The sequence below is a fragment of the Mauremys mutica genome, chromosome 16, assembly GCF_020497125.1.
Source record: "Mauremys mutica isolate MM-2020 ecotype Southern chromosome 16, ASM2049712v1, whole genome shotgun sequence".
NCBI classification, from domain to species: domain Eukaryota; kingdom Metazoa; phylum Chordata; order Testudines; family Geoemydidae; genus Mauremys; species Mauremys mutica.
The window spans coordinates 3,568,314-3,852,080 of NC_059087.1; the positions used below are offsets into that span (position 1 = coordinate 3,568,314).

General features: G+C 53.6%; 4 protein-coding genes across 10 annotated transcripts; 2 read left to right on the top strand and 2 right to left on the bottom strand.

Annotated features, from left to right (window-relative positions):
- Positions 1 to 1,901: 1,901 nt before the first annotated feature.
- Positions 1,902 to 17,926, bottom strand: LOC123351271 (trichoplein keratin filament binding). Of its 2 annotated transcripts, none has more exons than XM_044990567.1 (12): positions 17,907 to 17,926; positions 12,002 to 12,212; positions 11,094 to 11,150; positions 10,018 to 10,086; positions 7,592 to 7,765; positions 6,548 to 6,660; positions 6,151 to 6,217; positions 5,682 to 5,854; positions 4,554 to 4,635; positions 4,098 to 4,283; positions 3,582 to 3,725; positions 1,902 to 2,667 (listed from the first exon to the last, which is right to left on the bottom strand). In XM_044990567.1, the coding sequence occupies exons 2-12, from the start codon at positions 12,209 to 12,211 to the stop codon at positions 2,635 to 2,637; spliced, it is 1,308 nt and encodes a 435-aa protein (XP_044846502.1). In that variant the 5' UTR covers position 12,212; positions 17,907 to 17,926; the 3' UTR covers positions 1,902 to 2,634. The 2 variants fall into 2 exon arrangements, with proteins under 2 accessions (XP_044846502.1, XP_044846500.1); XM_044990565.1 differs by lacking the exon at positions 17,907 to 17,926 and adding an exon at positions 12,686 to 12,908.
- Positions 17,927 to 24,268: 6,342 nt separating this feature from the next.
- Positions 24,269 to 39,963, top strand: LOC123351234 (glycolipid transfer protein). The gene is made up of 5 exons (XM_044990499.1): positions 24,269 to 24,417; positions 35,773 to 35,834; positions 36,649 to 36,782; positions 37,858 to 38,008; positions 38,959 to 39,963. The coding sequence occupies exons 1-5, from the start codon at positions 24,315 to 24,317 to the stop codon at positions 39,139 to 39,141; spliced, it is 633 nt and encodes a 210-aa protein (XP_044846434.1). The 5' UTR covers positions 24,269 to 24,314; the 3' UTR covers positions 39,142 to 39,963.
- A 6,384-nt stretch (positions 39,964 to 46,347) lies between these two features.
- On the top strand, positions 46,348 to 87,489 carry TRPV4 (transient receptor potential cation channel subfamily V member 4). Its single transcript, XM_044990374.1, has 16 exons — positions 46,348 to 46,458; positions 64,487 to 64,906; positions 70,572 to 70,744; positions 71,285 to 71,437; positions 71,650 to 71,790; positions 73,580 to 73,878; positions 75,573 to 75,752; positions 76,438 to 76,596; positions 77,134 to 77,226; positions 78,249 to 78,322; positions 79,040 to 79,205; positions 80,268 to 80,334; positions 81,044 to 81,360; positions 82,464 to 82,591; positions 83,991 to 84,112; positions 84,631 to 87,489. Exons 2-16 carry the CDS (start codon positions 64,527 to 64,529, stop codon positions 84,786 to 84,788), a joined length of 2,610 nt encoding a protein of 869 aa, XP_044846309.1. The 5' UTR covers positions 46,348 to 46,458; positions 64,487 to 64,526; the 3' UTR covers positions 84,789 to 87,489.
- A 40,031-nt stretch (positions 87,490 to 127,520) lies between these two features.
- Positions 127,521 to 237,229, bottom strand: FAM222A (family with sequence similarity 222 member A). 6 transcript variants are annotated; one of them, XM_044989550.1, is made up of 5 exons: positions 236,297 to 237,226; positions 215,338 to 215,446; positions 214,325 to 214,541; positions 182,094 to 182,225; positions 127,521 to 130,555 (listed from the first exon to the last, which is right to left on the bottom strand). In XM_044989550.1, the coding sequence occupies exons 4-5, from the start codon at positions 182,173 to 182,175 to the stop codon at positions 129,312 to 129,314; spliced, it is 1,326 nt and encodes a 441-aa protein (XP_044845485.1). In that variant the 5' UTR covers positions 182,176 to 182,225; positions 214,325 to 214,541; positions 215,338 to 215,446; positions 236,297 to 237,226; the 3' UTR covers positions 127,521 to 129,311. The 6 variants fall into 6 exon arrangements, with proteins under 6 accessions (XP_044845485.1, XP_044845483.1, XP_044845486.1 ...); XM_044989548.1 differs by lacking the exon at positions 214,325 to 214,541; XM_044989551.1 differs by lacking the exons at positions 214,325 to 214,541; positions 215,338 to 215,446; positions 236,297 to 237,226 and adding exons at positions 198,723 to 198,929; positions 200,046 to 200,370.
- Between the last annotated feature and the right edge of the window lie 46,538 nt (positions 237,230 to 283,767).

Below are 283,767 nucleotides of genomic sequence, written 5' to 3' on the forward strand. Positions count from 1 at the left end.
TGTCTGTCTCAACTGCTGTTACAGAAGGGGATGTGGTAGCAAAGGGCCATACGTTATACCTCTGCCTGGTTCCCTAACTGTAGAGCATGAATATCCTCAAAATGAGTTCAGCCAGTTAAATTACAAAACTATAAAGGATTGAAAACTGCCAATAAATTCAGCTACTTCTTACTCCTTCATTCTGCCTCCATCAAATGGTCACATTTTTTATCAGGCTGTAATAACCCATCCTTGCCCCTTCAGGAGTGGCTTTGGCAGGCGATGAAGGAAATCCTGCACAATATAAAACTAAAAGCCACCACGGACAGCTGAAAGGGGGCTTATAGCAAATGAGTGCTGGGGCAATATGAAATGTAATGGTGCCCAGTTGAACTACATCTAAGTTTTATTCTGTATTTTATAAGGCCAGGTGTACTCTAGAAACTCTTCCTGGTACAGTGATGTGGCTTAGGGGTGTTAATTTTTGGTGACTTTTTATATTGGCAAAGTACATTTAGTAGCGTAGGTCATTTCATGTGGGGAACTGGTGTGAGCTATACAGGCCAAGGCACATCTTTGCTGGTAGCTGCACCTCCACTAGAAGGATTTGCCACTAGAGCTATACCATCAAACCCTTTCTCATGTGACCCTGGCCTCAGACAAAGTCTGACTTCATCATGTAATTATGTTATGGTGCCGATCTTGAATTGTATCATGAACATGGAATGTATCTCATACCATTTTCCCCTCTTGAACCTCACTATACCCTCACCACCTGTGTGCTGATTTACATATGGAAATTCATTCAACTCATGATTTACTTTTGCAAGCTGAGAAGAGCTTCTGCTCCTAGTGTTTGAATTAACAAGGTTCTAACTCCCTGTAATACACACTGGGTCTCCACTAGCAGAATGGGGGAATCTTCCAATACAACTGAATCCACTAGCCTCAAGCAAATATGTGTAGAATCTGAGTTGCCTAAACATCATTGTCCATTATAGTCAATGTTTAAGTGAGACAGCTGCACCAACTTAATGTTCATAGCAGTAGTTACTTTAACTGTTGAGCTCAGTCACATTGCTGCCTTCTATTACAGTGAAATAATCTGCTTGCAAAAATAAATGGGAAGATTAACCCACAACTCTGTGGAGTGAAAGTACTGGATCAGCTTGATGAATTTCAGGCAGCAGTTGCTCCTATTTCATGTTTTCCTTTTAAAAATACACATGTCAGGATCAGATTTTTACAGTAGAGGATGCAAACCTCCAGGTGCACAGCAAGGCTCAGACTAGCACTAACCACCTCTTTACTTGGGCTTTCTGGAACTACTGCCCATCTCACTACACGTACTAGGTTCTCAGTCTTGGTAAGCACACAACACCCAAACCAGGGATTTCACACTGGTCCCTAATGTAGCTGTGGGGTAAGAACATCTAACATAACATTCTGTTTTGTTTATAGCTATGTTTTCATATGTTAACAAAAGGCAGAGTAAACTCAACTGGCCCTCCTAGTGCAGTTGAGTAGATTAGTAGGAAGAGGTAGTTTGAAGCAACAGCCACCACCCTACTCCTGTACAGGCTGAAGCTCTGATTCCAGCAGCAGAGATGAGCTGTAATGTCACAGAAGAGCTCTGAACCTCATACAAAGGTACAGTTAGGGGGCAGGGGAGAAGAATCACTTCTCCCTTTAGTAGGCTCTTCTAGTGTGGGAAGAAGGGTGAGCTAGCTTTTTTTTTTTTTTAATTAAAGAAAAGCCCCACTTTCAAAGCCCTAGGAGTGTCTAATTTCAAACCAGTGGCATCCATTGTGAAAGCCAGTGCCGCATTGTTCACAAGATAGCTGGTAATAAGCACCTCCAAGGCAGGGCTCTCTCTTTGCAAATGAGATGGTGTGTGAAAACTTCAAACAGAGTAAATCTAAAACAGACAAGTAAATATTTATTAAAATCTTTAAAGTCCTAGATCCTAAATGAAACTTGTGTCAACAATTGACACCCTGTGGCATTGCAATTCTCACAAAGACGGTTTTACAATGCTTGGGGATAAGGAAGCACAGGAGGGATTTCTGAGCAAACATTACTTAGGGTTAATAGAAAAGGCATGATGCTAAAGAAACCCTTTCCGCTATAAACAGCAACAGTCAGTGGTTTAGTATCATTGATTCAACTGGGTTGCGTTAGTCAAGAATACATGCAGCTATTTTAAAGCTTTCTGCATATTTACTCTTCCACCACTGTTTTTCCTGGTTGAAGTGTAGGTGGACAGTCAACTTTGCCGTACATGTCACTTCACAGCTTCTAAACACTGGAAGCAGCTGGAGTGGTGTAGGGCCCTCTCCACACTTAGGATAGTATTTTCAAGTAAAGCTCCATTGGCCTACCTCTGCTGCTGCTGCATTCAAGGGAAATTTGACCTTGACTTCAAGGGGAGAATTTGGCTGAATGCTTTTGAAAACTTCACCCTTCATTTGCACTGAGCACATCTCCATCCGCTTCATGGACTATTCCTGACAATTTCATGATGACAGCACCTTGATTCTTGGTTTTGAAATATTCCACACCATCCTGATCTTTAACAGGCACATAGCCTGCAACATTGAGTCCTTCATACTGATGCTATGATGCTCACACCTCAGAACTTAAGGGCAACCCTTCTCAGGTCCAAGCTGTTTTTGGACGACCACGGGGCTGGAAGAAAGTCAATAGCAAGAAGTCCCATAAGAATTTTACATTCAGAATTAAACTCCCAGGCACGTAATACTCAAAGTGCTGGCCCCTTAGTGGACATTCTGGTTTGTACAGAAAGTACCATGTTCTATTAATGGACAAGACAATACCCTTCATGAAAAGCCATCAGTGACTTGGATAGTCACTTCTCCAAAGAAAATCGGAGTGCCAAGCAATGAGAGTGTGTCAAAGGTTACTATCACTGCTATGGTAAAGGGAGAAGAATAAAGCCACTCTGCCATATCATCTAGAATTAGAAGCCAGCTGGCATAGGACATGGTTTTTTCTGGGCATGTAGGAAACTTTCCAAAACGAGTTTGTCAAATGCAACACTCCTGCTGCCAGAATACTAACAGGGTCCTCTTTCTTTTGCAGCTTTTTTGGGTTCTTAGGCAGAGAAGGGGATGTTGGGAGCAGCACTGAATCATCTGGTGATAGCCACACCCTAGTGCATAGACTGAACTAGGGATATACTTTGAGGCACTTGTGAAAGATCTTGCTTTAAAGACTTATAAAATGACTATCTGCAAAAGACAGGAAACGGGCAACGCCTGAGACAATACCATGGCAATCTGAACCTTCCAGAGACAGTAGCCACTTTTCATTTGGGAGATCTATTAGAAATGGCAGTGTGGGAGAGGCAGTGAACTTGCAATGACATAACAGAGCATTTTTAGGTGTGAAACCTTTGCCCACCTCAGGAGCAGCTCTGACTTTTCCTGATGTAGAGGAACTGTGTTCAGAGGCAATTGCTGGTTACTCTCTGCGGCATGCTGACCTCCATTGTCAAACACCATGAACTACCTGGGGATGGAAAGTTAGCGTGGGCAACATGCTTGATTCCATCTGGTCCTGCCAAGGATCCTGCTCCTTACCTTACTGGGATAGCCCCGCTCAGTCATGCGCTTGGCCTCTTGGCGCACTAACTCCTCACAGTGCTGCTCTGCCAGCCTTGCTTCCTCCTCCTCCTCTTTCTGGCGCTGTAACTCTTCCTGCTCTTGGAGGTGACGTTCGGTAAGCTGAGTATTTTTAAAGATATGCTATTAAAGTGAGATCACAGGTAGAGACCCAAACTAAAAGGGGGGAAAAGGTCAGGACTCAAGGCTTGAATCAGTGTCAGATCCATCCTAGTTAATTGCATACTTTAATATGGGGGCAGGAGGTTACCTGACTAAGCGCCAGTTACATCTGCTTGTGTGCGTACTCTACCGTTGCTAGCAAAATTGGGAAAGTTTCAGTAGAAAGTTACCGAGAATCTTGTTCTGACACTAAGGAATTTAAGCGCATTTTTCCATGCACTAAAATCTAGCAAAACTGGGTAAGCAAAGTAGATTTGCTAACAGCACCCTAAATGACATGGGCTGCAGGTTTGATGAAGACCTGGGCTCTACCTGGGACTCCAGCTCTTGTTTGCGAGCTGTTTTTAGTTCCTCCTCTTCCTCTCTCTCTCGACGAGTTAGCTCTTTTGCCTCCTCAAGCTCTCTAATCAGCTGTTCCCGGTATTTTACACATTCCTCCTGGGCATGTCTATTTAGCTCCATCTTCTCTTGGATCTGACACAGTCTGCCTGCGAGGACCTGTTTGGAGTAAAATGGGGGATGAAGGGAAGAAATAGGGTAAATAGAAAGAAAGGGGCCAGACTCAGAAACCAAACCAAGCAGATCTTTAACTAGACAGTTAACCCAGTTCTCAGAAAATACACTGGGCCAGCAGAAAAGTCCATCCTCCAGCACAGAGCTAACCAGCATGCCTTACTGAGCCTCTAAGATGTATTCTATGTAAATAATACACCCATGTGAAAGTCCTTATTTCAGCCAGCAGAGTAATCACTGTAGAGAAGGCACCACCTCATTCATCAGTCTGTCTCTGGCCTTCCTCTCTCTCTCCCATTCCTCTTCTCTTTTTTCCCACACTTGTTTAGCTTCTTCCCTGAAGGGGAGAGAGAGAGAGAGAGAGAGTGTTGATCTCCAGCATTATTCCTTGCAATAAAGAGAGAAGAAACAGAGAAGCCTTCAATACCTTATTTCCTGCAGCCTCTCTAGTTTACATGTGTATGCAGAACACTGCAGGAAAGCAATTTGTCTGTTATAAACCTTATGCTCAGGAGTGCTCCTGCCTCCAATAGGGATGGGAAGCCAGGGCCCTGCCAGAAAATTTAGTTTGCAAAGCTTCTCTTCCACAAGTGCATGTCTAGCAAGGAAAGTTCCTCTGCAGCCTGACTTGTCTGGGCATGAATCATCATACCGACTCCTCTAGCTTTCACTGAGCCAAATTCTGCTCCCACTCACACCCCATGGAAACTTTTTGAAGTCAGTGGGGTTACAGTGGATTCTCTTTCAACTTCCATCTCTCTTGAGAAACAAAGGAGACAACACACAACTTTAGAAGTCATACGTAGGCCCCAAAGCTCATTGGCTGGATGATCAAATGCTGGTTAAGTTCTTGTCAAAAAAGTCTGACGAGTCGTGATGTGGATGGGCAAGGATCAGACTTGTTCACCGTTGCCAATCCATTACTTCTAAAAATAGTCGCTCCCTGTTTATTAACTCTAGTACTAGTTGCAGCAAGAGAGACGGATTATGGAATCGCTCCCATCAAGGAGAAGGAACCAGAAGGTCTTGATGCTTTTCAGCCAAAGGAACTGCGTCCTTTCACCTTAATACCCTGGTGCTACCTCCACATTGTGACTGGATGGCTAAACCATTCAACAGAAAAGATGGAAAGTAGAAAAGGACCTAAAACCCATCCCTACTTCTGTAACACAGGACTCTATAATCAACCTTTCCTTCTAAAACTGCCAGACTAACTAGGACGCCAGGAAGAAGATGGCTTCTAGTTGTCCCTTCCTCACCTGTGTGTATCAACAAAGTAACATTTACAGAGTTCTACCAACCTAAAAGAGGATGTTTTTAAAGGGAATCATTCATCACATTTAAACTCTCTCCAGCAACCTACAGGAGGCATGTCAGACTCACCTAAAAATGGTCTCCAGTTCTGCTTCTCGTGCCTTTTCTAACTGGAGCTGCTCCTCAATTACATGTTTCATCCAGGCAGCATCTGCAGCAGCCCGCTCCCGTCTAGCAGAGTGGAGGCGTTGGTCCTCATCTTCCTTCTCTAGAAGGGCTAATAGTATTTGCCTGTCCATCTCCTAGAGAAAAGTCACACACAGAGCAGGTTTTCAAACCTTGTTGCAAGTAAATTCTCAATGTGCACAAACATGCTAATGCCAAAACTGATCACAGACTGGAAGCTCATAACAGAGCCTCAGCACCACTCCTAATTTCCTCTTGCCCTAATTCCACCAGGGGGAGATGGAAGGAGCTTGGTAAGGCTCTGGACAGACAAGAGAGACGCAAACAAAGTAATCAACATGTAGAAGCAGCAGTTTTTAGTGCAAGAAGAGTGTACTACATAGAAGTTAGGTGACCTCTGGTCTTGTCTTACCAGCTCCTGTTGTATCTGCTGTGCACGTCTCTTTAGTTGGGCATTATACTGATGTCTCAAAAAGCGACTAGGAAAAAGAGGATACAAAACCAGACTAGCTCCAAAGTCCCATGTTCTCTTTTAGCAACATTCAGAAAAGCAACCCATGACTAGTACCATCTGTAAGCATTGGTGGGGGAACAGTTCTTACTGCGTTAGTGCAATTTTTTTTCCTCTTGTCTATTTAAAGTGCTAGCCCATCCACTGCTCTGGATTTTCCAGACATACAATATTAAGTAAATTAACATATACAGCCCACAGTGACACTGATAATACTCCCATATACAGTAAGTGCTACCATGGACACAGGAAAGGCTTTCTCCCAACAACCACAGCACTGAACTATACCATATCATACCCAAGCTCCAACTTTTTCCTGCATGCTTCCATTTGCTTCCTCTCTTCTTCCAGCTCCTCCAGCTCCCATTGCTGTTTTAGTAAATTATCTTGCTCTTTCTTCAGTTTTGTTGCCTGTTATAAAAGGAATAGCATTTAAGGGAGCTAAGGTCTCCAAATTCCCCATCCATTCTCAGATTCATTATAGTTACAGGAGGGCAAAAGCAGCACAGAGAACCAGTTACACAGCACAACCTTTTATTTTCCATCAACACTGGAGTAGCATCTGCAATTCTCTTTATCCAGCACTACCATTAGAACAGGGTAAGTTCTTCAGGATGTACTTTCCATATAACAACCAGGCCCATTGAAGCAGCTTGACTCAATGACTGGTTGGTCCTTGTTGACTGAGCAGTAGCCCTAAAGCCTGATCCTGAGAGTTCCAGTAGGAAATAAAGAGACGGGAAGAAGATAAAATCCTCCCTGACCTGGAAGTGTTCTCAGGTATTGGCAGCTAGCAGCATGAAACACTCTTGAGACAAATTCCTTCCAGCAGGAGGCTGGACCCCACCTCAGAAGTGAACCTCTGTTTACTGCCAGCAGTGGGATGAACTTCTAAGAAGAACTAGACTCTCTTTCAAGTGGTTTCTTTTTGGATATGGTAAATATCCCACACTAATCTCACTCTTGCCTTAATGTGTTAGAATATTGGAGACATAACTAGGAACTCCTGTTGGAAAAAAGCCTTCATGCTTGATGAGGTTCCTAAAACAACCCTCCTTTCTCTGAGGCAACAGATGAAATCGGGGTGCTCAAATACTTGAGGAACACATGAAGGCCCAGGGCTAAATCTCACTGAAAGTAGCAACACGCAGGTAGAAAATAAGGAGCCATTGCTAGCAGAACCCATGTCACATCCAATTAGAACCACTGGCCAGAATCATAACATTGGCCTCCCCTCTCCCTTCTAGGATTCCAGAACAAACTCACTGCTCCGGTATCTCCCACCTGGACTGGAGGCTATCAAGTGCACTCTGCTTCAGATGAGGGGAAACTAAATGGTTACCTCCATCTCCCGGAACTTCAGTTCTTCCATTTGTTGCAGTAATGCTTCAGCTCGTTTCTTCTCTTCCAGCTGCCTCTTTTCTTCCTCTTGTTTCATTCTTTCCAGTGCTTCCCTTCGGGCAAGTTCATATTCATTTTCATACCGTCTTTTTTCTTCTCTTTCAGTTGCTTCTTGCTGATTGAGCCCAAACAAAAGGTTTAACGTAATAACTGTAATTCAATACCAAATCACATGTATTTCAACTAATAGAGTGTTTTACATATACAAATATTCTAACATTTTAAAAGCCTGGGTTATCAGTCACTTCAGTAAAAAGCCTGATTTTTCAAACATGTAGAGCACCCAGTGAGCCCCTGGATTCCAACATTTTTTTAAATTAGTTCAAAGCCTTATGCACCTCTAAAGGGATCAAAGAGACAATGCTGAAATGGCGCCCTCTTTATTTGAAATAATGTTTATATCTGTGTGATGCTGACAGACCAGGTGCCAACTCCATGCTAAGGCCCCTAAGCTTCACTGAATACTGACAAGTACATAGATGGAAACCAGTCTGGCTCACCTGCGTGTTACTATTGTTAATATAGACATCAGAGTTAGAAGAATGCGTTCAGACTTTATGAAATGCTTGTAGGATGCTGCATGTATTCACAGCTTATGTTGGTACCCCATGTTAAAAGGTAATATTTAAGTGTTTGCTCTACAACTGTAAACCCCCCTAGTCTGAAGAGAAGCATTAACAAATATGAAATACTAATATACCACAAGAGGTGTCATCTCCTGCCCAACAAAAGACTTTGTTGATTGCTCCCCATGAAGAGGAGACATGCAATAGTTTGAACTTTGGGGGACAGGAATAAAAATCCACATCAAGAAGAAATTGTTATCCCTGTGCTGGCTGGACTTCAGGGAGAAGGCAAAACTTTAAAGTATAAGCACGAGATCCCCAGCTGTTTGGCTGGGTAAGCCCTAAAGGACATACAGAACCTGCACATTACGGCAGCGTCTATTACCTTTTGGAACCTAAGATTATAACTCATTTGTGTGTGTTTACCTACTTTAACCTAATAACTCTTATTTCCTTTTCTTAGTTAGTAAACCTTTAGTTTATTATAGGATTGGCTACAAGCATTGTCTTTGATGAGAAACCTAAGGTACAAATGACCTGCGGTGACTGGGAGTAACCTGAATATTACTGGCAAAGAGTCCTGTGGCACCTTATAGACTAACAGACATATTGGAGCATGACAGGACTCTTTGCCGCTTTTACAGATCCAGACTAACACCACTACCCCTCTGATACACCAAAATATCACAATAATATTCAGGTAACGGTCCATCTATCATAGTGGCAAGATAACCCAGAGTGCCCCAAGGGACTGCCTGTTAAGGCTGTTATAGTGCCTGAGGAGTTCACACTTGATACTTGGTTGGTGAAATCTAATTATAGAACATACAAACAAGGGCACAAATTCCAAATGGGCTGTAACAGTCTGCCCTGTAGTTGGCACCCATGTCCGTGAGCCACTCCAGGAAGCCTGATAATCTGTACTTTCACTGCCAACGTAGCCATCTGCTGTGGGCTGCCTCCAGACTAACTAGAGAGTTAAATAAGACCTTGCTTATTTTGATATCTGAAACTGTTAAGTTTGACAAAGTTTAGTTTGTGGTGTAGGAACAAGTTCTTGAAGATGTGCTCACAGGGGTACTGCATTTAGGGCTCTTAGGTTGGAACAGTGCCATTGGTGCCACAACAAATCATGCAATATATTTAGTCTACTAAGCAATGCCGCTGATTTTATATTATCAGGAAAACAAACCAGAAATAAAGCCAGAAAGGAGATTTATATACTTGCCTGACAGAGAAGATGAGGCAGAATTAAATTGCAAGATCCTATCTTCATGTAAAACAGTGAGGCACCACTATACATTCACTCACAACTGAGTAGAAGAGAGTATTTGGCAGTCCCTTCCACTTCTGACAATACTAATATCTATCCACAGGAGGTGGAAGGCTTGTAAATCTCTACAGAAAGTAAGGTTTCCCAGCGGGAGGTCAGATAAAATAAGCATTCCTCTCCCCCACCCCAAAAAAACCCAAATAGTATCTGCTTTTACATTTCAGCACTCTTCCCACAGCTAAGAGGTACCAGTACGACTTAGAGTGGCAATTCTCAAACTGTGGGTCAAGACCCCAAAGTGGGTTGCGAATCCATTCTAATGGGATCATCAGGGCTAGCATTAGACTTGCTAGGGCCCAGAGCCCGAGCCCCACTGCCTGGGGCCAGGGCCCAAGTCCTGGGTGGTGGGGCTCAGGCTACAGGCCCCCCTCCTGGGGTCATATAATAATTTTTGTTGTCAGAAGGGGGGGAGGGGGTCACAGTGCAATGAAGCTTGAGAAATCCCAGCTTGGAGCAATCCTAGCGTACCTGCTTCTTTTCTGTTAGCTGATCGCCCCAAACATCTATCACATGCTTCCTGTGGAGCTCTGACTCAATCTGAAGAAGAGAACATAGAGATCATCACAAAATCAAGTGGTGCAGTCCGGTCTCCCATTCTGTACTATGTCATATGAAACAGGCTCTAAGAAACTATGATATGGATTGCCAAAGGTCTGCAGACAGGGAGAAATAACCAACTAGTAAGCACTGCATTCCCAGACAACTGTCTGTTCTGGGGTAGCCACAGTGCAACAGCAGAATCCCCTGGGTTTGGCTGTATCAGGGAGATTCTCAGCCTTCAGAAGAGGAGACTAAATGATCCCCTGTCTCAGTTGAGATGCTGGTGAATCTCTTTGGCCAAGGACAGGGCTCTGTGGAGCCTACTGACACACCCCTACCCAAGCCATAGCAGTCACTGCTAAGGATCAGATTGCAGCATGGAACACTGAGCAGCAGAATTCCTTCCAGCAGATTTGCCCACAACCCCAGAAGTGAGCCTTTATACCAGTGGTTGTGGCATGTTTTACAGCCAGCAGTGGGATGCTCTTTCTGCCAAGGTCTGAACATGCAACTGGTACAGCCTTCCTCAGCCCCTGCTAGCCCTAGGACTCCGGTAGCAATTCCAAGCACAGGACTAGTTGGGAATAATCACAAATGTTAAAGAATATAGCAATAAGCAGGCAGAGTGGAGGGCCAGCAGAACAAAGGCTAAGAAAGCACTTTAGTGGTACAGGGTACAATTTGCAAAAGAATCAAAGTCCCTTAGGAAGTTCAGTGCCACTGATTTCCAAAGGGACTTAGCGGATAAAATTTTCAAAAGCATCTAAGCCTACAGTACAAGGCCAGAGCCAAGTATCTGAGAATCTTGCTGTCTGTCTAGTTTCTAGCACTGGCATCAACCTCACCTCACAAGAAGGTGCTTCTACTTTAGTAATTGCATTTGAGGGTCTGCAGAGTCGGTGGAATAATTTTCTTGGCTTGACATGTGTTACTTAATTTTTAAAAATCTAAAACCTGATTTAGTACACTCAGAACATTAGTGAAGTGATCCCAATAATTATCACCTCTCGGAGTTTGGTATTGTTCTTCTTCCAGTGTTCATACAGCAGCTCTTCAGCCACCTATCAACAAAACATGAGAGTCAGACCACAGCAGAGTAGATCAAAGTTTAACAAATATTACAATCTCCCAAAACATCAATTAAGTATGATCAAGGTTGGGAAATACAACACTAGACAATCCCCGCCACACAGCTAGTGAATACATCTTTGGAATGTTACTAGATCCATTTACAAAAAAAAAATTAAAAAACACTCAGTTTAAATCAAAGGGACTGGCCATCCCATCAGCATATCAGGAACATATACTATTGTAATTATATGGGGGGAGGGGGATTATTCTTATTACATCTTAATAAGAGATTAAATCCCAGAATTTTTAGACATATTACTGGATAGAGTTATCTGGCATCTCTCCTCCAGGGGGCTCTCCAAATGCTTTGCAAACTGTCTATTTAAGGACTGACTCATCCACCAGTGACATGCAGCCAATTCATGGTTCAGTTTGGCAACCACTCATGGAACCAGCAACAAGAGGGAAAGTGAAAAATGACTGCCCCAGTTAAAACTGCTGCAGCAATATAAACTAGGCTGAGTATAATTAGTCAGGATCTCAAGGATAGCACCCCAGCTCTTACAGAAAGTGCTGAGGGATCTTCAATAGCAAGATGTCAAGACTAGTTCTTCCTCTCATGTTGTCTGACACTCAGTTAACCAAGCCCAAAACAGGTATTTAGAAATCATGAGTTCCCTTTCCTGCAGGACACAGAATCAGGCAGACACAGGGGACACTTGTTTCTCTAATCAAGTTTTAAATCAAAGAGAGACTTACCCTGAGCCCCAGGTATGAGAAGGACAGAAGGGCACCCCAGCTCAGCCTACACACAGATCTCAGACCACTTCTCACAAGTTACCTTTTTCCGACGCTCTTCTCTAGCAGATTTCAAATCTTCACTTCTCTCTCTGATCTTGTTCAGATCTGACTCCTTGTTCAGTCTCAGCTCCCTGAGTTCTGCTGTTAGCAATTCTCGCTCCTCATACAAAAGTTTCCTAAGTTGTTCTCGTCTCTGCTCCAAGCTGATTTTTTTTTCCTCTTTCATTTTCTCACAGTGATATGCATTCATGCTACCAAAGACACACAGTGGAAGAGAGGATTAAGCATCCTGCTAGCCTAGAGTAAGAGAGTCTGCAAAACAGGGGACCACGGTCAGTCTAATGACACAGACCACTTGCTGTTCCAAAAACCTTCTCAGTTTACCAGACTAAGAAGAAAACTGGACCTGCCAGTGTCCGCTGCCTCCCATACAAGGGCATGCACAAGTCCTTCTGCCCTCGGTGCAGGAATGATGGCGATGCCCCAAGCCCTAATACCAGAGGCCCTAGTGCTGTGGCTCTCAAACTTTTGTCCTGGTGACCCCTTTCACACAGCAAGCCTCTGAGTGCGACCCCCCTCCCCCCCTAGAGTGAAAACACGTTTTAGCACCATTCTAGATGCTGGAGGCAAAGCGGGGTTTGGGGTGGAGGCTGACAGCTCACAACCCCCCGTTTGAGGACCGCTGCCCTCGAACACAAAGCCCTGAGCCCCGGCCCGGCCTCACCTCTGCTGATAGGACCGGCGCGAGCTCCACTGGCTCTGCTTGGAGCTGCAGACTCCGGACTGTTTGAAATAGCGGCTGTTCCGCTCCCACTGCTGCCGCCAACGGGCCTCCTGGTCCCGCTGCCGCACGATCTGCTGCTCCAGGGCCCTGCTCCGGCTGGCCCAGCAGGAGGGCAGCGTAGGCAGCGCCATCTGCGCAGCGCGGCGCGGGCGCGGGGAGTCACCGCGGGGAGTCCCGCTCGTGCCCCCGGGCGAGATGCAGCCACCGGCTGCGGGGCCCGAGGCGCTGCTGGGCTGCCCCAAGGGGCCTTGACCGACCGAGCCCGCGGGGCGGCAGCGGGTGAAGGGCGGACTCACTCCGAGCGGCGCCCGCCGGGGAAACAGTAACGGCTTCAGCACTTCCGGCCTCCGCCGCGCAGCACCATGGCAACGCTTCCGGGCGGGGCTACGGGCGCCTTCGAGGGACACGCTGTCCCTGAGCGCGCAATGAGGCGAGACCGACCCTTGCCCCGCAGCTCGGTCTCGCCCCGCTCTCTCCTCCCCGGTCCCTCCTGTGCGCGCGGGCGGTTTCCCCAGCCGAGCCGTGCAAACCTCCTCCACCAATGTGTGCACGCACACATCGCCCCTCAGACCCCCTGTGCTGCTCACACACATCCCCCCTCAGACCCCCTGTGCTGCTCACACACACATCCCCCCCTCAGACCCCCTGTGCTGCTCTCACACACATTCCCCCCTCAGACCCTCTGTGCTGCTCTCACACACATGCCCCCCTCAGACCCTCTGTGCTGCTCACACACATCCCCCCTCAGACCCCTGTGCTGCTCTCACACACATCCCCCCCTCAGACCCCCTGTGCTGCTCACACACACATCCCCCCTCAGACCCCTGTGCTGCTCACACACACATCCCCCCCTCAGACCCCCTGTGCTGCTCACACACACATCCCCCCTCAGACCCCCTGTGCTGCTCACACACATCCCCCCTCAGACCCCCTGTGCTGCTCACACACACATCCCCCCTCAGACCCCCTGTGCTGCTCACACACACATCCCCCCCTCAGACCCTCTGTGCTGCTCACACACACATCCCCCCTCAGACCCCCTGTGCTGCTCACACACACATCCCCCCCTCAGACCCTCTGTGCTGCTCACACACACATCCCCCCTCAGACCCCCTGTGCTGCTCACACACATCCCCCCTCAGACCCCTGTGCTGCTCTCACACACATCCCCCCCCTCAGACCCCCTGTGCTGCTCACACACACATCCCCTCTCAGTCCCCTGTGCTGCTCACACACACATCCCCCCTCAGACCCCCTGTGCTGCTCTCACACACATCCCCCCTCAGACCCTCTGTGCTGCTCACACACACATCCCCCCTCAGACCCACTGTGCTGCTCACACACACACATCCCCCCCTCAGACCCCCTGTGCTGCTCACACACACATCCCCCCCTCAGACCCCCTGTGCTGCTCACACACACATCCCCCCTCAGACCCCCTGTGCTGCTCACACACATCCCCCCCTCAGACCCCCTGTGCTGCTCACACACACATCCCCCCTCAGACCCCCTGTGCTGCTCTCACACACATCCCCCCCTCAGACCCTCTGTGCTGCTCACACACACATCCCCCCTCAGACCCCTGTGCTGCTCTCACACACATCCCCCCCTCAGACCCCCTGTGCTGCTCACACACACATCCCCCCTCAGACCCCTGTGCTGCTCACACACATCCCCCCTCAGACCCCTGTGCTGCTCTCACACACATCCCCCCCCTCAGACCCCCTGTGCTGCTCACACACACATCCCCTCTCAGTCCCCTGTGCTGCTCACACACACGTCCCCCCTCAGACCCCCTGTGCTGCTCTCACACACATCCCCCCTCAGACCCCCTGTGCTTCTCACACACACATTCCCACTCAGACCCTCTGTGCTGCTCACACACACATCCCCCCTCAGACCCCCTGTGCTGCTCTCACACACATCCCCCCTCAGACCCTTTGTGCTACTCAGACACACATCCCCCCTCAGACCCCCTGTGTTGCTCACACACACATTCCCACTCAGACCCCCTGTGCTCACACACATTTGCACACACACATTCCCCTTCAGACCCCCTGTGCTACTCACACACACATTCCCACTCAGACCCTCTGTGCTGCTCACACACACATTCCCACTCAGACCCTTTGTGCTCACACGTTTGCACATACACATTCCCCCTCAGACCCTCTGTGCTCACACACGTTTGCACGCACATATTCCCCTTCAGACCCTCTGTGCTGCTCACACACACATCCCCCCCTCAGACCCTGTGTGCTCACACACGTTTGCACACACACACATTCCCACTCAGACCCTTTGTGCTCACACGTTTGCACGCATACATTCCCACTCACCCTTTGATGCTCACAATTACATGCACACACATGCACTATTTGCACATGCATGCAGACTGTTTGCATGTACAGTCACATTCACTCTGCATGTATTTTCATTTTGAACAACAAACACATTTGAAAATCTGGCCCTTTATTGTTTAACGAGCCCAGCCAGAAATTCAGGAACGTGAAGGACTCACTAACCTGTCACTGTTACTTGTATTTGTAAAGTCCCTGCTTTGTGCTGGACTTTGTACAAGATACAGAATAAGACATCATCCCTCCCAGGAGCTTACACTAAGTGGATGGATGGTGATCAGACACAGTAACCCCCACCATGAGCCACAGACAATGCAGTTTGCTAGCGCTGCTGGCTTTTTACATCTATTTCCCTATATTGGATTGGCTGGCAGCATTTTATCCAGTGTGGGAGGAGCATTTAAATGGGTATTGTAGAAGGAGTGGTTTACTCTCAAGGGCAATTAGAAGGAAGAGAGTGTGGTCTCACTGGGCTAGGGAGAGTGCTCCAGAGGTATCTGAGTAGTAGGAGAATGCAAGGATGAAGAGAGAAAAGAAGAGGTGAGACAGAATTAATTCCATGGGCAGACACATGCATTTTAAAGGGTCAATCTTGAAAGTAAAGTTATGTATTTAAATTTGCCTGTGCTGCTAATAACACTAGTACTGTTCACCCAGGAAGAATGTTAATGAGCTAATGTATTTTTCACCATTTATGACATTTGTTTGCTTTTATCATTCCAGGCAGGATGACCCAGAAGATGGACTTGTTAGTTTTCCTTTTCCTTCCAACCAGTTTTACTTGTGATGAGGATGGGATGGGAGTTACGATGTTAATGAAATGATGGGATAGTAGTACTGGGAGGGATGACTCTGCAAAGACTCGGGTTATACCTCTGAGCAGACCCAGGACAAAGGAGAAGTTTCCAGTAGCCTGAGCAGCAGACACAAACTGACCTGAGGGCTACTGCAGTAATTGAATACATTGTGGTGGGCCTTCTCTCCTACCTTGTGAGCGCATTAGTAAATGCTACATTCTTGATTGTCATGAAGCAGCCTCAGGTGAAATAATTGAGGTTTCAAACACTGCAGGGGAAGGTTTAGTGCCAAACCGAACACCATTTCAACTGAATTTTGTAAAAAACAAAAAAACAAAAACCATTGATATTGGGCATTAGAAAGCCTTGTTTTTATAAATACCTATTTTTTTGGCCCTGAATTGACTTGAGATGTCTCCTTCTAAGATTAAAAAAATACATGTGAACATTTTAGGCACCTACATTACAGCCTTGCACTCAGTGTGACAGTTAGTAAATCATGCTCTCTTGAGTCTGACCTTACGGAAACTATTTCTTTAGCAGGGAATATTGAAATGGCTGAATTGCCTTCAGTGTCCTGTGTGCAGAATACATGGGTTTCAGAGATGAGCCAGTATTCAAAAGGAACGGAGCTGTCTGCATGTTAACCTTTGGAAAGCAGGCTGTATGATGAGCAAAGCATTACAAAACATCCACAGGCTGACCATTAAGACCAGAGATCTGACCGGCAGTCAAGGAGATACCTCTGATAAGTCTGGCAGTACCACTGGGATGAATCTAACTGAATGGGGTTTTGCTCTGAGCTTTGAGCTGGTGCTGGGTTTTGAAAATGCTCTGTTATTGTCAGCAGTTATCACGGAGTAAGTTGAAATGTTACTTGCACTGGAGGGTTAGGAATTTAATTTCTTTCAGACCTGATTTAAAAGTTACAGTGAATGAGGAACAAGTTGTTGACAACAGCACTTGCTACAGGTGCAGGCAGTGTTGTAGTGGGGGTGAACTCAGAAAGATGAAAGGGAGCACAACCTGGTGTTCTCAACAAGCTAGTCCCAAATCATCTGGTGTCTGTATGAACCTGAAGAAATCTCACTGATTCAAATCAACAATCTATTGATACTCACTCTAATAATCCGATGTCTTGTTGAATTCTGCATTTGGTGCAAGAACATACATAGGCTGATCATCATTATTAGTCACTTAATAAGAGCTCAGGGTTAGAATATCACTGTTATGTAGGGGGGCAAATTAGATGCACTGCCCTATCTTTAGACAGCAGGATGTGGTTGCAAGTTTCTAAGCTTCTGCATCTCCACAAAGGCTGGAGAGACTGTTCTGGTCACATTTTCTAACGGGTGGCAGGTTTTCCTGACATTGCCAAGCAAGGTTATAAACCTAATGGAGATAAGGTTGCAAACTGGATGCATTTTTTAAAGTTGGTGTTCTCATCTCTGGTTTCAAGTATCAGAGGGGTAGCGGTGTTAGTCTGGATCTGGCACCTTATAGACTAATCTCTTTGTTGCGTCTGACGAAGTGGGTATTCACCCACGAAAGCTTATGCTGCAATACATCTGTTAGTCTATAAGATGCCACAGGACTCTTTGTTGCTTTTATCTCTGGTTGTAGGACACCAGAAATGTAAGTCTCTCAAGTAATATTAATAATTTAGACTCATTCATTTGCTTACAGGCCTGGTCAGTAAACTACAAACCTCCCCTAAATTAGGTGCTTTTAATTTATATTATTACTACAAATCTTTCTTAAATAATCCTGCAGCAGGTTCTAGCTATAAAATACCACTCAGATATAGCAATAATCAGCAAGAAGAGCACCCTAATGACTTGAGTATGGCAAAACTGAACTACATGAACTTTTGACCTGGCTGATATAAATTCTCAGAGAGGACAGAGAACTCATACTCAAGAAAGGACCATAGACTTGCAAACAGAAGTCAACAAACTCCAAGACATAGAACAAACTATTCCAAGTGAATCATATTCCAAATACCTTTTATTCACAGTTTATCATCTGTTCACACTCCCTCTTGCTGACAGGTCCAAGTTCTTCAGCTAGAAGTTGTAAAGAAGACAGAGGTTGTGCAACTAACAAATACAAGTGTTTGTGGATTGTAGGCAAATAACTCACACTTAGCTAAATATCGCATACAAGTCATGAACTCTGAATACCTGTGACATCAGAATTGCTTCCATTCTCATTTCACAAAAACTGAGCTGTGCCATCTCTGAATTCATCAAGACAGAGAAGGAGGGTGGGTCTATCGGAGAAAGATTCCACTCAAATACAATTCAACTACTGGGCGCTCAGTCACACATGCTAGAGTGACAGTTGTTTAACAATGTAATCCCGTTTTCACATGCTCATTATTTACTGAAAAATGCCTCCTGAGCTGGATATTTCTATGATTGTTTTCTGCTTAAAGTGCTTTTGTTGTTGTTAAATTTTGAACAAAATCCAGCATTTTTAAAAAGACAAATAGCAATAGGCAACATTCTAAAAAGGAGGTAAAAAAAGTACAGAAATAGAAAGCCAGGTATATCCAGAGCTAGCATTTACAGCTTGCAAAATACATTCTCTTTATACAACTGAGCACAAAACATTTTTGAGGTTTTTTTAAGCATGCACCTAATCACCCTGAGCTTTAATTGCATGTCAATAGACACCTGTCAGTCTGGAGGCTTAAAGCAGCTATTAATATAAATTATTTATACAGTGCTCAAAGTCTACATGACACGTTATAAAAACAGAAAAGGGGTGAAATCCTAACCCTATTGACATAAATGGGAGTTTTGCTATTGACTTCAATAGAGCCAGGATTTCACCCAAGGTCCCGGCCCTCACGATCTAACAAACGAAGAGCCTGATCCTATGAGGTACTGAGGTCACACTGTGTGTGATGAGAGTGTCCAGCACCTGGCAGGATTCGGTCCTAAATAAGCTTAATCTCTTTCATAAGTGCACACTTGTATATGTGTGTTATTAGCAGTTTGAACAGTTATGCAGCCACAAATAAAATGGTTGAACAGGTTCAGTGATCTGTAGGATTTGAGTTGTTTTAGGCACTTGTTGCTACCTCAGGTACTTACTGTGCCTTAAAATCTTACACCATTATAAGGCTTTCATGCACTGTAAGTATTTATTGTGCTCTAAATATTTAAGGCAGTTTAAAGTTATCCTCTTCATCATTTGAGTTAACATAAGCACTTATGCCAACTCAAGACCTTTATTCTTTTTCTAAAACCCAGGAAATTAAATGCAAAAAATTGCACCAATTTACTATTAGTGCTGCAAAGTGCAAATCACAAAGACTCAGAAAATACAGAAATTCAGGTTCCAACAGCAACATTAACCTGATTGTGATGCACATATGCGATGTTCTGCACTTGTTTTGCTGGTTAAATGTCCTGTTTGATATCTTACTACGTGTAGCCCAGTGGGCCAGCTTACCTGTATTCCAGGCATTGCTTTGTTATCCTGCTTTATTATATTTAGTAGCAATGCAAGGAACCTCCAGGCTTTTATCCTGTAAGATTTGGCTTTAGCAGATAGTGTGAGGCTTGAGGCCTATAACCTTTGGCACAGATAAATTTAGGTAACTCATAAATTCTAGGGAACAGAAAGTAGCAAGCAAGAGGGGGATTTTGTCCAGAATACTGACATCAGCCACCCACAGAACATAGCTGACACCAGCATCTGGAAGGTTCCGGACAGAACGTCCGACCGCAAAGGTGCCATGACATCAAATTCACGTGTATGCTAATAGGGTAACATCATGTTTACACTAACTGATAGAAAACGGACACCTTAAGGGGAGGAAATACAAATTAGGACCTCTATTGATTATGCATTGGACATAGCAGCGTCAGCGTAATCTACTATAAAAGTGACATCCCAGGGGCAGCAGGAGGGTGGAGAGATGTAGACCTTGTGAGGGGCCAGAATGATGGCCACTGGGGAAGATGAGGACGATGACGGTGATGAGAAAGATAATGGTTGTCTGAACAATAATGGTTAACTATGTAAGATAATGGTTAAGTTGGTTAAGAAAGATAAGGGTGTAAGTATGGATGTCCATTTGTACTTTCTGTATTATCTCTATCTGCCTTGTTGAGTTTGTGTGTGTATAACTTTGCTAAATTATTTATAAATCATATATTTATATATAGAGAGAGTTCCTATAGTGTAAGTGTTGCACCTGGGCACATTGGGGTTCCCAAATTATATGATAATTTTCCAATAATCTTATTGGGCCTGATCTTGGGACAAGAACCTGTTAATCCTTAAGTTACAATTATATATACTCAACTTTGAGTCAGGCTACATATGCATACTGTAAAATGTATAATATACCTCGATATAACGCTGTCCTTGGGAGCCAAAAAATTTTACCGCGTTATAGGTGAAACCACATTATATCGAACTTGCTTTGATCCGCTGGAGTGCGCATCTTGCTTTGATCCGCCCCCCTGGAGCACTGCTTTGCCGTGTTATATCCAAATTGGTGTCATATCGTCAGGGCCGGCTCCAGACCCCAGCGCGCCAAGCGCGCGCTTGGGGCGGCGTCCCAGCGGGAGGGCAGCAGGCGGCTCCGGCAGACCTCCCGCAGGCGTGCCTGCGGAACGTCCGCTGGGACCGCGGCTCCGGTAGACCTCCCTCAGATGTGCCTGCGGAGGGGCCGCTGGTCCCGCGGCTCCAGTGGAGCATCCACAGGCATGCCTGCGGGAGGTCCACCGGAGCCGCGGGGCCAGCGGACCCTCCACAGGCAGGTCTGCGGGAGGTCCACCGGAGCCGCGGGACCGGCGACCACTAGAGCACCCCTCGCGGCGCGCCGCATTGCTTGGGGCGGCGGAAATCCTAGAGCTGCCCCTGCATATCGTGTCGTGTTATATCAGGGAAGGGATGTATATGTAAAACATAGAGGAGATGTCAAGTTAATGGGGTGTTGGAACCTCTACTTCTGCACTTTCTGATTTTAATTGTGCTACCTTAACATTGCATTAACATAATTTTGATATATTTAATTATGTACAGGACTTTTTATGAAATTGTGCCTTTGAGACAAATTAGTGAAGATGTATTATTCAGCAAGTTGCTTCTCAAGGATACTGCAGTGATAGACAATCTGATTCAGGCTTCTGTCACTAACAAGTTCTATATCTATAATGGCGCCTGCCTCGCTTCATGGGATTAATGTTAGTTACTACAATTTACTACATTTCTATCTGGTCTTTTCTTCCCAGCGTTCCATTTCCCCATGGCTGTATTTTGTTTCAGATGTGCCATGGAGCCCAGTATGACTTTAGGGAAAGCACTCTCTTTGCCCATGAAAAAAGCACTGCACCTGGACTTTGAGTGGAAAAAGCACTCTGTGTGCTGGTTTTTGGTTTGAATCTCTTTTTCCTCCCTTTTGAAGGAGTGCTTAAAATCCACCATCTGCATGTCAAGTTTTTTAAGCCTGATCTAACAGGGACAGTAAGTTATGTGCCATATAAAAAATTTAGCTATATTAAATAATTAATGACAAACTAGATTAGAATACCTCATTAAGGTCTGAGAAAGGAACCTCTGGAACAGGGCCAATGAAGTATAAATAAAGAGTCTGCACAACCAGTCAGTTTTACCAGCATGTGTTGCTAGGATTATAGTTTGATTTATAGATGCTATTATAGAGAAAATCATATATAAACACATTTCTGAATTGTGTTCAGTGCAGATGCTCCAGCACAGTTCTGTCTCACGTGGCTCTGCCCTGCGAGGCAGAGCTGTAATTGGCAGATATTTTCACAAATGGGGAGAGCCAACGCAGTTTGAGACTGCAGTGTGGACAGGCACCAGAAGGCACAAAATTCTGTCTTAAGCGACACACTGTAGTTCCTGGCACAAAAAGGCCTCGAGAGACATTTGTCCCTGCCAGGTTGACCTTTAGCCAAGAAAGCAGTGAAATATATTTTGCTCCTGGGCCAGAATGGGATGTTATCCTGATCAGGTTAATGACCCAGCACAGGGTTCTTGGCATAAAATGCAGCATTTAAAAGCAACTGAAAGATACATTTTGGGAGGGGAAAACAGATAAAAGGTTGTCAGGATAACCTCCACAGAACACAGGGACCAGTCTCCGTTTTTACAGCTCTGGCCTGCAAGCCTACCTTTGAAAGCCATTGGTGCTGGCTGCTATTAACTCAGCTTGGCCAGCAGGCATGTAGGCCTTTGGTGCTGGATGGCATTAATTCCAGAAGGGTGACTTGGCTAGCAAGCTGCCTTCTGGGGAGAATGCTAAGAATCGGTTTGGTCCACGGGGCACATCATGCATCACTAGTGCTACCTCCATCAATGGCTATTAGCCAGGATGGCAGGGATGGTGTCCCTTGCCTCTGTTTTGACAGAAGCTGGGAATGGGCGATAGGGGATGGATCACTTGATGATTTCCTGTTCTGTTCATTCCCTCTGGGGTACCTGGCACTGGCCATTGTTGGAAGACAGGATGTTGGGCTAGATGGACCTTTGGTCTGACCCAGTATGGCCGCTCTTATGTTCCATGGGAGTCATACTGGGCACCTCTGCAGTGGGGCGTGCTGGGCTTTGTGATGCAGCTTGGCTGGGGAGTGTTGGGCACTGTTGCCACTACCATAGCAGGACGTGCCTGGTGCTTTGGTTGGCACTAGCATACTGGTGCATGCCAGGGGCTGTGTCTGGCACTAGCATGGCAGGGCGCACTGGGAGCTGTGGATGGCACTAAGGTGGGGCACACTGGGCACTGGCACTAAAACACCATAATAGTGGCTCAAACTATATGTATACTCCAAATTAAAAAAACAACAAAAAATGCCACCGTGGCTAAACAACAAAGTAAAAGAGGTGGTCTGAGACAAAGACTTCCTTTAAAAACTGCAAGTCCGACCTTACCCAGGAAAACAGAGAGGAGCATAAACTCTGGCAAGTCAAGTGGAAAAGTAAAATTAGTCAGTCCAAAAAAGAATTTGAAGAGCAACTAGTAAAAGACACAAAAACTAACCGCAAAATGTTTTTGAAGTACAGGAGAAGCAGGAAGCCTGCCAACCAATCAGTGAGGTCGGGCTGCTAAAGGGGTGCAGGCAAAGAAGACAAAGCTGTTGCACACAAGCTAAATGAATTATTTGCATCTGTCTTCACTGCCGAGGATGTGAGGGCATTTCCCACACCTGAGCCATTCTTTTTTGGTGACAAATCTGAGCAACTGTCCCAGATTGAGGTGTCCCTTCAGGAGGCTTGGGAACAAATGGATCAATCAAACAGTAATAAGCCACCAGGACCAGACAGTGTTCACTAGAGTCAGTGCTAGCCCATTGCGGACCCTAAGCAGGAAAATCCCCCCCGTACTAAAACAAGCAAATTCTTATACTAAAAAGTGAATAAGGGGGCCCTTGAGCTGCTCGGGACCCTAAGCAGTTGCCGTCTCTCCCTAGGCCTAGCACCAGCTCCGGTGTTCACCCAAGAGTTCTGAAGGAACTCAAACATGAAATTGCAGAACTATTATCTGTGGTATGTATATGTAACCGATCACTTAAATCAACCTCTCTACCAGATGACGGGAAGGGTAGCTGATATAATGTAGATTTTAAAAGAAGGTTCCAGACATGATCCTGGCAATTACAGACTGATAAACCTAAGCAGTACCAGGCAAAGTATCGTAAGAACGGCCACATTGGGTCAGACCAATGGTCCATCTAGCCCTGTATCCAGTGCCTTCTGATAGTGGCTAATGCAGATGCTTCCGAGGGAATGAACAGAATTATCAAGTGATCCGTTCCGGGCACGCAGTCCCAGCTGCCAGCAGTCAGAGGTTTGGGCCACCCAAAGCAGTGGGTTGTGTCGCTGACCAGCCTGGCTAATAGCAATTGATGGCCCTATCCGCCATGAGCTACCAAGTTGTTGTTGTTTTTTTTTACCCAATTATCATTTTGGCCTCCACAACATCCCCTGGCGAGGAGTTCCACAGGTTACCTGTGGCTTGGGGGAAGAGGTCCTTTCTCCTGTCTGTTTTCAACCGGCTGTCTATGGATGTCATCGGGTGACCCAGGCTGCTGTGTTTTAGGGAGGGGCCCATCCCCTGGGCCAGGCCTCCAGGGGGCGCGCGGGCCAAGGGAGGCGTGGCCGTCATGCTCAGTTCCGGAATGGGCGGGCCCGGGCGCTCCGGCACGGGGAATGGGCGGGCCTGGGCAGGCCCCGGTGATTGGGCGGGCTGGGGCGGAAGTAGCCCGGTGATTGGTCGGGACCGGTCAGGCCGGCAATGGGGCCCCGCCCTAAAGAGGTTCTTGCCGGCTGCTCCGCCCCGCGCGCTCAGTGCGAGCCTTGGCGGCGGCGGCGGCGGCGGCGGCGGCTCCGGTCGAGCTCGCGGAGCAGGCGGCCCCGCCCCCAGCCATGGCGCTGCTGCTGGAGCACGAGTTCCGGGTGCTGCCGGCGGACCGGGAGATCGAGACCGGCCCCTTCCTGGACGCCGTGGCGCATCTGCCGCCCTTCTTCGGTGAGGGGCCGGGCAGCGCCCTGGGGTGCGGGGCAGGGGGGGCAGCGCCCCTGGGCGGGGGGCAGGTGGGGCTGGGGAGGGGAGAGTGGCGAGGAGGGGTCTGGCATGAGGTGTGGGTCTGGGCAGGGGAAGTGGCCTGGGCTGGCTGGGGAGGGGGAAGCACCCCTGGGGCGTGAGGGAAGTTCCCCGGGGGGAAGCACCCCTGGGGCGTGGGTGCAGGGGAGGACCTCATGAGCCAAGCTGAGCCAGCTCAGCCCCAGGGATGTGGCTTGTTCCCCCTCTGCCTGCTGGAGACCCCAGTGCCCTGCCTGCTGGGTTTCAGCTCCCTGTGCTGCAGTGGCATGGGACACTCGGTGGGGTGCAGGCAAAGGGGAGCCCTTTGCTCCTTGCCGGCCCTGAAGCTGAACAGCCCCTGTTCCAGCCCGAAGGGTGCTGTGGACAGGCTGGCCCCTAACACACCCTGTGCGCTTGGACCCCTGTCCCGGCCAGGGGGCAGATGTGCCTAGCTCAGCCCTGGCAGTCCAACCTGAGATAGACACAGATGTCAAGCACAGCCGCTGTGCTGCCTTTGAGCTGAGTCCAGGGGTCTGTCTGTGGGTAGCTGATAGGGTGCGTGTGCCCTGGATATCTGTCACGTCTGAGCCATTTTCTCACAGCAGCTGTTTGGTGAGCTCAGGGATCCTTCCCTGTGCCCTGCAGATCACTGGCTCGCTGTGCCCTTGTGTACCCAGCCACCTCAACAGTGCTCAATTTTCTGTTTCAGGTAGTGTCAGGATGCTCCAGGCTGTCTCGGATGCGCTCAGTTAGACAGAGGGTCAGACTGTATTGACTGGCACACTGTACTTATCGCCTGGAGCTGAGAGAGTCAGGAAACCTTGTACCAGATCCTCAGCAGCTGTGTTCAGAGAGGTGTGAGGGTTAGCAACACCTGTGGGAGTTTGTTGGAGAGGCTCTGTGTGTGGGGGGGGTGGGTGGGGGGGGGGGAGGGGGGTTCAGCTGGCTTGTTAATCAAGAGTTAAGGCATTTCTAGCACTTTGCCAGTGCAATGGCTAGTGTTTCATGTGCTGCTTTTTTAAATGTAGGAAGGAAAGCTGTATTAGGGAAAATGGTGTAATTAACACAGTACAGCTTGTGTGTATAGATGAGCCCTTCGATGGCTGTAATCCAGTTAAAGATGTACAGTGCCTAGTGTGGATCACTTTTATTGGTATAAAGCTGCTCATACCAAGATAGCTCCTTCCTGCACAGGAATAAGCTACAAGGGTGTGAGAGAAAAATGTTAACACCTTAAACATGTAATATGCCAAGGCCTATGCTACATGCTGTCTTTGTACCTGCATATGGTATGGCTGTGAATGAGTTGGTAACTTTTTGGGCTGGAGAAGGGGACTCTAGAAAACAGAGAAGCTTGGCACACCCTTAATGTTACCTAAACTGCTTTCCTGACTTAAGCTATATAGCACAACCCTTCAGAGAAGGCTTTCTCTCCTACATGTGGGGTTCTGTGTTAATGTACACAGCTCTGTAATGGTATGTGGGGCTTTCATGTGACATGGTTACATCAGCCAAATGCACCTAAACATGGTCAACACTTTAAGTGTGTGGAGAGGATGAGATCTGTTTGTACATGAATCTCACCATGAGCCCTGTATTCATAGAATATCAGGGTTGGAAGGGACCTCAGGAGGCATCTAATCCAACCCCCTGCTCAAAGCAGGACCAATTCCCAACTAAATCATCGCAGCCAGGGCTTTGTCAAGCCTGACCTTAAAAACCTCTAAGGAAGGCGATCCCACCACCTCCCTAGGTAACCCATTCCAGTGCTTCACCACCCTCCTAGTGAAAAAGTTTTTCCTAATATCCAACCTGGGTCTGCCAGTGTTTCTGTTAGGAGTTTTAACTTTCTGGGGTTTAAAGCACTGCTTGTTTGTTCTGGCCTCAAACCCAGCACAGCTGTGATCTTAAAAAAAGAAAAGAAAAAAAAGGGAGGGCGGGGCAGGGCAGGGCTGTTTGGTTTTCAAAAGCCTGGGAGACTTGGCTTGTGGTTGTTACAATCCCCTAAGAGGAGGGGCACAGGCAGGTGTAAAGTGATGATTCTCTCTAATCTTGGACTCAGATAATGACAAACTTTTCCAGCACTTCTCCCAGATCTTAATACTGTATATCAGGAGGTGGCTGAGGTGACTGTTAAACAGCAGTCTCCCCCTTTACAATTCAGCTGAATGAGTTGCGTTGGAGTAAGGTGAGGGGGTCTGAAGGCAGCATTTAAGGCTACATAGTGTGTTGAGCCCACAAGGGCTTTGTAGGGAAACTTGGTGCCCAGGTGAGAGATCCAGAAAAATGTATCTGGAAGAGCCACAGGACAAGGGAGTGTTTGCCTGGCCCCGGGAAAGGGCATCAGTGAAGCAGCAGCCTCCCATAATTTCAGTGCCCAGCTCAAGGAAAGGGGGATTTTGGGTGGTGATATTCCTTCTTTCCCTGCTCCCTCAGACTTCTTCTAAATGGAGACAGTCCAAGCACAAGAACAGGCCCCCCATGCCCTTGCACTAAATATCCTGATGGTGCTTGGGAAAACTGCATCAGTTATTCTGCCTCAGCTAGAGTTGGCAGCACCTCCCGTCATGGATTTAAATGGGAGACCGTTGCCCAGTCCCCAAGGAATTGGCAGTCTAAATCATGTCCTAGAAAATGAGCTCCCCAGACATAAAATCTGCTTGCCTGGCATCTAGTGTATTGATGGGACAATACATTGTTTACTTGCTCACCCCAGGGGAGTGGACAAGTAGGCCACAAGGCTTGATGCAGAATTTATGGGTGATTTTCTCTGGCCTGTGTTACACAGGAGGTCAGACTAAAAAAATCTACCTGAAATGTTGTTCTGTTTCCTGAGACAGACGTTCTGTTGCATGAGAGACCTGGGGATGAGGCTGAGTTGCCTACTAACAATTGCATTCTCTTTGCAGTTACTGGATCAGTTTTGTTCAGTGGCTGAGATCTGCATGCCAGTTCTGATGGGAAAGGGGACAGTTCTTACGACTTGGCTGAAAAGTCAGCACTCGGCTGAGCAGCCTGCAGGGTTAACTAAGCAGGGATGTTGAAAGTAAACCCCCACTCTTCACATCTGCACAAGAGGGTTGCAGCTAAAGCAGAAGAACTGGCTTGATGTTTATTGCCAGGGCCCTAAAGCCCTGCCTAAGCTTTAGGACTGTGGTGAATGCCTGCTCAAGAATTCATGTAAGGTTTGGCTAGGGTGGATTTGAACTTCCATGGATTCTTGGTGGATGCCTCCTCTGATCAATTGATCCTCAAGCAGTGATGGCAGTTAAACTTCATACCTTGGGTACATCTGCCTCTAAAGATTTGCTCTTTCACCGCACGCAGAGGTGAACTCTGCTTCCCTGTGATGTCCTATAATGGGTCATGGGGCATCTTTTCCTGCATGGTCTGACTATTTCCTCATCCTTTCATCTCTCTCTGCACCATGTCTCTCTCTAAACTGAGTTTTCAGCCCCACAACATTTCTCACTACTGTACTTTCTGTAAAGCTTTCCCTCCTTCCCACCTAGGCACTCACAATGTTTGGCAATTGTACCCCACACCTAAAAACCAGAGGATTAAACCTACTAGCCAAAGATACTGACTAGGTGAGAAGCCAATTTCTGTGCCCCCTACCTTCTCAGGCTGCTTGCGAAGAGGAGGCTGTTGGGATTCCAATGAAGTGTTGACCCTCCCCCCAGCACCTGGCTTTGGCAGTGGAGAGGGGTCTGCGACTCTGCCTGTCTCTCCTCCTCAGGTTTTGATCTGTCTTCCCAGTGGAGATCTCCAGTGCCTGCCTCAGCTGTTACAGTGGTTGCCAAAGTTTTTACTGAGGTGACTGCGTTTTGTGTCCCCTGCTCCTCCTCGTCTCAAACCTCCAGAGCCCTGCTCTCCCCTCCCCCAAGCCGCCTGCTTGGCTCCCCCCAGCCTTCCCTTGCTCTTCCTCGCCCAGCCCTTCCCCCTACTGCAGCCCCAGCCAGCTCCTCTCTCTCAGCTTGCTGGCTCCAGCTGCTTCCTTTGCTGCTGCTGCTGCCTGGATCCCACTTCCCACCCTGCTGCCCCTGGCCCAGCAGCAGTGAGTGCAGCAGGGGAGAGGAGGAGGATGCTTCCTCAGCATGCATGGGGTGAGGAGTGACATGGGAGGACAGTGACAGGCAACCCACCTACACCTTTCCTGTGACCCCCAGTGGGTCAAGATCTGTCATTTGGGGGACACTGACTTACAGCTCTTTTGAGCAACAGTAGGGAAGCTGACTTGATTCTGTTAGTTTCATTGCTGCCCAGAGAGTTCTGGCTAGCAGCAGTAATACTGACAAGGAATAGTTCAGTTTTCACCCTGTTGTAGTTTGGCAGAGGCCTTGGAGCTGTAGGACTGTATCAATTCCCTTCTGCTTGCATTTGCAGAGTTATCGTTACAATCACAGGGGTTAAAATGGAAGCTTAGATTCTGCAGCTGTTCCGATGGTGCTTTCCCAGGAAAGCTGCATGTTTCCCTGAGCATGTGGGTTTGGCCTGTCCCAGTAAACTAAACCAGTTTTTAATATAAATGTTTGACAGCCAAAAGAATTAGTTATGTTCCTGATTGGTGTTATCTCCTGCAAATTACTCAGTTAAGTGGAATGCAGTATATTAGAAATCAGCCCAGTTCTCAGATAAGTAGCATGCTTCATAATTGAGTGTAACTGAATCTTGCCACCAATCCTGCTCTGTTTATAGGCAGGGTATAGTGATGCTTTGCTTTCTCTTGTTATATGATATCCAAGTGAATAAGGAGGCATCTATCCTTCAGTCATTTGGTGTGTGGTCTATAGAAAAAACTTCAGCAGTGCAGTGTGTTAACGGTGACTGTCTTTGAAAGGCTACCAATACGTGTCAGCAAAGGGAATCTAGAGCAAGAAGGAAGATCCTGAGCCCTCACCCAAAACAATGGGAGGTCTCTGAGTTGACTGCTTGTGTGAGCTTCGGTGGTTATTAGATGTTGCTATTGCTGTTCTGATCAAGAGGGAAAAATCCCCAAGGTGTGTTGCACTCTGTATGGAACATCAATTCATCCCTCCAACCCAATAGTTACTTTTGCCTGATTTTGCAGCATAAGCATGACTTAGGTAAGTGGTGACTCCCTCTACTGGATAGGAGGGGTAGAACAACTTTTCTTTAATGGCTTGGAAAATGAAGGTAACAGCAGCACAAGTAAGAGCATTAACCTTTCTGCAGTGCTGTGGGGAGGCAAGTATCCTGGCAGCATCCTTCTAAGTGAGGTGGGGATTGTCTTTTGATGGATCAGGTTGAGATGTGGAACATAAATTAAGTGGAACTCAGCTACTCTGGTGATGGGGGGGGCACCTTTTAAATGTGTATAATTGTTAGTGACTTGTCTGTGGTCTACATCAAGTGGGTACTAGAGCCAGGGTTAGTGCCTGGGCATTGCTGGCTCCTAGTACTGTGTTCAGTCCACTTGGTCATGCTGTGTTCCATTGCAGGCCTCTCCTGTCTTGCTGCATTGTAACATGCTGAGCTCCTCCTGGCAGTTGGATGCCAGTGGATTAGGTAAAGCTGTTGGAAGAACATCAGGGCTACTTCAGCGAGAGATGCTGCTCTCTGATGTCATTCCGCATGTCAGCTTCCTGGAGTCAATGGAGGCAGTTAGGGCCAGTAGGATTTGTCACCATTTACAATAATGCTGAAGAGTTACTCTGATGCCATCTGTCTAAAACACCAAACAGAAGCCCCTCCTGAGCTCCCTGGCTCTGCTGAACCCCTTGCCCAGAGATGGGCAGGGATGCTCACTGAGCATGAGAACCTCTGGTCAGTAGTAAAGTCAGCAGCCCTCCGGGGGGAGGGGCGGGAGAGAATCTCTTTCCAATGTGGAGCTGTTTTACACCTGCAGCCCTGGAATCTGTGATTGCACAGAACCTACTCCAGCTTGGTCCGGAGAGGGTCTGGAACAGTCTGTGTGAAGGGCAACTCTGTGTCGCCAAGCAGCGGTGTAAAAAGGGCAGCAGAGGTTCCATGCTTGTCTCAGTGACGATCAGATTTCTCAGAGTACAAGAGAAGTTGTTTTCTTCTGGCAGCCCCACACATGTTGCCTGTGACAGATGAGTGAAGGCAGGATTTGGCTTCGTGACTGGAGCCAAGTTCACAGTTCGGTTATAGCTACCGGCAAACAGTGCTAGACTCTATCTGGGGTAAAAAACAGTAACTTCAAATAAAAACGTTGACTCTGAATTCACATGGGGAGCAACAGATCTGTTGAACAAAAATGTCACTCCTTACCAGACCCCTAGCTACATCCCAGCAGACGGTTTGAAATATGATGCCTTAAAACTTCCCTGGCACGCCCATCATTGCTATCAGCCTGCGGGGCGTGCTCATGGGTGAGAACCAAAGCATCTCACAAAGGGATCATCCCACGTGTGGTCTGCCTGGCTCAATCCTGTCGTAATCCAGTGACTGGTTGGATTGCATCACTGGACAACTCATGCAGTAGAAGGTTAATTGGCGAAGGCCCCAAACTGGCTAAACGACTTGAGTTGAAAAACTGTTCAAATTCCCTTGAGTCAAACTGGTCACTGTAAGAGCCACCTGGGCCAGCCAAACCACATCAGAGGGAGCTGAACAACAACACAAGATCATGATTTAAGTCACCTGGAAGATCAGGGTAGACCCCAGATTGGAGTCCAGTGCTTTAACCACAGGATTGCTGTCCTTGTCCTGTCCCCGCTCACTGCTGGGGCACTGGAAGCTTGGTCTTCTGGGCAGTGACCTTTATAGTACTTCATGGCTTCCCTCCCTCCACCGCACTAGCGGTTGGTTGAGTTCTTATGGCATTGTTTCAAATCAGGCTTGGGGAGGACTTTGTTAAGATGCTATTGTGGGAAGGCAGCTTGATAGACCAGATTTCAGCCTGAAGTGATGTGCATGTATTGTCACTCCAAGAACCTTCTCCATTTCCCAGGATTCCTTTCCTTGAGCCAGCCCTTCAAAAACACAGCCCAGCTTTGCTGTGAGAGAGGAGCTGTCTGTCTCTCACCAGCAACCCTCAAACACAGCATAGGGCAGCCTGGTGACGCTGGCAATAGAGGCTTGTCTCAAAACATCTGTTCAGAAATCTGGTTTTATCACACTGTGACCTTACTGAGCTCCCCATTCCCCTAGTGCAGACAGAGTTGTGTTAGGGAGCAGTATCCAGAGTAACTTGTGTTATAAACACACCACAGTGAAGCCATTAGCAGCCGCCTCCTTCACAAATACCTATAATGATGGTCTTATGTAACCACTGACACATCTGCAGTGTAATTTAAAGGCTTGTTTACACTTGAAAGTTAATTCAGCTCAAAGTAGGGTGTGGATTTAACATGCGATATCTGTTCTGGACTAACTCGTGTGTGGACATGCCCTAAAAAGCCTGATTTTTATTAGACATTGGGATATTTCAACACAGTGGATAATCTGCTGTTAAATTGTGAGGAAATCAAGTGTCTGGTATAGCGCAAGCAGAAAAGAGGGGCTGATTATCCATCTCACCCTCAGCTTTATCACCAGCTTCTCCAGGATTTCTTCCTGGGATGAAATAGGAAGGTGGCACCTCACTGTAGAGGGTATAAAAGTTGCTAGGGTGAGGCAGCCAGCAAGAGTCAGTATGCTGCGTTCTGGGGCAATGCGACGCAGAAGGACTCAGTCTGAGTAACTGAGCTAAAACTGGTAAAACAGGAATGTGAAAGGCAGAGCAGTTGTGTTCACAGGACAGGGTTTGTGCTAAACGTATCCTTGAACGGGCTGCTGCAATAAGATCTTATGGGAGCAAGAAGCTGCTTGTATCCTTATGCTCTGGGAATGCTCCTCTACAGCCACATGTTTTGGGCAGAACGTAATTGCCAAGTTAGTTTTTTTCCTAGCAAATAAAGCTGTTACAAGCTAACCATGTAGTTTTAAATCTAATGTATGTTCATTGGAAGCTGAATAAATCTGAAAACCTTTGGCTCAGCAGAGCACTAATTGCTAAAAAAGTAGTGCTACAAAAACAAATCCAAAAAGCAGTCAGTGATTGGCGCATAGACAACATAAACTAGGCTGCCACGGAAAGAATTGTATACCATAAGAGTCTCAGATAGAGGATGCTTTCCTAAAAGGATCTGAATGATCCTATTAAATGCATACCCTGCTCCTTGCCCAGCCTCTGAATTTTGCTTCTGTTCATCTTGTTCTAATGTTTTTCCCTCCTCTGCATGTAGAATTAGGCAGAATAAGATTTAAAACTAGTTGGATTTTTATAAACCAATTGTAAATGGTAATGCAAATTGATTCATATTCTGTATAATCAGATGTTGATGTTGAAAGCTTGCATATGGAGGGATGGGGGAGGCCTGTATGTGTATATTGAAAGTTTTAACCAGTTAATGGTGGGAAGAAAGAAGCAGCTTGTGAGCACTGTCAGGGGCCATGGCTACACTTGCAAATTTGCAGTGCTGCAGCAGGGTGTGAAAACACACCCTCTCCAGCGCTTCAAATTGTGGCGCTGCAAAGCGCCAGTGTGGTCAAAGCCTGTGTTGGAAAGCTGTGTCCCCCTGGGATGGCTGCTGCTCCGGTTGATTGGGATCTCACTGCAGCTTCTTTCTGGACAGCCCTGAGCCCTTTTCCCAAAGTAGAATGGGCTGTGGGGAGCCAGAGAAGGGGTTTGGCAAACAGCGCTTTGCTCACCTAACCCGCTATCTTTGCCGTTCAGTGGCACGGCGGCCAGCATTCCTTCTCAGCCCATCCCCGTGGACATCACTGCTGCTTTGGGTCCTGCCAGGCCCAGGTTCCTTCTGGCATCCTGTGCCCCCCTCGGCTTTCCTGGCTTCCTCCTGGTTCTCCCTGCCTGACTGTTCCTGGAGGGGACCCTGCTCTGCTCTCCATCTTGTCCCTCTGCTCTCTCCGGGTTGAGACTGTGCAAGTGAGCTCACCATCCTCCTGATGCTGAAGGCTCAGGATCTGCCTCTGCTCCTGACCCATCACCTTGCCCTGGCTGCCATCTCCTTTGGGAGTCTGGCTTCAAGCTCGAATGTAGCATGGCCAAGGCTGTGCTCATGTCCTCTCCTTTTCAACCAGTGCAGTGATGGACTGGGGCCTCTAGGTGCTGCAGTAATGTATGTCCTAGGTCAGACACGTCTCCCATCAGTGTGTTGGGGACGGGGGAGCTCGTCCCGTGGAAATGAACCAGTTCACTTGTCTAGTGTGGATGGGCCTGGCGGTCCCAGGCTGCTGGCTAACAGGATTTCCATAGTCCATGGGGGAGGGGCAGGGGCATCATGACATGTGTACAGCAGCAACTTTTTTCTAAGCAGACTGGCCGGCCCCATGCAGAAAAATCCCAGTGGGGAGTGTGGTGCCCATGGTGCACTGCCAGTGGGGATTACACTGTATCAGAGCCCCAGCCACTGGGGGTGGGGGGGAGGATATTTCATGAATTGCCCCAGTTGCATTTCCTGGGTTGATGTTCCTCAGTGGCAAACCCAGAGTGCTGATTCTGCTGCCTTTCCATGTCCTGGTGTCAGGCCGTGCGTCTCTCATTGCACGGGTAGAATCTGTTGCTAAGTTAAATGTCCATCAGACAATAGCAGTGTTCTGTTCCAGTAGCTGCCTCAGTGGTCATGCTCCTGACAATGTCTGCTATTGTGGGAGAATTGCATTACAAAAGTCCCTCCACTAAAGCAGAGTATAAAGCAGTATAATGGCTGCCTTGATTGCCAGCCACTATAAATGACTTGCTGTATCTCTTAATTGAATGCATTGATTTTACTGAAACACTTTGTTCGAGCTCCATAAGTCACAGTACAGTAACCTAAACCCCCTTCAAGTTGGGTAAAGTAGTGAGATGGCGTGAAAATGGTTCCCAAGTGCTTGTGGTACCTGCCCACATGGCTCTCTCTGCCTGAGGGCTCTGGCCTCTGGTGCTCTGCTGTTCTCTGGAGTAACTCTTTGCTTTAGGGCAGATGTTCTTGAGAGCCAGCAGTGCAAGTGTGCCAGGGCCCTTCCCCATCTCGGTGTGTAACTCTGGGGATCTGGCTGAAGCACAAGAAATTAAAGCTTCAGGCTTCAATAAAGTGAATTTGGTGATGGTGAAGTGCAGGTGCGTCATGGGCAGCCATGAAGCTGACCTGGCTCTGCCTTGCTCTCGTCATTCCCTCTTCCCCGTTGTCAGTGTGGTTCTGCCCCGGCCTGGCGGAGCGCTGGGAAGGGTGAGTGGGATCATTCAGCCTCTGGTGCCTCCTACACTGCTGGGAAGGGGCTGACCATGGAGCTGGGTTTCTCTGCTTTGCGTGCTTGTCCATGGGAGCCCCCCGACTCCTGGTCTATTTCAACCCAATCCAAATTCAGGCCTGTAATCTAGAGATAAAGGGTCTGTGTCCCTTGGCATCTCTGCTGGATCTAAATATCATTGCCAGCCCTGTGCAAACAGGGTCCAGGATTTCTCTGAAGGATTGTTCAGGGTCAGGAAAATATTACACACTAACTGAAACCAAGCTAACGGTCGGTGGCGCTGCCCTTCAGTTAACCAGCCTTGATTAAAAATACAGCGCACAACAATGGCAGGGAGGAAGCAGTCAGAATCCACGGATTATTGCTGAGAACTGAAACTGGTGCCCCTTCCTCGGGGTAACTGGTGTGTGAGCTGTCCCAAGGGAAGAGCAGAATAAAGACATGGCACTGGGCGTGGCCAGCGCTAGACCCTCACCTGGGGTCGACATGGTAAAAGTGAAGTGTGTTTTCCCTGCGTTCTTCCCTCTGGACAGCTCATGCAAACATGCCTCCTTTTGAGCAGTGAGAACAAGGCCATAAAGTGGGGGCTGAAGTCAGATTCCTCAACAAAGGAAAGAGTTCAAACTGGGTCATGTGTAAGCACTAAACCGCTGACGAGTGACAGTGAAGATGAAACAGGGGGATGTAGTGTGATGTGGTGGTACAGCATGACCAAGCTGACTGCCTTGAGAGCATTTAGACCTTAAGCAGGACTCACTTCCTGCCCCAGTAAATTGGTGGTACCAGTGGTAAGAGCTGAAGCTGAATTGTCCCTGAAATGCTGTGAAGATAGAAGCAGTAGGACTGCTTCTGAGTTTTGCCCCAAGTGTGTGTGGTTATTTATCCACTGGACACCCCCTTTGTAGCTCGGCTGTTTGTAAATACCTCATGCTTTTCACCCTGGCTTGTTTGTAGCTGATCTGTTGCCTTTTGACTCTGTTTCAGAGGTATTTGGTTGTATGCCCTGATTCAGGGATCTGTTCTGTGACATAAACTGGCTTTCTGTTGGCCTTCCTGACACACCCTCATTATTTTTTCTAGATTGCCTTGGGACACCAATAGTGTATTCGCCAGTCAAAGCAGATCTAGCTGGAAATATCAAGGTAGGAAGGGGTATCCCTGAGATCTCAGATTCTTCAAGACCTGTATTCTGATGTTACTTGTGCTACATCACCGAACTCCAACACTAAAGGCTACAATCACTAATTGTGCTGTGCTGGGGAGACTTGAATATGATGAATTTCTCCCATGTGAAGCTGTTATCAAAATGGAAAGCTGTGAATTGGAGATGGCAAAGAGGGTGACACTGGGTTTCTTAGCACAGCTTCAAGCAGAGGAGCATTCAGTCCAGGGTTTCTTCTTTCTTCCTACCACCTTCCCTTCCCCCTGCCAAGACCTCTGTATAGGTTCAGGTTCGACACTTGCTATTAGGGTTCTTTTACCGGATTTAGCTCTGTATTGACTGGCCTCTTCAGTTAGTTGCTTCTGCTTGAAATCCCCCACAGTGCCTATAGCAATGAATACAAGGAACAAAGCTGGTGTGAGAGCACCAGCCCAATGTCTCCAGCAAGCCTTGAATATTCTTAGTTACATTGCAGTCATAAAATGGGAGTCTCTTCCTGAAGGCACCTGCAGTTCTGTGGACTTGGGTTTCCAGCAAAAATGCTCTTTGGCTAGTTCATCGCTGACTTCCCCGTTTATGCGGCTGTGGTGCTATCTACCGATGTTAAACACCCTGAATTCAGATAAATACTTAGACCATTTTCCCTCCTCCTCCTCCTGCAATGTTGCTGTACATTGCTAAGCTGCCTGTAATGGGAGTGCATAACGCTGCATTTTAATTGCAGTATGCTCGTTTCTAAGGCTGTAGGCTGCTTTCAGGCAAAGCTCTGAATTATTTCCTTTGGTCAATTTCAGAAAATCCGAGCAGTTTATGAATCAAATCCCACCAAGTTCAAAACGCTAAAGAACATTTTGGAAGTGGAGAAGGAAATGTATGGACCAGCGTGGCCAAAAACTGGTGCAACACTGGCACTAATGTGGCTAAAAAGGTGAAGTGTGGATTCTGTGGCTGTTGCACACTTGTGGGTGTAAATCTCTCTAGACTTGCATGCCAAATGTTGATTCCACTCCAGAGAACGAGTCGCTCTTCTTGGCTCTGGCCTAGTTAAAACTCCATTGCTATTAATTTGTCCCCCTCCAGTGTCTGTCACCTGGTAAAACAATGCTGCTGTCTTCCCTATGTAATGTCTGTTCTAGCACAGTGGTTCTCAACCAGGGGGCTGCGGGACCCCACAGCTGAAGCTCAGAGCCCCAGCAGAGCTGACCCTCCACACAAGGGTGAAGCTGAAGGCCCAGGGCTGAAGTTGGGATCAGAGTCCCAAGCACCCCATATCCCTCCATCCAGTGCCTGAAATCTGGAGCTCCAAGCCTCGAGGCATGTGCGCACCCCCCCCCACACACACCCAGTGGCTGAAGCCATCAGCAGGGCTGAAGCCTGGTGCCCCTGTGCCTGCACCAGGCTGAAAATGGGAGTCCTGAGCCTCTGTTTCCAGCAGGGCCAAAGCCCCAGCAGAGCCAGGGGGCTGAATCCCAGAGCCCCTAGCCCCAGCACCTGTCACAGGCTAAAGCCCTGTGCCCCAGCGGGGCAGGAGCCAGGAGCAGAGCCACAGGGCTGAAGCCCTAGTGCACCCTCCCTCCCTCCCCCCCATGCCCCCAACCCAGTTGCTGAAGCCAGGAGCCCTGATCTTGCCCCTGTCTCTTCTCTCTTCCACCCCTCCCCTGCTGGTGGGGGGGGGGGAGCTCAAAAGAAGGTTTGGCCTAGACCACGTGGGCTACCTGGTGCACACATGATAGGAATGGTAAATTCTGGAGAGGCCCATGTGAAAACCCTGGTGCAAGAAATTCAGAATCCTGCAGCAGCCACAGCCTGTTAACCTCCCTTGGAGGCATTTTGAGACTGGTACCGTGGATGACACTTGCAGGGAGTTGCCAAGCTGGCAGATGCTGCTTCTCTCATAACTTGGGCTGACAGGTGATAGTTGAACTGTGAAATGCCTGACGGACAGTTGTGTGTCTAGTGCAAACCTCTCTCACAGCTGTTCTGTGCTCTCCTTATTCACTCAGGGGCCTGAAGTTCATTCAAGTTCTCCTGCAGAGCCTTTCGGATGGCGAGAGGGATGAGGAAAACCCGAACCTCATCCGAGTCAATGCACTGAAAGCCTATGAAATAGCTCTGAAGAAATATCATGGCTGGATGCTGCAGAAGCTCTTTTCAGTGAGTGCCTCCAAAGGGACCGGGGGAGAGACGCCTGACTGACCGGACGGGTGTAGCCCCTGGAGCTGTGCTTCATGGTGAAGGTGGTTGGGAGTTGGCGCCTAGAGGTGTGCTCTATAAATGCCTTTAGTCTCTCCTGCATAAGGAGTGCAGGATTGGGCTCTGATCGGCTGCTTCTAGGCTTGGCCGGGAGGGGACATGATTTTCCAAAGTGTATCAGGATTTGGGAGTCCATCTACACACTATAAAGGAACCTGACTTCTCAGAGTGCAGAGCTCCTGCCTGCTGAAAACCCAGCCCCTGGGCTTTGGTCACTAGTCACTCCTGAAAATCCTGGCCAGTTGGGGCTATGCTTGGGACCCCCACAGGGGACTTGTGGGCTCTGGGCTAGTATCCCTGAACCCAAGGAGATGCTCAATTCTGAGTAGCCAGTGGGGTTACTCTGGAAGTTTTGCTGCTGTAGATGCTTGTCACAGCAACTTCTGTGTAGCGGATTGTTGGTCTCGGCTGCACTTGTAAGAACTCACTTAGATACTTTGGTGCAGAGCCGGGAGTGTTCTGCTTGGGGGATGGGCCCTAATAGCGCCAATGGGAGCCTGGGCAAGGCAGTGGGAGTTTGTGGTAGGCAGAACGGACAATGGTGAGCTCGGGGGCGGGGGGGGGTGTCTCGGCAGTGGGGCAAGGGATGGTAGTGCTGATTTAATCTTCTATACTGAGTATTTCCTCAATTAGGCAACTTGGGTGCAAAACTTAAGTTTCCTGCCACCTTTTGGCTTTAAGCCTTGTGGGCCTGCTGCTTTGAGGTGCTGAGTTCATGCAGCTTCTAGGGTGCGTACAGCCCAAGAGGGGCTCACTTTATCATCCATTTGCACAAAACCAGTGTGAACTCTGAAGTGCACCAGGTGTCCTGCCTACCTCTGCTTCACTACAAGTTCTTCCCCCTCTCTTAGGGATCCGTCTATGCTCTTCCATACAAGTCGGATTTACTGAAGGCTCTCGAGAAAGGAAAAGACGTGAATGAGGAGGAGACTATAGAGAAGATCCATCAGTTCCTAGCAAAAGCCACTCCTGTGCTGGATGCGATTTATGATATGTACACAAAAATGAATGCAGAACTGAACTACAAAGCTTAACATTTGCACAGGACTCCTACCAAGTATAAAATAAACACTACCTTCACGCTGAAGTGGGAACCCTAAATCACTGAGCACTGGGGCTGCTCCTGTTCATCAAGTGACTGAGATTCCTGGCCTGGATATGCAGGGAATAGCCTGGTTTTTAAATAGTTTTTTCTATAGAAACAGAGCACTAAAATAATGATTGTATCTCAAATCTTCATGGAACTTCAAACACCTGTTTACCAACTGGGGAGCAATGAAACTTTCTACTCTTTGCTTAACAGATTTCTTTAAAGCCAATCTGGGGGAATGAGGTGTAACTGACAACAATGCTAAGCTGCTGCTATTTTCTGGCTTTACCTCACTTTTAGATAAGTGTGTATCTTGTGAAGATATTGGTATATAATTTGGATTGCCTGTATATTTAGATATGAGTTTGTACTCCCATTGCAGCAGTTACCTGTGATGGCCTGTGTGCAGGGTGAATGTGGTTAAACAGCTTGATTACACTGTGACTGAGAAGCTTCCAGAATAATGCCAGAAATTTGCAAGAAAATAAGCTTTCAGTGATTTCTCTTCTCCGCCCCCCCCAGTCACATTGATACCTTGTAGGATTCTGCGTCTCCTCCAGTGTGGGAATGGTTTCTTCTGCCTAACTATTTCTTCAGGGACAGTTACTCCAAGTTAAACCACTTGTAACTTCTGTGTGTATCTTTCTAAAAATTTCTCTCCAGAGACACAAGTTGCCTTAATAGTGGTTTGTGACACAACTGAGCCTTATCTTAGCACAATGCGGGAGGGAGGGGAGAGAACTTCAAATAAATGCTAAAAATGAAACATCTGTTTTGAAATTCTTTTGATGTCCTCTGACTAGAGAAATTCCTTCTCCTTGGGTGCCAGTCTCCTCACCCCATCTGTTCTCTTAAATTTTACATGGAGCATCTGTTTGATAATGCTTCACTCTGCAAACATCTGGAGTCCTAGATATGCAGTTAGATCATTCTAGTAGCTAAATTACCTACAAGCCTATTTCAGAGCCAGACTCCTTGTAGCTCACCAGCAGATGGGGCTATTTGCTGTTTAGCCTGATCCAGCTTTAGTTCAGCTGACTTTTATATTTGCTATTTAAACTTTATTTGGCTGTCCTGTTCCTCCAGCTTTTACCAGGGTGGAGGCAGAGTAATGGGGTTCAAATTGCCTGCTGCCTTTTCCTGCCTGTTTGTTTTTTGTTTTGTTTTTACAGGACACCTTGGCTGTCTTAACTGGGCCCAGAGTTCTATTGTTTAAAGTATTTCCATGGGATCTAGCTACACTTTCAGGTACTAGGCTCTGCTTTTTCCATCCCCATGCTCAGCATTAGGAGAAAAGGTTGGTTAAAATCTGGCCAGGGGCTCATCTGATGCCATGCTTAATACTTTGTTGATCTCAGAGTAAATTTAGTGCTGCTGGAACATGCCAGCATTGTCCCCCTGTGAGCTACAGAACAGGGCAGCACCAACCCAAGCGGCCCATGGCTGCCCTCTAAACATGCCCTGGCTCGGGGCATGCAGGAAGCCCTAATCTATGGAAGGAAGGAAAAGTTGCTCAATCACAAGCCCCACCTTGCCATTTCTGCGACTGCACACGGGGCTGCTGTCAGCAAAGTGAGCAGATAGAGAAGGGAGCTTGGGGAATGCCTGGTCAGAGGGGCAGCCATCTTCCAGCAAGGTGCAGAGGCAGTGGGTAGAGAAGGCTTTAGCTATACCTTGGCTTCCAGAGCAAACAGTGTTTTGTTAGCACTCTCTGAAGGTGACAAGCACGGGTGACTGACACAAATAAGGCACTTGTGTGTTCAGAATGATTCTCAATGGTGTTTTGTGGGACGCCAGATTATTTGAAAGCAAGGGATGGAATGGGGAGAGTGTAGTGTATAGTGGTTACAGACACACTAAGGATTGGGCCCTATCCTGTTCCCCAGTGGGAGCGTTACACTGACTTCAGCTGAAGCAGAATCAGGCCCATTGTCAGTGACAAATACCATTCCAAGAACATTCAGAACAGCCACAGTTTACAGAGCAGTCCTTAAACTGGCCAATGGCCCGCTGAGAGCATCACGGCACTTGCAGGTGGTCCATGGGCATCTGGCTGATCCCTCTGCACAGGGTCCTCCCTGTTCCCAGCTGTTTCATTATGTTAAAACCTAAAAATAAGCATGTGTTCCTGTGCTTGCTCTTGCTCACTTTACATTCTGGCTTCTGCAGCTCATTGTTCACTGACCAGAATTTAAAAAATCCCATCAGCCAATCCAAACTCCCAAACAGTATGACATGTAAACCACCGCATGGTTAGCCGCAGTCTACTCTGCAGCTGGCTATTGCATGTGATGTATCATATTCTGCTGTCACCTACTACAGGGTAAATCCAGCCTGATTTAAACAGAGTTGGTCTAGATTTAAGCTGGTGTAAACAGGAACAGACTTTGGCCCAGTATATTTATAGCGAAGGCATTCCCAGTGCAGGTATTCAAGAATGGTTCTGTCTTCAGCCTTCACTCTTTTATGCACCAGTCTCAGTCAGACAAAATGTTTATCCATTATTGCAAATACATTGTCTGTGGATTTAATGTCATGGGCTCAGTGACTCGAGCCTTGGCTATGGCAGCCTCTGCTCTGCTCCGTGTGGGCACTAAGCTTTCATATGCTTCTACTTTGCCCCAGTTATAATAACCATCAGTGCCACCGGAATCCCCTCTTCAGACCGGTGAGTGATCGTGGGCTGGGGACGTTGGCTTGCGTTTGTCTGGAAAGCACCGTGCACATTCATGTGCTGTGTAGGACACAATGACACCAGAGGTAAGGGCTTCATTTGACCCCTTTGTGCATATGCACTGTTACACGAGCACACACTATTCTTTGCACAGTATGCCTGCCTCATTCAGCCTCCAGGGCAGCGCTTGCTTAAGGAGCTGCTGTGGATGTGTCGCTAGAGGGTGATGGAGGCACACACTTTGGAGGTGCTTTCACAGCTCTGGCAGACAGCAAAGCAATGCTGAGATTCAGGAATGCTGGGGGCAGTTCCAGGTTGGGGTGGGGGTGAGTTCTCTAGTGGTTATAGACCCTCCTGCCCTGTCCCCCACCCCAGGCTCCCCGTGTCTCCTTCGGCTCATATTCCACCCTGCTGCCATCCCTCCCCCAGTCCCTGCCCATTCACCTCACCTGAGTCCTGCCCGTTTTCCCCTCTGCTCCTGCTCCCATGTTCCCCTGAACCCTGCTCCTATCCTCTCCCACCAACTCCTGCCCTTTCCCCCCCAGTTGTTCCAACTCTTTCTGCTCCTGCCCCCTCCTGCTCCTAACCTCCCTCCCATCTCCCCTCCGCCAGGCTCTGGGAGCACTGAGAGCAGCATGGGAGGGCCAGGCTCCCTGCTCTCACTTCCAGGGCCTGGTGCCACAGCAGTCCCCCAGCTGCCAGGAGATGCAATGGTAGGGAAAGTCCTGCTCGGCCCCTGCAGCCCTGGGCTGGAGCATGCTCAGTCACTCTGTGGTGATGGTGCATGTTCAGTCTGGTCACAAATGGCCACACTGCAACGGGTGGAGCATGCTCAGTGCCGATGGACTCCGGAGAATTTAGCTGCCAAACTCTAACAAGTCTCTACTGAGCATGTACAAACTGAGATTTTTCAAAGGCTAACTGCTAAATTTGGCAGATTTTCATGGGAATAGCAAAAGGCACTTCTCTGACACTGGGCAATCCCACTGCCATATTTCAAGTGCTTTCTCTAAAGCATGGAGGTGCTAGAACTTCCCAACAGAACAGCTCTATGAATTTTTTTGACATGGGCAAAATAATGTATTTCCCTTTAATCTCATTCTATAAAATAGCTGAACCATTTTAGCTGAAACTTTCCAAAAAAGTTCAGCTGGAGGCAAACACCTGGCATGGAAAATTTCATCCCAAATGGTTAAAGTTTGGCAAAGTTATAAGCAACTGAAAACAGGGTCTTATAACTGAAGATGTCAGGTAAACTTAAGTATAACGTTACCTGCTCTGCTTATAATAGATAATAGTACTTTGCCAACTCCAGCACCCTGTCCATTCAGCGATCCCAGTGTTCTTAACCCACTTAAATGAAAGCCTCCTAAGCAGGCATTATATGCATTTACAGACAAAGAAACAAGCAGGGCTGCCTAGAGGATTCAGGGGGTCTGGGGTCGAATTGCTGCCGAAGAGCCGGCACTTCAGGGGCGGGTCCCAGGGCAGAAGGACCCCCTGCCGCCAAAGTGCTCTGGTTGCAGGGAGTGGGTTCCCCGGGGCAGGGTCTGGGCGCAGGGAGCGGGCCCCATGGGGCAGGGGCAGGGCACGGTTCCCCAGGTGCTGGGCAGGGCAGGGTCAGGGCTCTCAGGGAGTGGGTGCCCCGGTGCCAGGCAGGGGAGAGTTGGGGTGCAGGGTCTGGGCAAAGGGAGCAGGTCCCCTGGGGCAGGGCTGGGGCACAGAGAGCGGGTCCCCAGGTGCTGGGCAGGGCAGGTTCGGGGCGCAGGGAGCGGGTCCCCCGGGCAGGTCAGGGCACAGGGAGCAGGTCTCCCAGTGCCGGGCAGGGTAGGGTCGGGGCGGAGGGAGCGGGTCCCCCGGGCAAGGTCGGGGCACAGGGAGCGGGTTCCCCGGCGCAGGGTCCGGGCAGGTCAGGGCACAGGGAGCAGGTCTCCCGGTGCCGGGCACGGCAGGGTCGGGGCGCAGGGAGCGGGTCCCCGGGGGCAGGGTCAGGGCGCAGGGAGCGGGTCCCCCGGCGCAGGGTCCGGGCAGGGCAGGGTCGGGGCGCAGGGAGTGGGGCCCCCCGGGCTGGGGCAGGGCGCAGGGAGCGGGTCCCCCGGCGCAGGGTCCGGGCAGGGCAGGGTCGGGGCGCAGGGAGCGGGTCCCCCGGGCAGGTCGGGGCGCAGGGAGCAGGTCTCCCGGTGCCGGGCACGGCAGGGTCGGGGCGCAGGGAGCGGGTCCCCCGGGCAGGTCGGGGCACAGGGAGCGGGTCCCCCGGGGCAGGGTCGGGGCGCAGGGAGCGGGTCCCCCGGGGCAGGGTCGGGGCACAGGGAGCAGGTCCCCCGGGGCGCAGGGAGCGGGTCCCCCGGGGCAGGGCCGGGGAGCGGGTCCCCCGGGGCAGGGTCCGGGCAGGGCAGGGTCGGGCCGCAGGGACCGGGTCCCCCGGGCAGGTTGGGGCACAGGGGGCAGGTCCCCAGCTGCCGGGCAGGGGAGGGTCCAGGTGCAGGGAGCGGGTCCCCCGGGCAGGGCCGGGGAGCGGGTCCCCCGGGGCAGGGTCCGGGCAAGGCAGGGTCGGGCCGCAGGGAGCGGGTCCCCCGGGGCAGGGTCCGGGCAGGGCAGGGTCGGGGCGCAGGGAGCGGCTCACCCGGGCGGGTCGGGGCGCGGGGAGCGGGTCCCCCGGGACAGGGTCCGGGCAGGGCAGGGTCGGGGCGCGGGGAGCGGGCCCCATGGGGCAGGGGCAGGGCACGGTTCCCCAGGTGCTGGGCAGGGCAGGGTCAGGGCTCTCAGGGAGTGGGTGCCCCGGTGCCAGGCAGGGGAGAGTTGGGGTGCAGGGTCTGGGCAAAGGGAGCAGGTCCCCTGGGGCAGGGCTGGGGCACAGAGAGCGGGTCCCCAGGTGCTGGGCAGGGCAGGTTCGGGGCGCAGGGAGCGGGTCCCCCGGGCAGGTCAGGGCACAGGGAGCAGGTCTCCCAGTGCCGGGCAGGGTAGGGTCGGGGCGGAGGGAGCGGGTCCCCCGGGGAAGGTCGGGGCACAGGGAGCGGGTTCCCCGGCGCAGGGTCCGGGCAGGTCAGGGCACAGGGAGCAGGTCTCCCGGTGCCGGGCACGGCAGGGTCGGGGCGCAGGGAGCGGGTCCCCCGGGGCAGGGTCAGGGCGCAGGGAGCGGGTCCCCCGGCGCAGGGTCCGGGCAGGGCAGGGTCGGGGCGCAGGGAGCGGGTCCCCCGGGGCAGGGTCAGGGCGCAGGGAGCGGGTCCCCCGGCGCAGGGTCCGGGCAGGGCAGGGTCGGGGCGCAGGGAGCGGGTCCCCCGGGCAGGTCGGGGCGCAGGGAGCAGGTCTCCCGGTGCCGGGCACGGCAGGGTCGGGGCGCAGGGAGCGGGTCCCCCGGGCAGGTCGGGGCACAGGGAGCGGGTCCCCCGGGGCAGGGTCGGGGCGCAGGGAGCGGGTCCCCCGGGGCAGGGTCGGGGCACAGGGAGCAGGTCCCCCGGGGCGCAGGGAGCGGGTCCCCCGGGGCAGGGCCGGGGAGCGGGTCCCCCGGGGCAGGGTCCGGGCAGGGCAGGGTCGGGCCGCAGGGACCGGGTCCCCCGGGCAGGTTGGGGCACAGGGGGCAGGTCCCCAGCTGCCGGGCAGGGGAGGGTCCAGGTGCAGGGAGCGGGTCCCCCGGGCAGGGCCGGGGAGCGGGTCCCCCGGGGCAGGGTCCGGGCAAGGCAGGGTCGGGCCGCAGGGAGCGGGTCCCCCGGGGCAGGGTCCGGGCAGGGCAGGGTCGGGGCGCAGGGAGCGGCTCACCCGGGCGGGTCGGGGCGCGGGGAGCGGGTCCCCCGGGACAGGGTCCGGGCAGGGCAGGGTCGGGGCGCGGGGAGCGGGTCCCCCGGGCCAGGGCCGGGCAGGGCAGGGTCGGGCCGCAGGGAGCGGCTCACCCGGGGCAGGGCCGGGCAGGGCAGGGTCGGGCCGCAGGGAGCGGCTCACCCGGGGCAGGGCAGGGTCGGGGCGCAGGGAGCGGCTCCCCCGGGGCAGGGCAGGGTCGGGGCACAGGGAGCGGCTCCCCCGGGGCAGGGCAGGGTCGGGCCGCAGGGAGCGGGTCCCCCGGGCAGGTTGGGGCACAGGGGGCAGGTCCCCAGCTGCCGGGCAGGGGAGGGTCCGGGTGCAGGGAGCGGGTCCCCCGGGCAGGGCCGGGCAGGGCCGGGGAGCGGGTCCCCCGGGGCAGGGCCGGGCCGGGCCGGGCAGGGTCGGGGCGCGGGGAGCGGGTCCCCCGGGCAGGTTGGGGCACAGGGGGCAGGTCCCCAGCTGCCGGGCAGGGGAGGGTCCAGGTGCAGGGAGCGGGTCCCCCGGGGCAGGGTCCGGGCAGGGCAGGGTCGGGCCGCAGGGAGCGGGTCCCCCGGGCAGGGCCGGGTAGGAGGCGGCGCACTCGCAGGGAACCTGAGCCGCTCCGGCTGGAGGCGCCGGGGGGCGGCCCGGGCTCCGGGCGGGGTGGGGCCGCGGGACTCGGGTCAATCGCAGCCAGCGCGGGGCGCCCAGTCCCGGCTCCGCGGCGCGCCCCAGAGACCCCAGCGCTCCGGGGGCAGACGGGCCGGGCCCCTTCGGCTTCAGCTGCGCCTCCGCCGGGGAAGCGAACGGAAGGTACCGGGGTCCCGTCTGCCCGAGGCGGGGGGGGGGCGGCGCGGGAGACAGAACCGAACCGTCTGCAGAGCCCAGGCCCCGCCGGGCTGCCCCGAGCTCCTGGGGCTCGGCTCCCCAGCACACACCTGGGGGACCCCCCTCCCCTGGGGCTCGGCTCCCCAGCACACACCTGGGGGACCCCCCTCCCCTGGGGCTCGGCTCCCCAGCACACCTGGGGGATCCCCCCTCCCCTGGGGCTCGGCTCCCCAGCACACACCTGGGGGACCCCCGTCCCCTGGGGCTCGGCTCCCTACCACACCTGGGGGATCCCCCCCTCCCCTGGGGCTCGGCTCCCCAGCACACCTGGGGGATCCCCCCTCTCTCCTGGGGCTTGGTTCCCTACCACACCTGGGGGATCCCCCCCTCTCCTGGGGCTCGGCTCCCCAGCACACCTGGGGGATCCCCCCCTCTCCTGGGGCTTGGCTCCCTACCACACCTGGGGGATCCCCCCCTCCCCTGGGGCTCGGCTTCCCAGCACACACCTGGGGGATCCCCCCCCTCCCCTGGGGCTCGGCTCCCCAGCACATCTGGGGGATCCCCCCCTCCCCTGGGGCTTGGCTCCCTACCACACCTGGGGGATCCCCCCCTCCCCTGGGGCTCGGCTCCCCAGCACACACCTGGGGGATCCCCCCTCTCTCCTGGGGCTTGGCTCCCTACCACACCTGGGGGATCCCCCCCTCCCCTGGGGCTCGGCTCCCGAGCACACACCTGGGGGACCCCCCTTCCCTGGGGCTCGGCTCCCCAGCACACACCTGGGGGACCCCCCTCCCCTGGGGCTCGGCTCCCCAGCACACCTGGGGGATCCCCCCTCCCCTGGGGCTCGGCTCCCCAGCACACACCTGGGGGATCCCCCCTCTCTCCTGGGGCTTGGTTCCCTACCACACCTGGGGGATCCCCCCCTCCCCTGGGGCTCGGCTCCCCAGCACACACCTGGGGGACCCCCCTCCCCTGGGGCTCGGCTCCCCAGCACACCTGGGGGATCCCCCCTCCCCTGGGGCTCGGCTCCCCAGCACACACCTGGGGGATCCCCCCCTCCCCTGGGGCTCGGCTCCCCAGCACACACCTGGGGGATCCCCCCTCTCTCCTGGGGCTTGGCTCCCTACCACACCTGGGGGATCCCCCCCTCCCCTGGGGCTCGGCTCCCCAGCACACACCTGGGGCATCCCCCCTCTTCTGGACAGGGCGCAGGGTCCAGTGCAATGGTTTCTGCCTGGCTAAGTTATATCCGTTCTTATCAGTTTAATATCTGAAATCTCTGTTGCAGATTGTCAGTGAAATAGTCTAGTGCAGGGAGTTTCCCTGCAATTCAGTCATTGGGCTGATGGGAGCAAACGCTCCATGTGCTAAAGGCGATGTCAGGGTTAGTGGGCTCCAGCACCGCTCTTGAATGCTCTTCTGTGTCACTGGGGCTCAGCACTGTCGGAAAAGCTTTTTATCTGGCATCCGTGGTGGCAGGGAACGGAAGAGCCGACTGCAGACACTGCAGTGGCCAGTGCCACCGGGCCAGAAGTTGGATTAAGGGAGGGGAATCGCTTTCGGGGGCAGTCAGGCATGTTGTGACAGGATTTGGGATGTGTGGAGGAATGGCTGCAGGCGCATTGAAACCCACAAATGCTCAGCAGGCTAAATCCACAGCGCTCTGACTGGTGACGGAGGGGAGCTCCTCTTAACCCGCCTGCCTCCATTTCACCTTCCATTGCTTTCCCTCTCCTTATGGCTGAGAATCCGGAAATTCACCCTCCCGTTCCAGCAGTCTCTCTCTGAGGCCTTATTGCAAACCTAGAGGGATCTATGTCTAATCTATCTGTCTGACTCATGTGGGCGTTTCTGATGCACCCAGCACTCTGATATCAGTGGGTCCTTCTTCACTTCTAACGGGAGTGAGTCTGTCTATCTACTATCTGTCTGTCTACCCTGCTTTTCACTTTAATATCTCAGCAGCCATTCAGACTCACCAGATTGTTTGTATGATGATAAAGTCAGTCAGGCTGGTTTCCAGAGTGTTTGTGTCACTCCGCCGGCATGTCCTATGGCTGGCGGGGGTGAATCTCCAGGGTAGATTAGGGAGCGTGCTCGTTTGGGAGCAATTTGAGCAGCAGTTTTCTTAGTTCTCTACAGGAATTGGTTGTTGAACCAATTCTTGGCATTTGTAGGCAATGCCCATAAATCTGAAGGGATCCCACTTGCTTGTCCACCCTGGGCCTTGTCGGAGACACTAGCCCAGTCCAAGGCAGGCTGTCCTATGTTAGTGACAGGGTCTCCCTCTGCCAGAGCAGCAGCCCTGGAGACTGAAGGGCATTATGTCCTCATGGGACAGGTGTAGGGCAGGCTGTGGCTTCCCCCATCACTGAGCAGAAACAGTCACTTAGCCAGGCCCTGAAGAGAGGGGAGCTCAGTATCTAGACCAGGGGTGGCCAACCTGAGCCTGAGAAGGAGCCAGAATTTACCAATGTACATTGCCAAAGAGCCACAGTAATACGTCAGCAGCCCCCCATCCGCTCCCCGGCTGAGAGTGTGTCTTCTGCTGTACAAGACACAGCAACACAACCCCTGCCTGGTACACCAGGTCAGCCCCAGAGTCGGAAATCATTGGTGATTTCCTGTGATTGGCATTGATAATTATTAGTGACTCTCCCCTGGCGTCGGCTCTCAGTGCTTCGCAGTCTGCGGTGAGATTGTCCCGCTTCTCTTGAGAGGATACATAGAAACTGGAAGTTTAAATCTTTTGTGTCAAGTGGCTCCCTCCTAAGAGGAAACACGTCTGATGGCTCATCAGAGAAGCAGCGGTTTGCGTGCCAACGACAGGAGCGACCTAGACGCTGCTAGTTCACAAGGCAGACTGCAGGCGTTGCTTTTTTTCTGCAAATGTAACTTTGGGACTGTACTAATCTGTGTGTGCCTGGGGAAATGACGGTGATTAGCGTGCATGGCCCTCCCTTCCTGCTGTGTCATGTGGCGTCAATGGCAGGTCAGTCTCCCTAGTCTCATTCTGCTCTGGTGCTTCTCACGCAGCGGGTGGGGTCCGTCGAGCCTGGGGTGCAGAGCCGGCTCTAGACCCCAGCGCGGCAAGCACGCGCGTGGGGCGGCCCTTTCCCGGGGGGGCGGCAGGCTGGGCCGGCGGACCTGCCACAGTCATGCCTGCGGGAGGTCCACCGGAGCCCCAGGACGACCGGACCTGCCGCAGGCATGACTGCGGACGGTTCGCTGGTCCCGCGGCTCGGCTGGACCTCCCGCAGGCATGACTGCGGTAGCTCCAGCGGAGCCGCCGGACCTGCGAACCGTCCGCAGCTGCGGGAGGTCCAGCTGAGCCGCGGGACCAGCAAACCGTCCGCAGTCATGCCCGCGGGAGGTCCGCGGCTCCGGGGCGCCTCCCGGGCATGACTGCTTGGGGCGGCCAAAAACGTAGAGCCGCCCCTGCTGGGGTGCCAACCACAAATTGTAACTCTGGATCCAAAATTGGAGCCTGCCTGGTGTGTGGCTTGCAGCTCCCCCAAGGTTGGTCACTCACCACCTTTCAGGCTTGATCTCAGGGGCAAACCTGCAGGCGGCATGGAGATGGCTGGATATCTGCTGGCCTGTTTGAATTTGGAGCATGCCTGGGTCAGTCAGTCTTTTTGGAAATTTAAAGCCAAGAATGGAACCCTGTTACCACCTGGCTCCATGCAAATTGCAGCCCCAGCCCCTAAGGGAAACAGAGCCTCTGACCCCACCCAATATCCCCTCTGCCAAAGGCCTGTGCAAATAAAGAGGCCTCTGAGCGTGACCTAAAGGTCAACAAACTCTGGGGACTGAGCTGCAGATCTGAGAGCCCCTCGCTGACCCGGGACTCCCAGCTGTCCTGACGTCTCGGGCAGAGAGGGGATTTCAGGTGTGTCCATACCCCGAGCTATATAGGTCAGAACGTCCCGCTGCCCGAAGGGATTGGAATCCAGAGCAGACTGCAGGGCAGAGATGTTACAGGTGCCCAGCCCAGTGAGTGGGCAGCTGCGGTTCCCAAGTGTCCATGTGCAAGGCTATTGTGGCATTCTCCTTAGGAGGTGGCAGGGCCCTGCATCACTGCAGGGAACCCCTGTCCAAGGGGAGAGGTTGCCGTCTCCTAGCCAAAGGCTAGGGTTGCCAACTTTCTAATCTCACCAAACCAAATACCCTAGCCCCACCCCTTCCCCGAGGTCCTGCCCCCTGCTCACTACATTTCCCCTCGCTCTCCCCCACCCTCACTCACTTTCACTGGCCTGGGGCAGGCGGTTGGGGTGCGGGAGGGGGTGAGGAATCTGTCTGGAGGTGCAGGCTCCAGGGTGGGGCCAGAAATGAGGGGTTCAGGGTGCGGGAGGGGGCTCTGGGCTGGGGCAGAAGGTTAAGGTTAGGAGGAGAGGAGGAGAGGTCACGGGCTCCTAGCCGAAGGCAGAGGCCCCCGTCCAGGGGAGAGGTTGCGGTCTCCTAGCCGAAGGCAGAGGCCCCCGTCCAGGGGAGAGGTTGTGGTCTCCTAGCCCAAGGCAGAGGCCCTTATCCAAGGGAGAGGTCGCGGTCTCCTAGCCCAAGGCAGAGGCCCCTGTCCAGGGAAGAGGTCGCGGTCTCCTAGCCGAAGGCAGAGGCCCCCGTCCAGGGGAGAGGTCGCGGTCGCAGTCTCCTAGCCGAAGGCAGAGGCCCCAGTACTGAGGAGAGGTCGGGTCTCCTAGCCGAAGGCAGAGGCCCCCGTACTGAGGAGAGGTCGGGTCTCCTAGCCGAAGGCAGAGGCCCCCGTACTGAGGAGAGGTCGAGGTCTCCTAGCTGATGGCACAGGCCGCCATCCAGGGGAGAGGTCACGGTCTCCTAGCCGAAGGCAGAGGCCCCAGTACTGAGGAGAGGTCGGGTCTCCTAGCTGAAGGCAGAGGCCCCGTACTGAGGAGAGGTCGGGTCTTCTAGCCGAAGGCAGAAGCCCCTGTCTAAGGGAGAGGTCGCGGTCTCCTAGACGAAGGCAGAGGCCCCCGTACTGAGGAGAGGTCACAGTCTCCTAGCTGAAGGCAGAGGCCCCTATCCAAGGGAGAGGTCCGGTCTCCTAGCCAAAGGCAGAGGCCCCCATACTGAGGCGAGGTCGGGTCTCCTAGCCGAAGGCTGGTGGAAGAGAACCATTTCTGCTATTTGGTTTCCTAACAGCAGCAGCAGCCTATTTTACAGTGTGATACCTGGGCATATTGACACCCTGGCAATCCCAAAGATATTTTACCAGCTTTAACACAATTTGTGCTGGTGGCTTGACGGATGTGGACAAGTGTCTCACCAGGAACTGGCCTAAGACCATTAACTTGCGTCACAGAGCAGCTGGGAAGGAGCTGGAGCTATAACCAAAGGAGAGGAAAGGAGACCAGGAAGACAGAGCAAGGGAAATGGGGAACTCTGAGGAGATGGAGAACGACTGATGGTGAATACAGGAGACCTATGGGGGAAAGATGGGAGCCCAAGACCTCTGGTGTGGGCTGGACACCGCCTACACTCAATGCCGGTTATGGCCCATGGAGCGATGTGTGACAGTGGTGTTCTGCGATGGTGCGGTGTGGGGGAGGTTTGAATGGCTGCACAAAGTGGTACCCAGATGTGATGGCATTAGAGGCCTTAGAAATATGCTACTTTGTAGAGCTGATACAGCATCAGGACCTGGGCCAGCCCTTCAAGCACCAGGCGTGGATGTGCCAGGACACAAGCTGGCCCCTCCGAGCAGAGCGTTCTCAAAGGTGGAATATCGATGGTGGCCACATCTCACATTTCTGTAGGACCTTTTATCCCAGAAGAGCCCAAAACCCGCTACAAACAGGCTCTAACATACAGGATCTCTGCTGAAAAGGCAGCTGCATCTGGGATGGGGCACAGCATCTATGGAGCAACACTACACAACAGCTTGGCCAGGAAGCGAAGGGGAATCCAGGATACAGTTGAAACTTCAGAGGGAGCGGCCTGTCATTGCCCAAAGTGGACTTTTGCCAGGATGCCGGGCTCAACGCCCCTCCCTGCTCTTGAAATAAAAGGGCCAGGGGATTCTTAACAGCCACAAGGGTCAGGACTTACGTCTCACGTGAAGGACAGTAGCACAGGGACATTGGTTCAGAGGGACATGTGCCACCTACCGAACCATTAACACCACTTCCAGGTTTTCCGGGGAGGTCTCCCATCCAAGCACTGGCCAAGCCTGACTTTGCTTAGGCTGCGGGAGCTGAGGAAGTCGCTGGCTGAGGTGGTCTGGTGGGAGCCCGTTACTGGAGGGTAGCAGAATAGTGGCCTTTAGCTGGAAAGGGCTGTGGCCACGGGCTGGAGGCTGCACACTCTCCAAGGAGCACAGTGCAGCTCTGTGCAGTGTTCTGGCAGCATGGCGGCACCAGCCCAGAGAACACAGGCTGTTGCTTACCCGAGCCCAGGCCTGGAGTGGTCCTGTAGCCGACAAAACTGTGCAAACTGGGCTTTGGTTATGAAAACAGGGTGACCTGCAGGGTGGGGAAATCTGGAAAAAAGACAAATAAACTAAAAGCTCAATGAAATCCAATTCATCCCCTGGCCATCACCTCATCGGGCAGCCCGCCCGCCTCTGGGATTGTTGGGGCTTCCCCACTCAATGGGGCCAGTTATAATCAGCACACAGTTTCCAAAGCAAACTTCCTCCCCGTGTCCCTACTAACAGCACCGGATCTTACCAAGCTGCCTGCATTTTCCATCATGCCGGGCATTGACTCACCTTCCGCACTTCGCTCCGCTTCAGCCATGAAAACAGACCTGTCAGCGCCGCCTTTGTTCCGTCCCATTCTCGTTCTCCTGTGCCAGGAATCGGCCGCATTACTGGGGTGCAGACCCCGGGGGAGCGGATGTTGACATTCAAATAAAAAAACGGTTGCTGCTGAAATCAAGGCCAGTGTTTCCTAAAATGTTTGTAGTGAGATTAGGGCTGGTGGAACTTTGTTTAAACACCCCTCCCCTGTGGCGTGACTTGTGGGCCTGACCCACCTGTCTCTGATCTCCTGAGCTGCAGTGACTGTGCCTAGCCTAAACACAGCTGTGTGTGTTTGCCCCACACCATGACTCAGTCTGGATGCTCATCCTCTCCAGAGCCTAGTTTTCCTGGCAGCAAACAGAGAGGCACAGAACCAGTCAGGAATCGACGTTGACAATGGGCTTGCATGGGAAAAGCCAAGTTCCCACCTAGTGAGGCTGTTCAGTTGTTTTTCTCCTTTTGGGGATTAGATCAGAGTAAGCGAAAAACAAACTCCCAGCCCATGGAGGGGCGTGTTTCTGAAGCGACACCGGCCCACATTTCGAGTGCTGTTCCAACAGGTATTCCAGTCGCTGAGGTCCTCTTGGGGAATCCTGAATGCAAATGAGTCTGCAGGGGGAATTTTGGTTGGTGCAGTGGAATTATCCCCGCTGGGATTTGACCAGTGTGCTGCGGATCACAGAGGGCATGGTGACAATTGGGACTGGGCTTGTCCAATGAAGCACCACAAGGGATCTACAAAGTAATAAATCGCAAGGGGAAGCATGGCCTAATGGTTAAAGCAAAGGACTGGGCTATTGGAGAACTGGCTTCTCTTCTTGGCTCTGGTTCTAACTCAGTGTGTGACCTCGGGCCAATCACTTCATCCCTCTGAGCCCTGAGGGTGTGTGTTCACTGGTGGCCAGCCCACGGGGGATATCCAATTGCAGTGTAGACATCCTGGCTGGCTGGAGCCCAGGCTCTGGGACCCTCACCCTCTGGGGTCCCAGAACCCAGGCTCCAGCCTCAGCCCGAACATCTACACTGGAATTTTAGAGCCCCGTAGCCTGAGCCCTGCAAGCCCGAGTCGGCTGACACGGACCAGCCACGGGTGTGTCGTTGCAGTGTAGATATGCCCCGAGTGTCCATCTGTTGAGTGCTGGTGGTGGAATGACATCCATAGATGAGGAGTGTGACACCAGGGCTAAGCAGTAAAAATCAGGGTTTGATCTGCCGGAATCTCCCTGCAGCTGGACTCAATTCCTGTGCTTGCGCTGACTGCAGCAGGCTTGCAGGAGGTTAAGTGACAGCAGAATTGGGCAGGGAGCCTGTAATCCCCACCATTGCTCCAGCCCTGCCAGCACGAAGACGTGCAGCTGCAGTTCCAAGATCTCTGCACTCAGCTGTGGTCTGGATCCCCTCCTTATATGACCCAGAACGTCAAGTCCAGGGGAACATGCCTGAGTTTGTGGGACGGGGAAAGCCAAGGGATCTATTAGTATTTCACTCTGGCAAGGGGGCTGTGAATGACCAAAGCAAACGTATAGTCACAATCTGCAGATCCACCCAGTCCCTTTAAATACCCTGTTTGTCACTGAATCTCCTCCCGTGTTACTACACAAGGAAGCCAAGAAAAGGGCCAGAGACATAAACAGCCAATTTGGAGCTGCCTGTCGTTCTGCTCTCACATCTGTCCTCCTGCCGCTGTCATCAGCGTGGGTGGGGCGAGCAGCACATTTACAGCAACGTGGGACCACATGGGACGCAACAAACCATGCCCTGCGGTCTCCTCCACACGCCCGGCGCACAGAGGGGCCCTCCTGGTCTGTTTCCAGCCTGCCTTGGCTCCCTCGAGATGGGGCAGAATGTGGGGCTGGGGTGCAGAAGCAGAATCAGTAGCTCTCCGGCCTGATCGGGACTTAGCTCTGTGGGATCGGCTCCTCCCAAGTCAGGAGGTTCATGTGTAGAAGAGAAAGAAACCACTTGTCATAGTAATAAAGATTTCTACGGTGCCTCCTGCCCAAGGCTTTCTGGACTTGACACGCTTGAATCAATAAAATATACAATAAAAGCTTTCTCGTCCATGTACTGAACACAAACGCTGCCCAGCGCTGTCTGCCTGAGCTATTACTGGGTTTAGATGCTCGTGCCAGTCCATGCCAAACTGACTGGAGCTTCCTGCCAGTTCTGATGGGGTTGAGTGGCTGAGGTCGGTGTGCCCGGTTGATTTGAGTGCGTGGAATCGACATTCCATGTTCTGCTTGGTCTTGGGCAGGGAGATGGGTCTCTGGGTGAGATGCCCCTGGCAGATTTTCAGCTGCCAGGCTTCGCTCTCTCTTTGGCAGAGTAGCTTTGCTCGCTCGCTGTCAGCCTGTGTCAGTTGGGGGCTGGGCCCTTGGAGTGACTTTAGCCCATCTCTAAGCTGGACTCTGGACACTCTTTGAAATTCCTGATTGTTTCTAATGAACTCCTGCCTTTCTACCAGCATGGTGCCTTCTGCCTGCCTCACGCACTCCGGCCTGGCTGCATGCTCCTCTCCCTGATTCCAGTCCCCCTCCTTCTCCCGATCCTTCAGCTGTCCGACCCATCCCCTCGCCGAGACTTCCACTGCATTTCACCCCAAGCCAGCAGCACTCATCCTCCTCCCACAGCACTCCCAACCAAGCACCAGCCAGGCCTGCTGCGTGGTCCTGGGCCTGGAGCCCCTGTCCTGTTACCCCATCCACTCCCTTGGTTTTCTTCCCAATGGTGTTTATTGAGAGCCTGGTCCTCCCAATGCTTCTCACTGGCCATAGCACTTGCTGCCCTGAGTATTGCTCAGCAGAGTGCCCCGTGCCTGGCACACACAGCCAGTGCCGCTGGCTAGCAGGCCAGGGGATGTCACTCACTGGAAGCCGACACTGGTGCAGGGATGGGACGTGCCGGATGTGGATGCTTTGTTTTGAATCGCGCCACCTGCCGCTCCTGTGCGACTCTGGCCCGTCACGGCCCCGTCACAGAGGACTCTTCAGTCTCATGCCTGCCTCTGCTCTGCTGCTTCTGGGAAGGTCATTTCCATGGAAGGACCTAGCCCCTACGGCATCCCATTGCAGCAGCTTGTCCCATTGCAGCAGCTTCCCCGTGGAAAGTTTCCTGACTTTCAGTGTTGGAGAGGCCTCTGTGTACCCGACCCCGGGGTGTACATAACAATGTGATCTGTTCTCCCCCGGGGTGGGTGCAGCTATATTAATGGGACATGTGATACCCCTGGGCGGGGGAGATACAAACGGGGTGATTAAATAACAAAGGCCTGTAAAGCAAAGGCTGCCTGGGCATCCCTTCCCTCCTCCCACTGTGTGTGAGAAGAAAGAGGAACCCGAGAAAGGCCATGTGGGGTCAGTGCATCTGGAGCCAGTTTGTTAAACCTCACACTGAGCCATGAGCACTGAGGTCACTGGCCCTGGCATGCAGCGCCCAGATCACTATCTCCTTCCTGTGCCCCAGGGCATTTCGGAAGGGCTGAGACATGCAGCGACTGAGTCACTCAGAGCGGGTGCGGCGGTGGGTTCACATTGCATGACCTTGTGCTGGGGCAGCGATACTCAGACCTTGGGGGTTCAGGGGCCAAGTAAGGGATCAGCATTACCCAAAGGAGCCTCATTCATGGGAATTCACTGTTTCATTTACTATAGTGCTGTAGATTCCTAGTTACACAGCATGACGGGGCAAATATTTAGTTTATATCTATATATTATTCTCACAGTAAATAAGTTAATAACTTAATTGGTTAATTTTTAAAAGCATCCTGATCGGCTAATAGCTTAGGTTGGTTAATAATTAAATCACCCCGTGTTTTAATATCACGGGCTGCAAAGGAGACACACCAGCAAACCATGTGCAGCTCTCACGCCTCCTTCTGAGCATCGCTGTGTTGGGGTGTCGTGGAGAGGCCTGGCACTGCTGGGCCAGCATCAGGACATGTATCAGCCACCTTGTGATGAACTCGCTTTGGGGTCCGGGCTGCAAAGTGTCACTTAGACTCTGTTAGTAGCTGAGGTCCCACCCACACGGCTCATGGGATCTGGGATCGCCCTGACCATACTGGGAAGATCCCAGGGATGTTGGGTTGGGTGACATCCCTCGGGCTGCGTGCCCCCGGCACCTAAACGGGTGGACAGAGGGTAAGCAGCCATTCATGAGAGCACATGAGACTTTCACAAGCTCCTGACAGACTGGAGAGCCATTGGCTTGCAAACATCTGGCGCCATGGTTCATAAAACCAAGGGGTCGTGGCTGGGTGTCTGGGGCCGGGGATCTGCCTCACCTCTTCCAGTCAGGCCAGGCTTTGAGGAGCTGAAAATGAGCAAAAGAGCTGAAAGACATAGAGTCCCCGCCATCCCCCAAATGCCATCCTGCCCTGGGATGGTGGGGAGGGCTAGTTCCCAGCTAACACTCAGCCATCAAGACACCAGTGCTTTAAACTAGGACCCATCCCACGAAAGGGTGTGAAAGACTCTTCCAGGAGCCCTGGGGAGGAGGAGGCTAATGTGGTGGGCGGGCTCACTGGGAGAGAGCTGGAAACATGGCCCGCATGTGGCAGCATGCAGGGACCCTGCCCACCGAGGGCTTGAGCCATCTCCCAAGTATATCCATGGGAAAACTCCCATTGGCTTCCCCGGGAGCAGGAGGGGCTATAAAGACAAACAGCTTCTCACAGCCCCCTCCCCACCAGAGCACTCCCCCCCCCATCACCCTCCTCCCCCTGCTCCATTAACCAAAAGCAGGATGGGGACAATGGATCCAGTCTCTGCCGTCTTGCTGCCTGTGTCACGGGGTTCCCAACACGACAGGCTCCTCGTTCACTGGTACTCCTCTCCCAGGGTATTTAAGGCACTTTCCTGGGGTGGTTTTAGTGTCTCTTTGTAATCAGGGTTAGAGGGCAGCGTGGGTCAATGGCTAGGGCTCGAGACTGGGACTCGGGAGACCTGGGCTCTGGCCTCACCTCTGCCATGGACTGTCTGAGATGCCTCTGCTCTCCATACAGTGGAGAAGAGGATGCGGACCTGCCTTTGTAGCATGCATGAGGAGCCATCTGTGGGTGCGGATCAGCTGGTGGGACCTGTTCTTGTTGGTCTCCTTTTGAGATGTACCAAGACCCATCTGCAGGATTCGGCACAATCCTTGGCAGGCCCGGACGCTTCTGTCTTGGCAGGTTGTTTTCCCTAAGCCCAGCCATGAACTGTCCTGTACCAGCCCCCTCCATCTGCCAGGCCGAGTGACTATGTGACCGGGAGGCAGATCATCGTGTTCAGTCTCTGCTGCGGGTCCGCTAGAAGTTTAGTCTGTTTCCCTCTGTACGCGCCACCCTCTCTCGTCCCTGGAGGGGAGCAGGAACTTCTGCTGCCACGGTGCACTTGGAGATCAGGGATAACGCGCCCTGCCCACTCTGCATAGCACATTACTGCCAGCCCTAAAGGTTCACCCAGTGTGAGTCCCAGCCCAGAAATCATGAGATTAGCCCCGAAATCCTGGGGTTTGTGATTATTGAACTGCCTCTCTGCAGCTGTGTGTGCCAATCCAGGCTCGCCCAGCGTACGGTGGGTCTAGCCCCTGCTGCGGGAGCTCTCACTGCCACCTGACGGCATGGAGCTTCCAGCTTCTCCCCAGACCCAGCATTGTCAGTCATTAATTCTGTGCCCCCATCCCGCCCGTCCTCCATGCCAGCTTCTCATTTTGCCCCCCCAGCCCTCACGTCAGTTCCCTCCAGGCATCAAGTTCTCCTGTCAGTTCTGCCCTCGACATCAGTTCTATGCCCTGAGCTCAGGGTCCCATTGTGCCAGGCTCTGTCCAAACACACTCCAGGCTCCTCCTTCTCCTACCCAAAACCTTGAGGGGGGAGCTTTGGCATGCCTCAGCCAGAATCCTGTACCTGGAGGAAACCTTGAGAGTTGGCCGCATCGATCACGTCCCTGTGAAAGCCAGACCATGGGAACTCCAGACCTTCCATCCCAGCTGCCCAGGGTGCTGGCTGCATGCAGTGAGTGGGGCCAGAGGAACTTCTCCGGGTCCCTTCCCCACAGTTCTCAGATCCCCTTTAAACAACCGGATAGGATGAAAGACCCTGAGAACCATGGCACAACTGCCTTGCTATGGAGAGAGCCCCAGGCTGTGGGCTCCTTTCAGGAGGGGGCAGGGAGCTGCTGGCCTAGGGCTGATGGGGCAGGATTCTCTCCTTAAAAACTAGGGGAGGTGGTTGTGCTTGTTTCCGGGAATGCTGGGCAGCCCTGGGGAATGGAATCCTCCCTCTGCCGTGGCACAGGTACGATCCAGGCAGCAGCAAGGCTCCCACCCCCGCAGGCTCCTGCTGGAGGGATGCTCAGGAGATTAGGCTGCCTGGAGCATACAGCTGTAAAATCTGCCATGGAATTTTACTGTGTGTTTAAATTAACCCTTGGAGTGCTGGCAATTTCCAGGCTGCTGCCAGCTGAGCGCCGGCGGGAGCCTGTGTCTGTAGCTGTTCATATCGAAAGCCCAACAGGGCTAGACCCTGAGCACTTGGGCTATTGCTTTCTGCCCTGTGTCTCTGCCTGGCGTTTACACTTGGCCGGGGTGGGACTCCCTCCTGGAGCAGCTTTGCTAGACCCCTAGGGCTGCTTTGTTGCCTTTGTTACCCTGGGTTGTATTTGCCACTAAGTCTTTAGTCTCCGTGACATAACTGATAGTCGGCTACCCCGCAGAACGGCACATCCCCTGAATCTGGAGAAGCAGATGGCAGGGCCCATGGATGTTGGCTTTGCCCTGGGCTGGAGGCTTGTCTGAAGAGGTGAGGGCTATTTGGGCTTTGCCTGTCAGGGTCTTGTTTTATGTTGTGCTTTTTGTACGGCACCGTAGATGCTTTGGTTGGAATTTTCAAAGGAGCCTAGGGAAGTTAGGCACCTCCAGTAAATGTCAGGAGAGAGGTTCCTTTGAAAATCTGCCCCATTGTCAATAGCCTGAATACCACTAAGTCTGCAGAGGGTTCACCAAGGGGTTAATGCTGTGACTGAGCTATGTTAGCAAACCGGTGTGGAATTTGTCAGGCAGGATTTTTTTGTGGTGCTGCTACACGGAAGGGAACCAGGGAGTGATTAGCCTGATGACAGAAGCTAACTTACCCTCTATCTCCTGGGGCTTTACGAGTCTGTGCTGACTGCTGCCTTTCCAGCCAGGAGGGAGGCATTGGGCTCTGTCTTGTATCCCTGTGTTGGGGAAGCAGCGTGGTCTAGTGGCTAGAACAGTGCATTGGAAGAGTTGGGTTCTAGTCCTGGTTCTGCCACTGGCCTGCTGGGGTAAATTGCTGCCCCTCTCTGTGCCTCAGTTTCTCAATCTGCAAAGTAGGGCTAATGATAGTGACCTCCTTTGTAAAGTTCTTTGAGATCTATGGCTGAGAAGCACGAGATAAGAGCTATGTATTATTATTGTTATTCAGTGGAAGCTGGAGATCTGCCCTCTGAGGCAGTGTCTAAACGGGACTCTCCCATCATCGCACTGGTGTGCACTAGGGCGGACACATTGGTATGCCCGTGTCTGTGATGTTTGACCCTGCTCAGAGCAGGTCTAGCTGACCTGCAGGTTAAACATGGGTATCACCTGTGCCCTGGCTGCTCTAGCGCCCCCGACTGCTTGGTACCACCACTGGAGCTGCACCAGCGGGAGACCTCCCGAAAGAGGCTAAGGTAAATGTGCCTCAGAGGAGACTCTGGTGTGACAGTCCTGGCGCCATCACTGGGAGGGCTGAGTCACCATGGTGATAAACCTGGGGAAATGTCAACGAGAGGAAACCAGATCTGAAGACGGGACAAAGACACCTCTGTGTGGGCGAGCGGGGAGGGCAGCCAGAGACAGTCATTCAGAGGCCAGCTCAGGGCCCTGGGAGCTCTGGCTTCTATTTCTGACCTGTGGGGATGGGTGACCTTGGGCACTGGCTCCCCATCGGAATAGTGGTGACCAGGCTCCGGGGGCGTTGCGGCGTGAAATCACATTGTTCATCTCCGTGTGTAAAGCGCCGAATGCCTGCAGGGCTCCAGCTAGCGCTCGGAAGTGCTGAGAGACCCGCCGGAGGTTGGGGCTTTGCGTCTGCTCGCGATCAGCCCTTCTTCCAAGCGGTTGGCTCTGCAGAGGTGGCCTGGACCCCATATTGCTCGGTCAGCTGGGGGACCTTGAGCCTTTCCCGCGGGGTCTGGCACGCCTCTCGCCCGCCCTTCCAGCATAGGAAGAGCAGAGGTAGCACCGGAAGGGGAAGAGTGGGGCAGCGAACTACTTGGGACTTCCCCACCCCTTTGGGCTTGGCTCGTTTGTCGCTGCTTTGGGAATCCAGAGTTGTTCTGCCCGTGTTGTCTCTGGGTGAGAGGGTGGGATGCAGGGAACAGAGGCTGGACACTGGACTGGGAGCCAGGACACTTGGGTGCTAATCTTGGCTCCCTAGGTGACCTTGGACTGGGCACATCCCCTCTCTGGGCCTCAGTTTCCCATCTGTAGAAAGGGGATAATGACACCGCCTCCCCCCTTTGTAAAGCACTCCCATAGGAATGAAAAGCCCCTCTCTACAAGCCAGGTTTCTCCAGCTCCACAAGGCCTGCTCAGCGCTTCACGCCTGGCCAGGGGTGCCTGCAAAACCCAAGATCCCAGCGGAGTGACAGACTAACCGCATGGAGAGGAGGCCGCACAATATGGACGAGCCCCACCAAGGCAAATGCTGAGGCTGGGTTGCTCCCTGGAGTCAGGACCTCCCTTGAGAGGGAGATGAACGGGGTGGTGTGGAAGGGGCCATGGGGGCGGCTAGGAGAATGGCCTGGCTGACCCCAGAGAGAGGAGCAGGAGGAGACGGGGGTGGGTACGGAGCTGGGCAGGGCCTTCAAAGTGAAGAGGAGACTGAGCGTGGCGTGCATGAAGCTACGTAAGGCAGGACAAACGGCGCTCCAGGATGGTGACTCTCTGGCTCCGTTCTCCTTGCTCTTTCCTTCCTCCCCATCCCGGGACCATGGGCCCTGGCCACACGGGGCATGCGTGCTGCCCCAGCCCGGCAGGGAGAGGGGATGCTGGGATAATTCCAGACACCAGAGTGGGGCCAGAGGGGAGACGCTGAATTTCCGATGACACGGCAGCAGGATTGCTGTGCCACTGAAACCTGCTGGCTCTCTAGTAATGACACGCTACATAATTAGAAGCAAACGTTCCAGTCCGAGGCCTGGAGAGCAAAGCCCCACATTAGGGCTTGTTATACAAAGCTACAACCAAGTAGAAAATGACATGTTCCCAGGCTGCTTTTTCTGTCCTCCCAGAGCTGTCTGTCAACAACAGCACAGACACCGACACCTTGGCTCCCATCGCTGGCTGTGGCTTAGGACTTGCTGGTTATTTCTTTTGCAAATTTTCCTGTGCACCAAAATAAATCAGGGCCGTGGATTTGAATTCCAGCTGCAGGACAATCCGCACTCAGGTCCCTCCCCCGCCACGGAGCCCTCGTTTGGATCCCCTCCCCCATCCCATTGCAAGCCTCCATCTCGGAGTCTGATTGAAACAGATTCTCTGTTGCCCCTCAGTTGTGTCGCCAATTCCACCTGTGCAGTGCGAGCGTGAAACACTAGGGGGCAGCATCTCACCCAGCTCTGCTCTGGTGTAACTGCACACAGGAGGGGCAGGGTGACCGTGAATTGGGCCCGGGAAGCCGGGTCCTCCCCTTGCCTACACCTGGGAAAACTGGGAATGTCGCCACTGAAGTCAGCGGAGCAGCAGGGGTGTGAAACCAGCATGAGACTAGAATCGGACCCTTGGCATTCACACTCATGCCAGCCCTCTGGTGAGCCCGCTCTGTGGGGTCCCGCGAATGGCACAGGGCCAGCCCAGCCTGCTGGGCCAGGGCGGCAGCTTCTGCCTCTCTCCTGCTGCCCCGGATCCACTGCCTTGTGTTGCTTTTAGCCAGGCCCTGGGTGTTTATTGGAGGGGGGTTGGGGTGGCTGGTCGGTATTTATAGGGCTGGAGAAAGAAGAGCCTGTTCTCTCCCCTGCACTGGGCCGTGCCCAACAAAACCACATCTGGGCAAGGCAGGGCTGCGGCAGGGCTCGCCTCTGTCATTACAGCAGCGCTTTGAAACACGAAGCCAGCAGCCGATTGGATCCCACACACATCTGCAGATATGAGGGGACCCGGCTGGCGCAGCCACCACCACGGCATGGACTCGCTAGCTGCCTGCCCGTCCGGCCCTGCATCCCGGGGGCCCTGGCTCCGAGAGCAGGGGAAGCACATTTCCTGAATGTGCGGGAGAAGTGAGACGCGGGGAGTTTGTGATCTCCCTGAGCACGGAGGGACTCAACCCCGGTGCAGGGAGTCCCTCGACTAGGAGCACTGGGGTGAGAACTGGGAACTGGCTAGGAGCGATCCCTCCTGCCAGCGAGATCCAGGAAGCTATTGCAAGATCCCAGCAGGCAAAGGTGTGAGGGGAGTGGGGGCCGTGTGATCTGACGTGTGCTGCTCACCCTGTCTGCTGGGTTATTCTGTTTTAGGAGGGTTTGAGTCGATTTGGTCCACCCCCACCCCCTGGGAGATCCTGTTCCTCTTCGAGGCCATGTAAGGGGGTGTCTACACTGCAAAGGGGGGTGAGCGTACCTGTGTTAGCATTACTCTAGCTAGCGCAGGTAACAATAGCAGAGTAGTGTCTGTACTGCAAAGGGGGTGAGCGTACCTGTGTTAGCATTACACTAGCTAGCGCAGGTAACAATAGCAGAGTAGATCTGGTGGCAAGGGCTTCAGCGCAGGCAGGCAGCCCATGGGTTCTGTGGCCGCCTTGTACCGGGGCCACTAGCCCGCGCTGCCATCTTTGTGCTCCTGTTGTTACCCGTGCTGGCTAGTTCCGGGGTGCTCTTATCTGCAGGGCAATCCCCCCTTCCCTTGCAGTGTAGTGGGACCCCAAATCCACTCACTGGCTTTCTGCCCGGGCACATGGACAGTCCCCCCTCTGGCCTTGCCCCTTCCTTTCCCTCTGACGCAGGGAGGCTCGGCAGAGACCCCCCCACCGGCCTGCTGCTCTTTGGGGCGCTCTGGTGCTTCGGCCCAAGCTGTGGCCCAGAGCTGGGAGGCCTGGGATTCCTGCCCCCGCAGTGAGCGGAGCTGAGCAGGGGCGGAGGAGGGTCTGGCCTGGCTTTGTGCGTCTCTGGCTGGGAGGGTTTGTTGCGTAGGACGTCTCTCTTACCCTGCACACACACGCCCCTTCCCACCCCACCATGTCATTTCTCATGCTCTCACCCACCCCTTCTCTTCCAGGCACACAGGGAGGAGTCGGGGCCCTTCCAAAGCGGGCGGCATGGCGGACTCCGACGACCCTCCCCGGCTCCACGTTGGGGAGGCCGGCGAGGCCCAAGGCGAAGAGGGCTCCCCTCAGAATGATGCTTTCCCGCTCTCGTCTCTGGCCAACCTGTTTGAGAACGAGGATGGCCCCTGCCCCGCTGAGGCGGCCCGGCTCCCCCCCGGCTCAGGGGACAGCAAGCAGCAAAACCTGCGTATGAAATTCCACGGGGCCTTCAAAAAGGGCGTTCCCAACCCCAAGGACCTGCTGGACTCCACCATCTACGAGTCCTCTGTCGTCCCGGGGCCCAAGAAAGCCCCCATGGACTCGCTTTTCGATTACGGCACATACCGCCAGCACCCCAACGAGAACAAGCGCTGGCGGAAGAAGATCGGGGAGTGAGTATGGCACCCCCGTCCCCTACGGGCAGCATGTCTGCTTACGCTGCCGCCTCTCCATGCCAAGGGCTGTGCGGGGCATCCAGCCATGAGATGCCAGCCGGGGTCAGGGTAGAGCTGGCTGGGGAAGGAGGGCGGAATTGTGAATTGCTGTTTTAATTTCAAATGGTTTTACCTGCTCTAGAGGTGGCTGGAAAAAGGGGGCATTTTTTGAGCAAATTTTATCCAAAATTTTCCCATTTATTTTTCAAATTTTGGAATTTCCAAATGCAACGCTTCCTCAAAGGTTTGAAAAATATCAGCCGCCTCTAGCTTGGGGCATTTGCCTTTCCCACCTCACAGCCCAGCATCTCTCTGGGCCAAGCCAGAAAATGTCACATCCACAAACATCGCAGAGTTTGTGAGCCTTTTTCCCCCTGATGTTTTGCTGGGGAGATCTTTGTGCTCCTGTTTCTATTATTTTCGGTGCTCAGGTTGCCTACCGAGCTATGTTGCTTTTATTTTAATGCTACTTACAAAAAAAATCCACATTTTTGTTGGAAATATTTGGAACTGTTTGCTGTGGATATGAACCTTCTTTGAAATATTTGCAGTGAAAACTATTTCTCTGAGCTGCTAGGATTGCAGGAAGCAAACGCACTAAGAGGGAGGGACGTGGAGAGGCAGGATGGGGTCGCTACCTTTGATGCCACAGTCCCAGCGCTCAGCAAGGGCATTTTGACCAACCTGGTAATTTCTCACAGGTGTCAGCTAGTAACAGTAAGGAGCATGTCAAGCACCGGGCAGCTGCATGTGGGAGCAGGCTCTGCAGTGCTCCTGTTGAATGTGCCTTTTAACACCACCTGCTTGTGTCTGGTTGAACGTTTTCCATGGTCACTTGCAAAGAAGAGGGGCACTGGGGTTACAGGGATGCCAGCTTCCTAAAGGCGCCTTGCTGGGAGCTGGACAATAGCCAGGCCCCTCCGACCTGGCCCCAAGCAAACCTCTGCCACCCGAGGGCAGTGCAGGCGGGGCAGGCCGCAGAGCGAAGGGGCTCCCCCGGGGGAGAAGGTAGCAATGAGCTGTGCAGACCGCCCAGGAGGTGGTAAGGCTGTTGCAGCAGGACTGGGAAGCTCCAAAAGCCCAAGGGACGATCAGAGCCAGGGAGATTTCCCCTCCCCTCTGTCCCAAGCAGGAGGAGTAGCTGGGATGCCCTTGGGTGCCCATCAGTGCACTGCCTCTACCAGCCGGTGGTAGCTGCTGAGACACATGACGCGCTCCCTTCCTGGCGCTCCAGGCTGGTGTTAGGGGCGCTGGACCTGCCTGAGCTGTCCCTCGAGTAAGGATGAGATGAGCCCTGATACTGGGGGGTGGAACCCCAGTGCCTAGACCAAAATGGGCTGGAGCCGCGGTCTGGAACGGACCTTGAACCCCGGCGCAGGCCGGCGGGAGATCACGTTGAGCTAGATCTGGGGGCTGCGAGCGAGCGAGCAGCGGGATGGGGGGAGGCCAGCGGGAGCAGGGAGCAGGGCTGTGTGGAACTGTCCCCTGGGCGAGCCGCGTTGGAGGGTGGTGCAGACAGCCTGGCCTGGGAGGTACTGGCACTCGCCAGGGCTGCCGGCTGCCAATTCCCCTCTCGCGCGCTCCCCTGAAAGAGGGCTCTGTGCTGGGCCGTCTCACTCTGCCTTGTGCAGCCTGGCTCTCCTCGCTGGGTGTGGCCAACCGGGCTCCGGCATGAATGGGCTTTTCAAGGAGTGCTCCCCGCCCGCTCCCTGCCAGGCTGGGCCAGGAAATGCTCCCGGGGGACAGGGAGGCCCAGCCCGCCCCAGAACAGGCAGCAGGGCACAATGCACCGGTCTGTCCTGGAGAAACTCCCTGCGCCGTGGGGCTGGCCAAGCCATGGGCTGGAGAGACTCCGGCTCCGCTCCCCGGGGCTCCCTGCGCTCGTTCAGACAGCATGACGCAGCTCCTGCCCTGCTGGCGTCCTGCACCCACTGTGCTTCCCGGCGCGATGGCCACACAGGAGCCCTCAGGTGCTGAGGACTGACGGGGACCCAGGACTGCTTAGTGCAATGGGACTGGGGGCAGGACCCAGGGTTCTGGTCCCCGCTCTGGGAGGCAGTGTCCCCCCATGCTCAGGCTGTCTGTCAGATCCCTTCCTTCTGTCTTCTCCACTGCCCCCTTCTGTGGCCTGGGGCCAATCCCACACCTCCGTCCCCACGTGGTCTGTAGCAAAGGGATGACAACACTCCCCCCGCAGATCCTAGGGTGAAAGGGGCTAGGAGATGGGGGGCATTGCCCAGGCCAGAGAACAAGTGAAGCGGGGAAGGGGAGGGCGGGGATCGGAGGGGAAGAGACGCTCCCAGCTGGTTTAGCAGGCACTGGCTGGAGAGCTGCCATTGTGCATGGTGCTGTACTGCGCACAGAGGCAGACGCCGCTCTTGCAGAAGCTGAGAACGAATTGCCTCCCGCTTCCCTCCCCCGCCCTGGTTCCTGTATATGTGTGGGGTGCGGGGGATCCCGGACTGTCCGTAGCAGCCAAGGTCCCGAGCCCCACAGCAGCCACGTGTGCGGAGTAGCATTTGGGGCCGTTGCTCTAGGATAGGGGCATGCGCCTGGATGACCCTGTGACACAGTCACCTGCCTTAGATGGTGCTGGGGTTCTCCCCCTCCCCTGCCTGCCTGAATCACTTCCATTCCCAAGGGCTGGGGGTCCGCGGCAGAGGCCAGTGCTCGGAGGGGTGTGTGTGTTCATGTGGCCCCCACGGGCACGGTGTGGCACCTATATTGACTGTCCCTCCCCCCCGGGTATCGCTGTCCCCCACCAGCACTGCAGGGACATTAGCTACAACTGAAATCGGACCGGCAGGTCTGAAGGCCCCATCCTGCCCCCCCCGGAGCGTGGCCTCTCACTTCCATGGGGGCAGGACCAAAAGCTCGTGGACATTCTCCGGTGGGATCTGGCCTGGGTGGGGTCCGTGGACGAAGTCTAGCTGCCAACTGAACCCAGATGCCACTCCCCCACTGTCCCCTGAAGATGGTCTGAGCTTTGCAACCTGGGTGCTGGGCCCCCGGCAGCCAGGCTAGGACTCGTCCCCAGAGCTTGGAGCAGCCTTGCAGAGGAGGACGCTTCCCCTTGTTCCTGTGGGAAGCTCTTTGGGGCTGGGAGTGGGGCGGATTTGTTTGTAAAGCGCCATGCCAAGGTTTTCATTGATAGCAACAATCTGGTGATCTGCTAGGGAGGTTCTCCTGGCGTTTAGCCACCCTTTCCCTTCCCACATATCCCCCCGTCACTCTTATTCCTGGCCCCTTATGCCACCCAAATGGTCCCTCCCAAATAGCTGGGTTGTTTGCTTGTAACCTACCAGGAAGTGCAAGCAAGGGCTGCTCATGTTTCTGAGGCTGGAACCCAGCCAGGCCGGGGCCGGGGCACGGGTGAGGTTAGCTCTTTGTTTGGGTTCTTGTGCCGGCAGCACTGCCTGGGCCGATCCAGCCCTGCGCACCCCCTGGGGTGGGCAAGCCCATTCCATTGCACAAAGGTCCTGGGTCGCTCCTCGCAGGGCCAGGTAGAAATTCCTTTAATGACGCCTTGTTCTGTAAGTGGCTGATTCGAGGGAGAAGCCTCGTTCAGGCTGCGCTTTCCCCTCCGCCTAGGCCTGGTGCTAAGCTGAGACTGGTTTGTTTAGATGTAATTAGCTGAGACAACAGAGGTGCCCGAACCAGCCTGGCTTGCGTCCCCAGAACTGGCCTGAGGGCCCGTATCCTCTGGAGAGTGGCATTTAGCCATCCCTGGCCTTCAGCAAGGGAGTTGGCCCCCATCACCCCCACCCCGTCGTCACTGAGCCTGTTTATCCCGGTGCGAAATGATGCTCGCCTGTCTCCTCGGGCTAAAGGCATTAAGGTTTGCAAAGCCCCTTGGGTGGAAGGCACTCGGAAGAGGCTCCATGTTCCTGCAAGCTCACTGTGCTGGGGCAGATCTGCATCCCGAGGCCCATTGGTGCTGGTCCTAGTGTAACCAGAGGAGGGCGCTGCAGGCTTATTACACTTTCGAGCTCTGGGAAAGGACCTAATCCATCATCCTGCCCCTCTGTGGCCATCAGCCTGCTGCCACTGTAACTCTCGCTGGCCCTGGAACCGAGCCCTGCTCTGCGTGGCCACATGGAGCACGCACCACCCGACTGCTGGGCTGCCTTCCCAGCGTGAGGTGTGAATTCTCCACCCTGGGACTGTGACTGGGGCCCTCTGAGGTCGGGGGAAGCAGGCTGCTGTGACAGCTGCATTGCTAAACCCATTTGCCTGCAGCCTCTAAGCAGGAGTGGGTTCAGGTAGTGTTCAGTGTCACATTCACATAGTCCTTGTTGGCCAGGGGATTTCAAATAGCAGCAAGGTGGGTGAGGAGCTATCTTGTATTGGACCAGCAAGCTCTCCTCCCCAGGGGTTGAGTCCAATACAAGATATCACCTCACCACCCGGTCTCACCGACACGGCTACCGCCGCACTGCCTGCGCTGCTTGGGATTTCGGTCCGTGCAGCCAGCTAGAGTTACGACTTCCTTCGCAGACACGATCCCTTCATTTGCAGACCCCTCACGGGGCTGGGATTCTTGGGCAGCTCCTGGAACGTAAGGGGAGGATTTGGGATTTGCTGATAGCAGCAGCGTGGAGCTGGACAGGGGCTGCGTGTATAGTTGTATCTTGGGAGATAATTGCATGCACCAGCGCCCAGGCTCACTCTTTGGATCCCCTGTGATGCAAAGTCCTTGCCAAGCAGCTGTCGGCTGGCCTCTCTCAGAGCATGCAGGGTCCCCTGGGGGGCAGGTGGCCTCCAAAGCAGGAAGACATCAGGAAATTCAAGTGCTGATGGCCCTGGGCCCTGTGAAGTGAGGGGCAGGCCTGCAGAGCCAGGCATGAGGGGAGGGTTGAGCCCATCCATGGCGGTAGCTGTACCAGACCTGTTTTGGTGCCGCTGTCAGGTTCTGGAAAGCTTAAACTTTAATTTAACTTAATATTTTAAAAGTAAATGTCTAGCCTCATTTCTAATGTGCCCTGGCACAGTGCTGCCTGTCTGAAACAGAAGCAACCCCCAGGAGAGGTGGGAATCGGCCCTTACCTCTCAATGAGGTGTGTTAATTCTGAAGCCTAATGACACCAGCTAACATGTCAGCATCATTAACTATTGCACTGCTGATCAGTTTAGTAGAAACATCCAGCTGTGCCGGAATCAGTGGTGTAATGGGGGAAGCTTGAGTTATGTTTCCTAGTGTGACTGCGGATGGGTTTCCTTCCACAGGAAATGAAACACTTTACACAGGTGACCAAGTATTACTGCCTGCATTTTACAGATGGGGAAACTGAGGCACAGAGCAGGGAAGCACCTTGTCTAAGAGAGTCAGTGGTAGAGTCCAGTCCCCCTGTCTTGACTCCCAGTCCAGTATCCTGCCCGCTGAGTCACACTGCCTCTTGTGCACCTGGGTAACTGCAATGCTGTGGGGCAGAGGCGAAGTCAAGGGCCAGGAGACCAGATGCCCCACCCAGGCACCTGGAGCAGGCTGTAGTAAAGGACGTGTCAGTGGCCGTGTCTGGCTCATGCACTGGCTCCTGGCCCTGTAGGTGTCAGGCCGGCGCTGGTGGCAGGAGGAGCTGCGCGCTCTGAGAGCCTCTTTGTAGAAACGGTGCCCCTTTTCCAGGAAGCAGACCCACAGCCCGAAGGCCCCGGCCCCCAACCCGCCTCCAGTCCTCAAGGTGTTTAACCGGCCCATCCTCTTCGACATCGTGTCCCGGGGTTCGACCGCCGCCCTGGACGGGCTCCTCCCCTTCCTGCTGACTCACAAGAAGCGCCTGACCGACGAGGAGTTTCGAGGTGAGCTGCAAAACGGGCAGCATCAGCACCCGGCAGCTGGCCTGGCTCTGGGGCTTCCTGCTCGGGCGGGGGAGCCGAACATACCAGCTCAGGGGGAGCCAGTGGCTGTGCTGCGCAGGCCCTGTGCCCTTGCTGCAGGATCTAGAGGGACACAGCAGAGTCCATTGGGCTGGGTGCTTCCTGTGCAGTCAGCGTGGCGGGGCGTGTCGTGACGGTAAATTGGGCGTGCACCCTCGATTGTGCGTACACAGCTTGGCATCCCTGAGCCTGGCTGCGCAGCCACTGCCCGTGCCCGTGTGAGTGCATCGGGGCTGGTGGGTTCCCCTCCGGGGAACTAGCCTCTCTTCCAGCCAAGCAGGGTTGAGGCCCCCATGTGACAAGAAACTCTTCTGAACGCAGGCGTTCCTAGGCCATGCACGCCTGGGGGCTTGTGGCTGGGTGAAGGTGGAACCCCTGGAGGTGGGCACGTGCCCGCTCTGAGCTCCAGGCTGTTCCTGCCTGCCCCACTCCCTCTCTCACAGCCCCTCCGCTCCCCTGCAGAGCCCTCGACGGGGAAGACCTGCCTGCCCAAAGCGCTGCTGAATCTGAGCGGGGGCAAAAACGACACCATCCCCCTGCTGCTGGCCATCGCGGAGCAGACGGGCAACATGCGGGAGTTCATCAACTCGCCCTTCCGAGACGTCTACTACCGAGGTGGGGGCTGAGCCGTGAGCCGGGACGGGGGTGGGATTCCTGGCCATGGCCAGCGCTGGGCGGGCTGCTGGGAGCTCAGCCGCGGCCGGGGCAGAGCCGTGTTCACCCCCATCACCTGCCCTCCCTGCGTGGGCTGCTGGGAGCGTGACGCCGGCTCGGCCGGGGCTGGGGCTGGGGGCTCGGGGCACTGACGGGCCTGCGTGTGGTTCCAGGCCAGACGGCGTTGCACATCGCCATCGAGCGTCGCTGCAAGCACTACGTGGAGCTGCTGGTGGAGAAGGGGGCGGACGTGCACGCCCAGGCACGCGGCCGCTTCTTCCAGCCCAAGAACGAGGGCGGGTACTTCTACTTCGGTGAGTGGGGAGCGCTGCCCGGCCCTGCGCACGGGACAGGCCACGTCCTCAGGTGGGGGGGGCCCCAGCTGGAAGAGCGGGTGGAGAAGCCACCTCCGGTGAGGGGGATGCCCCAATGGGGGGCTTGGTAATGAGCCAGACCTGCCCGCCCCTCGGCCCAGCTCCCGGGTGTGGGTGCCAGGAAGTGTCCCTGTCTGCCTGCTGGCCTGGGAGATGGACTCTGGGGTCTCACCAGCTCCGTGTCCCACAGATCACCCCAAAACGAACCCCTCCCCCATGTCAGCAGGGGCCTAGAACTGACGCGTTGCTGGAGAATGACCTGGCCTCCTGTGCAAACCCTTACGGTCTCAGGACCCTGCGCTGGTACACAGATCCCGTCTGTGCGGGATCGCCCCGTCGGGTCACACGAACAGTCTCACACGCAGTCACGGTGTGCATGCTGTCACACACGTGTGCAATCCCTTACACTCTCAGGACGCTGCGCTGGTACACACCAGTCTGTGCGGGATCGCCCCGTTGGGTCACATGAACAGTCTCACACGCAGTCACGGTGTGCGTGCTGTCACACACGTGTGCAATCCCTTACACTCTCAGGACGCTGCGCTGGTACACACCCGCCTGTGTGGGATCACCCCGTCGGGTCACATGAACAGTCTCACACGCAGTCACAGTGTGCGTGCTGTCACACACGTGTGCAATCCCTTACACTCTCAGGACGCTGCGCTGGTACACACCCGCCTGTGTGGGATCGCCCCGTCGGGTCACACGAACAGTCTCACACGCAGTCACGGTGTGCGTGCTGTCACACACGTGTGCAATCCCTTACACTCTCAGGACCCTGCGCTGGTACACACCAGTCTGTGCGGGATCGCCCCATCGGGTCACATGAACAGTCTCACACGCAGTCACGGTGTGCGTGCTGTCACACACGTGTGCAATCCCTTACACTCTCAGGACCCTGCGCTGGTACACACCCGCCTGTGTGGGATTGCCCCGTCAGGTCACATGAACAGTCTCACACGCAGTCACGGTGTGCGTGCTGTCACACACGTGTGCAATCCCTTACACTCTCAGGACGCTGCGCTGGTACACACCAGTCTGTGTGGGATCGCCCCGTCGGGTCACATGAACAGTCTCACACGCAGTCACGGTGTGCGTGCTGTCACACACGTGTGCAATCCCTTACACTCTCAGGACGCTGCGCTGGTACACACCAGTCTGTGTGGGATCTCTCCGTCGGGTCACATGAACAGTCTCACACGCAGTCATGGTGTGCGTACTGTGACACACGTGTGCAATCCCTTACACTCTCAGGACCCTGCACTGGTACACACCCACCTGTGTGGGATTGCCCCGTCGGGTCACATGAACAGTCTCACATGCAGTCACGGTGTGTGCGCCATCACACATAGAATCACAGGACTGGAAGGGACCTCGCGAGGTCTCTAGTCCAGTCCCCTGCACTCAAGGCAGGACTCAGTATTGTCTAGACCATCCCTGACAGGTGTTTGTCCAACCTGCTCTTAAAAATCCCCAGTGATGGAGATTCCACCACCTCCCTGGGCAATCCCATTACAGACTCACGCTCCTGGTTACTCCACCACTGCTCAGGCCTGTACCTCTGCTCCCCCCACTGGCTGTTCGCTCGCTGCCTGGGGGAGCAGAGCAGCTGCTTCTCCTCAGGCCTCTGGCCTGGCTCCCCCAGCTGGCTGCCCGGTGCCCAGAGCCCGGTTCTGAGAGTGGCGGGGCTGAGAAAGGCCAACATCCATCGTGCTCTCTCCCCTGCCAGGCGAGCTGCCCCTCTCCCTCGCCGCCTGCACCAACCAGCCGCACATCGTCCACTACCTCACGGAGAACGCGCACAAGCAGGCAGACCTGCGGCGCCAGGACTCCCGGGGCAACACGGTGCTGCACGCCCTGGTGGCCATCGCCGACAACACCCGGGAGAACACCAAGTTCGTCACCAAGATGTACGACCTGCTGCTGATCAAGTGCGCCAAGCTCTTCCCCGACACCAACCTGGAGGCCCTGCTCAACAACGACGGCCTCTCGCCCCTCATGATGGCGGCCAAGATCGGCAAGATCGGGGTAAGGGCCTGCCGTCCCTGTCCCCCTCCAGCTGCTGCCGCAGGGAAAGGCAAATCCAGCTCCGCCAGCCCCTGGGCGAGAGCCCCTCTTCCCCCACTGCCCCCGCAGCTCCCCCGGATGGCAGTGGCACCCCCAGAAGGGCAGGAGATGCTGATCAGGGCTCCTTTCTGGGGTGACGGGACAGTCTCTGTACTGGGGGCAGCCTGTGTACACGAGTTCAGCTCAGCGAGTGTGTCCTTGTGCATCGATGACGACCCAGCACATCAGTCGAGCGCTCGGCTCACGGGGCAGCAGGGACTGACCCCAAGTCCCTGTTGGTCCAGCATACGAGAGAGAAAAGGTGGCTGAGGTAATATCTTTTATGGGACCAGCTTCTGCTGGTGAGAGGGACAAGGTGGGTCGAGCTGCTCCGAGCTCTTCTTCAGGGCTGGATGAGGGACCCAGGGGGTCCCAGCTAAATAGAGGGTGGGACGGATTGTTCCGCACAAGGGGTTAACGCATGTTGCAAGAAACCACTTAGAAAGGCAGGTTTCCTTTGAGGAGGAGGCTGGTAGGGCAGCCCTGGGCGCTGTGGGGGTTTGGTCCGTTAGCATTGTCCTGCGGGAGTTCATCTGCGCGCGCAGGGATTGGCTGGTTTTACCCGCATGGTTGCTGGGGTCCCCGATGCGCCGGATGAGACACCACATGCTGGGATAGGCACGTGCAGGACCCCTGGGTGCTCTCCCACCCCCCCCACAGCAGGAGCTGGCTCCCCTGATCGCCCCAGGGTGCGCTGCTCTGGGCAGTGACTTCGGGCCTGGCTGGGTTGTGGCTTGGTGACTGCCTCCCCCTAGCGGCCGCTCGCAGTTCTCCAGTGGGTTGTGTGCTTAAGACCTTACAAGACAAACGGCTGTGGCAAGGGGTCCCTGATCTTGGGCATAAGGGTGGCAGCTCGGTTAATGACTCTCAGGTGTCTGGACTGCGCCACTTCCCTTCTCTGCTACCGTGTCCTCCTGCCCCCGCACCGTGCAGCTGGGACCGCGCTGCAGTGCCACGTGGCAGGGGGTGTCTCCAGTCAAAGACCCGGGGATTGTGACAGAACAGGCGCTGTATGACGTTACCCCTCTGGAAACAGTGGTACAGCCGTGCCGGTCACTGCTGCGCCTTTCCACCCAGGGAGCAGGCCTTGGGGGGTCCCCAGCACCTGTCAGGCCTCGGGGTCTCACTCCCCAGCACCCCCCTGGGCCACTCTGGCAGCATCGTAGGGGTCCCAGCCCATCATGGTCAGGCAGAAAAGTTACCCCAGGGCCTTGAGAAAATGAGGTGCTCTCCGGGCTGGTAAAACAGGTGTGGGGTGGCGAGGAAGCGGGGGAAGAGCCTCCATCACACAGCAATTGCTATGGGAATATTAAAGCCAAATCTTTCCATGCTGGCCCCTGATTCTGGCTGGCTGCCGCAGTCATCAGTGCTCAGCGTGGGACACTCTGGGCTGGTGTGTCAGACAGTCAGAGACTCAGCCCCTCTGAAAACCTGGCCCAAAGTTGGGTGCCCAGAATCAGCAGCCACTGCCGACAACATTGGCCTGGATGCTTAGAGCAAGTGGAACCCCCTGAACCCGGCTGCTCAGGGCTGCAGGGAGAGCGGGGGGCTGTGAGCAGCGTCGCTCTCTATACACATCGTGCTGTGGGTGACCACCCCTCCCCCCCATCCTCCAGATGTTCCAGCACATCATCCGCAGGGAGATCACAGATGAGGACGCCCGCCACCTCTCCCGGAAGTTCAAGGACTGGGCTTATGGGCCCGTCTACTCCTCGCTCTACGACCTCTCCTCACTGGACACCTGTGGGGAGGAGGTGTCTGTCCTGGAGATCCTGGTGTACAACAGTAAGATCGAGGTGAGCGCTGAGTTGGCACCAGGGAGGCAGGCAGCAAATGGTGGGTGCACAGCCTGATGTGAGCCGGGGCTGCCGAGCAGGGCCCATAGGCATGGCAGGCCCCTTGCAGGACCCAGCCCCCAATGCCTCGGCCATTGTGAAGATTTCGGGAGGATGCTACCTGGCTCATGCACAGACACGACTCCAGGCCAGGCATGGTCAGCGCCACCTGTCTCCATCCCCCCGGCCGCAGGCACAGCCAGCGCCACCCTGGCTCCATCCCTCCGACCAAGGGCACGGCCAGCACTGCCCCGTCCCCATCCCCCGGCCATGGACACAGCCACTGGCACCCCATCTCCATCTCACCCTGGCCGCGGGCACAGCCAGCGCCGCCCCATCTCCATCCCCCTGGCCGCAGGCATGGCCAGTGCCACCCCGTCTCCATCCCCTCAGCCACGGGCATGGCCAGCGCCACCCTGTCTCCATCTCACCCTGGCTGCGGGCATGGCCAGCGCCGCCCCATCTCCATCCCCCTGGCCGCAGGCATGGCCAGTGCCGCCCCGTCTCCATCCCCCTGGCCGCGGGCATGGCCAGTGCCGCCCCGTCTCCATCCCCCTGGCTGCCCCGTCTGCTCAGGTGTGCGTGTGGCCTGTGTAGCCCCGTCCCCCGGCCCTGAGCTCACAGCCAGTGTGCTGGGTTGTTGCAGAACCGCCACGAGATGCTCGCTGTGGAGCCCATCAACGAGCTGCTGCGCGACAAGTGGCGGAAGTTCGGGGCCGTCTCCTTCTACATCAGCGTGATCTCCTACCTCAGCGCCATGGTCGTCTTCACCCTCATTGCCTACTACCGCCCCATGGAGGGCACGGTGAGTCTCCCGCCGCCCGGCCCGGCGGGTCCCTGGGGCTCAGGGCGGCTGCTGTGGATCTGTGCAGGAGCAGCAGGTTCCCGCGGTTAGGCTGTACACAGAGCTGAGCTTTCAGGCAGTCCCCAGCGGTTCCCCCAGAGCCCAGCCCGTTTAATGCCCGGGGAGGGGGTCTCCCTGCCCCTTGGGAGCTGCAGCCCACACCAGGGCCCTGGCAGGCCGGGCCAGGAGTCCAGGGAGACAGGCCCAGATCCCACCTCCGGCTGTGCCAGCTCAGAGCACTGGGCCCTCTGGGATCCCTGCCTCTGGCAATGGCCAGTGCCTGACACCCGTAGAGGAAGGTGAGTCCGTCTGGGTGCCCGCACCGGGTATGTCCTGGGCAGCGTCTGGCTCCCGGTGCCTGGGAGAGGGGAGGGCTCTCGTTTCTGCCCGGGGCAGACTGGCATGGTGCTGGGTGGGGGCAGGGTGCATGGCTCTGTAGGAGGCCAGAGTGCTGGGATTTCGAGGTAATGTTCTCATCACCGTATCCCTGCTTTGCAGCCGCCGTATCCCTACACAACGACCATCGACTACCTGCGCCTGGCCGGGGAGATCATAACCCTCTTCACCGGAGTCTTGTTCTTTTTCACCAATGTAAGTGGAAACCATTCACCCCCTTGCACAAGTGCCTCCTCTGTCTTGCACTAGAGCCTCCATGCCCACAAGTGCCTCTGTGTCCCTCGCACGAGTGCCCCCACTCCCTCAAACCTCATACGAGTGTGTCCTGACCTCACACAAGTGTCCCCCATCCTGCCACTTCGCACTTGCACAGGTGTCTTGTGTCACACATACACAAGGGGTAGGGCCCAACCCTGAGACCCACAAACCCCGCAACACACGCTTCCCCTGCGAACAGAACACACCGAGCTGCCTGGCCCCGGGAGAGCTCAGTGGGCACCCACACCCTTCCCAGGAATCTCTGAGCACCCTTCCCTTGCGGGGCCGCATCTGTACTGTGCTTGGCAATTGCCCCTTGGGCTGCAGCCCCCTCACACTGCTCCTGCCAATCTCCCCAGAGCTTCCCCGAGGTCACGGGCTGGGGCAGGGCAGGGGCAGAGTGGGGTGGGCCATGGGGCTGGGAGTTCTAATTCAGGGTATTTAACACACCCAAAAAAGTCCTCTGTTTCACTGCAGGGGCTGCAGGGAGCTGGCAGCCTGGGGGCCCGCTCCCAGCGGGTGTAAACCAGCTGTGCTCCATGGAAGCCGGTGGTGCTACGCCTTGGGGCCACACCCACTCGCACGAGCAGGCGGTCCCTTTTCTGAATCTCTCGTGGTGCCAGTCCTGGTCCCTGCACCCGTGGGTCTGGCTTCCCTGCACAGCAGGGGAAGGGTTAAATGGAGACGGAGACGGCTTTGCATTTACAAATTTAGGATAAAACCCAGCGCTGGCCCCATCCCTGCGGGGCCGGGTGGGGCTGGAGCCTCTTAGCACTGAGCCCGCTGGGCAGCTCCCTTCACCTCCCCTCCTCTGGGTGGAGCAGGGCCAGTCCTCCCTCCACCCCGGCAAGCACCCTGCGAGGATGTGCTCACTGTGTGCACCCCGGCTGGTCCCACCCTCTGCCTCCATGGATCCGTCCGCCAGGCCCTGGCTCCACCTTCTTTTCTTTCTTCCTCAGCTAAAGGATCTGTTTATGAAGAAATGTCCAGGGGTAAATTCGTTCTTTATAGACGGCTCCTTCCAGCTACTCTAGTAAGTCGCGATGCCCTTTGCCCCTGGTGTACCCCACCCAGCGCCCATGCGATGTCAATAACCCCCAGCCCTGGAAATGCATTTGGAAGGGAAGGGGCGGTTGCAGGTGCCCGGTGTGCTGGGATCAGCCGTGTCTCGGGGAGATGTCAGCCCGGCCTGGTGCTGATGGAGTCTCCTTTGTAGTGGACAAAAGTGCAGAGGCCTCCCGGCATGCCGTCTCTGGCGCTCTCGCCAGGCATCCCAATAGAAATCCCAAGATCTCCTCCCGCGGCTGCAGAATTCTCTCCAGCCTTCGCTGTGTCTGCCCCCTGGCAGGGGATGCCGCCTCCGAGGGGCCGGCTCAGCAGCCTGACATCCCTGCACCTGCGGGTTCACGTCCCAGCAGGGATCTCATCCTCCGGATGGAAATCAGCGGCGTGCCTTGCCCTGTGCTCTGTGTGGGTTTCGCAACTGAAGCTGCCAGGGCACTGCATATGGGGGTGGTGGGCTTGCTCTGGATCGCCACAAAAACACTGCTCTGCTGCCTGCCCACAGTCGGCTGGCGGGGGTGCCCTGCTAAGGCGCTTTGGAAGTTGCTACAGCGGCGGTAGCCAGTCCCATTGCTCGTACGGTGCCCTGGGGCGGGACTGGCAGCGTGCAGGAGCTCGACCCTCCTGGGCTGGTTCATTCCAGGGGGATGTTTTGATCTTGCCTTTGAATCCTCCTGCTCTTCCTCAGCTTCATCTACTCGGTGCTGGTGATCATCACGGCAGCGCTGTACCTGGCGGGGATCGAAGCTTACCTGGCTGTCATGGTCTTTGCCCTGGTCCTGGGCTGGATGAACGCACTTTACTTCACCAGAGGCCTGAAACTTACAGGGACCTACAGCATCATGATTCAGAAGGTCAGGCAGGGACCAGCCCCCCTCCCCTCTGTGTGTGTGTGCACGTGCACCGCTATTTACACGGGGAGCTCCTTGGAGCTGGGGCTGTCTCTCACTATGCGTCTGTGCAGCCCCCAGCACAGTGGTATCATAATGCACCTGATCGTGGTAACAGATGTGCCTGGGTCCAGGGCCAGGGTCTCCCGGTGCTTTTGCAGGTGTGTACGGAGCATTAACCTCTGTCCTGGCCAGATTCCAGGCAATCCCATTCTTCTCCCTAAACCAACCCAGCCATTGCAATTGGATACAGGAGTCGTCTCCCTGTCCTGTCCTGAACTGCTGCCTGCAAACAAAGCCTGGTGGAAGGGATGCAGGGATTAAGCCAATCTCTAGCTATTAAGGTTTAGGATGACACCTTCCCGGGGCAGATTAACCCAATCGACCTGTGCAGGGTTCTTATACCTTCCTCTGAGGCATCTGGTGCCGGCCTGTCTGAGACAGGACGCTTGGTTAGATGGACCTCGGGGCCAATCCAGCCCAGTAATTTCTATGTTCCTGTGGCATCTCTTTGTGCTGTTAAACAGCTGCGTGACAGGGTGCTGGAGCCAGCACTCTGGTCACCTAAACACCCATTAATTCCCCCCAGGGTGGACCTGATGGGGCCTAATTAGTGGATTAGAATGTGCTGGGAGTGGACTAATGAGCGGATTGGCCCATTAGCACAGGAGGTATAAGAAGGCAGAGGAAGGAAGTGCAGGGCAGAGAGAGGTAGGCTACCAGAACGGATCTCTGGGTAGCGAGAGCTCTTCCCTCTCCTTGGCAGAGACCTGAGGAGAAACGGAAGCTGTAAACGATTGTTGTGTGTGGGCAGGAAGAGCAAAGGTAAATGAACTGCTCTGGGGTGTCTCTGAGTCTGTGCAGACAGCAGAAGACAGGGGTGGGACATGGCCCTGTCACGGGAGGCATAGCCCCCCCCAGGGATGGCTGCATTTCAGCGAAGTCGCTGCTGTGGGGCTCTCCAGGGACGTAAGGAGCTGGCGCTGATCCCAGCACAGCTAAGTTCTGCCTCTGGGATTTTTTCAGATCCTCTTCAAAGACCTTTTCCGGTTCCTCCTGGTCTACGTGCTCTTCATGATCGGCTATGCTTCAGGTACGGCACGTCCGTGGGAGCTGTGGAGGGGATGCTAGCTCGGTGCGCGGAGTGGGGAATCTGGCAGGGAGCAGATGGGCCCTGGCGTAATGCTCAGCCGAGCTGGAGAACCGTGGCCCAAGTTAAAGGGAAAACACTGCATATTGGCACTGGCCCTTGGCAACCCTTCCAGGCTCTCACGCGGTGGCCGGATAGACAAAGGGCTGAGTTCTGCGGGGTCAGGGGAAGAATCTCACCAGGATTTATTGTTCAGATCCCCTGGAGCGGGAGCTGTGGGGAAAGGCTCGTGTGCCAGTGGACAGAGGTGTCAGCGCAGGGTGGCTCGGGCTGTGGTATAGGTGCTGAGTGCCCGAGCTGGACATTCATTTACCTTCTTCTGCACCCTGGGGCACTAGTGAGGGAGTTATGCAGGGAGGCCAGGGAGTGCTGCTCTCGCTCTCTGACCCTCGGCTTTGGGAGCCTTCACTCTTCCACTGGGAGATGTGGGGAGCTCTCCAGGCTGGACTGGGATGAGGGCAGAGTGTGGGGCCCAGGTCCCCAGCACAAGTGCAGGCTCCCAGCAAGGCGGCGCTCGGCTGCGCAGCCTAACGAGTCATCCAGAGAGGTGGTGACACTGACTGGCGCCCTTCCTTGCCTTGGCCAGTTCTCCCAGCTAAGCCCCTGGCTGAGTTCTCTGGGGGTCTCACCCATATCCCTCCCCCTGACCCAGCTCTGGTCTCGCTCCTGAACCCCTGTGCCAGTGCCGAGGCCTGCAACCAAGACAAGTCCAACTGCACGGTGCCCGCCTACCCGTCCTGCCGGGACAGCAAGACCTTCAGCACCTTCCTGCTGGATCTCTTCAAGCTGACCATCGGCATGGGCGACCTGGAGATGATCGAGAGCGCCAAGTACCCTGGCGTCTTCATCATCCTGCTGGTCACCTACATCATCCTCACCTTTGTGCTGCTCCTCAACATGCTGATCGCTCTGATGGGGGAGACGGTGGGGCAGGTCTCCAAGGAGAGCAAGCACATATGGAAGCTACAGGTAACGTCTGGCCAGGCCTTGGCTGCCAGGGACAGTCACCTTGTCAGGCCGAATGCAAGGGGCCTGCTGAGGCCATGTTAAGCTGCTCACAGACTGGCCTCCTCCCCAGAATCCTCCATGCTGACTCCATGCCCTGTCCTGGAGGCACAGGAGAGGACGGCTGTTTATGGGATGCTCCTAGCGTCTATGGAGCACCTGACGCAGGTGGTGCAGTGGAGCCCTGGAGGTGGGGAATGGGAGCAGCTGAGGCCTATTGCCCTCCGAGCTACTGGTGGCCCCTTGGGGTTTCAGCTCCCAGGCTGAGATCCATTGCTCTATGCTGCCCAAACTGGTGATGGCCCATCCATTAGCATGCATGCCCTGCTGAGGACACCGGGTCCGCAGCCCTGGACACTAGGGTGTGCCAGCCCCTACGCTAGGGTGTGCCTGCCCCTTCTCCCAGCAGGCACCTACTGGGGTAGCACAGGGGGAACTGTGGTGTAGAAAGGGCTCTGGCGTTTTTATCGCCATGTTCTCTTCCCCTGCTCAGGGACTGGACATGGAAATGACCTGGCGGGTCCCATCTGGTCCATGCCCACCCGCTTGGCCAGAGCAGGAGAGTGGCCTGTGTTGTCCTGCACTCTAGACTGGGGTGTCTCCCCTGACGGAGCCTCATGGGAAGGAGGGACACTCCTGCCCTCAGATACACATGCACCTTCCATCGGTTGCATCGGGTGTCACACTCGGGTACCTAGGGGCAGGACTGGCCTGTGCCGCTAACCCAGGGAGGCGCTGAACGAACTGAGAAGGGGCAGCCCCAGGATGACCCTGGCTGTGGGGAGCTCGGCATGATTGTCTGAGCCCTTTTGGGGATTTCAGGCGAAACAGGGGTGCGAAGCTGTGGAGCTGAGTGACACCTGCATCCCAGGGACATTCCCTGCAGCGCGTGGCTGGCCTTAGCCCCAGCAAGCTCCCAGCCTGAGGGACATCTGAGGGAGCGTGTGACCACCAGGGTGGGGTTTCCCACAGTCCTCCCAGCGCTCATTGGAAGCCAGAGTCAGATGCCCAGCCCCCCGCTTTGGTTCCAGTCTGGCTGACGGGCCTGTGTGCTCCTCCCTGTACAGTGGGCCACCACCATCCTGGACATCGAGAGGTCCTTCCCGGTGTTCCTGAGGAAAGCCTTCCGCTCGGGGGAGATGGTCACCGTGGGGAAGGGCACCGATGGCACGCCGGACCGGAGATGGTGTTTCAGGCAAGCTTTGGGGGCCAGTGGGGAATCAGGTGGCCAGTAGCTCAGAGGCTAGTGCCTCGCCAAGTGCCTTCAACCTGGGCTCGGACTCAACCCCCTGGGAAGCCCAGACCCCAGAAGCCTTGGGCCTATCCTGACAACACCCATAAACAAACCGAACCGTGGGGCTAGTTAACCTCCATCCTGAGCCCCCTCCCCAGCATCTCCCCCCAACCCCCTCAGCTCCAAACGTGCTGCGAGCTGATGGGCTCCTGCGGCTGCACTGTTAACGAAGGGCGGGTTCATTTGCATAGGAATGAAGGCACCCAGCGGGGGTCAGCAGTCGTATTTAAGCAGCCAGGTAAATATGAAGGAGGGATTCTCACTCCCAGGTGTGACAGTGTTTCATGGAGTTTCTCCATTGATTCATAATTAGGCCTCGTTAGAGCCTAGTAGTTTGTACTAACCGGGAGCCAGGCAGCGCCTCTGCCACTCTGTGTGGGGCTTAATCACTAGTTGTTTCTCAGTGGCCGATTCGCGTGGCCGCGGCTCGGCTGTAAGTATGGGGGCCGTCCCATGGCACAGGGTGCCCCTGGCAGAGCGAGTCGGCAGAGCGTCCTGGGGGACCTATAGGGAAGACAAAAGCCAGGGCCCGACTTGTCCAGAGCTCGGGAGCCAGGCTGCCAAAAGCGCAGCCTGGCGCCGTTTAACGGGACGGGCTCCCCCAGCCTGTCTCACCCCGCCGTGCTGCATGGGAAGGCCGGGGTGCTTTGGGGGAACCCTGGGGCAGGGGGCTGCACTGGGAAGAACCATGGTGCCAGGCTGGTGCTAAATGAGTTGTGACAGGCCCGTGCCATGGCTGGGGACTCTCATGCAGCCAGCTTGCTGGCGTTGGCATGTCACCCGGTGTTCATGGGCTTTCTCCAGATCACTGGGGAGCAGGGACAGCTGGTGTGAGGGATTCCTGGCTCTGGGTACACCCCAGCCCCTCCCCCATTGCCAGGCCCCATTTGCTGGACGTAGGCTGAGCCCTGCCGTTTGCTAAAGGGTCTGCCAGTGCATTGGCTGCTCCAGGGGGCTGCTCCCATCCCTGCCGCCTCTCCCACACCAGCTGCCAGCAGCTCCTTGGGGAGGGCAGCTCAGGCCTGGGAGAGGGAAAGGCAGTGACTGAGTCTCCTGCTGGTCATTGCATGGACCATGCACCTCCCCTTGCACAGCCCCACTGTCCACTCCCCTTGCACAGCCCCACTGTCCAGTGGCACTCACTCTTATCCTGCTGCCCAGATACCGTGGCGATGGGCCCATGTAAGAGCCTGAATGGGGCAGGACAGAACCCAGGGGAATTCCCGCTGCGGGAGGGGTGGGGCTGGGCTCCACTTCCATTCGTTGCCATTGCCCCAGGAGTGCCTTCATTCCCCCACAGGGTCGATGAGGTGAACTGGTCTCACTGGAACCAGAATCTGGGCATCATCAACGAGGATCCAGGCAAGAACGACACATACCAGTATTACGGGTTCTCCCACACAGTGGGCCGGCTGCGCAGAGGTGAGTGGTGGGACGGGGGACCATGGACCCAGGGCATTGCTCTGTGGGAGGAATCTGGGCTCTGGGGACAGAGGGGGGGTTGCCCCTTGGTGGCACCTTTGGAATCTCATGGGAGTTAAGGAGTCGCATGTTCATGTTCCTCCAGCGTAACCTGCTTTGTGCCCTTGGGGGAGCCTCCTTTGGCTGATCTCTAAACAGGGGGTGTTGGCAAATGGGGATGCTGGGGCAGAGGCCTCCCTGCATCCCAGCAGGCGTGAAGGACGCTGGCCAGGGGCTGGCTGGGCTCAGCAGTGCTGCCCTTGCTGCTGAAACGGGCGTGCAGGTGGGGGTGGGGAGTGCGGAGATCAACGCAGTGAGCCAGGGGGCCGAGGAAGCCGGCGTAGGAGCAGAGACAGGGGGAGAGATGAGGGCTGGACGAGCCCACAGGGGTAAAATCCAGACCGGGGGGTGGAGAGAGTTGGCGTTACCGTGCCAGGGTAACTCCCACTAAATGGCCTCTCCCCATCCCCGTCCGGCAGATCGCTGGTCGAGTGTGGTGCCCCGGGTGGTGGAGCTGAACAAGAGCTCGCAGCCGGAGGAGGTGGTGGTCCCGCTGGAGAACAGGGGGACGTCCGACATGCACGACTGGAAGCAAGGGCATCCCTCAGGCTGGCGGAAAGAGGACTCCCACATCTAACAGCGGGGTCAGGCGCGAAGAGAGAAGCCAACGCTGGCTCTGTCCTCCGCCCAGCCTCTGCTGCCCGCCATGCACAGGCTCCAGCGTGGGTCGGCGGGGCTGACGCACACAGTGCAGGCAGGCAGAAACCAACCAGCAACGGAGCTTCTGAAACAGCCTCCCTCCCGCCAGCGGCATGCAGCGCACAGCCGGAGCCCCCGCTCTCTCCCGGAGCCCTGCGCACGGCCCTGGGGTCTGAAAGGGCTCGTCCAGCAGGGCCCTGGCTGCCTCGACACCAGCAGCGGTGAAATAATCATTTTGCTATTGTTTGTTATTTCCGAGTGCCGAGCCCCTGGCTCGGGACCCCTTGAGCCTGACCGTCATGAAGTGCAGAGCAGGGCTGTGGAGAGAAGAGGGATTTGCAGGGAATGTTCATGAGGTGCTCACAGGGTAGCATCTGACTCTGCCACCCCTACGGTGTGCCCATGCCCTGCTCTCGTCCTGCCCATGCTGGTTTGTGTGTGCTGGGGCCCTGGTGGAGAGCCCGGCCAGTGCTGAGATGCCATGTCACTTCCTGGGTGCTGTGCCAGGGCTGCCCTGGGCACACACTCCCCTGGCTGGGCAGCAGCCAGTCTGTCGGCGTGCAGAGCGTCTCAGTGAGCGCGTCATGCGTACCCCTGCCCTTGGCACCAGGATTCCAGCTGCACCGGGAACTGCCCAGTGTCCCCTGGGGAATGAAATCTTGTGCCTAGTGAGTGGCACCAGTGAGCGTGTTGTGCACATGGAACCCCACTCCCAGCCATGGGCAAATCTCCAGGGGCACCGGTGCATTTGCACAAGCTTCCCCAACAATCAGCTGGGCAAGGGGACGCCATTGTCCAGCGACAGACAGCAAATCTGTCTGAGCTGCCTCCTCCCAGGAGTCGGCGTTCAAGCCTAACCTTTGCTTTCTGCAAACGTCAGTGCTAACAAACCCGACCCCAGAGGTGCCCCTGCAAAGCCAAAGCACATGGGCCTAGTGCAGATCCCCCAGCCCTTTCCTAGCCAGGGATCCCGTCTGTGCCCTCCACAAGCTGCGGGAGAGCCTAGAAATCAGCTTGCCCAGTGCAGGGAGGTTCCCTACAGCATGTTCTCCAGGCCTTAGATCAGCCTGTTTCCAACGTCCTGGGCAACGGGGCTCCCTCCCTCTCCCTGCAGAGGTTGCTTTCACCTTAACGTGGCTCTCTGGAGAGACGGCCCAGACAGAGGGACTGGTCTCTGTCTCAGGCAGCTCCCCCCTTCACCCCGCTCTGGGCCACAGCTGCCCATTTCCCTGCACAAAGTGTGTTAATCAGTGACCAGTTCCAGTGCTCGTTCCCAACACACCGCGGCTGCACCATTCATTTCCCTCCCTGCGTTGGCAGGACAGGGCTCCATGCAGTGGAATCGCTGCTGTTACCCACAGGGCACCGGCTCAGTTAGCGCCAAGGGGCTCATCGGGCCACGGTCTCCTCTGCCACTGAGTTCTGCTCTGACAAAGGGCCTGAAGGGGTGGCAGGGAAGGTGTGTGCTGGGGCAGTGATGCCAGCTGCTGAGTCTCCTCCCAAGCATCCGACCTATTGCAGGAGCTGAGGCCACTGAAGCTGGGTGAAGAGTTGGTGAATTAGCTGCCAATAGACGTAGGTTTTATGACTTTGTTTGGAGTCAGCTGAGGCATGGCCCTGCCACCATTACTGAGCCTTAGGGCTGCTTGCTGGCTCTGCCCTGTGCCCGTTGTGCCCGCTACATGCTCTTTGTAATGCAGACTCTATGACTGGGCACTTAAGTCACATGGCGTTGTTTCTGCTCCCTGACTGGATGGGTCCCACGCCCACAGAAATCTTCCAAGTTGGTCCTTGAATATTCAGGGTGTGAATGCCTGTGCAAATTCGTGCCATGCACAGTCAGCGTGCAAAGCTTCTGTGCACAAGTACAGTGTCCCAGTTCTTCTCTTTGGAGGTGCTAGGGACCAAAATGTCACTTGTGAAACTGTTCACGAGGAGTAAATCGGGGGGGCCGTGGACAGGCAAAGCACAGTCCTGAAGTTTACACAAACGAATGTTTGTCACTGCCATTTGCCAGCCTTTGCCCCGCTGTACTAGAGACGCAGGCAACTGGAGTGGGGCATTCCATTCAGTTCCAAACCCCGTCTGGTAAAAACCACAGGCGTCAGTGATGGAAAAGGCCTGGGAGCCCCGTTCCTTTCCCTTTGCTTTCCACTGCCAATGCAGGATTGTTCCTGGCTGCCTCAGGGATTTGTCCAGCCTCGTTGTAACCGTCTCGTGATGGGCTCCCCTTGAGCCATTATTCTCCAGACCGGTAGCTCCCCAGGCCAGCTCTAGCCAAGTTTCCAGCCTTAACAAGAGAGATGAGAGTCAAGTTTTAAAGAAGCCAGTTCAGGCAGGAGAACGGAAGAGCCAGTATTCTGCAGCACTGACTTTCCAGCTGGTACCTGTGACACCGGGAGAGAGACCCACCTAACCTGAGAGTAGTTTCACCAGGGAGTGATAAAGCGGCTGCTAAGCACTGCCCTCTCTCTAGCTATCGGGAGGCGACTGTACCATCCCTGGGAGGGATATTTCACTAGTACGAAGAGGAGCAGGAAAGATGAGAGCGTTATCCATTACATCCCCCAAAAGGCCAGTGGTTGCGCCATATACATTTTTGCACAAGATTTATACAACTATTTATTTAGTAATAAAAACTGAACAACGCCCTCTGCCTCCGTGTTTTATTTGCTGATCCCGCTCTGAGAGCGCGAGACTGTATGTGTCCCGGGCGCTGTGGTGGGAGAAGCAGAAATCTGCGGAATGGCTAATCCCAAGGGTCAATGTCCAAGAGCTGCCAGCTCAGGTTCCTCTCCGTGGCTGGGTGAGCCTGCTGTTTGATTATCAGCAGTGAATGGAAAGTGCTGGTTTACAAGCCAAGAATCCCTTCTGTTAGCCGAACACTCTAATCCGTGAGTGGCCGGAAGTGGGCCACAGATTCTATGATGCTGGCTCATGGCCACTCATCTTTAATACAGAGCAGAAGGCAGCAGGTTTCATCCTGCAATGCACCATCTTGCTGTAAGTAGCCTGACCCTGGAGCAGTGCATGCTGGGACCTGTAGTCCTCATGGGCCACACCATCATGTTAAAGATGAAAAGGGTTTCGGATATCGGTTCCTTGTAGACTCATCTCTTCAGGCACTCACATGGAATGGGTTCTGCTTGTGCTGGTTCACGGGATCCCAGTGTGAGGGGAAGTCTTATTCCAGTATTCAGGGGCCTTTTGCTGGCTCAGATACAACGTTCGGTACGGTGCACTTGGCCGACTATGTGCATCAGCTCCTTGTGTCCATGATCCAATATTCCTTCGAGGTGGTAAAGGACGTGATGATCCCACTGCTGGTGAGGCTTTTCTCCTCTGGAACGAGGCGCTTTCCTGTCCTGGCTCAGGGCTGGGACTAGAACAGGTTGAAATTTTGCAAATGAAAAGTTTTTGTTTTGAAAAATGGCCACCAAAAAAAAAAAAGATTGGTTAAAAAATCGTAGAATCAGAACTGTAGGACTAGAGGGGCCCTCAAGAGTCACCGACTCCAGTCCCGGGCCCTGAGGCAGGACTAAGTATTGTTGCCATTCCCTCCCCCGCTTATTTTTTTCTCTTCCCCATTTTTCTTTGTTTTTCAGAAAAAAATTGGGGAGGGTGGGGGCGGATGGTGAAAATGTTTGGAAACCAAAGAAAAATGGGTCTGTTTTGAACTTGTCACAGTGAAACCAACCTTGACATTTTTCACGAGAATAGCACTTCCTTTTTCTACCAGCTGGAGCTGTGGTCTCATCTGACCAGGGCACAGGGGAGACCCTGCAGGCCGTGTCGTACAGAGGGGAACCGGAGAGTGTGGCGTTTAGAAATGGCAAAATAAGATTGCCGCTCATCAAGAGAACGTCTAGGCAGCGACCTGTGTTAAATCCATCCATGGGCACCCAGGGCATTTGATGTCTGGCTCATTCTCTTTGTAGATTAGAAGCTCCTTAGGGGCTGTCTCTTCTCCTGCATCGTGTGTGGCACCGAGCGTGCCTCCAGCACTCCACAAATCATGCTCATGCTAAGGGGCAGACTTAGGATCAACAAATGCAGACAGGATCATTGGCTGTGGTGCATGAGTCCCTTTTGCAATCCAACATTTCTGATGCAGTAGCTTTGCCTCACACCCTTAAGAATGGCCCTACTGGGTCAGACCAATGGTCCATCTAGCCCAGTGTCCTGTCTTCTGACAGTGGCTGGTGCCCGGTGCTTCAGAGGGAATGCACAGAACAGGGTGAGTATCGAGTGATCCATCCCCTGTCGTCCAGTTCCAGCTTCTGGCAGTCAGAGGCTTAGGGACACCCAGGCCATGGGGTTGTGTCCCTGACTACCTTAGCTAATAGCCAGTGACGTATCCAGTTCTCTTTTGAACCCCGTTCTACTTTTGGCCTTCACAGCATCCCCTGACAATGAGTTCCACAGCTTGACTTTGCGTTGTGTGAAGTTCTTTCTTCGGTTTATTTTAAACCTACTGCTTAAGAACATAAGAACGGCCATACTAGATCAGTCCAATGGTCCATCTAGCCCAGGATCCTGTGGCCAATGCCAGGTGCTTCAGAGGGAACGAAGAGAACAGGGCAGTTATCAAGTGATCCATCCCGTTATCTAGTCCCAGCATCTGGCAGTCAGAAGCTTAGAGACACCCACCTATTAATTTCATTGGGTAACCCCAGGTTTTTGTGTTATGTGAAGGAGTAAATAACACTTCCCAATTCACTTACAGTCAAAAATGGTGTGAAGAATCGCCCTGTATCACATTCCCTTTAGTTGTCTTTTTTTTTTTAGCTGACCAGTCCCACGTGTTTTTAATCTCTCCTCATGTGGCAGCTGTTCCATCCCCTAATTAGCTTTGTTACCCTTCTCTGCACCTTTTCCAATTCTAATATATCTTTTCTGAGATGGGGGGACCAGCACTGCACGCACTATTCCAGGCGTGGGCGTACCAGGGTTTGATATAGTGGCATTATGATATTTTCTGTCTTCTTATCTATCACTTTCCTAATGGTTCCTAATGTTCTGTTAGCTTTTTTGACTGCCGCTGCACATTGAGCGGGTGGTTTCGGAGCACTAGCCACAGTGACTCCAAGCTCTATCTTATCTCAGTGGGGAGAACAGGGGTAAAATCTACCACCCTGAGGGGAGAATTCTGATGGCGGCTTTGACGAGGCAGCAGGAAATTGGTGTCAAGGTTTGCTGGGTGCATCCTGCCTGGCCTAGCACTGCCTGTGCTCAGAGCAGCCAGCTCCCTGAGTCGGGATGAGAATTTCAGGGTTTTAAAATTGGCCTTGAGGACGTTATCAGGGGAGTTGAGTGTAAAGAATGTAGCCACACACCCACCCGCCGTTGGGTACAATCCTGCGCTATTGAAGCCAGTGGGCGTTTGCCCATCAGCTGGAAAGGCAGCAGTCTGAAGTGCAAGGTGAATAGATAATCAGCAATGATGATTTTGAATCTACTGCACTGTTGAAATGGCCTCCCAAGGCCTTCAGTGTGTGTGTGTGTTTCCCTATAGCCAGCTGCCTGGCTGAACTAGCGCTCAGGGCTTTTCCTCCCCATCAGCTGTAAATTGTGTTACGTGGGTGAAACTTGTTCACAATCTCATTAAAGTTTATTGACAGGGCAAGTTTAGAGTCTTTAATTCAAGCCGGGGTCCTGGAGACTTTGATTGCAGCAGGGCGCCCTGGGTTACAGGCTGCAGCAAGGAGTGATGGTGTTGATGGATATTTTAATTAAAAGTGTGCTGTGTGCGGGGAGGAAATTAACCCCTTCCCGCATGCTGAACCCGCTGTTTCTCAGCAGAGGTTATAATGAACTCTGTGTGCAGACACAGGGCTGGAGTAGCACACACAGGTCCCACCAGCAGGTCAGTGGAGCGGCACATGGCATTGGCCCATCGAAAACCTGGGGCAAACCTCTCTGGCTTGCCCCAGCCCATGACAAGCACCTCCGGGTGGGGTGAAAAAGTGTGTGTGGAGGTCACCATGGTAGTTTGGGAACATGTCTGGTTTCCTCCAGTAAAAAGTGACAAACCCCGGGCTTGTGTAGCTCGGAAGAAGGGGCTGCAGCCGGGGAAGGGGCTGCAGCCCACAAGAAAGCCCGTCTCCTGCAGGCGGTTTGGTGGGCAGAGCCGGCTTTATGTGATTTGGGGGTGGGGGGTCACGTCCAAGGCTGGGGCATGCCCCGCCAGCTGCAGAAACTCAGGAATGAGCTGGAGTGAGCAGGCTGGCCCTGAGGGCTCCGGCTGCACAGCCACAAAGCGAACAGCCCGCAGAGATGGAAGCAGGGACGGGCAGAGCGGTGCTTGGCACCTCAGGGCACTGGAGGGCGCCACACACCACACCACAGCAGCCAGGGCCCAGTCCCAGTTAGCGGGATGAGCTGAAAAGCGTTGGGCTCCGTGGCCCTGCCGTGTGTCTCTGTGCCCCCGGCGGGGTTACTGCACTCCCTGGGGTCCCTCGGCCAAAGCACTGTCAGGCCGCGTTTCCCCGGCCCAGCCTGAGGCTCCGTGTCACTCAGGCCTTTGGCGCCCACCAGGTCTCTGGGATGCTCTGACACGTCCCTGGCCTCGCCCCGGGAATGGCGTTGGCAGCGCCGCATCTGCTCACAAGGCCTCGCCCTGTGCCATAGAGCGCCTCTCTGCCAGGCTGGCTCGGCACAGCTCCTTCCCGCTCAGCTGCCAGAGCCTGGGGGGGCCAGCTGTGTGTGACGTGGGGGGGGGTCCCGGTTTTGGGGTGGCCGGGCTGGTTCACATTGAACCGGGGAGTCGTGTGGAACAATGTGGGGCTCAGTGAGCTGGGCTCTGGGTTTGGGGCTGTGTGTGTGTGTGTGGGGGGGTGTTTGTTCAAACTAGAACGTTCAAAGCAGGCCTGGGGGGGAGGGGGCTGTCCCCCAAACCCAGGGTAAAGTTTGCACAAACCCCTCCGGAGCTTGGCACAGGACGTGGCGGCCCTGGGGCTTTCCCAGCTGAGCGGATGTTGGTGTCTGTAGAGGGGAAGGCAGGTGGGAGGGGGTGTGTGTAGGGACCACAGACCCCTTCAGTCTATCTGAGGCCATGGGCCAACGGTGCTCATGGAAGTGACCGGGGAGGGTCCTGTCTGGATACCGTCCACGGCCACCATCCCCTCGGCTCTGTGATCAGGGCTCACCCCGCCCTATGATCCCCAACAGGCACCATGGCATCTTAGGAAGGCCCTTCCATCGCGCCAGCCTCCCTTGCTTCATCTGTTGGCATGGCAACTTGTTACTTCCTTTGAGGCAGGGAGCAGAGGTGCCTGTGATGGATCAAGTGGCCAGATTGTCATGACAGCGCCAGTCATGGTTTGTGGGGGCTCCAGGTGGGCAAAGCAAAGGCCCCAGGCTGGCTGGCTCTGACATGCTGCCTTATCACCATCCTCCATGACGAAGTCAGCTCGCTGGACACCTCCTGGGATGTTCAACCCCCTCAGCTTGGCCTCCTGCACGCTCAGATGGTCTGTGATGGGCTTGTCCCAAGCTCGCTGTGTAGGGAATGACTGCTGTGTAGGCCCCGTACCTGCCCTGGGCTGAACCGCTCCAGGCTCTGCTTGTTCGCCTCCCTGCTGACCAACATCTGCACCACAGCGATGGCTCGGCTCAGCCACGCTGGCTGGCCCCTCTGGCCACCTCTCTCTGCAGCAGCCCATAGCAGAGACATGGCCGTACTGACATGTACTTGCCTGCTGCTGGGCGCCATGGCTGAAGCTGAGAACGTGCCAGCTCTGGGCATGACGATGTCCCCTCCTGAGCCCAGATGACTGTGTGTGAGTGTGAGTGGCACGCCCATGTGACTGGCGCCCCTAGGCTAGGTTCAAAGCCCAGCTGTGACACTGACCTGCCCTGGGATGAGTGGCTCTGCGTTGGTTTGCCCATCTGGCCAATGGGAGCAGAACCTGGGGTGGCGTGGTGATGCGTGGTGTCAATGACAAGCTGACCGGCCTGGGTGCGGGCAGGGAGGATTAATTAGGTAATATGTGCAAAGCGCTCTGGAGGGCTACGAATTCCTATTCCTCCGGGCTGCAAGTCCGTTCATGGCCTGGGATTTTCACCGTTCGACACAAGCTGGGGCTGCAGCTCGGTGCCATCACATCCTTGTCCTGGGCTGGGCCGGAGAGGCCGGGCTGGGATTGCTCTGAGCGGGTCTCGAAGGAGACACTGGGGATGAATTGGCTGGAGGAGGGGCGATCCATTTACAAGGGTGATTTCCCTCCAGAGTCGTTTGCATCAGGTTAAGCTGCCGCGTGGCCCAGACCTCGCATGGGTAGGCTGCCTGGTGGGGAAGGACCTAATACAATAGAAATGAGGGAATCAAATAGTTTGTAGTATAGAGCCCAGCCTCGCCTGCAGACCAATCATAACCTAGCCACACTGGTAGCACTTCCAGGCATGGCCCAAAGGAGCAATCCCTGCCTCCCTGGAGACCTGGCCAGGCAAACCCTTCGCCACCGGCCCTTCCACTGCCGACTTTGCAGCTGGGAGCGCTCTGCGTGACCCTTCCTGCTTGCATAGACGTACCACTTACATCTGGAGCTAAAGATTCATTCTCGCCCATTATGCTGCCAGCTTAATTCATGTTTCTCAGCACAAGGACCACTGTAAGGCTCCGGTACAGCTTGCAAGCGGAATGCAAAAGCTTTGCGTTCAGGGCAAGAAGAACTAACGCTGCGAGCTACAACACGCACAGGGCCAGGCTCTCATCCTGGGAGGGTGATGGAACACAGGGATTCCCTGGTCGTAGGGCTTGCCCTTGAGAACTCCGTACTCCCTGTCAGTGCAGGACATACATGGATGCAGACATTTCATTTCCCACTCTGGCCAAGGCGATGAGCAGAGTTTAGTCACATCATCACAGTCAAGTATTTCCAGCTGACCTGTGTAGTCACGAGCAGAGCCATTGCTGCGTAGAAGTGAGGCATCAGAGATGGAAAGGTCGTGATCAGCTTGTGGAATCCCCACCAAAATTGCCTTGCTTGCAATCCATTTCATTATACTTCCTGAGCTCTTTGGGGGCATCAGAATCAGGGGACCTTTCCTCCTCAGATTTCAGCCCAAAATGTTGGCAATCTCAGTGGGCCATCAGATCTCGTGAGATTTTCGCCATCTTGGATGTGTGACATCGGTTGTTCTGCAAGGTTTCTACCCCCGTGAGCTGCATCCAAGCCTCAGGCCCCTTCTAGCTGCAGCTTCCACCCAGACCCAGCACCAGAGGGGCAGGTTCAGAACTGAAGATTCTCGGCTAACGTGTGTGTGGTTAGTTCCAGATAGGGGTTTGCACTTGGAGCCCAGCTCTCGTTAGCTCTCACCTTGCCGCAGGAAGATTCCCCCTATGGCACAGATAGCTGATAAGACAGAAAATATATTGCCGCTCCATAAATCCATGGTACGTCCACATGTTGAATACTGTGTGCAGATATGGTCGCCCCATCTCAAAAAAGATATATTGGACTTTTCCGAAAAGGGCAACAAAAATTATTAGAGGCATGGAATGGCTTCTGTATGAGGAGAGATTAATAAGACTGGGACTTTTCAGTTTGGAAAAGAGATGACTAAGGGGGGATATGATAGAGGTCTATAAAATCATGACTGGTGTGGAGATAGTGAATAAGGAAGTGTTATTTACTCCTTCTCATAACACAAGAACTAGGGGGCCGCCAAATGAAATTAACAGGCATCAGGTTTAAAACAAACAAAAGGAAGTATTTTTTCACACAATGGACAATCAACCTGTGGAACTCCTTGCCAAAGGATGGTGTGAAGGCCAAGTCTATAACAGCGTTCAAAAAAAGAACTTGATAAATTCATGGAGGATAGATCCATCAATGGCTGTTAGCTAGGACGGGCAGGGATGGTGTCCCAAGCCTGTTTGCCAGAAGCTGGGAATGGGCGACAGAGAATGGATCACTTGATGATTCCCTGTTCTGTTCATTCCCTCTGGGGCTCCTGGCATTGGCCACTGTCAGAAGATAGGATACTGGACCTTTGGTCTGACCCAGTCTGGCCATTCTTCTGTTCACATCTCGTTGGCCTTGGGTTTGTGATGGATTGGCAGAGGTAGAGGCTGGAAGGTGGGCTCTGGGACAGTGGTTGGGAGCCAAGTTTTGTAAGCAGCCCCCTTCCCTTGCGGGCATTGTGGGCGCTTAGGGCTTGGCAGTGACAGACGTGCCAGCAGGGAAAAGAGGCAAAACAAACACACGGCCGTAATGACTCTGCGCTGGGAAATCAGCTTCCAGTGGGTGATCCAGAGGCAATAAATACGTCTAAACAAAGGCTGCCTGCTGCACCTACTGGCACCAGGGAAACTCAATTACAGCGGGGGTCGTAATATCATTTTGTCATACTCGAGCATGACAGGCACGTGGGCCATGATGGAATGCAGCATAAATTGTGCACGTCAGACGAGCACATTGGAAATGAACTAACCAAGTGAAGTGAACTTTAAGGGTAAATACTGTAAGTGGATTCCTTCTACCACTCAGCCAGTCCGCAACGTCTCTGAGCCAGGATTAGAAATGGGGTCGTGCTGCCGGATCCCCAGCCCCGAAGCCGACCTGCTTTTGACACCGAAGTGGCTTTTCTTTGGGGTTACTTTGTGGGAGGCCCTGACTTTGCTTCTTAAGATTCTGCTTCCAGAGCTTCCGTGCACTCCCAAGGTCACTCACCCCCCCACCCCCATATTTCTGAATGACACTGCTGCCTTTGGGCAGTAAAAAGAAGATGAGGTTGATAAATGTTTCTAGAATAAGGGATTTCGGTCGTAAATTGCACAATTCACTTTACAAGACTGAGAGAAGCTCATTGCGTTTTTATTGCAATGTGCTGCCTCATTTGCCTGGTTTTTATTCCCATCCTGGGCGAGTTGGTTACAGCTCTTCCCTCCCTGCTGTAATTCCAACTTTGGCAGGACCGTTTGGCTGCACAGGACTTCCACTCGTTAAGTCTCAGCTCACCAACGCAGCGTTAGCTAGCTGCTTCACCCCGGGTGTGGGCCAGGGGCAGGGACCGGTGGAGCCTCCTGTTCTGAAGTGTAGGCAGGTGGTGTTTTTGAACCTGTTAAGTACTTGGCCTCATGGATACCTGTGGCACCGCGGCTAGGCAGGAAAAGATCCAGAAGAGCGTATAGCTGCGTTAGTGACTAGCTGTAATACAGGAAGGGGAGGCTGGTGGCATGAGCACAGGGTAACTTCTAGGCAGGTACAGAGGTGTCCGACTTGCTGGCCCTGCATTGTTTAACGACTCTGTTTGAAATATTGCTACCAGGAGCAAGCTGCTCGCCCTGGAGCAAGCATGATCGCCGTATGTTCAGAGCCCCAGCCCCTGCCTGGCGGTGCCTGATTCTAAACCAAAGGGGTGCGGGAGGGCTGTGTGATGAATAGCTGCTTCCCACCCAGCCCGGGAGCTGGAGCAGTTCCATCTAACAGGTGTGCTAATGTCCTTGAAACACCCAGGCAGTCTTTGCGACGGCCGCGTCCAGGAAAACGGCACCGGCAGCCAAAAGGGTACGCCAGGCCGCCTAGAAAAGCTGCACACTTCTCACAGGAGTAGCAGGCCCGATGGTCACGCACTGGCAAAGCCTCAGCCCCACCCTTTGGGCCACTGACCCTCCCACCAGCCCCAAGCTACTCCACAACTGCCCTGTTGGGTCAAAACTCACCCCGCCTTCCACTAACAGGAACAAGAAGACACGATGTCCAGCCTTGGCGTCTCCTAGGGCTTCTCATTCTGGCTGCTCAGCCTACCCCCGGGCTCCTCTCTGCCGCAGCCCCCGCAATCCCTCACTCCAGGCAGCCTTGCTCCAAAGCGTGCCCTGCTCGTCTTCTATGTCCTCGGCTGCAGGGGCCTTCCTCCAGGCCTGATAGTGCAGGCTGGTGGTGCAGGGAAGCCTGGGTTTAAGCCCCGTCTCCAGGGCTAGACTCTCGCGTGGCCTGGGCCCACGCAGGGTTTGTCTTCATGCTGCAGTGAGGTTGAGGGGTGTGTGTTTCAGAGCGGCTGTGGGGGGCTCAGCGCCTCCGAAACTCATGGTCTGAGGTGACTTGCCTGAGGGCACAAAGTGCGTGAGTGGCAGGGTCAAAGCCACCACTCAGGAGGCCTGAGCCCCAGGCCCCTGCTCTAGCACTGACCCCATAGGCCTGGAGCCGCGTTCCCTGACAGCAGGGCCATTTCACAAGCCAGGCTTGGCCTTTCCCAGCCTCTCCCCAGCTGCTGGGCTCCTGCCCAGGCGTTTCGTTGAGCCCCACCCCATCCAAGAGGAGCGGGTGCCACTTACCCTAATTGCATTTGAATTTTGAATGATAAAGTGACAGCCTCACCTGTTAATTATCTGCCTTTAAAAATATAATTCTTATTTAAAGAAAACAAGCTGGCTATAAATCCTCATTTAAGCCAGGAAGATTTACCGCTCGGAGAAGGAAAATCCAATAGGCTGCTCGCGCTAATGAAAGTCTCTGGAGGTCACCCCGCTCTCTGAGGTGTAATTATCTTCTCAAGCCCCATGTTTATACTGCGGAGGCCGCTAAGCCACAGGGGACGGCAGCTCCCATCCTCTCCCGGCTCCCTCGATAGCTTTGTAAGCTGACCTTTAATGCCTGCGTCCCCCTGCGGGGCTCTGCCTCCTGGGATGCTGGCATGTGCGCTGGACCCAGAGGACGATGGTGTTATGGCTCTTGAGCCCAGCAAAGGGGCTGGCAATGAGAGAGAGGTGCCTACTCTGAAATCCACGTGGGTCAGCCCCGTCCATTCCCTGGGGGCTGTGTCCTCCTGACAGGAATGCCCCACCCCTCCTGGAGAGGCTGAGCCGGTTCCAGAAAGCACTGGCAGGAATGCTGGGGGGCCGGCTGCATGGCCCAGCCACGCTGACTTCCACTGGGCCAGGGACTCGCTTTAACAAGGGAGCTGCTTGGTTCCTGTCTCTGATCCCTGCTAGAGTCTTGCTTTGCCCTTGTGTGTGGAGAGCTGCTTCTCTGGGCTGGGGCCAAGGCCTGGCGCAGGGCGCGGTTTAGAGAGCCATGCTGCACCACTGAGCTCACCAGAAAGCTTCCTGGCCACAACGGGGCCAGGGCGTCGCTCCAACAGGGCCAGGAACGGCGCTCGCCTTCAGCTGCGGGCTGCTCCGGGGGCTAGTCAAACCAGCACAGCGTCCACGCCGCCAGCCTCGTCCAGCTCCAGCCATGGACCCTCCTGTGTCTATGCCCATGTCACACCCCTAAGTGCCCTCACGCAGGACTGGGACATCCTAGCCAGGCAACAGGCCGCGGGGACGTCTGAAAACCTGGGACCTGTCACAATAAGGCACTTGCTGCCGGCGCTGGCGCTCTGACACACTGCATGACACCCAGACAACGGAGACTGAATCTCACCTCTCGTGCCATACAGCCAGGGTGCTGCAGGGCCAGCTCGCCTCAGGCTGGAAATGGCCCGGGAGAGGTCAGATTTCCCTCCCCACTACCCGCAAACCCGAGCTGCTGGCTCTGAATGGCAAGTCAAGTCTCGGAGGAGACGCCAGCAGCGAGCCTGCAGACGCTGGTACTGAGGCGGTGTCAGTCATCGTTACTAGAAACGCGAAAGTCAGTTCATTCAAACCCGACACTCGTGGCATTGTCTAGCAGAGAGCAATGGAGTACAAAGAGCAGAGCTGTCAGCTGCCTTCAGACAGCCCAGCCCTTTACTTCCCAAATGCCAAGCTGGCGGCTGAAGCTGCCATGAAACCCTCAGTGCCTCTGCGGAAAATGGCCTCAGCTTTTCAGCGCCAGGTAGAGTCTCCCCCGCTGCGGGAGGGTGTGCGATACGGAGAGAGTCCAGAGGCGCAGCAATGATAAAACAATACAAACCTGACGTCTGAGGAAAGGTTAAAAATACCGGGGCTGTTTAGTCTTGAGAAAAGCAGGGGGGACCCCTGAGAACAGTCTTCACAGATGTCAAGGACTGGTATACAGAGGAGGGGGGTCAATTCTTCTCCCTGGCCACCGAATGCAGGACAAGAAGAGATGGGCTTAATCTGCAGCAAGGGAGATTTAGATCAGATATTAGGAAAAACTTTCTAACTCTCAAGGTAGTCAAGCACCAGAACAGGCTTCCGAGGGAGGTTGTGGGATCCCCGCCATGGGAGGTTTTTAAGACCAGGTTGGCCAAACCGAGGTTGACTCGGTCCCGCCTCAGGCTGGGCAGCTGGATTTGCTGACCTCTCGAGGGCCCTTCCAGCTGACGCGTCTATAACTCTCTGCTTGGCAAGTCTGCAGCTGCTGGCTGGCAGTGCCCCTGGTGTGCCAAGCTCCTCTCCTCATGGGGGAGGCCTGGCGGGGAGGTGAACATGCTGCCCAACTTCCAGCGGGGACAGGCAGAGGGGCAGAGAGGGGCAGCTTGAACGAGCTAGTTCTAGCGTGTCTCATGCCCGAAGAACGGACTGGCACCCCCCGGGCTGGGCGCTGCCCAGTGACTGACAGACTTGGCTCTTCTCCCAGCAGGGCACAACAAGGGAGTGTACCGAGCGCTAGGCGGCTGAGGCTAAGGGGGCGCGATCACATGGCCAGTCAGGTAGCTAGGCCCGCGTCCCCCACGCCCTTCGGGCACAAAGCCGTGGCCTCAAAGCACGTAAGACACAGTTCAGTTTCTGCAACCCCTGGTGCTCCCCACCTGCTTCTGTTGGCGTAAGACGCTCGTCCGCTTGCCCCTGCCGTGGGGGCCATTTCGTAACGCCAAGGCCCGGCTGACAGGAAATGGCCTGTCCGCGTCCCCGCTCCAGCCCTGAGCTTGAAGTACAAGTGGAAGGACTTGGTCTTAGACTGTCTAGGCTGTCTCGTCTGACGTGCTGGCTTTTGTTTTTTTGACTTCACTAAAATCGTAACTGAACGATTAGCTCTTATGGCTACGAACGGCGCATTACTGCCGCTCCCCTTAGTAGTAGCTGTTGTTATTGTCGGAAGATGAATAGCGGGAGATTTTTTTTTAAATTAAAAGCAATTTCAAACTCGAAACTGCTAGTTGCCCCCCCCCCCCTTCAAACAATGTTTTCTGGCTTCAGAACATGTGATCCCCCCGCCCCTCACCAACCAACTCAGTTTGTGTGTGTTAAACTCAGACATCAGTTGCTCTTGGTTTAGCAGCCTGAGCGATCTCTGGCTTGTACTTTTTCTGCTCTCGCAATTACCCCACTAGCCAGAGAGTTTGGCGTAGTCTGTATGAAGCCCCTGTGTTTACTGGAGCCCAGGCCTAGACCGAAGGTGTTAAGAGGGCTGGCAGGTAGGGCTGGCAGGCACAAGAGGTGAAGGAAGGCACAGGTTAAAGAAAGGGGGTTGGGTGGGCTGGGAATGCTGTGCGAAGTACTGGAGAGGAAATAGCATAAAGGCAGGGGAGGCTGATTACGGGCTGATCAAAGACATGGTATGCGAAGCCAGAGCCCTCAACTGAAAGGAGGACGTGCGTAGATTAAAGGAAAACTTGCTCCTGATGAGAGCCTGTGGAGACTGGAGCAGCCAGCCAGTGCGGCAGCGGGGTCTTGGCAATGGGGGTGCCCCCAAGGAGGGGCATTAACTGCCCAGAGCAGCGGATGAACTGGGGCAAAGGGCCGGCGGACTGGGTTCAGGGCCCAATGCAGCGGGCTGCTGAAAGCGGCTGAGGGGGCGCAGTTCTGGGAGGGATGCGGGGAGACAGAGGCAGCAGCAACTTGCAATATCATCATTATAAAGGTAATTCATAGTGACTGAAAACGAGGGGCGTGTGGTTGGCTCGGGCCGGGAGGGGTGTGTGTGTGTGTGTGTGTGTGTGTGTGTGTGTGTGTGTGTGTGTGTGTGCGTGTGCGTGTGTGTGTGTGCGCGCGCGCTCCAGGGAAAGCCGGGAGGGAGCTGGCCTGCTGTGTCATTGGGTCTCATGCCCACAGGAGGGACGACGACCCAGCAGAGGTGGCAGGCAGAAGAGTTAGCTAAGGAAGCAGCACAGCTAGCCAGGGAAACGGGAGGCTGGATGTGGAGCAGAGCTTCTGGGGCCCAGACGCCCACTGGCGTCAGTGCCCAGGGTCCGCCCTGGCCTTTGCACATAGGGTGACCAGACAGCAAGTGTGAAAAATCGGGACGGGGGGGTAATAGGATCCTATATAATAAAAAGACCCAAAAATCGGGACATCTCGTCACCCTATTTGCACAGTGCATTGCCCGGGGGCAAAATGTTGTAGCCAAGTTACTGCAGGCGATGCAGGGCCCCCACCACGGCTCTCTGAGGGCAGAGAGAGCTCCTGGGTCTGCTCCACCAAACACGCTGGTCTGGGGCAGGGCTGGCTCCTGGTGTTTTGCCGCCCCAAGCAGCGAAGTGGGAAAAAAAAAAAGAAAAAAAGTTAAAGCCTCAATCAGTGGCCGTTCGGCGGCAGCTCTACCGCGCTGCTTCAGTCTTTGGCGGCAATTTGGCGGCTGGTCCTTCCCTCCGAGAGGGACTGAGGGACCTGTCGCCGAATTGCCGCCGAAGACCCGGACGTGCCGCCCCTTTCCATTGGCCGCGCCAAGCACCTGCTTCCTTTGCTGGTGCCTGGAGCCGGCCCTGGTTTTGGGGGGGGGAAGAGATTCCCCCGCCCTCCTCTCGCTGACGCTCCTGTTTCATGCTTGCACCTCGGAGAGGGGCCGCAGGGGATGCAGTGCTCCTGGCAGGCGAAATGGGGCAGCCCTACTGATTACTGCTGCTGTTACCTACTGGCCTCATCAGCCCAGCTGGAATAACGCCGGGTTGCCTGGCCCCCAGCAGCGCGCCAGCTGGCCCTTCGGTGTGGCTTTTCCAGTGGTTAAATTAGCTCCGAGAAGGCCTGAAGTTAGCATCCCTGCTCTTTCTCAGCCGAACTGCCGGGGGCCTGGAGGCGCCCACCCCGTGGTGCTGAACACACAGGCCTGCCCCCACGAGCGTCCAGTGCCGCTGCTTGTCACGCCTGCTGTCGTAAGCACTCGCACGGCAAGTGCAAGGGGCCCGTGACCGGGAAGAAGGAACTGCTGCCCTAGGTGACCCCAGCACTTCCCTGGCCCTTGAGAGTCACCCCCAAAGGTGGTGTCTGCCCTTGGCACTGGGGGTGGGGGTCCCCGCTCGCAGAGACATACTTGCGCTGGCTCGCAGCACGCCAGCATGCTAACACTACTAACGTAGCTGCAGGAGCAGGGCAGCGGTGAGTGGCAGCCCCCCAAACACAAACTCAGCCGGGGCCCCCGGGGTGGTCACGCGGTGCGGCGGCTCGCTGCTGCGGCGGCTCGCTGCTGCGGCTACGCGGCTCGGTTTAGCGCACTAGCTTGACAAGAGCTAGCGTGAGGCCGCCTGTGCGAGCTGGGAATCATTCTCCCAGCTCCAAGTGTAGAAGTAGCGGAAGTCAGAGGCGAGAGAGACATGGGTGTTAACTAAAGGTGGTGTCGGCATTCAGAAACACCAAGCAGCAGTGCCGGAGCGCTCCCGGGCCCCCCAACTCCAGCCCTGCAGCACCCTGGTACTTAGGGGGGATGTGCGCTTGGGGCACGGATAACATGCTGGGAGCCAAGGGAACAGGGGCAGAGTGAACCAGGGTGGGCCGAGCGTTCGGAGCTGCACTCATCAGGCCTCAGCTGGAAGTCCCTCATTGGCCATCTTGGAGCTTGGCCCACTGAGGACCTGCCCTGCCTGGACTGAGCTCACTTTGCACATGGAATAAATGCCTGCATCTTGCACAGGAAAGCAAAATATCACCATGAGAGACTCCGAGCTGACTCCATTTACAGCAACAAGCTCATAGCCCCAGGGAGCGCCCAGGCCCTGTGAAACCAGGCCCCTTTGTCCACATTACACAGGCCTGCTGGTTCCCTCTTCTTGGGGTCCCACTAGAGCTGCCTGCAAAACCTCAGCCCTCAGACCGGCTCTGTTGCACCCGATCCTCTTGGTGTGAGGCTGTCCCCTGAACTGACTGTGACCCTGGCAGTGCCTGATAGCAAAGGTCGCCAGTCCCCAGCGCTCGCTCGGGAAGGAGAAAACCCAAACCGCTAAGCAAATTAGATTGCAAAAAAGGGGACACTTCATCTTCAAACTTGATTACTAGCCCCTAGCATTAACTGCGCTGGCTCTGTTTAAATGTGATTTACACATCGCTCTCATAGTGTGGTGTAAGTATTTCCCCAGGGCAAGGGAATGAATAAGTTTCATTATCACTACTTAGGAAAGGCTGATGGTTTCAGCTCTGAGCTCAGGCTGCATAATCAAATGAGGAGCTGCACCGGCTGCAGATTTCAGGCAAGATAATATTTGAAAATGATCAACTTTGTTTTCGAGTCAGGTTCCCACCCTACCGTGGAGGACACGTGCCAGGCCCCTCGCCAGCTAGCACCCTGTGCATGAGGCAGAGGCAGCCCTGGCCTAGAGCTGTGCACATGCAAAGGGACCTTTCAGGGCCACGCTGAGAATACCCCCTGCCACAGCAAAGCTGATGCACTGATCCTGCAGCCCCTCCTTGCCCGGATGCTCATCGCGCTTGGGCTGTCACCATTGCGGGTGCCTCCGGCTACGACTCAGGAGATGGGATTTGCCAGCTTAATTGAAAATCCAAACCAATTTTTCCCAATGAAGATTTCAATGTCCCAAAGCTGAGGGACCGGATGCGAGTGGTTTTTTAAATAATTTAGGATGCATTAGGAGCAGTTGTTACCTTCTCCCCATGCCCCTGCAACATACACACACCTGAGCTAGCTACAGTAGAGAGACAGGCACCTTGGGGAGTGCAGACCCTACCCATAAACACGGGGACAGAAGGCTCAGGCAGATCCCTGCTATGGGCCAGCCCAAGTCCATGGCTGGCTCCACTGCCTGCACTAAGGTATCTAATACACCTGCATGCTCTTCACATGGGTACTGAGGCTCAGGGCCAGATTCGGAGGAAGCTGGGGGTCTCCCAAGGTCTCTTTCTCCAGGCACCATTTCCCCAAACTGTCTGCACAGGTCTGACTGAGGAGTGGGTTGGCTCAGGAACTGGGTGCAGCTGTTTTAGGGAGGGATCCTGGCTTGCTGGAGACAAGGGGGAGAATTATGGAGCCGACAGGCTGTACGCCCCTGAAGGGCACGGCAAGCTTGGGCAGCGAAGGAGGAGTTCCTCTGGAGTACTAGTCGCTCAGGACAACAGGCCGGGTGGCAGCACAGTAATGATGCATGCAGCTACCGCATCAGGACATGAAATGTATTTCAGCCTGTAGTCAATAGTCTGTAAATTATTCCTGAACCTTGCATTAGCCACAAATGGGACGCTGCAGGGACACCGACTGGGTAATAAACACATATCGATGTATTTTAAGGTCAATTTCAAAGCAAATTGACCTCCGGGGTCCCCATTAACTGAAACAAAGGGAGGATTGAAAAAGCAGTCGATAAGTGCATGGCGGAGGGCTCGCGCTACCCACCCAAAGACCAACAAGCATATAAGGACCAGTCCGTGCCAGGGAGTCGCAGACCACAGCATATTCCCGCTGTGTGGAGCTGGGTTTGTAGTTCTGCCTTGGAGTCCTGGGGGGGTGGGGGGGAGAGAGAAAGCCTCCAGGCCGCCCCCTTAATGAGACCCCTCAGCCCAGGGCATCTCTGCGAAGATCTGATGCAACCCTTGAGCATTCACCGGGCCCCTCCGAGCTCATTGAAGAGCTTCCCTTCCTAGGAAGCTGACACCACGATGACAAACCTGCCAGCGCGCAACAAAGAGAAGAGAAAAGCACTCGTCGTCAGGAATGCAGAGTGCGGAAGCAAATTTATTTTTAGATAAATTTAAAGCTTAATTTGTGAAGCTAATATCAATCAAAATGAGAGATGGGGTTTTTTTTTAAGTCCTTTTGCAGCAGTGCAATTTATATTGCCTGTCTCCTCACTCTCAAGGAGTCCACACAGACTCAAAGTTTAATATCAGCTTCATCGGCTTCTTCCTTAAAATTATTATTATTATTATTTTAATGGAAAGATATTTGCAGACCAGAAATGTCATTATTTTCCCATTGACACGTTATTAAACTGCTCGTTGTGCACGTCCTTGCCTCGCAGAGAGCCTGCTAGCGCATTGCTAGAAGAGCGTGATGCAGGCCCCTGGATGGCATCGCTCCTTAATTGCATCAGCTGATTAATTGTCAGAAACAGGCTGTACCCCTGGAGTGGGGATCTCACCTGCTAAGCAGGGCTGGGGCAGTTCAGTGCTTGGAGGGGAGGCCTCCAAAGAAACCCAGGTGTGGCAATGCAGTACAGGGAGCCCTTTTCTGTGTAGGGTAAAGGGGTGCGGTGCTCATGGCAGTTCCCCCTGTAGGGTGAGATGTGACACTTGGAGAAGGGAATGCCTGCAAGTGATCAGAAAACCAAGAGTGGGTTAGTTCTGTTGCCACTGTCATTCCACATGGAGCCCTCGGATTTTGCAGCCCTCAGAATCTACCATACTCCAGTTTCAATATAGTATCAAATCCGTAGCCACCTCCTCTTCTAAGCTGTCACAGAGCCTTGGATGTGAGTTGTCAGAAAGCTGCTGCCTTCCATGCCCGGGGTGGCTGCCTTTCAGTGATGGGTAATGTGACATTTACAAAGTGCTTTGAGCTCTTCCTGGAAGAAGCATCAGGTCAAAGAGATTAATGAGCCCATAGGAAGCCTGAAGATCACTTAACACTACTCCTAGCAACTGCTTCTCATAAGAATTCAGACACATACCCTGAGTTAAAGTGGCAAAGAGTCCTGTGGCACCTTATAGACTAACAAACATATTGGAGCATGCACTTTCGTGGGTGAATACCCACTTCGTCAGATGCATCCTTTTGCAGCAGTGCAATTTATATCCGACGAAGTGGGTATTCACCCACAAAAGCTCATGCTCCAAAATGTTTGTTAGTCTATAAGGTGCCACAGGACTCTTTGCCGCTTTTACAGATCCAGACTAACATGGCTACCCCTCTGATACTTGAGACCACGAGTTATTACTGATGGCCACAAAAGTGCCATCTGGTGATGACTGGGATTTATGAGTCAGTACAGGGACTCCACGCACACACGGACACACTGCCCTGGGTCTCGGAACATGCCTGCACTGGGCTCTCTGAAGAGTGTTTCTTCTTGTATTGCCAGCTGCTGTTTCCTAGCTGAGCTGTCTGTATTCATTGTGAGTATCGACTTACTTACCTGATTTGGCGCAGTCTGATTCTCAGATATCCGCCGGAGCTTGTGTTAAATGAATACTTGATAGAGGCAGGCACCTGTTAAAGAGGAACACGGCCATTGTGCATTATACATTTGAAATCTTCCCATGTACAGTGAAATCCGCCAAGACGGATATATCTGAGGGGAGAATTAAACTGCTAAATAATAAAAACCCAGTGCACCTCATAATGAAATGTAATGACTTCTAGACCTGCAAGATGAATCACGCTGCTCCTTAGAGCTGCTAGCCCCTGATTTATAGCACAGTGGTAAATATGGTAGAGGCCTCTTCACTGAATTCCTTTTACCAAGGGAAACTGATGCCAAAGTAAAGTACACCTCCATGCGGCATGGCGTCCTCCATGCGGCGTGACCTCGTACGTATTGTGCATGTGAGGTCACGCTGTGTGGAGGATGCCAGTGTGTTCTACAAAACTGCTGTCCTCCATGTGCATTCGGGGGCTGGATGGAACGGTCCCAGGGGCATAGCCGGTCCTGGAGCATGCAATGCATGCCTCACGTACGCAGACGGCACGCTGCTGATCCCGGCCCCGCGAGTCCCAGCCCCCGTCCTCCCTGGGAAACGAGGCAAAGAATCCAGTCTCCCCACTTTATGGCCTTTCCCAATGGGAGACTCTCTCCTGCTCCCAGAGGGCCAGTCCCACCAGTAGCTGGCTGGGAGTTTTACTGGCCTGGAGGGGTGCAGCCACTGACGTACCTGGGTCCTGCCCCACTGGAGGAGGGAGTTAGTCTGGGGCAGGAGAGAAGTCGCGTCGCCAGCTGGGGCTGGAAATGCTGACCCTACTGGGACGTGCAGGGTTAATGAGCAGGCCAGCAAGCCCTTGATGCATCACAGCACTTTGCGAGGATTAGGGTGCAGAGCAGATGCCTTTGCTGGGAGAGGAGGTCAGTGCCCCACTGAGCCCTTTGAAACCTCTCCCCTCCCGCCTAGCACCCCATTGAGCATGCCCACGTTCCAGGCGAGCCATGCGCCGCTCTCCTGGCGAGGGTGCTCGGTGTGTCTGCATTAAAGGAACTCTACAGCTGGGTGTCATGTGTGCGCTGCCAGGGGCGGCCCTGCCAGCCTCTCACCACCTCTCCCGGGGCAATGGAGCCACTGCAGAGGAGGGAGAGCAGGGCAGATCCCCGGGGGAGGCCGAAGGCAAGGGGGAATAGGGTGTCCTGCGCTGTACATTCTCGCCTGTCTCATCTGTCCCGTCAGACCCACTGGGAGCAGATTCTCTGGGGGCTGCAGGAGTCCCACGTGCAGCTGGCAGCAGCGGTTCCCCTGGGAGGAGGGGACAGCCGGCTTCTGCTGCTCATGACAGGTAACAAGCAGCAGTTTGGGTCCATCAAGCAAAGCAGAGAAAAGCCCACAAGGGTGTCACGGTGCCGGCATTTATGGCTGACCTAGTGCCTGAAGAGTTGGGGCTTGGTCCTGCGCCCAGTGAAACCGAATGGGAGCAGATCTGGGCAGAGACGCGGGATGAAGCAGATACAGGAGATGTGGAGCCAGAAGTTAATAAGCCAAAATTGGCACGTTGGATATTTGGCCTAATTGGTGCACAAAATAATGAGGGGATGGGCTGTACCCCCCCCCCCACGCCCTTTTGGGCCCTTAGAAGTGAGATGTGAGTAACGCAGCCAGAGGTCCAGGCTCTGTTAGGGGAGTGGGCGGGTGAGGTTCAGGGGCTGCGATGTGCCGGAGCTCAGACTAGAGGATCATGACAGTCCCTTCTGGCCTTAACGTCTGTGAGATTTTTGTGGGGAATATAAGAACAGACGCAGGCGTCTGCCACCCCCACAGGCTCCTGGGACCCCAGGCCTCAGAGGGGTCCTGACCAGAATGGGCCGGACAGAGGGACTCAGATCATCGCCAGCCCTACCAGCTCCAGCTGAATCCCAGACACCACCAGGGATGACAGTTATTGCTAGTTTTGATACCTTCTAAGAGACTGTCAGACAACAAGAGATTTTTTTCCTACTAAAAACTGCCTCCAGCTAAAGGGACAGGGACCAAGGGACGCGGGTTGAATGAAAGCCATATTTAATACCTTACATTTCAAATGCTTTCACCATTTCCCCTTCTTTTCTGTCTTTAATAAAAGGTTAAAAGGGCTTTTAATGGGTGTTTGCCCTGGTACAAAGCAGGCTGCGGTCTCTGCAAGCCACACCCTAGGCCTCGTGTACCACTGTTTAACAATGGACAGTAACAGGGCTCTGTTAATGCCTTTCGCCCCTCTACTCCATCCCAATTATGGCCACGGCCCCCATCTCTGGCTGTACTTTGACTCCTCTCGGACTTGACAAGGAGTCCGCACCAATGCTGATTTACACAGACGGAGCCGCGTCAGAGCTCAGGACACGGCAGGACAGGCGCTGCCGAGATGGAGACTGAAAAACTGGCCTATTCCAGCCACACAGCTTTGTTTCCGAAGACTGGCACCTAAAGGGACACCGAGACCGGTACGAGGAAGCTCAGCTGACTGAAAGGGGCAGAAAGTCACTGGCCAGCCCCTGGGTGCCCCAGTGGGATGACTTGGTTAGCTCCCAGAGCCCTGCTCTGTCCCACTTTGCAAGACCTTCTTAGAAGGCCCAACCACCACACGACCCCCCCGACTCCCCAAATGGCAAACACCGCTTCCTTTTCTCCAGGGTCCTGATACCAGCATGGCTGAGCCAGCAGCCTCTGCTGCCGAAATACCTGCGCCAGCCACCGAGAGCTAGTCATAGGGCATTACACAAAGCATGAGCCCCCAGGACTCCCTGGGCATGAGCCCAATTCCCTGGCAGCCGGATGAGCACCTGCACCAGGCCACGTGGGCAGCGCTGCTCCATACTGTGGTCTGCTGTGCAGCACCGGCTGCTCGTGTCCTGGCCTTACGAGGGCCTTCCCAGGGCTCCCTGCACACGGTGCTGAGCGATGCTGGGTAATCACAGGTATTGCCTAGAGAGTCAAGGCTCCCAGCACTGAGCCGCTGCCTGTGCACTGAGTCATAGCGATGAAGAGGGCAGAGTTAAGGGTCCCCAGGCTGCTTCACACTTGGTATGTGCCAAGTTGAGAGCTTGTGTGTGTGTGTGTGGGGGGGGGGGGTAATGGAAAATACACACACACGTGGATTCTCTCTCACCTCCCACCCCCATATGTCCCGGATGGAACAGAGTTTGGAGCTGCTCCCCGCATCCCCTCCGGCTGCTGGACCCATCTCCTCCTCTGAAGCAAACCAAAGCGGCAGCCCAGGGAGGCCCAGGCTGGGCCCGAGTGGCGGTGGGAATGGTTTCTGGGCCAGGGAAAGCCCTTTCTAAGTCTCTGTAAACTCCTCCCGGGCACTCGGCTTGGGCAGTCAGAGCCTGACATCTTTGCCCTGATGTGCCCATTGGGAGGGCTGGGTGTTTATATTAACGAGTGCTGGCACAAGCCAAAAGGCTTCGGTTTCTCTCTGCAGCCGGAGCTGGGTTTCAGGGTATTACAGCGCGAAGGGCTCCTGCCCTTCTGTCTCCAGCTCCTCGAGGAGGTAAGCGGCTTTGCTGGGCTCAGGCGAAGCCGGTAATCCCTGTGCGTGAGCTGGAGCCGACGCCTTGCCTCCCGTCGGCTATCCCCAGGCAGTAATGTAGGACAGGGGCTGCGCTGGGGTCCACTAGTGTCAGCACGGGCTGCCTGGTTTTAGCCCTCCTGCTACTAACCCCTCGAAGGCCACTACTCAGAGTTCCGGGCATGGAAGGAAGCCACGCAGCGGGTCGAGTGCCCTGGGGCTTATGGCCCAGCTCCCTGCACTTGAAGCCGAGCTGCGCAGTTAGAGTGCGGCCAGGCAGTGCTCAGCTCCATGGAAATCAGTCGCCCGGGCAGAGGCTGGGAACCAGTGACAGCGGCGGTTGCATAGGCCACGTGATCCTCAATCCCGTCAACCAGGCAGTTCCTGTTTCAGTCTGAACCGGTGAAGCAGTAACACCCCCAAGCCCCCTCCCCAGCTGCTCTGCGATACTGTCACTAGGGCAGGCCCCCCAAAAGCAAATCACTCCACGTAGGTAGATAACCCGCCTACCCACACAACATGACCCCCGTGAGACGCCACTGGCCACACGCTAGTGCTGAGATGCCACATCGACTTCCCCTTCTAGGAGGGGTGAGAATTGTAGCCTCTCAGGCACCAGTGTCCAGTGACTGCTGCTGGAGAGCAGCTTTTTACAGGAACATCTTTCTGCTCGCTGACCCAGCCAGCTCCATGGCAGCCAGGTGCTTGGTGGCCTCCTGGGGAGGAGAAGAGGACGACAGACAGCTCTCTGTCTCCACATTACTAATCCAGCCAGAGACAACCACCACCCGAAGTCATGCCGATCCCTTGTGACAGGAGTTGGAAGCAGGCGTCTGTGTCTGAAAGGCCCAGTGCCACCAGTGTGTCCCCTTGCCGGCAGGCCCTGCAGCAGAAAGGTCAAGGAGAGGATGGGGTAGGAGAAGGGTGAACTCGTATCTTCAGGGGACATTCCTTCAGAGCTTACATGGCTCCTCTCCATCCTGTGGATGAGCAGAGCAGTCCAGCGCCCAGAACTTGGCATGAGCCCTCAGTTCCCTGAAGGAAATATTTGCAAAGGGGCAGCAGAGACTTGAAAGGTTCCTAGTGGGGATGAGTAGAAAGCTCTGGGTTGGTGTGCAAAGCATCAAGCGATCCCTCAATCCCCTAAAGCCTGCAGCAACGTCGTCTCCTGGCAGAGACCTTCCCCACCACAGCCACTTTCAAACAGGGCGAGGCTGAAAACCCCACACATCTTCAAGAGCTACTCGTATTTCTCTTCAGCCCTCTCTTTCACCGCTGTTTCCTCTGAAGCTGGAGTTTTGTGCTCCCAATCCAGCTCTCCTCCTCCTCCCCTTCCAGAAGCCAAACCCTGGGGCTGGCCAGGGGACACTACAGTCACCACCTGCCAGAGAAAGCTGCACAAATCTCATCCTCCCAAAGGAAAAAGCAGCAGCTGCATCACCTGGGAGATTAAAGCTTGTGACAGGCCCAGGATGCAAAGCTCGGGTCTGGGGTCAGAGCCAGGGTTTGGAGGATGGCTGGCTGCAGCAGCAGCATTTAGATTTACATGAATCTGTATCTAGATAGAAATGAAGCTGGGGGGATGGAAAAGGGTTGGTTCATGCCTCTCTCTGCTGAAATTGGATGAAGCCCTAGAGGGGAGACTGGGGAAAATCCAGTACTGGCTGCTGGGGGACAGGGGAATGGGAGCTTTTCTACCCCTAAGCTCTAGGGGAGCTGCCATGCTCCACTCCAGAGGTGGCTGCATTTCAGTGGTGGTTGCTCTATGGAAAGCACCCTGTAATCCTCTGGGATGAATGGTGCTATGCAGATGCAAGATAGCAATATTGTAATCATCCTCCAATCCTGGCCAAAGGGATTCCTCTCTGCAGAGAGGGGAGAAGGACCCCCCTCAAGGAATGAAACGCCGTGACACAGGGACGTAGAATTTAAGGAATCTTTGCGGGAGGTGAAAGTCTGCAGTGAACGCAGCCTGTTCATACAGATAGACCTGCCTTGACGTGGTGCTTGCTGCAGTATCAGGGCTGGCTCAGGAGGATCTCAGATCACTCTGGACTGAAAGTCAATTTTTTTTGGTCTTCTTTCAACCCTCTCTGTGCACAGAGATTATGCAGGGCAGCATGCGACAGAGCCGCTCCGGCCCTCTGCAGCCCGGGGAGCCAGCCGCTCCACCAGGGACCTTACGCAGGGAGGGTCAATGGAAGGTAGGTTGCCAAGCAGAACAGCTGCCCCAGCACAGTTATCACCACCCTTCTATCTCAAAGGTGGGGAAGTGTAATTATCCCTTTTCATAGATGGGGAAACTGAGGCACGGAGACGGTACCTGACTTGTGCAAGGCCACAGAGCGAGGACTAGAACCTAGTGTCAACAGGCTGCATTTAGCTAATGAGGCAGGGAGAACCCCAGGGCCTATCCACGTCCTGCAGGCTGAACAAAACTCCCGTTGTGCTGCCTTTTGTCAGCCAGGAGGGACCCTGCAGAACCCAGCTCTTGACCCACTGTCCCATACGCTGGATTTACCTGCCTAGAGAACAAACAGGAGCCAGTGGCGGGCTGCAGAGTGCCCTGTGGGGCGAGAGGTTCAGGGTTTGCTGAAAGTCAGTCGCCCGCCCTGGGCGAGGGCCACACACAAAGAGTTAACCCTTTGCTTGCTGGAACACAAAGCAGGGCCCCTGAGCACTGCAGCTGTGGCCAGTGCAGTCGAGCCTCGTTCCGACCCCCTTCCCTGCTGGGGTGTAAGCAGGGTGTAGCTTTCCCGCTCGCTCCCCGCCTCCGCCGTCGTCACAAGACCAGACACGTCAGGACAACGCTCACCCAGCACCTTGCCTTAGGAACACTGCTTGCAAGGCTTTCTGTGCTGACTGGGTCGCACCTGGCCTGTGCTTCCTGGCTAGCAGGAAATCACACGAGTGGGTGACGGTCCCTGTGTGCGAGGGTGCGGTGCGGGTGTCCCTCACTCTTCGGAACATGGCAGGGGAACCGGTCTCTGTCGTCCCATGTTGGGTCCCAGTTCCTAGAAGCTCCGTCCAGCAAGGCACTCTGAACCTCCACGCTCTGGCACTTAGCCACCAGCCGTATTGATCATGTCTGCACTGCATGGGCATTCACACAGCACCAACAGCTCACCAGTCCTGCTCCCGGATACATAGGGCTCTGGGGCGGATTCCCTGGGGCCTGCTTTCTCCAAAGTCCTGGTCAGGACACTTCAAGCTGCAATCAGTTTGGAACTGGGTGTCCAAAGTCAGCCCTGGCAAAAGCAGGTGCGACGCCCAGGAAGTCAGCAGGTTCAGCCCAGGCGTACGGACGGGTAGAATCCAGGCTAGGTTCCTTAGCAGAAGTTGTGGATAGTGCCACGCCCGTGTGCTCGTTCACACGACAAAACGCCCTGACCTCAGTCTGTTTATAGTGGAGATCAAACAGACAGAGTATGGCCAGCCCCTTTGCATATGATCCCTGTGGATCATGAAGCAGATGAGATACAGTGTGTATACAGGCTGGTTATTAATGTACAATCTTTGCATAATACTAAAAAAAAACCCTTCACAAGTACCATGAAAATGTGCTAATTATCAGGCCAGTTTTTGATCAGCAAGTTCCCTTCAAATAATTACTGGCTCTTCTTCTTTCACTGCTTTTCCCTCCTTCCCACTCTCTCTCTGTCCCAAATGCCTATCAGAGAGCGCTCAGCATCAAAAAACCATAATCCTGGAAACAAAATTGCTCTAGAAAGTGCCTGCCTAGCATGGACACTGGTAACATCTGGGAATGGGCAGGGACAACAAAGGTGCACTCAGAGCCAGTTCGTAGCGACAGCAGATAAAGCTCGGCCTGTGTCGGACTCAAAGCAACTCCTCCCGCGCTGGGTCTGCCCTCTGAACGCGGAGCAGCTGGTGTCCAGATCGGTGTATGGTGCCGTGTTTCTGAGAGCAGACGCTGATCCCACTTCCTGTAACTGACACCCCTTCTGAGAGCACAGCCAGAGAGACCAAACAGAGCCTGTCTGCTGCTGAGCGGAGGAGATAAGGAGAGCGGGATGGGGCCTGCAGGGCCATTCAGAATGACAGAGCTCTCCAGAGAAGTGACAAAGGAAGCCAACCTTTGCTTTCCCCAGGATCCGCTCCAACGAGGGGCAGGAGCAGACTGCAGAGAGATTCTCTGAGCGCATCTCCCCAGTCTGGCAGGCAGGATCCTGAACAGGTGGGGAGGCTGGAGGCAGGGGCGGCTCTAGGCATTTTGCCGCCCCAAGCACGGCAGGCAGGCTGCTGGGGCCTGGAGCCGCCCCTGGCTGGAGGGCGAAGATCTGTCATCTCCTGTTGGGTTGCAGATTTCCTGGAGGGGCTGGGGAAATGGGAAGCTGAAGAGCTGGAGTGGGTAGTGAGTGGGAGTGAGAGAGCAGCTCCAGGGGCTAACCTCATCCCTTCCCAGTGCGTGCAATGCCAGGGCTCCCTGGGCTCAAACTCCTAGCCTGGGTCGGCGCTAGCCTTCGCCCTCTAAAATCTTCCAGCCTCGGTGCAACTCCACCTGGGGTAGCAACAGCAGACAGGAGCCAGGCGGCCACTGGTGCCCAGAGCAGGTCTCCAGAATACAGTGCTTCCTGGTGCTGGCTACACCAGCGCTCTCCCCGCTGCTACCACCAGTAGGGCTGCACCAGCAGTGGGAGGGGGTGTGAGGGACAACAGGCTGGTGAGACACCTCCCGGGATCCAGGGCCAGCAGCATGCGCTGCCAACCTTTCCTCGCCGCTCTGCGCTGGGCGCGCTAGCACTATGGATGGGCAGGGCATGCCGCTCCCTGCACCGTGTTTTAGCAGGGAGCTGGGAGCCAGGAACCCCTGGGCTCTTCTCCTGGCTCTGACACTGACCCCTCAGCTCCCTGCCGGCTGAATGAAAGATTCTAATGGGCAGCGTCATCTTGCTCTCACCTGCCTTGCGGCCTCATGTTCTTCCTCTAGCGCGCAGGCTTCCAAGGTGAGCTCCAGAAGAGCTCACAGCCCTTCTCCTGCCCACTGGGCAGCTGAGCAGATTGTGAGAAGCCGGTGTGATTAGTTCAGGACAGAATAAAGTAAGCGGTTCTTTGGGAGCCTTCCACGCAGGCATCTCCGAGCCGGACGGCATCGCCTCAGCACAGCCTCTGAGACCAGCGCCCGCTGTTAGCGCCAACAGGAAGAGAGGCAGAGATTTACATACCCGCAAACAAGATCGGACACACTGTGGCCACAAGTGCAGTTTGATTTCATCCTCCTTCTGCCTTGTCAACTTGAAATATGCAAAGTATTTAGAAATGTCACGAAGCTGGAGCTGTCCGTCAGGTAGCGACCAGGTGCCAGGCAACAGCGAGCTAGCGAGGAAGGGAAAGTTTGCGTCTTGGGGAGAAAGGCAGATTCTCCATTGCCGTGCTCTTGGGTAGCCATTTGCATCTGCACAGGTGGAAGTGACAACACAGGCTACAAGGGCACAGATGCATCAGTGATTGCAATTGCAACCTCTCCAGCTGGAAACATTAATCTCCACAGTGTAAGCTGAAGAGCAGGCTCTGTAACTAGAGCTTGCAATGGATCCATACTAGCCTCTGTGGATTGGGTGGAAAGGGGGACACACATTGACCAGCGAGTCACACACAGCTGAGGATACAGGCTCAGAGCGTGTGCACATGTGTGTGCTCACATGCACTTGCGTCAGACCCTGCTGGGCGAGAAAGCCTGCCCAAGAACCATCTAAAGGAGTATTGTTTTGAAGACTCCTGTATTCTTAAGTTGTCTCCTCCCCTGTGTTACTAACAACACCTTTTAGTCTAAAAACTGAACTGTGCTGAGACTGTGCAGCTATTTAACTCCAGCACATACAAAGCAGGGACTGGAATAACTGGCTCCCATCCCCAGTCAAAGACTACACCACGCAATGGAGTTCCCCTGAGATCTGAACTGGGCCACTGGTGCTGCAGTCTGGAACACAGGTCTTTCCACGCACAGGGGATTTCCACTCTCAGAGGGAGGAAGCCTCATTCTCTTCATGTTTGGCCTTAGAGATCCACGATCAAATGAAAGCCTAATGAGAACTTCTCCGCAGCCAGAAAGGGCTTTAGCACCCATGTATGCCAATAAATCACATTGCGATCGCTACGACCTGTCATTCATGCAAATCCTGCGTGCACCACTGAGATGCTGCGCTCCAGCTGGACATTGGTGAGGAATGAGACCATCAGGCAATTTGCAACAGCCACGGTTCTGCAGCAAAGCCTGGTCTTGCACCTGCCCAGGCTGCGTAGGAGACGGGATACCAGCTGGAATAGATCATCCCTAGCTCCACTGGCCTCAATAGGGCAAAATCCTGAGGTGCTGCACACTGCTCATGGAGTCCAGATCCCCAGCTGGTGTCAATCAGTCGTAGCTTTACTGGAGGCAATGGGGTTACACTGATTCACACCAGTGGAGGCTCTAGCCCTATTGACGTGAGGGGCTGGACCGAGCGCCCTGCAGACCGAGGGCAGATAGTCTGGACACCTGCAGGGCAAACGTCCTCTTCCTGCTCCGTCAATGTGTCTTGATCCTGGAGTGAGAGCGAGGGGAGCTCCGTCTCCATGACCCTGCTGCTGAGCCAGGGAAGCAGCTAGGCCAATTCGTGCTGACTGCAGTGATGCTTCCTGTTACGAGGACACCAGTTGTGTTGGACACTGGAATGAGTCCTAACAAACTCGTTTCCTGGTGGCCACCAAATAGCCGACAAGGGACAGCAGCAGCTTTTGATCTCTTACTGACCCGAGTCCGGTTCAAAGCAGTCCCCTAGACGGGCAGGTCGCATGGCTGACTCCCCCTTAACTCAGCCAGAGTCCCGCTAGCAGCGTGGAGCGCTCGGTTCGCCATGGACTTGCGTTGCCAGGAGAATTTTCATAAGAGAAGTTGCCCAGATCAGCTGAAGGTTCCACTGTTATGGCCTTGGTTCCCTTCACCGGTGCAGTGCCTGGCGCCTCCACTTCCCTTTAATGTAACGGTGGCTGGATCTCTCTGTGCGCTCGCTGCTCTAACCCCCAGGAAGGGCAGTGGCTGCTCCCCGTCAGCTGCTGCAGTTTAATACGGCTCATGAACGGCCGGGGCGGCAGGAGAGGAGCAGAACTCCAGGGAGAAAAGAAAAAGCGCCGGGCAGTGCCAAGGCCAGGTCCGAGCAGGCCAACATTTCTTCTCATCCTGCAGGCAAACAAGGGCAAGGAGACCTGGGGCGACAACCGCATCCTCCAGCCAGCGCAGCAAGCTGGCAGCACCCGGCTTTCCCGCCTCACAAGCTGCTCCCCTGACAGGCCTTAGGAGCCAGCATCTCATGGTGCTTTACCAGCCTTCAATGCCAGTGGAGATTTGCCTTCTGGGGAGGCCTGTGAATGTACCTGGAGCCTCCTGGGGGGCTGGGGAGGGGAGGCCCAAGCGGGAGGGAAAGGAGACTCGCTGGCTGGGTGGTCGTCGCAGGAGTGTCACAGGCGGGGCAGTGGAAGGCTAATCCCGGAATGAAGGGTGGTGTGAAGGAACGGGCCCGGCTGGCAGAGCCAGGGCCTTGGTAACCCTGCTTGCTCCCTGTTCGGGTCCAGCGCCAAGTTGCCCGACGGTAATCTGGAGGGGTCAGAGCGCAGCGAGGGAATTCAGGCTGTCCTCCATCACGCGCTTTCCAAGCCTGGCCGGTGAGCCCCTAGCGGGCCCATCTCCATAGCACTGGGACACTGCACTCGGGCACGGCTCCCCAGGCCTGACTCAGCCTCTCCTCTGCTAGCATTTCCACAGGCTGCTGCCCATCTCATGCAGCTGGCACTTGGCATCTCGGGAAGGGGCCGTGGCAGCCCTTATCAAACGGCTCGTTACAAACCGAGACCGCATAATGAAGCAGTATGTGAGCCCAGCGAGCCTGGGGGACTCCTCCCTGGGGGCTGATCCCAGGCCCACAGTCAACGGGGGCCTTTCCGCCGGGCCACGGCTCAGGCCCTTGGACACTAAGATCTTGCCCTGAGTTCAGCCCGTGGCTGGTCACTGAGCTTGCCTGCGGTGGGCCCCCGGCGCGCCGGGGGAGGTGCTGAAATGGTTTCGCTCTTTCAAAGAAAGCACCACTGGGCCCAAGCTCTGGAATCCCAGTGCCTGGCCTCACCTGGTCGTGTGATCTAACGGGACGGCACACGCTGGACTGAGTCCCACTTTCTTTTTTTTAACCAAATCAGAAAGGTCAGAAGTTTTCAATAGCCCCCTCCGGGCTGGTGACTCCAGAGCCCAGCGCTGGCCTGGGAGAACCAAGTAACAGGGACTATAAATACAGGTGAAGTAACCCAGTGTAGCTTCCCCCTCCCTGCTCTACTCCACCCAGCCTAGCTGCCTCCCCAAGCTGTGCACAGCATTACTCTGCCGCCATTACACCATCGAATGCCAGGCCCCCCTGTACACACCTGCACACTTACCTTCCTGCAGCAATTCTGCCCTTGCCCCCACCTTTCCTCAGAGTCTTCTGTCGGACGTGGAGAGGCACCGAATCACAGAGTCTCAGCAATACTGTTGTTCCCTCCGCATCCATTCCTCCATCTTCTCGCGTCTCCTCTGCCAGGGCGCGGGAGTCCAAACGAAGCAGAGAAACAGCCTCCTCTCCAGACTTTCTTCCAAATCCATCTCTTGGCTTTGCCAATGAGCAGATGAGCCCTGACTGCAGCCTATCCCCCGCTCCTGGGGAGCAGAGTATTTGAGACGCAATGTGCAGGTGTGGGGAGATCTCTATGCAATACCCACTGGTAATGGGAGCAGAGGTTAGCGCCTGTGCTCTTTGTTCAGTGCTCACTCCTCTCTCTGGGTCCTGGGAGCCCATCACCATGCTATCTGAACACTCACAGTATTGTCTCAAATTCAGCAGCTTGGACCTTCTCGTTCATATTGTCCTGCAGGCAAAGCCAAGGGAATTTTCGTAAGAGAAATTAACTCCAGGTTTTAGCACCGGTGGGATATAAATTTTCACCTCTGGTAGGTCTTGCCCAATCGGCGGCCAAGATTGTCTCCTTGCTGGCTCTGTGCTGCGGGCTGCTCACATCTCTAAACTTCAATTGATGTGTCTCACTGAGCTCTGACCAGGTCGGATCCTTCCCAGAGGTCAGCGTGCACTGCCTGGCCATCCTGAATCACTGATAATCACGCACTTGATAAAACATCCCTCATTTGGACAAACTCACAGAAGCTGCCAGATTGCAGCAATGGTCTTAGATTTATCTGGGCACAGGGTGCACTATCAGAACTTTTCTTCATCTAAGTCATCAGGATTGCTAGAAGTTGGGAAGGCTCTGGTTTCTTAAGTCACTCTCTGCGGGATGAAATATAGGCCCGGCTTGATTTATGGGGTTAGTGGACAGCTTTATCATACATGGATCACCAATTTGCCTCTTTCAATAGTATTCATTACTCCCACGTCCACCTCTCCCTGGTATGTCCTTCAGAAACGAGACCCAAGAAAAGGAAAGAGGCAACCAGGGTCAGATGCTGTTCTTATGAGATTAACAGTAAATCAGGTGTCACCTGGCAATAATATTTCAGGGGACTTGTAGAAAATTGTTTTCTGTCCATTCCAGCCATGCCTGGGAGATCAGGCAGCCTAAAGCTTGCTGGGCAGGGTACAAAGCCAGATCGCTCATTTCAGGTTTGATAAGAATGTGTGTAACTTTTTGGCAGATGTTGCGTGACCTCTATTACTAATCTACAACAGTGAGATTCTCCTTTGGCGCTCACGGCGTGGCATATTTACTTGTTTAAACGCAGGGACCTAATCCAGTGGTTTGAGCAGGGAAGAACTAGGAGCAGGACTCTGGGGTCTGAGGCTTACTTGGGGGGGTGTAAATGCTAGTGGGCATCACTGAGTTGGGGACTAACTGCCCCACATGGCCTCTCCTGGCAAGCACAAAACGTTCTCGACAGGAAAAGGGTCCATGTTAACTGCATGCTTCGCAAGCACAAGCCACCCACCATGTGGTGTGTTGGGGCAGGGAGCTGGTTCCAGAGAAGCCTGGATCTCCAATGCACAGTTGCATTATTTGCAGAATGCAAATCTCTCTCTCTCTCTTTTTTTTGGGTTAAAATCTGAATCACTCTCTGGGAGCCGGGGACACTTGGTTTCATGACAGTCTATTTACTGAACAGCCCAGGAGGCCAAAAGAGGTGTGAGGACACCTGTGTGTGCTGCATTGCGTGAAAACCATTTCCCCTCCCCCCACCCCAATGTGTCTCTCATAATTCATCAAGAGGAAAATGAAGCATCCAGAATGAAACCAAAACCTCTCTCATTATAGTGTGTGCTCCTTACTTCACTGAGCGGGCCAGTCAGTCCCTTTAGCAGAGGGAAGGTGAGATTTGCTCACTCTAGTGTGTGGTAAATCCTGGCCCAGGCTGTACTGTACACCCTTAGGTTTCAATCTGTCCCTAGGCTGAGAGATTCCCATTTCCCTCTCCGTAGGAAGCGACATGCTTGGAACGCTAAGCCATGCTCATTTCAGCATTGTTCTAGTGACGTGGCTCAGGCAGAAGGATAAAAGCAATATGCCCTGAAAGTAGAGTGATCGCTCCACTGTGCTAACAGTATCCGGCAGGGCACACAAACGGGATTGCCGTGGAAACCCAGGTCACCAGGGTGGGAGACATTCAGCTCCAAGACAACAACCCTATTCCAGCAGCCAGAGCTCGCTCTCTATCTCACACACACAACAGAACAGCCACAATATTTCCAGATTCCCTTTCGAAGGCACGAATGTGCTGCATCGTCACATTTCTTTTAACGCGGCATCTTTTTAATAACAAAGATCTAAGCAAAGATTTTCCTCCAGACAATTTAATTTTAACGTGCCAGGCAGGCAATTTCGTTTCCTTTCCCCCTCCCTTTCCCAAAGTAGCATTAACCTCTGTGTCCCAATTTCTCTTTGTTCCCTTGATTGGCTGTCATGCCAGTTACACTGCATATGACTGAGAGCTCCCCTCCTAGCATGCAATAAATATCAGGAGAAACATGTTGTTTGCAGTTATGGTAAGGGAACAAATAAGACAAATGTCCCTGTTTTACCATTCTGGAAGGAACGCTCTCCAATCCCTTTAGGCAACGGGGTGACAGCAGAGTGCCTGCAAAAGGAGCAGACAAGGCCCCTCTTTATCGTTTGACTAACTCCCTGCACTGCTGGAAACCTGGCATTAGTGCCTGAGGTCAGGAAATTGTTCTGTGTTTGTACACAGTGCCTAGCAAGCCGGGGTCCTGATCCATGACTGGGGCAGCAAGATACTTCGGTACTATAAGGAAACTGACCAGTCCAAGGGGAAATGCAATCAAATAGCATCAATTGTGCAAAGGGTTAACAACACAGGCAAAGAACATTTCTCTCTGTATGGTTCCAATTTCACTGCTTCCCTTTGAGGGTTTTAACTGGGGAACTTTGGAGTGAAATGTCTAGAAATGCTCTGATGGAAAGCTCTCCGGAAAGGCGGAGTGTCAAAGGGACACAGGTGCTAGAACTCAGAACAGCCTCCTGTCTCGGTGAAAGGAAGGAGACAGATGCAAAGATGCAGACTCGGCCTTGGCTACACTTGCACTTATGTTGGCAAAACATAGGTCACTTAGGAGGGTGGTTTTTTCATACTTCTGAGCGACAAAAGTTTTGCCGGCACAAGTGCTTATGTGCACAGCGCTACGTCGGCGGGAGACGCTCTCCCACCGCTCGGGGAGCTGGTTTTATTAAGTTGACAGCAGAGCTGTCTCCCGTTGGCACAACGCAGCTACCCGAGCGCTCTTACAGTGGCACCACTTGGTCGACACAGCAGTGCTGCTGGAAGCTCGTAAGTGTAGACATGGCCTGAGAGATGGGGTCGATTTATTATTTTTATTTGTTCCAAGTCCAACAATTATGAAAGACTAAATTAAAGAGCTACACAAAATCGAGATTGACAACACACAAAGGTTTGCTCTGCTTCAGACCCATTTATAACAGCAGCAGCAGCAGCAGCGATGCCCATTTTCAGACTCCGAGGTAAGAGCAGTCGAAGGGGAAGAAGGAACTGTAGGAAGGTTTGAGAAGAATTAGTCCAAAGGCTGAAGCAATTTCAGTGAAAACAAATAATCAGGCTCTGGAGTTCTTGGAGCTTCCTTAAAAACAACCCAAGCCCAACCCCCACAATAAGGCAGGAAACAGACTTTTAAAAACAAACACAAAGTGGGAAATTAATGCAAATGAGTGGATTTATCTCAGCACTAAATCTGTGTGCTGTGCTCATCACTGGAACCTGGATCCAGCAAGATATGGAATAGAGCCTAATGACTGAGCTCCACCAGGATAAGCGATGTCATGGGTCCTAGTGTAGGCAGGCTGCAGCCACCGTTTTAAGCGCTGGATTGGTTAGGTTAGACCTGCTTGAGGGAGAGGAAGAGGACACACGAGCAGCCTGTCTAAGCTACAGCTCCTGGAGTCACTAACGCAGGTGAACTGGTGTTAGAAACAGCAGGAGACTTCTTGCAAAATGTCCCTAGCACAGAGAAGGCTGAATTGATTCCGTTACAGGATTGGGTCTCACAGCAGCAGCATTTCTGCTATGATCACGTTGCAGCTACCCCCACTAGCTTCTGTTAGACTAATTCAATTACCTGGCCCACTACCCAAAGAGAAAGCGAGCAAGAGCGAGCACGTGACACTGGCCTCGAGGGCTATTAACATTCGACATGGCACAAAGAGCCATATTCTTAAAAGGCTCATGCAATTTTTAAATTTCATTTGACTGAACTGAAACTGATCAGCTTTCTTACATCCCTGCTGCACTCACCAATCACCAGGAACTCACCCACCCCGGATCTAACTCTGCTGGAGTGTTTCAGTAGGGAGGGTGCGTTTGCTGGTTTCTGAGCGTGTGAATTCCAATTCGTCAGTGGATGGAATCAAACGCAGATAGGTTTCCTTGAGACAAACCAGCAAAGCAGAACTGTGGTGCAATATCACTCTCCACGTGTTCTGAATAAATCAATACTGGACTGGAACACAAACTCGTTATTCTCAGCGGTTTTGCTTTCCATCCAGCTCTGATGATTGTGTTACAGAAATGCATTTATCATCTATGTATGTTTCATACATAGATCACATTTGCCGCTGATCATGTAACCCTGAGAGGCAAAATCTAGATCAACTTTCTCAAACACTGGGAGGCTGCAAACCCTGTCAATGCTGACATACCTGTGTAACTTTACTCACGTGAGTAGTTCTGCTGATTTCCTTTGCCGGAGGATTGGGCAGGGATGAAAAATCGTGTTGTGCCCCCCTCACCTCTGTTAGCCAGAAGCTGGGAATGGGAGACAGGGGATGGATCACTCGATGATTGCTTGTTCTGTTCATTCCCTCTGGGGCACCTGGCATTAGCCACTGTGGGAAGACAGGATACCGGGCTAGATGGACCTTTGGTCTGACCCAGTATGGCCGTTCTTACGTACAGCCGGTACAGAACTGGGGCCAGGGAGATCAGAGAACGCCAGAGGGCCGAGGACAGGAGGGTGGCTGGCTTATGTGGCAGGCGTGTGAGAAGCTGCTTTGCAGCCCAGTGTGTTCCCCGAGCGCAGCGGGAGGAAAGCGTTTTGCCAGTCAAAATCAGCAGCTGGAAGCCGACAGGAAGAAGCCGATCCCCTGATGCCCCTCAGCAGCGCTGGAGAGAGGAACGAATCCGGCCTGCTGCCTCCGCCCCTCTTGAGGATTAGCCGCTCTCCAAGACGCCCTTGAAATGCGGATATCAAGACAAGAATGGGCAGCCCTGGGAGAGCGGCTGGCTGGTGCTGCGGGCAGGGACACACAAGGCCCTGGGGGCGCTACTCAAAACAACCAGAGGCCTCGCTAAGCCAGGGACACCTGGGATGCCTTCTTGGGTGCTTCCTGGTTCGACGGGAGCTGCCCCCAGCCCATGAGAGGAAGCTGGCGGTTACCGGAGGCCAGACATTTCCATGGACATTGCCCTCAGGAGGCTTCGGCAGGTCTCCTGCTCTCAGTCTGTCCCAGGTGGCCGCTGGCTGGGGCGGGATGTAGATGGAGGGGAGTGGAGCCGGAGCAGCGAAGCCTCCAAAGCACAGGGTGCAAACGGCGATTGGAGGGACCTGCAGAGAGAGGCTGCTGTGTCTGACAAGCAGGTCATGCTGCACGCATGGCTCCGGTTTCCAGGCCTAACAGAGACAGGCCATCAAACCTCACTGCAAACAGCCCTGGAATCTGGGGGGAAGCTTCAACCCCCGACTCGCGTAGCTATTGAAGGGCGGCTGCATTCGATGCTCTCAAGAGCACTAGGACCAGGCTGAGCACTGCAATCGTCCACTCGTTGCTGGTGATTGCATCTGTGGTTGGGCAGAGGTGATTTAAACTCCTGCGCGGCTCCTTGCTGCTGCTCTCCTCCCAGCTGCTTTCGAGGAACCTGCTAGGCCAGGGGGTTTTAGAAGCAGCTTTCCACCAGCAGAGGGAATCAAACCGTGTGTCCCGAGACTCCCTCCTCCCTGCCGCATGCGCCAGGGAGAAACAAATGGAGGCAGCTTGGCAAAACGCAAACGGAGGCTCAGGCAAGAACTATTTCCCCCTAGATCAAGCAAAGGCAGCGCCGGGGTCAGCGCTGGAGTCACAAGGGCTGAGCTCACGGCCCTGGAAATTATCTCAGGCTCTGCGATGAAAACACAGCTCTCCCCCCCTGCCCAACTGAACTGTATCCTCAAATACACAGCAGTCCTGTGTGCTAAGCCCTCTCTCCGCTAGGCCAAATCTCATTTGGTTAACAAAACAGCAGTAACGAGATGTGAAATATGGAACCAACCCATATTTTTCCAGGATTTCCTCTGTGTATTGTGCAGAATTACAAACAAATCCTTCCTAGGCCTCCGTGCTGAATTTTTGCCCTTGAATGGGAGCCGGGCTCAATGCATAAACATCCAACCATTCGGCACAATCAGCATTTTTATTAGGCTATTTCTTTCCCATTATTGGGCGACAGGAAGAACAAAGCCGCCTCTTTCCGCGGGGCTGAGCACCGCAGGGCGAGCAAGTGAAAACAAAATTCCTTTCAGATTTGTGCTCAAATGCCATCCTCAAGTGAACACGCACAGCCGTCCAAGGCCGCCTCTCTGTTTGTTTAAGCATTAAAGCCTTTTTGCTAGGCCGTAGGCTCGGCTAACGGAACACCATATGTCGCAGTGTCTCCCCAGCTCAGGGAGACAAGGGGCTGAGTGATAGCAGCACGGAGTGGAAATCTATTTGGAATTTAATACTATTATCCTAATGCAAGCGGCTCATTGTTTGGGCCAGGAATCTGCTGCTGCTGCCAGAGCTGAGGGTCACCGTAGGTGGAACCGAGTAGCGGGAGCTGAGTGGAGTTAGCAGAGACGGTGGATTCACATATGGAGTGGAGCCTGCCTTCCTTTCACACAAACAAAGCCCCTTGCCCCGCTCCAGAGCATTTACCCAACACAGTCCCCTAAAGAGGGGAGAACATTCGCCTGAGAGATGTGAGGGGAAAACTGGGGGGGCTTTGCCTGGAAAAGGGGAGGAAAACCGCAGGGCTGATTTCTCAACTGGGGCAGTTTGTATACAGTGCACCTCAAGCACCGGACTGCTCCAGGGCAGGGTGGAGAGCCCACCTGGCATGCTGGGCAGGACAGATTATAGCCTCCAGAGCCTTGCCAGTGGCCAGTTCTCCCACGGAGCCAGTTGAGGTCTGCAGGGCAAGCGAGGATTGCCCCAGCCCAGCTGCCTCTGCAGCTAGATGCCATGCAGGGGCCTTGAAGGGAACCCCGGGGAGATTTCCATTTCACACTAGCCCAGACAGCTGTTCCCCGCCCCCCTGGCCATTCCCCCAATTAACCACATGCCAGGAGCCAGGCAGGGGCCTGCAAAACCTCACTGCTCAGGCTGTGTTCAGCGAAACACGCCTTTGCCAAACCCGTCCCCGCCCCATCAGCTCCAACCACCCAGGCACGCTGCTGGGGAAGCCAAAGGCAGCTTCAGCCAAAGAACTTGCCCATGAAATCCAAGCCTCCGGGAGAGCGATTTCTTTTTGATAGACCTTAGTCCAGGTTGTGCTCCCTCCCTCCCCTGTAGCTTGGGCTGTCCAGCGCCGCCCTCCCTTCCACGTGGCCCCCGTAAGCTGGGCTCAGAGAGCGCCACCTTTCAGCAGCTTGCTAGGCGCACGTGCTTTGCAAGAGAGACAGGTGTCTGGCAGCCAGCGGTGGTAAAACCTTAAGTACAATGTATGTACGTGGGGGTGTGTGTATCCTGGTTTTGTTTAATCCGCTGGTTTGGGTGAGACACAGATGCTGCAGCCCAGGCTGGATTAATGGCTCACTAGCATTAGACATTTATTTATAGACATTTCTTTGGTGCCCAAGCGCCCTAAAAAATCTGAGCGACTGACATGGAAAAGACCTGTTGGACTATCGCCTCCACACCTGTGAAAGGGTCCCTTTGTGGGACAGCCCAGAGCAAATACGTCCGAAGGACAAGCCTCAGCGGGCACTGTTCTTCAGAAACAGAGTCCCATCCTGGTGCCTGGGCAGCACCAAGGACAAACTCTCTTAATCCGGCTCTGCCCCATAGCTGAAAAAAACCAGCCCCCAGCCAATTCAGCTCCTCCAGCTAAGCCTGCCACCCCCCAATTGAGACGCAGGCGGCTCTGACACCAGGCCCTGGCGTCGCACTATATATCCTGGCACCTCCTTGCCCCTCTCTTTGTTTCTCTTTGCCTTTTCTTCTCAAAGCTGCAGTTCCCAGCACCACCATCCTGGCTTTGACAGCTTTTATGTCTAGGTTCCAGGGGAATCACTAGGGCAAGTCGAAATGATTGATCGTTATCCAGGTGGCACTGCATCTGATCTGGAATCCTGCAGGGGGACGGCGGTTATGAACAAGATACATCTTGGCCTGAAAATTCCAATAAAGAAAATCGAGAGCGAGCGCCTGCTCTGCTTAAAGCTGGGGGGAGTGGATGGCAGGAGCAGGTGCCTTCCCTCCTTCAGGGGCACCGACGTGCACAGAGGGAGGGATTGACTCTGCTGACCCAACAGGAGAATTGGCCCTAAGCGTTCAGTGGCCCAGGGGCCTGTCCTCCTAAGTTCTTGCACTGTGTAAAACCCTGTCAGTAATGCACATGGTGCCCTGGGAGAGGGGTGTAAATTAAAGACATAGTCCGATCACTCGCTGGCACTGGGAGGGGAAGCAGGTCACCAAACAGACAATGCGCCAGAGGGACTATTCGGACCTGGGAGCTGACATCCCCACAGTCCCAGCCAATTGTCCTAACTTTGGAAACAGGGCCGGCTCCAGACCCCAGAGTGCCAAGCGCGCGCTTGGGGCGGCTTCCCGCGGGAGGGCGGCAGGTGGCTCCGGTGGACCTCCCGCAGACGTGCCTGCGGAGGGTCCGCCGGTCCCGCGGCTTCGGTGGACTTCCCGCAGGCGTGCCTGCGGGAGGTCCACCGGAGCCGCAGGACCGGCGACCGCCAGAGCGCCCCCCGCGGCGTGCCGCCCTGCTTGGGGCAGCGCAAATCCTAGAGCCGCCCCTGTTTGGAAAGACCCAGGCTCAGCAGGACTCCTTAGGCGCGTGAGGCCAGTCAGCACAGGCCTAACCAAGCAATGTTATCAGCTGGTTAGGTCACAGCTGGGCAGTAACCAGACCCAATGTAACTGTCCGGCCAAGGTAATATTCAGTAAAAGGCTAGTTCCACGCCGCCCATGACCCGCCCTGCTGGCTGCAGACTGTTCTCCTGCCACCTCCCCCAAGAGTCAGGAAATTGCTTCTCTTACTTGCCTCGAGTGCCAAAATCCTGAGCATGCAGTGGGGTGGGCGCCTGGGAACCTTTGTTGACGCTCTCCGCCGTCGCCATTCCTGTCCCCCACCCCTGCAGAGGGGCTGAAATGATCCAGGAGAGGCCGCAGCCAGCAAACAAAATCCAGAGCACACAGCCGATGATATCCTGGTTTTACTTTGGGAAAACAACATTCGGACACACAGCTTGTGGGTTTTGTTTTGTTTTTTTTCCGTTTTCTCTCATTTTTAAAACAATATAGTGCAGACAGCACTTCTCACAGTAGAATATAATGGTCAATTTTAGTATAAAAAAACATTCTCAGAGATTTCTAAATGCACTTAGTGCTTGAACAGGCCTTTTAAGGATACAGTACCTCTTTTCTGAGCACAATCACATTGGGTTTCGTTGGGGTGGTTTTTTTTCCTTTAAACATCAAAAAACTTTGTATTTTCTGTAATGTAGAACTGCTTTTTTTAAATGAATAAATCTATTAAACACATAATTACACATACTGAATAACAGACCATAATGAACATTTCTGAACTGTTTAAAAAAGAAAATAAAGTATGCAAATTACAACCTGGTATAATGGGTAGATGCATTTAAATGTGATTCTACTTCTCTTCACCTGCAAGTTGCCTCTACAACAGAACAAAGGTATAATTGACAGTAAAGAAAAAAAACAACCTTGGAAATCTTAGAATTCAGAATGTTCCTGTGATGGGACCTGGGTAGAGGGTGGGGGTGGGGGTGGGGGAGGGGAGACAGACCACTCCTCTGAGCAGACTTCCCAGAGCCTGGAGACACCATAACGGCCCCCATTCATCTCCTGATAATAAAAAAGAAATTGCTTGCCAGGTGCTCAGCTAGATTTACGTTTGTGCCCAGCCAGATTAGCGAATGATCAGCTGGTTTGAGAGCCACGGAGAGAGATCACAAGCTCTTTGATTTGGAATGGGGTGAGGGTGGGTTTGTTCGGCGGATGTGGGTTCTTTTACAAATTAGAACAGGGGCCCTGCCTCAGATCTGTCTGAGGTAAGTCAGACTCTCTCTTTACCACGGGGGGCTGGGGAACCGCTTGGAAAACTGCAAGAACAATGAGGAGGGTAAAATATCCTTAACTTTGTGCCCTTTTTGCTCACCCAGGTCCCTGGCTCCTTAGCTTACTGTGAATCTCCCCCCACCGTGTGGGCAACTGGGCAATGAAACCTTTTCACTGAGAAAGCATCAAAAACGTATGGTTTAATGAAAGTAACAGACTAGGCCCAAGCAATGGGGGCGGGCGGGGGAGGGAGCGGAGGAAGAGACTCTGTAGCAGCCAACACGTAAATGTACAGTATATTTAACTAAAAAAAAAATCTGTTCAAGTTTTCAAGTGTTTTTCTTTTTCTTAAATAGCCTCCAGACTGTCCCCAATTATTAGCTTTACTCAAAGCAGTGCAAGTTATGGACTTCAACTAGAAATTAGGCATTAGCTCTTTCTGGTCCTGACCAAGCTGCAATGGCATGGAATTATCGGGGGGTTGGAGCTCTTCTTTTACTTAAAACTCTCCTGGGGACTCAGCGCAGGAGAGAATTGGGGGTTCTCCCACATGCAGATCCGCCCGGCACACGCACACAGACATGCACTCACACACGTGCATGCGCACACACCCACACACGCGCACACACCCACACGCACCGAGCGAAACCTTCTCTCCCTGGATAGCAGCAACTTGTAGCGATTTCCTGTTCACATTCGTGGAAATGAAACTACCCTTTCAGAGCTCTAGAAACAAGCATTCCTTCGTCCGTGGCTTCCAGCGGGTTTCAGGTGTATCCAGTTCAATGACCCCAATCAATTCCAGCGTCTTTGGGGCCCCCCAGCCCCTTTCATTAACCAACCCCCCCCCCAGCCCTCGCTTTGTTTGGCCACAGACCCTGGCGGTGCCGGAGAGGAGAACGGATGCCAGTCAAGTTCCCACCATGGCCCTTTGTTTGGAAAGCAGCATCAGGCTCTTATCTGTAGACGGGCAGGCGAATGTGGGCGTGTTGATGGTCCAAGAGTCTTGGCACAGACACTGTCTCGTAGCCCTTGCCCAGCATCTGCTCTTTGATGCATGGCGGGTGGATGTCGTTGATGAGATACTCCAGCGACTGGAGGCTGCTGCTGAGGATGGAGGTATTGCAGAGCGTTTTGCTGGACAGGCCGTCGGAGGGGGGCACGCCGAGCTCGCGGTGCCCATTGGCGAGCTCCTGAGGGTTGTAACAGTCGCTGTTGGGGGTGACCAAGATGCTGTTCCAAGGGGGGGCTAGATACTGGCCCACTGAGAAGTTGCCGTGCATGGCCACGCAGTTCAAAGGGGAGGAGCTCACCTTCTCCACCGCACCCGTCAGGGTGTAGGGGCGCGAGACCCCCGCACACGTCTCTGGGGACTTGCTGACGGCGCCCCCCCCTCCGCTGCCCCCGCTGTACATTCGGAGCTGCTGCTGTTTCTGCTGCCAGAGAAGGTAATCCATGCCATCCGGGTAGATGCCGGCCTTGGGGCCGACGGTCATGGCCGGGTTGGAGCTTATGGCGAGTTCGGCCCCTTTGCGGCAGTCGGGCAGGATGGCACCGGCATAGGCCACGGCAGCACCCGCCGTCGCCATGGTAGCGAAGCCACTGGCCGTGCCGTGCTTGGCTGGGCTGGGGTTGGTCACCACCACCCCCTGGCAGGCCTGCTGGGAGCCCTGGGCCTGGCACTGCTGATTGATCTGGTAGATGATGCTCTGGATAGAGGGTAAGTTGGACTGCTGCAGGGTCAGGCTCCGGCCTGCGAGTGGGATGACGGACGTAGCTACGGTCACGTTTGGGGGGACCGGTGCCTCGAGCTGCTTCTGACTATTGTGATAATTCAAGTGCCCGGCGCACGAGGGGCCTGGCGCTAAAGTGCTTGACACTGGGTAGGGGGCAATGGCCACCTGGGCTGGAGACATCTTAGTCCGCTTGCCCTCCGAGTTCTTCACGATGCTTTTGCTCGAGGCCTTTACGACGGCCAGGAGGCCCTGGTAGCCGCTGGAATGCACGGGGTAGGGGCTGTAGCGCTGCCCTGTCGTGTCGTACCCATTGACCGTCCGGTTAAGGTGCTTGTGCTGGGGGACCCTGATGTTGGTGGGAAAGATCTTGATGGTTAGGGGGTTGTTGGCGACTTTCTGTGCATAGGCGTCCAGTTCGGCTGGGCTGGGGTAGCGTGGGGAATGCATGGAGGCCGCCGTTTCACCTACGAGACACAAACAAGGGCAGAGCATTAGACTCGGCCAGGAACGGCACTAAACCACACGTGCTGAGAGGCACCAGCACAAGGCACTGGCAGCTGGAACTCCTGGGTTCCATTCCCAGCTCAGGGACACGGCTGGAGCCAGGGACCAGACTTATCCTACTCCTACTGTTGGCTCCCTGGGCAAGTCACTTTCCCCACCAGTGAGCCCCCTGTGAAACGAGGACCTACCGCCGGGTCTCCCAGAGGCTGCGAGGTGCCTCGTTAATTGCTGTTTGGAAAACGGTTTGGGTGCCAGAGAACACGTAGATGTACTTACAAGGGAACCCTTCATTTCAGCATCCTGCTGTTAAACATACCGACACTGACGGGGCTCATTCTGCCATCGGTACCCATGGGAAAACGCCATGCCAGCCTCCTACGGGCACAACCCTTGGCAATGCGTCCAGCTAGCCTCCTCCCCACATCCAGTAAGTGTCGGCTGCTGGCACCAGCTGGACCATCCAGCCCCCTGCAGTTACTCCCCATCATGTCAACAAGTGCGGCTGGAGAGCAGCCACCCATCCCGTTTACCATGCTCCCAGTGCACGGGCGAGCGGCATGGCCCAGCACTGCCGCCTGCTCCCTGCGGAGCACGTTACGAGAAGCACGGCTCCAGAGGAGCTGCCAGAGCGTGCCCAGCCTCTGCACCAGGACGGGCAGCCACCAGGCTCGTGTTCAGGGCTCTGGAGTTTGACCGCGCCACCGCCGCCGCTGCAGCAGGAACCGCTTACTCTGAACGGTCAGGAACGGGGGGTGCAGAATAATTTCCAGGGCACCCAAACCGTCCAAGCTGCTAGTGGGAGCATCAGCACTGAGCCCAGGGCACCTCAGAGAGAGCCCTCACCCCTCCAGATGCGCACCCCCCCCGCCACATGGCACGTGCGCACACACACGCACATCCCCCCCTCCCTGCAATGTGCGTGCGCATACATACACCCGGCCACTTGCACACACACACACAACCCCCCCAACACATGGGCGGGCACGCACACACACACACCGCCACATGGGCGGGCACGCACACACACACACACCCACCCACACCCACATGGGCGGGCACGCCCACACATCTGCCACCTTCACTCACCCGGCCACATTCACACACACAACCGCCCCCTCTCCCAACATGTGCACACACACCTCACCACCTTCACACACCTCACCACATGCACACACACAACCCCCCTGCCACATGCATGCACACACCATCACATACACACCCCCACCATGTGGGTGGACACACACAAAAACTGCCCACAACGTGTGCGCGCACACACCCACTGCCACATGGGCGCATGCACGGACCCTGCCACATTCTCACATCTCACCACATGCACACACACACACACACCCCTCCCCTGCAACGTATGCACACACACACACTGCTACACAGGCACATGCACCCCCCCCCCCGCAACATGCACGACACCCCCCCCACATACCCATCCACAGCCCCCCTGCAATGTCCGTGCACACCCACACACCAGATGCGCACCCCTGCCACATAGGTGCACACCCACACAAACTCCCTCCGTAACGTGCGCGCGCACACACACACACACACACACAACCTGCCAGATGCACATATCCCACCATATGCGCGCACACACACACACACACAGAGACCCCCGCAATGTATGCGCACACATCCCCTTTGCCACGTGTACACAGTAAATTGCCCATGCACGCACACAGCAACAGCCACACCTACACTTCCCCTGACACACACACTAATCCTTGCACACACAGCACACAGACCCCTCTCCACAGACACACACGTTCATACATTAACAGCCCCACATCATCCCCCACAATCCCACCCTTTATATAGACTCACCTGCCCCCCAAACGTCCCCCAACATCTCACCCCCTTCTCCCCACCCATATACCCCCAGAGACCCCCCTGCCCCAGTAGCTTCCCCCAATGGCATCTCTACAGCATGGGTCACGCTCAGGCAGGAGATGCGAGAGCAGATTCAGGTGCCGAGTTCCCGTCCAGGGGCGATGCCTCTGTCATGGAGCCACCAGCGCTGGGCTTAGGTCCTGCCAGCCCAGCAATGCAGGAGCTACAAGTCCGGAGCGTGGCAGTGGGCAGAAATCCCCTCCCCCCCACAGCAGAGGGTCGCCCCGTTGACCCAGAACCAGCCCGGCCAGGGATTATGCAGCCCCCAGAGCCAGCAGCTCCTCCCTCCTGGCGCGGAAGAGATGACTCCAAATGGGAAAATGGACATTTTCAAAGTCAGTTAACAAGGCAAAGCTGCAATTTGATCGGGGATCTGTTATCTGCCATCCACGGGCTCGGGCCATAAAGCCGGGGAAGACAAGATTACAGCCATTAAGCCAGTCATGTGGCAAATAGGCCGAACACGTGTGAGCAGCTCTAGGCGGACGGGGCACCGCTGCCCACTCTGAACTGGCTCTTTGGGGCCGGCTCCATAGCGTGAGCGTTAAGGGGAAGCTGCTTTGGAGAGAAACACAAAGAAATTCTCTCAATCTCGGAGCCGACTGCATTTCCGAGGAGCTCTGGGACTGGTGTTCTCCGTGCCTGGGGGCCGGGGGTTCTCCTCATCAGGCTCTTGGGCGGCTGGGCTGGAAGGAGGCGCGGCAGTGGGGTGAGAACAGAGAGCTCCGGAACGGCAGAGCCTGCTGCCATGCGGTGCCCGCCTGCTGCTCAGTCAGCAGCAGAGGGGAAGTAAAGGCAGGTGCCTCCATGACAAGCCCCCTGGCCCCAGACTCAGCTGCATTCACTAGGCTCCTTGCCTCACCCTACCTGGAGCGGCTCAGGAGTGGCCCACAGATGCCATAATCTTGTGACAGGCCATGCAGCCACTACATATAAATGGGGCACTGCACGCTGGGAGCTGTCGTTCCTCTGGGCCGCAGGTTGGGGGCCATGGCTACCCACGGTGAGGCCGCTGCACTGGGGCCTCGGTCAGGCTGCTGGCTCTCAGCCAGGAGCACCTCTTTGGCATGGGTGACCAGCCGCAGGTGTGCCATCAGCCAGCCTGGCAGCTTCCAAGCCTCCGGCAGCTGGAAACGTGATGGCGCGCTCCTCAGGGACAAGCCACATCTGACCGGAGCGCGGTATGATGGGGAACAGGCCTCGGGCCCACAGCCGGGGCCCTTGTTGCTCCCTGCATGGGAAGGAGAACGCACTGTGACCCCCGGGGCTGGATTATAATCCAGGAGCTGCCCAGCATCTCGCAAGGCCGACCCAATGAGGCTGCCCAGGACAGAGGCCTCAGATCAACAGGGTCCCTGACCAACCAACCACTCGGGGCCTTGTGTTTTGGGGGGTCCGATGGCCCCTGCCAATAGCAGCACCCCAGCAGCAAAGGCTCCCGCCTCTGAAGGGAGAAGACATGCACAGCCCCAATTTCCCACGCCAGCAGCTGGGGGCTTCGCCCTGTACTTCCCAATCGCCACCTTCATGGCTCAGCATTGGCTTGGGTAGAGCTGCAGCCCCCGTACCAGGGCAGAATTTGGAGTCCAGAGGAAATACAAGTGGCCTGTGGGGACGTAACCGGGGAACATGGGGGTTGGCTAAGGGGGGCGGTAAATGATAGCGTATTGGGGGAACATGCCCCAGCTGCAGCTGGCCTCTAGATCCCAGCATGCTAGGTGCAGCAGACCTGCCACGACAGGCAGATAAACAAGGTGCCATGGGACTGGGGAGGCAGCAGTTTCCATCCCTGCATGTTAATTGCAAATATTCATGCCTGGGCCTCTCTCCTGTCCCCTGGCAGCCCCCCACTGCGCCTGACTAGTGAGGTTTTATTCAGTTATTCGGGAACGCGTTGCCTGTCGCCCACTGCTCTTGCCTCGGCTCACCTTAGTGCCTGATCATTTCACACTCAATCATCTCCTCTTCTTGGACAATTCAACGATCCTCACTTGAAAGTTCTTCTAGGACAATTTTAGAAAAACTTGCACGAACCCTACACCCAGCGGCAGGCTTCAGGGAGCTTCTCGCAAGCAATCCCCAGCGAGTGCTCTTTGTACCTCAGCCTGGCAGAAATGAGGTCACAGCGCAAACCTGCCCCCTTTCTCTTATAAAGTCACTTCTAAGTGGCCTAAAATAAACTCAGTGTGGAGAATGGAAATGTCACTTTACCCAACGGGGGGATCTTTCTCTGAGATTGGATTTAAACTACATTATACAAGCAATTTCATGGGTGCTTTGCGCTGCTACGAGAACTTCACCAAAAATGGAAAAGCATTCCATTTACTAGCTATAAATCAGCACTTCCTATAATGAGCACAAAAATGTCACTTTTATGCAATTTTACAGATGAACAAAACTGGTGAAATTAACTGTGGTAACCTACTATAGTCAGCAAAAGCCACTGCAGGAAAAAAAATTATCTATGTATATATTTTTGTTCCTCTCAAACTCTTTCCCAAGCAAGTTTCTGCCATTCTGGTGTGAAAACTCATTTGTCCTACCCATTATACTTTCATTTGGAGTTTATCTTGAGTATCCAATGAGCCACCAACTGTGAAAATGATTAAATCTACAAAATCTATCTAATAGATGGAATAAATTAGGTGTTTAAAATCTCCACACACACAAGAAGGCAGAAAACGATGGTTGCTACTGAGTCATTCATAAACTAAACCCTTTCAGGCTTAGGTAGCTGCCGGCCTTCTCCTGAGAGACACAAGGGTCATCCAACCACAGCGCTGACCTCTGAGTGAGTTACACAAAACGGCAACCTCCAGCCGTGGTGCAAGCTTTTTCATCATTATATTGCGAAAGGGAAGTTCTCTCTCAGGCATCCAGCTGAGACAGGTGAGAATTACCAGGCTCTGGAGCCGATACCCGATTCCTGTCAGGACGCACCATGCTCTACAGGGTACATGCTGAGGCATGAGGGGTCTCTACTCCTCTTGAAGGTGACCCAGGTTGGGAGTGGCCGAATGAGACCCGCAGCTCACTACCACGTGATGGCCAGGTGGAGACCAGGAGGGAGTCTCGGTTAGACCCACCCCTAGAGGAACCGATGTCGATGTCACACAAGCCACTGTAGTATCTCAGGTTTATTTCAGCAGAGGGGTCAAGGAACAAATGGACCCTGGAGACTGAACTCCTTTGTAATCACCCTCAGTGCACGCAAGGGGGCTGGCCCTGCAGGGATGTCCAGCTGCTCCCCTTCACCATTAGCACGTCTACACTGAGGTCCTTCAGAGCCGGCATGAGGTGCAAAGGCTGTTTCAGCCACAGGTGGAGCTCTTCGATTCCTCAGGGAAAGCAGGGTTTGTTTTAGGAGAGGCACTGCGGCCTACAGGAGAGGGCACTGGGCCGGGAGTACGGAGACCTGGCTCTGCCACTGATCTGCTGGGTGACCTTGGGCAAGTCAGACAAAGCGCCTCTTTCCCCTCCCCTCCCAATATTGTCTACTCAGCCTGGCAAGCTCCCGGGGGCAGGGCTGGCTCTTACCGTGTGCACATATAGTGCCCCGAGGTGCTAATCTAATATAAATACACAAGACTCGTATTCTGGAGACCCAGGGGCCATACTCACACCCCAGCGGCACTAGCTTGCACCGAGCCTGAACGTGACCCTCAGCCACACCACTGGTCCCATGAGATGCAGGCAGGAGCAAAACGCATTGCCGTGCAGGACCCTCGTTTCTCACTGCATGGAGAATCGTCTGGGGTCCGCCTAGAGCAGGGCAGCCATCTACCAGTCTCCCACGAGCAAAGGCGGATTTCAAAGCCAGCAGGAGCTTCCCCCTGGGGGTTGCCAGAAGAATCAAATCACCATTACCAGCAGCTTCACTCTCGTGTTCCAATGACTCCAGGTGGGGCGCAGAGACCGGCCAGAGGAGTGACAGCGCCATCAGTGGGCAAAAGAGGAAGACACCGAAGCAAACCCTGAGCTGCCGAGATCTCCAGCACATCACACGGGCAATGCAAGCCTTCTGGGGCCCCCGCATCTGATGCACGTGGCTCAGGCCACCGGCAGTCTGAAAGGTCCTGCAGCCCCTTCGCCCAGGAATCAACCAGGAGATGTAGCAGATACAACACATCTGTTGTTATTTAGACGTTTCAAAGTGGCCGCGGTTGCTCGGGGAGGCTGACACGCCTCAGGAGCCCAGGGAGGTCATTGCCAGCTTCCCACCTGCTGCAGCACTGGGTTAACAACAGAAATGAAAGACTGAGTTCAAAGCCCAGACTAAGTTCTGATGTCCCACCTAAGTGTCCCAGCGTTCCACGGTGAGCAGACCAGGGTCTGGGTCTGGTGGGAAGCAGGCTGGACACAGGGTTTGTAGGGGCCACAGACCCAGCCCTCCAGGAAACCTTGGAGTCAAACTCAAAGTGGACCTTTCTGAAAGCCTCAAAACACAAAACTCTCCCCCCCCCCCCAATTCTGAGTTTCTCTTCAGAACCAGAAGGGCCAAAATGTCTCAGGAAACACAGCTCTGGCGAGATTTCCAGCATGCTTTTGCAGGTGCAAGGGGTGCAGAGGCAGGCGCATGGCCAGTGTGGAGGTTCTGGGCGGGTCAGCCATCACCGCTCTCATTAACAGCCTGGCCGCCGCCAGGAACCGGCCCAGAAATGCCAAGACAGGACCTTGCTTTTCAATGACAACACACGTCGTCGGCCTTTCGGCCCGTCCCGGCATGCAGGGCACTGGGCCATGTCACTTGCTCCAGGCCGCGGTTTTCCTTTAACTGTCACTGGTAATTGTACAAACTGCAGAGCAAAAGACTATTACAATACTCTTAAAAATGAGGACGAGCAGTTTTGTGGAAGGGGAACAGCAATCCCACATAATAGAGACATTAGCCAGGAGGACATAGTTTCACAAAATCTGTTTTCAGAGCATGCTGAGAAACCCTTTTTTTTAAAAGCCACGGGGGGTTCTTTTTTGAATGAGCACACCAGCATATAATGAAGGCAGTAGAAAACAGTTCCCTGTGCAGCACTGTAATGGCTCCTCGGGACTATCCAAATCACAGGAGATAGTCAAGCCACTGGGGTTCTGGCTATGTGGGGCAGGCAGAGCGGAGTATGCACTGGGCTCGAAATGCAATTGCACACACTCAATTCCAGTAAGTAATGGCCTGGAAAAAGACAGCGTATAAGCATTTCACACATACTTTATGAAGATGGGGAAATCGTTCCACATGACATGGCTCAGTTCCCAAAACGGGCGGGCTGCTCCAGCAGCCGTGGGGCCCGCCGGCAGGTGTGGGAAAAGTGAGCTGGCTAACGAGTGGAAAGGCCCCTTCCCCTTTAACCCAATGGATGAGGGAGGGAAGTATACGACCTTCCCAACTTTCACTAGGAGCTGGGACGGGCGCACCCTCACCTCCCTGGGCGGATAATGGAGGTGGGGACATGAACTGGCCCTTCATGGAAGAACACTCCCCGTGCCACAAGGTATGCCCAGCAACGCAGGACGGAGGAGTGGCTCCTGCTGCTCCTGGGTGGCCAAAGGACACCGTGGGGAGCTGAGGCTGGCAGCATTGGGAGCAGAATTAGGACAGCGGTCTAAACTCTCAGCTTGGGAGCCCATCTCTGCAGCACTACTGCACTTCGAGAGCTACGGTCGTGATACACCGATTGCTGCCTTAGGGAAGGTCAATCCCTGAGGTCAGAGGGCAAGGCCTGGATAGCCGCAGGTCCTATGATAGATCAAGTTTGTTCCCAAAGGCTGCCTGACGCCCAGCCCTCCTGCCTCCCAAAATAAACCAGAGCTGATTTATCTTAACACCCACCAGTCCAGGGCACGTGGAGGGGTACCCCATATCCTGGGCGGGGCAGAGTGTTAAGCTGTGTGTGGAAGGCTTCTATCTTTTTGCAAGAGTCCATGAGCGATGGAGGAGACGCTCCAAACGGAGCTAGTACAGCAGAACTGACAGAACGAGAGATCGGACCAAGCGAAGTGCTGCAAAGCAAGCTCCAGGGAGTGGGTATGAATTACACACGCCACATAAATACCACCCAGGATCTAAACCAACCCTCCAGCCGCCCGCTCCCTGCTTGCGGGAGAACAGTAATTACCGAATAAACTCACTGTGCAAAACCCACGTTAATTGTAAACTGTTCAGAATTCACCATTGAATTAAACGTCACCTTTAATTTTAGCTAATTAGCGCCTATCCAGACAATCTGAAATTGTGTGGTCAGCCACCCCTCTGCCAGGCGGAAACGACAGACAATTAGTATTCCAGCGACTGGCAAAAGCCCCCTTTTATATTGATCAGAACCCGCAGAGAGCCTGGCGCTAGGAAGAGACTGCGGGTAACAAGCAGTGGAATCTCACCCACTGCTCAGCTGGTGGAGTTGCTCCAATGGCTTCAAACGACAGCATAGCAGATTGAGATTAAATCTCAGGAAAAACTTCCTACGGGGAGAACAGAAGGCCAACGGAACAGCCTGCTTGGGAGGCTGAAGTTTCTTCACTGGAGGTTTTCAAAAGGAGGCTGGAGCCATCTGTCTTGGACGGTTTAGCCCCAACAAATCCTGCATATTGGCAGGGTGGATGGTTTAGACTGGATGACCTTTGCGGCCCCTTCCAACCCTCTGACTCTCTGAACTGGAGAGCTCCCTGGCATGAGAGTTGAAGGAATGCTGGACTCCACACGTCGGCTGACCCCTACTTAAATCCATAGCAAGATGAACCCTTCAAGTCAGCTAAAATCCTGCAACTGGCGTCTCATCGCTGCAAAACACACAAAACTCTGTAAAAAGCGACAGTCCTGTGGCACCTTGTAGACTAACAGACATATTGGAGCATGAGCTTTCGTGGGTGAATACTCACTTCGTCAGACGCATGCTCCAATATGTCTGTTAGTGCCACAGGACTCTGTACCTTTTTACAGATCCAGACTAACACGGCTACCCCTCTGATACAGAAAACACGGTGGCTACCTAATCAGCATCCGGGTCCCCCTACAGAGACATGGGTTTTCTGCTCTAGCTGTGTCCTAGTGAGAAATATTCCCATGCAAAGAGTCCATCTTAGGTGGTGAAGGTGGGAGGTGATAAGTCCTGCAGAGACTACAGGTCCCAGAATACTGAGATTGCTTAGATTCATATTCAGATTTCTTGAATTATTACTGTTGACATCAACAGGGTCAGGCTCGGGCCCAACGGCTGCATGGCAGGGCACGCTGAGATCTTCTGCGAAATGCCCCTCTGTACGTGAGAGCAAGGCAGCTGTTTGCTCCAATGTATGCACCCTGGGCTGCATTTTGCACCACCTCCCATGTTGTGCGACCTCACCAGAGTCCCTGGGATTGCAGGCATTGTTAAGGGGCCACACGCCGCTGACTATCTGCTATGTTGGATGGGCTGCAGTTTGGCCTCCCTTGGCTTATCGCTTGCTTGCAAAAAGGCACGTCCTGCTCTTGAAGTCAACGATACAATTGGTGCTTGGGCCCTATGCTGCCTGCCCTGTTCTGAGATTCCCTTGTCACCTCCGCAGGGAGGTGAGTTCTGTGTGCAGAGGGATGGCATTGTGCCATTAGATGCTTGGTCTGTGGTCACACGTGGCGGGCATACGCCCTGCTGCCTTGGAGATTGTGACATGGGGTTTTTCCCGTCTCTTACAGCAGCAGTGATGAGGTGGTTTTGGTTTTTTAAAGCTGCTGAGTTTTTCCAAAAGGGCCCATCTCAGCCAGCACCTACGAAGAGCCAGAAACTGACCTTTTGGTTTAGCTTCAGCTCCTCTGGCTCCTGCTGCGCACGTGAGATACAATAACCTGAGCTAGTGTTGAAGATGAATTTGTGGCATTCTGACCCTAGACCCTTAGCGTAAAGCCAGCTGTGTGCAGATCCACACGCGGACACCGAACAGAACGGCTCATTTCCTTGCCTGTTCATTGTTCTTCCATTAAGCGCCTGTATCGGTAATTCAAAAGGCAGAATGGAAGAGATCGCTGGCCATTTCTCCCATTAAGTTAATGTTATGGGCTTTTTACAGGTGTCTTAAATAGACATTGTTATTAACGAATCTATTAAGGCAATTAAAATCAGGCCCTTCGAGCAGGATTAAATGTAGCTGCTGGGAGATATGAGAAAGACACTCCGGAGCAGTGGATGCCTTCCAGCAGAACATGTGCAGCAACCCGGTTCCAAATCAAGAGAGTGGGGGAGCCGAGATAGACTGGGATTGGGCTGGGGAAAACCGAGGGCTTGCCCAGTCCACTTCCCTGCTGCTCCTATGCGGGATGAATATTACCGACAGTTTGACATCTCTCCATTGGAGATTTAAGCTCCAAACACCGGTGGTTCGTATTCAGACAGCAGCAAGAAGGGACACATTCTGCCCCTGCGAGATTCAATGCATCCGATCCTAGCCCTGCTCAGTGCTCAAGGGAAAGAAGGATCCTAGCCTTCCTGCCAGCACCCTTGCTTGGGAAAATGACCAGTTGCAGCTGGCTTTCCTTGCTAAACACACCAGCAAGAGAGCCAGGCAGGCACGTCCCCTCTCAAGACAGAAGGTTTTAACAAAGCTGAATGGGTGAAATTCATCCCTGTGCTGAGGATCGGCATGAGGCTGAGGCATCACTTAAGTTCTACTTGTCCCAGAGAGGCCTCATGCTGGTCTTTAGCACAAGGGTGAATTTCACTGGACAGGAATGGGAAAGGTTTCACAAGGCTGTGTAAGATTGTTGGTGGGAGCATGTTTCTTCCTTTACATTTAAACATCCCTGCAGTGCCACGAATGCCACAACAGCATGCCACCTGCAGGAGAGGCCAATCTGGTCTCTGGCTAAGGGAAAGGAATTGCAAAGGAAAACAATATATAGCAAAAGGGGTGATTTTTTAAAATGTCCTGAGCTTAGATCTTCAGCACTAGCACAGGAGAGGAGCGTGCGCATGCGCACACGCACTCTCTCTCTCTCTCTCTGGGGCTGGTAGCACTGCCTAGTAAGGTAGCCTGGCAATTCCCATTATAAGAACAATGAGGAGAAAACAAAATAATGAATTAAGTGTGTGCTGTCCATCTTGTGCCCTGAATGAGTCAGGGGTCATTTGGAAAAATAGTATGTGATCATATAATTAAAGACTATTATAACACATATGCACAAGAGGGTTAAATTACGGTGACAAAGGCAACCTTAACTATGGCACTTCCTAGCTTCTGAGTGCTTGACTTTGCAACCTTCATTTTTTAACATAGTTCTTTGTGCGTGTAGTATTATATATAATATGTATATGCACACATACACAAATATATAATATAGTGTGTGTGTATTATACATACACAGAGAAATATGCAATACATATACACATACATACAAATGTATATTATATATATACACACACACACACACACTTCCCCCATTTTGTGTATATAGACAATGTTTGTTTAAAGCTATCTGCTGACAATGACAATCCAGGCGGCTGTGGACATGTTTCAGCCAGGGCCCAACTCCAAAGACTTCCTATTAAAAGTGTACAAAGAGAAATCAAAGTAAAACCATGTGGAAAACTCAAAGGCCTAAAATCTAACCTTTCCCCCTGCCATGCACCCTCATGTGACTCCATCACAAAAAACCCACCCAAAACATAAAAATTGGTGGCTACAAACTGCCATCTGCTGCCTTCACACTGGTCCTTCTGCTTGCATGTTGCACCATGCTCCTCTCCCCTGGCCATCCAGTCTATTTAGACTGTGCACACTTTGTACACAAAGCACCCACCACAATGGCACCCTGTTCTGAGTTGGTCCCAAGTGATTACTGTAATAAACAAATAACTCCACATGAGATTTCAACCCCTCCCTCCATGTCCTCACAGGAACATACGCTCCGCTCTGATCCCATTTTAGCAGGTAACCCTCATGAGGATGCTGTTACCGGGCACCTCCCACTCCACACTGTGTCCACATGGCCCTGTGAAATCTGCCCTCTTGTTGCAGCGCGGCGGCGGCGTGCCAGCCAGGGAAGGGTTGTATACAGTGCCACAGTAAGGGATTCAAAACCATGTGACACAGACAAAGCATGGCAGCCTCTGCTCTGGATCTGCCTGAGAAAAGCCACACTCCATCAGTCTTTCCAGCCATGCTCTGCAAGAAACTGGCGAATTCCAGCGCTCTGCTGGCTGCAGAGAGGCCAGTCTGCTCTGGCAAGAAGCTGCTTTGCTGGGCCAGGGGAGCTGAAGAGCAGTGCAGGCCAGAGGGAACCAGATCTCTGCTTTACAGAAGGTGCCAAGGCTGTCGGGCTGCAATCACCAGGACAGGAAGAGCAGGAGCTTTTACTGGAGCCAGTTCTAATGAGTTCCCCCCGCACCAATCTTATCAGTCCCGCCTCACCCCTGTTCTTTACACCTAGACTTTAGAAAGGAGACTATCAGTGTGACTGTTTTTAAGAAACAGAATGGTTCCGGGGCTCGGGAGGAGCTGGTTGTGTGTGCAGGGTCTAACTTGCACAGTCCCCCAGCTGCTGACTCTGGCCCCTGGGCTTTAGGGAGTATTTCGTTTGAAATCACCGTTAAATAAAGCAGGAAGCCGAGATCAGTCACGTGCCATCCATCCAGCGAGCTCGCTCTGCCCCCAGGGCCCTCAGGCCGGAGGCTTTACCAGCTCGGGGCTGAGGTGCGGCTCAGAGCACCTTGTCATGCAGCATCCCACGTCCCGTCCAGGGCAGGGTCCTTGGCTCAGGCTCACAGACATAAGGAAAGGGTGGGTGCCGGGGGACGATGTAGGTAACCCAACAGGGGCCACTTGGTCATCAGTGCTGATTTTAGGAGAGGAAGTGACTGAGAACACAGGCTCCCAGCTGCAAACGAGGAGTCCCCAAACCCCCAAGCACTTGAATCCAGTTCTAAAGACTGCACCTGGGCTGGGAGAAGCGCTGGACACATTTCATCCGGGCTGGGAGCCCTGCATGATTCGCTTGAGGGTCCGGCTCAGGTTCTCCTCACGGGGCGCAGGAGGCTGTGCCATGCAGCGAGCCCAGGACGGCAACCGCAGCACGAAGACAACAGAGCCAAGAGCCCCAGGGCTCTTCCAAGAGTGGGGGTGACACTCTGGGCACTAACTCAATGGCTGCTTGGGGCTTGATTCCTAACACGTGGTCACGTTGCAAAGGGCCTCGCTTTCAAAGGACGATGCACTGAGTTTGCCTACCAAGGCTCCCGCTGGTGCAGATGGGCAATGCCATGTCTGGCTATCACAGGCCTGGCATGGCAGTGCGTGGGCCCGATCGCTGTGTGCGTATGCCGGCAGGAACCCCTGCAGTGCCCATTATTGGAGTTCAGCTCATGCCAGGGTGGGTGGGCAGGGCCCTTTTAACAAGCACAGAGCGGGGCCCACCAGTGACCAGTGTCCAGGCCAGAACTTTCCAACTGGCCAACTTGAGTGCGGGGGTCTCTTGGGTGGCCCAACCCCCGTGCCAAGCCACCGTCAAGCTGAGCCGGGCATCCTGTAGCCGCTGTAATCCTCCCAACAGACAGGCAGGTTGAAAGACACACATCTGCATTCCCCTTCAAGCCGGCACCGCTGTCCTTGGAGGTGGCAGCATTGTGAATACTCAATTAACATGCCACTAATTAGCTGGTGACACTTGCAGAATCCCTAATGAAACTGTTCCATGGTGTGGGGGAGAAAAACGCTCCATCCCACCGGAAAGCGCCATCCATCTCACGGGAGGAAGGATGGAGACGGTGCCTGAGTGACGCACCAACGGAGGCTCCTTACGACCTGGCAGCGAGGCCAGTTATAAGAGATCGAGGGTTTTCCCTGGCCGCGTGACTCTGCCGTGGCGCTTGGTGGACGGACCCCAGAGCCAAAGGGAATTTGCTGATTTAAAGGAGGCAGGAGCAAAAGCACGATGGTGTCTGCCGCAGCGCTCTCAGAGCGGGGCCGCCCTGCAGGGATACGGCTCAGAGAGAAGCGCTTCCTTGGGTGGGCTGCCAGGGAGCAGACAGACTCGGTGGGGGCAGAGCCCTTTGGAGCTCAGCCTGGACGGGTGGTGGTGGGGCAGCTCAAGTTTGCTGCTATCCCTGCCTCACGCAGAGTCAAAGCAGGCAAATTTACCACCACAGCTACGCCACTCTCGTTGGAACGGCACAATTCCCGTGGGGCTCTCTGGAGAACAGCGTCCGGGGGGGCGTTCTGCCGGCAGAACCCCTGTGCTGTAATTAGACCAGTGCACGTTCCCATGCAGACAAGCCCCAAGTCTCTCCCCACAAAGGCCACAGAGCATGCAGCAAGGGAACAGCAGTTCTCAGGGGCAAAGGACGACAGGGGAGCTGTCATGCAGCGGGTGGATGCTGCAGAGCCCCGCAGGGCTCAGGGACACACCTGGGCTCCAGGGATACAGAGGAAACGAGAATGTGAGCACTGCTGGGGCGTGGCCAGGGTGTCCCATCAGGGATGAGCCCTGCACAGCGCTCACAAGGCAGGACCTTCCTCGCGGTGCCAGGAAGCACAAAGAGGAGTCAGGAAGGGCCGTGAATGTCCTTGGTGCGCTTATCTCCAGGAGCCCCGAGAGGAGGGGCTGCAGGTCCCACGCAGGGCGCACAGATTACAGCAGGCTCCTGGCACCAGCATGGCACTGGCTTCTCTCTGCAGCCGGGCACCTGCAGCTGACCCCCAGAAGCACTTCACAGAGAAGTAACAGGGATAAGGAGGACACAATATACAGAGGAAGCAAGGAAAGGCTTTCAAGGCACAGAAGGATGGTGTCCTGAAAGGCACAAAAAGGCTTCGCTAAAAGCTCATTTAAGGAGAGAAGAAAGAGCCCTACTTTGTCGCTTTCTACACACCAGCTGGGTTGGCTATGACAAGTCACAAATTCAGTGTGTTGTCACATATCAGGGTGACGCACCAAACCCCCACTGGGAAAATTACAGAGCTACCAATTTCCAAGAGGTTCCTGGCGCGTTCTTGCGCTCCACTGGTAAGCGGCTCCCCCTCTCTGGAATAATTACTGCTTTCTAACGGGCTGTAATTACTGTGAGATGCAAACTCTCCCAAATCAGCGCCATCACCCGTCACGTACAGACAGCTTGCCTGACACTCAGCCGGTCGCCAGCATTTCTTCCCCTCCTCTGAAACCTGAACTGTCAAAGACATTACAGTAAGCCCCCATCTCAGCTCTCAGAATATGCCACAAACTAGGTTTCCTTATGGGGCCAGGTCAGCAGGGAAGACAGAGAATCTGTTCTGTTTAAAAGTTAATCTGTCATGGAACAATGCACTGCCGGGCTAGATCCTCTGTCAGCTACACTGCTGTCAATCCAGAGTAACTCCACTAACTGCAAGGAGGGCATTCTGGAGCTCCAGCAGCGTCATGAAAGCACAACCTCCGCGTACGAGGTCTGGCTGCAGACAGCACCAGCAGTCCCCTGGCTTTCACCAGCACTAAATTCACAGAGAGCGAGAGAAAGTTAACGCATGAAAATTCAAACAAGGCTGGGTACAAGCTTGGCCCAGTATCTGTCCGTGTCTTATGTCACATTTTGACATCGGCCCTTGTAGGGGGGAAAAGAAGATACTGCACATTTCTTGAACTACACAATCAAATGGCAGGTCTCTGTCTCAGATCACGATCAGCACTGGAAAGGCCCCAGATCGGACCTCCCTTCTTATATCAGTCTGCAGAACCCATGTACTTCCGGCTCCATGCGTGTGTGAGTGAACCCTGTGTGTGTGTTTGTGGGCAAGGCTTGCTCTGCAAAACAAATCACTTAAAGCTCTTTCTCCTCGAGCAAAACAATGCCAGCAACCCAGCTCCCAAGAGCAACCCTACAACAAACCAGTGGATGCACTCCCAGTGCTCAGTAATCATAGAAATGTAGGGCTGGAAGGGACCTCGAGAGGTCAAGTGCAGCCCCCTGTGCTGAGGCAGGATCAAGAAAACCTAAAGCAACCCTGACAGGTGTTTGCCAGACATGTTTTTAAAAACTTCCTGGGATGTGGATTCCAGAGATTAACTAACCTTATAGTTAGAAAGCTTCTCCTATCAGCTAACCTCAGTCTCCCTTGCTGCAGGTTATGTTGGTCCTCCCTTCAGTGGACATGGAGAACAGCTGATCACCGCCCTCTTTATAACAGCCCTGAACGTATTTGAAGACTATTCTCAGGTCCCCGCCCAGTCTTCTTTTCTCAAGACTGACCAGGCCCAGTTTGTTCAACCTTCCCTCGCAGCTCAGGGTTTCTAAACCTTTGATCATTTTTGTTGCTCCCCGCTGGACTCTCTCCTTATCTTTAAGTGTGGCCCCCAGAACGGGACAAGTGCCGAGGAGAGCGGGACAGTTACCTTCCAGGTCTTACATACGACACTCCTGTTAATATTCCCCAGAATGATATTAGCCTTTTTTGCAACTGCATCACATTGACTCATTCAATTTGTGATCCACTGTAACCTCCACATCCTTTCCAGCAGTATTACCACCTAGCCAGTTAGATAATCCCCATCGGGTAGTGGTGCACTTGCTTTTTCCTTCCTAAATGAAGGACTTGTATTTACTGAATTTCATCTTGTTAAATTCAGACCAATTCACTGAGGTCATTTTGAATTCTAATTCTGTCCTCCAAAGTGCTTGCAACCCCTACCAGGTTGGTGTCATCTGCAAATTTTATAAGCATATTTTCCATTCTGTTACCCAGGTCATTAATGGAAATATTGACTAGTGCAGGAACCAGGACTGACCCCTGCAGGACCCCATCGGATATGCCCGCCCCTTTTGACAGCGAACCACTGATAATTACTCTTTGAGAATGGTCTGTCAGCCAGTTGTGCATCCACCTTATAGTAATTTCACCTAGAGCACATTTCCCTAGTTTGCTTACGAGAATGTCAAAAGCCGTACTAAAATCAAGGTACGGCAAGCCTACTGATTCCCCCGTCCGCTAGGCCAGTAACCCTGTCAAAGAAAGAAATTAGGTTGGTTTGGTGTGACTTGTTCTTGACAAATCCTTGCTGGCAATTCCTTATAACCCCATTATCCTCTAGGTGCTTACACATTGATTACTTAATAATTTGTTCCCATATCGTGGCAGGTATGGCAGTTAAGCTGACCAGTCTATCATTCCCTGGGTCCCTTTTTGTTTCCCTTTCCAAAGAAATGTTTGCCCTTCTCCAGTTCTCTAGGATCTCACCCACCCTCCAGGAGTTCTCAATGATCATTGCTAAAGGTTCCGAGTTAGGATATTTAAGGAACCAACTGAAGGGAAGATGAAATTCATCAGGTCCTGGAGACTTAAATACTCCTAATGTATCTAAATATTCTGTAACCTGTTCTTGCCCTATTCTGGCTTGTGTCCCTTTCCCTTTGTTGGTCATGTTAATTGTATTGAGTATCTGGTCACTATTTCACTTTTTTAATGAAGACTGAAGCAAAACAGGCATTAAAACCCCTCAGCTTCCTTGATATCATCAGTTATTAGGTCTCCTTCCCTGGTAAGTAGAGGTTCTACATTTATCTTGGTCTTTCTCTTGCATTTAAAGCACCTCTTCTTACTGCCTTTTATGTCCCTTGCTAGGCATAACTCATTTTGTGCCTTAGCCTTTCTGGTTTTGTCCCTACCTGCTTGTGCTGTTCTTGTCCGTATTTCCACCTTTTGGAAGAGGCCTTTGTGATTTTGAGGTCATTAAAGAGCTCCTGATGGAGCCATACTGGCCTCTGTCTATTCTTCCCATCTTTCCTTGGCATTGGGACAGTTTGCAAGTACAATACAATCTTAAGTTTAATGACCTTACAGAACAAACTGTGGGGACTGTGCCAGTGCTCATGTACAACTCTGCAATAATAAACTAGCGTTCATAAGAAGAGGGAAAAATCAAAGTTTCTGGGGTAGAACAAACTCCAGTTTCACCCTCCCAAGTGGAGTCCTCTTTTTCTTCCCCTTTATCCCCTCAACTGGGGTCGGTTTGTTGTGCAAGCAGTCGCTATCTTCATCTGTCTGAGACGGCTCTCATGTCCTCCTGCTTAGCATCTTCTTTGATGCACTCCATCCATCACTTCCACAGCGTTCCATGGGGTCTCCGTCCTACCCCCGCCGCCTGCCATGCTATCTCCCAAGTGTGTTCGTTTGTAATACCCTGGCAGCAGCCTTTCTGTGCAAGTGCAGGGATGGAGTCCTGGGATGAGATGAACAGATAAAGGGCAGTGGAAGTGTTTCCAATTATTGCCATTATATGGGTGGGCTCATCAAGGGGAGTGGCTCATTGGGCTGTGAGAAGGAGCCCTCAACGGTCCATCCTATTTGCAGCACTGGGTTCAAATTCTGCTTTAAGCGAAGCTCTGTAACAGCTCGGACAGTTCTGTGTGGGTCCCTAAAGGGCACGTGTGAATCAAACTAAACCAGTGCCCAATTCAGTACGACTCAAAAGCGGGTCAGGACTGGGCTGCTGCAGAGGCCTGGCCTCTGGGCTATCTGAACCTCAGTCCTGACATGCAAAGATACCAGGACTGAGGGAGGGCAGCAGGGGTGGGGCTGTGGGTCAGGATTGAGGGACAGCGGCGGAGCGGTATGGGGAAGGGCAGGGCTAGAACGGGCCCGGACTGAAGTCAGGCTTGTCAATTGTCTAATCGCACAAACCCAAACACCCTTGGCTCCGCTCCTGCCCCGTCCCTTCCCTGAGGCCCCGCACCCGCTCACTCCATCCCCCCCCCCCCCATCTGTCGCTTGCTCTCCCCTACCCTCACCAGACTGGGGCAGGGAGTGGGGGTGCAGGCTCTGGGCTGCGGGGTAGGGCCAAGGGGTTTGGAGTGTGGGAGGGGGCTCTGGGCTGAGCCTGGGGTAGGAGGGTGGGGTGCAGGAAGGGGTGTAGGCTCTGGGAGGAAGTTTGGGTGCAGGAGGGGGCTCACAGCTGGGGCGGGGGTTTGGGTGCAGGCTTTGGGAGGGAGTTTGGGTGTGGGAGGGAGTTAGGGGTGCAGGCTCCAGCCAGGCGGCACTTATCTCAGGCGGCTCCTGGACGCGACGGTCACGTCCAGCTTCTAGGCTCAGGGGTGGCCAGGTGGCCTGCAGGCACCGTGCCCGCAGCTCCCATTGGTTCCCGGCCAATGGGAGCTGTGAAATCGGCGCTTGGGGCAGGGGCAGCGCACAGAGACCCCCTGGCTGCCCCTAGGAGCCAGAGGGACGTGCCAGCCACTTCTGGGAGCTGCAGGGAGCCTACCTTAGCCCCGCTGCTCTGCCAACCGGACTTTTAATGGCCTATTAAAATGTCTCGGATTGTTTTAGTAGCCTCTGGGAGATCAAGGCTGATTCCTGGAGATTCCCGGCCAATCCGAGAGGTTGGCAATCCTATAAACGCACTTCCTGGCCTCCACTGGCTCACATCAACAATGGCTTCCTCCCTACACCACTCTGGCTCTCTGGGTACTCTCTCCCCCAGGCTTGTTTTTGAGTGGATAACAATGCCGAAGAACCAGCTTTAGATTTCGCCCCGCCTCCCCTGACCTGTTCTATTTTTCTAGGCCGCACTCAATATCAGCTAAATAATTGAATCTGCTCAGCAGCCAAAGATTTGTTTTGAATTTTATTGGAATTTTAAATTGTTTTGTTTCTTCAGTATTTTATTACTGTAAATGGAAAATGCATTGCCTGCAGTAATAATCCTAGGGATTTTTATATTACTGCAAGCTTCTCCTCAAAGCATTATTGGAAAGCGAGGCAGAAATGAGAAGCCATTATAATGGGCAGCACAGGCTTATAAGATTACGCCTCCAGCTAAACAACTTTTTACTTTAGCAAATTGGCCACCAAACAGTTCAAGATACAGATTTAACTCGAGACCCAATAATATTGCAATATAAAATAAATCTTAGTTTATGGATTGGGGGCACCTCAACCTGATTCTGTTCTGAGCAGTGCAGTCATTTCAAAATGTCTGGCTCTGATGGCAAGTAACATTTGGTAGCCACAGGCAGATATCGAGCCCAGAAACGCAATGAGGGCTTTTCAGACAAGCTCCCCTAGAGCGTAGAGTGATCCCGGCCCCCTGCTGAAGGCTGGAGCCCTACAGAGAAAGGGCACAGATCTGAGGTGGCAAAGAGGCCACATTAAGTCGGACCAGGGGACAGGACCTGGCTCTTTAATCCGAGACGGAAATCGGCAAAAGCTTCCTTAAAAAGCCCAGACGGTTTGCAGGCTGTGAAAGCCTCCCAAAACTAAATAATGTTTAAAGTTACCAATAACCACCCAGTGTTCCTGTCCCAGGACAGGGCCTGGGGGAGAACAGAGTTCTATTAGCAGAATTCTGGAAGGGCACTGAGCTGGTACGTGTGCAAACCTTTAAAGATAAATTATACAAGTTAACATTGGTCAAGTTATTTTAACGCTCTGTGCCTCAGCTCCCCATCTTACACTTGCACGCTGTAGTGCTGCCAATCCTGAGCATTCAAAAAAAATCACAAGTCAAGCCAGAAAAAGTCATGATACTGGCTTAAAAATCAGGAGATTTTAAAATCAATTTGGGGCCTTTTAGTCGTGGTTCTGAACCTCGGGGGTCACGTTTTTAAACTTTTCTCCACAACGATGAGAGCTAGAAACGTAAGGAACGACATGACTCCAGGAGCTAGGGCTTTAAAGAAAACATCAAATATAGCAAGAATTAGCAACACACGATTATATTCCTTCCTCCTACCCTGTGTGTGCCTTGTCTAGACAGACTGTAAGCTCTTTGGGGCTGGGACTGTCTCTTGCTGTGTGTATGAACAGTGCCTAGCACTGCAGGGGTCTCCAGCACTGCAATACAAACATGAGGGATGAAGCATTACCACCTTTTAGGGGCAGGGGTTGGGGGGACTTTTAGTTCATTAAGAAACTATAAAGAGTATTGGGGCAACCCCCTCACCCCCCAAGCACACCACCACCTTCCCCTGAGGGCAAACCCTCAGATCTGAGGGATGACTACATGAATAATTAACACGCTCATTCTGCGGCCAGATTGACCAAATTCTGGCTGTGACGCTAACCCAGATGAGCCGCAGGCTCCTGGACGAGAGGTGCATTCAGCCCCATGGTTCCCAGCCCTAAGCGGAGAGGTTTGTAATAATCTATTGCATGGGGGTGGGGGGGGGCATGATGTGCTAAACAAAAACGCCCTTATTGAGGGGGAAGAAGAACCCAGCGCTAATTGGAAGGCTGACAATACCTGAGCTTGTATAATGCAGGAGCCAGCCAGCCCAAACTCACAACAGTTACCAATTAAACCCGGCGGCATGGCAAACACAGTTCCGGTTATGCTCAGAGACACAATAGACCCTGGAAAAGCCCAGCTGCCAGGCCCCTAATTAACCCTGATTTTCACTGTACACTTTGAAATGCGGGAAGGCAGTTACAAAGTGGAGAACAAGGCAGGGTTAATAACAGAGACCTAAATTGCAGGCCCACAGGGCCTAGGCCTCAATTGAAATAACAGACCTGTCCAGGCTGCTCAGCTGTCAGTCAGTCAAACAATTCAACACCCAAGGAGCTTAGTGACAGGAAAGGAACAGCAGCATCTGGGCTCCGACAATCGGTCTCTGCTCATTTCAAACAGCTGCAGGATCAAACTAGCATTTGTAATGAAGTGAGACGGCAGCAGGCTCCAGCCGCCCCGACCCAGCCTGGGATCAGCTCTGTTTGCCTCCCAGAAAAGGGGAGCGCGTCCCGAGGGCCTCGGACCCCCCGGTGGGGAGGAAGGTTCCCTCGCCTGGATGCTGGGGGAGGGCGAGCACAGAGCCACGGTATGGCTTTAAACGTGGGCCACGAAGTCACAGGCGCTGTGTGCCGCCGACGCTGGGCTCGCTGGCATGATACACAGAAAGGATACGACAAGCCACAAGCCTCCGAGAGCTGGTTCCCGTCCTCGGCTGAGCGAGATGGAAAAGATAACAGCCGCCCTGGGCCAGTTCACCCCCTCCCTGCTGGGTTAGGCTGCTGGGGAGCTCAGACAGGCATGTGTGGGTGTCGGTGCTGCCTGGAGAATCGCTTCTAGAACAAAGGGAGGAAGTCGTAAATTGGAGGGTCCTGGCCCCCGTATACCAAGAATTAGGGGCTTCTGCGCTCAGGGGAGGACATCAGCATTTGAACTGGAACTTTACGGGACTGGAGGCAGTAAATTTAAACAGCAGCTTGGCTAGAAAACAGCCCCAAGGCCTAGATGTTGGTTTTGTCTGGTCTCTGGGGTCCAGTTACTTTCATTTGCAGCTCTTTGGCTCAGCTCTCTAGGGACGGCATGGAGCTTGGGAAGCGCTCCTGCTTCAGGGGGTTGCTGCAGAGTTGAAATCCAGTCAGGGAGAGGCCTAGGCCTGAGAGGGAACCTATGCAGGAGAGAGAGCACTCGGCCTGATGTGCCAGCCAACTGTGGCGAGAACGAGCCTGGGGCCAGAGCAGGTGGATGGCTCTGCAGGGAACAAGCGCCCAGAGAATACATGCAACTAATGGCATTGGCTAGCCAGAATCCAACCTGAGTACACATGGGGAGCGTGTGTGCAGCTGAAAAATCAAAGGTCTCATCATTCTCTCTGCACTCCACAGGCCAGAGCGGCGATACCGATGGGCTAACCCAGAAGCGTCCCTTCCAGAGCCTCATTTCCCCATCACCAGGGATGGGCAGGCATGGCTGTCAGTGGAACATCTGAACATACCTGAACATTCAGGTGCACAGCAGGTAAGCACTCCAGCACTAGTCTAGTGGGCTGTCGAATATTCAGGGTACATCCAACAGGTACTCTCTGCCTGGGGGGACCTGAACTTTCAACAGCATAGCAGGTGTGTTCTAGGCAGACACAAAGGCACAAGCAGCACAGCAGATGCGTTCTACTAGGACACACCTGGAACATCCAGCATTCAAACAGTTAACACTAGGCGAGCAAAATGCGCGCTGCCTGCTAGGAAACGGAGAGATTAGCTCCTGGCCTATGAAAAGACGTTCCCCCCCTGATTTCGTCGCTCCTCTGCTGATAAGATGGGACAAATCTTATTTTCATACATCTAACGCGTGGAAATATTTTGCGACAAATGAAATTGTAATCTTTGGGGTAAATCTTTATAATACTACAGAAGGCAAAGCTCTAGATAGTTATACGCTACCCGGGCCCTGAATCAGTCCCAGCTTCTGCCATCTATAAATGTGGCTTTTTTTAAAAAGGAAAAGAGTAACCAATGCGATGAGCAGAGCTAGTGCAGCTCACCAAGCCCATGGCGAGTTGCATGGGAGCTGAGGCCAAGGCATTCTCTACTGAAGGGATCCAGCGACAGAACAAACAGATTTGTACTCAGAGGAGACTGGCAGACCCAGGGTCTGTCGGTCTTTAGGAAACGCTGCAAAACCGGCCTCTTTGGAAAAGCTTTTCCACCCTAGCAGGAACCACCCTCACCCCCACCATGAACACCCTCGTCTACCTAAACACCCACCTTGGCAAAACCCCGTTGGTCTTCCCAGGCCCTCCCAGCACCCTGGTTTACTGAAACCAGCCCACCGAGCAAGCACAAAACCAGAGTTCTGACCCTGGAAAGGGGAGAGTCGCCCTGAGGGAAGCCCCCTGAGACTACACTGCTGCTATTGACTCGGCACGGAAGGAGCTCTGATATCATGGTGACAGGCTGCAGTATAAAACCCTAAACGCAACTGATCCTCATGCCGTGTGGCAGAGCAGCAGGGTATCAGTGCGACACATTCTGCCCATTCAGGACAACCAGTTGCCAGTTGCATTATGGTCGTTTCCTGGAAGTCTCAACCTAGCCCAGGCCCCTGTGCTCGGGGCTGAGAACACACAGGCAGAGGCAGACCCTGCTCTGGAGAATTTATACTCCAAAGAAAGATGCTGGACAAAGGGGAACTGAAGCACTGATGGATTAAGGGGCTTGCCACGGTCACACAGGGAATCTATGGCAGAACCCAGAACTCTGGCGTGCGAGTCCACTGCCCTAACCACAGGACAATCTTTCCTAGGATAGACTGTTCAGCTCGTCTGCTCTGCATCTCTCCCTGCAGACGACACTGGGCTGTATCTAACCCACCCTCTTTGCTCAGGCAGGAGCAACAAACTGTTTGTTTCCGCTGTGCATATCGTCCCTTCGCCTCCCATCTAGAGCTCAGGGTGAGCTGCTCAAAGCAGTGCACTGTCATCTTGCTCGGCGTGAGCAAGAGCACCGAGAGACGGCAGGATGGAGCGTCTGGGGAGCCTGCAGTCGTGGGTTCCTGTCTCTTCTCGGTCAGGGGCGCAGGTTCCTTTTCCCAAAACATCCCCCGCTCCGTTTCCTGAGCCTATGCAGCTGGCAGGTGCCGAATGCATGCATTCGCTCCTCTCTCTGCAGACAGGCCACCGGCAGCTTTCGGAAGCCCAGCCCTTGCTTTACAATTGTCCCACTCTCTTTTGAGAGCGGAGTTTGAGCGAGGGGTTAGGAGCGGAGCCAGCTCAGAAAGGAACAGGGGGATGCAGCAAAGCCCTCAGCTACTACAGCCTGCACTCTGGATCAGGCCTCAAGCCCTTACAGACTCACCCAGGTCCGTCACCCTTACCCCACTGGTACCACTCGCAGAGTATGGTGCTACTCAACTCCACCCGTCACCTCCATGCTTTACTCTCTATTCCTAGATGAGTCAGACCCCAGAACCAGACGCTGCTCTGCCCCAGGCCATACCAATTCCTCTTTCTGCTGAAACGGTCAGCAGAGAATTAGTTAACAGTGGGATCATCACTAGGGCTCAGAGTCAACCTCCTATTGAAATGAGCCCTGGTTTCAGGCTGTCTGCAGACAGTTCTGCACCTGGCTGCAATGCGGAAGGTTTCATTCGCAGCCATAGGGACAGAGACATTTAATGTGTGTGTTTATTTTAAACGGAAGCTCAGATTCTGCAGGGACAGCTGGTTCCAGCTGAGATGTGCAGGTACAGTGGGACAGTCAGCAGTGGGCCAGCATGTCCCCAGCTGGTGCCGGGGGTCAGTGCACCTGGGCAAAAGCGGGAAATGCAAAAAATAATTTTCACCCCAAATCTCAAAAAGGTCCATGTTTGGGGAGGTGGTTTGAGCAGATTCCTCTTGTGCATCTGGATCTGCGGAAGCAGCCAATATTGTCAATAACCCCCTTTGGGGAAGAGGCCCTTTCAGCATGCTCCCGGGCTTTATTGCAGGAGCATGGGAATCACCAGTCATCCAGCGTCAGAGGAAGGGGCATGACCACGGTGCCCACTCTACAAGATACTATCCTCTGCTTTCCCGCCAGCAAGTGTTACAATAAAGCAATTGTGTCTCCAGAGCTGGGCTTCACTCCACCCCCGCAGGATGCACCAGGCCTCAGTAAGATGCAGGGGCAAGAGGGCAGTAATTAAGGAGGATTTTAATTTGAGAAGGGAGGAGGGGTTTATAAGAGGCCACAGGATGGAGGCAGATATTAAAAGCAGCAGGAATTGAGACCCCGCAGCTGATCGATACCGCAGTGATCAGTATGCCAATGGTGGGTATTAAGGGATAATAGCAACCCAGCTGCCTCCCCCCTATTCCCCCGCCAGCTCACTCCTCCAAAGCAGATCTGATAGAGCGAGCAGGCTCCCATTGCCTGGCTACTATCTCTCTGATCTGCAGCACAAACCAAAGTCACTGTGGCTGTCTCCAAGCACATATCATGTTGCTAAGGGCATCTCAGGCAGGGGAGTGGAGGACCAGCCCCGAGGTACATCGCCAAACACCGGCCTGGCCAGTCTCCAGCGCTAGCATTAGCTGCACGGCTTGGGACATTTGAATCAGACACTTACAAGCGCGAGGCCGGTCTGTTAAGTGAGGGGAAGGGGAGACCCTAGTGAGGGTCAGGGGGCAACTGCAAGGAGCACAACTTCCAAGGAGATGCCTGGTGCTGCTTCCTGCCCGGGTCTCTGAACCTTCCTTGGGGACCCTGTTTTCATCATCAGCCTCTGACTGATGGGGGCCTGATAAACCGGATGCCCCGTCTGCACGAAAGGAGAAGGCACTTTCTCTGCCCCCCATCCCAGCGCTTCCTGATACGGAGAGGAAACAATTTGCTGCTATTCCAGCCCATCCCGGCCTCCTTTTCTGGGTCACCCTCTTACCTCACTCCACCGCCTGCCTCTGATATTGCTGGTTGCCTCCCAAGGGGCAGAACAGAGAAACTGACCAGTTTTGTAGCAGTTTCGCTGATGCCCACAGGCTTGAAATAGCAGCAGGCAGAAAGAGGCCCACAGGTACTCTAGTGATGTGAAGTGCACAAGGCTGCATAGGCGAGGTCATGAAATGGACCAGAGTCCAGTTAACATCACTCTGGGAGAGCCCTGGACAGCAGGGAAGGTGTCTGAGGTGTCTGTCTGCAGACTCAGGCAGCCAGTCCTACACAGAGGGATATTGGGAAGGTTTCCTTCATAACTACCATGACTAGAAAAGGGGTTTTTTTTAATTGAAATTTTACATCTTGCAAAAACTGATGGATCCAGCCCCTTCCCTGGCCACAGAAAGTTCTGTACTCACCAGTAAGGAGTGGATTTTCATTGCCAATTTATTAGAACAACCCAATCAACAATCCCCATCTCTCTGCCCTACATATAAGGAACCGATTTGGAATATTTAGCTTGCAGAAACCTTTAAAATAAATAAATAAGATGGGCAACTTTTAAAAAAAAAACAACAAATGGGTCCCTGAAGTTAGGCTCCAAATTCCATACATAGGCATTTAAGGGCTTGTCTATATTAGAAAGCTTTGCCTCTAACTATAGTAGCATTATGATAGTGGCCAAAACAAAACAAAAGAAAAAACCCAGCAACCCAACCAACTGGGAGGGGACAATTATACTGGGATAAAAGTGCCTATACTGGTATGGCTTAATCTGGTTCAGGAAGCAAAAGAAGCTAATGTCTGTATATCTGAGTCAACATTACACAGTTTATACTGATATAACTATATTGGTAAAAAAATGACGCCCTAACCGGCACAGTTACAGGACTGCTGTAGCTTTTCTAGCATAGACCAATAAATGGCTTAATTTTTGAAAAGTGATGAGCAATCAACAGCTCCTATTAAAGTAACAGCAAACTGTATTGGGCCCATAAAGAGAGGAGAAAATTGATCTGTGGCTTGCTCCTCTATTATCCCCATTTCTGTACCGCGCCCTGCGAGAGCCAAGAACTGCACAGAACATATATGGGCTGGGAGTTCTGAAGCTGCCTAAGAGCTCGGCATGCCCAGTTCCCACTACAATGAATGAAAACTAGGCTCCCCATTAGTGCAGAAGGCTTTGAAAATCTCAGCCCTGGTCCCCAGGCAGAGGGACACTGAATCCGGGCAGACAACATACAAATCCAGGGGGAGGAAAGGAGGATGGGTCAGGAGGGAATTAGAATGCAGCTGTACTTTCACCCAGAGATACACCTGCTCCCTACTGCATTGCTATAGAAGTGTTCACTGTTGTGAGCTTTGGATGGTCACATTAATCGCATAGGAGCGATGCAGCACACGAAGCCCCCCCCTTCCCAAAAGGAGCAAAGAGTATTCAGCAAATACATTGCACTTGTACAGTTCCTTCCACTCAAAGGCCTCCAAGCACTTTACAACGGTGGGTAAATGCCATTAAGCCCATTTTACAGATGAGGAAACTGGCTCGGAGACGGGAAGTGACTTGCTCAATGTCATGCAGCGAACCAGCGGAAGAGCCAGGACAGAACCCTGGCTACCAGCCCTCGGGCACCCACTACCTCCCCACCTCCTGGGTAGGCAGGCTGTTGTATGCCACGTCTGCTCATTTTCTGTCGGGTTCAGTCTTCTTTTCAGCCCCTTTGAAGTACATTTGTTACTATGGAAACCGAGTCACTGGGATGGGTGGAGCAAAGGTCACAAGCACTGTGAAAGTCACTTGATAAAATGGGTTGCAATGAATACCCTGCTTTAATAACTGCAGCACTTTAGGCCATGGGTATCCTGCAAACAGATGCAGTGCGTCTGTATGTGCCTCTGACGGCTGCCATCTTGGCTGACACACCAGGGATCGAACCGGGGACCTCCGGACCTAAAGGCTACTACAGCATGAGCTCAAGGTCTGCGTAGCTGAGGGATGTAACAACTCGTCTCATCTGTGGATTGGCACAGAGGGGGAGCTGTACCACACAATATATAATACAGATACACATACGCACAACCCACTTCAGCTCGTAACATTTCATATTAATTTCTCATCGAGGATTACTGGGATTTGTTGTATCTTTGGGGGGTGGGGGAGGGGAAGAGTCTACAGCCTATTTACAACAAAATATTTTAGAAAAACATGACACTGAAAAGCGGGTTTTAAATTGCTGATGCCGCAGTCACAAAAATCTAGCTGAAATCCCATAACGTGGGACCCCCTCCCAGACCCCTCTGTGGGGCAGCTCAGCAAAATGGCCTTGAAACAAGGAACTGACCGTACATGGTTTTGACCCCCTCCGAGCGGGTTCAAAATGACCAGCTCTGAGGAGTGTCTGTAGCAAAGAGGAAAACGACTTAGGTGACGTACTACAAGTACCACACGTTACTGCAATGGCCTGGTGGTCCCCAACTTTCAGATCAGCAAGGAAATTAAACACCCTCCCCCACACCACAAAAAAAAAAAAGATGAAGTGAACTAGAACAAAAGCATCTCTCAGCGCAGGTCGGCTCGAGGAGTTGGGGAAAAATGCACATTCACTTCAAGGTCTTGAATTCAACCAACCACAAAAACAGCCGGAGAAATCCATCCGAACAAACCCAGGCGGAAAGCCTCGGACAGCAAACCCCAGAATCCTTAATGTGCAAAGACAACAACCGTCATGACAAAGCACAAAGAGAAGAGCAGAGGCTCTGCCATCCCAACATATTCATCCATTAACACGGTCTCTTTTTAGGCTGACATGTCATTTCAGACGGGCCTTTTTCTCCCCTTTATTCTCCGCCTTGAAGAAGCGAGAGGCTTTTCTGAGGCGTTTGCTGGATTGGATCACCCCAGGGCGAGCACTTTATTATCTGCAGTCAAAGCGTCACCACAAATACCATTCTACACACACACACGTGTCACTTTCTATTTGTCTCCTCTCGGAGGTATTAGCACTGAGCTCTGCACACAGCGCCACTTACAAAGAGTAAATGAAAAATAAACATTGCAGGACGGGGGGGTGAGGCTGGGAGGGGAGCGTAGGGGAGGCACTTTCCCTTCACAGCCTTGCAAGCACACAACTATTTATCCTCAGAGAAACACAGCACAGCCATCTCCTCTGCTCACCACTGCTGCTGGGGCTGGGTTTGACTCCGGAGCGAACAACCTCAGCCATCCATATTCCAGGCTGGTTTATGCAATATATTCTCCAAGGTAGGCGAGTCTAAAAATACTTACACCTTTCAAAGAATGCACCTGACTTTAAAAGTTGGCATCTTAATATTACTGTACAATCAAAATAACCACAGGCTGGCAGCGACACTGATAGTTAAGGTTGCCCTTCACTTCCCCTTACAAGACCCTTTTTTCAGTTTCTTATAACTTTGCCCATGGGCACCGACTTTCTAGTTTCCCCGGGGGCTGCTCGATCCTCCGCCTGGGCCCCACCCCCATTCCCACTCCACCCCTTCCCCCAAGGCCACACCCACACCCTCACTCCGTTCCCTTTCCCGAGTGCACCCTACCCTCGCTCTCCTCCTCCCCCACAGTGCCTCCTGCACACCGCTGAACAGCTGATCCATGGCAGGCAGGAGGCACTGGGAGGAAGGAGGAGCAGCTGATCGTCGGGGCCGTCGGTGGGTGCTGAGCACCAGGAGCATCCACGGAGTTGGCGCCTATGACTTTGCTAAACTTTAATTGTTTGGGCTGAAATTTTCCATGCCAGGTGTCTGCCTCCAACTCAATTTTTCTGGAAAGTTTAAGGAAAAATGGTTCAGCCATTTCCGAGATCGAGATTAAGGAAACCTATATTGATTTGCCCATGTCAAAAACTTCCTACAACTGTTTCACTGAGAAGCTCTATCGCTTCCACACTTTCGGAGCAGGGACTTGGAATTTGTCAGGGGGCCTGCCCTGGTGTCAGGAGCGTGCCTTTTGCTCTCCCCGCGAAAAGCTACACACATTTGGCTGACTTATATAGGCTTCTGAAACTTGCTGTTTGCACGTGCTCAGTAAAGGTTTGAGAGATCCTGGCAGCTAAATTTCTCCAAAGATCCCATCTGCACGGAGCATGCTCAACCCGCACAGCGTCCACTGAACAGGCCTTTCCCTGAAATTGCTCCTCCCTGCTCCAGGGGTAGGGGAGGCACCAGAGGCTGAGAACAGGGAGACTGTCACATGTACTCACAACACCTTCCCACCTCTAACACACAGGCAGCGAGGAGGCAGCAGCCACCTGACTGCAATCAAGGGGAAAGGGGAATCAGGGACAGACTCAGGTAGGGTGGGCAGGAGCAAGAGAAAAAAGCAGGGTGGACAGGCAAAGAAGGAACCAGGTGGCACAAGGGTCTATCAATAGGGCCCTACCAAATTCATGGCCCATTTTGGTCAATTTCATGGGCACAGGATTTTTAAAAATGGTAAATGTCATGATTTCAGCTATTTAAATCTGAAATGTCAGGGTGTTGTAATTGTAGGGGTCCTCTGTGCACAAGGGGCTGAATCAAGGTTACATGAGGAAACTTTCTGCATTTTCTGACTTGCGGGTTTGACTTTGCAACCGAAATAATGTTCATTGGAATGCAGGAGGTTTGGCATGTGATAAATCGTAGTAATAGAAAGGAGCCTCGGAGGATCTCAAAGGGTTTTGCACACATTTGTTGAGCCTCCTGGCTCCCTGAGTTCAGTATCAGAGAGAGGACGAAAGAAAGGAACGGGGCAGGCTCATCAATGCCTGGAATCAGTAACGAGGGAGGTTTGGAGAGAAGACCCAGGAGATGCTTCTGAACTCGGAAAGTAATTTGGAGAGGCAGCACTCAAAAGAGACCAAGCCTTTTGCTAAAATACCGGGAGTGCTTGCTGCTAAATAGGGACAGCAGGTGTGTGTAATGGAGGCTAAGAGTTTTAGGATGAAATCGTGGCCCTGCTGAAGTCAATGGCCAATCTCCAACTGATTTCAAAAGGGGCCAGGACTTTCCTGATGAAGTTCACACAGCAAGTCATTGGCTGAGTTGGGAATAGATCCCAGGATCCAGACTGACAGTTTCCTGCTCCAGACAACACTACATCCACATAACGATGCCTGGAATACGCAGCCTTTGCTCTTTGTTCTTGGTATATTTACACTTTACAATGGAGAAATAGCATCAGTGCACTACAGCTAGAGTGCATATAATGTCTCTGGGTTCAATCCTGCACACAGACAGCTGTTCGCCAACTCCCCCCAACATATTCCCTAGTCACACTGATGTGATTTTGTTTTGCTTTTTAATCACTGTGCATATTCAGTACTTGCTGTTCACAAGTCAAACTGTCCTGGCTAGTTGTGATTGGTCACAATGCCTCACGACCCCTGACTGCATGAGCAGAATTCATACAGATTAGGAGCTTCTTCAAGGCCTGCTCCTAAGGTTTTGAATCTCAGGGCGAGGGAATAGGTAAACAGATTTAGGGAAGTGTAGAAACATTCAAACCCTGTCCTTCCACCAGGCACTGTCCCCTGGGGATGGGGCGGAGTTTTAAACTGGCATCAATACTTGCCCCACGTTTTATGTGGCATTCACTCAGTTCAAATAGGAATCTGGTGCCAGGTTCCATGCTGGTGGAAAGTCAGCACAGCACTGCTGACTTTGCCTCTCAAACTCTCTGGAGGAGAGCATCTATCTACTGTGACTGGCAGGGACTGTCTCTTATGTCTGTGCAGCAGCGAGCACATTGGGGTCTCTAGGTGCTGCCATAGTATAAATAAGAATACACTAATGGTACCTCTCCGAGCTGGGCCAAAATCCCACGCACTTTTAGGGTGCTGTACAAGCAAACTCACCTATCCAAGGCTGTAGAATTCCCCCTCACACCTTTAGATTTTATGATCTTAAGGGCACGGATTGTGCATCCTTTGCAGCCCGTTTTGCACAATGGCAATCCTCACATGCAGTTACATGCTAGCTAAATAATCATACACCGCACTACTACACAGACGACAAATGCACAGTCCAGCAAGGTGCAGCACAAAGGCAGGACATTTACAGCATTAAAGATTCTCCATGTATTTGTTAGTTACACGCACCAGGATTTCAGAGAATTGGTTTTGCTGTCCTTGGTGTGGGGGGAGTTTAGGAGATGACCAGACCATCACCCTGAGAGCTGTTCCACCCAAACTCTGGGGCCAGCTGGCCTGGCCTGACAGATCTGGCTCCTTAGTCCCCCAAGAATTCCACAGGAGAGGAACATGGCAGGGCGAGTGCCCCTGCTGTGCTGAGATGAGGGCGACATCAGATCACTGCGAGCATTCAGGTTTCAGCACCACACCCATTTAGCTAATCTGCTCCTGGTTTGAAATATTGAATCTGTGCTAAAAGATGCTCACACTCCCTCATGCCCTCTCCCCCTCGCCTGCCCTGCTCCCTCTCTTTAGGGCTGGGTAACCCCCGGATCTATTTCAAACTGAGAGGAGCAGAAAAGCAACGGGAGGGGTGGGAGGGGGGAGGAGCAGCCCCTCAGCTGGTCCCAGGGCAGAGCTGGAGCCAGGAGAAACACCCCGGTGCAGGGAGCAGTGGTCAGGCCAGAGGCAGCAGAGCAGCACCCAGTACACACACACCCCCCCCCAACGCCCGGGCTCAGCACAAACAGCAGAGACGCGGGCCGAGCCATGACTGGCGCACCAGCAAACATTGTCAAAACTCGTTAGGATGCCTGGGCAGAGAACAAAGTGCCCAGCGCCACGAGGGGGATTTCGCTCGCTCGGAGATTTACACAAATTAACTTCACAGCGCGTCTGGAGTGTTAAGATCAACAAGAGCGACGGGCGCTCCAGGCAGAGGAGCAGGCTGCCAGATGGGATACCCAGCCCCCAACTCCCCCCAGCCTGCCCGAGTCCCAGGGCCTGGGGGGAGGCAAGGGCTGGTACACAGGCTGCATGGAGTCTCAGGGCCTCTCCCCTCAGAGAGAGGGGGGCAGCGCTAGAGCAGGGACACCCATTTCAGACCAGTCCGCATCCCCTTCCGCGGAGCTCTCTGATTTTCCCCACTGTCGGTGTGAGACAGGCAGGCCCACGGACTGACCCCCTCGGCTTCCCGCCCCTCTCGGCTGGCCCCACAGTAACGTCCCCCCGTTCCGCAAGGTGCAAAACCTGCGGGTTGAAACTTAGCAATGCAGACGGGCGTCGAGAACCAGGGCACTGGGTGGGGACCCGAGATCGTCAAGGGCCAGCCCCAGCCGACGGCTGTGCAGTGTCTGGTCCCATGGGCCGCAGGTCACTGACAGGCGTCCACAGCAGTCAGCACGGACCGGCCTTCGCGTTGGCCAAAAACCGGTTACACCTGGAGAACTAACTCCCGCTGAGGGTCTCTCCAGGTCTGGGTTTGGGGGTCCCTTCAGGTCACTCCTATTGCACAAAGGAAGCCTGCACTGCCGTTGCCAAGGCTGCTGGCCCTCAAATGCATGGGAAGAAATGACCGGAACGCATGGCAGCCATCCTCTCCTGCAACTCCCCCCCCCCCCCGCCTCCCTTAGCTCCCCCATCTCCAGCTCCCGGCAGAGCGCCGGGGGAGGCAGGCTGTGTCCACAGCGAGCTGGGGCCAAGGGGCTGCTGTCACAAAGCCAGGAGTGACTCCACAGCGGCTGGCGGGTAAACGGAACCGAAGGCAGCTCGCCTCAGGCGCTTTCCTGCCCCTCCAGTCGGTCATTCAGGGGAGTCACACTCGACTGATCTCCCATTAGTATCAGATCCGTTGAAAGACGCTGGCTTTTCATGTCGACAGCCTCCTGCTGGTCAGCGCAGCTGTGATGCAGTTGGGGGAGTTACCGCTTCCTTCACACACCTGGGGGAGGGCGGGGATGTCAGGCTGGTGTCGGTCTAAGGAGCAGATCCTTCCCTCACGACCGGGGCAGCTCCTCGGCCTGCAAACCTGGCTCCTACAGCTCTCGGACACCAGCAACGGCAAGGAGAGCGAGGCCTGGCACCCTGCAGCACCAGGACTAGCAGGGATCCCCAAGCAACACTACTGACGGAGTCAAAGCGAATGTCCCCTTGCGGCCTCGCCAGCCTCAGACTAGGAATCCAGCTCCACGTGGCTCCTACACCGAAACACAGCCGTACAACGACAGCTCTCCCCTCATTTAACTCACGCCGCGCCTTCCAACGCACAGAGCCCTGCAGCGCAGGCAGACACACAAAGGTCCCACTCCCTGGCCACACTCCCCTACCCGCCCCAACCCCCGCCAGAGCGCAGGCGTTCGGGCTCAGCCGGCTCCCCTGCAGCCGGCAAAAGGGGCTGGTTTGAACCATGGAGATGTTCCATGCCCATGTCAAACCAGCATCGCTCCACAGGGATGGCAACACACAGAGCTGGTGTGCCTGGACATTCACTGTTCTTACTGTCCAGGACAGACAATGCTCAGCACTTGCTTGGCACCTTCTGCCACGGGTCCCCAAAGGCTGCACAAATGTTTGCCAAGTAAGCCCAGCACACACACACATTTTATAGATGGGGAAACTGAGGCACAGAGTGACCAAGAGCTGGCCACGCAGCAGGGGAGTGTCAGTGTCTGGATTAGAACCCAGGAGTCCTACCGCCCAGTGCCGTGATTCAACCACTAGACACCGCTCAGTGCCAGATCTACTGGTGCACAGGCATGGAATTATCTTCCAGGAGGAGAGAGAAGATGTGCAAAGATGCCATGGTTGTGCATTGTGTAATTTCACTGCTCATTTGCGCAGGAAGGTTTTCATGCCAGGCCCATCCCCATGGTATCCACGTGTCTCTGGGGAACTGGGAGTTCTCAGCTCAGTCCCAAAAGCCATGGACTGCAGAGGCAGCACGTTCAGTTCCCTAAAGAAACCTCTCCAAGGCTCAGGGCTGGGGCAGGTGGTTGGGGCGCGGCCTAAATTCCCTCTAAGCCACGCGGCTGCACAGCAGCCTATCAAGGGCTGCACAGGCGCTCAGGGCTGTGGCGGGGAGAGGTGTCTCTCCCCCAGCCCTGGAGCTGCTGTGGCGGGGAGAGGTGCCTCTCCCCCACCCACTCCAGGTGCTGCTGCAGTCAGTCCTCTCTCCCCGGTGTGGCCCCGGGCAGCCTGCACCCCAAACCTCTCATCCCCGGCCTCACCCCAGATCCCATCTGGCAGGACATCCTCCCCCACCCACAGCTGGGCGGGCGTTCCAGTTATTATCAAGGCAATGCCATGGAGCATCTGAGAGGACCCCTCCCTGGGGTGAGGGGGAGGTCAGAGGGCCAGCCAAAAAAATAACACCGCAAGAAAGACAACCAAGAAGGAAAGTGCAGGGTGGTGAGCACCACCCAGCAGGGCCAAGCCTCGAGCTGGGTTGGGTGTTAAACGCAAAGGGTGAAATCCTGGCTCCATTAGGGTCCATGGCAGTTTTGCCATTGATGACAGCAGGGCCTGAATTTCACCTAAATATCCCTCATCTCCCCGCTCCAAGCGCCCTCTCTGGCCTCACCACCCAGCCACCTGTAGAACAGAGGCTGCCAGCCACCGCCATCTGTCGGTCCAGCAAAGCGCACCAGGGCTGTGTCCCCGCGAACGGCTGGAGCGGGCTCCTCGACGTCATTAGAAAGCAAGGCAGAGGGGCAGGGCTAATGGGCTGTTTTACACAGAATATAGGCATGTAACGGGGAGGCAAAGGAGATCAGGCACCTTGTTCAGCAGCCACATAAAAGGAGACTTTATTGGCCTGCTCCCGCTGGCCCTGTGGCTGCAGCCCGGGCTGGTGGGGGCCAGCTGCCCACTACCTGCACACTGTCTGGCCCGACCGATCAGCTCCCAACAGCCCCCGGGAGCGGAACTGATGTGAGAAGCCCCAGCGGAGCACGAGCCTGGCCTTTAACACCCCACGAACGTGCTGGGGGGGAGGAGCCCAGCTCCCACGGGTTCCCCTCCCGCGGATACAGGACAGCTCCAGAAACACAGAACCAGGGCAGGCTGCCAATGAGGGGTGAGAGGGCCAAAGAGAAGGCCATAAACTCCCCACTCCTCTACCTCCATGGCTGGCCAGGCCGATGCTTCCAAACCAGAAGTTATTGTGTCCAGGCAGCCGGCTGGCCCCACACTGGTGTTTCCCTCGGTGCACGTCCCATGGCCCGGATGCTCGCTCGAAGGACTCAGACACATCTGCCTTTGCTCCTCGAGTGACCGTCGGTGCTGCGGGACCTGCAGAGAGGCAAGCACAGGCCCTGGCAGCACGGGCCTCAGCCCTTTCTGCCTAAATCTCCAGGTGCCCGACCAGCCGGCTGCCCAGACACGACAGCATGCCACGTGTTACCCACTGCATAGAATGGCGACTTGAGCAGCTGCCTTCATTAAAATGAAAGCAGGGGAGCATGCAAGGCCTGGAGAGGTGTCCAGTGCCGCCTTGTGCACAAAGCCCCAGAGGGCCCCGTTCTCAGATTTCACACCAAATACCCATTTTAGGGACCATAATATGGATTTAGACACCGAAGCCCGATGCCTGGGCCCTACATCAGGAACGTATCAAGCATGGACCTGAGCTGCACAGTTTGGATCCGGATGCAAACTTCCCCATGTTGGAGGGTTTGAGCTAAGTGGACTCTGAGGGTCCATTCCCACCGCCCGAATGGGCCTCGTGCACCGTAAGGCCCTGGCTTGATGTGCTGTGCCGGCGTCCCTTATCCAGTCATCTCACACAGGCACACGTGACCAACCAAAGAGTGTTTTTGCAGCATTTCCTGGCAAAGAAAGTGCATGTCAACAGCACATTTTGGGCAAGGCAGTTAATTGACTCCTCTTTACGGCACGTATATAAATATAGAGGTAGCATTAACTGATCCCTCGCAGAAGCCGAAAATGAAAGAATTAATCTTATTTCACTCTTGTGTAACCCTTCATGAAATTAAAATGATATTTTATGTGTGTGTACAAATGCAGAGCTTTGCTGCAGCTCCTTTAATGAAAATGCTCTTGGAATAAGTAGAACTGTGTAATGAGAAGCCATTAAATGTGTTTTTATCCCATATGCAATTAAACAGTTTTATCACTCGTAGGAGAGTTTCCACTGGTGAGTGTCAGAGCAAACACTGCAGCATCCAGGGGACGAGGCGAGAACACAATCTAAATGGCTAGGTTCTACAGAATTTTCATGCTTTAATTACTCCTGTACGAACCCCTGGGCTATCCCCTTCCCGCTGACTTCTGGACTTCCTCTGTCCAATGCTCACAGAGCTCTCTGCTCTTACCAGAAATTACTGACATCACAAATGGTGAATTAGGAAACAAGCTAGAAGACAGGATAACTAGTAATACAAGTGCTCGCCTCCTTTTCTCTCCTTTCCACAGAGCCTTTTTGCTAGCAAGGATCCCACAGTTCTTTCTGAACTAGAAACCACCATTGCTCCAGCTGTAACTGCTTAACACCCCACAACAATGCTACACAGCTGCAGAGTTATCATTGCTCATGGTTTTATTTAATGGCTTTTCTTAATGCACCAGCTCCTGGAGTCTTGTGATTTTTTAACAACGAAAGCTGAAATTCTCAAATAAAGTCACTTTTTTAACCCTCCTAGTTGTGGAGAAAAAAAATCCAGAGATTTTAAGATCAGTAGGAACCACTGATCATCTAGTTTGCCTTCCTGAATAGCACAGGCCATCGGACTTCTCTAAATTAATTCCTGCTTCACGTCCAATAGCTGCGATTGAACTAGGCCAGATCTTTTAGAAAAACATCCCTCCTCACTTAAAAATGTTCAGTGATGGAAAATCCACCAGGGTCCTCGGCAAACTGCTCCAACAGTTAAAAATTTGCACCATATTTCTAGTCTGCATTTGTCCAGCTTCAACTTCCAGTCACTGGATCTTGCCAGACCTCACGGCAACAGATTAAAGAGCCCTGTGATATCAATTTTCTGTTCCCCATACAGGTAAATACAGCCCGTCATCAAGTCACCCCGTCGCCATCTCTTTGTTAAGCTAAGTAGATCGAGCTCCTTCAATCGTTCTTCTGGCTCTTTACTGAACCCTCTCCAAGTTTTCAACATGTTTCTTGAACTGTAGACCCCAGAACTGGACACAGACTTCCAGGGCCAGTCACACCAGGTAACCTTCTTACTCCAGATTCCCCTGTTTATACATCCCAGGTTCGCACTGGCCTTTTTGGCCACAAACTCGTACTAGGCGCTCACATTCAGCTGATTATCCACCACAACCCCCAAGTCTTTTTCAGAGTCATTGCTTCCCAGGACAGAATCCCCCGTCCTGTAAGCATGGCCAACAGCCTTTGTTCCTAGATGTATATATTTACATTCGGCTGTATTACAAGGTATACGGTTAGCTCGCGCCCAGCTTACCAAGCAATCCAAATTGCTCTGTATCAGTGACCTGTCCCCTGCATTATTCACCACTCCTCCAATCTTTGTATCGTCCATGAAGGTCAGCAGGGATGACTATGTTTTCTTCCAGGGCACTGACAACAATGTTAAACAGCATAGGGCCAGGAACCAATCCCTGCAGGAACCCCTGAGAAACGCAGCTGCTTGAAGACAATTTCCCATTTACAGTTACATTTTGAGACCTTTCAGTCAGCCAGTTTTTAATGTGCCATGTTGATTTTTTATTGTTCTTCTTTCTTAATCAAAATGTGCAGTGCCAAAGTACATGCCCTGCAGAAGTCTATTACCTCGGCACTATTACCTTTATCAACCAAACTTCTAATCTCATCCAGAAATGACATCTAGTTAGACATCTATTTTCCATAAACCCAGGTTGATTGGCATTAACTTTTAATTCTTTATTAATTGAGTCCCTTCTCGGCTTGAGTTTGATGTCAGGCTGACAGGCCTAGAATCACCTGGGTCATTCCCTTTACCCTTTTTAAAATATTGGAGCAATAGCTTTATTCCAGGCCTCTGGAACTTCCTCAGTGTTCCAACACTTGTTAAGAAACAACATTAGTGGTCAGAGAATTACATGGCCAACTCTTTTAAAACTCCTGGATGCAAGTTATCTGGACCTGCTGATTTAAAGCTGCCCAACTTTAGGAGCTGCTGTTTAACATCCTCCTTAGTTACTTTGGGAATAGTAAGTATTTCTTCATCGTCATAGGATTCTGGCTTTTCCACAAATACACAACAGAAATAGTTATTGAACCTCTACTGAGTATTCTACCTCTTCTGCATTATTATTGACGATTCTACCATTTCCATCTAATAATGGATTAATACCATTGTTAGGGTTTACTCAAATTTTAAGGCCAGCAGGGACCATCATGATCTGATCTGACCTGTTGCACACTGCAGGCCACAGAACCTCACCCACCTACTGCTGTAATAGACCCCTAACCTCTCGCTGAGTTACTGATAAAACCCCTTCTTATTGCCCTCAACTCTGCCATAGAGTTCTCCTAGTATTCTTGTGCTTCTCATATCAATTTTCTATCATTTCTAGCTTTTAACATCATATTCATCACTATCAGCTTCCTTTTTTCCATTTCTAATTTATGTATTTTTAAAAAAAATATAATAGCTGTTTTCACCTCTTCTCTAACCCAGGCTTCTTTGTTTTTAGACCAGTGCAGCCTTTTCTCTCAGTTGTGGCTTTGTGGGCATCCAGTAAAATGCTCCTATAAAGTTCCTAATTATCATTAACAATTTCCGGATTAAATTCTTCCTCCTAGCTGATCTGGCTCATAATTGTTTTCAGCTTTGTAAAACTGGCCCTGAAATCTGGAAACATGACCCCATGGCTCAAAAACCAAAAAGCAAATAAAATAAGTGGGGTTTGTATTAAGTCTCATGTTTTTTGGGCTCTGAATCAGGGTTTTTGACTGCTTGGGGATGCCAATACTGCAATAGTTTGGGACAGGAAGTGAAGCAGCAGCTGTATTCTCCTGGTTCAATCCACACCGCCCCTCCTCCCCCCGCCACATACTTTTAACCTGCAATTCACACCCTTTCAAGGTCCTTATCTTGTACTGCATTTGGTGGAAAGTTTGACATGGAAGCTGCAAAGCTACAGGTTGAAACCCACCCTATGGAAGAGCCTATGCACACCTTAAACCGAGAGCTGTGCATACTCTCTCCACTAGGACACATTCCCCTACTGAATAACTCTGAGTGTAGCTCTGGTGGGAGACAGACTTGCACACAAGGGCAAAGCACCTTCCTTCTTTATTTTAAGACACACACCTGCCAGCCAGTCTGATCCTCTGCCTCATTTTGTTACTGTTTTGGGGGTTTCACATGTAGTCCCCTTCCCAGGGCCGGCTCCAGGAACCAGCGCAGCAAGCAGGTGCTTGGGGCGGCCAACGGAAAAGGGCGGAACGTCCGGCTCTTCGGCAGCGGGTCCCTTAGTCCCTCTCGGAGGGAAGGACCTGCCACCGAATTGCCGCCGAAGAATGAAGCGCTGGTGGTAGAGCTGAAGTGCCGCCAATTGCTGCTGCTTGGGGAGGCAAAAACGCTGGAGCCGGCCCTGCCCCTTCCCCTCCAAAATGCTATTTCCTGCAAATGAAAAGAAGTGTAGACTGCCAGAATCCTCCAACAGAGCCCAAGACGACAGCTCTCCTTCGCATTTTATAACACACTCAGAGCTGCGTTCAGAGCTCTGTACAGGGCGGTGTAACCTTTTAAAGCCCAGCTCTTACACCCTCCACAGCAAACTAACGCACAGCATCCTTCAGAAGGTAGTGAAATGCAAAATCCCTCCCGCCCCCCCATGGGAGTAATGACACACCCCTCCCCAGCCTGCTAGAAGAGGTGCGCAGGCTCTGCTGGGCCAGGCGTGAAATCCAATCATGCTAAAACAGTGTTTACTGTAAAAAGCAGTGTTTTATGTTAGCAGTCAAACCCCTTTGTTCCTTGGCAGGCTTTGGTAAACAAACGGCACTTGTTATCTCATCTTTCTAATAAGCACCTGTGAAAAAAATAAAACATAACTCAGCAAAGCACTTGATGTGCTGGGAACAGGTGGGTTTATTCCACAAACATTTGATGCAGTTTGTTCAAAGCAAGGACATGGAGCATCACACTCAGACTTCTCTGCCGCGTCAACGCTTGCAACTACTCATGTGTTTTAGTTTCTGCCTAGCTCACCCATCCTCCACCCCTTCCATCCAGCAGCACATGCAGCAGAACCTGCTAGCCACGAACCTGACAAGACTTCGCACTTATCTAGTGCTTTACATCTTCAAAACACTTTGCACACCATTAACTCATTAACCCACATAGCACCTGTGGGAGGGGAGCCTTTTATAGCCTCATTTTCCAGACTGGGGCTGACAGCTAAATGAGTTGCCCAAAGGGTCTTCCCCTATTCGATCTCCTGGCCCCAATTCAGTGGTCAGGCCAGCCTTCTTTCCCCTCCAGGCTGGGGAGCTGAAAGTCCTACAGCGTGTTTCAAATGCATCATGGTAAAAGTTGCAATTGCAGCTGCAGATCAGAGAGGCCATGTCATTAAAAATAGGACATGATCAGAGGTTCTACCAGGCTGGAAAGAAAGAAGGTGAGTTTTCATTTAATTAAAAAAAAAAAAATCAAAGCTGTGAACCACTGTAGGTGCTCACACTTTGACAAAGCCTATTTATCATTAACATTCTCCATGTCAGGGGAGCTATGGGCCCCATTCTGTCCTTGGAGGTGCATGTGGGCGCAAGGTTACCTGTGGCTAACAATACAGCAGGTTCCCCACGTTGGTTCTCTATCTCCAAGTAGCGATCTATGCCGCTTCTTTTAGCGGTCAGCATCTTACCAAACCGGAAGCCCTTACGTTTGAATACAGCTAATTTGCTCAGCAGCAAAAAGTGACCTGGCAAAGGGGTCTATTTGGTTAATTCATAATCAATATTTTCCATGGTGCCACTTTAATTTTAGACAGCAGCGTGTAAATTACAAAATATTTATCAGCCAATAAAAGGAGAAATTCAAATAGGCACAGTAATCACTCCCCCACAGCGGCACTACGTCTCCGGCAATCTGAGGAGCCTCTCCCCACGTGGGGCTGGTTAAGGCTGGATTTTATACATGAAACGTGTAGCACAGAAGGAAAAACAACCCAGACTGGACCCCGCCCCGCCCCACCCCCCAACCCTTCCTATATGTACCTAATTTGGAGGGCACAATCTGCTGCCGCTGATGAAAATGACCTTTCTGACCAATGTCACCCAGACCTTCACCTCCCCTGCAGTAACAGTGCAAGTGGGAATTACTAGCTAAGACTTCAGCTGTCACTGCCCCCACAAATAAGCTGATCGAGAAAAGCGCTAGTGGAACAAATCCTGGCAGAAACAGGCTCTTTAATTCCCTCACTCAACTTCTCTTAAGTCAGCGTTCCCTAAAGCACCCACCCTAAGATCCCCATGTCCACTTTGAACCCACGTCCTTCGCCTGCCTTCCTTCGGGGCTGGAGGTTCTGCTCTTTGGGCTGATGCCAGGACAGCAAGAGCTCCAACGCCGGGGGTTCTTGGCTTCATACCATGGGCTGGAACAACAAAGACTTTAGAAGTGGCATCAGAAGCTGTGCTAAGGACTTCAGAAGGCAGACTGAAAACCTGGGCCTGATAAGCAACCGAAATCCTTTAGTAGCTATACAAAGGAAGTTGTGTCAGAAACAGGCATGCACTGAAACGTCTGAACAGTCTTATCAACACAGGCACTATCTGTCTGTGTACAGCCCCGCTGTCAGCACGGAGTGCTCTGCCTCCAGCCCCCAGCCTGCACCCAGCCCTGGCATGAAGCAGCCATCAAAAGACAGACAGAGACGAGACCACGACGGGGCGGGTGGGGTGTGGGGGTGGGAACGAAACTTGCTCTGTTGAGAAAACGTTGGCTGTGAAAGATTTGGCCGCTCCACGAAGCCACACGGTCTCTCAAAGCCAAACGCCTGCCGCAGCACTACCTGCTGCTGTGCACACACAGCAGGGCCCAGACACCCGCGCAGAGGCTCACCCCAGGGCTGCAGCCCCGCTGGAGACAAACAGAAACCTCTGAGGCCCCGGAGCGGCAATTGCACCTAGCGAGCCGAAATGGAGGCCAGCGGACAAGCAGGTGGGAACTCTTCTTTGCTCTCCCCAGCGGGAACCTCTGTGCAAAGGTTAAAGTCACCTTGAAAGCGAGGTAAGTGCCCCGGCTACAGGGCGATGCCCAGGCTGACGCAGGCAGCTGGAATCCCAAAGAGTCGGACTGCATGGGCAAAGAGGCAGCCTCCTTTCCCGGGCCGCCGGAGCTGTCCTGTGATCAGCTCCACCCGGGGCTGCTGTGACGTATGACATGAACAGCACCCCCTGGGCGAGGGAGGGAGATTTAAGGCTCCCGTTGGGACAGGAGTCGCACAGAGCACTCCTCGGATCTGGAGCCACCAGAGCAGCATGCGCAGGACTCCTCCGGATGGTCCGTTCAGAGCCGAGGGCGTGCTCCACTCAAGACAAATCCAGGGAGGTGCTGGGCACAGAGACCCGAGAGCATGACGCTCGCCCCGGCAAGCCAGCCGCATGCAGAGCCCAGAGGAAGGAGGCAGTTGGGCCCCTCATTTAGCTTTATTCCTCGTAACGTATTTTAGCAGGGCTGCGATTCGTCTCCTCTCAGCACGGAGATGCCCAGGGTGCTCGGAAGGAATAACACCCCCGGTCTGCACAGGAACCAATGGCGGGGGAGAAGCCAGCCCAGTGCCCCGACACTCTCTGCACTGCAATACACACCGCAGTTTCACCCGTGACCTATAAAGCCTTAAAACAGCCTGGGGCCCGGTTTGCAAAGATCTTCAGGTGCCAAACGATGCAGATAGGTTCCTAGTGGCATTTTCAAAAGCACCGTAAGCCCCTAGTGCCGTTCTGCATCTTTAAACATCTAAAGACATTTGATAAATGGTCTAAGATACCAAAGACCAGATTATCTATCATAGCAAGTTAGCCTCAGTGCCTCCTTCCTCAGGTTGGCTGCTCTCCTCCGCCCAGAGGCCACAGTATTTGGAGAGCGACAACTGTAAATTCCCCCTTGTCAAACCTGTTGCTTGACTAATTACCTTCACAGTCACCCACTCCTGATGGAAGTTAGTGTCCAGGCTATGGCCACAGATCCTCAGAAACCACACAAAACTCAAGAGTCAATCAGAGCAGCCAACCAAGAGTTACCTCCAAAGGGGGGGAGCAGGGATGACACTGGCAAAGGATGACCTGTGCTCCCTAAAATGCTGATGGTAGGCAGACGCCTCTCCTCTGAGTCACTTGCTGCAGGAAGTTGTGTTGGGGGCTTGGCAAACCTTGCTCTGCCCTTTGCATTAGTGCTGGATGAGGGCCCTTGTAGCGCTGTGAAGGAGGTAAGTGTTGATAGCATTACTGTCTTTCTGACCACTGAAAGCTGCCTGACGTGCTGTCCAGGAACAGAGGTGTTGGCCCCAACGTCCTGGCCCAGCTCCAGTTACATTTAATCTCTTCTAAAATTACCCAGGTAGCCTCAATAGGATGTGGGAGCCTCTACTTCTTGCTGGCTTTTGTGATCTGTTTACTAAGTAATGGACTGAGACCACAAGCTCATTTCACACAGCCCACGAGACAGCCATCAGATACTAACAACGTGCAATCCTTATTGACCTGGGCCGGAATTGAACTGGCAACCTAGAAATAGGAGGCTCTGGTACTATTTACCAGCCTCCCGAGCTGTCCAGCCCCGCCACTTGCTATAGTTCAGGCGTCCCTGAGAATCTATTTTTAATTATTTTTTTAAATAGAAAGCGAGCGCCTGGCTCAGGAAGCGCTCCATAACGCTGAGCTAAATATTGATCCCAACCAATTACAGATGTGCATTTCCTGCTCACACCACCGCAGATGCACTAACAACCCCGGCCTAGCAGCAGATGCACCGGCGTCTAACGGAAGGCACATATCAAGTGACATTTAATTAAATATAAGCCACTGCTACATCACTGCAGAGAGCAGGAGAAGACCAGGGGCTGGCCAAGCTGAGAGGGGTATTATTTGATTTATAATTTAAATAAAGCTCAGAATTCCTGTAACACAAGGAGAGAAAAATCAAAGGGGCCCAGCCTGCTGAAGTTAATTGGAGGTGATATTTTCCGAGGATGCCTCCTTTTGCAGAGCATCCCTGCTCCTCTGCAAGAAGGCCAGGAAAGGGAGAGGGGGTCCGGGGGAGGATAGGGAAGGCCAAGGCATTGGCTCACTGTGCTGGACCCCTCCCTTCCCTGCTGTCTGCCCAAAAGCTGGGTGTCCATGCAGGACCTTTTCCTCTGCCGAAAGCAAATGGCCCCCCTCCTCCTCGTTCACCCAGGGAACTGAGCTTGAAACCACAACGCCAAGGGCCTGGCCGAGCGGCTCGATAAATCTGACAGGAGACACACTTAGAGATGGCAATAAGTGGCCCTGTGGGTACAGAGGGAGGCCGGGATGGGCGGGCGACAGCCTAACGTGCTGGCTTTAAGAGCTATTATTGGTTTAAAGTCTAGCTGGAGAATGCTGCCTGCAGCAGCTGCATCCCAGGTGAAATCCCACAAGGCTGCAGGATGTCCCACAGTGCTCTGGGGCATGCATGACAGCCCTGCTGGGGAGCCTTAGCACTGAAGAAGCTGTAACGAAAATCATCTCTTCACACAGCAGAGCTGTGCTGTGCTGTGCTGTCCCCTCAAGGGTACCTTGCCTTCCCCTGTCTGAGAGCCAAGTGCCCAAATGTTTCCAGGAGCACAGGGCTGGAACGTGGGGCTGGTCTGTACAGCCAAGGCACTCCTTAGAAGAGCTGATTGTAGCAACGGTCCAGGTCAGCACAGGGACAGCACATGGAGGGCAGGGGATATTGGTCAGAGTTAAATGCAAACAGCAATATCTTCCTGCCTTGGGAAGAGACAAGGCCTAGAATGACCCACCGGGCATGGGTCTCTGCGGGGGGAGGCACACTGGAGCTGTTCGCCAACGAATTCCATAGCGTCCTGGGGGGACAACGAAGTGAACGTGGGTGAGTGGAAAGCTCTTCTCATCTTCAGAAAGGGAGAAACTCCAGCCACAGACGAGAGCCTTATTTACGGCTCAGTGAAGTTTGTGATTCCTGGTGGAACAAAGACTTTAGACCTGTGGCACCAGGCCTTGAAGCCCCTAGGCTGGGGGATTCTAAGGAGCAGACGATGGAGCTGTGTAAAAAGAGGCAACGTGGCCTAGTGGACAGGACTCTGGACTAGGATTCAAGAGACTTGGGCTCTATTCCTGGCTCTGCTGGGTGACCTTTGCTGAGCGTGCCCTCTTTGTGCAGACTGCTGGCCCTTGGGGGCAGGGACTGCCTCTTACCATGCGTCCGTACAGCACCCAGCCCAGTGTGGCCCAGATATTGGTCAGGGCCAGTAGGTGCTACTGTAACACAAACAACAGAAATAGCAGGTGGCATTTTGGAAGGCTTCCATGAAGGAGATTCATGGGTAACTCAAGCTTCATGTTGCTCTGGCTACCTTGGGCGTGGGAACAAAGGGTGTCTAGGCAAATGTGGCCCAGGGGGCCTGGTAACCTCCAACGTGTCTGGGTAGTGGTGGTACAAGAGGTTTCAGAACTTGCTGGACTGTTTGTTTTTCCAGAATCTCTGGGTGGCTTTTCCAAGATTAAGAAAGCGGGTTTGGCCTCCCGGTAGCAGCCCTGGTGCAGTGGTGAGTCTGAAACTGTCCAGTCAGGACTCGGGATGGCAAAATAGAGCCCAGATGCCTTCAACCAGCCAGCAGCCTTCCCTGCTACAGGCCCTGCCCTGCACCTGGCAGGTGCTGGGGCCCCTCATCCAGCCCCGGCTCTCTCCCGGAGAGGTGGAGGAGGAGGAGGCATTGCTAGCTCTTGGAGATTCAGATGAGAAGCAGGCCAAAGGCCCAGGAAGTTCCACGAAGGGTCTCACAGCGGATGTGGCATGGGTCTGGAGAAGACACACTTCTCTCCTCTGCAGGAAAGGAAGCCCCTGACTGGAGAAGCCCTGATCTGTTCCCCAGCCCATCTCTCCAGCTTCACCTCAGCCCAACCCTTATCTCAACACTCAGAACTACCCACTCCAGTAAGACCCTGCATGAGGTCTGGGCAGATTTACACCCAACGTCACCAGTAGCACACAGCTCTGAGCCCTCCCATCTTCACCAGCACCCGCCACAGGCCGAGGGGCAGGCGAAGCCACCGCGCTGGTCCGGGGCCGACAGGCTCACCTCCGCACACGGGAGCACTGCCGAGGTACCGCATTTTGGAGCGGCCCCAGCAGTGGGGACCCCACCGAGGCCCCCCACCGTCTTCCCATACCAACTAAGCAACTCACAGAGGCTGTGTGCACAGGTCGCTTTCCAGATGCCATGGGGAAAAGGTATAAAGGGAGAAAAAGCAATTAACCAGCAAGAGAGGGGAAGGGAAAACCTAGGGTGGGGCCACACCTGGGTGGCCAGGGCACCGGGTCCAGAAACGTCAGCAACACACGCAGCTCCCGGCGCAGGCGGGGACATTAGTCAGCTCACCTTTTACGTGAAATTAATACAAAAATTAATCAGAGGCGCAGGCAGGATAATAGGATTTCACAGTGGTGCCAGGCCAGGCGGCCACCGTGCCGAGCGCCAGACTCATTTAATATCGACAGAAACAGTGCCAGAGGACAGAAATAAGACCCATAAAGATAATTACTGAGATACTCAGGAGCAAATTAAGCAATCAGAGGCACTTCTAAATTGTGGCTCGTTGGAGGAGAATGCTATCTTTTTCGATTACCTAAGCAGGCGTTTAGCAGGAGGCTCAGCTGCCCCCACACTGCACGGGACCCAGGCTCGCCTTTCATTCTGCTTCGCAGGGCTGATGGCAGCTTCCCCTCCCCGTTTGCCACAGGTGTAATAAATAAAGAGGGGAAAATTATATTCAAAAACAGATGCCTGGCCCTGGATGTCACCTGCAATTTAATCTGAAATAGCAGGAGGCCTAGAGAAGAAGAGGCGTGCTGCATTTTCCCATAACGAGCGGAAACATACGGTCAGCTAAACTTTGATTAAGGTGACCTGGCTGCCGGGCGGAGGGAGCGAGTGCATTGTGGGGGAGTGGGCTAGCAGGAGACACTTGCCGAGAGAGGACAGAGCAGCTCCAAAGTGGCATAAAGCGAATCAGTGGCCCGTGGATCTCTTCTTACCCGCCCCTCGGACTTGGGGGGGCACTAGGGGGCCGGAGGAGGAGAACCTGGCTCAATAAAGGCAGCAGCAGTGAGAGAAAGGGACAAGCAAGGCCTCTCCCACAAAAAAATGCTGCAAGCAAAGAGACAAACAGGTGCGCCTGGCATGGCTGGCCCAGGATAGGGGAGGGTGTGAAGAGCCTCCCCTCACGCAGTTATCAGGCACAAATGCTGTCCCTGCACTGCCTGCTCCCTCCGAGCACCCTGGGGCACCAGTTCCCCAGCATCGGCCAGCAGAGCATGCGGCACCCTCTGTCTGGGCTGGTGCAGGCGGTGCCCACCGCCTCCCAGATTTCCCCCGGAGAGGCCAGAGCTGCACCCACACGGGCCTGGCCCAGTGACTCAGCGGCACAAGCTAGCCCGAGTGCCTGGAGAGTGCTGGGATACTCACATCTGGGGCTCTGCGCACACCGGGCATCACGCCGACGGTTATCAGCCCGGTAAGAAATGCCATAAATAAAAACGAAACCATGGCTGTCAAAAGACGCACAAAACAGTCCCTCCCCCATTGAATTTGTAAAATCCGGTTGGTTGCCTTCGAGCAAATCAGCCAGGATCGGCTGCATGGCAACTCGTTGCTGTCTAGACCTTCAGCGGCCAGAGCTACTGGCCCCGACTGGCAGCCTCGGCAGCGGTGCCAAGAACTGGACGCGCATGGAGGCTGCACACCACTCTCTCCCTTCTGCACACGGGGGACGCCTGCACCTGTGCTGCATCTGTTCTACAGGGAGGAGGGCAGGACCCCTTGGCACCATCACTCCAGGGTCTTCTCACACCTGCTCTGCACATGCTCATCTGAGGCTTAGGCTCCTAGGGAATCAGGCCCAATCCCAGCCTTGGGAGTCAGGGAAGGTCCCATTCAGCTGTGGTGCGGATCGGAAGGTGGGCAGCCAGCCACTGCACCTATTCACCTGATCCCTGCCTCTCTCCGACACGAACGCTTAGCTCACGCTGTTATTCCACTTGCCACTCAGCGCACTAGCAGCAGGGTTTCAGACACGCGGGTCCCCCCACCACGGGACTTCACTTAATCCACGACACGGGGTAATATCTCACACGGGACCGGATGCACAAAGGCCTATTAACTCCCCCACTTCCAAAGCTCCTTGGTAATTTAGACACATTTCAGACAAGGACGCCTGCCCCAGCCTGAACATCCAGAAGGCAGAACACAGGAAGAACCCAGCCCTTGCTTGTGAACCTGCCAGCACCCAAAGTAGATTGTGCACTAATTGATCCACTGAAGGGGCTCGGGATTCCTTGCGCCTCCTCTGTCCTGAATGGGAGGAGGAGGAAGGTGATGGTCTTTCCAAAAACTTTCTTCCTCCTTTTACTGAGTGCAGCATTAGGCAGGCTGGTGGGTGTTTCCCAGGATCAGCCTCGATGGTTCAGAATCCCTCGCAAACGACAGCTTGCAGACGCGCCTGTTGCCAATTAATATTGGAGAATGACCAGCCATCCTCACCCCCAAACCCCGTCCCCGGCTCCGATTCCCACGGCAGTCGGGGAAGGGAGCCTCTGAAGCCCTGTGCACACATTCCCTGAGCCCAGCTCAGAAGAGACGTAGCTCGGTATCCAGGCGTGACCGAATAGCAATAGTTTTACAACAACAACACTCAATTGCCTTCCAGACGCTAATAAGAAAGACTCGAGCGACGCTGTAAGCTCTGAGCAAGTGTCTACACACACAGACATGCTCGGTTCGCTCCGCACACTGAGCCAGCAGTGGCCTGCGAGAGAGGAGAGGGGGCAGCAACCTTCCCGTTCTGGCACAGGGAGCAGTGGGGAGAGCCCCTGGCGTCCTTCTCCACTGAGTCTATTGGAAACACTGGGAGGATTCTTCCCCTGAGGCACAAGAGGAACTCAGCCCTGGTCTACACTAGGCGGGGGGGCGACCTAAGATACGCAACTTCGCTGAGGTCGGCGTATCTTAGGTGGACTTACCTGGCGGTGAGGACGGTGGCGAGTCGACCGCTGCCGCTCCCCTGTCGACTCCGCTTCCGCCTCTCGCGAGCTGGAGTCCCGGAGTCGACGGGGAGCGTGTTTGGGGATCGATCTATCCGCGTCTAGACGAGATGCGATAAATCGATCCCCAACAGATGGATCTCTACCCGCCGATCCGGCGCGTAGTGAAGACCTGCCCTCAGAGACCCACGTGAACTGAAAGGAAAGGTGCCTTCAGAAATACAAACAAGTTTGTAGATTTTTAAGGCCACATGGGCCCACTGCATCATCTAGCCTTAACATGGGCGTCCCCCTGAACTAATTCCTGCTTCAAGTCCAATAGCTGTGGTTGGACTTGACTGTATCTTTTAGAAAAAAAGGATCTGATCACTTCAGACCCCACCCACCTCTGCTTAACAAGGCAAACTCAGCAGAGTGGTCTGGTTGTGCTGGGGTGCACAGGTAGGGAAAATACGTCTCCAGGAAAATACAGATCATTAACCAAATACCTTGGGGCTGTCACACGCTAAAAAGCGGAGCTTTAGTAGTTGATTTGTCTTCAGCCCGGAACGCTTACAAATCCAACCGAGACCAGTAGAAAAAATATCCACTCCCCTCTTTAAAACACACATTCATCACTTGAGAATCTTAACGTGTCTTTCCCAGCCGGAGAGGTCAAACCTGCCTGCCTAAAGCAGGCTCATTAAATATACATTTAATCATGGTTTGGATTGAGAGACAAAGGCTGCTCGAGACAGGTGCTTTACTGGCGTGACCTTTTGGAACCCATTTTAATGTAACTAGTTTACAGCTTATCTGAAAGGCCAGCTCGTCAGGAACAGCAGAGCTACAGCAAAACTGGGAAAAGTAATTATAGGAGAGGGAGGGGGAAGGGTGGGTTAGAGAGATTTTAAGGAGGCTTCAGAGCAGGTGTTTGCCACGGCACTTTGGAGACATTGCTGCAAAATTTTCTGAAGTTTGACTTATCAGCCAAAGCGACTCAATTTAATTCGCTTATCGCGTCTCCTTCCTTTCCCCCTCCCCTCCCCTGATTTTCCTGTTCTTTTTAATCATCAGTTAAAGAAATGTCTTTTTCAATGAGACAAGAAGCATCAAAGCAGCAAGTAGGCAAATGCTTCCTATCAGGGAGGAAGGGAACTGGACACGGGCTGCCTTCCGCCTCCCACAGCAGGAGAGGCACAGAGCAGAGAAGGGCCTCAGGGCTAACCCGCTCCATGGGACAGGGCGCTTGGAAAAGACAGCACAAGGCACAACCAAGCACGAAGCCTGACAGCGCCAAGGGAGGTTTGAAGGTCAATGAATAACTTGATGCCGGGAAATGAACTGGAGAGATCAGTGCAAGAAGCCCCCTCTCAGTGCACAGCATATGCCGTCTCCCTGGCAAAGTCCCAACAGGCACTTACACTTCCGCGGTTCCAGGGTCTTGTTTGGACATGCGAGGAGCTGGGCTGGTGGGTTCTGGGTTCTCTGGAGACAGGCCAACATGGTCCAAGCGTTGGAGAGCGCTGCTGGAGTCACGACTGGAGACCCTCACGCTGCAGACAGACAGAAAGGGAAGGCGTCAATAAGCAAACGGGATCGGCCATGGCAGCTGAGCGTCACACGGCCTCTCTCCCCCTCACGAACACTGCACGTGGCTGGGAAAGCCGGCCTGTGAGTTAGACAGCGTGTGATGGGCGGGTGACGCTGGGTCTATGTGCATTAAAAGCAACGTTTGTCATGAGCCCAGTCATAGGCACCGACTCACTGGGTGCTCTGGGGCTGGAGCACCGACGGAGAAAAATTGATGGATGCAGCCAAGCTCCCCGCCCCAGCTCACGTCACCTCCACCTCCTCCCCTGAGCATGCCACGTCCCCGCTTCTCCTCCCAGAGCTTGCTGCCGCAAAACAGCTGTTGTGCAGCATAACAAGCTGTGGGAGGGAGAGGAGCGGGAATTCGACACGCTCAGGGGAGGAGGTGGGGCCGGTGCGGGGATTTGGGGAAGGAGCCCAATAGGGGTAGGGAGGGGGCGGAGTTGGGGGAGGGACTTTGGGGCAGTGGTATAGTGAGGGCGGGGCCAGAGGTCAAGCACCCACCAGCGCCAGGAGAAGTTGGCACCTATGAGCCCAGTGACCACAACTGGATTAAACATTTCCTCTTCACGTTGGATGGGAGACGACCTTTCTTACACACCACGGAAATTTCATCCTGTTCTATGTTTTCTCCAACAGAAAATCAAAACCTGAACAATTTGTAGTTTAAGGCTGAAAAATTTTATTTTTCATACCCCCTGTGGCTCCAAAATCCTCTCTACCCCCCAAAAATGTTTGCTTCCTTCCAACTGTTTCCACTCCAGCTCCGCAGGTGACATCCCCTCAGCAGGGCAGCACAAGACACAGCCACGTGACTTTCACGCTTGTGCAGTTTAAGACCAGCGTACAGCGGGGCATTTGCAGTGGCAGCTCCAGAAGGCTCTGTGGGTTACCGAGGTCCTGGGCTCCTAGGCTGTCTTCACTGCAAACCAGGTGTGATTTAACTTCGAGATATCTAGCGCGAGGTAACTATCTACATACAAAGCCCTAGTGGAGACAAAGCTCTGCAGTTTTTATCTTGATGTAGCTAGCTAAGCGTGGTGGTGGGGGAGGAAATCGTGTTGACCTTGGCTAGCCACAGGGAGGTAAAAGCTACCTCCACGGTGCCTGCGCTAGGTCTACACAGCCTGGTAGTTATTTCGAGCAAACCACCTAGATGTTAGCACACGTCTCCTTTGCAGTGACACCCAAGGCCTGGGGCTGGTGGGGCAGGACTGCATGCTGCCTTAGGACAGACTCCGGGCGAGCAGACCAAACCCCATCAGCGAGGGACGTCCCCGTCTGCTGTGAGACACGCTGACATCACACAGAGTGGGCAAAGGACAACGTGTGTGCGCCCCAGCCTGCTCGCTAACGCCTCCGAGATGTCCTGCCCATTAATTATCCAGCCTCCTGAGCTGATTCAGCACGGCTGTCTCCAGGAGCCAGGGTCACACATGGCAGTGAAGTGATCAGCGTCTAGCTATTATGACCGTGCTCTCCACCCAGAAAGGCAGCGAGAGCTCCTGTCCCGACGACTCTGCTATCCCACATAAAGGGCAAAGGGAGGGGAGCAACACACACAACGATTCTGACACATAAATCAATGAGCCACTCCCACACCTGCCCCTCACTCTAACCATGATTAGTGAGCCAGTTTCCCCCAGGCCTGGCCAAAGCGGATCCCGAGAAGGGATCCCAAAGAAAAGTGGGTTTCAGTTCCTATTCTGCCTCTGCGGATGCAGCCTGCATACCCAGAACAGCCCACTGCCGCCCCTGCAACGTGCCGATGCCAATGTCAGACAGCGGGAGACAGGCCGCTTGATTGTTCGCTGGAATGATGGACACCATCTCCTCGCAGTACATCATAAAGCATTCGATTACTTCCCCTGAAAGCTGGCCATTAAGATCCCAGCCTAGATCAAACCCTCCATTTCAAGTGGATATTGGGAAAAGCCTCTATTAAAAACCACTCGAGTCCCAGCGTCTGCCACCAGAGCTCAGGCTGGCCTCGAAATCTAGTTGACTAGAGTCAGAGGGGTCAGGCCAAAGTCATTCCCAACAACGGAGCTACAGTAATTGTAGATCCCCTTCAGGAGCCTAGATGGAAGGCATAAATTAAAACTAATTCCTCCTGATGTACTCTCACTGCCTCGAGTGACTCCTGGACCAAGCTTTCCTTCACAGACGGGGTAAGGAGAGGTTGACTCGAAGCATAAGAAAAGCAGGCTGCAGTCTCTGTCCTTCAGAGCCAGAAGTTCTGATCCATTGCTCTTGCTGGCTGAAAGTTACTGACGGCTGGGTGTCACAGCCGATACATCACATGGCCCAACGCTTTGTCGCGGAAAGTCTGCCCCATCTCAGCTATTCCGAGCAGAGAGGGGACCGTTCCTACCACCCTAACCCAGACCTCGGTGGGCTATTCCGAGCAGAGAGGGGACCGTTCCTACCACCCTAACCCAGACCTCGGTGGGCTATTCCGAGCAGAGAGGGGACCGTTCCTACCGCCCCAACCCAGACCTCGGTGGGCTATTCCGAGCAGAGAGGGGACCGTTCCTACCGCCCCAACCCAGACCTCGGTGGGCTATTCCGAGCAGAGAGGGGACCGTTCCTACCGCCCCAACCCAGACCTCGGTGGGCTATTCCGAGCAGAGAGGGGACCGTTCCTACCGCCCTAACCTAGACCTCGGTGGGCAGGGAGCACCACTTGTCAGGGCAAAGGGGCAGGCAGGGCTACAGGGAAGAGGACTCAACCTGCTTTAAACGCATTGGGTTATTTTGTATATTGTGCACTTACACAACCCTGGAGAAGATCACCACTTCCCCCTCCAACAGGGGGCAGTGATGTGTGTGCAAATTCCCCCCACCCACATGCAATATCTTTTTCACGAGAGTCAGGGAGTGCATGCTTTCCGTTTTCCCAGTTTCACTCTCACCCTTCTACGAATGAATCCTATTCATGGCATTTCAACCTGGGTATTTCCTCTTTACACAGAGCAGAGCAAGGATCCAGAACCAGGACCTGACCTGGCTCCCTCTGCAGGTCAGCACAAGCTCTACCAGCCCGCTGCTGCAGAGCCTCATTCAGACAGCATCCAAAGCTCGCAGCTGCTGTACAGACAAATACCATCTACACCCTGATGCACTTGCAAGGTAACTTGTAATAAAGTAAAATTAACAACCCCCCCTCCCCTCCGCTGGTCTCTAGCACCTCCCACCCACACAAGTCACAGTGCTGCACAAGCAGTAGCTGACCCTTCTCAGTGCTAGGGTTGCCAGGTGCCTGGTTTTCGACCCGCCCCATCGAAAAGGGACCCTGGCGGCTCCAATCAGCACCACTGACCAAGCTGTTAAAAGTCCGGTCAGTGGTGCAGCGGGGCTAAGGCAGGCTGCCTGCGTGCCCTGGTTTGCGCAGCTCTCGGACATGCCAGCCACTTCCAGGAGCCGCCTGAGGTAAGTGCCACCTGGAGTCTGCACCCCTCAACCCCCGCCTGTGCCTCTGCCTCCTGACCCAGCCATAAGCCCCCTCCCACACTCCAACCCCCCTGCCCCAATCCTGAGCCCCCGCCGGCACCTCAACCCCCTCATTCCCAGTCCCACTCCAGAGTCTGCACTGCCAGCCGAAGCCCTCACCCCTTGCCGGAGCCCCCTCCTGTACCCTGAACCCCTTATTTCTGGCCCCACCCTGAAGCCTGCACCCCCAGCTGGAGCCCTCACCCCCTCTTGCACCCCAATCCCCTGCCCCAGCCCTGAGCCTCCTTCCACACCCAAACCCCTCATCCCTGGCTCCAGCCCAGAGCCCGCACGCCCAGCCAGAGCCCTCACCCCCTCTTGCACCCCAATCCCCTGCCCCAGCCTGGTGAAAATGAGTGAGTTTGGGGGGGATGGAGTGAGCGGGGGCAGGGTCTCGGAGAAGGGGCAGGGCAAGGGTGTTCGGTTTTCTGCAATCAAAGTTGGCAACCCTTCCCAGTGCCCTCCTCTCCCCCTCCCAGAGCCAGTACAAACTGTTTCTTCACTGCGTTCTCAAAGCTTTGCCCAAGCTAGTTTTATGGCAAGTTCCTCCATCCTCCTTTTCCATACAGCTCGGAGCATGCAAAGGACTCCAGGATAGATCCTGCACAGAACCTTCTACCCGCTCGGTGCTCAGACCCGAGCACCGCTCCAGGAGACCTGCCAGCTGGACAAGCACAGAGTACAAACCCACTCTGCTCCCAGGCACAGCACATACATGGGACCTGCAGACGGAGGGCTCCGCCAGTGCCACTAGGGGAAATCTGCTCCATCGCCCAGATCCTGTTAGCGGACATGAGCTGCAATTTCTGAACATCTGGGGTGTTGGTTCCCTGCAATGCAAGCCACAGCCAGCGGGCCAGGTTCCAAGCTCAGGTCCTGGATTCCCAGGTCTCACTAGCACCTGTGGAAAATCAGGGCCTGCGTTTCTGAAGCTGGGCACCCAAAAATGGAAACACCCCAAACTAAAATGGCAGTTTTGAGAACTTAGCCCATACACACCCATACATGAGGGTGTGCGCGGGAGCTGTGCAAGATCCACAGGCGTGGGTGTGCCTGTGGGGAGCACGGCAGCAGAGTCACACTAGGACTTTTCTCGGCTGCAAAACTGCCTTTTGTTTAAGGAACAGAGTCATCTGGGCTGGGGTTTGACGTGACACGGCGGGCACCGCTCATTCAGATGCAACGCTATCACAAGCTTCTCAGCTCTCCCCCAGCTCAGGACGTAGCAGCCAAAGAGCTGATTTCTCTTCGCAGCCTGGATCCATGATTGCATTCAGCTGCTGGGAATGAAGTTAGCCACACTCAGAGTGAAGCTCAGTACAGTATTCCAGGCACAGCCTGACCCACTGAGAGCCAGGGGAAAGAAATGCCTGACAACCTGGCAGATCTCCGCTACCTAACAGAACAGGCAGGAGCAAATTAGGGCAGATCGCAGGTTGTTCTCATTTTCACAGCATTTGTTCCCATTATTTCGTCTTCGGCTCTTGGATTCTGCTGCAGCGTGAGGAATAGACCGAACACACTGGAGTTACATCTAGGTCACATACATGTTATTTGTATTGCACACGTCCTGCTAGCCACACTTGTCCATACACATAGCCTGCATAATTACAGGCTGTCCGATTTAGCGGGCCCGGCCCTGTGTCCTGCCACATCACAGAACAGTCAGTCCTGTCATGACAGCACCACCTCAGGCCATGGCTCTGGTACCGTGACCCAGCTGCATGCACATCATGCCATGCACGACTGGCCTGCAGGCCGGACGGGCCAGCGACAGGGCACTTCTCTCGAGGACACAGAGCGAGGCTCAGGGGATTGGAGCCTTTCAATGGTGGGTCACTGCTCCCAGGGCAGATCGGACTGGCAGTGCCAGAAACGCAGCGCCCTTTGATGGCTGCTCAAAGGCCGATGTGAAATAAGCGGCAGGGTCCGCTTCCCAGCAGACAGCTCCTGACGTGCCTTCCATCACCACAGCTGGCCCCTTGGCAGGTGGCATCAGTGGAGATGGCCAGGAATGAATGGCCCAGAGAGACTCAATTCCCCATTCCCCCAGGGGGTCGGAGCTGAGGCCTATCTGGGAAGGCAGCGAGCAGTGACACTTGCCTGGAGATGCTCGAAGGACCCCCAGAGCAGGCTGTGCTCACCAAACAGTCCCGAGTAACAACTAACTAACAAACACCACCCCTGAACTGCCCGCGGGGGCTTTTCCAACCTGCCCGTTTTATTCCGGGGGTGTCTGCTCACGAGCAGAGAATGGACTCAACATGGAGGGTGCCCTGGCTGACCAGGAGCCGGCTGACCCAGGAAATGGCTCCTAAATACCTGCTATTGTACATCGATGTCTCCCAGGTCACTGCTGGAGCTGCCTGCTCCAAGGGGGCTCCCAGGCCAGCTAGGCAAGCCCCAATCAGCCTCCTGGCGAGGGAAGCACCCATCCAGCTGGGATACCTTCCTCTGCTGGGACCAGACCTGCGGATCACCTCTGTCCACGCAGTTCCTGCTGCACCAAGGAGTTCCCTCCTCCCACTCCCCGCCCCCCATGTAGACACTTTCCCCCTCCCGGGGGCTGAAGCTGGAATATCCGCTCAATCTGCTTTGACTGCAGTGCACTGCTTAATGGTTGTGTTGGAGCAATTATAGAAATATCTTTTTCCTGAGCACAATGGACAGACGTTCTTGGAAGTCGCTTGCTTTCGTCTCTGACCTGACAAATGATCTTGGACACACGTGGATTGCTCGCTCCCTGCCTCCCCCGACTCCTCCCAGGAGTGCTCTTCCCCTGCGGGAAGGCAGGCTGCAGAGTAGCCAGTGTAACTTCCTGCCCTCTGAGCAGAGGGCAGATGCAGACAGGGCTGATGATTAAATGGGAACTGGTTCTCGGGGACACGTGCCCTCAGATTCGGCCTTCAGAACTGGCCCCACCTCTGGAGCCAGGCAGCGACATGGGGAAGGGAAACCGCCACCTGTTACCGGTGTCACTGCAAAACCTTCAAGTGCAGCCGTGCTCTGGCCTACGCCCAGCTAATCCAGCCGGCTCTGGCTTCCCTCAGGGAGTCGCAGCGTGCCCAGGCTGAGGCGCTGGTTGGCTACTCCCAAAGGCTGGGAAGGGATGCTCAGCACGGCTGCCCCAGGTTCCCACTGGTGCACAGAGGACAGCATTGTTCTGCCAGCTGCTTGGTCAGCCCGTCCTTAGTGAGGCCGAACAGGGCGCCTTAGACTGAAGCTCATCACAACCAAGCTTGGTGCCTCCCACAAGTGCCAGAGATGCCTGGGAGCTAAGGATGCAAAACTGGCATGCAAGGAAACCGGCTGCAAAAGCCCACGTTCCCAGCCTTCTTTCAACCTGCTACCAAGGCCGCCCGGGGCAAGGGGGCGGGGCAAGGGGGGCAATCTGCCCCAGGCCCTGGGCCCCCACAATACAGTATTCTGTAGTATTGCAACTTTTTTTTTTTATGGAAGGGGCCCCCGAAATTGCTTTGCCCCAGGCCCCCCGAATCCTCTGGGCGGCCCTGCCTGCTACCTGCCCAGGTGGGAAAACACACTGCCCCTCTTCAGCGGCAGCAGGATGGAGGCAAATTGGAGCAGTGGGGAGATTGCGACTGACCCTAACAGAGACCACAGAAGAACAGGATCGAGCCCTAACCCCAGCCAGGTTGCCAGCCCCAGTGCAGCCCTCGGGACAGACCCCCGCTCCCTGCTCTAAGCACGGCGCAGGCTAGTCAGAGCCGGGACTAGCTTCCATTTACTGCATGACCCTGCGGAGCCCCCCAGACCTCCCCACGCTGCTGCATACAACAGGCATAACACCTCCCATGTGCTCCCCGGCCTCGCTAACGCTGGCTGGGTAAGGGCTCCGAGCGCGGCACCATAACCAGCCGCCGGACAATCCAAAGGCCCCACGTCAGGCTTTGATCAGCACTGGGTAACGTCGCCTGGGGGGAGGGGGATGTTCCTCTGTGCCGGCTCCCCACGCGTCCCCAGGGATGTCAGCCCGGGGCTCTCCCTGCACCTAACTGCCCTCGCGAGCCTGCAGTCCCAAAAGTGAGACGTCTTCACAAAGGAGGGGGCAACAAACAGGCTCTCTCCCTACGGTGAAAGGCGACCCGCAAGGAGGGACCTTCCAGCGATGATGGATGAGGAGATCAGCAGCAGCGACTTCCCTCTGTTGCTATTTATGCATAATCCAGTGCTCGTCATTATGAGCCTCCGGGCTCACCCCGACGCCAGCCCGGAGGGAAAGCCCATCCCGCAGGCGCTGCAGAAAGCCCCGCAGGTTGGTTAGAGTGAGCCAGTATTTCAGAGATGGCATTGATCCGCCTTTGAGAACAGTCCTCCAAGACTCTAGAGCCAATCTCAGCTGTCTCCCTCCCCCAGAACTGTTTGGGCTGAAAAGTTCAGCAAACATGATACTCTTTTCAGAGACAGGTTGGGGCAGGGGGATGGGAAGAAGTTATTTCATGCTGAACAGGTGTCTGGAGAACCCAAATTGGGCTGTTTTCTACTAATAATGAAGTATTCATGAGTAAAAGCCTTTTCACGACTTTCTTAAGATACTAATTTCACAACAAGCGCCTTGTTACCACGCAATTATTTCAATCTTGTATTTTGCTGAGATTCCATCTGTCCTAGCCTCTCTTTAAATGAAAGACAATCATGTAACCACCTTTCATTATTCACTATTTTCCTTTCAGCAAAGGTACCCTGAAAGAAATGATTTCCTCTGAAAGGGACTTTTATTCAGTTTCAAAACCAATTTTCTCCTATTACTGTCTTAAAAAAAAAAAAGGAGTGTTTTTATTTCATGCATTACGTATCCCTTGTTAATGCAGCTCACAGTAAAAGCAGCAGTATCCATTTTCTGGCTTTGATTTCTGGTAATTTTAAAATATGCCATTACAATCAGGCAGAAATTATACAGTTTGAAAAGAGAATGAAGTGCTTCTTATTCAGAGACTGAATGCACTTGACTGTTCGCTAGCTCGCATATCTCCGCCGGGACTGGGGGTTCATTACACAGCCCTGCGAGGAGCGAGGTTTCAGATTGCTCGCTCGCGCACAAACCGCACCACCACCCTCTGAAGTTTGGTAAAAGCCGGGAGGACGATCGATCAAAGCAGGCACTGAAGTAACAGCTCCCTGCTAACTCCCATGAGCATCCCAGTAAGCCCCAGCCCCAGCGAGTCCCCCCAGGAAGGATCCTGCTTTGTCGGTAAAGGAAAGTACGTGACCTTTGCGACAGGCTGACCCTTTTCAGTGGGAACTGGAAGGGAGAGTTGTCCCAGGGCAGCAGGAGAAACCCCCAACAGTAAGCGGTGTGCGTGCGCGGAGGTAGAACAGACAGGTACCAAAGGGAGAGCGTGAAGTGGATAGAACAGCCCTAGCCATCCAGCATGAGAACTCGATGCAGGCAGAGGGCTCTGAGCTGCAACACTCCCTGTGTGACTGTGCAAGGACCCTAGGCCGAGATCATGGCAGGCTACACTCAGCCCCCATCCCTCCTGGAGACCGGCCCCATCTCCCCATCTTTGAAATGTTCACAGCGCCTCCAGCGTAAGCGCACGTGCGGCAGGCCCAGCCCAGGTACCATCCTGGCCCACAGGCACGCCCGGCCTGCAGCTGCTGGTGCAGGCGCCCATCCGACGCTGCGCCACACAGTGCAGGGGGTGACGCAGCTGGGGGAGCAGGGGGTTTGCTGCAGAGATGGGCAGAGCAAAGCGACTGCCCCTGCAGGGACGGACGGGCAGAAGGGACGGACGCACAGAGCCCAGGTAAAGAGGAAGGCACTGACCCTGCCTGGTTTAGTGTAGGCATCCAGCTTGCCTGGGTCTGGCCCATGCTGTCTGACGGCTAACCCTAACTGCAAACCCCACTGAGCCTCCAGGGCTGCCGTAGAGTAGCCACCATCTGCCTGATTAGCAAAAGCATATGCCCTCCTCCCCCACACAAAGAGCGCTCTCTCCCCTACTGCACTGTGCACACCTCTGCTGGCCTGGTGTCACCTCGGAAAGCCAACTGCAATTCTCCCTTTGTCCTTCCCCCACAATTCACCCAAGGGAGCTGGCTCCCTTCCTCCCCACGCACCCAGCGCTTGCACCTTTGCAAAGGCGGCCCAAGCACAGCTGTCCTCGGAGACTCCCTGCTGACTAGGGACCATGTCTCAGTGGCAGGCTCTTGATGCTCCAGGGTTGAGGGGCGAAGTTGGCAGGGGGGAGCTGGCTGGCGCTTGGGCCAAGCCCACTGCAACACAGGAGAAACGGCAAAAAATGCTGCCAGATGCACAAAGAAAACAAAGGACAAAAGCAGAGGAAAAAGCCAGCTTCCCGTTCTAGCCATCTGTGATGCTCCTTGTAACAAAATGTGACCCCATGGAATACAATGGGAAGCTCAAGGCTTTGACTCAGATCTTTGAGGCACTCAACAGGTTGGACTCAAGACACCTAAAAGCTACCTAAAGCTTCAGGCCAAGAGCCAGAGGGAAAACACTGCTCCTCAGGCCGAATGCAGCCACTCACCACAAGGGTACAGCTCGTCTGGGCAGGAGTCAGAGCTTTCTCAGGAGCTGGCCTGAGACTGGACCAAACGCCCGCAGATCTAAGCATCAGCACAACCCTCCCCACCTTCCACTCCAAGTACAAGTGGCACGTCTTCCACCTGGCTGGGCTAATACGGACACTGAGGCCAATGCACATCCAACATGAAATCACACAGCAACTCCCACACTTGGGAGATGGAAGGAGAAAGGACCAACCACACGTGACCGATGCTGGTCACACGACTTAATGCCCAACTGGAAGGCGCTTGGATGCTGCAGTGATGAGGGCAGAAGAACCTGGACAGAGCAGAATGTTCTTGTTGGACGCTGTCTCTTTAGGAGAATGGGTCAAGGGGGAGGCCTGACGGTGATGTCACCCTGAGGTGTGCACATCGGCATATGGGAAGCAGTGGATAGTCACAACTAAGTCACATTAACATGAGCAGGAGCTACTACAAGTAAAAAAAGGACAGGTGAAGCAGCCCTAAAGTTTTTAAGTAATAACAATGCTTTACATTTCTATTGGCCCTTGCATCCCAAAGCAGAAATAATTACACCCATCGGTGGAATGCAGCCACCTCTGGGGTGGAACACGGTAGCTGTTTCACAGCAGCACTGCGCATAGTTGAAATCAGGAAACGAGGAAGAATCATGTCTCCAAGTGAAACTGCCAGGTGGGAATTTAGGGAGGCGAAAATGTAATGACGGAGATTTGGGCAGGACTGATACCCTGCCTCTGGTGAAGCAGACACATGATCGTAAGTGACTGAGTGGGTCAGAGCCTGGGTTTTGTGCCCAGGGCCGCCCAGAGGATTCTGGGGGCCCGGGGTCTTCGGCGGCGGGGGGCCCTTCCGTTCCGGGACCCACCGCCGAAGTGCCCAAAGACCCGCGGCGGGGCCCCCCCGCCGCCGAATTACCGCCAAAGTGGGACCCGCCGCCGAAGCGCAGCCCGGTCTTTGGCGGTAATTTGGCGGCGGGGGAGGTCCCCGCCGCGGGTCTTCGGGGCACTTTGGCGGCGGGTCCCGGAAGGGACGGGCCCCCCCGCCGCCGAATTACCACCGAAGACCGAGCTGAACTTCGGCGGCGGGTCCCGCTCCGTCTTCGGCGGTAATTCGCCCGTGGGGGGTCGTTCCGCTCCGGGGCGGAATGACCTGACCCCCCCCCCCCCCCCGCCGGCGAAGACCGGGAGCGGCAGAAGCTCCTGCGCCCGGCCCCGCAAGAGTTTTCCGGGCCCCCCGGAGCCAGTGAGGGACCCCGCTCCAGGGGCCCCGAAAAACTCTCATGGGGGCCCCTGTGGGGCTCGGGGCCTGGGGCAAATTGCCCCTCTTGCCCCCCCCCTCTGGGCGGCCCTGTTTGTGCCTCATCTGAGTGGCAGCACAGTCGCTGTAGGGTATCACGTCCAGAGGGACCACCATGCAACACGGAGCTACCAGTACTGGCTGGAGCAGCTCCCAGGATTCTCCTGGAAAGGCTGCCAACAAAGCATCCCTGCTCTCCATGGGGTCCTGGCCCATGTGCGGATAATGCTGACCGCCCCATTCTGCTGCAGCACATGGGTCTGAGTCCTTCCCTGGGACCTACAGGAAGCAGCTAACTGATACTTCTGTAATTAGCTGCAAGCAGGCAGCATTCTCCCTGCAGGCTCCCAGTCCAGGGGACCAGTGCTGCCTGAGAGCAAACCTGACGGGGCATCCCTTGGCCCTACTCAGAAGCACCGTAACAAAATGATTAAGGAACTTTCCAGGCCAGGATGCAATAGCAGCCTCTCCCCTGGAAACTTGCAAGGTCTCCCACTAAATCCCTCCAGGCTGGGACTGCAGCATCTGAACTCCACTGTGTGCTACCCGCCTGCTAGCGCTGCCACCCCCCGCAGCCGGCGACGTGCCACCCTAGACCTCAAAGGGCCAAAGCAACCTGGCTGTACAGCAATGGTGGCAGCTCAGGCGCAGCTGGAGCAGCAGCGTGGCAGGGCCTGGGAAGACAAAGAAGCCACATGCCAGACTAAATAAAGCCACCGATTAATTCAGATCACAATTTTGCCCCAGTCACCCAGCGTCACACAGCTCTTAGCAGAGACAATTTTTTAGACAGCTAAGCTAAGCTTCGCCCCATATTAATGGGCACATTTAATAACGTCTGAGGTTCCCAGCTCGAGATGCTCATCCCCAAGTGCTAATGATTCCACCAGCTCCTCTGTCCTTAAGTGTCTTTGTCTCATCACCCTTTAACCCTTCCCAGCCCAGCAGCACTTGCGGCTCAGGCATCTCCTTGCCAGCTCTCGGTGCAGAGGAGCAGCAGCAGCGCTCATCCCCGGGCAGCGCCGGTCAGCTGCTACCCTGAACCTCCTTTGCCAGATCAGTTTCCCTCTATTTGAGAAGAAGTCACATTGGCGCCTCCTGCTGGGACGTGGCAGCTTTTGCACAGCACCTCACACTTCTAACGGGGAGTCAAATCGGCAATGGGAAACCCCCACCCACAGTCCAGACTATTCCCCGAGGGCTGAGTGCTTCTCAAAGCTGCACTGGCCTCCACCAGTCCGGCGGCATTGGCCATGTTCCCCAGACCAGCTCCCTGGAAAGGCACATCGAGATCAGCCCCCTGGCGTCTACTCTCCAGGTCAGCCGAATGGCGAGCGTCCCAACGGACGGGGCATCTCCCCCTTCTCTGGGAGCTGTGCCAGTCCAATAGATCTCTCGGCTAAGGACGTCACCTTGGCCACCAGCCCAATATCACCTTGGCTCCTTTCATCTCCTCGTTCCCTCTCCCCTCGGAGCTGTGCGATCCTGGATTTGGGCCCCAGCATCACAGCCCCTCAAAGAGTGATCCTCTCCCCCCGCTGTGAGCTGTCACTACCCCACGGTACAGAGAGATTCAGTGACGCGCCCAAGGCGTCTCAGAGCATGTGCAGCAGAGCCAGGAATCACACCCCGGTCACCTGGGTCCCATCCTTCCTGCAGCTCACACCCTGCCCGTGCCGCGGTTTAACTGCTGACCTGGCGACCGTACCCCGGCCCCTGGGGTGAGGCCTCTCCCATCCGGTGCCCTGGTTTGGGCACAGCCTCACACGGTTTGTGATGGGCCATCAATCAGTGCCATCCCCTTTAATGCAGTATTGATGAGCACTGCTGCAGTCAGGCTTAAGGGGCAAGTTAACTGCATCTGCTGAAATGAAAGGGATTTATCTCTCATGCTCTTTTTTTAAGGCAAAAAGGCCGCAGCTTTTGACATAAACAGCCCTGGCAGCTACGCTAATTATCAAATTAGATTTTCTGCTACAGTTGCCTGTGCATACTAACGCAGCTGGGGGAGCCAACCCCTGCCACCTCCCCCCCGCCAGCCCCACGCTCACAGCAGGCCTGGGGTATCTAGCACAGGAGTGGGTGTGCGTCTGCTGGAGGAGGATTGAAGCCTCTGGTAGCCAAGAGATCAGGCTCCTTCGCTTCCCTATAAGCCGCATGTTTGGAGCTTACGTGGAACCCCAAGTTGTCCCAATGTTTGACTGTGGGATTTGCTACCAAGGAGAGAGACGCCTCCCCACCATGGACCTTGCCCTTCTCGGTGCATCCTGAAGCAGGACTGAAATCTTGAGGCCAAGCTGCTAAGGCTGATTATTCAGGAAGTGAAGCCAGAGACCCAGGCCCTTTCTTGTGCTTGGACATACTGTGGACAAGCAAATGCACAGAGACTTCACGACTCAACTCTCTAGAGGTCTGATCCCAGGATTGGCATTTGAGCCTTTCCACTGAGGGCTGAACTCCCCTCATTTTCTCCTACCCAAATCTCTGTTTTGAGGGCTTTAGACCATGGGCAGCGGCTCTGGATCCCCACTGAACGAAAGAGGCTAGTTCTTAGAGCCTGGAAGAACAGCACTGTCCAGAGCCCAGACAACTCTGCGGCTGCACACACAAGCCCTCATCACCTCACGCCTCTAATCACCAGCCCAGTCTAACAGAGGGAAAACAGTGTCTCTACCCCCAGGTGTTACACCAGCGACGGGCTACATTGCAACAGGTGACCTACAGGAAGCCCAAGAGATGCAGCACTCCAGTGACTTCAAAGGTCAGTTTCAGCCCAGGCCTAGAGCAGAGCCTGAGGTTTATTAGGACTGGACACATGGTCCTGCCACTAGACAACCCTGGCCTCAGCCCGGCCTCATGCCTCTCCAGCACAGCCTGTTGGCTGGGAGAACTCAGCCCTGCAGCAGGTTATAGCGACCAGGAACTGGTTCCCCGTTAGAACTCGAGCCCTGGAGCCGCCGCCTGGGTAAGGCCATCACCACAGCAACGCGTCAGCCAGCGAGGGGCCCGTGGAGCAGGGCAGCAAGGCCCCTGGAGGCTGTCGGAACTGAGCCCGAACACACCACCCTGGGCGTGCTGCACCCCGGACAGCTGCCTGAGGAGGCAGCGGGAGAACGGCTCCGAAGGCAGCGGGGCTGCACCTGCGTGGCCGAGGGAGTTAGCACAAGCCAGTGGTGTCAGCCAGCCCGTGTTCCCTCCAGTCGTCCTGCCTTCCTCAGCCTTGGAGCAACCCACACGGGGGTAAAGCCGGGACATGCCCTAAGGCACAGAGGAGCAGAGGGCTGGCGGCTCGGGGGTCAATACTGGATAATAGAGACTCGTGCTCCTCTCGGACACTGGTTCAAACGCACAGGAAGGTCGGCAGTGCCCACACTCTAGCCCCTGCCCTGACGGCTGGATGGGCTCCACACAGCAGGACTCAGGCCAGCCCCTGGCATGGAGGAAGCTCCTCTAGGGGATGAAGGGGGAACCAGTCTCCATGGCGCACTCACATCTTGGCCCCTCTGTTAAGCTGGAAGCAAAAGGGTGCCAGAGCGTGGGGGAAACGGCACAGGCCGCTCCAGAACCCCTCCCCCCCGCCCCAGTCCAGGGGCAGCGACAGCAGGGAACCCGCTTCCCTGTGGCGCTCGAGCCAGAGCCCGACACTGGCAGGAGCCGCGGCAGCAGAACACACGGCTCCATTACCCCACGCTATGGGCCCTGAGAGCAATGGCTGCCGGCCCTGCTGGCTAGCGCCAATCCCCAGGGCGACGCGGGCAGGCCCGTCTCTCCCCGCTGCCCTGAGGGACGTGCAGGCTGCCCTGGAAAGCCAGGTGGGGCCATAAACCAAGGCCAGGGCCCAGCTCGGTGGGCGTGAGGGGCCGTGTCAGCAACTTGGCAGAAGCCTGGGGGCTGTCACACCTGAGTGAGGGAAACGGATGGGACACCAGCCAACCGTGTCATCAGTAGCAGCAAGGCCATTACAGGTACCCACGCGCAGCCCAGGCCAGCCCCGAAGAGCAGGACGAGCCATCGGGGCCCTGTGCCAAAGATCGGAGTGTCACACTTAAGGCTCCTCAGCACAGACACGGGGGGCCGGACCTTCTCCCTTCCCCCCGGCTTGTGCCCCGTGGGCTGAAAGGGCTGCCAGGTCCTCACCCAGCAGGACACTGATCCTGCAGATTTGTAGAGCTCTGCATAATAATTGTGCTGCAAGCCAGGCCCACATAATGCACCCGGTATGTGAGAGGGCGGAGATGGCCCCACCGCACAATAGGCATCTGTCCACTCGACGGCATTTCGTTAATGCTTTTCAGAAAAGCCCTTGAATCAGCTGACAGGACTTGGACACTGGGCTGTTCAAATGCTTACCATTAGCTTAGTTAGCTCCATCTGCATTTGAACTAATTCCAATCAGCAGGATCCGATTTAGTTCAAGCTGCTCTGGCTCTTTTGCCACAAGAAAGATGACACTCAGCACTTTTGCTAACCTGCCCCGAGTTCGCCCTCTGCTGAGCATGCTCGGAGGAGCTGAGGTGTGAGCGGTAGATCTGCAGGGTTAGCCCCCTTTCCTCAGCCTGCGCACAGGGCAGGGGGTTTGTGCACGTTGCAAGTTGGGAGCCCTGGATGTACAGAAATGTGTTCTTAGTGCTTGAAACAGCCACTTGGCTACCGGCCATTGACAGAGGAGAAACTTTCCCTGGTGAGGGAACGGACCAAATCCCTTCATTTAAGCTATCACTGAATGTTCTAGTCCTTACCGCTGCCAAGGTAACTTTCCAGTGGGACTCCTTTCAGTGCCGGTCCCCCAGCCTGCACATGGGCTGCTCCAGAACTCACAGGTTTAGCCAGCAGCATGAAAGTGGCCAGATGCCGGTCAGTTCTACCCCAGTATTCAAAGCTGAGTAAATCTGGCAGGATTATCCTGCTCCTGCTTTGGAAAGCTCTGAGCAGCTGCCGAGGGAGGCTCTGGCATAGCTGCTCCTAGACCTCACAGCGGGACCTTCCTCGGTCTTGTGTGTTAACCTTGCACCCGGAGAGGCAGGCGTAGCCCTCCCGATAGCAGGTGTCTGCTCCAGCCTAGATATTCCGCAGGGCAAGAATTAAAGCCCACAGAGCATCTGAGCAACATCACCCTCTGAGCTGATTTAGGCACCTACCGTTCACTGGGAGTGGATTGCCATTCTCCTCTGCCGCACTCTCCAGGGGGAGGGCCCACAAGGCTGCTCTTCTCATCCTGTTCAGAGTCAGAAGCCTCACCCATCCGTAGGAACGGGGTTTCCTCTGGCGCAGGAGGACATGCTGAGCAGAGGCTGTGGTAGCAGGTGCTGTCAGTGCAGATCCCTGCCCCCGGACCAGGAATCGCTCTGACAAGTTGCATTAGGAAAGGTCACGTCACTCTTCATTACTGACAAACAGCTCGTTCCCCATCCCAACCTGAGGGGTGGCTTGCGGGGGGACGGGACGGGGGGACCTGGAGATTTTAACCCTCTCTTTCCTATTAATCTGTAACCCTCTCCGCACCGGCAGCCCAACCATACCCTAGTTCTGGGGAAGGGACAGGCTGGTGGGGAAGAACCAATGCAAGATGAAGGCCCGGTCTACACTAGTGCTTTCAGCCATTCATGCACACCAGCGCGGCTCCCACAAGCTGGGATCTCTTCCAAGCAGGTGCAAAGAGCCCTGTGCACACGAGGGGTTTGCACGGATGGAGCCACAGCAGCAGAATGCTGCAGCTGGCAGTAACAGGGGCAAATCCCTGCACAGACAAGGCCTAAGGGGCCCCGTGAGAGTGGCCGGGGGTGGGTGGGAATTAGCTTGCGGCACTAAGTGCAGGCTCACACCCGTTGGGAGCTGCAGGGTTTCTGGGGGGATAAGCTGTATGGAGACCGTCTGGCTTCCTGCTACTGCAGGCGGCTGTTCTGGGATAACCAAAGACGTTGTCCCTTTTCCCTGTTTGACTCAAACTGCTCCTGCTGAGCTTTACTTAGGCCAGAGCTCGGAATGATCCTCTTCCATCACGGATAGCGCGTAGAGAGCAGAGAGCAGCCATTCCCCGTGGGAACCGGGGTCCATCGCTGCTGCTATCCTGCCTCTGACGGAGGACAATACCCGATGCCTCGGCAGAAAGCAGAGGCCCCCTCCCTCTGCCTGGCTACCTGTGCAGTGCTGTGTGTGCATGTGTCCCTTTCTGACCCCTGCAGCAATTAGCCAAGACCCTGAAGCATGAGGTTTGATCACTGCCCACCCAGGACCAGCCTGCTTTGGAGTAAAAGAGGGAGAACACGTGGGGAAGGAAGGAAGAAAGAGACTGATGGGATGAGAAGTGGGGACGAAAGCACGGCCCGGCCCAGCTCAGTCCCGATTCCCCTAAGAGTAGCCTGGCTCTTCCCCGCTGTAAAACACCTCGTGACTGAGGAGCTCCTGAAGTGCCCCTTCATTCCCCTCCCTGGGGAGGCAGCAGGCAGCAGCGCCCTCCTGACCTGGGCATTTCACCGGGTATCTCCCCGTGCAGCACGGCTGCTCCAGTGCCAGAACTGGCCCAGGAATCGAGACAATTCATGTTTCCCTCCACACCACTCCCCAGGAAGACCCGGTGAGAGTGGAGCAGAGCTGTCAGCAGATTCCATTCAGGACGGGTGCAGCAGAAAGCAGACGGCAGGCTGGATCTTTAAATGTCCTCCTCCCGATCCCAAGAGAGCCTGGATCTTCCTCCTGGGCACAGGCTGCCAGAGGCAAATCCAACATCCTCGGCTAAAAAGCAGGGTCTCCGTTCTCTATTGACTGCTCTGGAAAGCGGCCCTGGATGTTTGGCTGGGGCACTTCCCTCCTTTATTAACTCCATTCCACAGTCTTTTTCCAGGGCCTGCTAATTTTGAAGCCCTATCTCTAAATCAGACTATTTATAAGCCCAAGGTCTTTGTGACTTTAATAAAAAAAATACCGTATGTCTAAAGCTCCAATGACAGAACGCTTTGGCACCTTCTCTGACATCAGAGGCTGATAAGACCTTCTTATCTCCTCCAAGAGCCTCAACGAAGGTCCCTTCTGCGAGATAAGGCCAGCGCAGCTGTCGATAGAGGCTTTCATAGGCAAGGATTTAGATAAAAGAAAATGTGACGAGGGGGAGAAATAGGAACTTTCAAAGTCTAAGGCTGAATTGAGTTTGTGCCGCTCGCCTGGAGAGAACAATGACTAAAAGGGATTTTAGAAGCAGGCCTCTTGTTCCGAAGAGAATGGGGGATCTTTGCAGCAAGGCCGGCTCCAATTTGTCATTTGTGCCATCCTTGCAGAGACGCAAATAAAGCTGGAGGGGGAGGGGGAGCACAGATCGTTCCAAGGTGGCCCAGGCATGTTCCCCCAACTGCTCCCCCCTCCCCGATTTCAGCTAAAACTCCAGCTGCGGCCCAGCACAGCGACAGGAGTGGCCCAGCACTCGGGTGACTCAGCTTTGCAGTGCAGAAAGGACCTAGCGATGGCGCTGCCCCCTCCTACAACAGGGCCGACTGAGCATTAGCCACATGAGCAGCCTCCCCGTCCTGGGCAGCCCCAGCGGGAGTTCGCCTGGCACGTACCCTCACCAGCACAGCAGGGGCAGAACTGAGCAGCAGCGTCTAACAGGACGTGGGGCTGGCAGTCCAGTGTCTGTGACCGGCGAAGGGGCTCCAGTAACACAGGGATAGGGTGGGATAAGAACCAGAAAAGAAGGGAATTCTGGGAACTGGGAGAGAGAAAAGGAGCCATTACAAACTCAAGAGGAAGAGAAGGATTTTCAGGAACTGATCAAAAAAATATCTATTTTAAATAACTCCCAGGCTTGGCCCTGCATTATTACGAACCCGCAGACACAACAGCATCAGGCTCACCTGCAAGAATGCGAAAGTGAAACTGAGTCGTAGCAAAGGTGAGGAAATGAAACCCAAGAGCTCTTGACAGCATCCTGTGAAGCTGTAGGAGGGTGCTAGTAAAGACACAGACCGAGGTGGGTCAGTACGTCCAAGGCGCTGCACCAAAGCATCCCCCATCGAACAGGCCAGCTCTGGCTGATCTGAACGTTCTGGGCCTGGCTTAAGAGAGACGTTCAATTCAGAGACTGTTTTAAACGATCACAGCACCTTCCCTAGAGTAGCAACAGCCCAGTACTGCTGTTGGCAGAGCAGCAAGAATGGTCGCACCACAGGTTACTTTTCGCTACGAGGGGAGTTTTAGCGGTTTCTTTCCTGTGTTCCTCCCAGCTTGGATAATGAAATCTGAGCCCTCCAATTCACTTCTACTTACTGTCAGGTTCGCCTGTATGCTCGACGGGTGGCTCAGAGGCATCACTCTGTGACTCAGTTTCCCTTGCCAATCTCCACCCGGTCCGTTAGACTGTGGGCTCTTCAGGGTGCAATGCCTGGCACAATGGGGCCTGGCTCTCAATTGGGACTTTTCAGGGCGAGGGTAATACAGATAATAACCAGAGTTCCAATGTCTGGGTTTCAAACAGGGGCGGGAAATGCGTGTGTTTGAAAACAGCTGTTTGGACGGGACCTAAAGAAGCCATTTCCCCCAGCCTATGGACACCTGCCCCTCTCCTGCAGTCAGTTTGCCAAGTCCCAGAGGTCGCTCAGTTTCCGCTGGACAGTGCCCATGGCAGCGTGGGAACAGTCCAGCACACCCTACCGTGGCAATGGTGCCAAAGCGGCCCAGCAGCACTGGGTGAGCACGGAGAGATTCAAGTGGCATTGCCTGATGGCCTCGTCCCGTTTGGTTCACACGTAGGACAGCATCAGGAAAGGTGCCACGCCCAAGCCACCTCCTCAAAGCTGCTTTCGTTATTTTAATTGCTTTTCCATAATCAATGTACATCTTCAAGCACTTTACTCAGGCTGGTAGCTGAGGACGCGGCTGCAGAAACCAGCTGTTGCAGCCACAAAGAGCAGGGACGTTCCACCCAGCCAGCCGTCGCTTGCACTGGCCTTCCTCCAGCCATCCCTCCCCTGCCCGGCTGACGGCAGGGAGCCTGCCTGGCACCAAAGCTCGGCCCCAAGAGGATCCATGCTCCCACCAGGCCCAGCAGCAGGCTCAGACACTCCACGAGGCCAGGTCTGTGCTTAGTGGGAGGAGGCTGCCTCGCCCAGTCCCACCGAGTGGGGCCAGCACAGTTGCAATGATCCAAGAAGGGGGAAGGTGGGAGAGACCCACAGCTTGTCTCCAGCCACCTCTGCCAGCCGGTGGCTAGGGCGCCCCCAGCAGGGGAGAGGCCGCGGGGGGAGGCCAGAGCTGCCTCCTCTTGGTGCACAGAAAGCGCTTTTGGCTTGCAGAGGCTCCTCCAGCGGCCGAGCGTCAGGGCAGCGACTGCAGCGACGTGCTCCCCTAGCACAGGCTGAGCTGGCCAAACTCCATTTGTCATCCCTGTAACGAGCCCAGCGGGGAAAACCAACATTCTAGCACGTACAGCCACACAGCCATCTCCGTCACCACGCCAGCACTTCCTGCTCACCACCCGCTCCCCAAGCTGCACCCGCGGGCGTTATAGCGCCTGCCTTTGTACCAAAGCAGCGGCAGAGTCCGGTGGCCGGATCTCATCCCAGTGGTTCAAAAGCCAGCAGGGGACCATGGCGCACAACACCTGAGCCCCAAACCCTGCAGTCTGCATCTGCTCTGCGTACACACAGGGCAGACTGCAGCCGGGGACGACAGGCTCCAGAACGACACTCCATCTTGCCCCAAGCAGCCCTGGTGCAATGAAAGGTGCTGCTGAAAGGCAAGGATATTATGGAGGTAGCCACGCTCCAGACAGCAGATCAGAGGAGGGGAGGCCAGGGGTTAGGGCCCAGAGAGCTGAGATCTATCAGGCAGAATAACCACTTTGAGAGGAACTGAAAGGTGGCACTTCCCCAGATACACCACGGCAGAACAGAGCTCCTTCTAACTGCCTCCAAATCCCCTCCCCTAGACAGCACGGCCGAGTTGCGTTTGTGCCACACTTAGTGAAATGGGGTCTCTGGGCTTTACTGCAATATGAAGTCACACGTTATCGCCATTGTACAGAAGGGAAAACTGAGTCAGAGCAGTTGAGTGACTGCCTGAAAGCCCCCATCAAGAGTCACTGTGAGTCCAGGCTCTCAGGCCTGCACTCAGACCCCTCCCGTGTCTCTGCTCAGAGCAGCCCCGCTCTACGGACACACGCTGGCAGCGCTGGGGATGGCGGTGGAGGAAGCCTAGCTTCCCGAGCAGCTTCTCTCCCAGATATTCTGGGCTGGAAGTTCCCAGGTAATTTATGCTCACCCTTGGTAGGGAAGGGGAGGGAGGCGGGCAGAAGAGGGGCAGGCCAGTCAATTAGCAACGCTGACAGTTTGGTCCCGGAATGAGTTAACATGGGAAAGGTCACCCCTCGGTAAATTATGGGAAATAGAAGATAAAATCCAAAAGAAAGTTTGACGACACCTTGCCGAGGGCTGCAATAAAGCACGGCGCGTTACCATCGGCTGCGCAGCGACCTTCCCCTCTCGGCTTGCAAATGTCTCCATCAGGCCTGTCTAATACATTCAGAGCCGCCAGCTCCCTGCTCTCCCCCCGCTCGCACACACAAGCCCCAGGCCTTCCAGAGAGCCCTGTTAATAATTAAATGTTAATCTAAAAAGCAATTTTAGCTGCAGTACTGAAGATCTGGTTAGAGATTACATTAGCATGTAAGAGTCAAGGGTAATTTTCTCTAACCCCTCTTGTGATCTTTAAAACCCATAGCTCTTAAAGCAACACAGGCGCCTCTGATTAAAACTGGAGGCTGGGGGTCGTAATGGAGAATGATGCTAAAAGTGATTATTTTCCTGCTTATTATTTAGCTGGTTTCTTTACGTTTTTGAGCCAGCTGGTGAGGTGTTCTCCTGCCCTTCACCCAGCTCACCCTCCCCGTCCCCCGCACCGTGACAGAGACAGGAATAAGAAATGAAAGCACCTGGTAATAGCTAGATGGATTTGCATACTGCCAGATTCTGCCCCAGCTCCTCTCTTGCTGGGTCTTTAAAGGACAATCTTTGCGCATAGCGGGAGCAGGCTCAGCTAGTCGACTGGAGGCCCAGATAACCTGGTTAAAGGTCCCCAGGAAAAGGCAGCAAGTGCTTTGCAAGGACAATTATTTTCCCAGGCTCATGCCAGCTACAAATAAGGCCAACTTGGGCTGCCTCTTCAGCCCAGCTAAATCCCTGGCCTGCACTGCTCTTCCTTTTATTACAGCTGGGGAGGTCTGGATGGAAACCAAAGCCTGGTTCCTTAGAAGGAAGCCAGCTGGTCCTGCCCACTGACTGTCCCACCCACCACAACCTGCAGACCCATTGGCCAGAGAGAGCAAACGTCCGCCCCATAGAGCAGGTGACTGACCTGCCCCGCATGCTGCCAATTCAGAGAGGGAGCGGGGAATGGCTCAGCGGGCAGACAAGCTCACAGGCAGATTGTGTTCAATCCCAAATACCCCGTGGTAGATGGGGGAGCAAACAGCCCTGCCCCCAGCCAACTGGAAACTAGTCTATTGAGACACCGGTGACTCCTTGAGGAGAGGGTAACAGGGGACAGCCCTTTAATGCACACCTCTCTGTACCTAAGGGCCTGGCCCCGCCATCTGAGCCCAGGCTCTGCCAAGGCAATGCCAGCAGGGCGCAACCACTGCACTGAGCCGGTGCTGCCTAATCCCACTCTCCCCCCGGGCCGCAATGGCACATCTGTTCTGGGGGGCGCAGTCCCTGCTCCGGCTGGAAGGCCTTGGCGAGGCGACCCCTGGAACGGAGAAGCCAGTGACAGCAGCATGGGGAGCTGTAGCACAGACAGCAATATGCAAGGGCCCCTCTGCACTAGTCTCTGCTGCTACCACTTGTGCAGTGCGACAGGCCCGTTTCCTAGCAGAGACCGAATCCAAAGCAATGCTTGGCATGAAAGTCACCAGGAGGAAAAACAACTGTGTGTTCTTTTCTCCTCTACGGTTCTTGTACCGCACCCGTCACTGCCATGCTGGACGCAGTATCTGGATGGCATTTGGACGCAAGGGACTAATCAAAGGTTTGAACAGCCATGACCCGGGCTTCATCTAGCACCCCCACTGCTGAGACACTCCCCACCAATCAACCTCTCTCCACCCCCCCACCCTGCCTGGTAATACCCTCCCTCTCTTCCCAGCCTGCACTGCGGTTTTGGTCTAGTCTGCCTTTGTTCAGACTGAGAACAGGTCCCATGCATGCCGGCAAAGCACCGTGTGCGTTTATAGTGCTGGTAATCACTATAATCAAAACTGTGCAGCAAAAATAATTTTTTGCAGGGAACATTAATTCTGCGCAAATTCTGCCTTGCACAGTGGTGCAGAATTCCAGCAGGAATAAGTGTGTGACCTTGTCAAAGGCTTTGTGAAAGTCCAAGTACACTCTATCCACAAGATCACCTTTGTACACATGCTTGTTGACTCCCTCAAAGAATTCTAATAGATTGGTGAGGCACGATTTCCTTTTAGAAAAGCTGTGTTGACTCTTCCCCAACGCATCTGATAATTCTGTTTACTACAGTTTTAACCCATTTGCTGGTACTCTGGCCTGTCCTGAGAACTTGACACTCCAGCACCCCTTACAAAGTTAAAATTCAGCCAAGCTTGTGCCCCCACCCTGACAGTGCCAACCCCCAGGCCAGTCACCACACCCCTCCCCCATGAACTGAAGCCCATGTCTACTCTCCACAGAGCCATGCAAACAGAGACCCCTTGCAGCATGGGGGGAGCTTGTTCTACAGCCATGGGCCCGTCCCAGGGGGGGTACTTGGTCACCAGACCCCCAGCTCGTAAATCAAGGGGGGCCAGTTGAAGCATCTCTGCTGAGCACATGGTGGCCTGAAGAGAGGGGTAGCCTCTCAAAACAGAAAAGGCCCATGTTGGCCTTGTGACATGGACAATTTCCTTGGCACCAGCTGCAAAGCTACGGGTCCCAGAATGGACTGGGCAGAGGGAGAATGGCTGTCCCTCCTCCTCTCCCCAGCAAGTCTCTTGGGAGCAGAGCGAGACACACTGATCAAGGACATGGCCACATCATGTTGTGACAGCGCCTGGCCCCACTATTCTTCTTAAAAGGGTGACAGCCCTCCGCTGCCCTGCCTCTGAGACCTGTCCCTCGTAAGGCAGAGACCACCTGGCTCAGGATCAAGAACGCTTGAAACCAGTGGCCCAAGCGGCTGGTGTGTCGCCCCAGGGGCAGGGAGCTGGGCCCACAGTACTTGAAGGACACGAAGCGAAATGCATCTCTCAATGCGCGTTGTTAATGCTGGCCGTGCTCCCACACCTTTTAGCGGCCGTCCTTCGGGGGGGCAGGGGGACGGCCTCGGAGTGCAGAAACGGAGAAAGCCCCAGTGGTTGGCAGCATGGCTAGGGCCTCACTCATGAGCCAGTGTCCCCCCAAACCAGGCCATTTAAAAGAAATGAATGAATTTGGGATCTGGTTATTTGGCTTCTGCCTTTTAAGCTTCTCGGGGTCACGTTTTCAATCAAGCTTTTCACCACAACACTGAAGGCAAGAAACTTGCTATTTAAAAAAAATATATTAAACGAAAGCCAAAATTTCCCTGGACTCTCATGCCTCCAAGAGCCAGGGCTCTAAGAAAAACACTCAGTGATAAGCTCCCGAGCACAGTGAGCTCGAGGGTGTGATTAGACACAAGCAATGGGCTTCTCACAGGAGCGGCCGGAAGCTGGCCTGGATGCCCCCACAGCCAGAGTCAGAGGCCAGGAGTCATTAGAAAGCAGAGGTGGTGACGTGACCTCTGGAGTCCTGGACTGGGACTCAGGAGACTCGGGTTCCATGCCCAGCTGGTGAAGAGCACGAGGCAAGGGACAGCTACACCGAGTACAGCAGCGCCAGGCAGTGCCCGGCCGCACGAGACCTCGCCTGCTGCTTCCATCACTAGTTCTCCCATGGGTCAGCGCTCACATGACCTCCGGGGAGAGCCAGCCTGTGGCTCTTCCCTCCTCCCTGCTGCCGGTGAGGAAAGGGAGCTAACACTGCATTCGTTCACCCTGGTCTGGCTGCAGCAGAAGGAACCGGTGGAGCCACCAAGCTCCTCCTTGGGGCTCAGGGAGAAGGTCACGCATTAGTGTGCTATTAAGCGCTGGGTCCCTCTCCCTCTGGCTGGGGGAACGTCACATCCTGCAAAGCAGGCCCCCAGCGGGCATCAACCCCACTCCCCTTTCCCACCGGGCCCTTACATAGCGAGGTAACGTTTGCCTGCCATCTCCCCACTCCTCTTTCCGTTGCCTTTTAACACCATGGCAATAAAAAGACAAAACTGCCCAAGGTTGCCACGCAGACCAGGAGTTTCACAGCTCAAAAACCCGGGGAGTTGGGGGAGATTATTTTATGCAAAACACCCGTCAAAAAAACCTGACAAAACCCCAAAGCAGGTCCCTGCTGGAACGATTCTTCAATTAAAAGAGCAGCAAAGCAACCAGCACGGCTTGGTGGCTTATCCTTCGTCCTCCTGGAATGGTTCTTTTAATTAAGATAGCAATAAAGTGGAAGTTAGGCTCTGCCATGACCTCCTTAACACGGCCTTGGGCTGACTTTGAAAACTATTCATACGTCAACTCAACTTAAAAGGCAGAAGAGTCCAGAGTAACTGCAAAAGCTACACTCTTCCGCCCGCCTCCCCCAGTGCTGGGCCTTGCAGGTTTCTCAGCACAGCCTCGTTCCCCAGACCCGTGCCCAGGCAGACGGGATACCACGCAGGATGCAGGCACCTCCAGGTCGCCTGCCCCGTGTGTGGAAGAGGAGCAGTACCCAAGGAGACATCACCCTGGGCTGGTAGCTCGCCTGGGACAGTGCAGCCATGTCCCATGCGTACGGCCTTCTAGGAGCACGGGCCGGGCCCTTGAAGAACGACAGACTAGGGGAACAGCTCGCAGATAGGGGCACAAAGAGAACCGCTAGTGACCAAGGTGGACGCTCATGCCCCCCATCTACACCTTGCCAATCTCCACTTTCCCCCTACCCTGGGCCAGTTGTCCTGACGTTGCCTCCCCACACACCTGTCGAGGCACCTCAGGTTTGGCCCGTGCTTCTGCCAGTGGACCCCAACCTGGGCCTGTCACACCCCGCGAGCTCCCCACGCCCCTCTCAAAGCACCTCACACCCAACCTGCTATTTTGGCCCAGGCCCGCTCCAGAAGAGAGCCCGCTACGCTGCACAGTGCCACGTCAGATGGTGTCGGAGCTGCAAGCACTCAGTGTATGGAGAATACAGAGAGTCCGACAGGGATTCCCAGAACAAGACCCCAAAGACCTAACCCCAAGGAATGCCCATTGCCTGTGCTCAGCCCACAGAAAGGTCTTTGTGCCCTGCAAGACTTGGCAACCTGCAGTGCATGGAGCTCGGCAGCTGGGGAGAGGAGAGGTGGGAATACAGGTCCCGTATCAGACGGCCTCCAGCTTGTTAGGTGGGGAGTGCTGGCGAGAGCTAACACCACCACAGCCTCCCTAAACAGAGCCCCGCTAGAGAAAAGCCAGACTAGCGTTAGCACCACAATACACCAGCTGAACTGGCTAGTGTGACAGCTTCAGCCTGTGTGATCTTCAAAGCCTGGTTATTACCTATTTTTTGTGTCTGTGTCTGTGTGTGTCTGACACTCAAAAGCCATTTAACAGAACCTTGTTCTGAAACGCAGCCTGCCACAGGGCACCCCTGGCTCAGGCAAACACCAGACACAAACAAGCCACAGTTTACAGCAAACGCTGAAGTGCTAAGCCACTGCCTAGCTGTGCTGGTTCCACAGACCCTACTCGCCTCGTTTGGGGGCCAGGCTTTGAAGTTTTTCTAACAACTGTCAGCAGAGAGTTAAGGCTGCTGAACTTTGCACATCCCCAGCAGAACCAAACCACCTGGCAGGGAAGCCATCAAAGCCCAGGTTTGCTATTTCTTCACCATTCCCCACACAGCAGCTACAAATAAAGGCAAGAAGATCAAGGGGAGGGGGGGGGGGCGAGGTCTCGGAAGTGAAACTCAGTCTAATTTCACTGTCCAACCGGAGAGGGACAAAGGAAGTAAAACAAGCAGCATCAGCAACAAAAAATGGATGGATTCAACATTCGCTATTTTTTTCAATTCCAAGAAAGCTACAGGGCTGTTAGTACCAGGCTCCGGTTTCCCACTCACCCCCAGATGATAAGGACTTTGCTAAAACAGACACCCGTGGGAATTTCCACAGAATCACCCCACCACTGATTCTGTCCTGCTCCCCGGCTTCCGACCGAATGTTTTCCCTTCCAACCCTACTTCGAGAAGTGCTGGTTTTAAAAACAAACCCAAACTCTTTTGCTTCTCAATGAGGCCACAAAAGATGGGACGAGGCCTTTAAAAATTCAGCCCTGCACAGAAAAATGGCTGTGACAGCACAAAGAGTAAATTGAATCAGAGAATGGGAGTAAATTGCCTAGCGACTGTTACAAATGATCCGATGGAAGAAATAAGGTATCCGATAGGTACATAACAGAAATCAAAAAAACAACCCAAGTGCTACTGAGCATTTGCAGACACCAAGGGGGGGGGCTGGGGCAGCCTGGTGAAATTTGTGTGTCAGCTTTAAAGAGGCCTCCCATCAAATGAGCTATTTTGGGCAGAGATTAAAGATCTATTTTAGCAGTGAGCAGGAAGAGCTCTCTAACAGGTTAATAATGAGCCTCAAAACCAACATGCCTCAGATGCCTTCGTAATGGCTGCTGACTTGGGTGGCAGAAGAACCGGGCCGAGAGAGAGACTACAAGAAAATCTGGAAGAAAATTCCTTAGCTCGGTTACTAGCGACACCTTTGGCTACGAGGAGGATCTTGGCCATCGAAGGCCCCAGTTCTGCAACGCACGAGGAGGCACAGGAGGGCAGTGTTCTCGGGGCACCACAGAAGACCGGCCGTTGAGTCACATTCGAGTCACCAGGCACTGGGGTATGGAGCCAAACTTTTCAACACTGAAGCACTTTGATTTTTGTACTTCCCTCAGGGCTTGTCACACGGGCAAGTTATATTGGTGTGAGCAGAGGTGTGAATTTTCTGGCTATTGTTAGACAGGTATACAACTCCCTGGGTTGACTTTTCTCCTGGAATATGAGTGGCTTTTGGGTTTAACTTATGTTGCTTTGGAAAGGGATTTTAGCTAAACAAAAAAGCCACGCACTCACGTATGCTGCGTTTGCATTTACAACACTGTTGTGGAATCTTTAAATCCAAGAGGCCTCATTTTGGTTTCTTTTTATTGCAAAATGCTCAAGAAAGATACTTCGAAAAAACAAACAAAAAAAAATCTTCTTTTGTTTTAAAACCACTGCAAGAGCACAGATCTAGCAATTCCTGGGGCTGATAAAACCCCTTTTAAAAAGTGACTATATGTTGTCCTGTACGCCACTTTACCGGGCCATTTCCCTTCCTTTGGAGGATTTGCTGTAAGCTCATGTAACGGGGTCACAGCCTTCGCTTTGGCAGCCAGAGCAGGGTGGGCAGATGCAACCCCAGGTGGAACGGCCAAGAATTTATCAGAAAAAAGTGCAACATGACAAACAGAGGCGACATTACTTTCGAGAAATCAGAGCACTGCACTGAATCCAACAACACTGCCTCCAGGCCTCGCTATACTGATGAGCTACAATTCTTACTTCATTACAGGCAAAATGCACCACCGGTGTCCAGTAGAACGGGTGGAAATAGCATGCCCAGATTTCTTTAGTCCCACGTCACTCATAGGGGAAGGGCACAACTCTTCTCCCATGGCAGCCCCCTCCTCCCCGGAGGTGTTGATTTCAGGTAGGCAGGCAGAAGATTTTTTGCTCCTACAGTAACCTTAGATTCCTGGAATGCCACTCCCATCCCCCAGCCTCAAACGCCCAAACTGACATAAAGCAAGATCACCGGGAAAACAATCAAAGCAACTGGGTACGGGGCCCACACCCTAGACGCTCTGTTGAGTGGCCCTCTATAAATAGCCAGCAGAGAGAAACGTGCTGCCATTCAGTTGGTATAACTGTGCAAGGACACACTGACTTCTCACAAGAGAGACAGACAGACATCTGATGGAAAAATTAAAGGTGGAATTATAAATGAAGCCCCTCTGCAGCCTATTGATCAGGGAACCGTGTGCTGAGAGAGGAGTCTAGTTTAACACGAGCTGAATGCATCTAACAATCACCATCTTGCATTTATATAGGACAAGCCAGCCTAGGGTGACCAGATGTCCCGATTTTATAGAGACAGTCCCAATTTTTTGGGTCTTTTTCCTATATAGGCTCCTGTTACCCCCCACCCCCAGTCCCAATTTTTCGCACTTGCTGTCTGGTCACCCTAACCCAGCCTGAAGGATCCACAACGTGCATCATAAACAGCACCAGTGAAATGCAGCCACCTCCGAGGAGAAAAGCAACAGCCAATCGGCGCTCAGGAGACAGGAGAAAAGACGCTGGGGCCAACTTTCACTCAAACAGGGATAAGGGCTTTTTAAAGGGCATGTGGTGTAGACAGGACTTTCTGCCATTGTTGGGGTGGAGCTGGAGCAAAGCTGAGCCAGCAAATTGTGTTTAATGTGAGAAGGTCTGAGCCCAAAGACAGAGCAGCTGGAAGCAGGAAGGGACAAGTCACACCTGCCTTGATTGGAACTGGTGGCTCCAGGGAATCTTGATATTTTAAATGGGGGAACTCGGCCCATGACACTATTAGCTGGCACTGGCCACCGTCAGAGACCAGATACTGGAGCTGGTGGGCCCTGGTCTGACCCGGTATAGCCACGCCTACCTTGGAATAGATATCAGGGCTCAGATACCACAGGGATGGGCACGGCATAAAACCCTGAGGGAACCACTTCATGCAGGCCCCTACACTTAGGGGGTTTGCTCCCCCAACGATCTTGACATAAATCCGGATTGCGTGATTTCCATTCCCAACATGAGCAGGAGGCCTCGGGAGTCAGGTGCCACATTAGCTCGCCGAAGAGAACGGATCAGAGACAGGCCGAGCCCAGAGCACCTCGGCCGGGACAGAACTGCAACTTGGCAGCACACTGGCCCCTGCTTCAATCAGCTCCTGGCACCGCAGCCCGCGGTGCTCAGACGCAGCTCTCCTTGGCCAGTGATCACCAGGAGAAGAGCTAGTATGCGGCAGAGCTGCCACGTAACCCTCCCCTGGCAGGACGAGTTCTTGCAGCACCAACTCCTGGCCAGCCTCGCTGCCTCTTCTGTGCTGGATTCGGAAGCGGCTGCCTGGCGTGGACAGGTCTGGGGGCAGTTTGTTAGTGGCTCGCCACGTGAAGGGGATAAACATGAGGCCCAAGGTGACACGGAGAGCAGCCATGTGCTGCCGGGGCTAGATTAGAAGGAGGGCTTATCTCCTGCCGGCTCCTAAGGACACACACACTGCCGGGATGCTGTCTGCTTCCATTTACAAAGTCATCCTGGAGGGGGAGGGGCCGGGCGCAGCTCGCCGCGAGACGGAGCGAGGTGAAAAGCAGCTGAAAGAGGCTGACCGGGGTGTCAGTAATTGGAAGTGGCGTGTGCACACACATCTCTGAGGAGAAGGTCAGTAGGTGGGACAAGGAACAAAATGTCAGACCCCAGCCAGGCAGCAGACACACTAGCAAAAGGTCAAGCGCCGACTTGGGTGGTTTCATTTTGGAGCAGGAACAGGAAGGAGCCAACGGAGTCGCAGGGCCAGGGCACGCGTGTCACTAACTGAGGGTCCCGGCGGAGCGAGCGGTGTTTAAAATATACAGATTTCCCCTCATTTTTACACTCGCTAAGTCACGTAGGATCAGGGCGCGCGGGAGGAATGCCGCCTCTGGGGCAGCCTTTCAAAAAGCCGCACCGCCATCACTTTGAAAAGAAATCACGCTTGTCGGACACAATTACGCCGCGCTTCAATCCCGGGCACAGCACTGGCTCCGGCGGCCGCACGTTTATAGGAGATCAATGGGAAGAGTTTTCAAGGTGGCACCGCGCCCTGGGGGCTTTGCTTCTCGAGGGCCAGCCAGGCGGTGTGAAATCTCAACCGCTTCCTGCCTGCCCCTGCACTGCTCCTCCTCCTCCTCTCCCCTGAGGAGGTGGGTTTTCCCACTGCATTGGGACCCTGACGCTGCCACACAGGAGTGAAGGCTCAGGACGGGGAGCCTGCAAACACAGAGGCATTTTGCCAAGCAGCAGGGAAGGGTCAGAGCACTGGGGATCCCAACTGCCACCCTGCACTGGCCGCTCCGGTTCAGGCTGCAGCCATCAGGAGAGACAAACCACCTCTGTTCAGACAGCCACAGGAAAGTGCTAACTGCTCCAGCCAGGCTTCCAGTCCTGAATGGGAAGACCCTGAGCGAGACGCTAACCCAGTTACTCTCACACACACCACTACATCCCTTTCCGTGCTGTGTGCGGTAATCCCCATTCCCAGCTGTGCTGCACGCATTTTAGCCTGCACTGCATGGGACTTGCAGAACTTAGTGCTGAGTTTCATTTCAGTAGCACAAATCCCCTTAGCCCCTCTGCTCCCATCTCCCCAGCAAACGCCCCCCATCAAACATGGCTCGAAGAGCGACGGGGGCTCAGCAGAGCTCGGCAGGCTCCTGGACTGCCGTTTGAGCAGGGCTCTAAGCCAAGCCACTGGGTCTCTACAGAGAGGCCTAGAATGGCCTGGCTCTGCTACGCCCACACTCCCTGCACTTGGCCCACTGTGTGCCCAAGAGCTGCTCACTCGGCACATCTCGCGCGCTCCTGAAGCATCACACCAGGGACACGCCGCTCACCTGCCCAGACCATGGGCGGCAGCTGCCAGAGGGCAACTCGCCCAACTCTTTCCCAGCTCCGCTGCAAACCAAGGTAGAGCTGCACTGGCTCATGTAATTACAGGCCCCAAGTGCCTGAACGGTGAAAGAATCTAAGGAAGGAATCCAGGGTAGATCACACTGCTGAAATTACTATAATCAAAGGCTTTCACAAAGACTTCAAATGCAACCAATTATCCTGAAAGGCAAGGGAAGAAAGAAAACAAATTAACATGTTTGCACAGAGCCTTTGCGGCAACACACACACACACACACACACTGCACAACCTACACACGTCTGACCCTGTTAACGCAGACCACAAAATTCACCCCGCGCTCCAGCCTGCACCGTCAGAAAGGCAAGTGCCCCAGCCGGCCAGCACCCCTGCACAGAACCACGACACAGCGGCGGCAACGCAGACGGCACGCTTAGGTTACTCTTTCCGGGCGTAGCACTTGCTGCTCGTCTCTTGCCCTAACCGCTTCCGTCTGTAAGCGGCTGGCACCGTCATCATCAGAACTAACCTGTGCTGGGGAGCGCCCTGCTCCAGCCTACACAGACCCCGCGGTGGACATCAGACCCTTACCTCCACGTCGCCACTTTGCTCTAGACTCTAGTCTTTACGGTTCCCCAGGAGAGTTCGCCACAGCCCTGGGTTGGCACCCACCCTTTGCCCTCTTACCATGCCGCTGGATACACTGGAGCTCTCGGCAAATGGAAAGCCCATTTTTCAGCCCGCTCTGTATGTTTAGGGGCAGCACAACTCCCCCACCTCCCTTTTCCCGCCCCACCTCCCCCACTCCCCCTTTGCCCTGGGAGCAATGAACACACACAAAAGGCCTATCTCATGTTGGCTCACTCCTCCTGGGCTTGCCAGGATGGCCCGAGGAAACCTCATTCTCTCTGGGAGACGGCTCTTTTCACAGCATGAGGGGAGGCGGCAGGGCCTCGGCATGTAATCAAAGACGTGCATTGAGGAAAGCGATACATTTACCAGTCGACAGATGGGGAAGCTATTCAAGGCGGTGATCTCCTAAAGCTGCAGCGGCTCCTGTCCCCACCATCCTCGCCTAATTAGGTTACGCTTCGTCTGTGCTGCAAGTCTGCAAAAAAAATAAAAATCAACTCTCTCTCTTAATATTTCAAAAAGTCCATCACCCTAAGTCTATTTTGTAGCACAAAGCTCAGGAGATTTAAACCCTTCTCACCCGGGGAGCCGGAAATGAATGGTATTCTTTAATGAGCTTGTGCCGCAGAAAAGATAGATTTCTAAGATTACAGTAGGAATTCTTATAATTGATGTGGACTTTTGTACCAGGGATTATACCACCATCCGGTCAAATTCCAGCTTTTCCCACCCTGCGCTCTCTCCTCTTTGAGATTTCCTTCGAGAGGAAACACACGCACAAAACAGCCCAAGTTCGGAGCAGAGACAAAAAGCTCCCTGCAAAAGGGAAATTAACAGGCTTTTCTTATTTAGCTGTAGATAATCCAACATAACGGCTGAATGGGAAAATAAGGTATCTATCAAGATTTCTATATTTGTTTTACAAAGACCTACTTTCTCTTGCTATTTGGCGAGGCCAGATGAGCCTCTGAATGCAAAGTAATTAAAACGAACACAGAACAATACAAGAGCCCTCTGAAGAATGTGGAGTTTCCCTTTTATGTTTATAGCAATTGTATGAAAATGTACAACACAGAATGGCAACAGCTGACAAATGAGATGAAACAGACATGATTTCAAGTTGGCTTATTCCTGAATCTGATTGGCATTAATTGTGAGCGTTTGCAAAGCAGAACACAAAGTCTGACATTAGCTTCAAGCGAACGTTTCCTTCTAATAGTCTTAATGATTACAATGCGAGCTGATGATCATTGTGGTGCGTTAATAGCACGGCTGTGCTGCCTTCTTCCTTTGCTCCGGACTCAGCTCCACTAACCCACAGCCCCACCCACCGGACTCCTTTCCGGCTGAGCAGCCCCTTGTGACCCAGCAGGCAGAGCTCCAAGGATGGAGACAGGGTTCTGCAGGATGATCTGGCTGGAGCCCGCAGCAGGGTTCCCCCATTTGCAGCTGGGAGGGGACACGGGAGTTTTGCTTCCTGCAATGATGGAGGTGCAGAGAAGGGAAGGGAAGGAGGTGTGGGTGTCGATTCAGGCCAGCACCTCTGGGTTCAAGAACAGGTGCTCTCCCCCACCCCCTGCCCGTGACTGGAGCCCTTGGCCACACAAGAGCTGCAGCTGAGGGTGCATATTCCATCCTGAATGCCTTGGCCACCATGCTTAGGATAGGCAGGGAGAGAGCTTGAGGGCCTTCCCTGGCGGACTCTGCATGAGCCGACAGGTGAGCTTAGCATCAGCCCAGACACCACGGAGATGGGCACAGCATAAGACCTAGACAGGGAGGGTGGGGAGTGAGGCAACGCAGCTCAGCGGCCTGGTCCTCCTCCCCGACGGTGTTTTCCTGCCAAAGGGTTACCCATTGCTGGCAGCTCCAGCAGGGGCTCTACATGGAGCCCAGCGCTGGCATTTCAGCCACCACATCACAGTGCTCTGGGCGCAGCGATTGGCACGACGGCAGCTGATCTACGCTAGCGCCCCCGCCGGGTAGCAACACCTGTGGAAGATTTTTGCCAAGATGCCATATTTCAGAACCCCCTCCCCCGGTGCACATGCTGCTCCGTACAACAGATCAGCAGCCTGTGCTATGGAGCCCTCCCAGAGCCCTCCGGGCCGGGAGCGCAGGAGTGCTGCTCCAGGACGGCGTGCCATTGGCCAGACCCCGCTGGATGAGAGAGACGTGGGAGCGAGGCGGCCGCAGATGTCCCTTCCCCGTCCTCCCCCCCCAAGCTACAGACCCCCATGAGCAGGTGAACTCTGCTCGGGTGGGTTCACAGCCGTGGCTAGCAGCGGGGGTGGGGGGTTCCTGCTTGCCTGGGCAGGGCAGCGCTGCCAGCAAGGCGTGCATGAGGGGTGCCGTGTTCGGGTACCGCGCCGCTCACACAGCTACTGGCGCCGCATGCACGAAAGCGAACGGCTGGCAGCTGGCTCAGCAGCTTCCTTCTCCCCCGAGCAGGGCAAGGGGTGACGGGCGCAGCGAAGGGAGCCATTCTGCACTGGCTGAGGGGAACCGACGACCCTGGCCTCCACCGTCCCCCATTCCTCTCGTTGGCAGCAGCAGCCCTGCCACCGCGCTCGGCCACTCAGTGCCTCCTCTGCCAACAGGGTGACAATTAGTGACAATTGTCCGGGGCTAGGGGGTGAACAGCTCGTTTCTCCTGCAACAGACGCGCAGGAACATTCCAAGGGATCAGGCCCCTTTCGCTTCAACACCAGCTGCAGGGCTCCCAGCGTCTCTACCCCAGTCCAGCCCGTTCCTGGAGCTGCATTTCCGAGTCCCTTTCGGGAGCCCCAGCAGCCCAACGCTGGGCCCGGCCTGCCAGGAATAGAAACGGGCCACTCTGGGTTTCAAGGGAAGTAGGGCCTGTGTGGATTTAGCCCCCTCTCTGTGCTGAGCTGGAAACCCGCACAAACCTGCTGGTACACTGCAGGGAAACGGCCAGATGGGCCCCACCAATTTTGTTAAGCAAGAGGAGTGAAAAGCAGCAAGAAAATACCCCACATGAACACAGGCTCAGACTGTAAGGCCAGAAGGGACCATCGTGATCATCTGGTCTGAGCTCCGGCACATCGCTGCCTGCTGAACCTCACCCTCCAACCCCTCTAAGAGAGCCCGGGCCTCCAGCTGAGTTACTGATGTCCTCAAATCATGGTTTAAAGACTTCAAGTTCCAGAGAATCCACCATTTACACTAGTTCAAACCTGCAATCGACCCGTGTCCCATGCTGCAGAGGAAGGCGACCCCCTCTTCCCCCCCCCCCCCAGGTCTCTGCCAATTGGAGACGGGGGGAACATTCCTTCCAGACCCACATGTGGCCATCAGTTAGACCCTGCACATGTGGGCAAGACCCACCAGCCACCTGGGCAAGAATTGTCTGGAGTAACTCAGAGCCCTGCCCATCGACTGTCCATCACCGGCCCGTGGAGTGGGGTCAGTTATCAGAAGCAGAGATGAACTAACCCAAACCCAAGCTTTCAGCACCGAGGTTTTACTAGGCAGTTTGTAGCGTGGGTAACCTGTGAAAGCCCCAGTTTTTAGGACAGTCCCTAACGTGGCGGGTGGAGCCTGCGTTTGGGGGCAGAGTCTAAGCAGAGGCAGCAGCATGGGGGCCTGAGGACCCAGAAACCAGGCAGCAGACGAAAAACGAAAGGAGAAGAGTTGGAGCTCTCTCCGAGCACGGAAAAACCCCTCAGCAGTCCTGACCACTTCACATTTACACAGGAGGAAAATCAATTGCCATCGATCAGCAATATCAAGTGGGAACACAGCGCTATCAGCTGGCAGCCATCTGGTTATCTAGCCGATGCCGTGCAGGGGACAAGACTGGAGGTCACAGAGCAGCAGCTTCTCACCGAAGCGACAGAACACCCGTATGCCTTTCCCTTACAAGGAAAACGCAGTTTAGATTAGTGACGGCCACACGCCAACCAACCAAACTCAACAGCCTGCGCTGGTTCCAATGACCCCCAGGCTCACGCTCTCCCATGACGGATGTCATGTCTGCGACAGCCCCGTAACTCAGCCGCCCGTTCAACCCGCACACAGATACCGAGCACCACACTGCTGAATGGGGGTCCCGGCTTCCCAAAGAGCACAGCAACAGCCACTCTGTGGGCTGCTTGCCCCATCCGTGGCACCAGCTCCTCACGACGCCCCGCGTGCCCCCAGCACGGCGGGATTTCACGGTCACCACGGCCCCGTACAGAATCTCCAAGGGGAGTTTTCCCCTGGGTGAGGCATGCCAGCGTGGGCTCTGCTGTCTCGGAAGCTGCCACCGAGGAGAGGGGGTTCTGATGCCGCTTGAGCAAACCCAGGCTCAGTCGCAGCAGGCAAGAAGTGTGGTCCCACTGGTGCCCCGAGCGGAAGCCATGCCCCTGGAAGTGCTCCTTATTGCAAGCTCAAGGAAGGTAACTTGGGCCCTGAATGCTACTGGGCAGCTCACAGTCACATGCCACACGCAGTCCCAGTGCTCACACCCAGCCAGGCGTTGCAGGCTGGGAAAGGTCACGTTTCAGTTTCAAGCAGACCTTGAAAGGCACCACAGGGCAAGGGCTATTTTCAAACACGAGGGCCACTGGTGTCCTGCTACCCAGCGACGAGAGGGCATCAAACTCCATTTGCACGGCTCCCCTTAGCCAAGGGGCGCCTCCTGCAGCTACCGAGCAGGAGCTACCGCCTGGGTGAGTGACCAACAGAGCGCTGCTCCGTACCCTAGGGAACAAGGACAGTGGAGCCCCCAGTGCCAACCCAGACGCAAGCTGGGCCTCGTGCTTGGCTATGGACGCGGCTTCTCTGAGACAGACTCTGCTAGCCCAAGAGAGCCAGAGAGGGAAGGTTCCGGGAGAAAGGCAGCAGCTCTTACGGTTAAGTCACTGGGGACGCTGGTAGAACCCAGCCTTGTGCCCCTCAGGAAGGGCAAGGGCACCATGGCATTTTGCCCCTGGTGCTGGCATACCGCAGAATGTAAAGCCATGTCCTGCCATCCCCGGGACAGAGCGCTGGCACTGGGGGGTCTCCCTTCATGGGAGATGGAGCCTCCTCTCCAGGAAACAAGGAAAAGGAGAGCGGGGCAGACACAGAACTCCCTCCAAGCCCAGTTCCGCACGCGGTTTGGGTTCCCCTGTACCAGCAACATGCTGCTGCTCTCACAGAAGCCTGGAGCTTCCCTTCCGCCAACACAACCAACCCCACTTGAACTCCTCTGCCTGGGGAGGAGACAGACACGAGGCGCGCCTTGGAATCACAGCAGCACCGTTAACGCCTCTAGCCTGAAACGGGCGCTCCGGAATCCTGCCCTCCATGCCATGAGGCCTCAAAAGCTGCTCCCCGAGTGGGGAAGGGGGCTTGCTTAGGAGTCCAAAACACCTCACAGGCCCCTAGGGCAACTCAAGGCAGTATATTCAGCAGAGAGCAGAACCAGGGAACCCTCCGGCCCAGGACACGGGGCAATTTGCCAGTTAATGGGACATAAATCCTTATCCTAGCAGATAAGAAATATTCACTGCACACATACATCCCTCGTTTTATTGGCCATCATCTCATAAAACTTATTGCCCACACGACTAACTAGAATCAGTTTTTAATGCAACATTAATAGCACTGCAACACACACACACACACCAGGAGATGAAGCCTCAACAAGCTGCCTTCCACCAAATCAGCCCAAGCCATGCACGGAGCTGCACTGAATGCCAGACATAGCAATGGAGCCAGAGCCCACTCCGTACCCCCGAGCATCTGCAGCCCAGAGCTAAGATTTACTTTGCAAAGGCAGGCAGAAATCTCTCACTAGCTCCTGATTTGAAGCCTCCAACTGTGTCTCTTTCCAAGTGGATTAGTTGGGGTGGAAAAAGATCAGGGGTGATTTTGTTTTGTTTTGTTTTTTTGCATATGGCAGCACAGATGTGAGCACAATCCATAAAAACTGTTTGCAATTAAACTCCCACTTTGCATGACTTGATTTGTCAGCTATCTGAAATTAGATTGTACTATTCAGGCGCTGACAAGGGAAGGTGAAAAAGCAAAGGCAGATTCCATCCACATCCAGAGGGAGACCGAGATCCAGTTACCAATACAGCCCAAGGGGGAGGAGATCCCATTTTACACCCAAAAGCCTGAGGCATGGGCTTGAAAAAGAAATAACCATTTTGAGAGGGGGAAAACTCAATCTGTAACAACAGGCCATGGTTGCCAGCTACAGCACCCAGCCAGCACGTGGGAACAGCCACTGGGCCTTTAGTTTTGTGGACCAAGACTTGGCCTGCTCCCCTGGAGCTAAAGGAGGATCTGCATTAGCTACAATCCTACTAGATCTTATAATTCCCTATAAACATCCATCCTTGCCCAGTCTAACACTGCTGCCTAGCAAAGGACAGTGACCACACACCCCATTCCGCCCCCAATTGAAGCCAGCTGTTCACCATGTTATTTAAGATACTGAGTAACGGGGAGCACAGTAAGGTACCAAGAGTCTGGCCATAATGTAAAACAGCCAAATATAGGGAGGCAGTGTTTCCTAGTGGATAAAGCACTGGACTTGGTCCTGAAGACCTAGGTTCTATTCCCAGCTTGGCCACTGGCCTTATGCAAGTCACCTCCCTTCTCTGTGCCTCAATTTCCTCATCTGTAAAACAGGGATGACGACGGTTACCTCCTTTGTAAACTGCTTTGGCCCTGCTGATGAAAAGCCCTGCAGAAGAGCTAGGTGGCATCACTATTCTATTGTGAGACACACCCATGCAGCAGCTGGACCTGTGAGGTCCAGAAGTCTTCACGCTCTCTTCAGATCATGCATCACACAACTCCTCCAGAAAGCCAAGCGTACGCCAAGGGTGGGCTTAAACCATGGGACTCTGCAGCCCAGGGGAAGCCTAGTGAGAGATTCCTGCTGTGCAAGGTACAGGGACAGAACAGAGCCAGCCAAGATGGGAGGGACTGAATAGGCATGAGCCATGGAGTCAGGCGCATGCAAGTCCATGCAGGGATTTGAGGGTGGATTGGAAAGACAGCAGAGGTGCCCCTCCCCCCAGTGAGATCTCCCTACCTGTGCACTGAGGACCCCGCGCAGCTTAGCGAGCAAGGAAGCCGTGCTGCATGGAAGGGCCGCAGTGGCAATCGGAAGCCGTGAAGGCGCAGCTAAGGGAAGAGGCAAAGCCAGCGTCAAGACCTGGATGAACCCCAGCAGAGCTCTGAGGAGGTGACAGGCAGCGTTACTGAGAAAGCGGAAGCTCAGGAACAGGGCTGGCTGCCTGTCACTGTTTAGAGCACAGAGCACCTACCTTTCCTCCCCTCCTACCTCTTCATATGCAGCAGCCTCACCGTGAGCATCTGCTCGGCATCAGCTGTAATGGACCAACTCCCAGCCCGGATCTGCCCTGGCCGTGCTGGGAAAGCCACATGGCTGTTTCCAAAGACCTGCATTGCTTGAGCACTGCTCAAATCCTTGAGAGTCACTAGCTCTGCACAGGGGAAGTCATTCGCCGAGTGTCAGCTCAGCAGCAAGTCCTGTGTGACCAGCTACTCTGTGGTGGCACCAGAGTCCAGCGGGGACAGCGCTGCTCTGGTTATGGAAGCCAATAGGAAAATGCAATAGAACGGAGAGGATCATGCACATGAGTCATCAGGCGCATCAGTGATGGCTGTTCGACCTACAGAGCCATTTCCTACAGCCTACCCTCCAGTCCAGCTTTAACTGACTCAACTGCTGGACAGAGATTTACTACTCAGCGGATTGGAGTAAAAAATTTTTATTAGTGAGGCAACACATGATGTGATTTGGTAACTTACCTGTGGGGAGCTCACTGGGATGCGCTATATACATCTCCAGGACCAGGCCGGTCACAGGTTTCCCTACATTTCCCACTACCATCTTGTGTGCTTTCTGCACATGCCATACAAGTTTCTTAACCCACTGCTCTGTTACAGAGCCCCACGGAGTTATTTTAGTCATTGGGTAATGAATACGTGCTCCGTGAGTTCCATTTCCCTTCCAGTCACAGCCTCAAATGCTATCCTTCCCTGGGGGCCATCAAGACAAAAGCTCACTTAACATCCCAATTTTCCCCTGAGTTGCTTACCAGCTTACTAAGCCCCGTTGTCGCAGTGCAGCGGGCCCATCCCACCAATCCCGAGCTCTGGGGGTAGTAGGGAACCTCTGATCAAGTTCCAGTATCTCAAATGTCCCGGGGCACCTTTCCCACAAATGCTGGACCATTATCACTTAGCCTTATAGCAAGCCCCCACCTGAAGAACACTTGTTGGACCTTGGTTGCCATGGTGGCGGTACCATGCCAAGTTGGGATGGCTTCTTTCCACCTAGTAACCACATCTACAGTTACCAAGAGCTATTGGCTCCCTCTCGCAGTTGCAGGTAACGCTCCGGTGTCGTTCACCTGTATTTTTTCCCCAAGGGCCCCGTCAGAGTTTGCAACTTTAACACTGAGCAATGGGACTCCCAACACTTCCCGCAGGAGCCAAGACTCAAGATCAAAGAAGAAAGCAACAATTCTATTGCATTAATACCCCAGCTAGCCCCGGCGCTGCACTGTCGGAGGTTACGAGTTATTCCCTGCAGGTGTTCAGCTGACAGCCAAACGCACTGGGCCTTTGGAGAACAACCCTTGGGCAGACAATTCTAATAGGAAACAAGGGCACTTGCTGTGGCAGAGTGCCTCCAGCTATACAGGGCCGCATGCAGCCAGCCAACAAGCAGGTCAGAGTCATTTAATACAGCTCCCGTGTCCGCGGGGAACAGCCAGCATGGAGAGCAGCCCCGAGCGACACCTCGTACGGGAACTGGAAGGCCTGTGTTAGCAGGAGCCACCCGCCACTCCGCCCCCAGGCTGCCAACGGCTGGATTTTAACCATTCCGCTTTTTATTGTTTTTGTTAACAAATGTATCATTTGGCTTTGAAAATTCCTAGATCACTAATAATTGTTCCCTGGGGAAAAGAAATAAAGACTTGATGCCCCCTTGTTTTGTAAAGTCTGTAAAGAAAAGTCGTAAAAATAGCTTGTTATCTCACCTATTCAAGCTCCGACTGTATGTTATTGCTAATTGGGTAGAACATCCTTGTCTTGTTCTGCTCTCTGAAGCTAAATCAAGAAAGCGCCACTGCTGCGAACTAATTATATCTCCGGACTGCAGACTCCAGCTCGTCTTTCCCTTTATTGAGTTAAAAAATGGTCACCAACCTTAATCTTTCATCTCCCCAAGCATTAGGGCTGTTGAAAAGCTGCTGCTTCCATCTGTGTTCCTGGCAGACACTGGGAAAGACGGAGCACATGGCTGGGAGGGACACAGGGCTAGGGCCGGCAGGCCTCCAGGGGCAGACTGGCCCAGGTGACCAGCAACGGGAGCAGGAGCCTTTTGCCAGTTTGCGTTCAGCCAGCAGCATCCTCCATGGCCACATGGCAGCTGCTGGGAAGGAGGGGCACGGCCAGGGGCACGGCAGCTTAGCTGGCAACTCCTGTCCACCAGGACCTCTGACAGCTCTGACCCAGGCCCCCTTTGCAATGCCCAGGCTCGGTTAGGGTGTGTCTGCACCCCTGTGCCGTGGGCAGTGTAGTCACGCTGTATCGCCGGGGAGAGCTCTCCTGGCGACAGAAACCCACTCTGAATGAGGGGTGGTCGCTTTATCGCCGGGAGAGTGGCGGGGAGTGCGGCTCCCGGCGATAAAGTGGTGTCGATACTGGCGCTTTTCAAGGGGGTGTGTGTGTGTGTGTTTTCACACCCCTGAACAACGAAAGTTTTAGCGCTGAAAGTGGCAGTGTAGATACACTGACCTCTCTCTCACCTTCAGGGGTAGCGGGAGGGAAGTGTACAGCTCAGAGCGAAGGCCCTGGGGTACGGGAAAGCTGGCATCGTCACGGCACACAGTACCCGCCTTGTAGGTAACAGGGCTTCAGCCTGCACATGTCCAACCAAGGCGCAGGGAAGGACACTGGAAGAACCCCTGCCATGCTGCAGGGCAGGACTGAGCTGGGGTGACTGATGTTACCAAGTGCTGCCCAGTGGCTGGGAGTCAAGAACAGAGCAGGCAGTTGCACACATGGCCTCAGCCACAATGCCAGCTCGCCGGCTCTCTCCTTACCTAGCGTTTAGTCCGTTCTTGGCACCGCTCTCTTCCCAGCAGAGCGGGGCCCCTTTGCTGCAGGGCATCCGCAGGGCAGAGGCTGCACTAAGGGTTCCATCGCTCCTGCTTGAGCCCTGCTCTCTGAACGCCACACGAGGGGCTGGATCTGGGGAGCGACCCCTGCCATGATGACCCAGCCAATGCTGGGAGTGCCAGGCCGTGGGAGTCAGAGGTAACTGACCTTGGCTGTGCTGTTATCCAGAAAAACCTGACTGAACCTTTCCTACTTTTCCAGAGCCCCTCCCCCCCCCACGCCCCGCAGAGCTGTTTGCTTTGACAGAGCTACAACCACAAAGCTGCTGACACACAGCACCTTTTAGCTGACACAAAAACCATGAGAACCTTCTCTCGGCTGGGCTCCCCTTGGGACACAGCTGCCCACAGGCTGTGCTGAGATCCGTAAGGACTGTGTGTGTACACCACCATACAAGGGGCACTCGAAAGGACCTAGGATCAATATGGAAAATCCCATATTCACCCCATACCAGAGTTTTAACCCCTTTTCAAAGCTGTGGTGAAGAATTGCACCTCAACAGGGGCAGACAGGAAACATCCTGAACCCAGAGCAGAGTTCTGCTGGGGATCTGTCACTTCTTCAGCAAGCATTTTCCTTTATTAACTTCAGCAGTTGCTTTTATACCCAGCTCATTAGACAGCATTAACATACAGACATTTCTTTCCAGGGCTAGGACCAGACGTTACTGCTGTAGATCTACATACAGGGAGGTGGTTAGGGTGTTTTTCCAGTATATTTTATTCATTTTATCCCCAGTGATTTATTCTCACAGAAACTCATTGCCGACTGTCTAGATATTATGCATCTATTCTGGTCTGTTTAATTCCCAATGACATTAATGGGAATTACACAAGAAAAGATAAGCCCTCCAAGATTGTAAAACTACAACCTAGATATTAATGGAGTATTTCTCTTGCACGCACACTCCAATTCAGTACTTCTGAAGCCAGAACGGGGCTGCAGAAGCCTGGAGGCAGTGAACCATCAAGACGACAAGACAGAAAGGTAGCCAATGAAGAATATTCATAAACCAACTCAAATGCCATATTAAATGGGAGTCAGTAGAACTTAAATGATTCCTTGACCTGGTCTTAACAATTTAGGGTTGTTTAAAAAACAAAACAAACGAACAAACACTTCTCCAATTTCCTCCCCCACTCCTATTGTTATACATAACCCCAAGATCAGGAAGACGGCAGAAAATAATGCCCCTACATCTGAGTCTACTTTGGGCACCTGGCAGTACCTTGTGTCAAGTCAAATCTGCAACTGCCCCTTTAGGATCAGTTTCCCTTCCTTGTGGGTTTTCTAAGAGAAACATTTTTTAAAAAGCTAGGAAAATACAATGGTGAAAACGTGAATGCTCTCCGGGCCACTCACAGGAAGGTCTTGAACCTCAAGTTGTCAGCAACTCATTTTTAGAACTGACTCCACAGTACATTGACGATGGCCCTACAAGCAAGACGGATTTCTGACATGCCATTACTTAACTTTCTTTCACTCACCTTGGACAGAGGAATAGGCAGCTCTGTTTCAGTTCACTTTGTTTATGCTTCCTGATTCTCAGGCGCTAATACATGCTGCACTCCTGAACCGCAGAGAAACGCACTGGATCTAAAACTTGGCCAGCGTTTACTGGGAAAACAGGGAATAGGGAAAACTGTCCTATTCTATATCATGTTTTGTAAACCTCTTGAGGAAAAAACCCAAGCTTTGATGCTCCAAACTAGCCAAGGGCATCCCTTTAAAAACTGATATTCCCCTGACTACTAATAATTAACCTGAATCACTTAAAGCCTCTTTCAATTTGTCAGTTTTAACTGCCGGCTCTACCCAGTAAATCAAACCAAGCGCGTATATACAGGCTGTGTGTATGGGGGTAGTGAGGAGTTATCAGAGCAAGAGACTAGGTCAGTAACTATCACCCAACACAGTGGCCCTGCTTCCGGCTGTATCAACAACAGTACAGGCACGCACATGGACCAAGCCGCATGAGGCTAACAGTGTTGTAATACAGTAGCACTGACGGGAATATTGATATCATGCAATTAGCAACAGTGTAGTCTAAAACTGACGGCCGAGCAGGAGCTCACCCTATCGAAGCAGTGACCTACAGTGGCGAGCAGCATTACCAACATTAAAAGCCACCCGGCAGTATTTGCATCTTTCCTCCCCGCCGCTCCCTTGTTGTGGAGCTGGAGCTGAATTAGAAAACAATATGAATATTTCTCTCTGACAGCTAAATCTCTTCACTGCAGAGTATTAAGGCTTTATTAGTGTTTGGTTACCACTGATGATAAGCCAGCTTTAGTTCTAGCCTGAAGCATGACAAAAATGACCTACAACAGGCAGCTGGTAAAAGCGTAGAAGATTCCTTGATTCCAGGAGTGGGGGGAACCCACTGAAACACACACACACTCTCCATCCATCTGTGGGCCAAAAGCTCAATTCAGACCATCAATAACCGGGTAAAATCCCCCTTTTTGCTGCCGCTCTTCGCTAAGCCCTGGTGCCTTCGCAGCTCCTGCTCGGGAGCGATCTTGTTCCGAGGGGCTTGGGGGGGGGCAGCTTGCCATTTTGGGTTACAAATGCTGATCTACTCTCTCTTTAGCAAAAGGAATCCCAGGGGCCATAAAAATTCCCAGCAGGCTCTTGTCAGTTTCAGATCATTAACTTTCTTTCATTGGGAGTTTGTTTACAGTGAGCCATAAATAGATGTGTTTGTGCTGCTCACTAGCAAAAACAACCAAAAACCCCACACCACCCAGAGTCTGAAAAAGGCTTTCGAGATGCTACATGGGAAGGGGGCTGGGATGGAAAGAAATCCACATTAATAATCTCCTGCTCATCTTGCACAGCAATTTAGAACAATCTGGGGAGCACGAGCAGGGAGAGAGAGCTGGTGCACGCTCCCCCAGCTTGTCCTACAGAGACTATGCTGACTCCTTCCTCCCCTCAACTCCATCTACCTTTGCTTAGCTCCGACAGCCCCAAATGAAACAGGTGCATCACATTTTACACTGATTTTTGTTTTCCCCTCTCTACATGTCAAGATAGAGATGGCAGAAGCAGGCTAGGCAGTGGGTCACGGGTCTGTGCCAGCCACATTCTTCAAATGCCAAATTCAGGAAAGTTCACTACTCCCTCCTCCCCCACCCCGCTGGCGAGGCCTGTGGTATTACAACAGTCTGTGTGCGCCATCCTTTACGAGCCCACGCCAGCCCTGCAGGGCCACAGGGGCAGCGAGGGATTTTTCTCAGAAACGTGGTCAAGTCAGGGCTAAAGCTCCTGTGTTAATTGAGATGTTGGGTTGGGCTTAGTTGATGCAGTTCATGGAATTGTGGCCTCGCCCCCACACGTGTGCACAGCCCAAAGGGCACCAGACACGTGACTACCAGCAGGAATGCGTGGGGCGCCTAAGAATGCACCAAGGGCCTCGCTGCAAACAGCATCGGCAGGAGAGTTTTTGCCAAGGGCAGCACGTGGCTGCTCTCTCGGAATCTCTGGGTTTCAGAATTACTGCATTTCTACCCAAGCCCTCCGTATGAAAGCCTGGCCAGGCAGGCACACAACCTTTCCGGATGGCAGGGCTGTCCTGCACAGACGTGGGCTGGGAAGATCTCCAATCGCCAACGTTCTGAGTAGGGGATGTGTCCAGACTTTCCCTAAATGAAGACTGCATTAGGGACTGGCCTAGAACGCCAGGGTCACGCATGGTCTTCATAGAGTAACCTGACTGCACTCACCTAGTCTGTAATAGGAAGGACTGGAGTTCAATGCCAAGTGGCCAGTTCCCTGTGCACGCTGGGATCTAGAGTCTCTACAGGCCATATGTCCATATTAAAGGAGAAGGTGGACAAGGCTGAATTGCAGAACACTAATGCATACGTGGCTTGCAGGTCACGCCATGCAAACCTCAGATCGCTATCCAGGCCCCATGTATTCTGCAGCGATGGAAGCAGATTCTCTTCCCCCCCACCCCCAAAAAAGATGGTTCCAGCCTTTAGGGAAGCAAAGAAAGCCCCAACTGTAAACAGACGCAGCTATCTCTGCCCCACTGTACAGACAGCCTGTCTGAGAACTGCAAACAGCCCCAATTAACTCATTGGAAATGGACTCTGAAACCTAAAAAAATGAGCAAGTAAATGTCAACATTGTTAACTATTTCACAGCCAGCTTTTTTTAGAGGGACATTTACAAAGTGTTTTGTGTTTTCATCCCACAATCCCAAGGCACCTCACTGGGTACCAAAAGCCGCTAGGGTCCCCAACTCAGCTTCCAACATCTCCAGCTTCCCTCTGGGAACCCCTAAAATGCAGCTACGCATTATCACCACAAACACTTGCAGCCATGGGAGAGTGAGAGCCTAGGGGGAAGAGTAAGATACAGGGAACGAATTATCTAAACCAACCCCCTGGGGATATTACACAGGGCAACGGCTCATCCATTAGTCCTTGTTCCAAGGAAGTATCTGGCTAACCCAGCGGTGGCTGGAGCCAGGCTGTATGTGCAATTAATTAGCCATGTGAGTTTGCCTCATGTCGATGTGTTTGCTGCATTCCATGTTTTAGCTTCAGCTAGCCAAACCCATGTTCTAACCTCACGTGGCAGATCTTCAGTCAGTTCTCTCTGCACACGGAGCAGCTCAGCAGGCTAGCAAGCTAAGCTCGCTCTCCCACCAGTGCCGCTCTACCTGTGGCAGCAATAGGGAGGGAAGTTTAGAAAAGGAGCGTAGCATCCACACAGCTCAGGATGAGCGGCAATCTCTCCGAACGGTGCTGCTACAAGCCTGCTGCCTCGGGATATTTGTTAAGAGAAGCTCATGGAGGAGTGGAGAGGCCCTAACACACAAAGCTTCAATTTGTGAACATTGTTTGAAAGGAGAAGCACTCCCCTGCCCCTAGGGGAAAAAAGACCATGGAAAGTGACTAACATCAGAGGGGATTCAAGGCCAAGCCAGGCCTGTCAGGCGTTCCTGGGACATACAGGACAACCTGAGTGGGACACGGAATCAGCCACGCTTTCACTACAGGCAGGGGTTCACTATAAATGAGGCCACAATGTGCCCAGAGGGCCACGACTTTTGGGCTCATTCTGTTTCTCTGCAGGATGGGGGCCTTGCCAGCCCTAAATTCCCAGGGAGCCGTTTCCACTTTACATGGAAAATATATATTTTTTAAAACAATATACCCACGCAACCTGTAGTCAGAGCAACGCAAATAGCCCCTTCTCCTCATGTAAATTAAAACACCCATTAGGCAGATTTCAAAAGATGTCAGGAGGCTTATAATTATCCACGACATCCTTCTGAGATAAAAGCGATTACCGGGGATGCAAATCACTTAGCAACCAATCAGTGCCCCCAGAGTGCAAAGCACTGACCAGCCATCCATTTTCGCCTCGTCCTTTTCTTCCCTGCACCAAGCAAATACAAACACAGATAAAAAGAGGCACAATAGCTCTTGACACGCAAATAGGTTAACATAATAAAGCCAGCTTTAGCCGGCTCACTCGAGGGAGAAAAGCAATTCTGAGGCAAGCAGGAGGTAATAAAACAGGGCTTTTGTGTTCCTGGCTTCCATTCTCACCCTGTGCCAGCTTTGCTGCATTAGCTGATAGGAATCACCGTTTGATTGAATTACCTTTCATGAATATTAGGTTTTTGAGGAATGTGCAGGCAGAAGAGAAAGGAGAAATGTCTTATTTTCGCATGCATGCACGCTGCAGATGAACATGCGATTTCCACAATCACTTGCAGTAGGACGGGCTCCCTCTTTGGGAGCATGGGCTCTGCTCAGAAAGCCTTGTTTCTGCGGATGCAAATCCAAATACCCACAATCAGGCAGTCGGGTGGCACAAGCAAAAAGGCCAACCCGATCCCAGCCCAGCTGCAAATCAACCCTGTAGATACACATGTACTGCAAGCATGAGAGATGTGTTTTACTAGTGCACATGCATTCTACTCTGCGTAAAGCTCTGACGAGACTGGTACTCTGTAAACAACTTCCGCCCACCTCGCAATGCTTTTAGAAACCCAATTCTAACTAAGATCAGGGAGGGGAAAACCCACTGGCTTTAACAGAAGCGATGGCCAAACAAACCCCAATATCTGACATTACTGGGGAAACAATGGAATATGCAGGGACTTGCATTTTCCCCGAGACTGGGGCTTTATAAAAATAGAATCTCCCCACCCCCCCAACCTACAGCTACTGCTCAGTCACAGACACCCACAGGGTGCGGTGTAAGAGCAGGGTGGTATTAATTATTTTGGAGATTTGGCTGCTGAGTTTAGTTGCAGGATTTTAACAGAGGCCAGCGTTTTGCTTACAGATGTGTGAGATGTAGCTGCCTCTGTGCCCCAGGCTCTCCAGCATTTCAGCCTCCTCGAACTCAGTGATCCGTGACTCAGCCAGTGCACCTGGCCCTAGGGACCCTCTCAAACCACTCCTGGAGACAGCTGTTCAAGCAGGTGGGGGGAAGAGAATGAGTTGGGGGAACATGTGCTGGTCCCTACTGGACATTTACCCAGGTTTGCCGTGCCTCTGGCCAGGACTCACGAGCAGAGGGCATGCGAGTGTCAGGGTGTGCGAGGGTGAGGGGGCCTGGCACCTCTGACAAAGGAGTTCAGGCTACAGCTTGCTGCATCAAGACAAGCCATAAAAGTCCAACGGTTACTGCAACAGGAAGGCCCAGAGCATCAGGCCTGTGAAGAAGGCACCCTACATTGGCCCTGCTTGAAACACAAGAGTACAGGGTAACTGCAGAGAAGGTCACTGAACACCCATCAGCCACAGGTTCAGGGCAATTTCAGATCAGGCACCATTCCTGCCTGCAGGCTGTTTGGTGGCTTGTGACAGAAGCATTTGGGGTCTCAGTCAGTGCCCAGGGGACATCTCTCCAGCAGAGAAGACAAGGAAGGAGCAGTAAACTCCCCTCATGCTGGCCTCTAGAGGACACCCCCTCCAGATCAGGCTTGAAGTTGACTGGCTATGCAGGGAGAATCTGGCACTGCTGCTGACCGCGCCACACCTGCACTGTAGGTCACTGGGGAACTGCAGATGCCAGCACCTTTCACAAGGGCTACGTTTACTCAATGATACCAAAAAAGTACAGTCATGGCAATTAGAAGTTCTTAATTCATGAGGCATAGACATAGGTGCTGGAACTGGGGGTACTGCTGCAGCTCCTGGCTTGAAGTAGTTTCCATCATATCCAGGATTTGGTTCAATGGCTCTCAGCACCCCCACAACCCAAACTGTTCCAGCACCCCTGGGCACAGGACAGTTGGATGCAAAGACCTGCTGTTCGAGATCACCCTCAAACACCTTGGATAGCTCACTCCTACCTCCAGTCTCAGAACGGATGGCCAATTGTGATATTGACCCACCCACAGAAAGCCATGAAGAGAGCACCGGAATCGGAGATTCCAATCTCCGAAAGCTCTAAAGAAGCCCAGCATATCTGAAGAACACCACAGAAAGCAGAGTACACAGCGCAGCTACAACTTGGGCTCCACGGCTTCCTAACAGGGACCTTTTGTTCTTCGCAGGTAGATCAGTGAGACAGAGATCAGCACCTAGCTAAGAAAGTGAGCCATTAAAAACACTCACTATGCAAATTCAGCTATTAGTTTCTATTCAGAACAACTGACCAATCACATCATTCCATGGGTTTCTTTACTCTGGCCTTGGGATAAATATTCAGAGACTTAGATGTTTAAATTTTTAATGATTGGTCTTATTTCTACTGAACATATCTTGCAGCTTGAATGGAGAAAAGAACTTGCACTGGTATTTACTGAACTGTTCAACTAGCAAAGAAGCTGTATGCAAGGACAGGAAGGAATGCCAAGTTCCTAAAGACCAAGATTGGCTTCCTCCCCTTTCAGCCAGCAGGGACTCAGAAAGACAAAAAACGGATTTAATGGCTTTTCTAATCTTTTCCTGCTAATTGGATCAAAGCGCTCTTACCTAATTCAGACACCCCCCCTCAGCACCTCTGAAACCACCCCCTCCAAAAAGTCAAATGATTTCCTCGACTAGATTCAGATGTTCCCTAGCACTTCAATTCTATTTGATAGGTTTGCAGCTTCTTAAATTGAGAAGGTAAGTGAGGGAACCCACACACTGGAAAGCTGTTTAGCAAACTCAAATGCCCCAGCCAATCTTTCCCCTTAACTAGTACATCTGACAAGCCCTCTTGCAGCCGAAGTGTAACCCATTTATGCACATTTCCTGTTTTCCTCCAGTAATTGGCCATGTCTGTTAGGAACATTACAAGTTCCTCCTCCCTCCCTCGCAGTCACACCTGTTATGTGAAAGCTATTGCTTCTAGCAAGCAATGTACTTTGGAGAAGTTCACTTAACGTCAGCTGTATATTATGACTTGACACTGCACGGAGAGAAAGACACACCCCTCTATTAAACGGGTCACTTGCAATTTTGTTATCACTTCTGCATGCCATTTACTAAGGAATGCACTACAGGGCTACCTGAAGCAGTGTATGCTCAGAGTGGGAACTTGAGAGGTGCCTAAGACATGTGACTTGCAAATACATTTTCTAACATATGCTGGGTTTCAGTCCAAATGTGACCAGATTCATTTGGTCAGAATCAGAGCGAGCACACACACATCTTTAGTAATAAATGAAAACACAAGCCCTATAGTCAAAAAGTCTACACTAGAGCTGAGGAAAGCCATGAACACTAGACCATTCCTTTAAGCTCAACATCAGTCCCACTGCAGTAACTGGTGACATTTTTACCGAGCTGAAAGAGAACAGAACTGAACCTTGGAATTTTAAACAGAACAACAGAACGTTATACAGTAGTATGTGCGCTCTGCCCTTAGGAATATGCCGTTGTGACAGCCAAGCAACACGAGGTAACTTGCACATACGTAAAGTGTCAGAGAAGCCACACAAAGGGAATGAGGCATGCACAGTGCTGGGAGAGACCAAATACTGTTGGTATCTTGAAGCATCAAGAGCCAGTAATGTCCTGAGTATTTGATCCGGTCAGATCACCCCTCCTACATTCTGCATACATTTGGCACAGTACAAACACAAGATACCATTTTAAAATTACACTCCTGTTCTTCCTTGAAACTACATTTACAGTGATGAACAAACCCTGGGTATTTTGCTTTGGACATCCTAAACGTTCCCCAATAAGCAAGTGCCGTCAGATATCGGACCTCTGACTTGGACTGCTCAACATTAACACGTTGCATATTTAGCATTTTAATTGCCTTTATTTGGCAGCTCTCCTCAAAGCCAGATTTAGATGCTCTTACAGGTTCTTTGTACCTGGCACTAGGAATACCTCTAACTTTCTGTTCTCTGCTCAGCCTGATAGGAAAGATTCTGATCATCCTTGGTCATGTGAAAGGAACTGATCTCAGCTTAAACAGCGGGAAGCCACAAAATGCCCAGCAGTACTAGCCATTTAATTCTTGCAGACTGTTCTGCTTTGCCTCCGGCAGTTCAAGTTTCCCTGCCCTGAAGTTACAGGAGATATTATGGGGGATTCTCTCTCTACCCAAGAGCTAGTCTGAATGCATTTCAGGAAATTCATTGTGTTTGAAGATGGGTCCGTCTACACCCAAGTGGAGAAAGCTAGAAGTGTGAGAGAACAGCTTCTATAGAACATTTCTCAAGTGGGTTGTTGTTCTTTGTTACTGGTGATATTCATATAAACACAGGGGCTGGCATTAAATATTTCATGTTTCTGCTCTTCTCATGAATTCTGTTTGCAACAGCCTAAGTGTTTCCACAGCTACCAAGGGATCAGGAGGTTAGGCAGAAAAACAGCAGCAAGAACAGGTGGGTTATTTTTCCTGTAAGGATCCAGTGCCATGCCATCAGGGTCAGTGATGAAACTAGAAATATATATAAAATATATATGGAAATAAACTATCCATCTCTGTCTCATGGGGAAACTCAAGAGATGTGGTCCTTTAAGGAGAGAGTTCGCATCAAATATATATCCAGTAGTTCAGCCAACACAAAAAGAAAAAAAAATGTTCTGGTTTCATCACTGAATTGGCAGATTAAATTAAGAGGAAAGAAATATATAACCGCTGCTTGCTGAGGAAGCAAGCAATCCTGAGTATGCCAGAACTCTCCTTGAAACAATCTAAGCAGGTAAATCTGCCAGGTCTGCCTGAGCTGTCTCTGTGTCTCCTAATATGTCATTGGGGTTTATTAGCACTGGACTAACCTTTCAACTGCTCCTCATTAAGCTGAGAAGCCCCTTTCAGAGCTAAAAATACCAGAAGGTCATTCTCCAGCTCCCAACAGGAGGGGCTCAGCCTGTGTCAGAGCTGCCCTGCTCAACCACACAAAAGAATTTAGCAGGAAGAGGACATTGCTGGGTTCACTCACATGTGACCCCTGTGTGCGCGTGTGTGGGGGGGCTTCTTCCACCCCAGATCCAAGCCAGTCCCATGCTTTGAGCCAGTGGCAGGTACTTAGAAGAATCCATCACACACAGCCCTAGATTCAACGCCTGGCTGGGTTTCCAGGCTTACATTTCAGGCACTGCAAACAGCCAGGGCTTCCGGGCTGGGTGACACCCTGGGGCAGGTCGCAGCTGCGTGGCCCTGGGAGCCAGCAGTGCCTCTACTTGGGAGCAGGGGGAGTTATTCTCCAAGTTCCCACTCCCTGACCGGGCCACTGCAGACGGGGAGAAGCCGGCGCAGCGCTGGTGCCTGTGGGGGTGTTGGGGGGCTTAGGCTGGTGGCGCCCCAAGGCTACCCGCGATGGAGAGGAGTCACCCCCCGCCCCACGGCCACAGGCCCGGGCTCTGCCAGCCGCCCGCCAGGGGTCCTGCTTGTCCGGTCAGGTCTCGAGCAGCGGAGTCGGGGACCCCTTGCCCGGGAGGGGCTGGGACCCCTTCCCCGCCCGCTCGCCCCGCAGCAGCTCCCCGCTGGCCGGCTGGCGAGGGAGGCGAGCGAGCGAGCGCCGGCCCGACAGCAGCCGCACGGCTCCCCCCGACGCCGAGCCAGCCCAGCCGGGCTCCTCCTGCCCTGCGCGGCGCCTGCTCGCGGAGAGCCCCGCCGGGGCTGCCGGGGCCTGCCAGAGGAGCGAGACCCCGGCCGGATCCCCGCCCCGGCCGCGGGCAGACACCCACCCACCCCGGGGGAGCCGCCTCCCGCCGCCCGGCCCGCTACTCACCATCCGCGCTGCGCCGGGCGGCTGCCTCTCCGGGACGCTGCAGGCCGGAGCGAGCCCCGCGGCCATGAACCGGCGGCGGGGGGGTAAATCCCTGACAACAGCAACCAAATCCCGCCCGGGTAAGAGGCGAATCCTGTCCCGGGCCCCGGGCGTCACGCCGGGGACGAAATGCCCATCCCGGGCTGCGCTGGAGCCGGGGGCAGAGCCGGGGACCGCTCGGGGAGTCGCTGCGGCGGGTGCGCGGGCGGTGCGTCTCGGGGTCCCCCCCTCGCGTGTCGCCTCCGGAGCAGGGGGCCGGTTACATCCTGGGGGCCGCGGCAGCAGCGGGTGCGGGGTCCCCGCGCTCTCTGCAGGGACGGGGTTTCTTTGTGTGCAGCCCGGGAGAGCCCGCCGATCCGGCGCGCGGCTCTGCAGCCTTCAGCCCCCGGTGCAAACCCGCCGAGCCGCTGCAAGCGGCGGGGAGGAGGCAGCGGCAGCTCCGGCGCCTCCGCGCCCCTCTAGCCCTTCATCGCGAGGCGGCCGAGGGTGGAGAGGATGCGCCGCCGGCTCGAGCCCCCGCCGGCCCCAGGCAGAGCCGGCGCTCCGGAGGGGTGGCGGCAGCTCCAGCCCCGCTCAGCCGCGGCTCCGGCTCCCTCGGCGCTTCCTGGGGACGCCCCGGGTGCAGCGCCTCCTGCCCGGGCTGCTCCGAGTCTCCCGGCTCCCCGCTGCAGAGGCGGCTCCGGGCTGCGGGGGGGGGGGGGGGGGGATGCACCAGCTCCGGCCCCGCTCGCCGATCCTGCTCCGGCGGCGGCTCCTTCCTGCAGCGGGGCGAGCCCCGCACGCACGGGCTGCAGCGGCCCCGGCCCCCGCTCCCTTCGCGCCGCTCGCGCGGGCGGCTCCGGGCCCGGCTGCGCCCCCTCCCCGGCCCGGCGGCCCCGCTCGCTTCTCCCCTCCTGCCCGGCGCGCGGCTCCGGCGACACTGAGCGACTGAGCCGGGGCCCGGCACCCGCACGCGGCTGAGCCACGCCCCCTCCCCGGCCCGTTACCAGGGTGACGCCCTGTAGCGTCCTGCGGGGGCGGGGCTGCTGCCACGCGTTCTTTTCGCGGTAAAATTCAAAGGGCGCCGAGCCGCGGGCCGCCCCCTCCAGAACTACAGGCCCCGGCATGCACCGCGCCATTAGCCCCCTCCCGAGCTCGGCCTGGGGGGCGCGGGGCAATCTGGGAGTCGTAGTCTGCAGGGGGGCTGACCCATTGTATTGACAGCACTCTGGGGCTGGGGCTGCTGGGCAGGTTGTCCGGTGGGAGGGCCCTGTTGGTACGCTCCTGGGAGGGACACTAAGGGACATGGGATCTTGAGGGGGGACCCGCTGGGGATCACCTGGGAGGGGAGGGTTTGGGGAATGCGGAGGCATCACTTGTAGAGCTCCTTCAGGAATCTTGGGGGTCCCATTGTGGAGATCCTTTAGGTCCAAAGGGGTTGCAGGCCAGCTGCTATACTATTCTAGCATATGGTTTTGTAACTGGAACACAGGGATGGCTGCAGCGCCTCCAACCAGCATCCATCTGCTCTAGTCTCCCATTGCCCAGTTATTCCTATTCTCTGTTTTCTGTGCTTTAGACAGTTTCTAATCTATGACAATACATAGTCAGGGGGTGAGAGGTAGTTTCCTTAATAGACTCTTGTGAGGGACTTCTTCATAGGCTTTTGACAGTCTGAATAAATTATATCTACTGAATCGCCATTATCCACTATTTTGCTAACATTCCAAAGAACTGTAGTAGATTGGAGAGGCGTGAGTTTCCTGTACAGATGTCATGCTGGTTTTCCTCATCACAGCATGACCATTTAGGTGCTTTATAACTCGTCTTTGTAATTATTATTTCAAACAGTCCTTCGCAGTGAAATAAGACTGATTACATAGAGATAAAAAGCTCTATAACCCATTCCCAACCCCCAGAGCCAGCCATTTTCCTGAGATGATGTTATAGTCTCATCTGCATGGGTCTCTCCTTGACACTTTTTCCCATGCAACTTCATGCCATTGACATCTTGCTAGTAAAACACATAAGGTCTGAACTAAGACTGTAAATCTTCTGCTCTCATCTTACAGACAAATCAGATATTAGAAGTGAGAAAGACCTGGCACAAAGAGCCTGGAGTAAATGAATGACAGGCTCAGCTGTCTGCCCTGATGGGGCTAATCATTTCATGATGGGCCAACTCATTTCTCCGTGAGGTTTGGCAGTAACATTTTCACAGTGAAGCTGTACAATCACATCCAAGTGGCCAGTGTTTTCATAGATTCTAAGACCAAAAGGGACCCTTATTATCATGCATAACACGGGTGAAAGAATTTCAGCCAGTAATTCCTGCATCCAACCCAGCTAGAGTGTATCATTTAGAAAAACATCCAGTCTTGATTTAGGACCTGATGATCCTAAAGCTCATTGAAGTCGGTGGACAAGCTGTCATTGATTTCAATAAGAGATGGAGGATTTAGCACATCCCTTATAAGTTCAAGGCATTCTAAGCAGGTGCAGGCAAACATAGATATAAAGTCCCTCTCCCCCCACCCCCGCCAGAAAGTCACCCAAACTCATGCTGCACCTTGATGGAGGTGCTAAATAGTTCCGGTGACTTTCTCAGTTTTTCCATTACTTTTTGTTTTCACTGGAACTCTGAGTTTTCTGTTATAGGTCAGAACAGGAAGCAGAAGTTTCAAAATACCTTGGCTTGTCCTCTCAGTCTTTCTAGCTCCTTTTTCTCCATGAAGCCCTGTTCATCTTTGTAGACTTCAGGGAGTTAGGATAGTTTAGGTACTGAAATTTTGGGCATATTTTTATAAGGAACCAAATCTCCAAGCCTCTGGAGATTCCCTCTTACTAGTTCCCATCCAGGGAACATTAAGGTTGAGAAATTATAATAAAATAATAGCTAGATATGCTTTCAGGAGAGTGATTCCTCTGTGTAATTATAACACATATTATCCTCCCTATGAAAATACATTATACTGAATACATTATCTTTGAGCACAGCTATTCATACTATTCATTTGTTTCATTTCTTTCTTTTTGCTAGCATATTCACTAGGTTCTTGTGCAACTTTATAAATCTGCACTTGCTTATTTATCTCCTTTCTATGTTGTAGTCTAGGCTAGAGATTAGAAAAAAAAACCTATTATACGTTTGTGAATAGGAAATAGATTGTTCAAAGATAATTTAATCAAGGCTATTAATAAGTCAGATAGAAAGAGCTTTTTATATTCAGTACAAAAAAAAAAGGAAACCTCATTTTTCCACAGAAATGTCTTAACTACCTGGAGTCACTCATTGGCACTTGGAAGTGTTACAGTGTGTTTACTGGGGAAGAAGACTCTTTTGAATCAGGTGAACATTTTAACTCTGCATTAGTCTGTCAAGCAGTTTCAACCTAAAATTTAGATGTGCAATACAAATGTTTTTACAGGATAGAAATGTTTCCATGATTAAAAAAGAAAAATGAACGAACTATTTTTTACATAAATAATTCCCAACAGTGTTGGGAACCTACACACAACATTATCCTGAGACCCAGTGCAATTGATTATAAATGTTAAATGAAACTGACCAGTTTAATTTCAATGTTCAAGCTGAGTAAATTGCAAAAACAAGCAAGCAGCTTCCATCAATGGTGAAAGATGAAAATTTTTAAAAGTCCTTCAGCTTTAGCACAAATAATCTATGGGCCAGATCCCCTGCTGGCATAAACCCCCTTACACCAGCTGGGAATCTAGCTCAAAGGTTTTAAACCAGGGGTAGGCAACCTATGGCACGTGTGCCGAAGGCGGCACTAGAGCTGATTTTCAGTGGCACTCACACTGCCTGGGTCCTGGCCACCGGTCCGGGGGGCTCTGCATTTTAATTTAATTTTAAATGAAACTTCTTAAACATTTTAAAAACCTTATTTACTTTACATACAACAATAGTTTAGTTATATATTATAGACTTATAGAAAGAGACCTTCTAAAAACATTAAAATGTATTACTGGCACGCGAAACCTTAAATCAGAGTGAATAAATGAAGACTCGGCACCCCACTGCTGAAAGGTTGCCGACCCCTGTTTTAAACACATGTGGTCAGATTCTGATCTTGATTCCACTGGGGAAGTAGTTACACTGGATTCAACTGAGAGCAAAATCTGGTCAGCAATCTGTAAGATGACAACATCCCTTTAATTTAATGTAATTATTTTTGACTGGCACAGGAAATCCAAACTGCTGAGCATTTTCATCTCTCATTGTGACAAATGTGTGCTGTAATTCTTTGACCAAAATGTCAGTCGGCTCTGAAAATGACTGGCCCTGGAATGAGAGAGATTTCCAGGGGATTAAAACCAGGCCATTACTCTCCAGTTTAAATGCATTCAAGCCTCTGAAAGCCTATCTGCTTTGGCTCCTTTTGTACGAAAAGTTATTGACTTATCAAGGTTAAAATACATTCAGTATGGTCCAATAAAACAGGGATATCTCAGCATTCATGCTGTCATTTAGAGGTCCGTTTTCATGGCAACAGGGCTCTTTTCTGCACATTAAATGGTTCAGTTGTGCAAAGTTCAGACATTACATAAACAGAGAGGTAACAACAAAAAAAAAATCAATTCGCGCATAGGCATGGAAAAAGGAGATAGCATTGATTTGTCCCACCATCGATATTTGGGATCACTGCTTCTTGCCCTGTACAAAATCCTCACATACTGGCAATATAGACACAAAACAAAGCCTGAAGGACACGCTGGGAGAGAATGTGCCTTCACTTCACAGTCTGCCATCTCCTTCCCTTTAATTAATATTGTCTTTGGTAGTCATAGATGAGGAGCTACCGGCCGGGCTGCTGATTCCTGCAGGCCAGGCACAGTGAGAAACTGATTCTTTCAGAAAAGAAATGGAGAGAGACCTTCTACTCTGACAATTTATTATTAATAATGCCTTGTGCTGCTCCAGCTCTGCATGCTGGAGGGCCTCAAAGTGCCTCCAGGCACTAAGTCAACCTCACAGCCTCGGCTTGTGAAGCTGGTAAATACCCCATTATGCTACTGTGGGATCTAAGGCACAGCACAGTGCAGGGTCTTCTCCTGCCAGGCGCTGAGCACTTTATGCTCTCATAGAAGTCAATGAGAGCGGAGGGCTTAGCACCTCACTGGTGGGGCCTGAGAGACGTTGGAGTGACAGTCCTTGGCTAAAACACCAGACTGGGTTACAGATCAATTCCAGCTCAGCCACAGAGTCCTTGGGTGAGTCACTGCATCTCTTTGGGACTCAGTTCCCCCTAGCGACAGTAATCCTTCCTTTCCTCATCTGAGCTGTCTTGTCTCGTTAGCTTTTTGGTTCTTCTGCGGAAGGGTGCAGGGACTGCCGCTCACTAGGCGTCTATGCAGTGCCCAGCACGTGGGGAGGCTGATCTTGGTTGAGGCCTCTAGATAATTGCAGGAGTAGCATTACTGATTGATTTGTAACTGCCATGTGATTTGCTATAGTATTCCCTGGATTGCAGGCTTCACTAGCTCCAGGCAGGGGTGCAACCAGAATTTAGCTAAGGAGGGGGCCAGGTTACCTGCCCAGCTGCCCTATATTTGAGTGGCCTTGTGACCCCATGAGCCAGGTTGCAATGACACTTACTTAAATTTGCCCTGGCTGCTCCTCCATCTTCTAGTCAGGGGCCAAAGGGGGTGCCTGGTCCCCCTCCTGCCTTGTTGTACCCCTGGCCCCGGGGAAAGCCTTTTGAGATGTCTCTCATTTCCTGGGGGGTTTCCCAGAAAACAGAGCCGTTTTACGGACACCTCTGTGTGTGCCATAGTGAAGGACAAAGTGTTCTGAGAACGTAAGACCCTGCCATACCCTCAGCCCATCCCAGAGGGCTGGGAAAGTTCAATCAATGCTCTTAAAAAAAGTTTCTCTCTTTGCTTTAGTGAACTACCATGAGAACAGCTCCTCCTGTCACATTTCCAGCCCGGGGGAAACCAGGATAGGTTGGAAGGCTCCGTGCGGCAAGGTTTGAAGTCAATGGGCGTTGCAGGTGCTCAGTGCCTCACAGGATCGGGCCTGGAGTCTCTCACTGTCCCATTGCAAATCTGCCATCTTCCTGTATGTCGTGCTCGTCAGGGGGGGCCTGTGAATAGCCCTGGAGCCTGACGCCCTCTCGTTATGCTCGGCACAGTAGTGACAGGCTGCCTGCTGAGCAAGCCTCCCTGCAGAGCTCTGTCCTGATGCGTGGGGACCCCACTGGAGCAGGGCCAGGGGAATCCAGTTTCCATGGCCCATACAGTCCTTAGCCCCTCTGCCAATCAAAGGGCTGATTGTGGTGGGTGCTTGCTCCTCTTGGCAGTGGGGCTGCGACCCAGCAGCTCATCACAAAGACCCCTGGGATGGCCCAGGCTTGACTGACCCTGTTGACCCGGAAATGGAAGCCTGCATATCCCATTCCCAGCCTGTCGAGCCATCCGGTCTCCCTTCTCCTTATTATTAACGGGCCAGATCCTTTCTCTGCCCTGGCTTATGTCTTTTTATACGCACGCGAAGGCTGCATTTCTCAGCTGTCCCCTTGCCCTCCGTGGGACCTTTCATCCGAAGAGGGGAAAGCCATGTCCACTGTGACGCTGTGGCTCTGCGCTGGGCTGGACTGGGGAACCTGTCTGAGCTACAAGCAGGGACTCGTGCGAGAGCGGGAGGGTTCTGTCACTCGCCTGGTGGGCCTAGAATGGAACTCCTTCTCCAACCCAGCAGCTCTGTAAAACATCGCCATGCAAATAGCTTTCCAGTCCCTTGCAAAGGCAGCTTCTGCAGGAGACATGCTTCCAGCCACGTGCTGGAGATGGATGGTCTTTGGAGTTGGGCCTCGGTGACGATACAACCGAGAGGCCTTCATCTTAATTGGTTAAAACAATCTTCTAGCAGTGGAGGGAGAGCTCCTGTCCAGTGTCAGATTTCCTGAGTCCTCAGGGCTGTCTGGAGAAAGGGCAGAGGGTGAAAATAAGCATATTCCAGGGGACACTGCACAGAGCTGGTAGGCGGGCACCCAAAAATCAAATGCCTTCACGTCAGTCCAATCAGCGCGACCCAAGTTCTCCAAGAATCCCAGTCTCCCCAGAGAACGCCGATCCTACTAGACACGTGAGAAGCAGATCTCCAGCCGGCTGACAGAAGGCAAAGGGGTTTGGGGTTTTTTTGGCATGTGACTTTGATGCTGCTGATATAGGTTAAGCGTTTTGCTTTCCGGTCGAAGGGGTGAGAAAGATTCCAGTGTTAAAATGCTCATTAGAGGAGAGACACCAACATCTGCTGCGAAAGCAAACAGAATGCTAGCCGAGGAAACAAGATGACCGTAGCGACCGAGCGTGAAGAAAGGAGGAGACGTGGGGACCCTTCTGCAGCTGATGCTGCTGCATCGTGAAGACACTGAACCAGAGACAAGCTGCTGCTGTTGCTAAGTTCTTACCAGAGGATGGGCCAGAATCAGCTCTTGCCTGCCCCAGAGAAACCCTGAGTAACTCCGCTGAGGTCATTGCAGATCTACAGAATTGGAACAAGGAGTCAGGCTTGGCCCATTATTCTCTTGAAAGCTGGAGAAGGCCCCAGCTCGAGGGCCCTGCAGAGATACTGCTTCTCCTCTGCCCTTCATCTAAGAGCATGCTGCAGACTAGTTAGCCAAGCCCATCACACCCTGTGTTGGAGGCCAGTAGTGTTACCCCAACTTTACAGATGGGGGAAACTGAGGCACGGTGCAGGGAGGTACCTCATTTATGGCCACAGAGTGAGTCGGTGGCAGAACCTAGACCTCCTGCTCCCCAGGTATCAGTACAATCACTGAGAGAAAAGCATTTTCCCCCATATCAGCCACCAGCACTGGGTCCAAGTTACTACTGATACATGGAGTAGATGGTAAGCCCTTGGGGCAGGGTCTGCTTCTACCTCACAGGCTGTGTGTTCTCTAGAACATTGGGTTGTGTTAGAACATGACTTGGCGGAGTCGTGCTAAGTAACAAGCTGTTAAACATGACTTTGCAGTCTGTGTAGACAGGACCAGTCATGCTGAATTGAACACTGAGCCAGGCAGGCCCAGGATACCAAGAGGGCTTACCCTCAGCCAGCTGACACAGTGTTAACCCTGATACTCCCTGTCTACACTGATCGCTGACACAACTGCATTCTCTAGAGAAGACAAGGCCCCGAGTCCTTCAGTACCCAGTGCTGACAGGGGCCTCTGGGCGCTAGGAGTCTCTTGTAACAGCACTGGCAGCTCTGTAGTTATCTGTGGATGCTCAGAGCACATTGCAGTCACCTGACAAGGCACCTTTGCCCCTCTCCCGTGCCTTTCCCCAGGCTAAGGGCTGCTGTGGCAGTAGCACAGCAGCAGGAAGACAGCACACCCATGGCGGTCCTGCACTAGTGGGAATGTGGAAAACTTGGGGTGGGCAGAAAGCACAGGCCAGCCCAGACGACCTGAGCTCCTGGCGTTCCCGTGCGGGTTCCCATCCAGGCTTTGGAAGGGGCAGAGGTGCATGAGAACAGCTCCTCTCTGTGACATTTCAGTCACTCTGTTCCTGACGCCCAGAGCGCTGGCAAGGGGAGCCTAGCGCAAGGCCCGGGGCGCTGACGGCTGGATGTGGCTAAAAGCCTGCGTACATGCATGTGTCCAAGGCAAAGAGTGCTCCACTCTTGTCAGTCTCCAGCTGGTGGCAATGGGGCCAGGATTTGGAGTTCAGCAAGGCGGTCCATGCTGAGTCTTACGCGCAGTGGCTTTTCCGTCCCTCCTGGTGCCTGGCAGCGTTCCCCAGTGTGCTATCCGCTGCCACACCGCAGCAATGCCTGGCTGTCCAGCCACCCGGGAGAGGAGGGCTGTGGAGGCTGTCGAGACCGACAGCCAGGCTAAGGACAGAATTGGGCGTCAGTTCCCTTCAGCAATCCAAGAGGGCAGGACTCGCGCTCTGGATGTATTTCCCGGTTTATTTATAGATTCAGAAGAGTTATTCAGCTGAAACAAATCTCTGTTTCAGTCAAGTCCTGGGGCAAAGGCAGCCTGCATTACAGGCATACATTAGAGAGGCATATTATCGCTGGCTACGTCTGAAGCCCAGCAGAAATAATCCCAGGTTTCCCCTTCCAGCAATACAGGGCTTTATAAGAAAGGCCTTTGCCTGGCACAAGGGGACCCATTCTGGCCTGACCTCAATGGTAATGGAAGTCACACGCTGGGAGCGAGCTCGCCAGGAAGTGGTTGTTAGTGGTAAAGGAGTGGGATTTGGCATTCAGCGGGTGAGCACAGTGAGTATGACGGGGCAGGGAAAGCCACCAACAGGAGGGTGAGATACAGCAGAGGCAGACCAGAGGTTTAGTGACTTGCCCGTAGTCACACAGCAAGTCAGTGGCCGAGCCCAGAAAACAAAAGCCCATGTCTCCTGACCGCCAGCCCACACTTCCTCCCCTTAGCAATTCAATGCAATACAAGATGTGCCAGAAACTTGAGTCCATTTTTGTCCTCTGCTGAAAATAGTACAGACCAGGTCACCAGCACCTGTTGGAACAAGACGCCTCCAAGCTGGACAGGTAGCGATTGTCTCTTCTCTTCTCTTCTCTCTGTCCTTCAGAGGAACCTCTCATTTCAAAAGATCAGACAGAACCAGGGAAAAACACCGTGTGGGCCGTTTGAACGTTTGGGTCTTTCTGAACCCCTCACTCCTTCTCTGTGCATATGGATGGTGCTACCAAGACAATCCAGGCTGCAAATTCAAAGATACTTCAGGCTAAACACAGCTGAAAAGCCCAGATTTCACCAATGTAATCAGCAGCGAGTGCTGCACGGTTGTTTTCTAGTAAATATTATGCCAGCCAAATGAGATGCATGAGTCAGGCTTTTCACACAAGTCCAATGCGTTATTTGCATATTGTAGCAGCTCGCAGATGGCGTGTGTGTTGAGCATGCGCACGGAGATTAGGGGAAGTCAGTGGTGTGTGTGTGTGTGTGTGTGTGTGTGTGTGTGTGTGTGTGTGTGTGTGTGTGTGTGTGTGTGTGTGTGTGTGTGTGTGTGTGTGTGTGTGTGTGTGTGTGATGCCCATGTTAGAAATGGGGGAACCAGTCCGGATGAAATAAGAACTGACCTGAACTTTTGTAGACTCACAGACTTTAATGCCAGAAGGGACCATCGTGATCATCTGGTCTGACCTCCTGCTCCCTGCAAGCCACAGAACCTCACCCACCCACTCCTGTATAGACCCCCGAGATTCACACTGCATCAGAACATTTTAGGCGTATGAAAAAGTTCTGTTACTATGTTTTTATTTATCATTGACTTTCATGCCCTTGGAACTTCCTGCTTTCATCTGTGATTGAAACCATCTAGGAATTATTGAAACACCCCCAGAGAGGTGTTTCTCTTCAGGCCATCTCCAGCCGCGCTGAATCCAAGCAGCACTGAGAATCTCAGCCCCTGGCTGCTCCAAAGAGATTGGAGAAGAATCTGAATATCTGGCTGCTCGTCCAAGCCTGAGGCAGCTCGTCCATCAAGGATGTGTGAGTGTAGATGACAGCGATGCAAACTTCACTCTCCCGGCTGTACACATCCATCCTGTTGAGTTTAACTATTGCTACAGTGCAGAAGAGGCTGCAGCTGAGCATCGATTCTGTAACATTTCCCTCCGAGAGTCACAGAAGTTAAAGACAGACACCACCTCTTGGTCATCTGGTTCCCTTTCCCTACAGCTCTTGGTTGCTCCCTGCAGCATATACTACTAAGCGTTATCTGGCCTGGTTTCCAGCATCCCAGCACTCATCCTCGCCTCTCTCTGTGTCATCAGGCAGGCCGGCACTTCCAGCAGCCCTGTCCACCTTGCTCCAGAGAAGATGGTGTGGACGATGGTGCAGATAACACAAGCATGGGAAGAGGTATCTCTCAGCCTAAGGCCTCTCCCTTCTCTCGGTACATGTCAGACCCTTGTTGCACATCCATAAGGACGGATTTCGGCCCTTCCTTCTATTATGACAAGTTCCCATTGGCTCTAATGACGTTACACCAGGGGTGGGTCTGGCCCATTGTTCAGCTCTGATATTTATGCAGCCAGTTGTGGAGGTGTTTTGTGCATCCTTCCTTGCAGCTGTTTGCCCATTCTTTGCCCGTGCGGAAGCTGAATTGTATCGCTTTCTGTTTCTTCTTTTTTAATTTGTAAAAAGCTTGGATCAAAATCCTTGCGAGAGGAGGAGAGGAGAGCATGGGGGGGGCACACAACCCTGTGATATATTTGCTAAGCCTGTTCGTCGGGAGCTTCTGATGCCACCAGAGATATGAGGATGAATGACAGATGATTTGGTCTTATCTCACTTGGCTACATTTCATATCCTGTACAGGCCCATTATATGGTCTCGCTGTACCAGGAGTGCTCAGAGCAATGTTATATTCCACTGGAAGGAAACACAATGGGTGCAAGGAACTGAGGATGCAGACACTGGGCTTGCAGCCTCCCATGCTGCCAGTGGTAGCCACAGGGAGGCAAATAATGCACACAAAGCTCCAAAGGGCTTGAGGGCTGGATATGAGCAGCAGCCCCGGGTTGGCAGCTGGGAGAGGTTAGTCCCGGGGCGAGACAGGCACCGATTGCAACATTTTGTCCTTTCTTTACATACACCCAAAGTGCAGGTCTTGGGCACATGGCCTGTGGACTGAAGTCCTCTATTTTAGCCCAGGAATAGGCATGGCCTGGGCAGTAGCCGCGCAAGTTTCAGCCACTCTGTCCCCTCCTGCCCAGAGCCCCTCCCCCAGAAATACCCCAGCCCAAGCTAGGCTAGAGAGGGGAGGGCAGACTGCAAGGACCAGTCTGGTGCTGCCTCTCTGTTCAGACGGCTAACAAAGGGGATAACTGAGAGTGAGGCGGATGGCAGTTTTTGTGGCATGGGCACGTCCTGATGTGGCAAACGGACTGAGATCCACCAAACTCAGTTTGCCGAGGTCACCAGCCAGCCATCAGGGTGGTGATATGGTGAGCTAGAAATGGACATCTTTCCCTCCTGACTTAGGGTGAAAATCTTCATCAGGGACAGGACGGTGGAAAGTTAGATCTAGCCTCATTACCCCCCTTGGTCATTACATATTGAAACACTCCTCCTTTGCTTTTCTTTCAGAAATGCTAGCCAGAAGAACCTCGTATGAACTATTATTTTTCTGTTCTCACTAGGATGCCCTTTAGGCACAGAAGTGAGTGCCCTTTAAGAGTGGAGCATGCTGGGAAAGCCAGCCTTTCAGGAGTTCAGTCTAGTGGAAGGACCTATAAGAAGTGAAAGGACCTAGGGCCTGGCTGGGAGACCAGATATGCTGCCAATGGGTTGTCATTTGATTTTTATTGGGGTTTTTCCCATTGTGTTTCTTTTGATTGCTAATTAATCAGAGCTGATTTTAACCCCCCACTGTTTGGGTCAGTGCATTTTTGCCAGACGCTCCAGCGTCCCATGCCAACAAGATGGCAACAACTTGTGGTCATTCCCAACCATGCATTCAGCTTTGAGCAAAACTGACAATCAAATGCATCTAAATACAACTCAGTGAATCCTGTTCTTTCTCGGGTGAATTTCACCTCAGTGTTCTGGTCACAGAGTGCATGCAAACAGGCTGAGATTTTTCTCAGGTTCAGAATTCCAAATCTATCTGTGAAGTAGTTCTTGAATTGCCTTTGCTCAGTAGCTTGTTACATAGCTGTGATTGGGCATATGTGTCCTAACAGTATCATTTCCCTGGAGTAATCAGATCTCTGTTGAAAATGCTCATGTGAAGCAAATTTAAAATTCACATGCTGCAAATATTGGGGTAAGCAAGCTGAAAATCCCCCTTCTAAGTGTTTGTGCTAAACAAACCCACCAACACAAGCGCTTCCGGAAACCGACACTAAAAGGGCTGTGAACAAACGGATTTGGACTAAAAGTGAAAAACATGTTGCGACATTCACCCATCTCCAGATCTAAACACTCTGGGTCTGCAGTTCACTGCAAAGTCAGCTGGGTCGGGGTTAGCGTTAGAGCTAGGGTTTGGTTCAGGCAGGATTTGAGCTAGTTCCTATCACCTACACATCTCTGGGCAGCAGAATTTATTGATGACTCGCACTGTTTGCAGGGTTTGAAATGGGTGCAAAAGGTTCCTAATGTCCAGTGCACGGATTTTTTTATTTTCCCTCCAGTTGATAGGAAGTTAATTTCTTTCTCCCCCAAACAATTTGGCAACACTGAATTTAACTGTCTGTCTAGAGCAGGGCTAGCATGTGCTGGCAGTGTAGATTAGCGGGTGGTCTCTCTGTGCAGAGAGGAACCTGATTGGGGAGTTGCTGGGTGCATCTGGGACCTGGAATTGGAGTGTGAATGAGAGAGAGAGTCCCGGGGGATTTTCACCTTTAACTTATTTCCCTCCAAACCTGCTGACATTTGGAAAAGGGAAATAGTTGTAATTTGCTTGTTTCAGCAAGTTTCAGGCCCACTTTTTCTGCCTGTGCTGCCTCTTTAAAGACTGTGCACGGCCCCTAGCATTAATGACATGCTCCCAGGATGTGTGCAGCCGCCGAGGTGGCAGAGGGCTCTGGCCTTTGAGAGCTGAAAGCAAGAGAGCTGTGTAACACAATCCACAGAACCCCTGGAGATGGGACAGCCCCACTCCCACATGCACCCTGGACTTTCAGCGGATTTTGAACGAGTGGTGAAACTCAGCAGTATTCAGTCTGCAAAAGCTCAGTAGAAGGTGCCTGGAGGAAACCACCAGAAATCAGAACATTTCAGAGCAGTGGTTCTCGTTGCCTTCCGTGCAGACGGCCGCACAGTCAGGACCCACTTCCTTCAGCTTCAGGAAGCTAATGGTTAGGGCTCTAGCTAGGGCCTTTTGAGACCCGAGTTCAATTCTCTGCTCTGCCACAGACTTCCTAGCTGAGCTTGAGCAAGTCTCTTAATCTCCCTGGCCCAGATCCTCAAAGGAATTTAGGGGCCTACCTCCCACTAGAGTTCGATGGACTAGCCTTCCAAGGGGAATGGTTGGGAACCATTAAAACTGCTCTGGCCAAAGCATTAGAGAGCAGGCCTCTGGGAACAATCCCACATGGGCCCCAAGAGTGGAGAATGATCCAGCCCTGGATGATGGACTGGGTCATTCTAGACTGTGATTCGGATTCTGCCCGTGGGCTGTAATACATTTCCATCCCCTTTTCTAGCCAGCCATTATTATTGATTTGTATTTCAGCAGCACCTCCAGGCTGCAGCTGAGATGGGGATCCCAGTGCACCGGGAGCCGCACAGACACGTAGTATAAGGCACTTCCTGCCCCAGAGAGTTTACACTCTAAACAGACACCAACCAGGGAGGATTATCATCTCCATGTTATTGATGGGAAACTGAGGCACAGAGAGTAAGTGACTGGCCTAAGATCACAAAGGGAGTCTGTGCCAGAGCAGGGACTTGAACCCTGAATCCCAGATCAATGTCTTAACCTCCCAAGGCACCTCTGAACAATGGGAGTTGGAGAAGACAGGGCCAGATCCCTGGGTTGTCATCCTCTTCTGTGAGGGGCTTCATTTTCTGCTCAGTTTTTTTAATTTAAAAAAAAATTAAGAGTTTGGACAAAGACCGGGCAAAAGGATGTTTCTGTGGCTAAGCCACAGACCAAGGGGCAGGACACCTGGTTCTGTTTGCTGCTCCGCCATAGCCTTTCTGCATGACCTCGGACAAATCTCTCTTCTCGATAGAACGGGGCTACCAGACTTACCCATCTCGGGGGTCTCTGGGACTGAGCTGACAGATGGGAAGCTCTGGAGAAGGACACAGTGCCGGTGTGATTGAAGGAGTAAGGAGAGAGAAGGCCCTTTGAATGTGCTGGGTGGGCCACATAGCACCTTCCTGGGCCCAGGACGGTCCTCAGAGTTTCAGCCACACCTCTGAAATTGGCAATTGTCCACTATATTAAATAAAATAAACAGCAAAGCAGCTGCACCAAATCAATGTGATCTATTTCCCAAGTCAACAGGTCATTACAGACCCTAACAGCCTTGTATTCTCCTCTGGAAAATAAACGTAGGAAATACGACCTCTATTTCCAGGCTTTATGATATTTTTGGTGCAAGGGCGTCCCTAATACCGAACATATGAAGAGCTTTTCTTTTTCTATCTTCTTAATCTCCTAAAGCCAGTGCTGAGCTGCCCAGCCGCGGCATGCCAGGCATAGAGAGAAGGTAATATAGATGGTAATTTTTTAAAGGTCTTTGTGAATATCCTGGGGAATAAAGCATAACGGCTTCACCGAGCCAGACTCAGCCACGCCTCTGGTTCACTGGAGGCCTTACCCAGTGGGAATCTTTCCACTGACCTGAGTGGGCTTTGGTCCTGGCCCTTACACTCTAATTCAGCAAAGCCACTTAAGCACAAGCTTAAGTGTGCTTGACTGGATCTATCTATTTTAGGCACATATAAGGCCCCCCATCACTATGGAGTCTGAGCACCTCCCAATTTTTCAGGTATTTCGCCACACACCGCCCTTGTCAGGAAGGGCCGGGTTACTACCTCAGGCACAGGCAGCCTACGTGACATGGGCTAGGGCCATACAGGGAGTGTGCGACAGATCAGGGAAGCAGACACAGCTCTCCTAAGTGCCAGGCCAGCGCCCAAACACTGGGACTTCGTTCCTCTCTGAGTCGAGCAGGTGCTTGGCTGGATCCGAGGCTCATGGGAGAATATTGGAGCAGTGGGATTTTATTTGCAATGGTTGCAAGCTGCCAAAGGCTGGTGGAATGGCCTGTAACAGCTCCGCACAAGGAGGTCAGCGCTGGCCCTTCCTGTTCTCTCACCGTCACTGTTCTGGATGGTCATGGATAATTCACCATCAGGAAAAGGAGATTCCTGTTTCGATATCCAATCAGAGACAGAAACATACCACGTGACTTAGCCAATGGTCCCACAGCACGACTGACAAGCAGCCGCCAGTTTGCCACCTGAAAGACACCGACGTAAACGATCGTCAGGTTACATGATACAAGTCAATGTGGCTGTAAAGCTTCCACAAGGCTGCAGACAAAACCCTGTCTCCAAACCAGGCCTCTGATTTTGTTCCTTCCTCTCCAGTGTGGGCCTGATGCCCTGACCCAGCTCAGAGCCCCTGGCCAAACACCCAACTAGAGCAGGACCTCCGGCCCAAACGGTTCTACATCTCGCTGTGAGTCCTGGTCCCGAGCGAAAGTCGTGGACTGTTTTGTTCCCGTGGGAACTGCAGGGTGCAGTGGGTATATGCGCAAACACGCCTGTCTTCCAGGGGGGAGGCACCTGATTTCATTCTCCTGACAGTAAAGGATTTAATATGATTTATTAAAAATGTATAAAGCCCGGTTGTTGGTGTCTCGTCTCTGATAAGAGCATTGTCTCCCGTGCCGCTTCCGTGTCAGCTATGCTCAGCTTTGGTTTATGTACCCCTCACTCAAACTGCTCCTGAAATGACATCCTCCTTGGATAACACGATCCCGCCACTGCGCATATTAATTTTCGGCATAATGCCTGAGGCAAACAAATTCAGACTTCAAGAGTCATTACATCTGATCCGCGACCTCCGGGAAGACGGCGTTCGAATTCTGCCTCGCATGGCAGCTAAGAAAAGTGCATTTCAAATAAACAAACCAGCCCAAACCCAATACCCTTGGGGTGTCTCTTCTGCAACCCCTCCTGGGACTGGCTGACACGGGTTTCATCCCCAGCCTCTCCTCCAAAGCGCTTGCTCCTTGCCGGACGGTGCGCTCACCAGTGACTCAGCTCCGGACCTGGCCAGGGCCGACGGAGCCGGTTAGCAGGGCACAATGAAGACTTCATCACGGCCCCTTGTAGGAGCGATAGGCCGAGGGCTGCAGAGGCTGGGGGCGGGTGGGCCACATGTCCTTCGCCATGGCCTGGATGCCCAAGTCTTTCAGCTCAAGGGATGACAACTTGTGTGACTGCGATGTGCAGACAAGCTGCGGTGATTCCCTCCGACACCGGCCCCCTCCCTTCCTGACAGGAGCTCTGTCACAGCAAATTTGCCCTGCTTCTGTGCTAGCCCCTCTCCCTTCCCCTTCCCTGAACACGCCTGATAACTGCTGCTTCCAATTAAACTGCAATATCGTCTAATGGAGCATATGATTAGCTAGCAGAGAGACGCAGCTCTGCCCCTGCGCACGGCTGTGCCGGGGTACGGCACCCATTACACCTGGGAATGGGCTGGGAGCTCTGGGCTGCATTGCCCAGCAGCTCAGTATGTTCCATTTACACTTTGCCTAAAACCCCAAACCAGTGCAAAGTTCCCCGGGTTAAGCTGTGCTGCCGTTCTCTGCCTGCCTGGGCTGTACAGGAGTGGACAGCTCAGGAGAGTGCAGCGACGCCACCCCCTAGGAACCCTGCTCTGGCCCAGCTTGGCGGTCAATGGAGATTCCTGAGGTGCAGGTATATACGGTGCCTAGACAGTCACCTTGCGACCACTCTGCTGGAGGTAGGGACAAGCTTCCTGGAGGGCCCCGCATGCCAAAGGAGTCCCATGGGTCTCAGCCCACATTCCAGTGCAGCAGGAGTCCAGGCACCGCAGAGTATCACATCAATAGTAGCACCCTCCACTGGCAACCTCATCCGAGAGGCCAAAGATTAAACAAGCCGGCGAGACGTGACTCTCTCCTTGGCAGAAGGGATCCCTGCTAAAACCCATTGGTGGCACCGTGTGAATAGCTGGCACTGCTGCCGTCTGTACGGTGCTCGTGCTGCGCACTGAGGACTCCTCTTCAGAGCCATCAATCCCGGGCCTCCACACAGCACAAGCTGCGCTTTCGCCTCACCTGCTTTTCTAGCTCCAGGTTTCCTGGAGGGTGCGTGCTGAATGTTCGCTGGGTGCCTTTGCCGTTCTAATGGAAGCCCCCCAGGTCCCCTGGCTCAGAGTTTCTCAGACAGATAAAGCAGCTCACGGCAGATCGATTGGACCAGCCAAGCACTTAAAATATATCAGCCTCCGGGTGAAACTGAGACTCTGAGTTCCTGGGATTTTTCGGTAACTGTTAATACACAGATAGCTTTGGGGGGTGTGACACAGGGCAAATAGCCCCCCCCCTTGGGGCATTATGGCCCTGTGGCCAGGTCCAAATAACTGCTCTTCTCCTCAGGGTGGTATGAGCTAATGGTCAGAGGGGCTGTCCTTAGATTTAGGGCAGTGTGGCCTAATGTCCAGAGTCAGTAAGATGACCCCTCTGCGCCAGGCAGTACGACCTAGTGGCCAGACAGGAGGTGGGACACCACCCAGAGGTGGCGGCCGGGGTAGGCGGATCCTACTCCACTGGGTCCCAGCCAAGGGCCCTATCAGTGGCGAGTGTATCCATCAGTGGGGGTCCCTCTGAAACATGCTGACTCTGTCCCCTGTACCACAACCGGATCAATGTCTGGTTCCCCTGGGCTACTTCCTACCCTGTCATCCTGCTCCATAGTCCGCAGGTCCTCTGGGGTAGTTGGCAGGTGACGTTCCTGATGACTCCTTCCCTTCGTGGGCTTCCGCAGACAGCCAGGTATCCACCTGGGTCTCGGCGAGCCTGGCCTCTGTGGCCTGGGGCTCCAACAGCTCCCGGGCAGGAGCCTGCAATGCATGTCCTCTCTCCTCCCAGGTCAGGGCAGACTGAGCTGAGCTGCTCCCTTTTATACTGTGGTTCCAGTTGGCGCATGCCCAGCAGGGGAGAGGGGGCGTGGCCTCCCCAGTCCACAGTGTGGGGTTAACCCCTTCCAGCCAGTGCGGGGCAGGTTTACCCGGCCACAGGGGGGTTTAACTTGAGCGTTTTCTCTTTCAATTGGGATTCCACTCCCAAAAAAATGCCCCAAGATGGCAGAGGTTACATTGACCTACCTGGTACCAGGCACTAGCGGGGAGAAGGAACCCATATTTCTCAATATATCTGGCTGCTAGACTGGGGAACCCATGTGTCCCCCAGATTCATTTCCCTGGCAGGGAATTTGCCATGTCCCCCATGAAAACATCACCAAGGTGTGTGCATCTCCCCAGGGAATTTGGCTGTTTTGAAGAAGCTGCATCCCTGGATGGGAGAGGGCAGAATTCCCCCCAGATCAAAATTGTGAACACTTGTGAAAACATCAGTATTTGTGCAGGAAGGAACTCACGGCCCAACTCATCGGCCTTTCACAAATCTTTAGACCAACATGGCGAGTGTTCGTTTCATAATGGAAACAAATAGGTACAGTTTCCTTCTCTTATCACAAGTGCAGGGGTCCGTTTCCAAGAAATGGTTCCTGCTGACCCAGAACCTACCAGGAAGATTAATGAAGATGTATCAGTATATGAATGCCTGTGTCCCTGCATGATATATTCCAGCCTTCAGCCATAAATCCAGTTATGGATGTTCAGCTGGACAGTGGAGGAAAGAGAGAGGCAGGGATGCTGGCTTCCCTAATGCAGGAAAGGTCAGTGGGGTGTGCAGGCTGCAGTAGCCATGAAGATGGATTTGATTTGATTCATGGCCAATCGGGCTCTGTGAATTTTTCAAATAATGTTTATTACGGGCTTCAGGCCCGAGAAGAATTTATTACAGAAAATTGGGAAACAAAGTAAAAGGAATGAAAAAACCTCTTTAGTTTGTAATATTTTAGACGGAGCCTTTAATGGACGAGGTGCTGGATGGAATCTATTATTTTCTTCGGGTGACCCAGCTGTGCTGCGCAGCGTCGCCTGGTGCCATCGGAGGGCGCTGGTGGGCTATTCTGTGGGCAGACCGCCGTAACCCCTTGCCACGGAGCTTAGTCCACCTCATGAATTCAGTATGAAGGTGATTTGGTACCTGCCCCAACCATGGCACTTGGAGTGGCCTGCACAGAACTCGGTGACGTGCTGCAAGGAGCGGACTGTGAGGGACACTGGCCTCCTGGGAAGTTGGCCAGTGGGAGCAGGGAAGGCCGTGCTCAACAAACTGGGGAGCAGCCCAAGAAGGGGCTCAGCAGTACTGCCGCCAGGGGCTTTGGAAGAGATGCTGCTGGACCATTTCCAAGGTGGAGCCTGGTTCAGTCCAAATGGGGTCATCCAGCCGCACCCACGGACCGTGCAGGACAGCTAGGCCAGACAATACAGAGCAGACATTCCTCAGCATCCTCTCCGGGCAGCGGGGAGCTGGGCTCCGGCTCCTGGGAGAGCCGAACAGCTAAAACCAGGCTGGCTGCCTGACAACGAGACTCCATTAACACGCTGCGTGGAAACCACCCCACCTGCCAGGCTGCTTCCCTACAGCCGGTGAGCGGTGTTGACATTTCCAGGGCTGAGCCGTGCTGCACACTGAGGCCCCACGGCTGGCAGCAAGACGAGGGCTCAGCCCGTGTTTGACAGCTTTAAGTATGCGCTGTCTCAGTTTGGTCATTAAAAGCGCGGTGGAGATGAAAGGCCTGCAATTACCGTCGGCTGCCCCCCCGCCCCCTGTAAAATGCATTTGAAGTTATAAATACCTGGGGACAGATTAATAATCATGCAATAAGGCAGGCTTTGGAAATCCCTGTGGCTGCTGGGCCCAGCCACGCTGGCCAGGGGGTGTGCAGTGCTGTAGCAGGGCCGGGGAGGGGAGTCCAGTGCCGTGGGGGAGGGCACGGAGAAGACGGGCAGCAGGGATGCTCCTATGATTTTGCAGGACAGGAGAGAAGCAGTAAGCAGAGCATGATGCTGGGACAGAGATGGGACCATGCAGACACCCTCAGCTCTGCAGATGTAACGCAGTCGCTCATACTAGGCGAGGTTCGAATCTCCCCCAAGTGCCTGCAAGGCATCATGGGCCTCTCCTTTCTATCCTTGGTCCCACCAGAAACTCATCCTTGCCTAGTGCTCTCCTCCCAGCTGGAATTCTCTCCTGGGAGGCACATGCTTGTGCTCCAGAATCACGGGGATCAGGGATGAGTCAGGTGCTTTTCTGCCCTTCTTCCCTCTCCCCTCCCCTCCTCCTCCTTGCTGGTCAGGGCGCGGCCCCGGAAGCCCCGGTGGCACATTCGGAAAACTCACAGACACCACTTACTGATCACTGAGTGTTTTGTCAGCATTCCCTACACAGGAGCCCTGATGTGTCAGTGATCACGTACCTGGAACTGGTCACTAGGACCAGCCAGTTCTCTGCACATGAGTAGAAACCCCAGTCTCTGAACGTTCCCTCGTGTCATGCCAGCTCCTACCCCAGGTGCCTCAAGTTTCCAGTCCGTGTACCCCTTCACTCTCCGGGGCACTACCACACTGCAGCTGGGATGTAGGCCACCTCCCCAAACAGCCAATAACATTCTTTAAATATTAGAGTGAAAAGACTGGGATGGAGGCAAAAGAGCATAGTAGATTGACTCCCATCCCAGGTGAGCATCTCTCGTCCACGAAGCCAAATCATCCGAAGGATTTTGGGACCAGCAGCAATGGGGATGCATAACTGATTGGGGGCCTTGGGGACTGGGAGTGAAGAAGATATAGAAGTATTCACGCTTAAACAATTCTGTCTTCATTTCTATAACGTTATTATCGTCTGTTTACAACTGACTGTGTAGGCAGTTAGAGCTTGGAGAAATGCTTATTGTTAGTTGTGGTGCAGTTCTTTTTAGAAGCAGAGCATCTCGCCAGTAAAGTAGGAATCTCTCTGATTCTTGGTTCCTTGGTTCTGCTTCCCCCCAACAGGGTCACCGCACAGGTCACGTGGTAAGAGAAGTCTGGGTATTCCTCAATGTTCTTTAATTGAAAAGTAACAGGAGATCATGGATCCATTTCAACCTGATGCAGCTGCTTGCTCTCCCCAGACCCGGAGTCTCATTAACCGTTCCAGGCCCATGGCTGATTAAAGCACACCACCCTACAGTCCATTACTTGGAGTCACTTGGGTCATTCTCTGGCAGCTATGGACACAGCCCAGGCCCCTTGCCCCCAGTATGTTTGGGAGCATTCAAAACCCTGCTGTTATTTCAGTCTTGCTTCCTTCGCTGAGGTCACGTTACCCAGGAAGCCAATACTATAAAACAGGTCTTTTCTTGGAGCGCCTGGGTCCGGGGTAGCTGTGACTCTCCCTACCTGTAGTCCATATCCTGCCCCCAGTTACGCCGGTGTAATCCAGGGTAACTCCACTCCCTCTGTTTTTATAGGCCACGGGTCTCAGACTGGGGCAGAGTCCGGGGCTCAACAGCAACGTGCCACATGGGCATGAGATAATTTGTGGCTTTGGCCATCAAGGAGGAGCCTTCTCCCTATTACACTGGCTGGTAAGAGCTGTCCTGGGGGGACCTGAGAGCGGGTGGCCCTTTGTACCACCAGCCTCCAGCCAGGGCTGGAGTTTCCTTGCTACATGTGGTGATTGTTCCTCTGTTTGATGTTGTTCAGCCATTCCTTTGCCCCACTGGTTCCATGCCAGCTGGGCTCCAATCCTCTCTGATGGGGGCCCTTGGATAGAGAGCTTCCTCCTCACATCCAGAGCTTCCTCTGCCTCCGGCTACAATATCGCCACCGTTCTCATCTCCTCTCCACCCCCTAGTTCTGCCACCCCTCCGCAGCCTCTCTGCTCCGCTCGTGAGAGAGAAACACCCTGCAGCGTCTCAGGATGCAGGGCCAGCAGTCCCCCAAGGGGTCTGGAACAAAGTTCTCCCACATGGCAGCCTGATGCCCTGATGGATTCCCAAGGGAGGAGCAGTTCATGCCCTCCCCACCCCCACAACGTTCACTGGTGCCCTGCGTCTTGGGCAGGCGTTTACCCGGGCGCAAGTTGCGTCTGGAATGCTACACTTGGCTGTGGGAGCATGTGACACCCCCTATGCACTGGTGTAAGTGACGGCCGCAGGATCCGGGGTTAGGATGAGCTGCACTCAGCTTGCCTCTGTGGGAAATAGAGCCAGTGCAGATTGAGTAGTTGAATCATTAAACCTTGTCCTTGCCCGCCAAGAAACTTTCCTGACTCCCCCCACACACTTGGTAGCGTTACTGCCCGTCCTCCCGGGCCAGCTGGAGACTGGCTTCCAGAACTGAGCAGAGAGACCAGACGAAATCTCTAGATCATCCGGCGAGCGGCCCAGGTGTATTGATCGAAATCAATATCTTTGCTGGCAAAAAATAAAAAGCCTCGTCACGATCGTCTGCTGGAACATTCGGAAAAAAGAAATCAAAGGAAACGTTTCAGCTGACAACGCTGCTGAAAAATATAGAGCTCCGTCCCCTCTGTGGCCACACACACTGGCTCGGGCTGAGCCCGGTACCATATTTCATTTGCTTTGTCTTTTACCGGGCATTGAAACCAGCCATTACTGTTGAGATTACGTTTCCGAGTCTGCAAGGACGATCATTGATTTAAACTGGGAGTTTTGTGGTTTTTTAACCATTTTCTCCTTGGCAGCTTTTTATTCATTGACAGTAACAATCAAGTGATGGGGGAAGGGGGGAGTAGCAGACACAGGACTGGTGAGTAAAACCTCGGCTAACCCTCTCCGTTGGACCCAGGAATCCTCCTCGGCAAGGATTCCACAGCAATCCTCAAAGGAAGCAGACCATAGAGATCCTATTCTGAGCATCTGCAGGGGCCGTCTGGGTTATAGCTGCTATGGGGAGCTTTGAGAAGGGGTGTGAGAGTGAACTGACCTGGAGTCTGTTTCTGACTCTGCCACTGACTGACTGTGAAGCCTTGGTCAAGTCCAAGACTTAATCTCCCCTTAGGGCACTTGCTCACCTTCATGAAGTGCTTTGAAGGCCTCAGACAAAACATATTCTGCGAGGGCAAAGTAATATTATTTAAATACGTGAGGGCCTCAAACGCTGCCCACCCCCAACGCCCATCCCTAAGCACAGCCATGCAGAGTTGATGAAATGCAGCCCTCCCTAGGGTGGAGAGCAGCAGCCCACTACATCACAGAAGGAGAGACGAGAACACTGGTGCAAACGCCTCCATGGGATTGCTAATGTTCACACGGAGCAGACAGGGCCTTGGTTACTAAGGTCACACCCAAAAGGCTCCCTCAGACAATCAGCTGTATGGAACTCAGTTGTATTGCTGAGACTGTCCATTTAAAAATCATGAGACAGAGCCTCAAGAAAGGGATCCCCAGAGCCACGTCTGTGGATCCCAGGCTCTCAGGTTGCCAAGGGCTGGGTTAGTCTCAAGGAGCAACTTTGAGCAGCTTGAAGGCTGCTTTGAATTGTGTTGGTCGCAACCAACCCCAGAGAGGCCAATTCTTTCTGTCCGTGCCAAAGCCATGCAAATCACTGACTGGGGCAACGGAATTACCGGGAACATAGACAAAGGGCAACCTCTGTAACGATTCAGTTTGTTTGTCACTGGTTATAACATTTTCCTTTTGTGTTGCAGCTTAGACTATGCAAATCAGTGCAGTCAGCTTCCTTTTTGTTTATAGTCAGTTTCACTTCCAGATTGCCTGGTCCAGTTTCAAACGCTGCAGGCGAAGGGTCATTTGTTTAAGAGCAACTGTTTCCATTGGAACATTTGTTTTGTTTTGTTTTAAATCCTGGAACCATTCCTAGTGGCCTTCATTTTTATAAAAGTTTGTTTTCGACTTTGGACCAGTTTTCAGTTGACAGCGTCCCTCTATGTGGCGCCAGGAACCTGAATCTGTCCCGTAAAATAGACATTCATTCCTTGGCAAAGGACTTGGGTTTGTAGATAAATTTGATGGAAAGATTTCAAGAGACAAGAAAGAGCATAGCAGGGTTTCCAGGAAGAGGAGGCTGCCAAGGCTCTGATATTGGCAGAATTAGCACCACGTCCAACAGGGACAGCAAACCCCTTTGCAGGGTTTTTGAAACGCAGGGTTTCTGGGAAAGCTGGTGGAGGAATTCATCATCCAGGTTGGGTATTTGCACTCGGGATACACGATTTCCTGAGTTTTACAAGGCTGATCAATTATCACATTGAAACTAGCACTATGCCCTAGTGTGTGATCCCAATTAGGCATTGCCTTAAAAACAATTTAAACACCATTATAACTTTTCCATTTAGGCTGGAGTTATCATCAGTATTTATTACCCAGAGACCGTTTGCTTTCAGGCTGAACTCGTTAATTAGTCAGTTGGGTGCAATGATTCTCAGGGTGGAGGAACTGAATGACACATCCGACAAAGGGGCACCTGCATGGATCTGTGTGGGTGTTGAGTGCACAGTGTTACCCATCCATAGGTTTATCCCTGATGTCAATGCAATTACCCGTGGGATGAATTTGGCCCAGTGTATTTAAAATGCATTGGACATGTCCCATGACAAGGATGGCAAGAATTAAACTTCTCTTTTACTAGATGTGGGGGAGTTCGGCTAGAGGGTGTAACAGCAAGCCAAAATTCACTTTTAGTGCATCGGCTCGCCTTCCTATTCATTTCTGCATTCTGCAATGGAACACGCCACTTCCCTGATCGGCACCCCGGGATCGCCGCCACTACGCAGGTTCTTGCATCATCAGGCAATTATGGAACACAAATCAGGGAGCAGCGAATTCTAGATTACTCGCATAAGCTAATATACAGTTATGGAAATGCAGGAGGCACTTGGCTGCTAATTTGCTTTCTTGTTAATGACAGATCACGGGTGGTAAGACACTAAATGCTGTAATTACAGATGACTCCAAAGTACCCACATTTCTACATGGAAACCCAGCTCTTCTGGAAATACCTGTTCTTTCCTGGGGGCTCTTAGTCTGACTCTGCATGGCAGGGTGACCGTCCCCTTCTTGGACTCTTCTCTTTGGGTGGTGTTGCTGGTGGGAGGTTCAAAGGGAAGCAAGTGCGGTCATGCTACATGATGGGTGATCAGATACTAAAGTGATAGGCCCAGAGAGAGAGCGGAGGGATATGAGTAGGGGTGGCTCTAGCTTTTTTGCCGTCCCAAGCACGGCAGTCAGGCTGCCTTCGGCGGCTTACCTGCGGGAGGTCCCCGGTCCCGCGGATTCGGCGGCTTGCCTGCGGGAGGTCCCCGGTCCCGCGGATTCGGCGGCTTGCCTGCGGGAGGTCCCCGGTCCCGCGGATTCGGCGGCTTGCCTGCGGGAGGTCCCCGGTCCCGCGGATTCGGCGGCTTGCCTGCGGGAGGTCCCCGGTCCCGCGGATTCGACGGCTTGCCTGCGGGAGGTCCCCGGTCCCGCGGATTCGGCGGCTTGCCTGCGGGAGGTCCCCGGTCCCGCGGATTCGACGGCTTGCCTGCGGGAGGTCCCCGGTCCCGCGGATTCGGCGGCTTGCCTGCGGGAGGTCCCCGGTCCCGCGGATTCGGCGGCTTGCCTGCGGGAGGTCCCCGGTCCCGCAGATTTGGCGTACCCACCGCCAAATTGCCGCCAAATCCGTGGGACCAGCGGACCTCCTGCTCAACGCCACTGAAAGCTGCCTGACTGCCGCCCTCGCAGGGACCGGCAGGCCGCCCCCCACAGCTTGCCGCCCCAGACACGCGCTTGGAGCACTGGTGCCTGGAGCTGCCGCTGGATATAAGCCTAGACTGTTATTCTCTTGGTCAGTCACCTCCTCTAGCATGTCAGTAATCAGCCAGGAGCATGGCCTGGAGGTTTCTAGCAAGTGCTGTATTATAGGCACCTACTCCTCTCCCAACCGTCTCTCATATTGAAATCTTGCTCTCTGCTCCACTTCCCAGCCAACGATCTCATGTGCTTTACAACCATCGACTAACCCCGCTGTGAGTCAGGGGAGCATGTCAGAGATGCAAAGCGGAGGCAGAGAGAAGGGAAGGAACCTGCCCACGTGTGCCCTGCGAATGAACACAGAGCGGGCAGCAGAACCCAGCGTTCTTGACTCCTTCACTCCAGTGAGACCCTCCTAGAACTGAGACAGGCGCTATGCTTCATATGATGCCACCCGCCATGTTCCGTGCGGGTCCTGGCCCTTGCTTGAGTGTGCTCAGGAACTTGGGTCTCTTTTCGGGTCTAGCCTGGCCAGCTAATGTGCCGGATTTCAGGTTTGGCTCCAAACTGCATCCGATCACACAGGGAAACTATACTGAGCTAAGGTGCAACACTCCCTACCTGTGAGCTGGCTCCAGAGCCCAGGGCAGCAGCAGGGTGGGGGGATTACGGCCTGCTGCTTGCTACTTTTCAGGGGTGGCAGATTACAGTAAGGACCGGAACCAGAGCTGGGCTGAAGAACCAGAGTTCACAGTCTAGTGATAAGGGCGGTTGGTGCATTTGACCACAACATCTGCCAGGCTCCCATAGCCCATGGCCTGTTAAGAGGACGCTTCCATCGCTGACCTCAGCCCAGCACCCTTGTGGGGAAGAATTAAGAGAGGTATTTTAGAGGGACATCTTACCCCAGCCCATCCTTCCTGCAAACGCCTGTTCTTGTGACACAAGGGGTTATTCAGCACTAGGCGAAGCAATGAACACTCTACAGTCTCAGCAGCATGGCTTAGTATTTTAGATCTATAGCTACATATCTTCTGATCGCCGTAATTAATGGCTTTTTATAATAGGGCCCTGTGTGTTGGGGGGTGTGGTCTACAATGAGTTAACCCTGCTCCCAGGGGCACTGGCTGCTCTCAGCTATCCCAGAACCAGCTTCCCTTCTCTCACAGGGGAGTGGGAAAAATACCACGTCAGGTGACTTCTCGGTTAGCTTGACAAGGCCCTGAGCTTTGATGGGTGTTATTTCTAGGATGCTCTGAGCCGCACCATAAAACAGCAAACACAGTGTCCATTAAATGCGGGGGGAGGAGGGGAAAAGAGGCTTTGAAGTCTCTTCAGCACAGATGTGAGGCACAAAGAGAGAAGGTGTTTATCTCTCTTCCATTCAGACATTTGCTCCCCCCGCTTTTGTTTGGCTGGTGCCCAGTTAGGAACTGGCTCAAACTTCCGTAATGAAATTCATCAGCCTTCCCCAGCCAGCTCCAGCTTGGGGGCTAACTCGGGAAGCTCTGGGCCTAGGAGAGAGAAGGAAGCTCCTTTCAGTCAAGGGGCTGGGTGTGGAATCCACAGCCGGCTCAGAGGTGCCACCTCCGCACCCTTTGCCTTTTGTCTCTGTTATTTCCTCTCCTGTCTTTGATCTTCCAGCTGGAGCCTGCCCCGCCTGAGCATTCCTCCTGGCAAAGGGTTCTGGGCACGGTTCTCTCAGGTGGATGGACACTGCCACTAATGGAATAAAAGAAGGTCACAGATCAATGAGAAACAAGCTTCCTCCATCCCTTCAGCGCCATCCTGAGCAGCTGGACGCTACGGCCTGGATCCTGCAAGCCCATTCCTGAGGCACAGCCAGGAGGGCCCGGGTGCGGAGCGCTGGGTAATGGGGAGCGGAGGATGTGCATGGATGTAAGGAAGGGTAAACGCTGGGCACAGCCCTTCCTGCTGAGCTGAGATCGCAGGGCCTTGGCGTGTCTGCTGCCTCGCTTTCAAGCAGACACGGGAGCAGCTCTGAGGAGACATGGGTATAAGACAGACGAGGGTCTTTGATCTCATTTGTGCCACGAGGCAGGATATCCCAACGGCTGTGCAACAGCGGCCTCCTTAATGCTGGGTCGGGGCCTCTTTCACCTTGCACTTATCTGGGGGGCACCCCTCTGCAACAGGTCCAAGCCCTGCTAGCTAAAATACAGGGACAGCTGTGGAATGAGCATGGGGCTGGGAATCAGGACCTGAGCTCTGGTCCTGGTTCTGCCATTGATCTGCTCTGAGACCTGGAGCAAGACACTTAGCCTCTCGGGGCTTCAGCTCCCCCATCCGTAAAGTGGGGACAATGATGCTGTTAGAAGATACACTGAGGCCTGTGGCTACCAGTGCCAGAGAGCTGCCGAACACTGGGATTACCAAGGTGCCGGGCTGGGGTGAGAGTGTACTGCCCAGGGACTCCCTGCTGGTTTCCCACAGGGATATGTGGACATCCCTCCCCACACTCCCTGCACTTCTGGGTGAATAATTCACAGTGAATAATTCATCTGACAAACTGAGCCTCTTGTCCTCCCCGTGGAATAGCGGCGAGCCGCTGGTGACGTCCCCGAATGTATTTGCTATTAGGATTCATTCCATGAACATCTCATCGAAGGCTTTGCTCTGTGAGCTGGCTGCCTATATTCAAAGAGTTGGGCTGGGTTGCTTCCTTGCAATGGGTCAGGCAAGTGACATGCCTTGCCTGCTGCTCCCTGATAGGACTGACCAGCCCAGCACTTAACTACAAAGACTTGCCCATGCAAATTTTAAATTCAGTTTCTGTAAATATCTGGGTGTGGGGCTTTGAAATTCGCTTTCAGCAGGCCGATTGGCCAGTTACAAATCGATGGCTCAGGTGTTCGTGGCCAGCGAATGGAGCAGGGGCAGGAATGCAGTTGAAACAAGTTCATTCTTCCAGGGAATCATCCTGTGGATCTGTTTGCGGTATTCACGCAGCTCTGGGATTGATGTTCATACAGAATATTTTCAGGGAGAAGGCGAATAATTACATTGAGCTCTGATGGATTTGGGAGCCAGGGCTCTCTAGGTGATTCTGTCCAAGAGCCTTCCTTTCTCTTGGCGTTGAGTTACTGAACGAAGTAGCTTAGATATGGTCCATTTTAATGGGTCTGTCTATTAAAGATACCAAAGAAGGGATTTAGTACATTTTTCAATACCGATCTGCTAAATTACAAGACATAGAACTAACCTAAGACTCACAACAAAGGCTACTGAACAGCTGATGAATTAAACTGATACAAAACCTCTTCTGTAGGGTGTAAATTTAAGCCCTTCCCCAATCCTACCACCTCCGATAGCCAACTTCAAAGCCACATACAAAGTTGGGAAGAACTTTTGGCTACTTGGTTTCCTGTGCTGGGGAGACAGGTCTCATTGGTAGTAGCCACATGTTCAGAACATCTGTCTCGCTTTGTTCTAACTCTCTGAGATGCAGCGTAAGAGGGGGAGGAACGGGGAGCAGCTGAGAATTAGCTGGGAAGGATACTGAAAAGGGTATTTTCTTTCTTACATTTTCAAAACTCACAGTTTGCAATAAGCCTCTGGGGGATTTTAAGCAGCAATTACTTGTGTGAGTGAAATACCAGAACTATGGCTTGGAAATGCTTTGCTTTTACACTCAAAACTACTCCATGAATCTCAGGCTGCCAGAACGGGGCAGGAGGGGGCGTTTAGACGAGGAGAGGGATACGAGAGCGAGGGTGACGGTTTTGTGAGTTGGTTCAAGAATCCAGTTTTACCCCAGTAACAATTTGTTTCTTTCAGTCAGAGTGCAACAGCCACACAAACTTTGTGCAGCAACCCCCCCACCAGAGACCTGAAACTTGCCTGGAGTCTCAGCTCAGTTCTTCAAAGGCTTCCGGAGCCTTTCAAGAGAATTAGGGTCCCGTTTGGAGCAAATCTGGGGCTGGTTTATGGACATACGAAATTCACAATTTCTTAATGATCGCAGTGTGAATCCAGGTGCTTTGGACTGAGATTTGCTTTGAGATTTTAACTTGGCTTTAAGGTGAAACACAAAGCAAAGCTGGGGCATGTGAATTCCATCTGGATTGGAACCAAAGGAGATCTGGCACAAAGCCCTGCAAAGAGAATCCACGGAGTTTGGCCCAGCTTGGCTTGTCTGAACCGGTTTCTAGTCTTTTCCCAGAGATCCAGCGCACTTTGCTCAGACCCCAAAAGGTATAAAATCTGCCCAGATCCAGCTGTTCTTGGACAATTTTGGTGACAACCAAACCAGAGATGAAAACAGGCCTCTTTGGGCCTGGGATCTCACTTAAACCCAGAAGTGTGGGGGCAGGTTCAGATCAAGGGATTCAGATGCAACCTTCCCCTCCTTGAAATCCACAGAATTCCTGTCTAAGGTCCCGGTTTGTCTCATGTTTGTTTGTGACGGAAACAGCCAGTCAGTCAGAGCTGAAGCAGATGCAATGTTCATACAGCGCCGGGCTCATGGGCAGAGCCCAGGACAAAGGCCCTGCCGATGCCTGGGCAAAGTTCAGAGCCCTTACTCGTAGTCCGCAAACCCACACAGGAATGGATCTCCCTAGTTTTTAAATATGCAAACTTTGAACTTTAAGGAATCAGTCAGTCAAGACTGGTTAATGTCCTCCAGGTTCAATGACATTAGCCTGTATTCTCCAGGGGCGCAGGCTGATGAGTCTGCAGGTTTCCAGGCAAGGCCGTGTCTGAACAGTCTCAGCAAGGGGAAATTGTCCCCGGCATATTGTATGTATCCGATCCCCGATGTGACTCTTCGCAACACGGCTAGAGCCACCGCTGCTGCCCACGTCACAGAACTGGCCACCAGCGTCACGAGCCACCCGACTTCACTGGTCTCAGAAATGTCCAGGAGCGAGTGGGCCAGGTTGGGGCGGGGGCACCCTTCAGTGCGGGGTGAGGGGAGCATGTCCTGGAGCTGTCTGCGCTGTACCTGCTCCTTGTCCGTCTCAGAGGCTGTCGCTCTGCAGGGCTGCCGGTTCGACTCCTTCCATTGGTGCTGACGTCATTTCCAGAGGGTTAACACTCAAAGCATCAGCAGCATGTTGGGCTGTCTTCACTCCGGGCTAGCGCCGTGTGCATTGACTGTGCTGGACAAAGGCAATAACCAGCCAAGGGATGTGCGGCCTGGCACTCATCTCAATGGCATTTCTGTTTGTCTGTCCGTACTGCAATTGCTTTGAAAGCCACATCCAATCCAGTCTGGTCACTCTGGACACGGGCAATGGCCTCAGGGTTAAGGTGACTGGGCTCCTCATCTGGGCCCCCTTGTCTCTCCAACTCAGGCCTGTGGCCCCCAGCCAGCCAGACCCTCACACGCACCTCCCCACCTGCTCAGAACCCTATTGATTTGGGTGAAAATCGAAAACTGGCAAAGTCGATCTTGGCTGCAGTGCAATCCCAGTGCACATAATGGTAATGCTCAGCTAAGGCAGCCAGACACCCTTAGCTCTGCCCTGTATGACCGCAGGCAATAACTCAGTGGTCGTGATCCATGCACAGTACTGTTTGGTATCCCAGATTATTAGATGAAATGGATTTTTTAAAGACACATCAGCAGTACTGCCAACCCCAAAGAAGCAAAAATCATAGGTCAGACCCAAAAACATCATGAGCTTTTTTAAAAAAAGATTGTATAAGGCTTGGATTTATCAGTCGATTTCACTGTAGACACACAACCTGACAAAAAAATATTTCCATCAAAAATGATTGAAATTTACAGAAGGAAAACACTACTGGGATCTGCTCAAATTAGCCTTCCCCCCGGGAGTAAGAATAGAAGGGTTGCTGTACACTATTTTTACCATTATATTATGTACTGTCTGGTTAAATTAAAGTTTAATGGTTTTCAAAGCAGTATTTGGAGGCGTCGCCAGTCAGTAGGTTTGAAGACGCATGAGGACTCTTGAAATAGAGTTAGCAAAAGCAGCTGGGATCACCTGAGATTCCCAGGCCAGTGTCCTGAGAGGGGATACGAGCAGTACTAGCGACTCAGAGACGCCGATGTGGAACAAAGTGTGGGTCTAGGAAAGGGCAGGTTGTGACACAGCGTTCAAAAGTTATCATGTTTCAGCCAGACCAAGAAACACCCTCAAGTCGAGTCTAGGGCTAGAACTGGGCAAACATTTTCTGACAACCCTTTTTTTTGCAAAACAAATGAAGATTTGGCGACACCAAAACATTCTGTGAATTCGTGACGGTTCTGCCGAATTGGTCACGCCAGGAATGAGCGAAATGGACAAACCAAAACATCCAACTCTGAAAAACTCAAACCCGTTGGAGTTTTCATTTGAAAAGGACTTTTTTGTTTTGAAATTGCCTGCAGTTGTATTTGCTTATTACAATTTAAAACATTAAAAAAAGTGTGGAATTGAAAGAAAACTTTTCTTTGGACCTGAAATGATTTTTTTTCTTTTTTACTTGTCAATTCACTGAAAAGTTTTGAAAAATGTTGTGTCCGGTTTGACCGGTGATGAACACCCCCCCTGATCTTTTGGAATTGTCAGTGCAGCGGCAAGTTCATTCTTCATACAGTTCTGCAGAGGGCCTCCCACCCCGGGCTACTGCTTTTAGCATCTGCTCTCTCTAGTCTCCTTGCCACACTGCCATGGCACTGACTCAGATGTTGTGGTCTAAAGACCCAGCCTATCAGGGTGTCACGTTTGCCCTCCCAGCACTCTGGGAATCCTGACTGGTCCATGGGGAAGGCTGCCAGAGAAAACAGTTGTGAGACGGCAAGAACCCCCACTCTCCATCTCCTGAGAGCTGGCCCGACCCTCAAGGCAGGGGAAGCTGCTGCTGGTTACTGTTTTCGCTTGCGTTCCCTTGTTCGACCTGTGGTTACGAAGCTTCTCTCCGGCTTGGAAGAGCTTCCTGCCTGTTGCCATGTTGTGTTTCCACCAGCAGAGAGGGAGGCCATGAGATACTTGCATCTCAGTGGGATTTCCAGGAGACGCTGTTAGCAGGGCTGTAACAGGTGTATGGATTGCTGGGGTAGGCAGCATCTTGCAGCATTGCATGTGGCTGGTGTTGCAGAGATACTTGCTAAGCACAGGCCGGAGAGTTGCCACCCGTATTGTCTTGGACAGTAGAGTGCTGTCTATAATCAAATGCTTGTTGGGTGATTGACTGCACAGGATCCGTGTCTGCATACCTGCCAAAGCTCCTGCTTTCCTCCTGAGGCTGCAGTGTGTGTGTGTCTCTCTCTCAGAGATAGCTCTCATTTGGGAGAATTCCTGCAGCCAGTTGTAACCAACATGAGAACATAGCATTTAACCTAATTCCTTATTCCACAGATGGTCAGTGATCACTTCACCAGCAGGTCACCTAGCTATTGCAGTGATTGGCACCCTATAACCATCGTACCAGAGACCCACCCCCAACAGGGAGCTAGTTTCTGAGCTCTCTCCCCGCGTACGTCTTTCCATAGGCTTTCTGCTATCACGTGATGGACAGCTGACACCGGACAATGAGGGCATGACATCACCCGTTGGAACACAGGTTCAGGTGTAATGGATCAAACCACTGGTCTGCCTAGTCTGGTGCCTGCAATGACCACATACCTGATTCTCCAGAGGAAAGTGAATGCCCTCCCATAATGCACCTGGCCACTCGTTCTCCCTTGTCCATCTATGGGATCTATACTGTAGCTACCATTGTTGTATCTAGGTGCTTTCTTGACCCCGGTAGCAATCAGCTGCCCCCACAGCGCAGGAGAGATTCATGCCATGAGCAGTGCTGGGAGAACAATTTATCTGATGGGTTTATTCTTTTAGCTGGCTGGTAAACGGTCCAGGAACTTAGAGCAATTTTTACAGATTTGTGTGTTATTCATAGTGGCCTAGCAAGTGATTTGTGGGATGGATTCCTTTATTCATGCTGGGTTTTCGTGCTGGTGAATGGTGTTGGATGGGCTGGTGTCCCGTGTCCTCTCTATCCATTGGAGCAGACACTGCAAGCTTCCCTCCTCCCCTCCCCCACCACCACTTCAGTACCACCAACCTATCTCTTCAATGGCCCAGAGAAGACTCATCCTCTGTGACCCTGTGTGTCCTAGATCCCTCCACTGTGAATGCCAGCCAAGGGCCAATCGGTGGTGGTGAAGAGCTCGCTTGTCTGTAGACTGAGGATCCCCAACTCATTCTAGATAGACCACTGAACACGGGCCCTCATGGGTGGGGGGGGAGGGCGGCTGATAACCATCTCCATGAAGAGGCTGCATGAAGCCCAGCTGCAGTGAAGCCAATGACATACACCGTGATGCCCCTCCAGGAGCCGTCTTTCCCAGCAGTCAGATGCAGCACTGACCAGGGGGTTGTTTGCAAGCTACTGTTTCTCCCACTCGCCCGTCCCCAGTAACAGTGAAAGACGAGGTCCGGCGGAGAGGTCTCCTCAGTTGCATGGTGCTCCTACAAACGTTTCCCCTCTGTCGGGACACGTGGTTTGGCATGTAAACCCTTTGGGGACGGGATCCTCTGCTGGCAATGCACTCTGTGCCCCGGGTGGCCTCTCCACTCCCGTCCTGAGCTGACACATCTGCCCTATTGAAACTGGCAGAGCACCGTGGCATTTGGCACCACATCTCCCAAGCAGATGGCCCAGACTGTAGAGACACGAACGAGGAATCAGCCGGTGTATTCACTCTGAATGCCTTAGACTGAACCCTCGCCCAGCCATGGTCGCCTTTGGCCCTTGACATGATTTTGCACCTGTCATGGAGGAGCTATGACAGAATTAGCTCAGAGTCCAGCCCTTTCCTCCCCTCACCCCCAAGTATCTTTCCTAGCCAGCCCAGGGTGCTGCAGAATCAGGGTCAGCGCTCTGCTGTGTAGAACGACGCTTGGTAACGCTCTTGAAATTCAGCTCGGCCAGTGTCTTCTGCCTCAGAGAGCTGCCTACAGCCACACCCCGGGGAAATATTTAGGGTCCCCCTAGACTAGGGGCAGCGCATGTCTTGTGCATCACTTGTGTGTAGCATTGCAACCTCCTTAGAGATGGAAAATACCACCCAGCCCAGCTCCCTGTCAATGCAGGACATTTTTCAAATGCTTTTGGCCTGTCTGGTTTGAAAAGTCCCACCCAAGGGGGCACCTGCCCCTTCCCTTGGGAGACGACTCTGCAGCCTGCTAGATTTTGCTCTCCAGCTGGTCCTTCCCCCTCGATACACAGCCTAAAACCATCTGTGACGTGCTGGTCACCTCTGTCTGTTCGGGACATCACCATCCTCTGCACATGGCGAGGTTACAAGCGGAGGAGAGCAACAAGAAAGGTAACAGAGGAGCTTCAAATGCCAAGACTCCAGTCCCGCAGGTGCCTTTCGAACCGACCCATGTGAAATGCCCCCAACTAGAACTGGGGGAGCTACTTGCAGAGAACAGATTATTCAAGGCATTCACCCCCCTTTTCTGTTGTGAATTGCCCCTGAACCAGCTCCAGTCTGTACCAATCCACTCACTCACTCGGCACCTGCTTTATACCAAGAGACTCTGCCCTATATGCTTCTCACAAATTATATGCTGTGACTAGCGCCCGGATTTTGCTGGTTGTGTGATTGGTGGCTCAAATCATATGATGTTGTTTCTACCTCTTGATTGGCCAGTGGAAACAAGAGGGGGTTTTGAACAAGTCACTGGCAGTGCAAATGTTTGCTCGAGCATCTCCTTGCACCAGTATTCACGATATATCTGGCACATATCTGCTCCCATAGCAGTCATGCAGTCATCCCCAGAAAGCAACCAAGACCAAGCAAATGAGGTGTTGGAGAGTTATATTCATGGATTCTTTATTTTCAGAATTCACCCAGCTCTTTTCACAACCAAAAGGAACCCCATGGAATACTAGCACTCAGCAGAGAGGCATACAAACCAAGTGTGCACTTGGAGAAAGACAGGGAGTGAGGACAGCTGGCCCCAGGGGTAAGCAGGGTAAGAGAATTCAGGCCGGGGCCTCACACCCACCCACCATCTTAACTCTGAATCCTCTCTGGTCCCTTGAATCTGTTCCTGTTTTCACACTGACATGAGGTTTCTGGGAAAGGGGGTGTTAGGAAAAGGGTAAAATATTTAGATGAAAAGGCTGCCTGGCTTGCTACAGGTGAAAAGGAGAGCAGGTTCCCAGCACTCCTTCCTTTCAGCCTGTGATTAGGCTGATTATAGTAATTAGCTCTGTCCCTAATTTTCACCCACTTTTATCTTTTATCTTTCAAAAGCAACAGAAGGAGGAAGCAATTTTTCCCCCCTTTCTAGTGTCCCCTTTTAAACCTCTCAGGGGAAAATGAGCTCTGGGTATGTGTGCCTGTTTTTGCAAGAAAAATATGCATTGATCATTTCTGGGAATCAGCCTGTGTTTTTCACTCTGAAGCATCCATTATACACAGCTGCTTAATTGACGAGTGCTGCCTAGTCACCTCGGCTGCTGGAGTAAAACAGGCTAAAAGCTCCAGCACAGAGGAAGTCCGTGCTTTATAAATTGATTCACTGGGAGAAGGGGGAAAAAAGCATTAATTACAGATGCTTCTGTGGGCACTGTTTTATGGCAGAGAGACCAGGATGTGGGCAATTCTCCTAAATGTGTTGATTAGGCAGCACTTTATGTCTCTGAGCATATTAAATGGGCTCTGTAAAGCTATTAAAGATGCAGTGCTATAAAGAATTGAAGAGAGGGAGAGAGAGTCCAGGGTTCCAGCCAAGATCATGCATGAAAAGATCAGTGTCAACAAGTCGTCAGTGGCCCCTGAAAGCACAATGAACTTTGACCCACTGCTGGATTCTCGGGTTGCTGTTGCTTATTTTCCTTGCCTGCCCCTGGGCATTTTGGGGCTGGCTACTGCATCTCACACCCTTGTAGCGCTGACTGAGTGCAGAAGGCCAACAATGGGGGCCAGATTTTTAAAGGTATTTAAGAACATAAGAACAGCCACATGGGGTCAGACCAAAGGTCCATCTAGCCCAGTGTCCTGTCTTCTGACAGCGGCTGGTGCCTGGTGCTTCAAAGGGAATGAACAGAACAGGGCAATTATCAAGTGATCCATCCCCTGTCGTCCAGTCCCAGCTTCTGACAGTCAGAGGCTTAGGGACACCCAGAGCACGGGGGTTGCATCTCTGATCATCTTGGCTAACAGCCATTCACGGATGTATCCTCCAGGAACATATCTAATTCTTTTTTGAACCCAGTTCTTTTTTGTCCTTCACAACATCCCCTGGCAAGGAGTTCCACAGGTTGACTACGCGCTGGGTGAAGAAGTACCTCCTTTTGCTTGTTTTAAACCTGCTGCTTGTTAATTTCATACATATTTAGGAGTGTAAAGATGTAGACAGGAGCCCATCTGAATCTTTAGGCACCCTGAAAAATCTGGCTTCAGGTCTATGTATTGCTGAAGTCCCATTCAAGCCCTTTGATGTCAGTTGGCTCCCTTGTTAGCAGAGGCTGGGTCTAGGGCATTGGCAGAGGTGCCCAGCTGGCCTCTGCCCTGCGTTTGGAGGGTTTCAGTCACCAGCATGTTAAATCCAGAGTCAGGCATTTAGCCCAGTTCCGTATGGACGTCTCCGTCCAATAACCTGGCTGCGGCTGTCTGAGGAGTGTCTTTGGTTCCATCTCACCCACATGGCCGATGGTCCGGACGCAGCTGACTGCGATGGGACTTGTAATATCCCCAGCGTTTTGGGAATGTGTAGGGACAAATTCTGCTCCCTCTCTCCCTCCGGATTCTTCCTCGATGGCAGGTCCGGAGGCTTGAGCTGGTCTGGCTAAGAGCAGAATCCACCCCACAGCATCACCCATTGGCCTTCCCATCAACATGGCATATCTGGCATCTTTCAGCAGCTCTAAATGCGCCTGGAGAACCAGCTTGCAGGAGCAATGGTGCAGACTGTGGGCAGAGATTAGCTCGTGCACACCAAGTGTGGATGCTGAATGTGTCCTGTTTCTCCGTGAGCGTGATTGAGTAAACCCTGCTGTGGGAGTCCAAGGCCCTTATTCCCAAGCAATAAAAGATCCCTCGGCCCCGCTGTGTTTGAGGGTCATGCAGGAGGGTGAGTTTGGCTGCTGAGGCCGGCCTGGGGCTTGGCGTAACTGTGCAAGCTGTTGCCTGGCGAGATGACATGCTGCTCCACGCCGCCCGGATTCCGCTCAGCTGCAAGCGACGGGCTGTGGCGTCACCTCCGTCTGCGCTGCCATTTCCCGATCTAAAAACAGTCGCTGGGCGAGGACAATTGCTACCTAACTGCAAGCTCAATTGAACAAATTGTCCTGGCATCTGAAATCAAGCAAACAATTTCTCTACACTTCAGAGGAGAAAGCGCGGGTGAAACGGGAAGGGGGAAACACAGGGTACAGCTTGCGAAGCAGCATGGGCACGCAATGAGTGCATTCGGCAGAGAAAGGGGATGTGCACCCGGGGCCCAGCTGCCAGGGAGACGAGGAAACCAGCCAGGGCTGCCTGGTGGGCTAGCGACTGCGTGTGCGAAGCCTAGGTCGTATGGCTGTTAGTCACTGCATCTACTGGGGCTTGGTGCCGTGTTTGGGACTGGGGGGGTCTGTCACACTAGAAGCAGCGTGTGTGGGATTCCTTGTCCCCAGAACTTATTTAACCCGAGTGCTTCCCGTCTTCCGCTTTCCCCCTTTTTGGAGCGCCCCAGCATGCTGCGTATCTGCCGTGTGACCCTGGTCGTGCCCTGTCTGTACCCCGGTGTGCACAGGGGATGCCCTGCAGATGCCCTAGGGTGCATTCTTCATGCCCTCTTGTGCACAGTGCATACCGTGCCCGCTCCCTGGTGTGCCGCTGTCTGTCCCGCCCATTCCCTGGGCCCTGGCTATGCCATAGTGAGCAGATGCCATCCACCCTTCGCCAGCATTTACACTAGGGTCCGGGGGGGGGGAGAATAATTCCTTCCGGTTGGCTAAGGGAGCTTTCGGCCACCTCCTTTTCCCAGAGCTGACCCCACTCAGCTGGCTCTGCAGCCGCTCCCGGGGGTCTCCTTCGCCCCCACAGCCGGCGCGCTGCCCCTCCGCCGCGTGTGGCCGTCCTAGAGCAGCAGTCTGGGTGGAGCGATATGGACGCCCACCCTCCGGGGCCACGGGCAGCGGCGCCCATGGGCAGAATCCCTTACACTGGCCTGGCTGACGCTGTCCTTAATCGTCTCCTGGTCAGACAAGGCAAAGGGGAAGTGTCGCATTTCCTGGGCAAGTCCAGCTGTTGCTTGCAAGGCGGCTGCAGGGAAGAGGGTGTGCGAGCCATGCAAAAAACAAGCCATCGCCGCTGCCTGGAAGGTTGCTCGTAATGAACCAACTCCAGCCCTAGAGACGGCAGAGGCCTCTTCAGAAATTCCAGTGGCTGCGCATGAATAATCTGGAATCATCTTCCAGGTGTTTGAAGTGCTGCCAGTTGGAGCTCAGCAAATCCCTCTGCAGTGAAACGCGCTCCAACTGCACCAGGAGGGAGGGAATGGGCAATGGCGAAAGGCACAAAATCCTTCATTCGGGAGGTGCAGAATGGCTCCCAGGGGACCAGAGTGTCAGGCCCTGAACTCACAGCTTTCCAGTGGGGCAGATGGGGAGGTGAAACGCTGCAGTTCAGGCAGAGGATCTGCCCACCTCACAACGAACCCTCGGTCCTTTTAACGCACTGTGTGTGCAATTCACCCCTGTGCCTGCGCCAGGCCTGGGCACCACTGAGGGGCAAGTCTGAGCACTTGGGTGGGACTCAAGTGATGCCACAGCTTCCGCATGGGGGTGGATTGCCCCCAGCAGGGGTAAAGCTTGGCTGGTGGTTGGTCATCATTGCTTTGGCTTGGAGAAAAAGAAATACAAAGCCTAATTGTTTTCCACACAGCAGATGTTTCTGGGAGTGGAATAAAAAGCAGGTTTCTCTGAGAATTTTGCCCAAAGCAAATCTGGGAGGGGCGTAGCCGGGGGAAGGAACCTGGCTCAGTTTTGGCAGGGGATAGAGGCTCATGGTTAGAGCAGTGATGAAGAGGCAGAACTCCTGGGTTCTTTTCCCAGTTTTCCGCTGCCTCCCTCTGGGACACTTCCTAAGTCACTGTAACAGCTCTGCACCTGAGCTCATCCACCTCTGCAGTGTGTCTACCAACGCTTTGCGCTCCCCAGGCCCTCATGCCGTCATGCTCATAGCGGGGATGCTCCCGCCATGGAGGGTGCTCTACTCGGGCACTGTTATCGCTGAGCTTGGCTCCGGAGGTGCTGAATCCCCCCTGCTCCCTGGACCTGGCAGAGCCGGGGGGGGTGGCGATCAGGCTCCTCGCTGGTCTGCCCAGCGCTCCAGAGTCCTTCTGCACTTTTCTTACTTGGCAAAATTCATGGGGACGTCTGTGGATAATTTCAGTTTTTGCCCCCCAAATTCCCCCCTAGAGACGGCTCTAAGAGACGGTTTGTTCCCACGTGTCCCCGACAAGCAGCCAGCTAGAACGGAGCCGCCTTCCCCCACCAACGTCAGCCGCTCATGACTAGTCTCAAGAAATAAGTCTCCAGTGGCACCTCTGAGCAAGCGACGTGGCTGAAATGACGCGGAGTCAGGAGGTTCTGCCCTCGGCCCCGCTGTGGCCACAAGCCCAGCCCTGTTCTGCTCCCTTCATTTGCACTCTGCTGCTGGAGTCCCATCAAGTGTTAATTCCTTCTGACTGGGAGTTTCCGGGGTCTGTAGGGCGTGAGATGTTAACACAGAGCCGGCTCTGTCTGAGTCGTGCCGGCAAATCAATTTGTCAGAACGCAGCTCACCAATTAGCATTAGCTGGTATTATTATTCATTTTCGTGCTGCAGATTTCTGGGAATTAATCAAGTGCTTGGTGGGCCTGCCAGGGCGGGAAGCAGGAAGGATGCAAAATGCAGCTGGGTGCTGGGGGCTGGATCCCTAGCCAAACTCTTGTGCTTGCAGAGGGGCCCCATCCCTGGCATCGTCCCGTCCACCTAACTCTGGTCTGTTCCACGTGTGCTCTTAGTCTGTACCAGCCCTGTACTGGGACTCGCCCAATTGGACTGTGCTGCGTAGCCCCCAGAGGGTTAGGCACTGGCACGCTCCCCCTTGGACAGCCAGGGAGGCTGAAGCACAAACGTATTAAGAATTCAGTGCGATTTGGGGGCCCAACCAGATCTCCTGAGTCCCAGCCCAGAGTCCCGAATGCCCGTCCTCCCTGTGTGTCTGGAAGGTGAAAAGAGGAACATGGAGCTGAACGTGCTGACCCTGGGCAAAACCCAGCCCTGTGCGGCGAGCCTGCCTGAGGGTCAAGCCCCGCTTAAGCCCTTAGCATAGGGGAGGTGCAATTTAAGTGGTTCATCCAGACCTTGTGTTTCACCCTTAATGCATTTCTAATGTGCCCAGCTCCATAGTCCCAGGTAGCGTCCAGTCACCCAGGGCCTCGTGTAACTTCCTGGCAGTGGAGTTAGTCCCGGCAGGCATGACTTCATCCCAGGAAGCATACCTGGCACCTGCGAAACCCCCCTCACCTCTGAACAAACCCGAGATGGGCCGGGCTGCAGCACAAGATTCACACGCACACTCTGTGCATTGACCGTGGGCCCCCTCAGCCCTGCCCTAGGCTGGAGCGAGCGAGCCGGGAACTGGGGAGGAAGGGTGACGCTGCGAGAACCCGGGGGTTGGAGGTGAGAGATGGCTCGCTAGCGACCCCCGGGGAAGGACTTGGGCGCTGCATGATCTGACGAGAGTGAGCAGACATGGGTCCTTGTCCTATGAGCTTCCCTCACCACTGGCCTCGATGCCTCCACTGAGGCAGGAATCAGACTGGAGATCACTGGCATGGTGAAGTCCCTCTCCACTGGAGCTGGGTCCTCCAGGCAGGGGTGGGTCGAGCTGAGGGGGAGGCACCTCCAGAGCTAGAGCTGCATTGTAGCGGTTGCTGTGCTGGGGTGAAATGGAGAACTTGAGCGCAGTCCCTTTCGGTGAGGAGGCCAGGTGGCTGGATAGACAGCTGGGTACATGTGGTGATAGACAGAGGGGGGCCTACGGTGACCGAGACAGAGCTAGACAGCAACGGTATCGAATCTATTGATCTGTAGGGTGGTAGCACAGGTCAAGGACACGGGCCACTGCACTGGGCAGGGTGCAGACCCAGAACAAAAGATGGTCCCTGCCCAACCAGCTTGCAAGCTTGCTGGCTAGAGGGGTGCAGGCGCTGAGACACAGAGCTAAGAGATTTGAAATTAAGCTCCATAGCTTTTGATTTGCAGCCCCTGTCTCCATCATTTCCTCCTGCTCCCAGGCCTCCTCCGCTCTCCCAGGCTGCTATCATGCCAAGGACTATGGTGGCCTAATACCCTACAGTGCCGTGACATTCGCAGTAGCCATCGGTTTAGGTCCAGCACCATTTTTAAAGGCCTGGGGGAATTGTTGCTGATATTAAACCTGCTCTCCCTCTTGTCGGAGAGCATGGGTCTCTGCAGCCCCGCCAGGTTAACAAACTGTCTCCAGAAAGAAGCCACTGCTAAGCGGGGAGGGGCAGCTGCTTCCCACTGGATTAGCCGGTCCTGGGGGCCGGGGCGGGGAGGGATTCGCCAGCCAGCTCCCTTCTCCTCCGTGCTCCGTGCCTCTCGAGGTTGCGAGGTGGGATGTGAACTGTGACACATTGCATGTGAAGGCGATGCTTTTCCCATTAGGTGAGCTCCTTTAAGAGGCACCGGGTGACAAGGTTGTGTTCTGCCTTTGACACCGGCCTCCCCGCTAGTCAAAGGACGACGCTTTCTTCGTCTTGAGGCACAGAACTGCCTTTTGGATTTAAAGGCATGAAAGAAAAAAAAAAGACGAAGGAGAACAAGAGGAAGTTTTTTCTGCTGGCTGCAGATAAAAATTCCTGGGTAGGGAAACCACATGAGAAAAATCACAGACGTGTGAAAAACCAGGACAGGAATTTGCAATCAAGGCCATTTAAAAAAATCAAAAGTGCTGAGTGGTGTTAGCTTATCCTGGGCGGGGGTGGGGAAGAGTCAGGCTCGGAGCCATCTGAAAGGGCAAGACAGAGAGACGCGTCCCTGGCTATTGGGAACACCACTGACTCCTTGAGCCTCGGAACCAGGGGTTCTCAAACTGGGGGGCGGGACCGCTCAGGGGGTTATGAGGTTATGACATGGGGGGGTCGCGAGCTGTCAGCCCCCACCCCAAACCCTGCTTTGCCTCCAGCATTTATAATGGGGGTTCAATAGACTGAAAAGTGTGTTTAATGTATAAGGGGGGGGTCGCACTCAGAGGCTTGCTGTGTGAAAGGGGTCACCAGGACAAAAGTTTGAGACCCACTGCCCCAAACCAAGTTAACGAGTCCTCCTAGCCCCGGTCGTGGGGGTAGATGGCGAATCCGGGGCCTGGGGGGAGGGCCTCCTCTCTGCGTGCTGTGAGGAGCTGTGTGCAGGGAGGAGGCCCCCGACCCCTGGCCGAGTGAATCAGGGCTTGCAGGGTGGGTATCACTGCATCCAGCCGCTTTGTAGCTCTCTGCTTCTCCCCACACGTGCTAGATGCTGGAGTCTGGTCTGAGTGCTCATGAGCAGCGCTGCTAGGCAAGGGATGTGCGCGTGGGGATACCCGCCCACTGCAGGCTCCGGGGGAGAGACCCAGGGCCAGCCGTGCAGGCTAGGGGGGGAAGGGTGCCAGGGCAGAGAAATTCGGCCTGTGGAGGGTTGAGCCAAGACGTGGTTGCGATGGGCTGGCGTGGGAGGCTGTAGCATGTGCTCCCTTCAATGCCAGCCCTCAGCTGGTAACATGTGTGCAGGGCTAATGCCATCCCCAAGGGGTGGAGAGCACCTTTGGCCATGCCAGCCTGCCCCCCACGGCCTCATGGGGAAGCATTGGCATACTGGCTACATTATCCGCTGGGCAGGAGGAGCCAGCATCTATCCTTTGGGGGGCCAGAGTCCGGGAGGGCCAAGGGGCTGCCTGCCTGGGTCTCTCGGCTCCAGTGCCTGCAGCACCCCCTCACCCAACCCGTCTTGGGGGGTGGGATACAGCTGCAGCACACGGTCCTCTCTCGCTCCCGGGACATGTGTGATAAGAACAGCTAGAGACCTGACCTGAGTGCCCAGCTGATGGATAATCAATTTCCCTGAGTCAGAAAGAGACAAACTGTCCGCATGCATCAGGCTTTAAATGCCGCCTCTCCTAATGCGATTTTACAATTTCCTATAATTGAGTTGCAGTGAAACTTCCCCCCGTCCCTGGTAATTAGGTGGAAGGAGCTCAGCTCACGGGCAGGCTTTCACTCCTAGGAGAGGGGGAAACGATCTCTGAAATCAACGACGCGCTCAAGCTAGGGGGTGGCTCTGGGACGCAGAGCCGGTTATGCCAAACTTGCTGGTCTGTAAGTCCAGCCAGGGAGACTGCGTGCTCCCAGCAAGATGACTTGTGCCCCTGGTGACGTTCCTCATTTTAACGCCAGGTCACGTGTGACTTTCACTTGAAGCCCCCACCTGCTCGCTGCAAACCACAGCTTCCCTCTCCCAGCACGTGTGCAACTCAGTGGCACCGGAAGGGATATTAAACCGCCTTGCACTGAATGGGCAGGTTTCATTGGCTGGCCCCTGGGCCTCCCTTGTCAAGAGTGAAGCTGAGCATCCTCCTTCCTCCCATGCAGCCCTGTGTGCAGGGAAGGATCGGGGCTGTGGTAACCTCAGCCAGAGCACAGGGACCTGGCCTCGCTGAGCACACGTGCCCTGGGACTGGGAGCATTGTCACAGGCTGAGACGCCCCAGAGCAGGGTGCAAGCAGCCGGCAGAGAGCAAAGGCAGACCACTGGATTAACCAGCCAGAGCAGGAAAGAAGCCACCCTGGGGGTTAACCTGAGGTGCCCTGTGTGTCTCTTTGCGGCTGGAAAGTTTGGAAAGAAAGCAACCCCCATAATGGAGCTGGCTTCAGCGATCGCCTCCTGCTGCTTTGGGTCTCCACGGATTGCTGCCATGGGGTGGGGGGAGGTCAGTGCCATGACCCAGTTCTTCATCCCCTCCTTGCCTTAGAGATGACACCCCCCACTCCCACCCATACAGGCCATCGGCTAGCACTGGGAATGCCCAGCCCCCTCCTTTATGACTCCAGGGCATCTCAGCCCAGCTCCTAGCCACTTCGCACAGCCCCCTCCACAGCTGGTTCCGCTACCGTCTTGGTCACACGTCTCTGCCGCAGAGCTGAACTTCCTTTTCCAGACTGAGCGGTGCATGCCCAAAGGGTGGAGAAAATCCAGCCCCAAAGGCTGGAGCTGAATCAGCTGTGATCCAGGAGTCACTCTGGTGTGAATCCTCTTCTCCTGGGTCTCGTTATCGGCCTCAGCAGAGGGGCCAAGCACTGATCTCTCTCCCACCCAGTGTTGGCCCCTGATCCAGACTGTCCCTTGGTCAGTGGATCAAAGCAGATTTCAGTCTGCTGGGCTGACACCCGGGGCCCTTTCTCCAGCACTAAATTCACTTCATAATCTACCATGGTGAGCATGTCTCAGTGAAGCAGGGGATATTTTAACGACCCCAATGGGGCTCAGATAGTTACCCATCAAATTAAATTAACGGGCAGCAGATATTAAACAAACAAAAGGACGTATTTTTTCACACAATGCACAGAGGATGTTGTGCAGGCCAAGACTGTATCAGGGTTCAAAAAAGAACTAGATAAGTTCATGGAGGACAGGTCCATCAATGGCTATTAGCCAGGATGGGCAGGGATGGTGTCCCTAGCTTCTGTTTGCCAGAAGCTGGGAATGGGCAACAGGGGATGGATCACTTCATGATTCCCTGTTCTGTTCATTCCCTCTGGGGCACCTGGCATTGGCCACTGTCGGAAGACAGGATACGGGGCTAGAAGGACCTTTGGTCTGACCCAGTAATGCTGTTCTTATGTACCACCTTTGAAATGCAACAAATCCCAGCACCTCCACACACAAGGCAAGTCTGCTACAACTCCAGCCCCCAACCACAAGGAAATGCTGCAACCCCTGCTCCCTTCAATAGCCACGTACAGTAGCTAGAGCGATAAAACATAGAGATAAGATTGATAACATCATTTTCTTACTTAAACTGCAGAAGTGGGAACACTGCAGCATTGCTACCTGGACACAGAAACTTTTAATGTTCACTCCCCCAGTGCATTGGGCTAATCCTGCAAATCTTTCCACCCTCGTAAGAAAAACCAGCAGATGAAATTATTTTTCTGGCAACTGGCAAATCCATAAACAAACCAGCCAGATGGTAACCCTAGGCTCTGATGCATATTTGGTGAAGGTTTCGAACTGCCAGGCCAAAGGAAAAAAATGTCCCTACAACTAAAAGGAGGAAGAAAAAACTCCTTCTAGCATAAGCTTCCCTCCCCACAATGTAGGTGTGTGGGCTGAATGAGCTCTAATTTCACTCTGATGAAGCACATGTTCCTGAACAGGGCGTAAGTAAACGAGCAGGCAGGTGGCTCAGGCTTCGGCAGTGCACGGTAAAATATCACCTGATCCGCAAGGAATTTGCTTATTCATTTAGCAGAATCCCATCACTCTGCCTCTGTACTGACGCCAGCCACGGAATGATAAAGCAAGCTCCTGAGCTGGGGTGGAGGAAGGGAGAATGGGCGGCAGGGGGCTCTTTGTCCTTGGGTGGCCCTGCCACACGCCGGAGGGGAAGCATTCTCAGGCCCTGTCTGCACTTAGGTGAGAAGACGCTGCACACAGCCATCGGTTGGAATGTCTTGGTTGCAATATTTGTGCAGCACTTAGCGTGCAAATGCAAGCGCTGCCTGGGTGCTTCTTGGTTGCAAAGATCTGTTGCAACAGGGGAATTTGCTCAGGTCCCACTGACCTGGTGCCATCTACGACGGCTTCATCCCAGTCTGGATGGTACGGCACAAACATTGCAGCTGCATGGCACAAGTGGCCCCTATCATCATGGTCTGACATGGGGAAATTGCTGATTATCTCCTGCTCCCGGCAGCAGTGATGGGCACTATAAATAAGGTGCTTCCGGTGCCCCAGAATGCACTGGTGCAACAACGGTGCAAGGACTGGGCTGGAGCCAGCCATTCTCTGCCATCCATGGCCCTTGCTCAGTGTGTGGGGTACTGTTCCCTCACCCTCCAGTCCCAGCTGGCCCATCACACACGGCAT

What these genes read in the sequence shown, in the direction of transcription:
- FAM222A (XM_044989549.1), bottom strand. Translation starts at nt 182,175, where the DNA reads ATGTTGGCCTGTCTCCAGAGAACCCAGAACCCACCAGCCCAGCTCCTC. An exon ending in GACCCTGGAACCGCGGAAGT is followed by an intron (nt 130,556 to 182,093) that starts GTAAGTGCCTGT and finishes TGTGTCTCGTAG; the next exon opens with GTGAAACGGCGGCCTCCATG.
- LOC123351234 (XM_044990499.1), top strand. Translation starts at nt 24,315, where the DNA reads ATGGCGCTGCTGCTGGAGCACGAGTTCCGGGTGCTGCCGGCGGACCGG. An exon ending in GCACTAATGTGGCTAAAAAG is followed by an intron (nt 36,783 to 37,857) that starts GTGAAGTGTGGA and finishes TTATTCACTCAG; the next exon opens with GGGCCTGAAGTTCATTCAAG. An exon ending in TGCTGCAGAAGCTCTTTTCA is followed by an intron (nt 38,009 to 38,958) that starts GTGAGTGCCTCC and finishes CCCCTCTCTTAG; the next exon opens with GGATCCGTCTATGCTCTTCC.
- LOC123351271 (XM_044990565.1), bottom strand. Translation starts at nt 12,876, where the DNA reads ATGGCGCTGCCTACGCTGCCCTCCTGCTGGGCCAGCCGGAGCAGGGCC. An exon ending in CGCCGGTCCTATCAGCAGAG is followed by an intron (nt 12,213 to 12,685) that starts GTGAGGCCGGGC and finishes TGTCTTTGGTAG; the next exon opens with CATGAATGCATATCACTGTG. An exon ending in TGAAGTTCCGGGAGATGGAG is followed by an intron (nt 6,661 to 7,591) that starts GTAACCATTTAG and finishes CTTTTATAACAG; the next exon opens with GCAACAAAACTGAAGAAAGA.
- TRPV4 (XM_044990374.1), top strand. Translation starts at nt 64,527, where the DNA reads ATGGCGGACTCCGACGACCCTCCCCGGCTCCACGTTGGGGAGGCCGGC. An exon ending in TCTTGTTCTTTTTCACCAAT is followed by an intron (nt 77,227 to 78,248) that starts GTAAGTGGAAAC and finishes TTTCTTCCTCAG; the next exon opens with CTAAAGGATCTGTTTATGAA. An exon ending in CATGATCGGCTATGCTTCAG is followed by an intron (nt 80,335 to 81,043) that starts GTACGGCACGTC and finishes CCCCTGACCCAG; the next exon opens with CTCTGGTCTCGCTCCTGAAC.